Source organism: Amblyraja radiata, chromosome 11 (assembly GCF_010909765.2).
Source record: "Amblyraja radiata isolate CabotCenter1 chromosome 11, sAmbRad1.1.pri, whole genome shotgun sequence".
Taxonomy (NCBI): domain Eukaryota; kingdom Metazoa; phylum Chordata; class Chondrichthyes; order Rajiformes; family Rajidae; genus Amblyraja; species Amblyraja radiata.
Window position 1 is genome coordinate 53,929,500 of NC_045966.1, and position 288,358 is coordinate 54,217,857.

The 288,358-nt window shown below is 42.2% G+C and overlaps 1 protein-coding gene across 6 annotated transcripts; it reads left to right on the forward strand.

Annotated features, from left to right (window-relative positions):
* Positions 1-8,702: 8,702 nt before the first annotated feature.
* Positions 8,703-217,860, forward strand: jakmip2 (janus kinase and microtubule interacting protein 2). Of its 6 annotated transcripts, none has more exons than XM_033029941.1 (23): positions 8,703-8,887; positions 120,223-120,269; positions 123,868-123,942; positions 124,522-124,780; positions 129,348-129,845; positions 136,133-136,348; positions 139,457-139,555; positions 142,478-142,624; positions 151,461-151,601; positions 154,777-154,833; positions 157,451-157,570; positions 170,515-170,643; positions 172,081-172,164; positions 175,323-175,385; positions 179,871-179,969; positions 182,386-182,484; positions 185,595-185,648; positions 189,204-189,269; positions 199,307-199,375; positions 203,089-203,166; positions 206,332-206,535; positions 210,284-210,349; positions 214,216-217,860. In XM_033029941.1, the coding sequence occupies exons 4-23, from the start codon at positions 124,652-124,654 to the stop codon at positions 214,597-214,599; spliced, it is 2,802 nt and encodes a 933-aa protein (XP_032885832.1). In that variant the 5' UTR covers positions 8,703-8,887; positions 120,223-120,269; positions 123,868-123,942; positions 124,522-124,651; the 3' UTR covers positions 214,600-217,860. The 6 variants fall into 6 exon arrangements, with proteins under 6 accessions (XP_032885832.1, XP_032885828.1, XP_032885834.1 ...); XM_033029943.1 differs by lacking the exon at positions 123,868-123,942 and adding an exon at positions 210,900-210,974 and having other exon boundaries at positions 8,705-8,887; positions 214,216-214,325; XM_033029942.1 differs by lacking the exon at positions 8,703-8,887 and adding an exon at positions 66,924-67,032.
* Positions 217,861-288,358: the final 70,498 nt, after the last annotated feature.

Genomic DNA, 288,358 nt, shown 5'->3' on the forward strand with positions numbered 1-288,358 from the left:
TGCTTGTCAGCTTTCACAGTGCAGGACTACTGGAAAATAAATAGGCAGGGGGAAGATGTCTGGAAAGGAGTGCCAACAGCAGACAGGTGCAGTGTTTGTGTCCAGGCAATGCTTTATGGGGATGGGCACAGATTAATGAGGTAATCTGTTCTGACTCAGCCTTTTGTTTCTGTTACAGGTTGGAAATACTGCCAGTCCCTCTTACTGTGGTCTGTAGTGCAGAACAGATCAAGTGGCTACCTTTAAAGACATTATGAAACTAACAACTCACCAAAGATGCAGAAATTGTAGTATCCTTGCTTGAGTATCCCGTTGTTATTTCTCACCCCCCCCCCCATGAAGGCTAAATAACATCAATTATATTCTTAAAGAAACAACACAACCTGTCATTTGATATAGAATTACAAAAATTACTCCCACCAAGACAACCAAATTATTTGAATACAGAGAAACAGTGGTAGAATTTGAGCTAAATATACATTTTTATATTGATAGTAGCTAATGATCGAGGAATTGATCAGTGGACTAATTTATTTGGGCAGGGCAAATTAACTAAGCTGAATATAAACTCTACAGTATTGATTCTATACCTAATTCTACCAATCAGTGCATGTTTATATTGAAAACAAAATAGATGAGTATGCATTAATTGTATTATTTTTCAAAACACATTATAAATAGGAACATTGTCTGAATCATGGTTGAAGATCTTATTTATAAATAAAACCTTTCAACAAAAAGCAGAGATTATCTCAGTCTTTCGTTGTTAACTTATCTTTCTTCTGCTTTTTACTCATACTCAATACAAATAGTTATGCCCCATCCTAAGGCACAACAATCAAGGAGTTATCTAACAAGGAGTGGTCTGAAGAAGGGTCTCAACCCAAAACGTCACCCAGTCCATTTATCCAGAGATGCTACCTGCCCCGTTATGTTACTCCAGCATTTTGTGTCTATCTAAGGAGTTATTAACTATATGTGAACAATTAAAGATATTTCCATGCCATGCAATAAGCCAATATTTAATTGCCTTTACTGGAAGCAGGGAAAAAACTCCTTGAACAATTGTTAAGTTGGAGATGGAAAAATAAATTAATTGAAGGCAAATGATTGTTGACATCTTAGAATTCCAACAGTAGATCGACTTTAACAATATGCCTTTTACATTGCATTTCAATGTGGGAAATTAATAACATTACTTGGGGGCATCATAGGCACATTAGTTTGATTCCATTGTGTTACTCGATAGGGACCCAATAATGAAATCTTAAAATAAAAACCTGCTGCAAAAGTTGTGGCCTGACTTAAACAGTGTGAAATATTTTGTGGCACATGCTCCACAAAATTACTTTGAAAAGCTAGCTTAATAAAGGCAATTTCAAGTTGCTGTAAAGGTTATGAACTCAGTTTACTATTTCAATATCAACATTGCCATCGGAGATCTGCCAGTCTTAACATGCATGTCAGCCATGCCATGATGATGATGGCCAACAATGTCAAAGTCTAATTGACTTGCAATTACAAAACTCAGTGTTACCCTAGCAGTGACTGGACTGTGACTGACTGATACGAAGGAAATCCAGAGCCACAAATCATGTGTGGATTCTAATGCACCAGTTAATGGGAAATCTGAAAATTCCAGCATGTCACAGCATGTACAAAATCCATAACTCCCACTCACTGAGAGACTGATGACCACATTTATCATTGAAATTTAAACTGAGAAAGAAAATGACAATATTCCTATAATCCCTACCCTTGGATATTAAGAAATTCTTCTTCACTACTTTTCTAAGGATATTCGCCACATCTTTCTTAATCTCATTAGAGTAAGGAAAAAGCTACCTCAAAAGAAATTGACACTTTCTCCCGTAATGCACCAAAGCAATTATTTCTTTGAGTGGCAGTAGGGGTATGGTATAGATCAGACTGTGAAATATTTAATTAAATCACTAATGAAAGAAGGGATCAAGCTTCTTTTGAATTTTTGGAGCACTTATACACCGCTTATTACCATTTTCTACAATTATAAATATGATATCAAGAGTCAAGAGTGTTTAATTGTCGTATGTATCAGTAATGTGACAATGCAATTCTTACTTGCTACAGCCTCATATGGCTGTACATCCAGAAGATGAGGATATATATTTCATAATCGATAATACACTAACCATGATATTATTATTAACCATGACACCAGGTAGCCATCTTCTTCCTCTTCTTCTTGCGCATGACGTGCACAGCCTAATGTTGTAAAACAACTTGTTCTATTTCATCTTATTTGATTGTGCACGCCGGGTTGATTGCATTCGTCGAAACAGGGCGGACCACGTGAAGGTTGCAATCTTCCACCCCCCAAGTAGCCATGATAATGTAAAACCAAAGTCTGTAGTGCAACCAAAGACACAGTCCATAGAAGATAGACTTAACTGAAAATAATTGTAAAACTGAGGGACCTCTGAGCACAAATACATAGCTTCTGGGAAGTAGTTTCAGAGTGTACAGGATGGTGAAGAAATCTTTTAGCATAGACACAAAATGCTAGAGTAACTCAGTGGGAATTGAAGAATCTCTGAAGAGAAAGTATGGGTGACATTTCAGGTCGAGATCCTTCTTCAGACTGAGAAATATCACCCATTCCTTCTCTCCAGAGCTGCTGCCTGTCTGGCTGAGGTACTCCAGCATTTTGTGTCTATCTTCGATTTAAACCAGCACCTGCAGTTCCTTCCTACATATTAAAGCTTTTGGCCTGTTGGTCTTCATCAGTCAGGGGATTGAGAACAGAGGTTGGGATGTTACATTTCAATTGTATAAGACATTGGTGAGGTTGCACGGAGTTTAGTGTTCCGTTTTGGGCATCGTGTTTTACAAAATATGCCATGATCTGGAAGGGGTGCAAAAACGATTTATGAGGATGTTGCTGGGACTCGAGGGACTGACTTATAGAGAAAGGTTGGGCAAGGTACGCATTGATTCCTTGGATTGCAGGAGGCAGAAAGGTAATCTTATAACAGTGTATAAAATCATAAGTAACATAAATATAGTGAATGCGGTCTTTTTGCCACTGTAAGAGAATAAAGAACCAGCTGGCATAGTTTTAGGTGAGAGGGGAAAGATTTAACAGAAACCAGCCTGGCAAGCTTTGCAGACAGAGGGTGGTATGTATATGAACCAGTTGCCAGAGAAAGTGGTTGAGAGAGGTAAAATAACCACATTTAAAAGACAATAGAATGTGGGACCCGTTGGGTCCCAGCTTCACACGGGAGGGCTGGTCCCCCAATGCAATATTCCACCTCCCCACCAATTCCAATATTGCTGGCCAGTGGGGGGGGGGGGGGGGGGGAGGGGGGGGGGTTCTAGAGTGCTAGCATGGTGTTGTGGGCCGAAGGGACTGGTTTCCAGATGGCTAGTATGGACATTGTGGGCCAAATGGATTCTTGGGCTGGCAGCTCAGTCACTGAGACCACACACACACACACACACACACACACACACACACACACACACACACACACACACACACACACACACACACACACACACACACACACACACACACACACACACACACACACACACACATACACATACACACACCATATATATGGCAGTAAACTTTCTTGAATACTCACACGGCTGAGCACGGCCTCTCCATTTTGGGGCTTCCACAGTCAGCGGAACTTCCGCAATCAGCGTGACCTCTGCACTTACCGGAAATTATGCAATCAGCGCAACCTCTGTACTCACTGGAAATTACACAATCAGCGCGACCTGTCCACTAAGCGGAAGTCAAGAAATGAGCGGGACATTTGAACCAAACACAGTCGGACCTAATAAAGCATTTATTCCTTCCAAACACAGTCGGACCTAATAAAGCATTGCCTTTTCAAGCACAGGCAGGGCAGCAGGCCAAACAACTCATGGCATTGTCATTAAGGGCTAACAAATCATTTATTGCAATTACATTGCAGACTCACAGTTCAGTTGATTCACAGCTTAGAATGAGAGTCGTGGACTCTCCCTCATGATCTTGCAGAGTGACTGAGTCACGTCCAGGCATCCAGGGTTGTATTGTCCTGCACCCCCCCCCCCCCCCCCCCCCCCCCGGAAGCGGCGTTACCTTCATCGTGGTGATTGACAGGCGAGAGGATCTCAAGGTTTTTTAAAAACTTGTAACTTTTTTAATTTTCATCGATGGGAAAAATCCTCGGGGCCGGCTCAGCGGAGGAGGACTGTGAGTTAGTTGGCCAAACATCATAGCGATGTATGGTAGCATTTTTCTAAAATCATTATACAGTGCAGACAGGAAGTGATCAAGATGAGACTTTTAATTATATAGATTTGGACAGGTATGTGAATAGGTAAGGTGTAGAGCGATGGTAGTTAAACGTAGCTGTATCAGATTAGATAGATGTCTTGGTCATCAAGGATGAGTTAAACCATGGGCTATTTTCATATTATGTTATTGTATGTCTCAGTCAAATCTACCCTGTCAAATTCCTAATGTTCTACACCTCAAATGGATCCTCGTTTGAATTTCCAAACTCAACAGAATGGAAGACATACTTTAATGATTTATCCTTAAAGATTACATTTTTTAAGCCCATTATCATTCTGCCATCCCCTGTCTACCTCCACCCACCAGGTGAATAGACCCTGTCTCACACTCGCTACCAAATTTGAAAGCAGTACCCCACATGGAATCTGAATAAAACTCGATATGACTTAGGCATCATACTTTAATACTTGAGCCATTTGAGATAAACCACTATATTCCATTGGCTTTTTTGATTATTGTGTAATAGTTGATAAGTGATAGGAGTAGAATTAGGCCATTTGGCCCATTAAGTCTAATCCACTATTCAATCATGGCTGATCTATCTCTCCCTCTTAACCCCATTTTCCTGCCTTCTCCTCACAACCCGTGCCACCCGTACCAACCAAGTGTCTACCTGTGCATTAGATTTAGTTAACCTATGCATACTGCATAAAAGCTAATGCACAAACGCAAAAAAGAATCACACTCAGTACCCAGCACCATTCACAGTGAAATGGCAGAATCCTTAAAGAGTAAACAATTTGCATTTCATGATCCCATGTGTGATTTGGGCATACATGTAGATATGTTGGTTAGTACGTTTGCAGATGACACCGAGATTGCTGGAGTTGTCTATGTTTTCCAAGTTCCATTGTTTTATGTTTTCCATGTGTCTTATATGTCTACGCAATGGCTATAAGCTACCTTAATTTATCACACTCAGATTTCAAATGAAGTATTTTCATGAACTGCTGCTTGCCAACCAGTCCCAGCAGCTGTCAACTCGAAAGCCCAGGTTTGCCCCAGTTTTCACCCCTGCTCTCCGCTATTTTGAAAGATTATTTTTGCGTTTCTGTGAATGGGATGCACAGAAAAGTCTGTTCTGTCAATTTATTATTCTTACTTTACATGGGAGCGGGTAGCTTTCAACTGTTAGACATAGAGTAACTTCTGATGAAGATCGTTTTCCTGCCAGATTCCACAATAGGAATTCAGCATTCTTAACCAAAACATGATGTTCCAATTGCAGGTCAGGTCTCTGATTGTAATGTTGATGTTGATTCTCCAGAGCAGACTGGTGCTAGATTTTACAATTGTTCAGCATCTACTCTAGATTGGCAACTGACAACGTTCCAGAGGAACCCAACAGGTCAGGTAGCATCTATGAATTGAATGGGCAGATGATGTTTAGGGTGGGGACCCTTCTTCACACTCCAAAACCTGAAATCTGATTATCAACCCAAAACGATTTGTCTGTCAGAAGCAGAATCTTGACCCAAAATATTGCCTGTCCATTCCTTACACAGATGCTGTTTGACCTGCTGAATTCCTCCAGTGCTTTATGCTTTGCACAAGATACCAGCATCTTCAGTTCCTTGGGTCTCTGAATTGGCAACAATTTATTTCCTTTAAAAATCTCTGTGGAACCCTCAAAAATACTCATACTCCCTTTGGTTTCATAAAAGTTCTCTGATCTGTTGTTAGACAAAAAGCTGGAGTAACTCAGCCAGACAGGCAGCATCTCTGGAGAGAAGGAATGGGTGACGTTTCGGGTCGAGACCCTTCTTCTGTCTGTTTGTATTAATGGTGCTTTCTTCATACCTTCTTTGCAACAGAACTTTTTCCATTCTTTCTCTCTAAATCTCCTTTTACCATTTCCTTAATTTGTTGATTTGACTTTTCATCTTCTCATTTGACTTTTCATCTTTGATTCATCTTCTCTCATTCATTCTGGTCTTCAGAATTGCCTACACACTTTGTCTTCTTTATATTGATCTGGACTGTAACTGAGTTTTATCATGTAAAACATAGAACATAGAACAGTACAGAATCAGGCCCTTTGGCCCACAGCACCCATGCTGAACATGATGTCAAGATAAACTAAACTCCTCTGCCTGCATCTGATCCATATCTCTCAGTTCCCTACATATCTATGGGCCTCTCCCAAAGCCTTATAAATGCCACTTTCTGACCTGCCTCTGTCCCCATCCCAGGCGGTGTGTTCCAGGCACCATCCACTCTCTGTGTAAAAAACTTGCCCCGCAGATCTACTTTAAACGTTGCCCCTCTCACCTTAACACAATACTCTATAGCTTTTGATATTTCTACCCTAGGAAAAATTATTCTCACCTCGTTTCTTTCTTATACCATACTATATTTGTCCAATTCCTATCTCTTTCTACTTTTCCTTCTCCCTAATTTAATTTAATCTGGCACAGAACGCAAAGTGCCAGAGTAACTCAGGGGGTCAGACAGCTTCTATGGAGGGAATGGACAGATGGAGTTTGGGGTCAGACTCTTATTCAGACTCTGGCAAAGAGTACCGAACCCAGCCATCATCTGTCTGTCTGAAGAAGGGCATCAACTGGAAACATCGCCTGCCCATTCCCTCCAGAGTTGCTACTTAACCCACTGAGTTCCTCCATCACTTTGTACTTGCTTAAGATTCCAGTATCTACAGTTTCTTGTCTTCTTTTAATTCTTGATCACTCATCCGTTATTTTATACTCTCACTTCCTTTCAGCAACCTGAATAACACTTAATGAATAGATCTTCATCAGAAATATTCACCCTTGATTTATTTGATGGCATATACGTATTTCTATATCAAAAATATATGCAAAAGCATCTATTGAAGGAATGGTGAATATGCGTTTGCCTGCTGGGAGTTGTCACTGCAGGTTGATTTGAACAGTGATCATCGGAAAAGTCCCTAATATAAGAGCAGAGAGGCCATTACTACCAAGAACAAATGAAAAGGCTGGTGTGTTTACCTCCACAATAGAGATAAATGAGGCATGACCTAGTGTTAGGCTGATAAACTATAAAGATATGTGAAAAGGTAAGTTGTAGAAAAGACATTTCCAATTCATGTGAAATCCAGATTGAGGCGGTGAAAATAGAAGATAGTCATTAATAAATCCAATCCAATGGTGAATTCAAAGTAATGGTCACAGATGTGAACTGTTTAGTACAACAACGAGGAATGACTGGAATAAATGGGAAAAATCTTTCAAAACTGAGCTTACCAACGCAAATCACTGCTATAGCACATCCCGCACCTATTCTTCATTGGCCTAATTAAGGGTTCTTAAAGGGACAGCAACAAGATGCCATTTTATTAAAGGATTTTTGAACAATCACAAGCTGTCCTGTTGGTGGACTCCTGGATGCTGATGGCATCTAGTCAGTGAGTTCACGGTGAGTTGGCCTTAGGTGGAGTAGTCTTCTATCAAGGCTATAAATAATTTAACTTTTTAAATGTCCCTCCTGCTCGCAAACATTTGAAAAGTATTACATTTAAATAATTTAAAAAAAAATATCAACATTTCAGAAAATCATCTGCAAATAATTAAATAAAAACGTAAATCACTCAGTTTGTCCTCATTGCACAGGCCAAGAACTCTCACTGAAGTGAACAAGGCCTTTAATTGCTATAGGAGCCCAGTAAGTATGGGCTCCACTATTGGAGATTAGATGGAAAGCAATCATTGAGCAGGTGCAGTGGGTCCAATTTAATCCAGGTTCTTACTTCACAGTTGTCAACAGCTCTGACTGCCAGTAGATGTTAGATATTTTCAGGAGGGGAGGAAGGGAAGGAAAGGAAAGGAAGGGTCTTGACCCAAAACAGCACCCATTCCTTTTCTCCAGATATGCTGTCTGACCTGCTGAGTTACTTCAGCTTTTTGTGTCTATCAAGGATAGAAGAGGATTTGATAGAGTGGGAGGAGGCTTGAGGAACATAAGCACCATCTTAGAACATTTGAGCCAATGCTCTATTTCCATGCAATACATTATATGTAACTTTATGTAAAACAGCTAAACCGAGGTCACATTTTACCCCAAAACAGGCATTCCATTTACATAAACATTACATGATAATTAATTATGGAAATAGATTTTTTTTTAAAAACTATTCAACAAATATAACTTGCGGCACTTGTGTAAACTCCTCCAGCAAGGTATACGTCAAACTTGGTAGGTGTCACATGGTAAACTGTTCAACATTTTAAAGCACGTGACCAAATAATAAGCATTTGTTTTACTCTTAAAAAGAACGGCTGTCACTTTAAGAATGTGGATGTTTGCATCTTGGTCTCTCTCTATCGGTGTAGGTCCCCTGACCATAGCCTCTGCTTCTTTCCTTTGTCTTTGCTGCGATGAGACCACTCCTATGATGAGGAGAGGAGGGAAAATCTAACTGCAGTTCGAGGCTATCAATGAGCTCATTCTCTCCGGAGAGGGTGGGTTCATTAGCATCAGCAGACAGCCCAGCTGCTGGTGATCTGAGAAGGCAATGTGTTTAGATCCAAGCTTTCCAGGCCTTTATCTTCAGTGGACATACACATGGTGAGTAGTTTTTTCCTAATTTCCTATATTTTTAGGGAACAAGGTTTTAATCATTTGATTTTTTTTTCACCGAAGGATGACAGTGTGGCTAGGTAGGAGCAATGAATTAACAGTGAATTGTTATGTACGGTGCTCAGAAAATTTACCTTGACTCCTGCTGCAGTCATTAGTTTTCCTATTTTCATTGAAATGCAGAACTACTGTGCCATCTTTAGAATAAAGACAAAGAAAATAATGTCATTCTGTTTGCTTTCGTGTCCTCTAATGCCAGTGTATCTGTGACAGCAGTGAATCTGGGCAGGGCCTGTGTTGCAAGCAGCAATGATGAGAACTGCAGATACCGGCACACATCAAATTCTGACTGGTCTGGATGTATGGTGTTTCAGAAAGAATTGTATTTATTTATAATTTTGGAATATTAATATAGATGTTGTGTTTTAGTTTTGGAAGTGATGATGCAGTATAGTTAGGCCTGGAATTGTTTTTTCTTGGATACAATGTCAGTGATGATATTAATGCAGTTCTGTATTGAACTCCCATTTAAAGATTGTAGACCATCACACAAATGGGGTTCATTATTAATTTACGGCCATGTAACTCTTTGAGTGCCAAGCCATTTGTCACTTCAAAAAAAAAAAAATGGATGTGCAATTTTTCTAATTCATTGCCTCCACAGCGCTGTCAGTCGATGAAATGCCTGCAGCTAAATATTATAAAGTGGAATTCAAGGAATGCAGATAAGTGCAGAACTGTTCCAGTGTCGTTTATTGCAGTCTCCAAAATAAATATGCAAATAAAAGCCATAACCTTTATTGTTTTTCAAGAAGAACATACATATTAGAATTAATCTGGCCACAAATATGGTCCTGCAATATATAAATGACTGACATTGACATAAATAATGGATTTTATTTTTCTAAATGTTGTAGCCTGGTTTTATATGATCATAATTCTCAGTAAATACTGTTGTGCCTTTTTTGTAGTCAGGTCAGCACCTGGAATTTATTAAATATTCACCCTTGCAGGAATTCATAATTAGCTGTTATTCATTATTTGGGTATTCTGAGGATGAAATTACCAGTTAAATTGTACTGATACAAAATATATATTTTAAAGTTATAATGTATAATGCGGTCTCGAGAATGGCAGCAAATTAAACTAGTTCCTTGATAATGGATCTCTGCTTAGATAGTTCTGGATATCATGTGACCTTGAACTCTATATTTTATTGCAAGTGGAAAGGTGTTTAATTACTTCTAGTCACAGCCCCCATTCTTTCTGCATCCCTTGGTTTCGATGCATTTAAGATAAGGTCAGATTGTTCTGCTCCTAAACCATGATTCATATAGACCTGTAGGCTAAGATTATGGTTCATATCATCTGGGCTAGGTTCATGGAAGATGCTTTATAATTGTAGATATGGAAATTAGAACCATTTTATGATTGTTGTGGATGGGAGTCTCGAGAGATTCACAACCCATTGAAAATAGTGCCTGAAGTAGATCAGTATAGACATTATGCAAAATTAAATCACTCACTGCTAAATGTAACCCAGAGAAGTCATAAATATACTGGACAGGAAAAGGCACAAATCAGTGTGGGTTTTATTGGGTGAATATTTTCAGAATGCATTCTAACTAACTGGTTTACAGTGTACTTCAAATCTGGCTGTACATATTTTCTATCAAATAAACCCATGTGTGGAAAGATTATTTAAAAAACACATTTATTTGTGTTGAAAATCAAATATAACTGTGAAATTCAACATCAAGATAAATATATAGGATGTAATTCCAATGAAAATCTCTTTCCCCCTTCCCTAATGTTACCCCATACAATAAGAGGAGGGGAGGGAGGAGGGGGCGGGCACAGAAATTACAATATTTTCACCCATTCATTCAATTGGTGAAATTAATGCAAGTATCCTCACCAAATGTTTATGAGCCCTCTATGTGCATGTGTTATTTCACATCCTCCCTTCTAGTGTGTGATCAGTGATTCCCATTGGTGAAAGATTCCAAAGGGAAGTACCTTTGTGCTTGAGCCCAGTTTTTCAGAGACCAAACTAACTGTAGAGGTGGTCTACTCTAACCTGACCATAAGTCTTCTGCTGCTCAGCATCCACACATGTTTATTCCAAGCAAATGTGTTTTGAGCGCTGAATGGATAAGAGAGCATATACTCCTATCCATTGACCCAGCTTGGATGTGCTGAGATCAAGTAAGTGATTTATCTAGATGTGCAACAGAGGAGTTCCCTTGTCTTACAGAACTATTTCATTAGCTTGATCATTAATATGGAGGGAGCTATTCTTCAAAACAAATGGTTGCTTTATTGTACTGATTATGAAGCTAGCTTGTTTGTCACATATTATTCCTTTACATATAGTGGTTAATACATCATTCTACAGGTTTGGAAGGGATAAATCTGGAATATTGGGTCAGGATAAGCGGGAAACAAATCAAAGCATTAATTGGTAAATTTGGAACTGATATCAAGAACAGAATTATCAACGTCTGGAATGTACTTCACTAATAGAATGATGGTAGAAACAACCAAATACTTCTGTGAGAAGGACAACATGGCTCATTTTGGATGCATGTAGTAATATGGGTCAAAGGTCTTTATAAACATTTTGCAATCTTAGGATCTATAACATTGTACAGCTAAGTTACAAGATAAATGCAAATGCAGGTTAAATGAGATGGGGCAATTCCTTGTTACATCTACAACTTGTGCTGTGCTCACTACTATCAGCTGCAGCTTTGAATGTTTCCCAACGGGCACTGGGCATGTTCTCGCTGGAGTTTGGAAGGATGAGAGGGCACCTAATTGAAACTTACCGAATATTGAAAGGTTTGGATAGAGTGGACGTGGAGAGGATGTTTCCAATAGTGGGAGAGTCTAGGACTGGAGGTCATACCCTCATAATTAAAGGACGTTCCTTTAGGAAGATGATGAAGGGGAATTTCTTTAGTCAAAAGGTGGTGAATCTGTGGAGTTCTTTGCCTGAAGGCTGTGGAGGCCAAGTCCATGGAATTTTCTAAGGCAGAGATAGATATATTCTTGATCAGTACAGGTGTACAGGGAGAAGGCAGGAGAATGGGGTTAGGAGGGAGAAATAAATCAACCACGATTAAATGGTGGAGTAGACTTGATGGGCTGAATGGCCTAATTCTGCTCCTATCACTTATGACCTATCACTTCTGTTCTTGGTACTGTTCCCAGTTCATTCTATATGCATAAAGTGGCAAGCCTGGCACTGATTGCTCTCTCCTGTTGCCCTTAAAGTGGTGGTTGTGAATGCCTTGTGTCATCTCAGAAACCAAATACAAATTATTTTGGGGATCTAAGATTTTTCATTGGGCTTTATTTAAAAAAAAGATTAATTCTTTAAATGATATTGGTATGCTGGTTGCCATTTTACTTTTTGACGATTCAAAAGCATCATGTTCTGGAACTGGCTTTCTTTTAATTACAGAGCTTTGTAAACTCTCCTGGTGCGACCTGAACTTGTGTTTCCTCTATTGAATGCAGTGTAACTGAGGTTTGTGTCAGGCATGAATATGGTCTGCTAGTTAGAATATCTCTTTCCCCAGGCAAGATGACTGCTGCTGCAGAGATTCCCAGTAGGTGGTCACCCATCCAAGCATTAATCAGCCTGGATCTGCTTAAGTGGAAACTCGCAAAGAACATAGATCTATGGTTCCTCATTCTTCACTCTGGAGTATATTATCAATACTCTTTCCTCCAATACTCGTACCTCCAGACCACAAAGACCACCAGGATTTACCATCTCCTCAAGTCATTCATTATCATCTAGGTTGAGAACATGGTTGGATTATCACCATAATCAGTATTAAGCTTTAAAGGACGGCACAGTGGTCGAGATGCTGCTTCACTGCAGCAGAAACCCAAATTCAATCCTAACCTCGGATACTATCTGTGTGGAGTTTTTATATTCTCCCTGTGATTGCGTGGGTTTTCTCCGGGTGCTCCAGTTTCCTCCCATATTCCAAAGATGTGCAGGTTTGTAGGTTAATTGGCTTCTGCAGATTGTCCTTAGTGTGTAGGATGTAAAGATGGAATAACATAAAACTGGTGTGAATAGGTGATTGAGGGTTGGAAAGGACTTGTTGGGAGAAAAGGTCTGTTTCCACGCTGTATTCCCAAACTAAATAATTAAACATTTTTAGAAAGAAATAGCAGCAGCAAAGGATGAATGGCCTTGGCAAAGGGTATTGCGGTAAAAACTGTTAGTTGATCAGAAAACCAGTGATGTTCTGGTAGCCTCGAAACCAGAACCAAAAATCAAGTGGTAGGCTAATATTGGGGAACTCCCAGAACCTTTATCGGCAAGAGTCTACAATTACATTGGCCAAAAGAACTGTAGCACTCTTGTCTTTCAGTTGAAAATGTCACTCCACAAATTGAAGCCCATAAAACTAGGTTGACATTTTAGTGCATTACTAAAGGGCCTGTCCCACTTAGGGAATTTTTTCAGTGACTAGGTTGTCACTACAATGTCGTGGGGTGACGCCTGTATGGTCGCGAGTTGTCTCCTCAAGTTGCTTAAAGAGTCGTAACTTTTTTCTTGTCGCAGCTGGATTTTGAAATGTTCAAAACCTTTTGGTGACTGTTGGCTTGACGAAGCTTGTCTTCTGTCGTCGGTGCTGTCGTAGGTTGTCGCCAGGATGACGCAGGTTGTCACCAAGTGATGTAGGTTGTCGCCGGGTGAGGACTTTGGTGAATTCCATTGGCGACTACCTAGGTCAACCTATGTCAACCGGCGACAGGTACCGGCGACTGAATTGTCTTCAGTTGTCGCCGACAGGGTCGTAGTTTGTCGCGGGTGGGCGTTGATTGACTTCGGTTGTCGTAGTTTGTCATCTGTGTGGTCGTAGGTTGTCGTAGGTGTGGTCATAGGTGAACGACCTAATGGGTCGCAGGTTGTCGGTAGCTTGCCGTCGACTAGGTGATAAGTTATCGTAGACATTGTCGCAGGGGGAGTCCAGTCGCCGTTTTTTCGGCGACCTGCTACGACTGTGACTGTCGCCGGCAGTCGCCGAAAAAATCGCCTAAGTGGGACAGGCCCTTAAAGGAGCACAATACAGTTTTAGGTGCCGTCTTTCAGATGGGACCTTAAACTAAAGTGCCTCTGTTTTCTCAAATATTGGCCATAGAGGAAGAATCTCCCCACTGTCATAGCTATTACTTAACCTTCAACTGAAAGCACCAGAACAGATTATCCAGTTATTCTTGTTTGCTGGAAGTTTGCTTGTTCCAATGTAACATTTTATATATTACATCATGGACTATATTTCAGAAATACTGGATTGGCTGTAAACCATTTTGGGATTAAAAACAAAACTGTGTTAATGTCCCAACATAAATGCTAGTCTGAGAGACAAGATTTCATTGGTAATGTCTATTTTCAACGTGGAATTAATTATGATTTAAAAAAAAATGATTTTAAGGGTCCAGGTATCAATGCAAAGGTCAGTATTTAATTGTTTTGGAAAACAGCACAAAAACAAGCCCTTCAGCTCACAGAGGCCATGCTGACCATTGATCAATCATTCACACTAGTTTTAAGTTATCTCGTTTTTGCATCCACTCCCCACACACTCGGCAATTTATAGAGGCCAATTAACCAACAATCCCGTGCGTCTTTGGGATGTGGGAGAAAACCTACAAGGTCACAGGGAGAATAATGTACAAATGCCGTACAGACTATATCTGAGGTCAGGATCAAACCGGGTTTCTGGCGCTGTGCGGCAGCACCTCTATCAGCTGTGCCACTGTGCTGCCCCACTATTGATTGCTCTTGGCAATGTCGCTATCCTTCTGGTGAAGGTTCTCCCAATGCTGTTGGGGGGGGGGGGGGGGAGCGTCAGGATTTAGGCCTGGTAATGTTGAAAGATCAGTGATATATCTCTCAATTGGGACGTGCGTGACTTGCACTACTTACAGTACGCCCACCTGTTCAGAGAATCTAAAAAGAGATTGGAAGGTAGGTCTGATATCATTTGATAATTGTAGTCACATAGATGATCACATGGAAGTTAAAGGCAGCATATAGTATATAACATTATTTGGGGCCACTATTAAAGGAATGCATATTTGGAAGTGTGAGATTAATGATATGTTTGCATCACTTTAAATTCCATCATTATAAATAGTTGATAATGTGCGAGGTATTTGTGAACTTCCTACTCAACAGCACCTGAAAGGCAGCAGAAGTTCAAATTGGTGGCTCACCTTCACTTGCTCAAGAATATTTGGGGATGGGCAATGTACACTGGCCTTGCCAACAGTGACCAGAATCCCTTGAAACTGAGTAAATAGAAATAAATGCCAGTGTAGCAACTGTACCAGAAGTGCTTGGCCAACAGTAAGACAGGTTTAGGAGAGCAGGTATTCGGCAATTTAGTCATTCTCCAGTACCGCAGACTTCTGCTGTCTCCACTACTCTCAGTGTGTGATGTGGATTCAATTGTAAAGGCTGAAGACCAGCATTGACCATCCTGGGCTTTTTGCGAAGGAACCGAGATGTATCTTCCCACCCAACATCTTTAGCTGAATATGTTTGCAAATCTTTCAGCCTTTAGAACTTACCTTTCATTTAGTTTAGAGATACAGCGAGGGCACAGTGCCCACCGAGCCCGTGCCAACCAACGATTCCCAATACATTCACTTCCACACATAATAGGGACAATTTACACTTTCACCAAAGCCAATTAATCTGTATGTCTTTGGAACGTGGGAGGAAATTCTAATGTGTTTTGTGAGCCCATCCATATAGTATGATTGTAGTATTAGGCAACATGATGAAGGATGTGCTCAGTGTAAAGGTAGGAGTTTCTCGCTACAGGGACGTGTGATGATTACATTTACCAACACACTATGGGTGTTTTAACAAGAAAATTAGTGAGGAAGTGGTCGAGCAGCTGTATTTCCGCCCCCCCCCCCCTTTGTTGGTTCATTCACCACCAGTGGAAAGACAATTTGGCACCAAAACTGAAAATGTTGGGAGGGTGGGGCATGTGGGGGGGATAATTCAAATCTTCCAGACCCTAACCATAGACTGTTTCTCTTTCCATGGACACTGTCTGTCCAGCTGGTTTATTCCAGTATTTATTGTTTTTGCTCAGTTTTCCAGCATAGTGCTTGTGTTTTTATTTTCAGTTTGACAGCTAAATCCTTCTGGGTGGGAGCTGGGGAGTGCTAAATGTGTTATGTAAAGTTGACATGGAGGCCACTTTGCAAGGAGCAATGTTTGCAGCAATGGGATTAATGGCAGCTTGGCATTGCCTTCATCCTTTATTATTCTGCTGTGGGAGTGGCAGCTGCCTGACTTGAAATGTTATGGCAACAGTATTATTAAAGGTCAGGGGATTTGCCTGGAGAGTAACGTGCACTCTAGTGGCATCTGGCCACATGGAGAGGAGGAAGTACATAGAATATATGCTGATTTCTCACCAAGTCACAAAATGAAAGTAAAGATACTTCAGAGATTATCCTGATAATCCAATAAAGAAGATCCTGAGTCTTCTTAGTACTTGTTCTGTCTGAAACATAATCAACATTGAGTAATGCCTGCTTTAGGGATTTTTAGCTCAGTTTAGCCATGTTCATTTGTTGAATCCTCTCAGTCAATGAGTTTAGTTGATGTTTATTGCCACGTGGTACAGTGAAAAGCTTTTGTCTCAAGGTCCAGTGAAAAGCTTTAGTTTGCATGTTATCCTGTCAGAGAAAAAGAAACCACACATGAATACGATCAAGTCTGCCCATAGTGCACAGATAGAGGGTACACCAATCAGTGCAAGATGTAACATTGAAGTCTGACACAATCCAATTAAAAATGGTATAAAGGTCTCCAGCAATGTAGATGGGATTTCAGAACTGCCCTCTAGCTGATGAGAGGACCATTCAGTTGCCAGATAACAGCTTAGAGAAACTGTTCCTGAGTTTGAACTTGTGCGTTTTCAAACTTCTGTATCTCTCACTTCATGGAACAGGGGAGAAGAGGGAATGGTCGAGAGACTCGTCCTTGATTATGCAGTGGCGACCTTGCAGAGGTGGCATGAAGTGTAGATGGAGTCAATGGAAGGGAGGTTGGTTTGTGTGATGGTCTGAAAGCCAGGCTGTGATGCATCCCGATAAGATGCTTTCTACGACACATCTGTAAAGGTTTGTGAGAGTTGTTGGGGGCATGCCGAACTTCCTAAGGTTTCTAAGGAAGTGGAGGCATTCATGTGCCTTTTTGGCCATAGCTTCAATGTGGCTGGTCCAGCACGACTTGGTGATATTTATTCCTAAGACCTTGAAGCTTTTGATCATCTCCACTTTGGCATCATCAATGTTGACTTGGGTGTGTGTACTGCTTTGCTTCCTGAAGTCAATCAAAATCTCCTTGGATCACAGAAGAATGGTGGGAATTTGGCAAATGCTGGTAATTACCAATGGTATCTGATGGTGGCAGCAGTGGGGCCTCGCGGCCGATGAACCCACGGTCAGCGTCGATGAAGGCACGGGTAAAACACCATGATTGGGGGATGGCGAAGAACAATGGAGCACCTGGTGTGGGAGAATCGCTGTGAGGCGGTGGGGGGGGGGGGGGTGGTGGGTCTTGGGAAACAAAGGGGCCCTGGCGCAGATACTTTGTAACTTTGTCAGTGCCGTATGTGGTGACTATTTGCATACCTTGGGTATGCAAGCATAGAATTTCACTGTGCCTTGTCACGTGGCAATAAAGTATTCCATTCCATATCTCATTACCAGGACAGTGATAACACAATTTTGTACTACTGTGAAGACAATTAAATGTGCCTTAGGCTAAGGGTGAAAACCACTTTTCTTTCCAAATTTCAGCTATGAATTTTGCACATAATTTGTGTACATGGCACTGGTGGAAGAATACATCAACTTTGTGGATGTCATATACTTGTGCTGAGGGTAAAGTTTATTCAAGGTCTTTATAACTTGAGTTTGTGACACTAGAGCTTATTAGCCTGAAGGGAAAGGGCTGTGGGCACAGACAGGGAAACAATAGGAGCTGGCTTCTTCTTGGGGTCAAGGAAAGAGCATTCACGTCACGGCGCCACAGATTCAGATTCAGATTCAAACTTTATTGTCATTGTGCAGTGTACAGTACAGAGACAACGAAATGCAGTTAGCATCTCCCTAGAAGAGCGACATAGAATATGAGCAATAAATAAATATATTTACGTGCATACAGTCGTAGTAAATTTGAAAATTTGCACTTTTTTCTGGTGGAAGGTGTGTCCGGGGGGGGGGGTGACTGGCAATCACCGAGGTGCAGTGTTGAGTGTTCACGACTGTGAACAATTTCTAATCTTGTGATGTGGACTCGATAAGAAGAAGCATTTTCTTTCATTTCAAGAATGTCATTGTCCTATCTGGGATACATGACAATAAAACTCTCTTGACTCTTGAAGATTATAAATTGTTCAGCCAGAGCTGAACACACTTCTCGGCATCTGCATACAATGGCGTCTTGCGTTTCTTGTGCGTAGTAGTGGGCGCATAGATGTAGGGCAGTGATGTGAACGCTCTTTCCTTGACCCCAGGAGTTAGCTGATGGATACATTCACTGCCCTACAGCTGAAACAGGATATTCTTGCTGCTGACATTCTCTCTTTGTCATGTTGCTCGGAAACTAATTCTTGGGAGAACTCGTGTGTAGTTGAAAGATTTTGCGTGTTGAAATCATGTTTTGTGATTACATAACTTTAAAATGATCAAATTTAACAATGGGTAGTGATTTAACAGAACATTTCTACTTAGATGGTAGACAAAAGTGCTGGAGGAACTCAGCGGGTGAGGCAGCATCTATGGAGCGAAGGAAATAGGCAACGTTTCAGGGCTGAAACCCTTCTTCAGACTGTTATGAGGGTTAGGGGGGGGGGGGGGGGGGGAGAGAAAGGCCGTGGTGGAGCCAGTGGGTTTCACTTGGGCAGTTTGACTTCTCTAACTGCAGACAGTCCTTACTTTCTCCTCCCCTTCTCAGCTCTCCCTCAAAAAAAACAAAGTATTTCTACTTAGATGTAGCCTTATGGAGTTATTAATGTACATATGAAATAAAATATTGTTTTGTAGTCTTGGCTAATGACCTGGAAATGGGTATATGATAGTTTTCATTGCATTTTCATTTTGATAGTAGTCTAACGACGATCTGGTTTCTAAACTGTTTACAAATTGACAGGAAGAAGAAACTGAATTCTAAAACTAATGCCACAAGAAATGTAGAATCGTTATAACATTTTGGTGTCCCACAGACACATATATTGAAGGTCAAGTGTGTCTTGGAATTTGAATCTCAGAGGCCTAGATATTCTCATGCCTGCATGATGGACCTTGTGCGTTGTCCTGAGATAATATCTGATACTTGTAGCAAGGGGATGTGCAGCCTGGGACACTGAACTGGCTCAGGAGTTTAAACGGATCATCATCAAGGGTTGAGGATTGCTGGATGGGCAGTGCTCATGGGGATAGTGACCGATGGCTGGGGATAGAGATTAGGATCTCCATTAGAGCCATTGCTACTTTTGGTGGCCTTGGGTGCGAATCAGGTATATTTATCAGTTTCAGTTTAGTTTATTGTCACGTGCACTGGCGAACTGTGAAAAGCGTTTGTTGCGTGCTAAGCAGACAGCAGAAAGACAATACATGATTACAATTGATCCATTTACGGTGTATAGATACATGATAAGGAAATAATGTTTAGTGCAATGTAAAGCCAGCAAAGTCTGATCAAGGATAGTCTGAGAGTCATCAAAAAGGTAGATAGTAGTTCAGCACTGCTCTCTGGTTGTGGTAGGATGATTTATAAATTGGTTGTTGAAGGAGGAATGAATGGGGTTGTCCAAAAATGGCTGGGGTTGGTGTTCAGTGGTTTACCATAGAATAGTATAGCACAGGAACAAGTCCCTCAATTCCCAATGTCCACGCTGAACATGGTGTTAAATTAAACCAATTTATTTTGCCTGCATGTAATCTATATTCCTCCCTTTCCTGTAAATTTGTCGGCCTATCTAGAAACCTCTCAAATACCACTATCATATTTGCATCCACTAACACCCCTGGCGGGCAGTGTGTTTCAGGTATCGACGACCCTCTGTGTAAAGTAAAAATAATCTTGTCCTTTAAATTTTACCATTCTCACCTTAAAAGTTACTCTCTCTAGTCTATGATGTTTCTATCCTCAGGAACAAAGGTTCTGACTATCTTATCTATGTCACTTGTATAGTTCTATCAGGTCTCCCCTCGTCTTCCGATTTTCCAGAGCAAACAATCCAAGTTTGTCCAACCTCTTCTTTTAGCTAATACGTTCTAATCCAGGCAGCATTCTGGTAAAACATCTTCTGTGCTCTCTCCAAAACTTATCCTTCCTGAAATGGGGTGAGCTGAACTAATGTAGGCTAAACAAAGTTTACAAAGCTGCAACATGACATCAAGACTCTTATACTCAAAACCCTGACAATTTACGGATAATGAAGGGAGAAAAGGAAATAATAACTGCAAGAGATCCCAATCTCTCATTGCATTATTGGGATAACTTAGTCTTGAGTTTCCAGGTAATATTCCAAAAAGAGAAATGCCTGTGGAAATTGTCATCCCATGTATTGCTGATGTGTGGCTGCCTGGCCTATTTTTTTGACTGATGTAAAGCAATGGTTGTTACATATTCACCTGGGAGTAAATAGATTTTCAATCTCATAATGCTGGACAAAAGAGTATCATGTAAGTGTGTTTCCAGGCCAAGGTTGTCCTGTCTCTGATCTGACTGTAACAGAGTATTGTACCTGCTCCAAGCAACTCGAGGTTATTTCTTGTCATGGCCATTAAGGTGGCCTCGTCCCACTTCCTGACGAAGCCTGGAAACACACAGTCAGGAAGTAAAATGGATTAGAGAGCTGTTATGTGGCACCAAACCATCTTGCTGATCTCTGTAGTCCAAATATGCACAGATACACTTTCTTCAGGGATCTCCTCTTTCATGAGAACATCCTTTAACATTGCTGCAGGAAAAGTGAATTGAATGGCTGACTTCATTACTCCAGCAAGATGTGGAACAGGCCTGGGTCCAGTTCCCAATCTCTGGGGGGAAATCCTATCACAATGTAGAGGAGTGACGATCAAAGCTATTAGAGCTCTTCCTCTTTTTTCCCCCCCTAACTTTCTGATGTTGGGAAATTGTGATGTCAGCATTGAAATGTTCCCATTGTCCAAATTTGAGTTAAGTATTCAAGGATTTTTGAAAAAATTCCACTTTGTGTTTTTTCGGGCACAACCCAACATTGCCCCCCTCTATGCTAGCCATTGACCTGACCAACTCATCCAAGAGGACAAACTTGTTTACCTTGATCATCCTGGGACCAGGTTGCATGGTCTTGTGTTGTATCATAGTCTTGAACAACAGTGCAGTAATTAATTCTAACCATAGTTTAGCTGGCTGTCATACTTGTCAGAAATAGCATTGACCTTCAGAAGCTGTTACCAACTCAAAGAAATTAAATATAAAGCTTAAATTATTCATTACAAAATCAACAGAACCAACACAATATAGTTAAAATATTTAAGACCATCAAAGCACGACTAATGGGTCCTGACCCGAAACATCGTCTGTCTGTTATCTCATCAGATGTTGCTTGACTCCTTGAGTTCCTCCAGTACTTTGATATTTGGTCAATATTCCTGCATCTGCAGTCTCTTACATCTCTAACTAATAAGATACTCATATTGTATCTTACCCTTTCTTCTGTTGTCTTCATTCAAACCGATTTTTCATCTGGTCTAACTTGATGCAGAATTAGAAAGCAAATCCTCCCCGTGTTATATTGGAGGATTACAACCAGATCCTGCCTACCCTTAAGGGGCTGTCCCACTGCGGCGACCTAATTGGCGAGTTTAGGAGAGTTTGAATAAATGTCATGTTGAAGACCTCCTTCGACTATGTAGAAGACCTCTTTTGACTATGTTGAAGACTAGCTTTGACTAGCTACGACTAACTTCGACACCGAATAGTGGAGAGTGAAGACGGCCTACTTCGATCTCTTTCAACCTCCCTTCGTCTATGATGCAGACTATCTACGGCTACTTTCGACTACCTACGACTAACATGCCGACCTACTACAACCTACTACGACTAAACCTACGAGTAAAAAAAGTATAGTTTATTTCCATGGCGACCCTTTATTACTTGCAGGCATTTTTCAACATGTTCAAAAATACGCCGCAACTTAGCTGAGACCTCGAGTACACGGGGACTACTCTCGAGCATGAAGGAGAGTTACAAAGACCTCCTAGGACCTTGTGTCGACCTTGCTGCGAGTATGAGTCGAGGGCAAACTCACCAGAACTCGCGGATTAGGTCGCCCAAGTGGGACAGCCCCTTTATACTCCAAGGCCAGCAGAGCATGGTCAGTAAGATTGGGACTTACCATCATTTAAGGGGAGAAATCCCAGCTCTTTCTTACAAAACTGCTGGGAAGACCCAACAGAATCCTTGGCCTGAGAACAAACCCAATGTCTTTAAAAACCAATACAAATCGCTGAAGAAGGGTCACGACTGAAACGCCACCTATTCCTTTTCTCCAGAGATGCTGCCTGACCCATTGAGTTACTCCAGCTTTGTGTGTCTATCTTCAACATAGATTACAACTTTTTTGAGACTTTGAATGGGGAAACAAATTCATGGCAATACTGTAAGAGAAACTGCACCAGATACTAGATAATTATTTGGGTAGATAACGCTTGACATATTTTAGGTTTAGGATTATTTTTGTTATGTATACCGAGGTACAGCGAAAAGCTTCATTTTGCAAATTACCAGATCAGATAATACTATACAAAATTATAATCAAATCAAAGTAATGTACAATAGATAGAGCAAAGGGGAAGGTATAGAATGCAGAATATATGCATTTCTGGTTGCCCCACTGTAGGTAGGATGTTGTCAGAATGAGTGCAGAAGAGATTCATCAGGATATTATCTAGGTTTACAGAGTTACAGGCTGGATAGACTGGGAGGTTTTTCTTTGGAGCTTAGGAGGTTGACGAGTGACCATATTGAGATGTACAAGTTCAGAATGGGCATGGATAAAGTGAAGACTCAGTCTGCTTAACATGCTGGAGCAATCTAAAACGAATGGGCATAGTCTTGAGAGTGAGAGGGAGAGATTTAGGAGACACCTCAGGGTGCCCTTTAACTCTCAGAGATGAATTTCACATCTGAGCTGCCAGAGGAAGCTTAAAGTAGCACATACAATGAAGAGTTTTAAAAGACATCCCCCCCACCCACCCCTCCCCCTACATTCCCCCTCCACTCCCAAGGGAAGGTTTTAGATGCAATGTCTGTCTCGCTTACAGAATCAAAATTCCTTGGCCATTGGCTTTATATAAGATAGACACAAAAAGCTGGAGTAACTCAGCAGGACAGGCAGCATCTCTGGCGAGAAAGAATGGGTGACGTTTCAGATCGAGACCTTTCAGATCCTGAGTGTAGAAAATATCTGATCATCTGCCGTTTGGGTTTCTGTAGATATTATGAAGGCCTCATTGGATCTACTGCACAGTTAAAGCCATAATCAGTGAAGAAAGTGAACCGGCAATTGGGCTGTGAACATTATGCATCTTATTTTCCAAAGACACTTGAACCTGTTGGGGCACAATGCACCTAGTCCCAGTAATCACTTTCAGTCCCATTGTCATGGTCTTGGTGTCCAAGATGCTCATCCTTTCTGATTGCTAGTAGCAAGTCTTGAGAGTTATTTTAATAGGAAATGTGCTGGCAGTGTTCATTCACAAATTCTGACGGGGATAAAATTCCTTTCATGGCATCTACAAACAGTAGGCCTTTGAGACGTCATGGTGTCCTGGGTGCAGTCTTCATGTTAAAATGTTGTTTGTATGTAAAATTCTATGTAACAATGGTCTAATTAATTTTTTATTTTTTTATTTGGCGTAAGAGAAATTCTGGGGGCATTGGGACCATGAAGGAACCTTCCTTTAGCACCGAGTAGAAGGTTTTTTCCAAGCTTTGCACTGTCTAAACAGGTTTTAACAACCTGCTGTCCAAACAGGTTTTCTTTCAAAGATAGACACAAAATGCTGGAATAACTCAGCGGGAAAGGCAGCATCTCTGGAGAGAAGGAATAGGTGACCTTTCAGGTCGAGACCCTTCTTCAGACTGAGAGATGGGAGGGGGAAAGTAGAGATATGGAAGGGTGCAGTTTCTTGTTGGGATGTGGGCATCACCGGGAGGGCGTTTGCTGCTCACTCCAAAGTGTCAGATAGAGCCACTTTAATATTCTGTTGCCATCTGTGACGCGATACTCTGAAAGAGCAAGCAGTTCTGTTTGCCAATCAAGATATTAACACGGCTATAATCAAGGAACACCCATATGTATTTTGGTCTGGAGGTACAACTGGAGAGGAACAAGATGTGTTTGTGTGTGTGTGTGTTTATAGTCGTTATGGTGAGAAGGCAGGAGAAATATGAGGGAGAAACTACAGATGTTGGTTTAAACCGAAGATTGACACAAAATGCTGGAGTAACTCAGCGCGACAGGCAACATCTCCATTCCTTTTCTCCAGTGATGCTGCCTATCCTGCTGAGTTACTTCAGCATTTTGTGTCTATGAGAAGGAGAAATAGATCAGCCATAATTTAATGGCAGACAGAATCGGTGGGGTGAATGGCTTTATTCTGCTCTTATGCTGTTATGGGTTGGTCAGTGTTGATTTCCATGCAACATTGTGTGCATTTGTGCATATGCATGTAGATGAAGAATAAAAATCAGATGACATGGTAAGTGATGCCTTTGTTGGGGAATTTTCCATTACCTTGGGAGAATCGAGGGACGGCCAATGTGATCTGCAAATTCTTTAACCTTGGATGCGGATTTGCTAACTTGGACGATCCCTGGCTGTTGAGAAATAGCAAAACTTGGCCAAAAAATTGATGTCACGAATTTTAGGAAAATTGAGAGACAGAATGGTTCAGAGAGAATTCCTAGTTCATGGGGCCAAGCAGTTGAATGCACAACTGAAAATCAGTTTAGTTTAATGTCATGTGTGCCGAGGTACAATGAAAAGCTTTTGTCGTGTGCTCACCAGTCAGTAGAAAGACAATACATGATTACAATCGAGACCTTTACAGTGTGTATACACATGATAAAGGAATAACGTTTCATGCAAGATGTCAGCAACGTCCGATCAAGGATAGTCAGAGGTTCACCAAAGAGGTAGATAGTAGTTCAGCACAGCCGGGAAGAAATCTGGAGGTGTGTGTTTTCACACTTCTGTACCGTCCCATCTGAAAATGGAGGAATGATTGCACACGCACATATATGCATCAGCGGGGTGAATAAGGCTACGATGAAGAACTGATAAACCCATGAGTGTGATTTAAATGTCTGTCATTTTGGAAGCAGGAGCCAGAGGAAGTCAATAAATAAAGAAGAGATAATAGGATATGCGCTGTTGATTTAGGATTAAAATGATGGAGGAAAAGACAGATAATTACCTGGAGAAGACAAAGGCATGGACAAAGATTTCCGATAGCTCATGAGCATAAGATGGATAATGGAATGGCAGTAGAAATTGGTTTCAACTTAAAAGAAAATGCATTGAGGAAAATGCACGCAATTTGTGAATATTATGAAAGTTAGCTCTGAATTTATTGGCTCAATGAAAATAAGTTCTATGGATGTGGTTTGGAGCCTCATTAACTGAAGAAATGAGCAGGCATTATACGTGAATGGATAATGTGAGGAAAGTGAAATGTAACGTGCAGATTAATACTATAATTGATTATCCCTGCCACAGCCAGTATTAGGAATTAACCTCAGTAATTTAAATATATTCTGTTCCAGCCATTTCCTCTGGATCATTTATAATGACTTTAAATAGCACTGATAATGAACTTGTTTAACCATCCCTATATCAAAGAAAGGGCACACCATTTAATTAGAGAGGAAATTATAAATGCCAAGCAAAAGATGCATAGGAGATGGAAGATAGGTATTTAAATATTAATTTTCTCCCCTTAACACCGTCCACCATCTCAGCAGTTTCTCTATTTTATTGGGAATTAGATTTTTTTTCAAGTAACAAATCAATGTAAGTTACATCAAAGATAGACACAAAAAGCTGGAGTAACTCAGCGGGAAAGGGAGCATCTCTGGAGAGAAGGAATGGGTGACGTTTCGGGTCAAGACCCTTCTTCAGACTGGTTAGGGATAAGGAAAGCGAGATATAGACGATGATGTGGAGAGAAAGAACAATGAATGAAAGATATGCAAAAAAGTAACAATGATGAAGGAAACATGCCATTGTTAGCTATTTGTTGGGTGAAAACGAGAAGCTAGTGCGACTTGGGTGGGGGAGGGCTAGCGAGAGAGGGAATGCCAACCCTATCTGAAGTTAGAGAATCCATATCCATACCACTGGGCTATAAGCTTCCCAAGTGAAATATGAGATGCTGTTCCTCCAATTTGCATTTAGCCTTAAGGGGCTGTCCCACTGTATGAGCTAATTCAAGAGTTCTCCTGAGTTTCCCCTGATTCGAACTCGGAGAATTACGGTAATAGCCGCTCGCAGGTACTCGGGGCTCTCTTGGACATTTTTCAACATGTTGAAAATTCTTCATGAGTCTTCACGAGCTTACCGCGTTTCCCGAGTATCTGCCGTTAGCGTTACCAGCTGCTAAGTGACGTCCCGAGCTCCGACGTACCCGCTACGTACATTCTACATGCTTACCACGAGTTTGATTTTTTTTTAACTCGGGAGAGCTCTTGAATTAGCTCGTACAGTGGGACAGCCCCTTCACTCTAACTGTGGAGGAGACCTAGGACAACAAGGTCTGTGTAGGAATGTGAAGGAAAATTAAAGTTTGTAGCAACCCTATGTGTTTCACCAATAAATTGAGCTGCAGTTACTCACCTAGACCACTGCAACAGCAGTTCCCAAACACAGGACCTCGAGCACCAAGAATGACAAAGACAGAACGTACATGAGGAATCATCCAGGTTCCCTTTCAGGTCTCGTGCCACCCTGAGCTGGAAATATATCGCTGGCCCTTTATTGTCATTGGATCTGAACCCTAGATATCTATGCTCTAGAAGGGCAGAAGCAGGTCAAGGAGGTGGCTCACCTCCACCTACCCAAGCTCAATAAATGCTGACTCTACCAGCAAAACCGCAACCCAAAATGAACAGACACGGTAATTGATAAGCTCTATGTAAATAGAATTTACATATAATAACCTTAAACCCTTTCCATGACTTCAAAATATCAGTGCGTTGCAATTGAAAATGAAGGTTTTAAAGCAGTGATATTTTATCTATTCCTCAGTGTCTCTGTATTCTGTAAACCTCACAATGCAAGACAATGATCTTCACAGGACTGTTATAAGTGGCATTCAGAGATCCCATAGAGCTTGTCAACAAAAACAATGTATAGTAAAGCAATTTCTGATCCAGTATCTTTAATCCGCTGGATTTGTGTACCTTTCCGACGTTGGTTGTAAAGTAGCTTTGACATACTCTGTCTGAACTAATGCCTGTTTGTGAGATTGGTCCAAAACAGAACCTTCTTATCTCTTCCTTATCAGAGGTTGGTTCTATCCAGAATTTTCTCTTTGTGATTCATATTTCCAGCTCTTCCCATATTATTTTTGAGTAGGTTTTTTAACCTGCTTCAATGTATTTTAATGCAAATCGCCGATTTGAGTCCAACATAAGTTTGCTTTCTTCAAAGGCTGCTTAATTCCACAGGTGCCATGACACCCATCTCCATCTGAGCTTCTCTGCAATGAATCCCTCATCCCAAGCTAACAATGCCTCCAAAACATGCCTGTACTTCCAGCAGCAATCCACCCTCCACTCTATGTAAGTCTGAAGAAGGGTTTTGGCCCAAAATGTTGCCTATTTCCTTTGCTCCATAGATGCTGCCGCACCCTCTGAGTTTCTCCAGCATTTTTGTCTACCTCCACTCTATGTAAACTTGTTGCCCTCATTTAAATTTACCTACCTGTAATTCTCTGCACTTTCTTCAGGTGAAAAACATTCATTGTTCTTTTCTCATGCCTCCTTTCTCTGCAGCCTGCTCCTGTCTTATTGCCCTCCAAGCTTCCCATACTGTACATGTGGCCTATCACCCATCTCCAGTTATGTTTGCATGCCTGTGGCTGCCTGCACTGCATTCTCCTGGGGCAAAAATTATATCCCTTCCCCCCCCCCCCTCCCAAAATCTCACTGTTCCCTTCAGAAGCTTTATAAAACCTAGCTCTTTATCTGAACTGTTGATTAACAGTTCTGCTGGCTCCTCATGACACTTGGCATTACACTTTATTTGATAATCACTCTGCTGAAAGACTGAAATATTGTACAACTATTATAAATACAAAATTACATTTTCTTAAAGTAAATTTGCAATGTAATTTCGGTACAACTTGGGAAAGGAACGCTGGATTTAGACCTTAAGAAGCAAAGTTCCAGTTTAGATTTCTTGAGAATAAACTTGGTGAGTTGGACTAAATTTAACCACATAACAACTGCCTTGGAGTTCTCGGTAAACCAGCTAACTGCAGTTGAGGTTACAGAAATACTAGAGTTTGTTGAATACCTTACAGACCTCAACAGAGGCTTATAAAATGATTGTCCCTGGGAAGGGGCGTCTAACAGTGGAGAGCATAGGTTTATAGTGAGAGGTGAACCATTAAAAGGGACCTGAAGGACAACTTTTTCACACAGGAAGGTTTCTATATGGCATGAGCAGCTAGAAAATATAGAACTTTGTCAGCACAGAAACAGTCCCTTCAGCCCAACTTGCCCATGCCATTCAAGATGCCCCATCTACACTAGTCCCACCTGCCTGCATTTGGCCCTTATCCTTCTAAACCTTTCCTATCCAAGTACCTGTCCAAATGCCTTTTTAAATATTGTTAAAGTACTTGCCTCAACTACCTCCTCTGGCAGCTTATTCCATATACCCACCACCCTCCATATACCCACCACCCTCCATATACCCACCACCCTCCATATACCCACCACCCTCTGTATGAAAAAGTTGCCCCTCAGTTTCCTATCAAATCTTTCCCCTCTCACTGTCAACCTATACCCTCCGATTCTTGATTCCCCCAACTGGGTAAAAGACTGGACATTCAATGGTAGACTTGGACACAAACGTGACATTTAAAAGATACCAGGACATATACTGTACGTGCTTAGGAGATGTTTGGAGCGGTGGTCTTGAATGCCTGTTACAGTGCTGTTTGTCCCTACGACCCTGTAACAGGCTGGCCTATCTAGCTTGCTGAATGACAAGGAGATTTCTGAAGAAATCGTCTCGGTAAAGGGGCTGTCCCACTGTACGAGCTAATTCAAGAGTTCTCCCGAGTTTCCCCTGATTCAAACTCGGAGAATTATGGCAATAGCCGCTTGTAGGTACTCGGGGCTCTCGTGGAAAATTTTCAACATGTTGAAAAATCTTCATGAGTCTTCACGAGCTTACCGCGTTTCCCGAGTACCTGCCATTAGCGTTACGAGCCACTAAGAGACGTCCCGAGCTCCGACGTACCTGCTACGTACATTCTACGTGCTTGCCACAATTTTTTTTTAAACTCGGGAGAGCTCTTGAATTAGCTCGTACAGTGGGACAGCCCCTTAAGTCTGTTTCAATGCAGCAGGTATGCTAACCACTACAGTAGTAACTTATTCAGTGGGTTTTGCACTTTGTTTGTGATAGGTTGAAGGAGATCATTAGTCAGCTAAGAGCTTTCCTTGATGGCAATAGAATTGCATTTCTAATACTTCCAGCTGAGGAACAATATGAAGTGACAATCTTCTTTTAATATCTCCAAGAAAGAACAATTACACATTTTCTCACTGGAATTGTTGACATATTTTGAACTCGTTTATCACATTTATTAGATCAATCCAAATTCAACTTCAGAAGGATTGAAATCCGTCTCCAAGCATGCGGGTCATTGCACATTCATTGTAATTATTAATTTGTTGTTTCTCTGCTCTCGTTTTGACACAGGTGGCAATCTCTCTTGGGAGAAACTCCATGAAAGGGGGCCCTCATCCACTTTTCTATATTTTGTTTTCATGTTAACATCCCCTTGATAAAGAACATTGATACGAAAAATTAAAAATTAAAGTAAAATTAAAACTACTCTCAATAGAGAAACCTTGATTGTGCCGATGAACCTGTTAATGTGTTTTTGAGAATGTTGTGACTTTTATGTTGCAATTTGCTCAGCAGAGGTAAACGTGGACAGTGCAATGTTTAGTTGGTGAATTATGTATTTTGCTGGTGCTTTTTTAGCCACGCACTATGACCAAAGAGTTATCACTGAAATTGATATGTAACTTGGCTTGTTGCCAAATGTTCCTTTCTTTGTGGATGAGCCTTTGAATGCTTCCATAGAAAAAGTGTAATATACATGGAAGTTGTTACTGGCATACGTGCAAGGCACAATAGCATTGAATTTCACAATGACGGTGTCCCCAGGCATCCATTGTCCTAGCTCTCACATGTGGTGCGAGTGGTATATATTTGCTATTGGTATTGATTTAGTATTGTCATGTATACCTAGATAGTGTGAAATCTTTGTTTTGCGTGCTGTCCAGGCAAAAGGCACCGTGCGTGACATGAGTACAATCAAACCATAGACAAGTACAGGTGCAAAGAGAAAATAAACAATGCAGAATACAGTGCTACAACTACAGGGGAAGTGCAGTGATAAAGAAAAAAGTTCAAGGTAGATTGGGAGATCGAGGCTGCACTTTTGAATTCTAAGAGGTCTATTCAATAGTCTGGGAACAGCAGGAAAGAAGCTGTTCCTTAAGCTAGTGGTTTGTGATTTTAAGCTTTTGCTTCTTCTGCCTGACAGGAGTAGGGGACGTGGGAATGACTGGGATGTAGTCCATGATAATATTGGCTGTCTTCCCAAAGCAGCATGGTGCAGATTCGATGTGTGTGGCGGGACTGGTCAGCGTGATGGACAGGGCAACATCCACAACTCTGCAATTTATTTTGGTCTTGGGCAGACAAGTTACCAGATCAAGTTGTGATGCATCCCGATAGGAAGCTTTCTTTTCTCTCGTGCATTTATGGAAATTGGGATGAGTCATTGGAGACGTGCTGAATTTTGTTCGCCTTCTGGGGAAGTTTGGGCATTGTTGTGCTTTCTTTGCTGTAGTGTCAACATGGTTGGACCAGGACACAATGTCAGTTTTATTTGTGCAAAGGAACTTGAAGCTCTCGACTATTTCCACTTCAGCACTGTTGGGCTAGGCGCTGCCGCTGTCTAGGGTGTGTGCACTATCCCCACTTCCTGAAGATGATAACCAGCTCTTTCATTTTAGTGACATTGAGGGAGAGGTTTTAAACTTCACACCATGTTACTAAGCTCTCTATCTCCTTCCTGTACTCATATCTGTTTCGTCATTATGCGTGATCCAGCCCACTACGATGATGTCAAATGGGAGATGGACACAAAGTACTGGAATAACTCAGCAGGTCAGGCAGCATCTCTGGAGAAAAAGGGTGGGTGATATTTTTGGTTGAAACCCTTCTTTATTCTGAAAAAGGGTTCTGACCCAAATTGTTGGTTTCCAGCAATTTGTGTCTATCTTCGGTATAAACTACCATCTGCAGTTCCTTCTGAAACAACTTGTAAATTGTGTTGAAGCAGCATTTGGTTGTGTGGTTGTGAGTATAAAGGCAGTGCAGTTAAGGGGTGAGGGTGCAGCCTTGTGGGGCACTGATATTGAGAATTGTGATGGAGGATCAGCCATGATCACATTGAATGGCGGTGCTGGCTCGAAAGGCCGAATGGCCTACTCCTGCACCTATTGTCTATCATCTATTGTCTATAGGATGTTGCCTATCCTTGCATTGGGCATTGCTGCTGAAGAAGTCAATGAAACCTTCAGATATTGAATGCTGGAGCTCTGGTACATTAGTGGTCAAGTGGATGGGTGTTTAGGTAAGCAGACAAACTGCTAATCAAGTGGATTATGTTGTTCTTGGTGGCATTTGATTTCTCGAGTATGGTTGAAAATGAACCTGTCCAAAGTCCTTGAATTGCCAGAAGTGAGTGAGTGAGATTTGTCTATGTTAACCACTTAGTATTATTGAGCAATACCTAAACATTTTATATATTCTCCCTTCATACACACCAAGCCTCTACACTCGTATCTTGTTTTATAATGCACCATGGTAAGTTATGAGGATATTGAAACAAAACGTATCATATATGGTTCAGCACAACTGCAGGATTTCTGTTTCTCTGTGTCGGAAATGAGCAAGTGTACAACTGTAGGATCTGGATGAGTACTGAACATTTACTGGCATTGTACTGCATGGTACGCTGCAATTTTTAACCACCCCGTGCTGCGAGTTCACATATCTGTTCTGCCTGCTGATCTATTCAAGCCTCATTAACAGCTCACCCAGAGTTGATTACTTTGCAGCCTCACTACTCTGTGATTTAGATGGATTTCCCCTTTGACATATTAATCACCAAGCACTAAGGCATACCTGCAACACTTCTCGAGCCAGAGATATCACACAAAGTGCAGTAGTAACTCGATGGGTCAGGCAGCATCTCTGGAGGAGAAGGATAGGTGATGTTTCGGGTCAGAGCCCTTCCTCATACCCGCTGAGTTACTCCAGCACTTTGCATCTATCTTTGGTATAAACCAGCATTTGCAGTTCTTTGTTTCTACTTCTCGAGTCTGTTTGGGCTTGTTCAGTATTGAGCAGCAATTTCTCAGAATAAACCTATGCAGCTTTGATTTACTGTCAGATACACAGGGCATTTTTGGTTCTGATTGTGTTTGGAAGTACAATTTATGATCTTGTTGCATTTTCTGTGCCTGTCTCACCCTTTACAACTTCTGGATTCCATATAAATGGTTATTCTATTCTCCTTTCAAGGCTGTCAAATGCTTAAAGACCTTGTGAAACGTTGAGAAAATCGATGCTTGGCAATTCTAGGGAGTTCTAGTCAGGAGGTGGAGGTAGAGCAGAGCAGCAGAGGGAAGGGTTAAAATAGCACTCGTTGGCTCATTAAGAGGCATAGTAACGAATAAGAAGTGAAGTTAGAGCAGAATTGCCCACAGGGTATGGCTGTATGTTCCAGCTTTGATTTGAGGAGGAATTTCTTCTGCCAGAGTGTGGTGATTCTGTTGAATTTATTGCCACAGACGTCTGCAGAGGCCAAGACATTGCATATTTTTAAAGCGGAGATTGATATGTTCATGATTAGTAAGGGTGTCAAAGTCTACAGGGAGAAGGCAGGAGATTGTGCTTGAGAGGGAAAAACATGATCTTATGGCAATGTGTAGACTGGGCTGAATGGCCTAATTCTGCTCCTATGTCTTATGGTCTTTGCCGAGAGAGCTGAATGGAAGGTGACGTTAAGGTGTTCTTTGTGTGACTTTCCTGTTTGGTCTAAGTGCAGTTGGGATGGTAGTTAGGGCATTGATTATGCTCCTCCTGCAGGATGTGGGAAGGTAGGGAAAGTACATGTGGACTACATGTGTGAGGAGGGCATCCAACTCCTGCTCCTGACTGACTGAGTATAGACACAGAATGTTGGAGTAACTCAGCGAGTGATGGAGCTGGAACTGCAGCTGGATATCCTCGGGATCATCTGGGAAACTGAGACAGGAGTCATATAGATGTCGTGAAGTGGTCACTCCTCAGCTGCAGGCAGAAAGCAGATGTGTTGCAGGAAGGCTAACGGGAATAGGCAGAGAGTGCATGAATCTCCTGTGATCATTCTACCTCAAAAACATGCCCTTTTGGATATGGTTGAGGGTGGGAGTGGAGGGAGGGGGGGGGATCACTGACTAGCAGAAAGCAGCATCAGCCAGTTCTCTGGCTCTGAGGCACAACAGGGTTGGGTGAAGTCAGACATGAGTTATAGTGATTGGAGATTCTATATTTAGGGGGGCAGACAGGAGATTCTGCGGCAGCAAAGAGAACTCCAGGATGGTGTGTTGGTGCCAGAGTCCAAGGTGTCTTGGTACGGCTGCAAAACATTCTTAAGGGAGAGCATGAGCAGTCAGAAGTCATTGTGTACATTGGAACCAATGACGTACAGTAGGTAAGAAAAGGGATGAGATGCTGTAAAACGAAAACATGGAGTTAGGAACAAGGTTAAAAAGAAGAAATTTAAGAGTGGTATTATTTCGATTACTCCCATTGCAATGCGTTAGTAAGGATAGGAAAAGGAAGATGGAACAGATGAAAGCATGGTTGAGGAACAAGTGCAGGGATTAAGGATTTTGGATCATTGGGATCTCTCCTGGGGCAGAAGTGACATGTCTCACCTGAATTGGAAGGGGTCCAATATCCTGGGAGATTTGAGAGGGGAATGTCCCAGTCAGAGGCAGATGAAAAGTTGGGGTGAAATATTGTAGTCAAATAGAGCAAGATTAGTGGACAGAACAGGCAGATGCTTGGTAAAGAAAGATAATAGACTGATGGTTCAAATTGTATTTATTTCAATGCTAGTGGTTTAACAGGTAAGGCAGCTAACTTGGGGTGTGGATTGGGACAGGGGACTGGGATATTATGACCATAACAGAAATGTGGCTGAGAAACAGAAGGGTAGAACCAGCAGTTCAATATTCCAGGGTATAAAAACTACAGGCATGATAGAGATGCAGGTAAGAGGAGGGGGAGGGGTTTGCCTTTTCAATCAGGCAGACATAACTACAGTGCTCAGAGAGGATATTCTTGGGAGATCATCCAGTGAGGCTATATGGGTGGAACATATAAATAGAAATTAGAAATAGGAAGGGAATTATCACTTTGATTGGACTGTAATATATGTATGACCACCAATAGTGTGAATCGGAGGAGCAGCTGTAAAGGGACATTATTAATTGATTATGCTCCTCCTGCAGGATGTGGCCTACATGTGTGAGAAGGGCATCCAACTCCAGCTCCTGATTGATCGAGTATATACACAGAATGCTGGAGTAACTCAGTGAGTGATGGAACTGGAACTGCAGCTGGATATCATTAATAATTACCAATTAATTTTTATCCCAATATAGCACAATCGTGATGCCGAATGATTGATTTAATAAAAGTTCCAGCACACTAAATTGCCTCATAACCACAATCATGAAATAGATCATGTTCCTTATCAGCGCTTTGTTGCTTTGAGAGCAAATTAGCAGCCATTTTTGTTATTTTTGAAGTGAGCTTGCAAGGTTCTCCTTCATACAAATTAGTGGAAAATCCACACTAGTTTGAGGCATTGAGCAGATAAGTAATTCCAATTGCACCACATAGTAAAACATGTCCATTTGTTTTTGGGTATGTTATGATATTGTAATGATTCTCACCGTTTGGCTGGTGTGGCAATGTAATTCCGTATTCCCTTTGGTGGACCTATTATGTATATTTAACAGAGTTGCTTGGTGCTTGTAACACTGAGATAGCAATTCCTACCTTTTGACGGGGGCCAATTTGGACTGGTTGCCCATTATCCCTTCAGCCCAGAGGACATTGGTATGAAATGGGTGCCTTGACTCATTCCTCCAAACTAAACAGTATTTTGAGCCAAGATATATCCATAAATCTGCATATACCATTGTAGCAAATTTAAAAGGGCCTAATTTACAATTGCATTTAAATACAGATTTTTTTTAAAGTGCTGAAGTTACTCAGCACGTCAGGCAGTATTTTAAGAAGGCATGAATAGGTGGCATTTTGGGTCGAGACCCTTCTTCACATGGCTATCCATGTCCTCCAGATATGTTGCTTGACGCACTGAAGCACAGTGTTTTACTCAAGATTCTAGCATCTGCCGTTCCTCATTTCTCTTAAATAATTAAAAAAAACAGCTTTATTTCATTACTTGAAATGCAATTAATGATTTTTAAGAATCTGTGTTTACTTTGAGATCCAAAACTAAATTGTCTTATGGAATGGCAAGTATCAGAGGTAGGAGTTGTAAGGGCACATAATTCTGACAAGGCTGCAGGGCTGGAGGAGGTTATAAAGATAAGGAAGGATTTGGCTTCAACATGATATCATCTCCAGGATGAATATTTTAAATTGGAGATGAAGAGAATAGGAATTGTTGTGAGCTGGCTGATGGACATTGTGAACGAAGTGAGATGGAGAATAACAGGCAAGACAAAGGATTACATTAAACCATTTGAATATGGAGTATGAAATATAGGTGAAGAATTTTTGGAGGAGATGGAATAAAGGAAACGGTAGTCTAAATAGATTGATGACCGTAAAGGCTGTGTGAAGCAGTTGCTCTGCCCTTGTGGATCAATTAAAAACTAATTGCTCCTTGGTTGTATCCGCAAGTCAATTAGAGGTCTGCCTCACTGTTTAGTTTTTTGTGCACTTAAATTGTGCAGCTAAAGTCATTTAAAATGATTATTTTATTATTGGAAGGTTTGTGGATTGGAAATTTGATTTGCTTATTTAAATTGTGTTTTTGAACATAAAATGAAATAGAATAAATGCACTTCCTAAAATATTCAATTTGCATTTACATTTATGCACTTCAGACTTTAATCCCACATCCAGTTTGAGAATTCTCAGCCAGCTGTTGGCTTTGAAGTGATAATGTCTCACTTGGGTAGTTCAGTACCTACTCTCTGCTTTACAAACCCCACCTGCTGTCTTCTTTCCTCCCCTACATATCTTTAAGAGATGAAATTGTTCTTATTAATTAGTAGGTTTCTAGAGAGTCCTGATATGTATGAAGAAACCATGTACCATTTCTGCTGTGTGTTATTTATTTTACCTTGTGCATTGTCCCAAAATAAGGAATGTGCGTGGCATATTCATGAGGGGAGGGGGAGGGGGAGGGAGTGGGGGGTTAGGAGGATATAATCATTGGTGGAAAAGAGGCTAGTAACGATGTTGAGAATTGAATTAAATTATTAAAATCCTTTTCCAGCCACCAGACTGGCAAAAATATTATTGCAATTCCCAAAAAATAAGATGTTTGGCAACTCTTTTTGGAAAAGGATCTTTCCCATATTGCTGAACGCTTTGAGCTTGTGACTAACTTTGTTACTGGTCATTCCATTTTAATTTTACCTAGCAAGTCTTTAATGGGCTTGATTGTGGAGAGGTGAGATTTTACATGCCGTGAAAATTAACTGGTGTGAAGCATTGAACAAGTTATAGGAATGAGGCCATTCGGCCCATCAAGTCTACTCCACCATTCAATCATTACTGATCTCTGCCTCCTAATCCCATGTTCCCGGTTTCTACCCATAACCTTTGTCTATCCACTGACTTGGCCTCCACAGCCCTCTGTGGCAATGTTCCACAGATTAACTACCCTAAAGAAGTTCCTCCTCACCTCCTTTCTAAAAGAGTACCCTTTAATTCTGAGGCTGTGACCTCTGGTCCAAGACTCTCCCACCAGTGGAAAGTATACTTTCCACATCCATTCTATGCCTTTCATTATTCTGTAAGTTTCAATGTCCCCCCTCAACCTTCTAAACTCCAGCGATTAGAGGCCCAGTGCTGTCAAACGCTCATTTTATGTTAACCCACTCATTCCTGAAATGGTTCACCCAAGGGCGAATGAATTTATTTTGGGGTGAATGAAACTAGAGGGGTGAATGAAGGGTGAATGACTTAATTTATTCAAATATTTATATATTTTTTCTATACTTACAAAAGACATTGCCATTAAAGTGGTTCATAAGCTCTTATTGGTTTTAATGGCAGTGGAGTTGGAAATTTGATATGTTTTTTTTCTCTACCAATGGTTTTCTAATGTCAAAGTAGCAGAATATTTACCAAATTTACTGTAATATAACCTTTTAGGGAAGACCAGACAAGCTAGTGGGATCATAAATGTATGAATGGTAGCACTGGAGGATCGCCGTATGCAACTGTTGAACTGTAATGCCCCTGTCCCACTTAGGAAACCTGAACGGAAACTCTGGAGACTTTGCACCCCACCCAAGGTTTCCGTGCGGTTCCCGGAGGTTCCCAAAGGTTTTTGTCAGTCTCCCTAATGGTCGAAAGTGGTTTCCGCTTCTATGTTCCGGCGATTATTTCAAAAAATTCAAAACCGGCCGCAATTTAAAAAATAGGTTCCAGTTTTAAAAATCGGTAATTTTGTAGTCTAAGCCGGTTGCGATGCTAGTTGAAGGTGGTTGCCGGAGGTTGCAGGTAGTGGAAGGTAAGACCTGCAACCTCTGGCAACCACCTTCAACTAGCATCGCAACCGGCTTCGACTAAAAAATTACCGATTTTTAAAACGGCAACCTATTTTTAGTCGCGGCCGGTTTTGAATTTTTTTAAATTCAAAATTGTTTTCAAAATTATGGTAAGATTTTTTTTAACCGTAAGCTAAATATATTAAAGGCTGTACGTTACATTAATGGGGTATCATTGCATAATTGTCAATAGAAGTGGTTGCTTGTCGATCACAATCATGTGAAAGTAGCAGCTGTTTTCATGAGTGACAATGGTATCTGATTACCACAAGGAGGTTACACGGAAACAGTTATTTTTCCAAGACAGCTTTTTTTTTTCTGTTTTTAACTTTCCAAAGTAGCTTTTGTGTGGTTCTTCAGTTCCCAATCAAAATTGCATAGTAACCAATTCAACCCATATAACACAGATAGTAATTGATATAATAATCTGTCTTAGTAACGATCTGGACGGACTTCAATTTGTCTACTACCACAACAGATTGACAGCAGATGTGATATCACTGGCTCACCATTCTGCAGAATGTGGTGCTGTTATTCCAGAAAGCATGGATTTAGGAAGAGCGGAACTAGAGGAGACTCGAGTGGGACCTCCATCCACAAGAACACAACGTCAACAACTTCCTTCCTGCTCTTTTAGTTGGACATCTCATACTCTGACAACTCTTGGTCTCGCTGCTTCCATTTCAGGGGACAGACTATCCAATTTCCACACTTACAGTTGTGGATAAAACCCTTGCCTGTTTCTCCTCCATTCCCCGCATTCTGCTTTCACCCCTCCCAAGGATGTTGCCTGATCTGCTGAGTTTCTCCAACACTTTGTATTTTATTATAAACCAGCATTTGCAGTTCCTTGTTTCTCTAGAACTGAGATAGCGTTTCCCTGGTGCTCACCTCTCACCCCTCCTACCTCTGCATTCTAAACACCATTCTCCAACATTTCTACCACCTGCATCGTGACCCCACCACAAATCAGATTTCATCATCCCCGCCCTTTCTGTTTTTTGCTGAGATCTCTCTCCTTGTGTTCATATCCAGGCACATCTTGCAACCTCAGACCCTACGTGACCTCCATTGCCTCTATTCAGTGTCGCCCTTGTCTATTGCAGCACTCTCAATATGGCCTCCTCTACATTGGCAAGACCTAGAGCGGACCAGGTGACCATTTTGCTATGTATTCTGTCCACCAGGACCTGCTGGAGCGAATGCTTGCTGTCCAGTTTCATCTTTTCATTCCTGTCCTTAGCTTTCTCCATTGTCAGCGAGAGGCCACATGCAAACTGGAAGAATGCAGACTATTTCACTTGGGTAGCTTACAATATATATACAATATATACATATTGTATCTGTGCAATATAATCTCCAAAAGCAGATAAGCTCTTGCCTCCTTCTCATCCACTCAATTCCCCCTCTCTCCCTCATACACCTCCCCGACTCTGTGTCCCCTATTTTCCTACTACCATTTCTCCCACTCCACCATTCAATTCCATTCCATCCACTGTACCTCCCACTGGTTTTACATATTAAGTTTAATTTAGAAATGCAGCACGGAAACGGGCCCTTTGGCCCACCGAGTCCGTATCTACACATTGGGGCCAATTTACAATATTACTGAGGCAAATTAACCTACAAACCTGCACATCCTTGGAATGTGGGAGGAAACCAGAGCACCCAGTGAAAGGCCAGGCAGTCACGGAAAGAACCAACAAACTCCTACGGCATCAGTAGTCAGGAACAAACCGCTGAGCCATTGTGCCGCCCTCTAATCTCTCTCACACTTCCTTCTCAGGTTATATTTTTGATTCTTTTGGCTTCATTTCACCTCCAGTCTTGATTACTATCTCCACCCATGTGCCAGTTACCCCATATCACTTGCCAGTTTCGACCCTCGCCATTTCCCTTTCCTTTCTTTACCAGCTTTTTCCCCTCTACTCCATCAGCCTGAGGAAAGATCCCAACCTGAAACATTGTCTGTCCATTTCCCTCCATAGATGCTGCCTGGCCTGCTGAGTTCCTCCAGCAGTTTGTTTTATGCAACAATAAAAGTATGCTAATGTAGTGGAAATTATGATTCGAAGTCAAGAGATTCAGAAGCAGAAATCGTCAAAATATTTTGTCTGTTATCCTTGTAGTTGGAAAAAGCATATTTTTGTTGGCAGTGGAATCATGGGCCGGTTAATTAGTTGTAGATGGTGAGTTTTATTGTTGACCAATTCACAAACTGGAGCCCGATAATCCAAGAAGAACAAAATAACCCTCGTTATATTTGAACAGTACTTTTATGTATCTGAAAACAGGGTTGTAAAGTGGAATTGGGTTGTGTTGTTCTTTACCCAGCACAGACACGATGGGCTGAATGGCCTCTTTCTAAGTCATATGTTTTCTGTGATTAGGGTCTATCCAATCATCTCAAATGATAGGTATTTCCAATTATACAATGTGCTGTATAACCGCCTGTGAGAGACCAGAGCCTCGTTGACTTTTCCACTGCAGTGCAGTAACCTAGTTAGGGTGATGAGGCCACAACCAAAATAGACATCAAGGTAAAAAACTGACGTGAGAGCGTATATATCTTAAGGTGGTCTCACTAGCTGAATCTCCGTGAAGCTGGCTGTTCCCACAGCTGAATTTCAATGAAGCAGTTTCTGACGCTGCCTCCATTTCTAATTACAACTCTGAGAGCACCGTGAAGGGATACCGATATTACACCAAGATTTATATCACCACGTATATTGTTCTCTCAAGTATGATTGGTGTCAGTTTATTAAATGGATTTGGTTTGACGTTGTGTTGGATAACACAGCCCTTATATAGAAATGATTGATTCACATGTATTTTTCTTCAGGGTGTTGATGCTATTGATTTTTTTTTCTGACGCTTTTACTCACGAATGAGCTGTGTGCCTCTCTGGGGGCCGAGACAATTCTTTGCTTGTGTGGCGGTTTTAGAAGCTGCATTAAATATGCAAACCAAAATAATCCTGGAGTGTTGCATTCTCGCAATGACACTGCAGAATATCTTGAACTATTTCTACAAAACGTGCTTCAATCCCAGTTACCATGGTGACTGGTTAGAGTTTTCCAAATATACATTGAAACTCGGGGTGGGGTGGGGGGGGGGGGAAATAGTGGACGAATTATCAAACTGCATGAAGCTTAAATGTGTTTTCTTTTAACTCTGGACTGTTTTAACTAAAACATGAGATTGTTCTGCTTTCTGCTGCTTGTGCGATAGGTAGCATAAAACAAAAACAAAAATAATACTCTGCTTGTCATAACAGTATATTTTTTAAAATATTATATATTTACTCAGTTACCAATACATAATTTAAATATGAATTTGAAGATTTTGCACTGCTGCCATCATAACGTGCACATGAAACACAGGGTTGTCGACCAGAAAGGGGATAATTATCTCTTTTCCGACAGAGACTATGTTTTATCACAGCTTGACCTTTTGCTTTTTATCCAGAGGCCTCAGTCATGCTTCTTTTATTCCTCTATTTAACAACATATTTCAGAGCAGGCAGCAGTTGTTAGTGGAGCATATGTAACTCTTTTTTTTTGGTCAATGGTTTTTTTAATAGCGATAAATGAAATGACTGGCATTCCATTGTTGCCTCTCATTTCCCTCCAGCAGGATGCTGGTTGATAATGTGCCCACCTCATGCTAACTGGGATGCATTCGAGTAGCACAGTGGCACAACTGGTATAGATGTGCCTCACACGTCTAATGACCCAGATTCAATCCTGCCTCAGCCGCTGTCCGTTTGGAGTTTGCACTTTTTCCCTGTGACTATGTTTCCTATGGATGCTCTGATATCTTATTTCATCCCAAAGACATTCTGGTTTATTATAAATTGCTCCTAGTGTGTGGGTGAATGGGTAGATCTGGAGATGAAGATCTCGACATGAAATGGGGTGGTCAGTAAGTGGTGCACAATGACAGCTGAGAAGGTGGCAACATGGAAAGATTCCCAACTGGCATGTTGTCCATGTCATTGGACCCAGGTCTGTCTCTCTGTCAAGGACCATGGACAGGCAGTATGTGCACCAATCTCCCCACTTTAAAATGTGTCACATAGTGGTGCCTATGTGGGGGGGGGGGGGGGGGGGGGACATATTCAATATCAATTTGAAGATTTTGCACTGTTTGCATCATAACCTGTGCATATGAAACCCAGAGATGTTGGTCAGAAGGTGGATAATTCTGATAATCTCCTTTCCGTTGTGGACTGTGTTTTATCACAGCTTGACCTTTCGCTTTTTATCCAGAGCCTTCAGTTGTGCTTCTTTTATTCCTCCATATAACAACGTCTGTGCATCCCAGGCCTGCACTGTAATAAAGTCTGTAGTTTCAGGATTGGGCTCTTTAGCCATCTCAAGATCCACAGAAAGGACCCATCAAGCGAGTAATCATACTCTACCGAGTTATCGCTGATGCTGATGGTAGAATCAACAGAAATGAGGGGACTATAGAATGGGATGAGAATAAATAGATGCTTAATGCTGGAGATACTCAGCGGGACAGGCAGCATCTATGGAGAGAAGATCTCGACCCGAAGCGTCACTCTTCCTATCCAGAGATGCTGCCTGTCCCGCTGAGCTACTCCAGCATTTTGTGTCTATCTTTTGTTTAAACCAGCCTCTGCAGTTGCTTCCTACACACAAGTAGATGCTTCGTGGTTTGTCATAGATTCGGAGAACCGAAGGACCTTTTTCCAAGCTTTATGTTGTTAATACATATTAATGGGGCAGGTTTCAGTGACTATTTTTTCCTGTCGCTTATTGCCCTAAGCTCGATGCGTTCACTATTGACGTGAGGCTGGCGTGTGTAACTTTCTCCATTTCTTGAAGTCACATTTTATTATGAGCCGAAGGGTAAATATGCAAGCCTAATTGCCATCAGATGACATATCCCGTCGGTGATATAATTTTTGAACCTGTCCCTTCAGGCCCTTGTTCATGTCCTACACAGTTGTTCAGCACACAGAATACATTAAATCTCCTGAACTTCCATTTCTCATGGTCTAGATTCTGATAAGAGTTTTCCAAAACCAGGCAAAGAGGTCTACAAAGCTTCTAGATCTCAAAGTAGTCAAAGCAGCTGATGAAAAGTATAGTTGCCTGAATTTGAGAGTTGGGAAGCTGTAGACAAAGGCTTCGGAATCAAGAGCTCTGGGTATAACCTGACAGAGGGTTTGAGAGAGAGGGGGAAATGATATTGCATGTGGCCACAAAACTATTGTATGAGATGCATCCTATCATAATGAAAACTGCAAGGATGTAGTTTAAAAGATTTTTGGAGACTTGAGAGTGATTTTCATTCGGGTTTATTGAGGTCCAAATCCTTGCATGAATTGGCCTTTGGAAAATAACGGAGCCCCTGTTCACACCAATTTTAAGTTATATTTGCACACTGCAACATTTTGTGGTGATTTTATTGCTATTAAAAAGACCTGGATACATTTTTCTTAAAAATGGAAAAGATGATGAAATGATCAATTGAACACAATATGAATTGAATGGGCCATATGTGAAATGTAACTGACCATATCTCTGAGTGACTTGCAAGTCTTTATTATTGCTTTAGGGCTGGAGGGTAATTCCACAGAGCAATTTCTTACTGATCCTCTAATGGTGACTCTTTGAATCCCTCTGGACTGGACAAATTGTATGGAGCCAATGAAAGGGCAAATTCTCACCAATGTGTGCTGGGAGTGGGTTTAATGTGCTGACCTTTTAATCTATTTCTTATGTCTCAATTGTTTTCAGTAGAAATTCATCTTTAATTCCAGGAACTAATGCTCAATATGGTGGCCCATTTGTTTTGTACCCTAGTTCTGAAACATGGTTCTATCAACTGCAATGGAACCAAGTTTAGAAAGCAACCGCAATGTGCACGTAATAACAAGGAACTGCAGATGCTGGTTTATATGAAAGATAGACACAAAAAGCTGTAGTAACTCAGCAGGTCAGGTAGCATCCCAGGAGAATTTGGATATGTAACGTTTTGGGTTGGAACCCTTCTTCGGACTAATATAATGTGCATAAGTTATTTTCTTGCACATTTAATGCACACGTTTGAGGACAAATATTGTTTGTACACACCCATGGAAAGACACATAGAAACCCATATTCTGATAGTTAGTTAGTTACTTCCCCATCTAGGATCACAGTTACATTATAGCTGATGAATATTATTGTAGTCCTGTCTATTGTCCATGTGTTCCCTATAAGCTGATGCATTATAGTTGATCAGCTGAATGTTATAATCAAGCAATTCACAAGCTCAAGGAAAACTTGCCCAAGCTGTATTGAACCTGTCAGCTATGCATAATAAAGGAGCCCGGAGGTGTCTAAAAACTGAATAGAAATTTCAGATTTGTGTTGAAAGAACAGCATTCTGGTATCGATTCGGATGTCAAACAAAAACCGGAATGACTGTTAATAAGTAATTGGATCTAAAAACAATTAATACACTGCATGAGTGAGTGGCAGTAACACAAAAGGCAGTAAAGGATTGCTGACAGTTTATTACAAGGCCAGTTGATTCACTGAAGGCCTCAGTTTCAAAGTACGTTGTAAGCCTGAACAAATCAGATTGGAACCCAATATTTTGTACATGAATAGTGCTGAATTTTTAGAAATGTGAGATCTTCAAATCTCAAAAGTGTTAAATGGAATGCGAGCTCAAGGTGAAGAAACGAATAACTAGCATGCTGTCTGTGTGTGTGTTTGTCACACCCTGGGAATTTTTTCAATGTAATGTGCTTTAAAACCCCCTGCCAATTTAGTTTGAAATCTTTCCTGTTCAGTTCAGATGCAATCTATCCTTCTTGTACAGCTCACCACTGCACAGAAAGAGATTCCAATGATCTAAACACCTCATGATATGTCCCTTGCACCAGCTTCTCACCCATACATTCATCTGGCGTGTCCTTCCATTCCAGCACGTGGCACTAGGAATAATTCACACTTAAATTCCTGGTTTTTGAACTCTTCCCTAATTCAATTGATTCCACAGGGCCTCATCATCCCTTTTTCTACCTCTGTCGTTGGTACCGATGTGCATAATAACCTCTGGCTGCTCACCCTTCCCCTTGAGAATGTTCTGCAGAAGCTCCGAGCCATCCTGGCCCCTGTCACCAGGGAGGCAACACACTCTCCTCCAGTTCTGGTTATGTCCCCGGAGATTCCTGTCAGTCCCCCTAAAATGAAATGAGCTGTTATCCAAAATAATGGAAAAATGTAGCAATAAGATGATACATCAAGAGAGTGACAGGGATACAGGGTTTTGAGGATAAATAATACTTCTGTTCGATGGGTAATGCCGTCGTGAGGGAGGGGGAAGAATAATGGAGGACTCAGTGTGGGGGACCACCGTGAGCGGGGGGGGGGGGGGGGAGCATAGGACAATTGGACCCGGTGTGGGGGGACCGCTGAGGGGAGGGGAGGGGGAGGGGGGGGGAGACAAAGCAGGAGCCGGCATCCTTTGTAATTTTGTCACAGCCGTTATTGGCTGCTATTTGTATACATTGGGTATTCAACCAAAGAATTTCACTGTGCCTTGTCACATCTGACAAAGTATTCCATTCCATTCTCTGGAGAAGGGTCTTGACCCAAAACGTTACCTATTCCTTCGCTCTATAGATGCTGCCTCACCCGTTGAGTTTCTCCAGCATTTATGTCTACCCTCCATTCCATTCCAATGCAGCTCTAGCACAGAGATGTGTTTGATTTGAGAGAATTCATCTCTTTCTCAGCGCAAACTGAAATGGAATATGCCATTGTGTTTACCTCTGCTATTGTCAGCTGCTTAGGTGATTTTTCTTTTTGCTATTTGTCAATGCTTCCAAACAATCCAAAGGGAATACTTTGTGTAACACTTTCTTTCAATTTGTACCCATCCATTAGGCAATGGGCTGTTCACAGCTGGTCAGCCTTTCGCTTTTAGTTTGTAGTGGTTTATCATTTGTGGATGAATGAAGAGGTCAGCTGCCAAAAGCCCAGAAAACAAACCACTGCTGATGCTGGACTTCTGCAGGTAATCCTGAAAATAATCAGCAGGTTGAGAAGCATCTATGGGGAAAGAAAGGCAGTGACTGTCTTAGGTTAATATGTATTTTAATTTTCTGCTCCATGCTAACTTTTGCATTAATTTAATAACAAGGAACTGCAGATGCTGCTTTATATCAAAGAAAGACGCAAAATCCTGGAGTAACTCAGTGGGTCAGGCAGTATCTCGGGCATGAAAACAATGGAAACATTTAGCAGTAAGATGATACATCAAGAGCGTGGTAGGCATACAGAGTTTCGGGATAAATAATACTTCTGTTTGATGGCTAATGCCTGCCCACATATGACTGCCCCATGCCTCCTTTGTACTCTTGACCAAATTTCCCATCATCATCCAAGCTTCCTTACACTCACCTGCTTGGATAAAAGCCAGAGATTAAGAAGACAGTGTGAAGAGGATAGTGAAGCCAGAGGTAGGAACATTGCTGGATGGGGCGGGGGAGAAATGGGGGTGAATCTAGGTGGTTCACATGGAAGGGTGGGAGTGGGGTGGGGGGGGGGGGGGGGGGGGGGGGAGAAAGGGACAAGTTGTTTATCGGTTACCTAAAATTGGAGAATTCAATGTTCATACCATTAAGTTGTAACCTACCTAAGTAGAGTATGATCAAGAAGGAACTGCAGATACTGGAAAATCAAAGGTAGACAAAAGTGCTGGAGGAACTCAGCGGGTGTGGCAGCATCTATGGAGCGAAGGAAATAGGAAACTGGGAGATCAGAGACCAAGCGTAGGCTTGGCGATCGTTTCGCCGAACACCTCCGCTCGGTCCGCCTTAACCAACCTGATCTCCCTGTGGCTCAGCACTTCAACTCCCCCTCCCATTCCGAATCCGACCTTTCTGTCCTGGGCCTCCTCCATGGCGCCACTGAGGAGGCCCAGGACAGAATGGGAGTTAGCGCCACTGGTAATTGCAGGAGCAGCACCTCGTATTCCGCTTGGGCAGTCTGCACCCCAGCGGCTTGAACATTGACTTCTCCAATTTCCGGTAGATCTTGTCTGCACCTCCACTTCCCAGCTCTCCCTCAGCCCTCTGACTCCTCCTCTTCCTTTCTTCTTCCTACCCCCCCCCCCCCCCCCCCCCGTATCAGTCTGAAGAAGGGTTTTGGCCCAAAACCTTGCCTATTTCCTTCGCTCCATAGATGCTGCCGCACCCGCTGAGTTTCTCCAGCACTTTTGTCTACCTAAGTAGAGTATGAGGTGCTCTTCCTCCAGTTTACATGTGGCCTCAATCTGACCAAGGAAGAGACCATGGCAAGAAGGTCAGTATGGGGATGGGAGGGGGAGCTAACATGGTTAGCAGCTGGGAAATCTAGCTTGCCTTAGCAAACAGTGTGTAAGTGTTTGGCCAAATGATCGCGTACTCTATGTTTGGTCTCTTGGATGTAAGGGAGGCAACATCGGGAACATTGAACACAGTAGTTGAGGTTAGAGGAGATGCATGCGAATATCTGATGCATCTGGAAAGACTGCTGGGGTCCCTGGATGGATGTGAGGGAGGTGATATAGGGACAGGTGTTGCACCTCCTGCACTTGCAGGGGAAAGTACCTTGGATGGGGGAGGTTTCAGTGGAAATGGATGAGTGAACCAAGGAGTTGTGGGGGGAGCAGTCTCTGCAAAAGGCTAAAAGGGGTGTGGATGAGATGATGTGACTTGTTGAATGTAGCAGAAATGTCAGAGAATGACATGTCGGATGTGGAGGCTGGTGGGTGCGAGGCAAGGATGAGGGGAACAATTCACTTTACAATTCTCTATCCTTATCTTGCACTTTTTGCTTTTTAATCTCTGGCCTTTGACCAACCATCTACCAATCGATCCTCTCCCTCCTCACCTCTATCCACCTATCACTTGTCAGGCTTTGTCCTTGCCTCTTTTCACTTCCAACTTTCTCCCATCGCAATCAGTCTCGACCTGAAACATCTTCTACTCTTCTTCTCCAGAGATGCTCACTGACCCATTGAGTTACTGCAGCACTTTGTGTATTATTTTTGGTAAACCATTATCTGTAGTGCCTTGTGTCTCTGTTATACTGGTTTGTAAGCTTTCAGTTCAACTGGGATGTTGCCTGGTCCCAAAGGCTTTATTGTATCCATTGCTTTCAGCTTATTCCTTCTGAGTCCTAATTCAAATTGGTGCGAGGCTGGCTTCTGTGATAGTGAGGATCCCGGGAGATCTAACCTGGCACAGGATCAAATAAGTAATTTCCAAGCATAATGCTGGCCAGTTCTAATGAATTTTTATTGACCTGAAACATTAACACTGTTCCTTTCTATTCTGATGTGGTCTGACATGCTGAGTGTTCCCAGCAATTAATATTTTTTTATTTCTGATTTGCAGCCTCTGTGCAATTTGTTTTTCAGCTGGACTATGCTACAGAATCCCTTGCAGTTATTTGAGCAAAGTCAATGTCTGGCAGCATCTATCAATCTGCAATTTTTTGGATCCATAATGCTAGAACTTTTGAATTGAATACATTTTATTAGCCAAGTATGTATACATACAAGGAATTTGCCTTGGTGCTTTGCTCACGAGTAACAACATGACATACAGTAGACAATTAACAATATAATATTATAATTTAAACAGGTGAAGAATGAAATAAAATACCAGAGCAAAAGGAGGCTGGAGAATTTTGTTTGTTGAGTAGAGCTATTGCTTGTGGAAAAAAAACTGTTTTTATGTCCGGCTGCGGCAGCTTTGACAGTCCGGCGTCGCCTTCCAGTGAGAAGTGACTCGAAGAGTTTGTGGCCAGGGTGAGAGAAGTCGGAGATGATCTTATCTGCGCCCTGGCCCTTGCAGTGTTCAGTTCGTTGATGGGGTGAAGGTTGCAGCCAGCAACCCTCTCGGCTGATCAAACAATGTGCTGCAGCCTCCAGATGTCATGCTTGGTGGCTGAGCCAAACCAGACCATGATGGACAAGGTGAGGACAGACTCTATGATGGCCGTATAAAACTGGACCATCATCGCCTGTGGCTGATTGTGTTTTCTCAGCTGCTGCAGGAAGTACATCCTCTGTTTGGACTTTTTGACTATGTAGTTATTGGTGGCCCCCCCATTTAAATGTCCCTGGAGATGAACTTAAATTACTCCACAGATGTGACTGTGGTGTTGTTGATGGTGAGTGGGGTGAGGGGAGGGGGAGCTCTCCTAAAGTCTACAATTAATTCCACTGTCTTAAGAGCATTGTGCTCCAGGTTGTTGCGACGGCACCAGGACGCCAGCTGTGTCACTTCCTGTCTGTAGGTAGATTCCCCTCCATCCTGGATCAGTCCAATCAGGATTGTGTCGTCCGCAAACTTGAGAAGCTTGACAGAGGTGTTTGTGGAGGTGCAGTCGTTGGTGCAGAGAGAGTGGTGGAGAGGGGATAGTACACAGCCTTGCAGTGCTCCTATGCTGAGGGTCAGCGGGTCTGAGATGTACTTTCCCAGCCTCACATTTCCCTGTCTGTCAGGAAGTTGGTGATCCACTGACAGAGGGGTTCAGGCACAGTCAACTGGGAGAGTTTGAAGTGTAGTAGCTTAGGCACAATGGTGTTGAATGCAGAGCTAAAATCTACAAACAAAATCCTTGCATAGGTCCCCTGGCTGTCCGGAGGATGAAATGTAGGGTTGACTGCGTCATCCACTGATCTATTGGCCCGGTATGCAAACTGCAGGCAGTCCAGCAGGGGGTTTGTGATATTTTTCAGGTGGGCCAGCACAAGTCTTTCAAGGGTCTTCATGATTACAGAGGTCTGTGCGACAGGCCTGTAGTCATTAAGACCAGTAATCCTTGGCTATCAAACTGCAGTCACTGCCTCACAAAGGCTGGCAGTATCATCAAAGACCCACACCATCCTGGCCAAAGATCTTATAGCGGAGCAAGATAGGCTATTCCTGCGAAATGCAATGGGCTGACGTGTAGTACGCTATGGAGGGGATCATGGGCATTTTTCCCCGCCCATTTTAGTAACCTGAGCCTACCTGACCCGACCCGACTCACAGTGTAATCAATGTCGCGGGGCAACAGTTTGTGTGGGTTAGATTCATAAATCTGTCAGTTCATACTTCTTGTCAACAATAAAATTTGACTCTGGTAATTGTCTTTTTTAATGTTTCTTAAATCATTTCTTTTTAAATGGCTCACAAGCAGTGTTTGAGTTGATTTTGTAGTAACCGGAACCGACCCGACTCGCAGGGTAATTGACATTGCGGGGGAACTTTTGTGTGTGATATAGGGTTAGATTCATAATTCTGTTAGTTCATAATTCTGTTAATTCTTGTTAAAGAATAAAATGTTTATAAACACACATACATGAAAATTATATAAATGTATATAATCATATAACACACACAATTATATTTCTTCTGATCCAATAATGAACTTTATTTCAGACTAGACAAGGGACATTAAATAAGAAACATTGTAAATAAGAAACATTGTAAACCTCCCCGCAACTTCACACACACTAGGCCTTATCCCCCCCGGCACTCCCTCGCCTGCCCCCTCACTACAATGTCTCCCCCCCTCCTATGCCCCTCTCCCCACTCTCCCTCTCCTCGCTGCCCTGGACCCCACTCCCTCTCCTCGCTGCCCCGGACCCCACACTCCCTCTCCTCGCTGCCCTGGACCCCACACTCCCTCTCCCGCTGCGGATCCAATCCTTGGCCAGAAGCAAGATGGCGGAGCAAGATGGCGGAACAAGATGGCGGGGGCAGGTTGCTAAAATGAGTCATATAATCACCCATGAATCCGCCCATGAGCGTACTACACGTTTGCGTGAGAGTAACCCATCTTGCTTCGCTATAAGATCTTTGATCCTGGCCACACACTCATCTCCCTGCTACCTTCAGGTAGAAGGTACAGGAGCCTGAAGACTGCAACAACCAGGTTCAGGAATAGCTACTTCCCCACTGCCATCAGGCTATTAAACCTGGCTCGGACAAAACTCTGATTATTATTAACCACTTTCTGTTACTTGCACTTTATCAGTTTATTTATTCATGTGTGTATATATTTATATCATGGTATATGGACACACTTATCTGTTTTGTAGTAAATGCCTACAATGTTCTGTGTGCTTAAGCAAAGCAAGAATTTCATTGTCCTATACAGGGACATATGACAATAAACTCACTTGAACTTGAACTTGAAACCATACTCCGAAAGAATTGCCCCAACAAAGCTGAGATGCTGAGAGACTACACTTAGAAAACATTGAGACAGGTACATGGATAGGATTGCTTTAGAAGGATATGGACCAAATGCAGGTGGGACTAGTGTAGGTGGGATATGTTGGTCAGCATGGGCAAGTTGGGCTGAAGGGCCTATTTCCACGCTGTATGACTATTTTTTAATCCTTTTTGAAACTATGGTTTGATCTTTAGATATGTACTTTCTGCTCTGCATATGGAAGTTACAATTCTCTGCAGTAGAACGTGATTGTCATTTTTTTTTTTTTTCCGTGGTCAAATGGTTTTGATCCAGATTCTCATCTCTACCCTTGCAATTGTGACGATGATGCAGATACAAGGGGAATGATATTATTTTGGTGCATGGCCTGGGGAATCACAAAATTCTGAGGTTGACCATTTGATGGGAACCTCCAGATCTCCTCTTTGCCCCCTGATTGTGACACAGTCCAAGGCAGAGTGCTCCACTTCAGTCGTTTCATTTTTACTTGCCTGGTCTCCTTTCTCTATTCCCTCCAGCCACACTGCTGAACCTAGCCCAGGTGTACTAAGCTCATACTTGATTCCCAAATCATTTCCCCACTCTGCTCCAAGCCCCTGATCCAACTCCCATTCCAACCCCATCTGATGTCTCCATCCAAGCCTTGCTGTTTGGCTACACGTAAACAGTAGACATGGAACGTTTGTAGTCAATCGCAGTCAGTTATCACAGCGAACACTGCGATGAGTTTAGAAGGATGAGGGGGTATCTTATAGAAACATATCAAATTATAAAAGGACTGGACAAGCTAGATGCAGGAAAAATGTTCCCATTGTGAGTCCAGAACCAGGGGCCACAGTCTTAGAATAAAGGGGAGGTCTTTTAAGACTGAGGTGAGAAAAAAACTTTTCCACCCAGAGAGTTGTGAATTTATGGAATTCCCTGCCACAGAGGGCAGTGGAGGCCAAGTCACTGGATGGATTTAAGAGCGTTAGATAGAGCTCTAGGGGATAGTGGAGTCAAGGGATATGGGGAGAAGGCAGGCACGGGTTATTGATAGGGGACGATCAGCCATGATCACAATGAATGGCGGTACTGGCTCGAAGGGCCGAATGGCCTCCTCCTGCATCTATTTTCTATGTTTCTATTACTGAATTTTGTCCAGCATTGGATTCAATGGTGCATCACTTTTCTTGCATACCTTGTTGGTTCAAAATGACGAGTGCATGACTGAAATCATCTGTCTCCACAGAATCCTCTGCTCCACAGTGGTGGAGACCAGACAATTGTAGACATTTAAGGTGGAGACAGATGCTTATTTGACACATTTTGGAATCTGGCTCAAAAGAGGATTAGAGGGCAGCATGGACCAGTAATGGAGACACGAGCCTGTAGATACTGGAATCTTGAGTAACCTACAAACTCAATGAGTCAGGCAGCATCTGTGGAGAGCATGGACTGGCAATGTTTCCGATCAGGACCCTTCTTCAGATTGATTGAGTCAGGGGAGAAAGCTGGAAAAGAGTGGTGGGGGCGTGGAAAAGCCTGCACCTAATGTGTGGATATAGGTGTGTGGTTATTGGCAAATGGGTGGAGATAGTGACAAGGCTTGAGGTGGAAAGAAGACAAATGGATGACAGATAAGGAAAGAAGAGGAGGAGTGAAAAGCCAGAGAGATGGATGGAAGTGGATGTGGGGAGAAGAAAGAGGAGGGATAGAAGGGAAACCGGGGTCTCCATTTCATCACAAGCCTTGTCACTTTTAGGGAGGAATGGAAGATGAGGGCAAGGGGGAATGGAATCACCATTATCACATGTGGGAACTGCAGATATCAAAGCTAGACACAAAATGTTGGTGTAACTCAGTGGTTCAGGCAGTATCTCTGGAGAAAAGGAATTTGTGATGTTTTGGGTCGGAAGCCTTCTTCAGACCCATTGTTACCCATAATCATATTGAGTAATGCAGTAGACTTGAGGGGCTGACCCCTGCTCCTATTGTTTTGTGTTCATATGACTGAGATGAAAAAATACAGAGAAACTATTCTTCATCCTGTTTAAGGTCCTTACCCTTGTATCCTTCCCTAATCCTCCCGCAAATATTATCAATTTTATTGGAGGGTTTTTCAGTCTGTAAATCTGACCAAAACTGATTCCAAATTGAATGGGGCAGGGAACCTGGACGAGAACAATCCACCCTCTGCTCAAGTGGCCAGGTTTGGTGGAATTACCAGGCTCCTCTGGGGAAAGTCCATGCATTCAATTCCATGCACTCAAGCCTCCACTGGGAAGCTATAAATGTTTAATGCAGAGAGAAACAATCCTCTTTGCAGTTTTCTGCTCTTATCTCTGAGCATTTGATTGTTATAACCATCTGCTGGCTCCGTATGTTCCAAAGCTATGCTCCACAACATGTGTTCACGGTATCGACTCCACTTCATTTTGTGTGTGCAGTGGACCATAAAATTTACTGGGCCCTCTAGCTTTATAAATTGGCTCACTACGTTCACTGGTCTCCGTACTCGCGTATAGGGGCAGTAATGAACAGGCAGAAATGTTTTACAACCCCACAGAGGTGGCACTGAGCATCGTTTGATAATAGATTTTACGTAGTGCTTGGTTGATGGGATTTTTTTTCCCCTCCCAATAACACTCCCACCCCTTCCTTGAAAATTTAATTTCCCTTCCATCCCTTCTGTCATTCTCATTCCCAGCATCAAAAATGCTCTTCAATTGTTCCAGGCATCAGTGAGTCATGCTGTGATAATTTTTAAAGTGAGCTGTATTTATTTGACGTATTTCATGGTGTGAGTTTAGCTCCATTCCTGTACACTCTTGATTTCTTAAACTGTATTGCCATTTCCACATGTGTCTGTGCATCCTGTAGTGTTGCTCAGGGAAAATTGGAGATAGTCAAATATAGACGGATATCCTCTTGAGACCTGTCTTTGTGGTACTCGGATATTGTGTTATTCTCCAATTCCTGTTTCCCAATTCCGACTCCAATTCCTGGAGAATCTTGCAGTGAACTGCCATCCCTTCTATCTCCCAAGGGAATTCGCCTCCATCATTATGATTGTAATCTACACCGAGCCCCAGACAGACACATGGTCAGCATTAGAATGGATACACATCAAACTGAATTCCCCAATATCTATCATAGTTAGGGATTTTTTCAAGAAATCACATCCTGACACCACTAGCAGGTTTCCTGCAGCACCTGGATACCATTGCTATTCCACCATCGAATATGCCTATCACTCCATCACTTACTCTCACTTTGGAGACCCTTACTGATCTCCTTCCCCCATTTAGGCATTAAATGGAAGAGCCTGTTCTAGTGATGAAAAATGTACAGAGCTGATCAGGGGAGCAGAGGAACAACTCTGTGACTGCTGGGTGTCAGTAGACTGGGTGATGTTCAAGGACTTGCTGATGGTCCTTTACAAGCGGTTTTTACCAACTTCATAAGGCAATGTGTGGAACAGTGTGTTCCTATCAAGACCATCTGAGCATTCCCTGACCTGAAGCCTTGGATGAACCAGGAGGTGCGTAATCTACTGAGGCACAGTTCTGGAACACTCAGATCTGGGAATGCTCGTTCATATAGAGCCATCAGTAAACGTCGTCTGACACGAGCGAGCGATTAGAAAAGTGAAGAGACATTTTCATTTGAAACTGGAGAATGAGCCAGCTGTTCATCAGTCGTGGCACGACGTACACCATTGATTCCTATAAGCGATAACAATCTCAAGTGACTGCAAGGAGACATCATTCCTGGACAATCTCTGTGCATTCCATGCTTGACTCAAAACTAGGAATATTGATGTTCCTTCTCAGGCCCCCATAAACCATGGAGATTGTGATCTCAGTCATCGAGGCTGATGTCAGAAGATCCTTCATGTGAGTAAATCCTTGAAAAGTGTCTGATCCTGATAGTGTACCTGGTAGTGTTGTTAACACTTGTGCAGACCACCTGGCTGGAATTGTTTGTAGACATCTTTAATTTCTCATTACCCTGCACCTAGATTCTCATCTAGGTTCATGGCAAGTTGTTGGACAGCTTGCCATGAACAAGCTGTCCAACAACAAAGCAAGTGGCTTGAATCATATTTCTGCTGAACATCTTAAGTATGCGAGTATGAGGATCGCTCTTCTCCTTGCTATTTGTTTTACTGGTTTTATGATTCATGGCTTGTTACCAGACTTAATGTTGTCTGTTCTGTCAGTGCCGGTCATTAAGGACAAAGCTGATAAAGTAGGCAGCCTAAACAATTACAGGCCCATAGCTTTAGCCAGCATATTGTCAAACGTTTTAGAAAGAGTTCTGCTGGATAGAATAAATGAGTTTGTAACTCCACAGATAACCAGTTTGGTTTTAAAGCTAAAATGGCACTGACTTATGCATATATGCCCTAAAGGAGATTGTAAACAAATATAGAGGCAAATACTCTTCAATCCTTATGTGCTTTATTGATGCTTCCAAACCGTGACCGTGATAATCACAGAAAGCTGTTTGGTAAAATGAGTCAAAGATGGGTGCCTACATTGTGAGAATTCTGGCCTACTGGTATGCCCACCAGACTATGCAAATAAAATGGGGCAATAGGGTCTCAGCCCCATTCGGGGTTAGCAATGGTGTTAGACAAGGGGGAATTTTGTCCCCAGTCCATTTTAATCTTTATATTGATGATTTGTCCAAACAATTGAAAGCATGTAATACTGGGTGCATGATTGGTAATATTTTAGTGAACCATATTATGTATGTAGATGATCTTGTGGTCTTTAGTCCATCTAGTGCTGGTCTCCTGCAGCTCCTTACTATATGTTCCGTGTATGGTGTGGAACATGACAGTAAATATAATGCTAGTAAGAGCTTGATGATCTGTCGAACCAAAGAGGATAAATGTCTAAAATTTCCTGATTTTAAATTGTCTGACAATAATCTTAGTGTCTGTAATAAGGTAAAATATCTAGGGCATTTTATTACAGAACAAATGACAGATGATGTGGATATTTATAGGCAACGACGTATACTGTATGTGTAGGCCAATATTCTCTTGCGTAAGTTTGGTGCGTGTGCAGATGTGGTGAAGTGGTCGCTATTTAGAGCATACTGCACACCACTCTATACTGCGCACCTGTGGTCGAACTATGAAAGACAAGTTTGCAGAGACTAAAGGTGTCATATAATGATGCCATGAGAACACTGCTAAGGAAACCTAGATGATGTAGTGCCAGTAATATGTTTGTGGCTGCAGGAGTCAGTACTTTAGAAGCTATCCTAAGAAATCATATGTACAAATTCATTTGCAGGATAAATAACTCTAAAAATGTAATTATTGTGGCCTTGTCAAACATAAGGTTTAGCACTACACGCTACGAATCCCATTTGTGGAGACACTGGTATCGTTGTCTCGTTGTAGGACATTGATCATTCTTTTATTCTGGATTTTAATTCATGTATTGTGTGTTTTTTTAATATACAATTTATGATGCTTTTATAAGTAATATACTAAGATTTTATATGTACTTTATGATATTTTTTTAAATATGCAACGCATTTTTATGTAATGTTGTCCCTTGTCTGGACCTTGAGTCCGAAATAAAGTTTATTATTATTATTATTATTATTTATTATCTGCTTTAAAAGCACATCAATAATACCCATGTCCAAGAAGAGTGAGGTGACATGCCTTAATGATTACTCACCGAGGGCATTAACATACATGGCGATGAAGTACTTCAAGAAGTTAGTGTGGATGGACATCAATTCTTGCCTTAGTCAGGACTTAGACCAATTATAATTTGCCTACCACCACAATAGATCAATGGAGGATGTAATCACCCTGGCTTTCCACTTTGTGCTGGGCCACTTTAATTTAGAGATATAGTGAGGAAACAGGCCCATCGGCCCACCTAGTCTGCACTTATACTACCCTATATACACTAGGGACAAGTATACATTTATACCAAGCCAATTAACCTACAAACCTGCACGACTTTTGGAGTATGGGAGGAAACAGAAGATCTCTGAGAAAATCCACCCAGCTCACGGGGAGAACATACAAACTCCATGCAGACAGCACCCGTAGTCAGGATTGAACCCAGGTATCTGGCTCTGTAAGGCAACAGCTTTACCATTACGCCACCGTGCCGCACTTGGACAAAAAGAACATACATCAGGCTGTTGTTCATCGATTGCAGCTCGGTTCAATGCCATCATCTCCAGCAAACTTATCATCAAATTCAGCTCTAGATGGAGGAAAGGAGCAGCGTCAGTGAGCAGCCTAGCGGTTCACCACCCACACTCTTGGAGATGGTCTGGGGGTTGTGAAGTCGGCTGCAGGAGGTGTCCCGGGTCACAGGAGTTGAGCAGTTGCTGTGTGAGGTGAGGGCTGGCATGTTTGCAGGCCAACGTGTCCAGATTGAGGCATCGGTGAAGTGGGCCGCTGGAGGCCCTGCAACAGCCTGGGGCTCCATTGGATCAGATGCCACTCCGAGATGTCAGTGCATGCATCTGACACAGCCTAAACCTAAACCTAAACGTGTGTGTCATTTAGGGCTTGGTTATTACCATTCTTGCATGCTGGATTGTCGTTCCAAGATTGATTTCATGTGCCCGAGGATAAATATCTACTCTTAAGCTGAGAGAGTACTGAAGATATTCTGAAGTGGTCTCAAACCCAAAACGTCACCCATTCCTTTTCTTCAATTAATTCAGAGGTTCCAGCCACCACATTACATGTATTAGAATTAGAATACCATTTATTGTCGTACAAACAGACATGGTCCGTACAAAATTTCGTTCCTGCAGTCATAACATCAAAAAAAAAAACCAAGGCACACAAATAACACAACTTATATAAACATCCATCGCAGTGAGTCTCCGAACACCTCCTCACTGTGATGGAAGGCAAAAGCCTTGTCTATCTAGTCTCTTCCCTGTTCTTTATTCTTCTCCCGAGGCTACCAGGGCCCCCGATGTTAAAGCCCCCAGCAGGCGATGGTAAGTCCCGTGGCCATTAAGGTAGCGATGTAAGGCCCTGCTCTGGGTCGTTTTGACCCCGCGATTCGGGCGGGAGTTGCTGTTGCGGGAGCTCAGAAAAGCAGTCTCCCACCAATTTACATGAATGGTAGCTCTACCTGCAATAGCAGGTCTCTCTGAGAGAGCTGCATATGATCATCAATTTGGTGCTAACTAACCATGTATTCAGCGTTAACCCTGGTTGAACACTGTAACAGTAAGTTGCTGGTAGATTAACAGCAAGTTGTGATCCCAGTACCAGCTTTCTTGTGCAATCACATTTTTCACAATTTTGCCATGTGTAATAAAATGATTATTCTGTTAATTTGCAGGCAAAGTTATTTTCATTAAAGATAAGCTACAGGTTTTATTACCCACATTTTATAGCCAGGGAAAAATATCCTGCATTTCGTGTTTAAAAAATCTGCTGCAGTCATTTTGCTTAGCTTACAATGTCATAAAAAATCCTTGAAAGGCAACACTTACTTTCATTAAAGCACAGATGTTGTATCGTAATTAGCAAAAAATCAGAAGGCTATGATATGCATGTGTTTGGTACAATCACATTGTAAATGCTTTACTGACATGAATACATGTAACCAATATACTGTAGAATCAGGTTGTGTTGTATTCTTTCTTCTGACACGTTCGAGTTATTAAGTTTTCGTGTTTGATGTCAACAAAGCATCTCACAGGAACAAGCAAAATCTTTTGCCGTGCTGAAGTGAAATGATTCAGAAAATTAATTTGCTGCAGGGAACAATAATACCCATCGCTGTATTTCAAACGTGCTGATACGAGTGATAAAATATTCTCTCTTATGAAGTTTTCTTGTGAAGTTGAAAGCCAATTAAAAGTTGATTCGGGTTTACACGTACGCCTGTGCATCATTAGTTGAACGGACCTTTCAGATCAGCTAAGATAGACATTTATTATATAAGATAAACATATAAGATAGACATAGATTTATTTATATGTGTATATATTTATATTATGGTATATGGCCACACTAATCTGTTTTGTAGTAAATGCCTACTATGTTCTGTGTGCTGAAGCAAAGCAAGAATTTCATTGTCCTATCAGGGACACATGACAATAAACTCACTTGAACTTGAAAAGCTGGAGTAACAGCGGGATAGGCAGCATCTCTGGAGAGAAGGAATGAATGACGTTTCGGGTCAAGACCCTTCTTCAGATGCTAAATACCTTTCCTCCTTCCTATTCTCCCACTGTATTTGACCGAGGTTGGGGTGTCAATCAGCAAAACAAATAAAGCATCAGTGTGTGCGTGTGCGCATGTGTGTGTGTGTATGGGTTATGATCACCAGTTTCAGCCAGGTCTAATTTCACGATGCATTAGCTGGAGCCTGATAACATGAGTGGTTGCATCAGTTGAAGATGGTTCATATCTCTTAAATCCAGGCTGCATCTCTTCACGGAGGAGAAAACCATCATACATAAACATATAACAGTTTAGTATAGAAACTGCCTCTTCAGCCCACAATATTCATGCGAAAGATAATACCATATTAAATTAATCTCTTCTACCTGCATGAGATCCATATTCCTCCATTCCCTCCAAATGCATGTGCCTATCCAAAAACCTCAAATACCACTGTCATATCTACTTCCAATGCAACACCTGGCAGCGTGTTCTAGGCATGTGTGTTAAAAAAAACATTGTCCTGTAATTCTCATTTAAACTTTGTCATTCTCATCTAGAAGCTCTGCCCTCCAGTTTTTGAAAATGTTACCCTGGGGGAATAGGTTCTGACTCCACCCCATCCGTGGCTCATAATTTTACACACTTCTATCAGGTCGTTCCACTGCTTCTGACATGGTAGAGTTGATGCTGGTTGCCATTTTAAACATAAAGCTGGAAATAACAGCGGTGGACTTCATGTTTCTGAATGCTGCGTTTGATTTTGTAAATTGCTATTTTGTAAAGATCATTGTTGAAGTAAACCAGATAGCAAAACTACCCTCAGAAACTTGTAGGTAGACACAAAATGCTGGAGTTTCTCAGCGGGACAGAAAGCATCTCTGGAGAGAAGGAATGGGCGACATTTCGGATCGAGACCTTTCTTCAGACTGATGTCAGGGGAGTGGGCGGGATGCAGATAGAATGTAGTCGGAGACAGTAAGACTGGTGGGAGAACTGGGGATGGGGAGGGGATGGCGAGAGGAACAGCAAGGGCTATTTGAAGTTAGAGAAAACAATGTTCGTACCGCTGGGGTGTACGCTGCCCAAGTGAAATAAGAGGTGCTGTTCCCCCAATTTGCGCTGGGCCTCACTCTGACAATGGAGGAAGCCCAGCCCAGGTCAGATTGGGATTGGGAGAGGGAGTTAAGTGCTGAGCAACCAGGAGATCAGGTAGTTTAAGACGGACTGAGCAGAGGTGTTCATTGAAATGATCGCCGAGCCTGCGCTTGGTCTCGCCGATGTACAGAAGTTGACACCTGGAACAGCGGATACAGTAGGTGAGGTTGGAGGAGGTGCAAGTGAACCTCTGCCTCACCTGGAAAGACAGTTGGGGTCCTTGGATGGAGTCGAGGTGGAGGTAAAGGGACAGGTGTTGCATCTCCTGCAGTTGCAGGGGAAAGTACCTGGGTGGTTAGGGTGGGAAGGGACGAGTTGACCAGGGAGTTATGGTGGAAATGGTCTCTGCAGAAAGCAGAAAGCGGTGGAGATGGGAAGATGTGGCCAGTAGTGGGATCCGTATGAGAAGGTGGCGAAAGTGTTTGAGGATTATATGCTGTATGCGACGGCTGATGGGGTGGAAGGTAAGGACAAGGAGGACTCTGTCCTTATTGCGAATTTCCTCAGCAACTTGTTTTATACATTGGTGTATCAGCCACCTCAGAACCCACAGAATCCAAATTCAGGTGTGTCATTGCTGATCCCAGAGAAATACCTTAGAAGAAAACTAAGCTAAAAATAAAGAAGTATTAATGTGTCACAAAGATTTATAAAGATGGTCTTATAACCATATAACAACCATATAACAATTTACAGCACGGAAACAGGCCATCTCGACCCTTCTAGTCCGTGCCGAACACATAATCTCCCCTAGTCCCATATACCTGCGCTCAGACCATAACCCTCCATTCCTTTCCCATCCATATAACTATCCAATTTATTTTTAAATGATAAAAACGAACCTGCCTCCACCACCTTCACTGGAAGCTCATTCCACACAGCTACCACTCTCTGAGTAAAGAAGTTCCCCCTCATGTTACCCCTAAACTTCAGTCCCTTAATTCTCAAGTCAATGGTCAATATGAGATTGATTCCAGGATGTTAGGTTCAGAATTGAAATATATAGTTTTACAGAATGGATTAGTGGTCAGACAAGAAAATTAGAGGGAGTCCTCACATAGATCTTTACAATACTGCACATAAGATAGTACTAGAAACAGAGAAATAAACTTGATGAGAGGATGAAAGTAAAGTTAACTCTTCTCATCTAGGACTTTGATTTTCAGCATGTGGAACAGGCATAACAGTTAAAAGTAGTTTAAAGGGTCTGTCCCACTATACGAGTTTACCCAAGAGCTCTCCTGAGTTTGATTGTTTTTAAAACTCGTGGTAAGTACGTAAAATGTACGTAGCGGGTTCGTCGGAGCTCGCGACGTCTCTTAGCGGCTCGTAACACTAACGGCAGTTACTCGGGATACGCGGTAAGCTCATGAAGTTTTTTCAACATGTTGAAAAATGTCCACGAGAGCCACGAGTACCTACGAGCGGCTATAACTGTAATTCTCTGAGTTCGATTCGGGGGAAACTCGGGAGAACTCATGATTTACTTCGTACAGTGGGACAGCCCCTTAACTTTCTGCTGATTGATTACTTCACAGCTAACTATTTCATTAGAAATTTCAGCAAGTGTAAGTGCTTCATGAAACACAAACAGTTTCTCTGCGGATGGAAACTAGAATAGCCAAATAGCTACCGGTAAGGGTTTCACCTGATTCTTTTGGAGAATTAGTTGGACAAACTCAAGTTAACAAAAATTACCTGATCGCACACAGTTTGAGAAAGAACAGATTTATCGGATCAAATGGAGCTTTCCCATCTTTGCATTTTGTTCTGAACACATGTTCTGTACCATGTGAATCAATTCACATTGGATTTTAAGTATCACCCATCAAAAATATAACTCCCATCAGCAACGGCTTGTTTCTTAAAGTCATAGTCATACAACATGGAAATTGGCCCTTCAGCCCACTCTGGCAACTTCCTGACTTTACTAAACTCTTTGCAAAGTTCTTTATGTTTCCTCTGCTCCCTTCTTATAACATGCACTCATTCCTTGCCTACACTGCCACTTACTGAACATGCATTGGTTGTTGTGTGGCCCTTTCAGGACTTTTCTGCTGACGTGTTAGCACGCATCAAAAGCTTTTCACTGTACCACGGCACACATGACAATAAACTAAACTAAACTAATCATTGATCGGCATGGATTGGATTGGCCAAAGGGCCTGTTTCCATGTTGTATCTCTAAACTAAACTAAGTCAAGTTTATTGTCAGATGTACATGTATAATGAAAAATCTTGCTTGCAGCAGCAACACAGGCATACAGACTTGGCAAAGCATCCAAAAACATAAATGACACATAAATTGCTCTTGAAATTTCCAAAGAGAAAGAAGACTGCGAAAAATCCCAATATATTAATGCAAAAATAATTTAAGAAAAAATAAGTTCATTGTAGTACAAGAGGTGGACCATAATGCTCTGTTGCTGAAATAGGATTAGAGTTGTGCAGGCTGGTAGAAGAACCTGCTAGTTGGTAGGTTTTGTTCTCCTGCTTATGGTAGCAGTGGGAAGAGGGTATGGCTGGACAATGGGGATCCTTGATAATAGATGCTACCTTCTTGAGGTATCGGCACATGTTGATGCTTTTGATGGTGAGAAGGGCTACAATATTCCCTAAATGGGCTGATTCACCAATTACTACAGCATCTTCCATTCCTATAGGTTGGAATTGTCATACCAGGCTGTGATGTAACCAATTGTGATACTTTCTAGGCTACATCTGTAAAAGTTTGTAAGAGTATTTGGAGACCTACCAAATCTCTTCAAACGTTTAAAACTGTAGAGGTACTGGCACCACTTAAACTTAATTACATCTATTTGCTGAGCGCAAGACAGGGCATGTGAGATTGTAACGCCCAGGAATTGAAATTTGATGATTCCTAAAGCGACAATTTAGCTCTGAATCCAGCGATATTTGCTTTTTTTAATTAGAGTTTGAGTGCTGTAAAACAACAAATTCTCTTGATTTTTCATTTATGTCTGATGATTGGCAACCAGGCAGAAATGTGATGTTTCCTTACTATTTTTTTTAAATCAAGCAGTCTCATGGTAACAATGCTGTGTTTTTTTTTAGAAAACAGATTAATGTCACACAGCCAAGGACAGATTGACATTGAAACCAGAGGGAATGGGACCTCCTTTTTCCACATAGGATGGCTAATTTGTTGTCATGGCACCAGTTTCGGAGTCTTGAGCAATTCATGAACTGGATTGCAATGTGCAGGAAGATTTAACTCTTTCGAACCACCTCCCAAATGTTTGGTTTACCGTGAGGTTTCCATATTTCAGGTCTAATCTAATTGTGCAGCAGAAAAGCTGTGAGAGCTCCATGTATTTGTTCCTGTTGTACTAACAAAAGTACAACACATTATGGTATAGGAGGGGTTGCACATAAGGTCATCGGGTCAAAGGGCATGACGCACGGAGCAGCTCAATCCATGTGGAGGACATGGCAGCCTCGGTATACACTGTTAACACACAAAATGCGTACTTTCCTGTTAAAAAACGCCGAAATTATCATTTTTTGCGCTGTAAATAATTGTGGGTGCTGGCATTGAAAGCTGGAAGGTATCATTTTTAAACCGGTGTTATCTCATGGTGTAGCGTCTTTTACAATTCGCAACTAATAGCCGCATTCATTGTCGTGTCCAGACAGCAGCATCTCGATATAAGCCTTCACTATATAAAGTGAACTCAAAGTCAGAGCAATTTGATTGCAATATTGTGGGGTTATTTTTTTGGGTGACTGAGCACTCAGAACCAAATGCTCTAATATCTTTGCTCTGAATCCGAGCACCATGGTGTAAGCGGCCGAAGCAGCACAACCCCCACTATCTTCCCCTCCCCCCCCCCCGGGGTCAGCGCTGTCCGGCCACGGCCGCCCTCTGCCCCATCTCCCCCTGTGGGCTGCACTGTCACGGGCTGTGGGTCAGCAGCGCCCACACACGGGGCCGGTCTGCTCCCTCCATCCACCCAGAGTCACTGACCATGCTGCACCGACACCCCGACCTCTTCCTCTCCCCCCTCCCCCCTACTCCACCCATCCCCCACCCCCGGCCACGGGGATAGACGTCCAGGGGTCCGCGAGTGTGCAACCATTCCGGATGCTGGGCCAGAAGAAGCGATAGTAAATGCTTACCTGCAGTTCATCGCATGTACTCCAGTTGGCGTTGCGTTGGCAACTGTACGGGTCACGGGTCGTGACCTCGACTGTGTGCAACCTCCCTATTGGTATATATCAAATATAAAATATTAAATACTTAACGGATTGGACATGCTAGAAAAATGTTCCCGATGTTGGGAGAGTCCAGAACCAGGGGTCACAGTTTAAGAATAATGGGTAAGCCATTTAGGATAGAGATGAGGGAAACCTTTTTCACCCAGAGTGTTGTAAATCTATGGAATTCTCTGCCACAGATGGCAGTGGAGGCCAATTCACTGGATATATTCAAGAGAGAGTTAGATATACAGTAGCTCCAAGGTCTAACGGAATCAAGGGATATGGAGATAAAGCAGGAACGGGGTACTGATTTTGGATGATCAGCCATGGTCACATTGAATGGCGGTGCTGGCTTGACGGGCCGAATGGCCGATACCTGCACCTATTTTCTATGTTTCTATGGAACTGACCTCATCATATGGCAGGCATCCCCAATACAAGATAATTCCCATTATGTTTAGCATCACGGTTATTTAAAGATAGTTTAAACAATTTGAACTGCAAGTGTTAAGACAAATGCGGTTTGCTGTTCCCAATACAAGATAATTCCCATTATGTTTAGCATCACGGTTATTTAAAGATAGTTTAAACAATTTGAACTGCAAGTGTTAAGACAAATGCGGTTTGCTGTTAACCCCCACTTGGATATAAAGTGGGATGTTGTGGTTGACCTTATATTGAATCTGTACAAGAAACACAGCTTTTAACAGTTCACCCCTATGTCCAAGAAGCCTGAGCTAAATTTTGATCCTGAACCAGGGATTTTCAAATTTGTAATGTCTTGGATTCAACTTTGCTCCTTGTGTGATAGCTGGAAATGATTCCAATGACAGTGATTAAAGGGTTGTTCCACCAAATGTACTGCCCTTCCCCACACTCCTGTGCCCGCGTGCTCCAACTTGGGGGGAAAAGCTGGTAGTCGTGTTCCCACAAGAGATCGTTATATGACCTTGCTTTTATATTCATAATAACCTCGGTGACATCGTTGCTGGAGAGTTTTGTCTGCAATTTATCAATGGGTGACGGAAATTTACCTCGAAGTAGAGATCTTCCCATATATTTTAACTTGTTTTTTTAAAAGTGTATGTATTGCATTTTGTCTGCACAGAGGTAGATTGCATTAACAATGTTGATGTTAGTGCCATTTGTGTGCCTTGACTTGAGACAGGATCTCAGCAGAATGGGGTAATATGCTGTTCTATTTATCACATTGTCGAGGATGTGCCTGGCGCCTATCCAATGCTTTGATTATAATCTCAAACCGAAATTGGCTTATTTTTATCACACTGCACCATTGCAGTTTCTTCCACATCAAACTTGCAGTTTCATATATACTTCAATGTATTAAGCAACAACATATATGATAATGCATTCACTGAACTTTATTCTTAAAATGCACTGATGAAAAATGCATCATTATGTCTTTTTCACATCCTGTGGTGAAGTTAGCCTTTGCATACGAGGAAGATCCAATGGTTAATCCCTGACATGCTGAGTTAGCTGTAATAGACTCGTCCAAATTCGCACTCTTGAGGAATATTCCGCGATCCTTGCTGGCTGTCATGTATTTTGCCTGTGATGTTTCCACGGGAGAAATAGTTGTTTTACAGATTCATAAACTGGCATAAAGAAATTAAATGTCCAAAGCAATGACACCCTTTTCTGTGCAGAGGGTGAAGAAGGAATTGGGAAGGGTCGGGAGATTTATTCTGCATTTCTACCAGAGGATTGGGAAACATTTATCACAGAAGGTAAGATGTAGCTTCCAATTCAGTCAGCCGGTTGCAGAATTTCATTCAGTGCTTGGGAGTGGAGTTGTGCAGAAGCACAAAGGATACCTCGACTCTCAGCTTCGCCTCATTACCATATGAATTGCTTTCAATTTGCCACATCTGTGACCACTAGGAAAGATGTTGCAAGTGTTCGGGGGGGGGGGGGGGGGGGTGAGGATGGTGTGTTGTGGGTGTTGGAGAGTGGGGCTGGAGGGTGTGGTGGAGCATTGGGAGTGGAAGGAATTGCATTGTGACGTGACATTTTTGAGCTGTGTTTTTTTTTTAAAGCCCCGGCCCATTATCTGTCTGGAGTCGAACAGGTATGTGGCTGAGATGAGCTTAATGCTGAAGGGATTTGTCGTTGCTTTCTCTGATTCACTGTGAGAAATGTGCCCTGCCCAAATGTGTCTTTAATGTCTCAAGATGTATAATAATGAATTTGAGTAATAATGAGAGGCAGGAGGCTGAGCTGTAATTACAGGCAAACAGATGCGTAAGACTGGTCTGATATTGGCCTCTAGGGATAAATGTCCTTGAACGTTGTGTCTTGTTGAACACCACAGGGATATGGCATGATTCAAATTTCCTGCAAGATTTTAATAAATATTATAAATATTACAAGGCTATTTTGTTCTGTAAGCAGAAAGAGTGATGATTAGCCAGAACAGATGGGCAGATGTAATCCACTGGGAAGAGAAATGGGTAGAAAATGTCAACACAATTCATTCATATGCCTGCCCGGGGCACTGTGGGTGGTAATTATTTTTAGCTGGTAGACCGTGTAATACATTTTGGTCCATGATAGGAAGAAGTAATCCTTGTGTACCATACTCTCATTGTCCATATGCGGGAGGAAAATAGCTTCCTTTCTACATAAGCTAAAGATGAGGCTTTAATAACGCACCGTTGGTGAATGCTGGTGATTTCAGCTGGTGTGGGCCAGGCATTGTCATTGTGCTGCTAGCATTATAGCACAACTTGAGCTCAGCACTAATGCTTGTATCGTGCAGGAGGGTTGCCCGGTCACGGAGAACAACAGCTGAGGCCTCTCATTCCCTTGGCTCCTGATTTTTTTTTTTTTCCCCCTGCAGTTAAGTGAAGCAAACTGGTGCCTTCTGTGTAAGTGATTGCAGCAGAGAGCTGGTGTCACCGTAGCTCGTGATATTATAATCAGGTGTAACTGGGTTGCTCTTGGAGCAGTTCTCTTTTAGTGGCTCCAGAATGAAGCAGTAATCTTCATAGAATATAAATACTTAGATTATTTCAAATAGCTAATTCCGAGACCCCAACATGTCAGCGGTTATGTGGAGAAGGCAGGAGAATAGGGTTAGGAAGGAAAGATAGATCAGCCGAATCAAATGGCGGAGTAGACTTGATGGGCCAAATGGCCTAATTCTACCCCTATCACTTATGATCTTATGATGAGTCAGAATACAGTAGAAATGTTACAACATTTTGTGATTTTAAAATGTCTTTACTTTATCCCATCTGATAAAGCATAAAAATAAGTTTAATTTGACACCTAATTCACTTTCATATCAGTATTAAAAAAGTTATGGCCATTTTCATACTCAGAAATTAACATCTTGTTCCCTATTGCTTTGTCATTGACTTAACACAAAAGCTGTGATCGAGAAGTCAAAAGCCCATAACTTTCTTAAAAATTGAACTGCTACTGAAAGAGAACAGAAAGAAATGTTCAGTTATTATAGATTGAAGTATTCTGAAACAAATATGAAACCATCTTACTTAGATGACTTGAAATTAAAGCATATAATTAGTTAGTTACCTATTTGTAGCTAATTACAAAATTCAATTACTAGATCTAAACATCTATCCATTTCTTAAGAATAGATTAACATTTTTAAATAGCCTAAGTGTCCAAATAACATTCACACAAGAATTCACAATATAATATAATTTTTAAATCTCATTGTCATGGGTTTATAGGCCAAATGGAAGAAATTTAATGTTTAATACCTGTAAATTAATGGCCATTTAAATCAGCTTGCGAGTGGGTTTTTCTGGAACGCGACCATTTGGAACGTTGCGGTTGCGGTGATTTTAGTCCCCCATATCGGCAGCAAATACACTGCCGGTTCTTCGGGGGGGAAAAAATCACCATTTCGCAACTTAAAATGTGAATTAAATGCATCTTAAGAAACACTTTTATACATAAAAATAAACTACTTTCTTTTACCTGTCCCCTACATAAAATCCGTCCCCGTTGTCGGCGTTGACGGCTTCAGAAGCTGATTTTAAAATTACTCCAGCGATTAACTTGTCGGGCAAATTTTTTTTTTAAACACACAGAACGGCCGTCGGAACGATTCTTTAGCAACATCTTGCACTCCAATAAAATATAATCCAGGACCAAGTCGGGAAAAAACGCGTTTTAACCCCCCCCCCCCTCAAACGCGCCAAAATCGCGCACACGGCCAGTGGCAGAATTGCAGCGCCGCTGAAGGTAAGTATTGTAACATACCTAAATACAGTCACCCCCATCAAAGGCATTAATTTATTTCTCTCTCTCAAACTCTATCAATTGAAAATGCAGGGGTCACTGAGGTCACATTCTGGGGTGTTCACTTGCTCTGTGCTAATATTTTTGAGTCTGGCGCTGGCAAAAACAATGGAAAAAATAGGGAATTCCTAATACAAAATTAATGCAGCTCAAATTGAAATTGAGGGATTTTAAGATCATCCATGAACCTGATTGTATCCTCTATGAACTGGATCACCTTGACTATCATCTCTTCATTTACCTACTTGCCAGGCTGTACTGGATGAAGCCTGTTAAAGTTATGGTGCTTTCTGGGGGCACAGGTACACTGAAAGATATTATTTAAAAATCAAGTTTCAAGAAAATAACAAATATGCATTAAATAATCCTAAACAAGTTAGTAATTTATAATCTAAAATACTAGAAACAGACCAAAATATATTAACCAAACTGCATAAAATTGTTCCACTAAAGTATGCTGTTGAAGAATATTTTTACAGCAAGCATATTACAAAACAAAGGCACAGGTTCTGCAACAGATTTTGTGTTCAGCAGAATGTAAACGGGTTGTGAGTGGAAGGATAACGGGGACGTGGAAAAGTTGTGATGGTTGACGTCACGGCAGCGGTTAGAAATAAAAATGTATAAAAAGGGTAGAAGGCCATCCGGGGGTGTCCAAGAAGTCTGAAAAAAGGTCTCGACCTGAAACGTCACCCACTCCTTCTCTCCAGAGATGCTGCCTGACCCGCTGAGTTACTCCAGCATTGTGTGTCTATCTTATTATTAATAATAATAATAATAATAAATACTTTATTGATCCCCTCAGGGAAATTCAGATGTCCAGAAGCCAACAACCAACAAACCCACACATTCAGAATGAAAGCAGACAAAAAATACATAAAATACAATATGGACAATACCTGAAAGCAATAAATATTTAAAAAGACCCAATAATTAACTATTAAAAATGCAAAGCATCCCCATACAGCCTTATTATAAAAGTTTATTAAATCTAATGGCTGCAGGGGTGAAGGAACTCCTCTACAGCGCAGGGAGAGGAGCCGGTTGTTGTTCCGTGTGCTCTTTTGACCCTCCAGTATTTCATGGAGGGGGTGCCCGGAGTTGTCTTCAGTTCAAAGTGGAAACTGAATAATGAAATACTATTCAAAACAAGTAGGAACGTCTTGTTCTAATTGTGTGAGGTTTTGGTGAGACCACACTTGGAATAAACGTGCAAGTCTGTTCTCTATACCTAAAGAAACTTGCTGTAGAGAGAGTGCAGCAAAGGTTCACTGGATCAATTCTTGTCATGGAGAGATGAGTTGTGGAGAGAGTTCCAGGCCCAAATTTGGGATTATAAAAATAACTTTCTGCAGAATTAGTAATTTATTTCTTGAAGGAGCTGGTATTTAGAAGTGAAAATGCAGAAGGGTGCAATGCGATGGTATTTGCAAATTATCTCTGCCTTGTCGAAATTTTGAGGTATTAGTTAACACACTGGAGGATAGGTACATCACAATGAAAGATCCAAGTGTAGGACACAATAAGGGAACATTTAAGAGAAATCTACAAGCATTTACACTCCTGGAATGAAATCAATGCAAATGTATATTAGTTTGCTTTTAATATAGTCAGAGAAACTTACAGCTTGGAAACGGACCCTTCAGACTCGCCCATGGCAAATACGATGCCCCATCTACACTAGTCCCACCAGCTCGTGTTCAGCCCATATCATTCTAATCCTCTCCTATCCATGTACCTGTCCAAATGTTATTATAAATCCTTCCTCAACTACCCCCTTGGCAGCTCATTCTATGCACCCACCTTCCTCAGTGTGAAATAATTGCCCCTCGGGTTCCTGGTAAATCTTTGCCCTGTCACCTTAAATCTATATCCTCTGGTTCTTCATTCCCATACTCTGGGTAAAAGAAAATGTACATCTACCCTCTCTGTGCCCCTCATGATCTTATACACCTCTATAAGATCACTCCTCATCCTCATGCACTCCAAGAAATAAAGTCCTCGCCTGTCCAACTTCTGTCTGTTTCTCAGGCTCCCAAGTTCCGGCAACATCATCGTAATTCTTCTCTGCACTTTTTTCCCCAACTTAAAATAACTTTACTTGTTATATTTTGACTCAATTAAAATATTGTTTTCCAGTCCACTGTTAGAAGTGAATTATTTCAGACCCACATTCAGAAGAATGACCTTTCTCTCACAGCCCTCAAGCATAAAGAAAGCCCTGCTGAATTTCCACGCATCTCCCCGGGTTTCCAACACTAACATAAGCAGCAGTAATAAATAGTTTATTAAAGTTAAACCGATTGGCTGGCCAGTGAACTTTAATCCCCAGTAGGGAGCTGCCCTCTAAGAATTTAATTTAAATTTCAAAATCAGTACCATGCACAATCTTAACAGACCCCAAAAATACTGATGACCTTCGTGTGAAAATATGCAGAATAGCTTAAGGTAACAAATGGCTCCACCCATGCCTTTGGGTCTTAATGAACGGTTTGACCCTAATTTCAATTTTGAACCTTTTTATGTGACTCTTATAGTCATTATAATGTGATAATGGTATTTTTAATCAGACTTTTAAAAATGGTCTGGTGATTACATTATTTTGGTAAATAATAGATGGATTAAATTTTTTAACAGTTTCTGTGCCTCTTGTTCTCGTACTCTGTCTCGTGGGTCATTGCTCAGATGGCAAAAAAAATACACGTTGTGAATAACTTAATATTTGTGGTCCTGCAAAAAATTCAAGCTTGTAGCTGATACAATTATTCGCACAAAAGCCGTGAGGTTCAAGTCAAAGACAGAATGGTGAAATAGGCGAAGGTATGGGAGTCAAGAGTGTTTTATTGTCATATGTCCCAGATATATTTGTGTGTGTATGTACATATACACACAGATACATACATACTTACATATACACACACATGTATATATATACCTGTATTAACACACGCACACGCGCATGAAAAATTAAACGAACAAGAATAGTGCAAAAAAGACAAAACCAATGCCCTCAAGTCTATGTAGTTCAGAGCTTATTTGAGGTTGTCGTGTCTAATAGCCTGATGGCTGCAGGGAAGAAGCTGTTCCCGAACCTGGGCGTTACAGTTTTCAGGCTCCTGTACCTTCTTCCCGATGGCAGAGGTGAAATGAGTGTGTGGCCAGGGTGGTGTGGGTCCCTGATGATGCTGCCTGTCTTTTTGAGGCAATGACTCCTGTAAATCCCTTTCGAAGGTGGGGAGGTCAGAGCCCTTGATTGACTGGGCAGTGCTCACCACTTTTTGCTGTCTTCTTCACTCTAGGGCATTCAAGTTGCCAAACCAGGCCGTGATGCAACCAGTCAATATGCTCTCTACTGTGCACCTGTAGAAGTTTATATAACACATTCATTTGTAGGATGTACAAAGTTGAATACATTTTGGAGTGATATATTTGATATATTTACAAAGCTCTTCAAGTCAAGAATAGAACCCAAAATGGAATGGATTATATTTGGAATAATAGGAGAAGATACCAATTTAAATAAAGACCAAAATGTTTTTTTTAATTATGGGTTAATAATTGGAAAGAAATTGATACTTAAATTTTGGAAAAATACAACAATACCAACTGTTAAAATGTGGATTAGGAATATGATGGACATAGCACACCTTGAAGAAATGAGACTCCGACTAATAGATAAATATGACCAATTCTTAAGGAGTTGGTCTCCTTTCATCGACTTTTTGGAATCATGTGATGCAGCGGTACCATAAGGATTGCTGATTTCAGTTCATGACGTGGATAGATTTACATCTCCGAATATAGATTTGAAAGATTCTCTTTTAAGGGGCCTTCTCTTCTATTTCTACTTTCCACTTTTTCTTTTTTATTTTATTTTTTTATTTTTTATATACACACTTCACGGTTTTCTACTCTCCACCATCTATTTTTCCACTTTTTCCCCTTTCTATTGTTTTCTTTTTCTTGTCTTGCTTACTTCCTTCTCATAACATAAAACTAGAGGTTGTACATAGAATGGATTACGATATGACATAGTTGGCACCTAAAATTAGGTGCCACTGTATTGTTTTGTACTGTATTAACTTCTAATAAAATAAACAAAAAAAAAAAAACAAAAAAAAAAAAAGAAGTTTAAAAGAATCCTCTCTGACATACAGAATCTCTGCAATCTTCTCAGGAAGTAGAGGTGTTGATGAAGGTTCAGATACTGGTTTACATAAAAAGACACAATGTGCTGGAGTAACTCAGCGGGTCAGGCAGCATCCCTGGAGAACATGGATAGATGACGTTTTGGGTCGAGGCCCTTGTTCAAACATTTTGTTCAACTTTTCCTAGTTGGGACCCTTCTTCAGTAGGGTCCCGACCCAACACATCACCTATCTGTGTTCTCCAAGAATGTTCACAATAAAGATATGCCATTTAATGCGAATAAGGAAATGGTGCATTTAAAGGGAACTGTCATTGAGAATCTGCAAGTTATTCTGAGTTGGGTAGAAGGCCAAAGAGCTTCATATTCACCGACCTTTTGTAATTGAACAAGTTGATAAGGCAGTTCAGGAGGTATCATGAAATACATGGCTTTGCAACAGTGAAATCGACCATGCTTAACCATTCCAAGGGAAACCTAAAATAGTATGTTTTGTACAATTCTAGTTATCACTGTTTGGGAACTGAAACGATGAACATAGGAAGTGTTCAAAATATGTGGGAGTTTGAGTCTGCAGACACAATGGAAAATCTGAAGTTATTTCCCTAATTATTTAAAACTATGAGAAAAAAAAAGCAGTGCTGGAGGAACCTGGTGGGTCAGGGGATATTGTTTATTGTCAGGCAGCATCTGTGGAGGAAATGGACTGACGAAGGGTCTCAACTTGAAAAGTCACATTGAAAGGTTATTTTTCCCTCAAATGCTGTCTGACCCATTGAGTTCCTCCAGCACTCTGTGTTTTTCTTTAGATTTTAGCATCTGCAGTTTCTTGTGTTATTTAAAATTATGTGGTTTTGGTAAAATAGTGGGATTAATTCATATTCAAATTTGAAAGGAGAGTGGAATAGAAAATATATGGTATTGTAGTAGCTGAGTTGTTATACTAAACCTGAATCTAGGCACATTGATTAAGGGAGAATGTAGAAACAAGGAACTGCAGATGCTGGTATACAAAAAAAGCTCCAAAGTGCTGGAGTAAAACAATAGGTTAGGCAGCATCTCTGGAGAAATAAGGTATGGTTGTCCATGTTATTCCAGAGATGCTGCCTGACCCATAGAGTTATTTCAAATCTTTCTAGATTTTTTAGTTTAGAAATACAGAGTGGAAACAGGCCCTTTGACCCACCTAGTCCGCACCGACCAGCGAGTAAGTGATTTATTATCAAATCCATGACATTTCTTATTTAAAATTGAGAGGGGTTTTAAAATGATCTCACTTATTTTGCTCAATGCCCTGATCTTTGAACATTGAGCCCTGGATATGAATCTAAGTTATACCACACATCCTCATCAATAAAACCTCCACGTAAATGGCTACAAGTGCTCACTTGGTTACTGTGGAACACAGCATTGCAAAGGTCCAGTTGAAAAAGTTTCCATGCGTTTAATGCTGGAATACAATGCTGTCCCAAAGACATTTTCTTTGACCTATGCTGCTCTGAAATTATTCTTTTGATGCCAAAGGTGAATTATTAAGCTATCTCCTTTGGAAAAAGACATGTTGAGTTTTGATTTTAAACAACATGTGATGAATCAAGTAACTGAAAAGTAATGCAAGAAACTACTGCTATCTTAAATTCAAATTTGAGCTTCTTTAATGGTTAGTGGTTACAAATCAAAATGTCTCTTTGTAAGTGATGTGTTTTTTTTAAAAAGGTCTACTTTGATCCTTATTGCCAATGCTGTTATTTGCTAAGAATTTTTTTTAACAGTAGTCATGTCTTCACCTTTTCACTAAGATCTGCTGGCTCAGGGTCAGCAATTGTGTTGTTAATTATTAAAATAGATAAACACCAGTCCTGTTTTATAGTCATTGCCATGAATGCTTTCCCTCTGAAGCATCAGTTTGTTCCCATGTTGATTTTATCACTATGCTTGCATAATGACTAGTCCAAGAGCACAAGGTCAGGATCTGTTTTGCTTTTTATCGTTTCTGAAATGTCACCAAAATTTCCAGTATTTATTTTTGTCAGCAATGATCTATATGTTTTTACTGTTATATAACTTTAGATGTCGGGGATCTTTAGGGGGCTTTCTTGTTGAATTGGTTTATATAAAATAGTGTTGGCAATATTAAAGATAGACTACACTGCTAGAAATCCTGGTGATGTCCCCAGAGTGAAAGACAAAATTGCTTTAAATCTGTAATGAACATTACTATGTGGATAGGAATCATGTTATTTTGATGTGTAGTCTATTCTGTCCTAAAGATCGGTTATTCTTCTGGTGTCTGTCATATTCATTACATTTGAATGGCTTTATATTCCAGATTTATTTGTAGATTCAATGAATATATTTTATGGAATGTAAATTTCCTATTTTTGCTGAGCATTTCTTTTCCAGAGATATTGTGATTTGGGTCCCATCTATTTTCGTATTATTCTGCAACTGTCTAGCTAATTGTAGACAAGGGAAAAGCACCCTTATAGATCTTTCAGAAAGTGTTTGTATCTCAATGTAAAATGCACAGTTAAAACAGCAACAAACCAAAGGTTCAATTCAGAAGTCTAATCTTCAATGATTTGCCAAATGCAAGTTACAAAATGGCTATTTTGTAATACAGATTTGCATTTCCTTGTAAATTATAAGGAATAGTAAGCTCAAAAATAGTTTCACCCTAAAGGTGTTCATTTTAACGATTTAAAAAAAAAATATATTATATAATATAATATAATAGAACAATTACAGCACGGAAACAGGCCATCTCGACCCTTCTAGTCCGTGCCGAACACGTATTCTTCCCTAGTCCCATACACCTGCGTTCAGACCATAACCCTCCATTCCTTTCCCGTCCATATAACTATCCAATTTATTTTTAAATGATAAAAACGAACCTGCCTCCACCACCTTCACTGGAAGCTCATTCCACACAGCCACCACTCTCTGAGTAAAGAAGTTCCCCCTCATGTTACCCCTAAACTTCTGTCCCTTAATTCTCAAGTCATGTCCCCTTGTTTGAATCTTCCCTACTCTCAGTGGGAAAAGATTATCCACGTCAACTCTGTCTATCCCTCTCATCATTTTAAAGACCTCTATCAAGTCCCCCCCTTAACCTTCTGTGCTACAAAGAATAAAGCCCTAACTTGTTCAACCTTTCTCTGTAACTTAGTTGCTGAAACCCAGGCAACATTCTAGTAAATCTCCTCTGTACTCTCTCTATTTTGTTGACATCCTTCCTATAATTAGGCGACCAAAATTGTACACCATACTCCAGAATTGGCCTCACCAATGCCTTGTACAATTTTAACATTACATCCCAACTTCTATACTCAATGCTCTGATTTATTAAGGCCAGCACACCAAAAGCTTTCTTTACCACCCTATCTACATGAGATTCCACTTTCAGGGAACTGTGCACAGTTATTCCCAGATCCCTCTGTTCACCTGCATTCTTCAATTCCCTACCATTTACCATGTACGTCCTATTTTGATTTGTCCTGCCAAGATGTAGCACCTCACACTTATCAGCATTAAACTCCATCTGCCATCTTTCAGTCCACTCTTCCAACTGGCATAAATCTCTCTGTAGACTTTGAAAATCTACTTCATTATCCACAACCCCACCTATCTTAGTATCATCTGCATACTGACTAATCCAATTTACCACACCATCATCCAGATCATTGATGTACATGACAAACAACAGTGGACCCAACACAGATCCCTGTGGCACCCCACTAGTCACTGGCCTCCAACCTGACAAACAACCATCCACCATTACTCTCTGGCATCTCCCATTCAGCCACTGTTGAATCCATCTTGCTACTCCACCATTAATACCCAACCATTTAACCTTCTTAACCAACCTTCCGTGAGGAACCTTGTCAAAGGCCTTACTGAAGTCCATATATACAACATCCACTGCTTTACCCTCATCAATTTCCCGAGTAACCTCTTCAAAAAATTCAAGAAGATTAGTCAAACAATACCTTCCAGGCACAAATCCATGTTGACTGTTCCTAATCAGACCCTGTTTATCCAGATGCTTATATATATTATCTCTAAGTATCCTTTCCATTAATTTGCCCACCACTGACGTCAAACTAACAGGTCTATAATTGCTAGGTTTACTCTTAGACCCCTTTTTAAACAATGGAACAACATGCGCAGTACGCCAATCCTCCGGCACTATTCCTATTTTTAATGACATTTGAAATATTTCTGTCATAGCCCCTGCTATTTCTACACTAACTTCCCTCAATGTCCTAGGGAATATCCTGTCCGGACCTGGAGACTTATCCACTTTTATATTTCTCAAAAGTGTCAGTACTTCCTCTTCTTTGGTCCTCATAGTTTCCATAGCTACTCTACTTGTTTCCCTTACCTCACATAATTCAATATCCTTCTCCTTGGTGAATCCCAAAGAAAATAAATTGTTCAATATCTCCCCCATCTCTTTTGGCTCTGCAGATAGCTGTCCACTCTGACTCTCTAATGGACCAATTTTATCCCTCGTTATCCTTTTGCTATTAATATAGCTGTAGAAACCCTTTGGATTTACTTTCACCTTACTTGCCAAAGCAACCTCATATCTTCTTTTAGCTTTTCTAATTTCTTTCTTAAGATTCTTTTTACATTCTTTATACTCCTCAAGCACCTCATTTACTCCATGCTGCCTATAATTATTGTAGATCTCTCTCTTTTTCCGAACCAAGTGTCTAATTTCTGAAAACCATGGCTCTTTCCAATTTTTACTATTTCCTTTCAGCCGAACAGGGACATAAAGATTCTGTACTCTTAAAATTTCACCTTTAAGTGTCCTCCATTTCTCTTCCACATCTTTCCCATAAAACAAACTGTCCCAATTTACTCCTTTTAAATCCTTTCGCATCTCCTCAAAGTTAGCCTTTCTCCAATCAAAAATCTCAACCCTAGGTCCAGTTCTGACCCTCTCCATAATTATATTGAAACTAATGGTATTGTGATCACTGGTCCCGAACTGTTCCCCAACGCATACCTCTGCCACCTGACCCGACTCATTTCCTAACAGGAGGTCCAGCACCGCCCCTTCTCTAGTAGGTACTTCTATGTATTGCTGCAAAAAACTATCCTGCACACATTTTACAAACTCCAACCCATCCAGCCCATTTACAGAATGTGTTTCCCAGTCTATGTGTGGAAAATTGAAATCTCCCACAATCACTACCTTGTGCTTACTACTAATATCTGCAATCTCCTTACATATTTGCTCTTCCAATTCTCGCTCCCCATTTGGCAGTCTATAATACACCCCTATAAGTGTTGCTACCCCTTTCCCATTTCTCAGTTCCACCCAAATAGCCTCCCTAGACGAGCCCTCTAATCTATCCAGCCAAAGCACTGCTGTAATATCTTCCCTGATAAGCAATGCAACACCTCCACCTCATGCCCCTCCAATTCTATCACACCTGAAGCAACGAAATCCTGGAATATTTAGTTTCCAATCACAGCCCTCCTGCAACCATGTTTCACTGATCGCCACAATATCATACTTCCAGGTGTCAATCCAGGCTCTAAGTTCATCCACCTTTCTTACAATGCTCCTAGCATTAAAATATACACATTTAAGAAACCCACCATCTCTTATTCTCTGTTTATTGTCTTTTTCTTCTCTCTCCCCTACATTTTGGGTCAGAGTGCTACCATTCTCTGCCTCCTGCCTTACACACTGACTGCTAGCTTTCCCAATTCGAGTCCCTCCCCCCAACCATACTAGTTTAAAGTCTCCCCAGTAGCCTTTGCAAATCTCCCCGCCAGGATATTGGTCCCCCTCGAGTTCAAGTGCAACCCGTCCTTTCTGTACAGGTCGCACCTTCCCCAAAAGAGGTCCCAATGATCCAGAAACTTGAATCCATACCCACTGCACCAGTCCCTCATCCACGCATTTATTCTCCACCTCGCTCCATTCCTACTCTAACTGTCTCGTGGCACAGGCAGTAATCCTGAGATTGTTACCTTTGCAGTCCTTTTCCTTAACTCTCTACCTAACTCCCTAAATTCTTCTTTCAGGACCTCTTCTCTTTTTTTACCTATGTCGTTGGTACCTATATGTACCACAACCTCAGGCTCCTCTCTCTCCCATTTCAGGATTTCTTGGACACGTTCAGACACATCCCTGACCGTGGCACCAGGGAGGCAAACTACCATCCGGGTCTCCTGTCTACGTCCACAGAATCGCCTATCCGACCCCCTGACTATAGAGTCCCCTATTACAATTGCCCTCCTCTTCTTTTCCTTACCCTTCTGAGCAACAGGACCGGTCTTTGTGCCAGAGGCCCAGCCGCTGTCGTTGCCCCCAGGTAGGCTGTCTCCCCCACCCTTACTCAAACATGAGTACTTATTTTCAAGGTGTACAGCCACCGGGGTACTCACCAGTCCCTGCCTCTGCCCATTGCCCTTCCTAACTGTGACCCAGTTTTCTGTCTCCCGTGGTCTTGGAGTGACCACCTCCCTGTAACTCCTTTCTATGACCTCCTCGCTCTCCCTGAGCAGACAGAGGTCATCAAGTTGCTGCTCCAGGTTCCTAACACGGTCCCTTAGGAGCCCCATCTCGACGCACCTGGCGCAGATGTGGACGTCTGGAGAGCACTCAGACTCCATGACCTCCCACATCTGACACCCAGAACAGTAAACTGCCCTGGCCCTCATTCTCCCCCTTATCCGAATACAATAAAGCCTTACCCGGGATACAAGCCAATCAGCTGCTTCCTCTGATCCTCTTCCACCAATTAGAGGCTTCCACCAGAATCCTTCTCTGGAAGTGAGATGGAACGTTACAGATTTGGGTAACTCACAGCTCCAGGTAACTCCTCCTCGCACTAACGGCTCCCCGGGCCTCAGTAAACGCAAGCCCCGCGCTGTTTTTATACTTACAGCTCCAGGCAACTCCTCCTCTCACCAACGGCTCCCCGGGCCTCTCTATTCTCTATATATTCTCTAAGTTCTTCAAAGTCACAACTGCATAAATCAGCAGCATTTCAATCATGCATATTTACATTTTTTTCGTTTTCTGCTGTGCTGTTTTGAACTTCTAGGAATATTTATTCAGATGCTTTTCAATGAACATCACATTGAATATAGAACATAAAACAGTACAGCACTGGAACAGGCCTTCAATGTCTGTGCCAAACATGATACCAAGACAAACTCTTATCTGCCTGCATATGATCCATATCATCCTTTTCCTGCATATCCGTGTGCCTTTTCCAAAACTTTCTTAAATGCCACGATCGAATAAACCTCCACCACCGCCGCGGCAGCATATTCCAGTCATCCATCACATTGGGGCGGCACAGTGGCGCAGTGGCAGAGTTGCTGCCTAACAGTGCCAGCGACCCGGGTTTGATCCTGACTTGTGGGTGCTGTCTGCACGGAGTTTGTATGTTCCCCCTATGATCGCATGGGTTTTTTAACCGGGTGCTGCAATTTCCACCCGCACTCCAAAGCCGTATCAAAATTGTAGGTTAATTGGCTTCAGTAAAATTGTAAATTGTCCCAAGTGTCTATGATAGTGCTAGTGTATGGGGTAAATGCTGGTCGGCACAGACTCCGTGGACCAAAGGACCTGTTTTCGCATTGTATCTCTAAAGTCTCAAGTAAAGCTACATATCTCCTTTTGAACTTTGATACTCTCACCTTATCGATAATACCTATAGTATTAGATATTTCCATCCTGGGATCCTGGGAGGTTCTGTCCATCCAAACTATCGCCTACCATTAGTTTTTCCAGGTGAGGCAGAGGTTCACCTGCTCCTCATCTATTGCATCCGCTGTTCTAGGTGTCAACTGCTCTACATCGGTGAGATCAAGCTCAGGTTTGGCGATCGCTTCGCCCAACACCTCTGCTCAGTTCACATTAACCAACCTGATCTCCCGGTGGCTCAGCTCTTGTACTCCCCCTTCCATTCCAAATCTGACCCTTTTGGCCTGGGCCTCCTCCATGGCCAGAGTGAGTTCCACCGCAAATTGGAGGAGCAGCACCTCATATTTTGCTTGGGTAGTTTACACCCCAGCGGTATGAACATTGACTTCTCGAATTTCAGGTAGTCCTTCCTTTCTCCCTCCTTCCCCTCCCCTTCCCAGCTCTCCCACAGCCTACTGCCTCCGCCTCTTCCTTTCTTCTTCCCGCCATTCCCGTTTTCACCTAGCCCACAGCTAACTGTTTCCTTCATTATCGTAACTTTTTTGCATATCTTTCATTCATTTGTTCTATATCTCTCTATATCACCATCTATGATCTCTTGTTTCCCTTACCCCTGACTCTCAGTCTGAAGAAGGGCCTCGACTCAAAACATCACCTATTCCTTTTCTCCAGCGATGCTGTCTGACCCGCTGAGTTACTCCAGCTTTTTGTGTCTATCTTCGGTAAAACCAGCATCTGCAGTTCCTTCCCACACAGTATTATTTGCAAGTTAGTTAAATAAACCTGATGTGTTTAGTTTTGTTGAATTAATAACATCTGCATTAATATCACTATGGTCATGTGGCATGGGGATAAATTAAGAATTGATGCACCACTCATAGCTTTGTCTAGTGGAAGACCAAATATGTTATTGCTTAGTCAGCATGGACTGTATTTAGATTGACAAACGGAAGACAATTTAAACCTTGTCTGTTTACTTCACTGGTCACACTTGTCTTGTTATTTTCAAGTACAGTGCAAACTCTTTCCCACATTAGTAAACTTAATCATTAGATTCACAGGCAAGCTGATGGCTTGGATGGTAAATGAAGTGTGAAACTGAGCCACGCAAAGCAGAAGACCCCTATCTTTGTTTCCCAGACTGCATCCCATTACCTGATTGAAACAGGATAGCTACAGAGGGACATTGGATTTGCTTCAATGTCCCAGGGTTAGGAATATGAAAATCAATTCAGCTTGACACACAACAACGCCAGCAGGGAAGTATATTATTTGGGGCATCGGGCTTATAAAAGTCACTGTATCACATGTCTGCCACTGTATCACATGTCTGGTGACCCAGGTTCAATTCTGATTTGTGGTACTAACTATGTGGCATTCTCACATTCTTGTGTAGTTTTCCTTTGGGTGCTTTAGTTTCATCCCACAGCCTAAAGATATGGGTTTAATAGGATAATCATCCATTATAAATGGCCCTGAGTGTGCAGGCGAAACTGGAGGGAGATAATGGGAATGTGGGGAGAATAAAATGGCATTAGTGTAGGGATAGTGTTCATGGACGTATGTGGGGCCCAGTCAGGGCCGGCCTTAGGGGGTGCGGGGCCCAATTGGGAACAATTTTGGTGAACCCCAGATTCCCAGCCAAGGTGTGTCAGCCCAGTTATTTAGTATATATTATGAAATTGTACACTTGGTGCTATGGATTATACACTGTGTGAATCTCTCCCGCTCCCTCCCGTTTGACTGTCAGTAGCTCCACTGGCTTCCAACCTTTACCGTAGCTGCGAATTATGTGATTGGACATAATGTCCTTGGAGACAGCGGCTGATTGGACGGGAGGAGACCTATTTGTTGATTGGACGTGAATTTTAAGGCAAGCTGATTGGTGATTGGATGCAACCCCCTTAGAGACAGCGTTTGATTGGCCGCCAAATAAAATTGTCAAATAGGAAAACAAAAATCGCTGGTCGGTGCGAACTCAGTGGACTATCTGGTTGTATCTCCAAACTAATCTGGTTGTATCAACCAGACTATCTGGTTGTATCTCCAAACTAATCTGGTTGTATCAACCAGACTATCTGGTTGTATCTCCAAACTAATCTGGTTGTATCAACCAGACTATCTGGTTGTATCTCCAAACTAAACAGTATAACATGCAGGTACATTCATTTAAAATTAAATTCAGTGATTATTTCACATGATTTCTCACTGTGTAAAGCTCAATATCTGACCAATTTCTGTTTAACACGTTTGGTCTGCCGTGAGCATTTTTCTCTCCCAAAACAGTTCACATCTAGCAAACCGATCAACAAACCAGACAGCAGTTGGACACAGTCATTGAAACATAGAAACATAGAAAATAGGTGCAGGAGTAGGCCATTCGGCCTTTCGAGCCTGGACCGCCATTCAATATGATCATGGCTGATCATCCAACTCGGTATCCTGTACCTGCTTTCTCTCCATACCCCCTGATTCCTTTAGCCACAAGGGCCACATCTAACTCCCTCTTAAATATAGCCAAAGAACTTGCCTCAATTACATTCTGTGGCAGAGAATTCCAGAGATTCACCACTCTCTGTGTAAAAAACGTGTTTCTCATCTCAGTCCTAAAAGATTTCCCCTTTATCCTTAAACTGTGACCCCTTGTTCTGGACTTCCCCAACATCGGGAACAATCTTCCTGCATCTAGCCTGTCCAACCCCTTAAGAATGTTGTAAGTTTCTATAAGATCCCCCCTCAATCTTCTACATTCTAGCGAGTACAAGCCGAGTCTATCCAGTCTTTCTTCATATGAAAGTCCTGACATCCCAGGAATCAGTCTGGTGAACCTTCTCTGTACTCCCTCTGTGGCAAGAATGTCCTCCCTCAGATTAGGAGCCTAAAACTGTACGCAATACTCCAGGTGTGGTCTCACCAAGACCATGTACAACTGCAGTACAACCTCCCTGCTCCTATACTCAAATCATTTTGCTATGAATGCTAACATACCATTTGCTTTCTTCACTGCCTGCTGCACCTGCGTGCCTACTTTCAATGACTGGTGAACCATGACACCCATGTCTCGTTGCATCTCCCCTTTTCCTAATCGGCCACAATTCAGATAATAGTCTACTTTCCTGTTTTTTGCCACCAAATTGGATAACATCACATTTATCCACATGATATTGCATCTGCCATGCATTTGCCCACTCACCCAGCCTATCCAAGTCACCTTGCAGCCTCCTAGTTTAGAGGGGTTTAAATGGTTTGGAGATGTTTAGAGGGCTTCAGATGGGTTCAGGTGTGTTTAGAAGTGTGTAGAGGGGGTTTAGAGGAGTTCAGAGGGTCCCAGAGGGGTTTAGAGACGTTATAAGCCCCCCGTGAGAAATTATATTTCTCTGAAATTGAAGATAGACATAAAGCTGGAGTAAATCAGCAGGACAGGCAGCACAGCGACTCTGGAGAGAAGACCCTTCTTCAGTCTAAACTGAACTCTCGTCTGTGAGAGTACTTGTGATTGTCTGAAGAAGGGTCTCGACCAGAAACGCAACCCTCTCCCCAGAGCCGCTGCCCGTCCCGCTGAGCCACCTTCAACTTCAGAGCCAAACAAAAAACACAGAGTGCTGGAGGAACTCAGCGGGCAAGGCGGCTGCCTCACCCGCTGCGTTTCTCCAGCATTTTTGTCTACCGCTAAACATCAATGATTCCGGGAATGCCGAGGCGACAGGGTGAGAGAGCTAGAGAGAGACGAGATGGGGAGCGGGAGAGAGAGAGGGAGGGAGAGAGCAAAACACAGAGAGACACAACGTAGGTCAGTAGGTGAATGACTAACCTGCACACCAGGAAGAAGCCCCATCTCGCGGTCCGGGGCCCTTACTCACGATGGTGAGTTTAAAGAAATTCTTAAAGGATTGGCATGCAGGCCCCGAGCTCGCGTTAGAGGTACTGCTGACTGGTTTAGTGTGGTGCTCATTCCAGACCCTGCCCTCTTGAGCCGAATATTTTGGACACTTTGTCCAGTTTTTTAGGCTTAGTTTGGTAACTTAGCCAGACAGCAGGATCTGTGGTTGTGAGGTCGGCGTTCTCACAGTCCTGTAAATTTCTTAAGTTGAGGGCAGGTTTTATGACTTCCTGAGAAGTTGCTGAGCATTGCGAGCAGTAGGGTCAGGTGTTTTGCCATACTACCCTGACCCTCTGGAAAGAGCATGCGAAAATGATAGCCAACGTCAGGGATATCAAATTCATTTTGAGATATTTGGGTTTTTAAAAGCTATGCTCAATGCACCCCCCAATAACGGTGGGCACTTTGAGTTAATGCAATTTAGGGGAGGCGTGATGAAATCCAACACCTCATGACTACCTGTCTTGGAGAGGTTTTTTTGAAAAGAACAGGTAGTAAGCTGGCCGCCAGTTGAGACTGAAAAGCCATCTCGCTAGTGGTGGAGCCACATAGCGGCCACACCCAGCAGCTCTACCTGATCCTGTACCTCAGCATACTCCTCTTCAGCCAGTGACCCCTCTTCTTGACCAGCCCAGTTCTGGTCCCCATCGATCCCTCGACAAGGGAGATGGCCAGTGTGGAAGCACTGGAGTGGGAGTGTTAGCTCCCTTGGCGGACTTGCCCCTGCTCCTGAGGCAAGTCTCGCTGGAGTTTTTAGCTCTCTGACATTCCTCTGGCTTGGAGAAACAGACACTCTTGTTTCTTGTTTGAAGTGTTGATTCCATCTTCCGTGTCTGTCTCCAGCCTGAGGTTGGTCCTGACCTTGCTGTTAGAGGCTGTCTGCCGTTTTCGGGCGGCATTTCAGCGGTTCTCGGGCGGCAAGTCTCCTTGTCGGGAGTCTGCAGGGGTGCCGGCCGGTTTTTAAATTTCCCTCCGGTCCGCTGCTGTTGGTCAGACAGCTGTTTTAGCGGACTGGGCATCAGCGCAGCACCCGTGTCTGTGGACCGCAGCGTGTGCGGTCCCGTTGCCGCCTCTCCCCCCCTCCACTGTCGGCTCCTCCCTGGAGTCGAACGGGGGCCGCTTCCCTCTGCTGCTTTGCTCCCCCTGGAGCAAAAACAAACGCAAAGTCGCTAGTTTAAACTGAAGGTAAGTACTCACCTAACGGTCCTTTCCTTCAGGCTTGTAGCGGGAGCTGCCTACTCCCGCTGCGTCGCTGTTGCCTGCGTGAACGCAATGTCGCGCATGTGTGCTGAGCGGGCTCTTCACGTAGTCACTCGCGTGACTCCGAAGTAAAGTTATAAACCAGATTTGTCGCTTTGAAAATTTTAATTAAGTTTGAGGTTACACAGAAACAGCCAATCACACCAAAGTAAAATAAAATACAGTGTGAAACTTTCCAATAGAATAATTGGGGAGATGCAGCATAGAAACGGGACCTACAGCCCACCAAATCCGAGCTGACCATTAATCACCGATTTACATCCATCCTACATTAATGCCATTTTATTCTCACCACACATTTCAATCAAAGTTCCCCCCAGCACACACACGCTCACACCCTGTCTCTATAGTCTTTGAGATGTGCGGGGAAACCGGAGAACTCAAAGGAAACACATGCAGTTGTAGATAGAATGTCAAAGCTCCACCTAGTCACTGCCAAGTCAGGATGATCCTGGATCTCAGGTGCTGAAAGGCAGCATCTACACTAGGTGCACCACGATGCTGCCCTTGTGTTATGCTGGAAGTTCTGGTTCAACCAGTGTCAAACACCACTCTGCAAGGTCAGGCTCTGTGTACTTTTACTCTTTTTGTACCTAAACCACGGAGAAAATCGTTTTACATGAATTATGGAAATAATTTTGGGGAATAAATGTTTTCAAAGCATTTTCGAGGCGCTGCATCTGCACTTTCATTTGTCATATTAAAAATGGAACACCATTCCAATAAATTCAGTAGGTTTTTTTTCCTACCCTTTTAATGCTATTTATTGATTAATGCTTTCAGTCAGAATAAATTCCTGCTTTACCAGTATAATATGCTTACTCCTGCTTCATAACTCATTTAACTATCAAATTAAGGAAACTATTTTCAGCTTGAAATTGCTTGACTCAGTGAAAGAAAATGTACTACCAGCAGAGAAGGGTGAAAGTCTTGTCCAGTGATGTTCTATGTAGCTAGTCTCGGAAAATCTGTTTCTGCACTGCCAAACTTTGCTTCCATTCCCATAGAGATTTTATATATTATTTTATATTGTTGCTTTGTGGAGAGAGGCCATTTGGCACATTGATCCCATTCCCCACCCATTCCCCTGTAACTTATTCTCTCCCACATGCCCATCAATGCTACCTTGGCTCACCTTATGGTAACCAGCATCTCTCTTTAAGCCACCTCCCTGTGGTGCTTTTTGCTGGGATGTTTATATAAATTAGTGTTTTCCTAGAACATTCCCTGGAAACAGTTTAGAATTGGCTATTTTCGTCATGAGTTTGGAGTCAAATATAGGCCAGAACAGCCCAGGATGGCACGGTGGTGCAGCGGTAGAGTTTTTGCCTTGCCGCGCCAGAGACCAGGGTTCCATCCTGACTACGGAGCTGTCTATATGGAGTTTGTATGTTCACAGGTTCACAAGTTATAGGAGTAGAATTAGGCCTGTTAGCTGTTAGGTATGTTCTTCCCATGACCTGCGTGGGTTTTCTCCAGGTGCTCAGATTTCCTCCCACACTCCAAAGATGTACAGGTTTTGTAGGCTAATTGCCTTCGTAACATTGTAAATTATCCCTAGTGTGTGTAGGATACTGCTAGTCTATGGGGATCGCTGGTCGGTGTGGACCCGGTGGGCCGAAGGGCCTGTTTCTGCGCAGTATCTCTAAACTAAAACTAAAGCTCAGGCTTGTATGTTTTCACCTCTGAAAGATATTGATGAACCTTTGCTTCTTTATTATCATCCACTGTAGACTGATCCATTTTACTGATTTCCAGAATTTAAAATGTAAAATCATACCATATTGGGAGTTAAAAAACAACAAACCGTGAGAGGAATTCAACAATTCAGGCAGCATCTGTGGAGGGAAATGTCTGAAGAAGGGTTTGGACCTGAAATGTCATCTGTCCATTTCCTTGCACTTTGTATTTTTACTCCAGCATTGATTCCAGTATCTGCAGTCCCTTGTGTCTCCAGTGCCACACTGAGTATTGAACTAACTATATTACCCTCTATTGTTTTCCCTTGAGTTTCTCTTAGTTTTATTCAGGCTCCATGATACATTTTTTTTTTAAAGCATAGCTCTACCCCAAGATAAGATAAGAAACAATGTAAGATTATTTTTCTATATTAATTTTAAAGTCCTGGGTGACATTAATGGCAACGGCAGAAAAATCCTGTAAAAAACCCCCAGAAAATGCAGACTATTTTCTGAATTTATATCCTGTTTTTTTTTTTTTTTAACAATCTCATTACAGCTATAGGTACTTTTGAATGATTGTAATGTAGGGAACATCAAGTCTGTTTCATGTTTAGATAGTTCCCTCAAAGAGCAAAATGATTGTTTTAAAAGGTTCTCTTTTTGCTGATATTCATTGTGGAATAAATTTTGTTGGGACAGTGGGGAACACTGGCATCAAACCTGAGAAGACAGATTGAGCCTTGGTTTAATGTTTGTTCTGAGAGGTGATATGTCTGATGGTGCATTATCCTCTTGGTATTGTAATGAACTGCCAGCCAAGTTTCTAATGGAGTGGGAGTTGTGTGTAATATAAACCAAGAGGCAATGGATATGTCCACTGAGCCCACAGGAGACGGCCTGGATTTCTTTGGTAAAGGGTAAAGAATAAGTTGTTTCCTCAACTAAATTGTAGGCTTTAGGCTTTAGAGATACAACGCAGAAACAGGCCCTTCAGCCCACCGTCCGCGCCAACCAGCGATCACCCCATACACTAGCACTATCCTACACACTGTGGACAGTTTACAATTTTACCAAATCCAATTGACCTACAAACCTGTACATCTTTGGAGTGTGCGAGGATGGCTTTGCTCAATGGTTTCTTGTAGACAACTGATTGCATTGTGTTCAATTTTACAGCAACCCACAGCCATGCAGGTACATCACCCAAGTCACGCGAGGAGTCTTGAGAGCTTGCAAACTAGGGGCAAGAGTTTTATTGTCATATGTCGCACAACGGAACGATTAAATTCTTGCTTGCAGCAGCACAGCAGATATATAAACCCAGTACTCTGTAAACACTATGATAAACAACAAAGAGAAGTCAGTATATATATTTAAAAAAATAATATTAGTGCAAAGCCAAGAGCCATGCCTTGTCAATGTCATTCAAAGCTTGTAGGAAGGAACTGCAGATGCTGGTTTACACCGAAGATAGACATAAAATGCTGGAGTAACTCAGTGGGACAGGCAGCATCTCTGGAGAGAAGGAATGGATGAAGTTTCAGGTCGAGACCCTTCTTCAGACTGAGAGTCAACCATTCTATATTTTCCTTGAGCATTGTCCCCTTTGATCAGTCGTTGCACCTTCTTCTCAATGGCAGGAGTGAAATAAGAGTATGGCCAAGGTGATGTGGGTCTCTGAAGATGTTGGAGGCCTTTTTGAGGCAGCATCTCCTGCAGATCCCTTCCACGGTATGGGGGTCAAAACCCATTATGGACTGGGCAGTATTACCAGTATGATCTTCCCCCAACCCTGTATTACAATTTTCTGGTTTAAAGGTGCTGAGGTTATTGATTACTCTCTTGTTGCTCGCCCACTGAAATTGCTTGGCAGTCTAAGCCATCAACTCTACCAAAGAGGAGTCGTACTTAGCACTTGGTCATGCTGCCATGCAAGAGAACATGCACTGCTAAGTTGTACACTGCCAGAGCTCGTACTCTGGGCATCAACTATTTACAGTAATCAGGAGGGTTGAACAAGCAGCTCAGCGGGAGAGTGAAGTGGTGCTCATTAATTAAGTTTAATCAACTCAAAGGCTTGGAGCCGCTGAGGAATCATTTTGTCAGTCTAGTCACTTTGCACACAAGACTGAATCTGATCTGTTTGAGAGCTCCAAGTATGATATGATGTTTGCATGTATTTATGTAGCTTGGGTTAAAACAATCTGATTGTCTGAATCTATATAACCAGCAGCCAGACTCTTGAAGCATTGCTTAGATGAGAGCACAACACAGCTAGAAGAATTTGTTCGGGCTTAGGGTGAGTTCACTTCGTTAAGGTTCAAGTGTTTTTTTAAATATTCAAGATGTCTCACTTTCAATAAAGCCATTGTAATAACAGCTGCACGGCAGCAAACAGACAACACTGGTTTCCTGACATAAGCAACCAAGACAGCATATCAAATTTATTAAACATTAAAGCAATAAATGAACAGTAAACTGTTAAGTAGCGTATTTGCAATTATTGCAAACTGTAACAACCTCACCAGCAGTAAAGCTTCAACTCCCAACATGAAACTGACCTTTCACTCTTGCAACATTTTTAATACGTTCACAACATTTCAGAAGCATCAGAACGAACGCTTAAATTGCCAAAGCATAGTAGACTACAAGCCAAATGCTGTAAATGTGATTGGCACAGATAGGATTTATGGTCAGCATGGATGTGGTGGGCCGAAGGGCCTGCTTTATGACTCTTTTGTGCTCGACAACTTGAAGAGCTTTAATAAGTCTAATATCTTGGCAGATTAAAGGAAGTGTTATAACACCTGTTATTTCATGTGGCCTGGTAGTTGTGTGGGGGAAGAACTTGGCGTACAAACTTTCTCCAATAGGCTCCGTTCATTTGGCCAACGAAGATAAAACATTTCGTCACGTGGTCAACATGAGCTGCTCAGCTACAGCAAAAGGCCTAACCTCTGAATCAGCAACAAATTCATGCAAAGTATCAAATCCAGCAATCCTGCAGACTAACTGATCATCATCAGCATAGAGACACCAAGAACTGCAGATGCTGGAATTTTGAACAAAACACAAAGTGCTGGCCTAACTCATCAGGTTAGGTCAGACAGCACCTCTGGAGAGAATAGACAGGTGACGTTTTGGGCCAAGACCCTTTTTCCAGTAAGGGTTTGAGTTGAGACCCTGACCGGAAATGTCGCCAATCCGTTCCCTCCAGAGATGCTTCCTGAATTACTCTAACACCTTGTGTTTTGATCATCAGCCGAAAATAAGGCTGAGATGCACAGCTGAGCTGGGAAGCCAGGTTATCTCCATTGGGGTTGTATAGGGAAGTTTAGGAAGTCTGCACATGATACAAAACAGTCAGGCCATCAAGAGGTTATGGATGGTGTTTGAGCATCTAAGTGTCATATCAAATTTTCTCTGTTTGGGAGAGGCAAGGGAATGTGCAATAAGTGGGAGTTCTGATGTGTGGATAAATTACATGGTGCTTGAAGCATACGTCCATACATCCCTAAGCATAGCCAGAGAAGTGAATGTGGTGGTTTGAAAATAACGCATCTTTGCTTTCCTTTATTAGCTAAGACAGGGAATATTAAGAAGCACCTTTCAATAGCTGATATTGAGATATGTATTGCATGTAATTATGTGGCTCTATGTACAGCAACATCTTATCTATCTTTTTTTTTCTCTGATCACCTTGGAGTAACTAACTCCCACGTGGTTGCAAAATATCAAAATGTATTTTCAGATTTCTTTGAAGATATTTTGGGACAAAGGCCTTTGACTGGTATTTTTCAAAATTACATAAATCTGATATTCACAAGTTTGTGCTGGAATTAAATAGCTTGACCTGCACCCCCCACTCCCCAACCCCACCCCCACCTCATAATCCGTTCCAATTAAGTTAAGCAATCAGTGAATACTGAGGGATGCATTGAAGCTTGCTGCTGAATAAGGGTCTGTGGGGAAGAACCGCTGTCTGGGCTTCTACTTTCACTGGACAGTGCGGGGCTAGGCTCTGAGTTGCATCCGCTCCAACCCTTCCGGGATGCATTGTTGAAGAGAGGAAAGTTGTAGTGTTGATGTATTGAAAGATAATGAATTGAATTGCTGATGCACTGATTGTGCTGATTGTATTTACTGTGCATACTATGAATAAAGAGTACTTTATATAAAAATAATGTAGAGAAAGATTACATTTATTGTATCTATTATGAATATAGAGTACTATATATTTTTTTTTTAATTGATATCCAGATACATAGCTAGATGGCAGGGAGTTTGCTGGGAGTCATTTTCTCTTATTTTAAACATCCATAGTCCCCAGGTTTTTGAATTACATGCAAAGTCTTTAATTATGTTTTACAAACTGTCAATATTCATTGTGTTTATTTAAATGCATCAGTGGGAAATAATAGGGAGATTGCTTCACCCTTTGACAAGCAATGGTGCCTTATATGGAGTAAATTGGGACAGGCTGAAGCATCTGCAGGCTCTGAGATAAAATCTCACAATTTCCATGCATTGGCCACAAAACTAGCAAATTTATTTTGCAGAAATTCGAATGTGCATATTTTGGGAAATTTGCTAAATAGATGATCTAGCTCTCAAGACGAATCTTGGACACGTTACGCTGTTTCAAATCAGCGCACTGCTTTATCAAAACGTACGAAGGAGTTCCTATCTGTGTCTGATCTGTGAGTGATTGATGCTGGCAATGAACTGGAAAGGCAATCTTTTTCTGCACTAATTTACTTTATGCTGATGCAGGCAAACAAATTAAAATCTCCTGCCTATACCATGTTGTTAGGGATAAAGGAGAACCTCGCTCTCCCCCTTTAATTTAATTAAAGGAGTGACAGGTTGCCTGAGTGTATTTATAAGCTAACAATTGATACTGAGAATTGCTCGGATATTTTGATTCTGTGGAATTCGGAACACAGACTTCCAGCTGATCGTCCTGAAGCTTGCCTGTTAATGACCAGTTTCTATCTCAGGTAATACATTTGGATTTTTTTCATTTTATTAACTGTGAAATAAATCAGCAGCTTTTGTTATTTATCCTGTTCTATTCTAGCCTTGTCAATTATAGGACATCAGCCACTTCATGTTGCTTAGGACCACAATGTTTTCGAGCTTGTTGCTATTCACTTCGCAAGGTCTCAAAAACTTGTTGATGCAAGAATCACCAGTAAACTATGTTACTTTAAGGCGTGTGAAGTGGGATATTTTAAAGAGATGAATTGACCTCAGTAATCCGATATCTGATCTAGTTTACACTGCAGTGTTTCAAAGCACCATTGGTTGTTTGACCACTTGGATCTGCTTAATTTTAGCATATGAACAAAAAACGTTACCACTTAACACTAAATAACCCTTCAAGCCAGATCCCCAAACAGACAGGACATGCTTGGCTCAATAAGCACTGGACATCTTACCATGACCTCTGCCTGGAAACCTCAACAAGATGCCTGAGCTACATGTTAACATTTCCAGATTAGTCTTGCATAACAAATGAGCATTAGAAATTTGAAATAAATTTGCATCTTCTCTTTTAGTTTAGTGTAGAGATACATGGAAACAGGCCCTTCAGCCCTCTGAGTCAGCGCAGACTATCGATCACAGTTTACACTAGTTCTGTGCTATCCCACTTTCTCATCCATGCCCTACACATAATTTTACAGTGCCCAATTAACCTGCAAACCTGCACACCTCTAGGGTGTGAGAAACCAGAGCACCCAAAGGAAACCAATGCGGTCACTAGGAGAACGTGCAAACTCTACTCAGACTGCACCCGAGGTCAGGACCCAGCCCAGGTCTCTGGTGCTGTGAAACAATGGTTCTACCAGCTGCACTACTGTGCTGTCTAAGAGTTAATTGGTAAAATTTCCATTGCTAGAATTGTGATCTCAGAAATAACAGTAGTAGGAATATTTAACCCGCTTAATTATACTAACAGCTTATTTTATATAATATCAAAACTAGGTGTGTCTGTTGATGTCGGGAATCACATATGAGTTATTGGCAATAAGGAGATAGTCTTTAACTGTGCTCCAGTTCACAGCAGTTCTGGTCTAACTCTCCGAGTGAGTGCTCCTGAATGATGCGCAGGTCACCTTGTGTCACTGTCACACTTGGAGCACAGGTTGAACTATAATAATTCAGCACAACTGCATTGCTAATAATTGCATGGTTATTATGCCTGGACCTTATGCCTGGTACAATGTACATGGATTAAAATGCCTTCAAACCTCCATGCTGAGCTGATTGAAATCAACCGTGGCATTAAATGGAGTGATGAGGTTGGGCTCCAGTAGGTCAAGTAATCTTTTCACATTCAGCTAACAGTTGCCAAACAATCTCTCCATCCACTGGGCACACAAAGGATGTAGATGAACTCAATTCATCAACTAGCCTGCACAGATATTTTGATATGTGCATTATGAGTGATCCTGATGATTAGATACCTTTTAAACGCCCTTTCCAAATCTCACCCATGCTTCATAGTGATGAAATACAGTGTGTTATTTTAGGTTCTAGATAAAGCATGGAAATAGGCTGATGATTGCACTTTGTTCAATTTGATTGATAATTCCTCAACAAATGAAGCAGTCTACGCCTCCATGATTTAAGACCGAGACAACCATCAAGAATGGGCTAGTAAGTGAAGAGTAATATATGTGTTGCACATGCACAATCCATTAAACATCAACAATACAGAGTCTAACCATCTACCCCTGAAGTTCCATGGCATTACCATTGTTAAGTCTTCCCACATCAATCAATGTTCTGGGATCAGAATTCGGATCAGTCACCTCAATATCATGGCAACAAGAGCAATCAGAGATTGTGGGTATCCTGTGGCACATGATGCAACATCTGATGTACCAAAGTCAATAGTTTGATGGAATATTTTCCACTTGCGCAGATGAGCACAGTTCCTTCAACTCTCAAGAAGCTAGACACCATCCGAAACAAAGCTGCTTGCTATAATAGTAATCTATCCATTTCATTAATCCTTCCCTATTAGTATACTTTAGTCTCTACATTTGTTTGGTAGAAAGCCCCCATGTAATTTTTTTAATCAGTTCATTGCCAAGTTTTTTTTTCACTAATTGGCCATGACCTGAGTATTTTCGGGAGTGGCACTGAAATATATATTATTAACAGTGCAGATGCATCTATAATATCCACCGTGGCTACACTGGTCTAACACATTACAATAGCAACCTTGAACCTCAAAAAGATAAAGGCAGCATGCAAATGTGAACTTGCCTAAACTTACCCATTGCTCAGCCCCCCAACCCATCCTAATCAAAGTCGCATGCCATCTTGATTTGGAAATATATCCCCATTCCTTCACTGTTGCTGGTCCTAAATGCTAGAGCTCCCAATAGCCAATGTGGGAATGTGTTTGAAGTTAAGAAACCACGTGATCATACTGATGGCACCCATGTATGAGCTGGCAGTAGTGGGGAGAATCATGAGGAGCACATTTGCAAGGAAATTGCAAAGATGTGTAAACAGTACATTCGACCCACAACATCCATGCTAACCAGTGGGCATCCATTCATATTATCTTTTAGCATTTGACCCATAGCCTTCGATGCCTCAGTACTTTGAGTCCTCATCTCTCTTTCCGGCAGGGCATTGCATTAATCGCCGCTCTCTTAGAGAAAAAAGGACCACATCTGGTACACTCTAAATATCTCACCCTAAACCAATGTTCTCTAATTTTGTCTAATTCTAAAATGTTTCCTGAAATCTACCCTATCTATATCTCTCATTAAGTTTTATACCTCAACCTTGTCCTCTTCAACCTGCTCTGTCCCAGCCTCTCCAAAGAGGAGAAGTTCAAGTGTGTGTGTGAGAAACCATCATTTCTGGCCCAATGAGGATGATGGCATTATAGAAGTTGTTGGGAAATGAACCAGCCCAGTATTGGTGCGGACATACCTCCGAAACATGCCCGTAATATTTGGAATAGACTGGCCACCATCATCAGAATCAGAATCAGAATACCGTTTATTGTCATTTGAACATGTTCAAACTAAATTATGTTCCTGCAGTCATAACAACAAACAAAACAAAACAAATCCCCCCCCCAGTGTTTCCTTTAGTTTAGTTTAGAGATGCAGTACGGAAACAGGCATCTTTGACCACCGAGACATTGCCAACCAGCAATCCTCGTATACTAGCACTATCCTACACACACCAGGGACAATCTACAATTTTTACCAAAGCCAATTAACCTACAAACCTGCACGTCTTTGGAGTGTGGGAGGAAACCGGTGCACCCGGAAAAAACCCATGGGAGAACTTACAAACTCCGTACAGATATTGTCCGTAGTCAGGATCAAACCTGTGTCTCTGGTTCTGTAAATCTGCAACTCTACAGGTGAAATAATCTGAAAACTTCCAAATGTTGAGTAATCTGTACAAGATTTCCCAGAGGATATGCCGGTAAAACTTTGCTTTGTAGCTCCAGCTCTGGAGAACTGGAATTCTGCAAGTTTCCAATTACTTCAGATTGGAGTTTCACTGAACAGAGCGATTTACAATTTATCGGCTTCTATAATTTTGAGGGAACTTGGGTCATTTACCCAATTCTCTTTACTTGGCTTTGTCATATAATACCAAAATATTTAACATTATTTTTCAGGCAGAATCTTCAGCACTCTCGGTAATAAACGTCATGGAACAGATATTTTACACATCTGTGTATGTTTAAATAGGTGTAAGTGAGAAATTAGGATCTCTCCTGAGAGAGAAAGCTGAAGTAATGGAATGATTTCAACCTTACAGCCCTGGATACATTATCCTTCAGACCCAAAACTATAGTTCATGTAAACAGATTGTTTGCTGTCATCTGTGAATGAGTGCCAAGTGTGTATTTATCACAGGAATAAAAGACTCCATCTGCAGCTAATTAGTTTTCATCCGTACCATTTTCCCTTCTTGATTTACAGTTTTACTGTTTAGTTCATTGTCACGTGTACCGAAATACAGGGGAAAGCTTTTGTTGCATGCTATCCAGTCAGCGGAAAGACAATACATGCTTACAATCGAGCCGTTTACAGTGTTTTGATACATGATAAGGGATTAACATTTAGTGCAAAGTCAGCCAGCAAAGACTAATCACGGATAGTCCAAAGGACACCAATTAGGTAGATAGTAGTTCAGCACTGCTCACATTCAACCATCCATTTCTTGCACTGTTCAACCCAGTACATTACTCATGGACAAAAAGGTGCCATTGTGATGCTATAACTGCTACATATCAATCTAGTTTTGACTTTTTCGAGGTCGTACTGCCACACAGCATCAGAAGAAAACCACTGGTTCAACCAAAGCTCTACTTGTATGCCTGCGTGTATGCGTGTGACTTAAAATTGTGGAAGACAAACACTGCTTAAAATCAATCCACACTACTTGAGCCAACCTTCACCTTTTAAAAGGAAGTAAAATTGTGGTCAGTGAGGATGCCCATATTGAAATGCAGACTTATTTAACTCTATTCCTTACTGAGGTTAAAGGATAAATATTGCTCCGCAAATACCGTGGGTGAATAGTTCATCTTTTCTTATGATATAGATCCAGCTAATTTGGCCCATTGGGTTTATTCCGGCTCTGAGCCACCGGGTGCATCGCCAACAGTCTGTCTGTCCTTTCCTTCTTTGTGTTTAAATAGGATGTGTTAAATGTATGTTTTTAGTGTTATTTAGCTTGTTTTATGTGGGGGGTGGGGGAGGGGGCTGAGGGAACCTTTTTCTAATCTCTTACCTCGACGGAGATGCAATTTTTTCCATATCGTATCTCCGTCCGCACTGCGGCCTAACATCGAGGAGTTGGCGGCTTTTGCTGGAGATCGACGAGAGCTCCACCGCGGAGCCTGTAGATTTACCATCGTGGGTGCTTGCGGACTTTGACATCATGGAGACCGACTTCGGGGACTCCAAGCCGTGGGAGTTCTGACCACCCCGACATGGGAGTTTCGATTGCCCCGACGGGGGCTTCGACTGCAGGCTTTGGGAGTTTCAAGCGCCCCGACGCGGGAGTTTTGAACACCACGAAGGGGGCTTCGACTGCCAGCTGTGGGAGCTTCGATCGCCCCAACAGATGGTTCGACTGCCCCAATCGCGGGAGAATAAAGACTTTCATCACAGTGAGGGATGTGGGGAATCCACTGTGGTGGGGTTAATGTTAACTTTTATGTAATTGTGTGTCTTGTTACTTTTTTCGTATGGCTGTATGGTAATTCGCATATCACTGTACCTTAATTGGTACATGTGACAATAAAAGTCCTTTGAATCCTTTGAATAGAATACCATTTTTTTTCATACAAACAGGCAAAAAAATTCAAGACACACAATGAACACAATTTACATAAACATCCATCGCAGTGAGTCTCCAAACACCTCCTCACTGTGATGGAAGGCAAAAGTCTTGTCTCTCTAGTCACTTCCCTGTTCTTTATTCTTCTCCCGAGGCGACCGGGGCCCCCGATGTTAAAGCCCCCGGCGGGCAATGGTAAGTCCCGCCGCCGTTAAGGCTGCGCCGGGCGATGTAAGGCCCTGCTCCGGGTCGTTGTGAACCCGCGATTCGGGTGGGAGAAGTTGCCCTTGCGGGAGCTAAGAAAAGCGATCTCCCACCAGGGACCTGCGAGCTCCCGATGCTACCGTCCGCCGGGCCTGCAGCCGGAGCCTCGGAAGCTCCGAAGTCGGGTCACTGCCGTGCGCCACCACAGCTCGCCACGCTCCAAAGTCAGCCAGCTCCGCGATGGTGAGTCCGCAGGCTCCACGACTGGAGCCCTCGGGTCGGTTCCGGTTGGAGGCCACTGGCTCCACGATGTTAGGCCCAACAACAACGGAGACCCGACAGGGAAAAGGTCGGGTCCCCGTACAGGGAAGAGATTAAAAAGTTTTAAACGTTTCCCCCACCCTCCCACATATACACATCTAAAAAATCAAATCAAAAACATACAACTAACGGGACAAAAAGAAAGAAAAGACGGACGGACTGCAGTCGAGCCGCTGCCACAAGGCGCCGCCACGCTGAATCCTTTGAGTATTCCCATGATTCCCATTCCTGCACTTCTTTCCCTGGAACCTATTCTTCCTTGCACATCCACCAACTCCCCTTATTTCTTTGACTGCCCAGCTTCACTGGGGCAATGTATATTGGCCATTTAATACACCAGCAGCACACATTTGGGAAGCTGGACAAAACCATACAAGTTATAAGGAGAAGGCGTGGACTGCTGAATCCTAAAACTCATCAAACATTTAGGTCCAAAATGTTTAGGCAATTGTTAATTGACCTTGTTCAGTCTGAAGAAGGGTCTCGTCCTGAAATGTCAACCATTCCTTCTCTTCAGAAATGCTGCCTGTCCTGCTGAGTTACTCCAGTTTTTTGTGTCTACCAGCGATTACCAGTGACCCTTCGGCCCACCAAGTCCGTGCCAACCAGCGATCCCCACACACTAACACTATCCAACGTTATGTGTCTATCTTCGGTGTAAACCAGCATCTGCAGTTCCTTCATAGGCAATTGTTGATGATTCCTTTAAATGGCACTGATGAGAGCACCTTCCTGCTACTGGATGTGTTTGTCCCAATTAGCTTTGGATTCAACACCAAGTTCTGCTTGCTCTCTCTACTTCTGGTGTGTGCTCTAATGGCCTCATCTATATCAGATCCATCATGGCTCAGTCCGCTGATGTGTGTTTGCATATTGGATGCCTTTTTGAACTAGAAACTACAGCTGACACACCTACTAAAATGCAAGGATCAACAGTCTGTACCCAACAACCTTCACAGAGGGGGGTGGGAGATTGCAACCTTCACGTGGTCCACCCTGTTTCGACGAATGCAATCAACCTGGTGTGCACAATCAAATAGAACAAGTTGTCCTACAACTTTAGGCTGTGCACGCCGTACGCAAGAAGAAGAACCTTCACAGAGGGGAAAGACAATGGTTATGCAAAATGAATAAATAAAACCAAAATCCAAATTACTTTTGGAAAAATCAGCTAAGAGCCTTCAAGCCCCTTGGTGATATACAGAGCAGGCAGCTTTAGTTTTTAGTTTTAGTTTTCTTAAGCCCACCAAGTCCACACTGACCAGCGATCCCCACACATTAACACTATCCTACACAAACCAGGGCCAATTTTCACATTTACACCAAGCCTATTAACCTACAAACCTGTACGTCTTTGAAGTGTGGTAGGAAACGAAAGATCCCGCAGGTCACGGGACGAATGTACAAACTCCGTACAAACAGCACCCGTAGTTGGGATCGAGCCCTGATCTCTGGCATTGTAAATGCTGTAAGGCAGCAACTCTACTGCTGCGCCGCCATGCCGCCCAAAGTAATTTGGAGTGCAAAGCTCATTTGGTGTTATTTTGGAGCTCGGCACTCCAGCAAATAGTCCCTTTTAATCCCGTTAGAATGAACTCCTACAATAGCAGCGAGACTCCCTCATCAATATTCTGTTTATTGTGTGTGTTTGCTGCTGCTTCTGATGCCAGTAATCTGAAGACTTTGATAGATATTGTTCATCATAAAAGAAGTCTTGTGTTTACCCGCTTTCCTCAACATTACCTATAATCACGTCTCAGGATTTTAAAGAATATCGTGGTAAACTGTAGGCAAATAAGCAGGAATATGTAATCAATTTTAATGAAGGAGGTAATTAACTTGTTCACTGCCAAGGTTTTTTTCATGATTGGCCACCCTGTGCCAGTTTTATTTTAGGTCAAGAACGACTCATCACACTGCCATAAAGTTATACCAAGCCAAAACGAGTATACCTGGGGGTGGCACTGAGATGTAAACATTCTGGCACTGAACAGGTTAAAGACAATTCTTCCATTATACTTACCATGAACTCGCATGAAACCAATGCTATTGCAAAGAAAACACTAATATCATCAGTCTTCAATTACACTGTTGAAATGAATTCTTCAATAAAGAAGGGAGTTAATTTGCTATCCATTTCATGCAAAGAAGAATAAACTGTTCCTGACAAGTCGTAAAAGGATCAGCTTCATTTTCCCTTCTGCATTGGATCAGCCACAGGGGTGAAATGAAGGGGAAAGAGAATACGTTCCTTTGTAAAGGGAGACTGCAGCAATGCAGCATGAAGGTATATATACACTTCCAAAATCTTGAATAAGGTTGAGCACTTTAGACTTAAATGTTCTGCAGTGACTGAATCTTGCCTTCATTGGTATGTGTGCTCAATAATTACCCCTTTGGTATTTTTCTTTTGAGCTCAGCAATGAATAAATATGGATTTGTTTCTGGATTTGAAATGTCTTTTGTTAAGTATTCCATAATATTTCAGCACTGCCATTATATTTCAGTGAGGAAAGCACCTGTCTTTTCCTGCAATACCTATTGTTTCAGAATTGGTGGCAGCTAAGTTATGCTTTTTTTAAATTTTACAAACCCTCGCCCCACCATTGTGCATAAACAACAAGACAAAGAACAGAAAAATCCCAAATTCCCATAACAAATATTAGAAAACGTTGTCATGTGATTTGATGCAATTTTAATTGATGGTGTTGCCACTCAGAATATATTTATTATATTGTAGTTTAAAACACGATTGATTATGGGAGTTCCATTTTAGATTACTTGCATGCAAAAGCTTTAAATAAATCCTATTTTTTAAATTCTTGGATGGTTTGTCTGTGTTGACTTTTGTGACAATACTTGGCGTGTACCCGTGGATATCAGCTAACGCATAAATTAGCATGTATAGTGTAAAATTCAGCTGCCGCACTTTGAAACAGCAGCTCCTGCTATCTGAAGGTGATAGAAGGATAATATGCCAAATGAGATGGGAGTTGAAATCTCATTGTTTCATTTAAAACCCAGCTAATCTGTTTACGTGCCTTATTTATCTGATATGATAAAAGAGTATGTTTGATATTCTGATGGAGAAAAGGACTGTGCCATACAATATATACACTGCTATAATTCTTTTCAACAAAATTAGTTAAAATACATGGCAGTGCATGGGCCAAAGTGCATGTAGTTTGTTATTTTGGGGGTGGTACCTTTCGATAATTTAGTGAGTGTACAGTAGGCACCACCTTGATCTGTGTGACTTGGACTTGGTACACCAAGGTCACAGACTCACAGACTTGCTGAATAACCTCGACTAGGTTAACAATGGGGAACAAGTGATTTCACCTCTCCTGCCTAAGAGATCCGAATGATTTAAGAAATGCTTCCAGATTCCTGATTGTTCTCCGGTAACACCCACCCATTTGTGGATGTGGTGAGAGAGAAGGTGGGAATTAACTGCAATGACATATTTGAGCAAATGTCCAGCTGGATGTACGCTGGAACGTAAATGCTTCGCTCAAAGCAGATATCGGTGACACCCTAGAGCGCTGATAATTATATCTTTGCAACGGGCTGGAGCTGGGTGAAACCTTTATTATTAGAACTTTGATTAAATATTATAATGTTCGTCCATTAATTTAGTACTGGCAAGCAGAGCATTTTGCTATCGGTTCGTTTCCTAGCACATTAATATATAGCCTTTCTTTGTCTTAGGATGCCGTAGGAAGTGTAATTATTTTTAGTCCCTTCACTGTTCGTCAGCTACAGCTATATTTAGCTGCCAACTAGTTTGGAGAAATCCCTACACGACAGATCAACCATTCCACCTGCCAATCAAGAGATTAGCTCAAGTAGTTTTGTGCATGTAGGCTATTTTATACTTAATTGCCAGAGTTAATCCACTGGGTGACAGGCAGAGATGTTTGATCTGTTTCCTAAGGTACTTGATTGAAGCTGGCTCTGCAGTTGAATCTTTTATTGTGGTCTTATTGGTGCCTGAAACTCAAGGGTTTGTAAGAGCATGTGTTGCCTGTCATCAATATATTGAGGCACGTTATTGCCAAGGGTTTAACCATATGTTGGTCGACTTCTAATCTCCCCAAGGCTGAAAATGGTTGACAATAAGGAAAGAGGAAAATCATTGTGCTGCCTGCCCACATGAACAACTTGACATGAATAGATTTCCTTGCTAACCTGCGTTCATTTTGCCAGTAGATGGGGCTTACATATTACTGGCATGCACACTGGAATACTGCACAGTACCATCATGGCGCTAAGTATAATTGAAACTTAAATTAAGGTAGGAAAATTAGTAAACACAAGCTGAATATTAAAATTATATTCATCATCTAGAAGCCTTTAATGAGTGCTCGATGATCAAATTATTACAGACAATACAAATGCTCAGAATGTGGCATAATGCTCAACATATTTTGCATGAAATGTAATTCTGTTTAATAAAGTTAACTAGTTATTGTAGGTTGGAGGGAATTTTTTCTGCAAACAATATTAAATTGTGTACGGCAAGAGGGAAATAACACTGAAGTACAAATGACAAAGACAAAATGCAGGTTTGAAATATTTTAAAAGTAAGCCTTAACCATTTAAGAGAAATTAATGCTTGCTGTCAGTAAAAAACTGAACCGGGTGGAAACTATAGAATAAAATGTGATTGACCAAACATAATTCAGTGCTGTGAGCTGGTTAAATTGGTTGAAATGAATGCAATGCTCTCTTAATTCAAATGAATTAATTTTGTATTGCTGTGATGATTATGTGGTTTAATTTGAGGGATTTGATAATTCCATTAAAATGTTGGGCATTTTCACATTCTACTGAGACACATCAATAAATATGAAACATTGACTATGAAATAAATCTCTCTAAAGTTGTTCTCTCTATTGTTCAAGATGCTCATCGTTTTAGTACTCCAGAGTACTCTAGTACTTTAGATATTTTGTTAGCTTTGTTCAAGGGCAACACTTCCATAGTGTACTGCAAAGAAAGAACACTGTAGCGGGACTGAATGCTCTGAATCATTCCCTCAGAAATTAAAGGTAGACACAAAATGCTGGAGTAACTCAGCGGGCCAGGCAGCATCTCTGGAGAGAAGGAATGGGTGATATTTCAGTTCTCGACCCTTCGTAGGGTCTCGACCCAATACGTCACCCATTCCTTCTCTCCAGAGATGCTGCCTGTCCCGCTGAGTTACTCCAGCATTTGGCGTCTACCTTCGATTTAAACCAGCATCTGCAGTTCTTTCCTACACCATCAGAAATTAGACAATTTTGAAAGCTGATGTGACATTTTGCTACTAAATTTAAACTTTGATGAATGATTTGTGTGTGCTATTAGAGGGGGAATACTCTATAGTCTCTAGGAGTCTTTCTCATTTCAGACCTTTCAATAAGCTATTATCTGGAGTTGGTGAAGCAGCAAAATAATATATTACTGGTAATTGATAATAGCAGTCAACAGGAATTAAGCTGTCCAGCATCCATGGGAAAAAATAATAACTGTGCTTGGCCATCAGACCAAACAGGGAATTTAAAAATAATGTTTTGCATCAGCAGTGACTGAATTATGGGGAAGAGGGAGTTTACAGTACGTAAATTTGCACAACGCTGTGTTTTTACTAATTTAGTGACTGTAAAGCACATCTGTCACCAGATTCTCTGCAGGAATAAACTGAGCACTTGCTTCATTTCAAGAATCCGACAATGGTGCCACAAAGTGCTGGTTATGCGCTCGACCGTGGGCTCCTTTGCATATTCCTGCAGTTCCCAGCTTGACATTAGAGAGGTATTTTAGTTTTGAGATACAGCACGGTCACAGGCCCTTCGGCTACTGAGTCTGCACCGACCAGCGATCTCCTTATTCTAGCACTAATCTTCACACTAGGAACCATTTTATCAAAGCCAATGAATCTACAAACGTGTACGTGAGGAAACTGGAGCGCCCGGGAAAAAACCACAGGCAAAATGTACAAACTCCGTACAGACAGCACCCACAGTCTGGATCGAACCCGGGTCTCTGGCGCTGTAAGGTAACAGCTCTATGGTTGTGCCACCGTGCTGTTATTGTTCAAATTTGAATAAACCTTTGGTTGTGATTTACGTGTATAGATTTGACCTCTTCCTAAATAATCTGCAGTGACCAAGATATTACATGTGAGCACTCAGCAAGCCAGGCAGCATCCGCAGAAGGAGAAACAGAGTTAATGTTTTAGGTCTGAGAACCTTCATCAGAGTTCTGAAGAAAAGATTGGCACCTGAACTGTTAACTCTGTTTCTCTCTCCTCAGACACTGCCTGACCGGATGAGTATTTCCAGCATTTTCTGTTTCTATTTTGGAATCCCAGCACCTCTAGGTGTTCTTGTGATTTTTGTTAAATGTAAATGTTGTGGGGAAAGTCCTTTCGAGTTGACAATACCCAACTCATCTCTACAGACACTGCCTGACCTGTTGGCATCACTATTTTCTTTGTTGATATATTTATTTCATGTCGTTTTGCCATGAATACGATTTTTTATTTAACAATGTTTTCTGCAGTACAGTTTAATAAAGTTTTATCAGTAAAAGTGCACATGTTCCAGGTGAGTTATTGTGAATGGACCTAGAGACCAAGACAATCACATGAGCAGGAGGTGTCTCCCATGGTAACAGCTCATACTCTGGAATTTGGAGCCGGCAAAATACTTGGAGGTGTATCCGCAGGGCTGGAAACTTTGCAGATGACACATTTAGAGAGGTGGTCAATTTATCAGTGTGGGTTAATAATGGCAGTCTCAGGTGGACTAGGAGAAGCAGGCAAATAGTTTAGGAGTCCCCAGAGTCCATTTAGACCAGCTGAGGATACAGCTGAGGATGATGGTGAGGGGGTGAGAGGGTGGCCAGAACCAGAGCATGTCAAGCAAGAAACTCATCCACCCATGAGGAAATGTGGTAATGGGCATGGAGTGTTTAGATAAGGTGCCAGACATGTTCTTCCATGGCCATAGTTATGCTTCAGGGTAGTTTGCTGCCAGGATCCAGGATGTTACTGAATGGATCCAGCATGCCCTGAAGTTGGAAGGGTAATAGCCAGAGGTCCTGGTCGACATCTGTGTCAAAGACAAAGAAAGGAGGGACGAGGTCCTGTAAACAGCTTCTATGGAGCAAGGAAAGGCACTGGAAAGCACACAGGCAGGAATCTCAGAACAAATCCCCAAGGAGGATGGCAGATGAATACATAGCTGGAGAGATGGTGCAGGAAGGAGGGGCAGACTTAGATTTTGGGAACTATGGGATTGTTACTTGGAGAGGGATGACCTTAAAATTTGTTATGGCATTGTCCCTCAACAGGACCAGGACTAAATCCTAATAAGGGGGTTTTGAATGGGTTTAAATAGGATTAGTAGTGGGGAGGGAATATGAAGATAGTCAGACAACAAAAATGGCAATACATATTAGTAATGTAGTAAGTAAAATAATTGGACAACAGAAGCAAAAACAGCAGCAAATAAGGTAAAAGTATGGAAAAATGTGAATATACCAAATTTAAAGGCAATACCTCTTAATGAATTAAGGGCAGCACAGAGGGTTCCATCCAGACTATGGGTGTTTTATGTACATAGTTTGTACATTCTCTCTGTAACCACGTGGGTTTTCTCCAGATTCTTGATTAGTACTGGTGTCTGTGGTTATGGGGAGAAAGCAGGTGAATGGGGTTGAGAGGGAGCGAAAGATCAGCCATGATTGAATGGTGGAGTAGACCTGATGGGCTGAATGGCCTAATTCTGCTCGTAGAACTTATGCATTTTTCAATTCATAAAGCTATGTCTGACAACACACGTGGTGGTCCGCTCTCCACACGCTGTAGTGAAAAAAAAATCCAATGCATTTTATTGAGTCTTTTTGATTTACAAATTCTTTTCCAAGATTGCATACATCTAGATTGAGGAATTACTAAATGAAGTACACATACATTTGTGGTCACACAGGGAAATGCAGGTAACTATCATAGTGTGAGCTAGTAGCTGAGCAGCCCCATTTTGGATGGTCTCAAGTTAATAAAAAGTGAAATGAGAATCTAAATCTATTTCCAACTTTCTGAAGGCTCTTTCTAAATATGTTTACACACTGCTGCCAAAGTTACTTTTCTGTGGATTACAATCAGCATTGCAAGTCGGGAAGTAAACTATCAATTTTCTTTTCTAAATGCGTTTCATGAAACATTTGTGTAGTACATTTCATTGGTGTGACAGAACCTCTTCTCCATACATTGGGAGGGAAGGGAATAAATTGAAAGAGGAATATAATTTCACTGCATGATGTTGACCCATTCTGCAATGGCAACTGCTCACTTCTGTTTAACCATCTTATTCAGACTATTCTTCAGTTAAATATTTGTTTATCTGGATTAAGTATACCAGAGAATGTTGCTGAGTAAAGTTGAGAGGCTCATAAATGTTCATAAGTACCTACTGGGCCAAATGGCCTGTTTCTGGATTGTAAATTGTACATAATATTTTGTACATGTTCCTTAGCAGCTAATTGCAAGAACATTTTGTGTTGTGTTCATTTTGCAGTTATTGGTCACAGTTTGGAGAATGATAGAGTGGTACTGCATGGGATCATTCCCATCAGCTCAACCTGTTCATGCCAACCAAGATGCCCTATCAACTATCTTTAATTGGACTTTATCTTGCACTAAACGTTATCCCCTTTATCCTGTATCTGTATGTTGTGGATGGCTTGATTGTGATCATGTAGTTTTTCTATTGACTGGATAGCACTCAAAGCTTTTTACTGTACCTCGGCGTGCAAGACAATAAACTAATCTAAACTAAACCATTTATCCACATTTGGTCCATATCCCTCTATAGATTTCCTACACATACATCTGTCAAAGTGTCTTTTAAATGTTGTTATCAACTACATCCTCTAGCAACTCATTCCATATACTTACCAGGCTCTGAGTGAAAAGGTTGTCCCTCAGGTTCCTAATAAACCTTTCCCCTCTTACCTTAAACTTTTATCCTCAGGTCTTGATTCCCCTACACTGGGAAAAGGCTCTGTGCATTTATCCTATCAATTCCCCTCGTGATTGTATACACCTTGAAAATATTATCCTTTAGCCTCCTACCCTCCAAGGAATAGGGTCCTAATTTGCCCAACATTTCTCTATAGCTCAGGCCCTTGAGTCCTGGCAACATCATTGTAAATCATTTGGAGTGAGGCTTAGAGTCAGGTTAATTATACTTGATTGTCAAATTAAGGAATTCAAAATGTAAGTCTTAGTTAAAACTTTTATTAACTTTTAAATCATTTACGAGGATGTTGCCAGGACTTGTGGGCCTGAGGTATAAGGGGGTTGAGCAGGCAAGGACTCTATTCCTTGAACGCAGGAGGATGAGAGGTGATCTGAGGAAAGACATTCTTGCCATAGAGGGAGTACAGAGAAGGTTCACCAGACTGATTCCTGGGAAGAAAGACTGGATAGACTCGGCTTGTACTCGCTAGAATGTAGAAGATTGAGGAGGGATCTTATAGAAACTTACAAAATTCTTAAGGGGATGGACAGGCTAGATGCAGGAAGATTATTCCCGATGTTGGGGAAGTCCAGAACAAGGGGTCACAGTTTAAGGATAAGAGGGAAGTCTTTTTGGACCGATATGAGAAAATAATTTTTTACACAGAGAGTGGTGAATCTGTGGAATTCTTTGCCACAGAAGGTAGTTGAGGCCAGTTCATTGGCTATATTTAAGAGGGAGTTAGATGTGGCCCTTGTGACTAAAGGGATCGGGGGTATGGAGATAAGGCAAGTATGGGATACTGAGTTGGATGATCAGCAATGATCATATTGAATGGCGGTGCAGGCTCGAAGGGCCGAATGGCCTACTCCTGCACCTATTTTCTATGTTTCTATGTGATCTTATAGAGGTGTATAGGATCATGAGAGGAATAGATCGGGTAGATGCACAGAGTTTCTTGCCCAGAGTAGGGGAATCAAGAACGAGAGGATATAGGTTTAAAGTGAGGGGGAAAGCTTAAATAGGAACCTGAGGGGTAACTTTTTCACACAAATGGGTGGTGGAACGAGTTGCTGGGGGAAGCCGTTAAGGCAGGTACTATTGCAATGTTTAAGGCACAGTTAGACGGGTATATGGATAGGACGGGTTTGGAGAGATATGGGCCACTCGCAGGCAGTGGGACTAGTGTAGCTGGGACATATTGATCGGTGTGGGCAAGTTGGGCCAAAAGGCTTGTTTGCAAACTGTAAGACTCTATGAATCTATATTGAGTAGCACAACTTAATCATTTTAATTTAATTGAGAGAATTTCTAAGCAACTGAAAATGATGCACACGATGTACAGCAAAAATGTTATTGTTCATTTTACAGGAGACTCATCCTGGATTATAAGTGAACTGGGGACTGAGAACTTTGATACACCATGCACTCACACCAGAACTCTTGACATCAACAGCATAAATTAAACAGGTCTCTTGTCCTGGTGCTTGATGCTTATGAACTAATGATGTAGAAAAGGGAGAAATAAAACTCAAAAGAATTAACTATTCACATGGATAAAATAGCATTTGTTCGTGCACCAGAGCCATAAATATTTTGTTGCATATTTAATTGATCTGATGTATTGGGCATGAAACCTTTAATTAAGTTTGAATCCCATTTGCACTAATGGAATGAAGGGTTTCTTTAGCCTGCGGTAATGTTTTGGTGCAGAATACATTTTACTTTAATCAAGCTTCTTGTGGGTTCAAGCCTGCACCGCCTAAAAACTAACATTTTCAATTTTGAAAAGCCACACAATGTAGAAAATGGAGAAAAAAAAAATCCCATTGGTGCAGTTTGAATAGTGACCAAAGATCACGGCTGGTAAAGAGTGCTTATTACCTAAAATACAAAGTGTTCCTTAACCAGGAACACCATCCATCATCTTGATGGACTAGCGAATTCAGCAATGCAATTTCTTTTGCAGGTTCGATTAGAGTCTGGCTCATTTTGAAAAGCCTGTATTGTGATCTCATGATCACAAGTCACACAATTCAGTTAAATAATTCCTCAACATTTCTCTTTGATACGTATTTATATGGTGCCATAAACAGGGAACAGGGTTATCAAATATAACTTGGCACTCGGAGACCTAAGGAGTTATTTGGGCTGATGTACAGAAGTTTATTTAAAGTGGTAAGATTGAGGGAATTTCTTTGAGGAAGGAGTGGTGGAGAGGCTTGGTTTGAGAATTTCAGAGCTTACAGGCTTTGTCGCTAAAAACATGGACACTAGGAGTGGAGCCATTCAATTTAATGTTGGTCAAAAGGGCAAAAGTAAAGAAACTAGATAATTAACGAGAGAATTAACAACTATATGTATAAGAAATGTGAGCTGGAGTCGGCTACTCAACACCTTGGACCTGGTCTACCATTCTTATGTCTGAAGTCTGAAGAAGGGTCTACCAGCCTGAAAAAGGATTTCAACCCAAAATGTCATCCATTCCTTCTATCCTGAGATGCTGCTTGTCCCACTCAGTTAGTCCTGCATTTTGTGTCCATCTACCATTCTTCAAGATCTTGGCTGATGTGCTCCATACAATCTCACGATATTCCACAATTCCACTAAAATTTGAAAATCCATCAATCTCAGTTCCTAAACGTCCACAAACCTCTAGCATAAGGCTTTTTTTTTAAATCACCACACTCTGTACAAGTAAGTTTCTCCTGCCTTCAGCCCTGGATAACTCTATTATTTAATGTTTTCTTGTTTTTAGCGCCATTTTGTAAAGTAGCTCATCTTCATTTGGGGGAACATTTCCTTTCCATTTTGACGGTCCTTTCTGTTTCTCAAATACCCTAGAATATTTCGTTTCCATCCTTGCTTAACCTGCAGCCAGATTTCATAAGTTCATAATTCATAGGAGCAGAAATAGGCCGTTCAGTCCATCGAGTCTACTACCACAGTCAAACATGGTTGATCTACCTTTCCCTTACAATCTACAGTGACTTGTGTCTAATGTGACTTTTGACATCAATGCCACCCTATCTCTTTCCTATGAAAAATGACCACTTTTCTGTTTTGTGCACCAAAATGTATAACCATATTTTTCTGCAATGCACTCCATCTGCCATATTCTTATGCACTTAGTCAGCTTGCCTCTGTATATCTTCCTCCCTTCACACATCTATTTTTGCACCATCATCAAACTGTGGAATATGAAGTTTTGCGTCCTTAGCCAAATCATTGACATTAGTATTGGAGGAAAGATAAACAACACAAAATGTTGGAGTAACTTAGCGGGTCAGGAAGCATCTTTGGGGGACATGGATAGGTAGCATTTTGGGTCGGGGCCTTTCTTCAGACTCACAAGCCTTTGCACCTGTCTAAAGAAGGGTCCCAACCTGAAATATTGTCTATCCATGTCCTCCAGACATTCTCTCTGACCTACAGAGTTACTACAACACTTCATTTTTTAAATTATAAACCAGGATCTGATATCACGACCTTATAAACCTTGGCATTGGTTTATTATTGTCATGTGTAGAGTGAACAACCTTTATTTGCGTGCTATCTGGTCGAGTCAAACTACATATGAATGCAATCAAGTACGTAGTTTCATAAGTACACCAGGTATTGCAATGCAAAATTACCAGGGTTACAGAGAAAATTCTGATTTTAAAACAATGCAAGGGCAAATTGAGAGATCGGGACTACCCTCTTGTCTTATGAGAGGACCATTTGGTAGTTCCAACAATGGGCAAGAAGTTCCTGAATCTGGTGGTATGTACTTTCAATATTTGACGTTCATTGGGTCCATATTCCTGCCCTTCGCCAAAGCCCCTGATTCCTATATTAATTAGAAAACCATATATCTCAGCTTTAAATGAACATGTACTGAATATCTGGAGTGGAATTGGTACAAAGAGAGTCAATTGTTGTGATCTTAGCAAATAATATGAACCTTAGTACTGCAGAAATCAAAGTGTAACAGTACAGTTCCATTAGGTTTGAGTTAAACATGTGCAGCACAACAATAACTCTCCATATTTATATAGAAACTTTAACCCAGGCAAGTGTCACATGAGTTTCACTTAGGTGATCAAACTTGAGGAAGGCTAGGGCAAAGAAATAGCTGCAAGCTCAAAGAAAAATTAATCTATTTTCAGCAAGTTTTTAAAGATGGTGAAAGATTTTAAACATCTAAGATAGGAATGTACAGTTCTTGAAAGCAAGGACAGTAAAAGCTGATATAACGTGAGCAGAGCAGAGAAAATTTCACACTGTATTGCAGAATGTGACATTGCTGTGAATATCAAATTGCCCATGATTGTTTCGTGATGCTCTAATATGTGCCAGTCTTACACTTATATTAAGTGGTCTTAAATAGGCCTCTTCTCAGCTACTGTAATGACACCGTTTTAAAAATGAATGTCGAACATAGAAGAGTACAGCATAGGAACAGGCCCTTCGGCCTACAATTTCTGTGCCAAATATGGCGCAGTCCAAACCTTGCATGCCTGCTAATAATCCTTATCTCTCCATTCCCTAATTATGCATGCGCCTTATCAAAAGTCCGTTAAATGCTACTATCACCTCACCTGTCAGTGCATTCCAGGTACTCACCACTCTATGTGAAAAAAAAACTTGCCCATACGTCTCTTTTAAACTTTGACCCTCTTGACCAGATTTGCATTGCAATACTCCAATTTTTACTTAACCCAAGTCCTATAAAGCTGCATCATTACATTCCGACTCCTGAATGCAAACGCCTGAACAATGAAGCATAATATATGCCTTCATTACTACTCTATCTACTTGTTAAGTTTAGAGATACAGCGCAGAAACAGGCCTTTCAGCCCACCAAGTCCACACCGACCAGTGATCCCCACACATTAACACTACCCTATCACATTAACGCATTAACATATTAACACTATCTGAAGAAGAGTCTCGACCCGAAATGTCACCCATTCCTTCTCTTCAGAGATGCTGCTTGTCCCGCTGAGTTACTCCAGCATTTTGTGTCTACCTTAACACTACCCTACACACACTAGGGACAATTTTACATTTATACCAAGCCAATTAACCGGTACATCTTAGGAGTGTGGGTGGAAATCGAAGATCTCGGAGAAAACCCACGCAAGTCACAGTGAGGAGGTACAAACTCTGTAAAGATAAGTCGGGGTTGAACCTGGGTCTCCAGCGCTGTAAGGCAGCAACTCAACCGCTATGACATCCACTTGTGTTGCCACATTTGGGAAGTTATGGACATGGATCACAAGATATCTCTGTACATGAATACTGTTAAATGTCATGTCATTTAATGCACAATTTTCCTTCCTATTTGACCTCCCCAAGTACAGCAACTCGCACTTGCTCAGATAAGACTCCTCCTGCCACATCTCTGCCCATTTATGTAGCTGATCTATAGCTTTCTTCACAGTCTACAACCCCAGCAAACTTTGTGTCATTTTCAAACTTACAAATTATCTCTTGTATGTCCGTGCTATTTATATACATTACAAACAAATGCTGAAAGTTATTTAAAATAAAACACAAGAAGATTGTTTAATAATTAAATTACTTGGTTATTTTATTTATAAAAGTGTGGTGTGTGGAGTGTGTATATTCTCCCTGTGAAAACATGGGTTTCCTATGAGTGCTCTGGTTTCCTCCCACATTCTGAAGTAGGTTAACTGGCCTGTGTAAAATTGCCCCTAGTGTATAGGGAGTGGTTGTGAAAGTGGGATCGCATCAAACAAATGTGAATGGGTGATTGATGGCTGTCATGGACTCGGTGGGCCGGAGAGCCTATGTCTATGGTGTATCTCCAAACTAAAAACTGAAGCAAGTCTCTGTGCTGCAGCTGAGGAAGTATATGAAGTTGTTGCTTGACAGCTGGATTCCATGAGGAATCTAACATCGGAGCACAGACCAGAAAATTGGGGATCCCATCAGGAGGTGCTGAGAATTTACCAGGAAGTTCAAAACTTACACCCCCTGATGGACTTCCCAATGTTCTTGTTTCAAAAGTAAATAATGACATTTTATTGCAAATCATCGGGCATTTCTCAGGAAGATCAAGACCATTGTTCCTTAGATGGAACAGCCACAAACTGAAATGCAAGCTGATGAGAGTTTGTAAATCCATTGATCATGAATTTCCATGGCTTTGTCTGTTTCTCAGAGGATTCAGCTTATTTACTGTAAAATGTGGCATCTTTAATAAATCAGTTCCTGGCAGTTATTTCAATGTCATTGTTTAGGAGTGATTTATTCGGTGATTACTAGATAAAAAAAACAGAGCATGCTTGTGTTTTGTAGAGAATAATTGAATCAGATATCAAACTGTTGTCCAAGCATTTACTTGTCAGGTTATTCTCTGCTCAGTTAAGTAATGTTGTGTAAATACTGTGAAATACATGTTGAACCTTGAACGTTACAGGGTTTTGTGGCTCCATTGAATATTCCAACTGGATATCCCTGCACAATTATACCTTGTTATTGTAGCTGAAAAGTCCCATGTGTTCAGCGAAACTCTGCTTCTGTATGATGAAATCTGGTTTGCTTGGATTCTGAGCACCAGCTATCAAGGCACTTTTAAAATTGCTTGTGAGTGAATCAGCAGCTTGCAATACTTTGCTATTATATGTCTATAAGCTTCTGAGAATGTAATGCAAAACTGACATTAGACTTTAGAGACACTATTTTATCTAGACTTGCAGTTGCAATTAATTTACCAAATCTCTTACAATTTTCATTCGGGAATTCTTATTAATTACTCAAAGAAGGAGGCCATTCAGCCCATTAGACGCATGCGTGCTCCCAGTTCACAGTACCATCGGTCCTAGCCACCTTTATCTCTGCACCCTTCTCTCCATTACATGCCCATCAACTCCTATGATGTTGTTTTGTCTACAAATCTACTGTAACGGGTAATTTAGAGTGGCCATTGAACCTACCAGCATCTTTGGCTTGTGAGCAGAAACTTGCATATCCAACAACAACTCACATGGACTCAGGGAGAACATGGTAACTCAACACAATTAATTACAGAGGACTGTGTCAAACTCACTTCCCTGGAGTTGTGAGGCAGCAGAACTAACTGCTACACCACACTGCTACCAATTGCTTTTAATGTATTACTAGAATGAATATGAGACCAGACCAGCAGCCAATACAACACAACAAAAACAAAAACAAACTTTTACAGTCATAAAAATAGTAAGGTGCTATGGACACAAAATGCTGGAGTATCTCAGAATATCAGGCTGCATCTCTGTGAAGTTACCTGTGCATCAGAAATCATCGGTAGAACAACTCAAATGGCAGCTTCTTCCCCGCTGTTATCAGACACTTAATAATATTAATAATAATGAATAAGTTTATTGGCCAAGTATTCACATACAAGGAATTTGCCTTGGTGCTCCGCCCGCAAGTGACAACATGACATACAATGACAGTTAGGAATTACACATAAAACATTAAACATTAATAATAAAACATTATTGATTAAACATGTCAATTAAATAAAATACGAGAGCAAAAGGAGGCTACAGATTTTTGGTTATTGAGTAGAGATACTACTCATGGGAAAAAAAGCTGTTTTTATGTCTGGCTGTGGCAGCTTTGTACCTTCGACAAGTTAGATTCAAGATTCAAGATTCAAGAGAGTTTATTGTCATGTGTCCCAGATAGGACAATAAAATTATTGCTTTGCTTCAGTACAACATTGATACAAATACATCGATAGATGCTCCTGAACACATCATCAATGATGTAACCTGGGGTCATTGGGTGTTTCGGGTCTTTCAACATCAGACATCCTCACCCAGGCGACCCAGCCGTGGTTGATCAGACCACGACTTGTGTTCGATCAGACCACGACTTGTGTTCAGGTGGCATTCGCTCCTCCCCATGCACCTCCTCTCCTGATCCAGAGCCATCTCGAGGCCTTCTCCGCTGCCTTTGTGGTGTTCTTGATGGCCTTTCTCCTCGCCACTCCGTTTATGCCCAGTGCACTCAAGGCTTTGTAGAGCGATTGCCCTGCAAAACCAAACATCTGCAGCCAGAATATAGTAGGCATGAATACAGAACAGATTAGTGTGTCCATATACCATTATATAAATATATACACACATGAATAAATAAACAGATCAAGTGCAAACAAACAGATAAGGGTCTATTAATGTTCAGAGTTTTGTTTCAGTTGAGTTTAATAGCCTGATGGCTGTGGGGAAGTAGCTATTCCTGAACCTGGACATTGCAGTCCTCAGGCTCCTGTACCTTCTACCTGAAGGTAGCAGGGAGCTGAGTGTGTGGCCAGGATGGTGTGGGTCCTTGATGATGCTGCCAGCCTTTTTGAGGCAGCGACTGTGATAGATCCCATCAATTAAGGAATGCATTCCCAACACCAACCATTCCCAGCACTGCCCCAATCTATCCAGTTGCTGAGCCTCCACCTTTAGTTATCTAGACCTTCTCTGGTGTGGTAATTAAATCCTGCAACCTCTTTTTGTTTTCTTTGCACTATGCTGTACTGGTGTATGGTTTGATTGTTATCGCATATGGATGTTTTTTTAATCAGGATAGCATGCCAAACAACAATGTATTACTGTGTCATTGAACTTTGGACTGATGCATTTTAGCAAGACTAAAGTTTTGGGATTATTGGGTATAATTTTAAAGGTGCTGTTGGAACAGAGAGACCTTAATGTTTGCATCTGTAAATCTTTCAAGGTGCCTGGGAGATGGTGAATAGGATAAGTTTGAAGGGATAGAAACATAGAAAATAGGTGCAGGGGGAGGCCATTCGGCCTTCGAGCCAGCATCGCCATTCATTGTGATCATGGCTGATCGTCCCCAATCAATAACCAGTGCCTGCCTTGTCCCCATATCCCATGATTCCACTAGCCCCTATAGCTCTATCTGATGGGGCTTTTTCACGGGGCGAGTTGATGCAAGATGTCACCAGAGTGAAGTGGTCGTGGTCCAGCACGAGTTTCGCATGATATAACGGGGGGTAGATAAAGAGTTCCCACGGTACTCGGCATTTCTGTTATTTGTGCGAGTGACTTGACCGTCTCCCGAGCTTTCCCGTTAATCTTGAATGAACATCGTGAACTGTAGTGTTGTTAATCACGTGGCACAAATGATGTTACTTTGTTTTCACACACTATATTGGGTTTTTTCACACACTATATTCCTCCCTTGGTTGAATTGGCTCATTTGGAGACATGCCTATACTAAGTATTTTCGAGTACAGGATGGTGGTTATTTTCATTGACGCGCTGTATGCAGCAGCCCTTAACCAGTCAGTAGACAGACAATAAATAGTAACAATCGAGCCATAAATGGTGTATACATGGTGAAGGGAACAACGCTGTGTGCAAGATAATGTTTAAAATCATGCGAGGAATCGATCGGGTAGATGCACAATCTCTTGCCCAGAGTAGGCGAATCGAGGACCAGATTACATAGGTTTAAGGTGAAGGGGAAATGATTTAATATGGATCTGATTAAATACTGTCAGTAGTAAACCCGATCAAAAACAACATCAGGACGTCTATTAAACACCAGAGATCCCAGTAAACACCCAGCCGAGACTTATTACAGGTCTAGTGGAAAGACACAAAGCGCTGGAGCAACTCAGCGGGCCAGGCAGCATCGCTAGACAACATGGATAGATGATGTTTCGGGTCGGGACTCTTCTTCAGCGCTGAGTTACTCCCGCATATTGTGTCTTTCCAATGCAGATTAGCGTCTGCGATTCTTTGCTCCTGCATTACGGGGTCTATCTCGATTCCCGATAAAGTCTAAAACCCATCCTCCAGAGTTCTCAGCCCAGGGCGCCCATAAACAAGCCCTTAACTCCACGCTGGGGACAGAGGCTGAGAGGTGTACAAAACCATGAGACGAACAGGCAGGGAAATAGACAGAGTCCAGGGTAATATATGTCCTTTGCCCACAGAGGGGATTCGAGGACCAGAGGGCATAGGTTCAAGGTGAGGGGGGAAGATCTAATAGGAATCTGAGTGAGGGGTAACATTTTCGCACAAAGGGTGGTGGGTGTATGGAACAAGCTGCCAGAGGAGGTAGTTGAGGCTGGGTCCATCCCTACATTTAAGAAACATTTAGACAGGTACATGGATAAGACAGGTTGGGAGGGATATGGACCAGACGCAGGCAGATGGGACTAGTTTCGATGGGACATTTTGGCCGGTATGGGCAAGTTGAGCCGAAGGGCCGGTTTCCACACTGTAACTCGATAAAGCCAGTGAGTATACGATCTAAGATAGTCCGAGGGTCTCGAATGAGGTAGGTAGTAGTTCAGGAATGCTCTGTGGTTGGTGTTAGGATGGTTCAGTTACATAAGTGCTCAAATGTAGGCACCGTTTTCGCAGTGGAAGCTCCGAGACTGTGCAGCGGGCGATTGTCGTGTTGGCTGGGACTCCTGTTATCCATGCAGGGGATTGACCTCAGTCTGAAGAAGGCTCTCGACCCGAAACGCCACCCGTTCCTTCTCTCCAGATTTGCTGCCTGTCCGGCTGAGTTGCTCCAAGCAACTGGTGTCTATCTTCAAAGGACTGACCACCGGGCTGGATGTCGGGGCTGGCGTGTTGCGTTTCACAGACCGAACTGTCCAATTAATGGTAACAGATGGGCACTGAGGGAAGTCCCCCCCCCCCTCTCTGTTTATCTGCCCTTTCTTTAACGTTTGTGCCTCTATGCAAGTATCTCGCGAGCCATCCCAGACTGCCCATTTCTGCTCCCCCTCGTCTTTAATAACTACATTTCCCTAACAATTACTATCTTTGTTAGTTATAGGAGCAAAATTAGGCCATTCAGTCCATTAAGTCCACTCCGCCATTCAATCGCGGCTGATCTATCTCTCCCTCTCTACCACATTCTCTTGCCTTCTCCCCATAACCTCCTGACAGCCACACTAATCAGGAATGTATCTATCTCTGCCCCTATTCTGCACCCTTTTGACAGTAGTTTTGTTTTATTGGAGACACGGGAGACAGCGGATGCTGGAATACTGAGCAAAACACGAAATGCTGGAGGAACTCGGTGCATTTGTGTTTAAGAAGGAACTGCAGATGCTGGAAAATCGAAGGTACACAATAATGCTGGAGAAACTCAGCGGGTGCAGCAGCATCTATGGAGCGAAGGAAGTAGGCAACGTTTCGGGCCGAAACGTTGCCTATTTCCTTCGTTCCATAGATGCTGCTGCACCCACTGAGTTTCTCCAGCATTTGTGTGTGTGGGTGGGAGTAGGGGGGGGGGGGGGGGGGGGGAGAGAGATAAGGCAGCCTGAAGAAAGGGTCGCCTGTCCATTTCCCTCCGTAGATGCTGCCTGGCCCGCGGAGTTCCTACAGTCTTAGAAACTGCTTTAGACAAAAAGAGACACAAACTGCTGGAGTAAAATAGCTCAGCAAGTGAGGTGCCTGAACACTCAAAAATGAAAAAGAATGAAAATGTGATTATTTCACCTCCCTTCAACTATTTTGTGTTTCAGCATGAGAGGGATTATAACATTAGAGACATTCATCTTGTAGTGATGTGTTAATGAAGAATTGCAGACATCAATCTGATAGTAAAAAATATATTTATTTAACAATGAGGTAAAACAAGCACTGACAATCAAACTGCTCAGTTACTCACCGTTCGCAGGAGTTCCCACGGTACCCGCAAGAGTTATTACGGATATCGCACGGATATCGCACTGGCCACTTGTTCATACAATGTTGCAATGCTCAACCACAAGTGTACAAGTCACTCTTGGAGAAATTCAAACTTTCTTGAATTTTCTCCCGAGTGACCAAGTTACACGACTACCTGCCGTTAGCGCCACGGTGGTCCACGGTGGTCCACGAATGCCGTACTCTTATCGCACGAGGTTCCCACGATGTTAAACTCTGGTTCACTCTTGCGTCAAGTCGCCCCGTGAAAAGGCCACTTTACACTCTCTTAAATCCATCCAGTGATTTGGCCTCCACTGCCCTCTGTGGCAGGGAATTCCACAAATTCATAACTCTCTGGGTGAAAAAGATTTTTCTCCCCTTTATTCTAAGACTGTGGCCCCTGGTTCTGGACTTGCCCAACATTGGGAACATTTTTCCTGCATCTAGCTTGTCCAGTCCTTTTATAATTGTATATGTTTCTATAAGATTCCCCCTCATCCTTCTAAACTCCAGTGAATACAATCCTAAGGATATGGGCCAAACGCAGGCAGGTGAGACCTGTGTAGATGGGACACGTTGGCCAGTGTGGGCAAGTTGTGCTGAAGGGCCTGTTTCTACATTTTATGACCCTATGACTTAATACAGAACAAGAAATTTGACTTGCAATTTGGAAAATTGAAATCCTGAGATAAATGTTGTGTTACCCTTCTCAAAACGGATAGACAATCAGTTGTTCAACTGGAGTTGAAAATCAACCTTAACATTTCATTTTACTCATTCATTTTCACAGATGATTGCTGCTTCGTTTGATAAATGGATGGACATGGATGGATGAAGGTACAATGAATAAAGATTGACTTTGCAGTAACACTATTGGCTATTCCATGACCGAGATGCTGCTCATTTGCAAGATGAGTAGATTCAAACAAACTAGCATCATGTACACATTTTGGCCCCATCAAAGACGCCCTACTGTTAGGAATACCTTTAATTTTGTTTTCATTTTAAACGCATTAATTTTACACCATTTTCAGGATTGCCCTTCCTCTTGCCAGATATTTGTTTCCAGTGTTTCCAGTTATCAAATAAGAACATTGCATGTGTATGTTGAGTTGTATTAATGATCCCTCACACATTTGAAATCAACCTTTGCTATTCAATTGAAAGATATTTCGATTTACAAAAAAATGATTTAATTCTTGTCCCTAATTGCCCTTAAAGCACCATTTCACCATGACAATACCACTACTTATTGCACTTAAAGTACTTTTGTACCTTAAGGAATTCTAGACTTGGGTACGGTGACAATGAATGAAAGGCACATTATGATAATGTGGACATTGGAAGGGAACTGGAAGTACAGTTGCAGTAGAGCTGCACTACCAGCTGCTAGTACTGGCTGCACTGGAACTGCTAGTAGTAGAGTCTAATGTGTATTGTCCTTCCAGGTGGCTGGGGTGAGAGGTACAGTAGACATTCAGAGAAGCCTTGAGCAGATTCCAATGAACTTCTTAAAGGAGGAGAGAGAAGTGAAAACATTTGTAAAGGCAATACTGAGATGAGGTTCAAGGTAATGATGGCAAGTCCACCTTTGATAGGATGAAGGTAACTTAGAATGCAAAAAGGCTCGGAATCAGCCAATTACAGAATAAAGGATGAATAATTGGGCAATATTACTTCATTGCATGCACACTCAGATTATCTTTCACGCCTAGAGCAAGGATGTCCTTACAAGGGGGGAATGCACGAGGCAATCATGAATTAGAGAACACTGTTAGATCATACCTTCTCATAGATTTGCAGAGATTTACTACAGAGGAGACCTTTCAGACCATTGTTTTTATGTTATTCCACCAAACACCACCTCACGTATTGTGATCTGTGGGTTTCATAACATCAGATGCTCATGCAGGCATGTTTTACACGTGTTCAAGCATGTTGCTACCTCCACTGTCCTTCTAGCCACTGAATTCCAGACTCCCATCACCTTGGTCCAATGGATCGTCAGTGATTCTGTTAGATTTCTAAAGGACCCTGAATCATTTCTGTTCCTATCTTTCTCATGACCTGAACAGGAACTAGCAGAGAGCAAATTTGCTTAAATCAGTCAGTTCAGTTTAGTTTATTGTCACGTGTACCAAGGCACAGTGAGGAGCTTTTGTTGCGTGCTATCCAGTCAGCAGAAATACCATACTTGATTACAATCGCTTCTATTACCATGTTAGGATACATGATAAGGGAATAACATTTAGTGCAAGGTAAAGCCAGCAAAGTCTGATCAAGGATAGTCCGAGGGTCACCAAAGAGGTAGATAGTAGTCCGCTCTGCTCTCTGGTTGTGGTTGGATGATTCAGCTGCCTGAGACCAGCTGGGAAGAACGTGTCCCTGAATCTGGTGGTGTGCGTTTTCACACTTCTGAATCTGTTTGCCCTCGTTTCCTGAAGTGAACCAAATGAAAAATCAAACCAGTTGTCATTGGGCCATTCACAGCCTTGAGGAGTTCTTATTGGTATGGAGTGGCAATGTTCTAAAATGCTTCTATTCTGGTGATAGACTTACTGCTATTGCAGTGCTACAGTGCAGCTTCCTACTCCAATTGTTCAAAAGAATTAGGACTATTTAACAGTTAATTATAACTTGGAAGACAAGTCGATCCCAATACACCTCAAGCTCTTTAATCAAAGTTACTAGATTTCCAAGGTATTATGTAACTGCAAATGCCGCTTATGACTGTTTCTTCTGACACTAGCTTGTGATGTCTTCTTATTCCATGGGAGGTAGAAACATGAGAACAATGTCACAAAACATGGGAGTAGAATTAGGCCATTCAGCCCATCGAGTCTACTACACAATTCGATCATGGCTGATCTATGTTTCCTTCTTAACCCCATTCCTCTTCCTACTCCCCATAACCTTTGATGCTCTTCCTAAGCAGGAACCTAGCAATCTTCACCTTAAAAATATTGAATGACTTGGCCTCCACAGCCACCCGTGGCAATGAATTCCACAAATTCACCACCATACATCTATATATTGATCGCATACAAATAACACTCACATTGATTTAGCAGCAGAGTTAATTGTATGAAGTCTCACCATATTTCACATTTTGTAGTGACATGGAAGAAGACATTTGGCCCAATTGAATCCCTGCTGAATTTCAGAGTACACCCTTCAATCCCACTCACTCACATTATTTGATGGAGGCGTAACATGTTGGACAGAAATAGGCTCTTTAGTATGGAATGTCCATATGCATTCCATGCATATTCATGTGCTTCCCTTAAAGCATCTTAAATAGCACCATCACATTTGCCTCCAGTAGGCAGTATGTTCCAGGTACCTATTAATCACTATGTAAAACAAAACGTATCCTGCAAGTCTTCAAACTTTTTCAATTTAACATTAAAGCTAAGCTGTTCATAACCTGGGAGAAAGATTCTAATTATCTAGCCTAACTATGCCTCTCATAATTATATCGACTTGTAGCCTCCGGCACTCCAAAGAAAATAATCCAAGTTTGTCCAACCTCTTCTCATAGCTAATGCGCTCTGATCCAGGCAGCATCCTAGAATACTGCACCCTCTCCAAAGCCACCATGTACATAAAATCATAGAGAAACCAAATCTGTACACAATACTCCAAATGTGGCCTAATCAGTCTGAAGAAGGGTCTCAACCAGAAACGTCAGCCATTCCTTTTCTCCAGAAATGCTGTCTGACCCATTGAGTTATTCCAGAATGTTGTGTCTATCTAACTGTGGCCTAACCAAAGTTTTACAAAGCACAAAACAAACTTCCAGAGGAACCCAGTCAGTCAGACAGCATCAATAGAAAGAAATGGACAGACAACCCCTCAGATTTGGAACTCTCCCCAAACTGAAGTAAGGTCTTGACCAAAATGTCACCCATCCAAACCCCTCCACACATTCAGCACATATTTGTCCAGTCCCTACCTAGCCTTCAGGGTTCCGAAGAATCATGTCCCCCCCTCCCCCCCCACCTCCCCCTTCTCTCCCCCAACCTGCACTTCAAGAATTATATTGATAGTGAATTGCCCTTAGTTCATTCAATTATTACCATGGAGAAAATAATTAGATATCAAGGGCATTTAAAGGTTCTTGTGAAGTCTTTGCAGTCATTTTCACCCATGTCTAGAACCAGAGGGTGTAGCCTCAGAACATGGCATACCTTTAAAATGGGGATGAGGTGGAATTTCTTTAGCCAGAGGGTGGTGAATCTGTGGAATTCATTGCCACAGACGGCTGTGGAGGCTGACTTTGGGTACTTTAAACGCGGTGATTGATAGGTTCTTGAATATTAAGGGCGTCAAAGGATGGGGTTGAAAGAGGACAATAGATCAGCCATGATCGAATGGTGGAGAAGACTCGATGGACCAAATGCCATAATTCTGCTCCTGTGTCTTATGGTATTAGGTGTTGGACAGTTCATCTACAGCCACACATTTAAATATGGATGATCATTGTATCACATTCAGGAGTGCGAACAAGGTACATTGTTTGTAGTTTGTGATGTCAAGACCTAAAATGAGATTTATGAATTGGAGTCACAACTGGGATCTTCTGGTCTCTGAGTAGCTTTGTTACACTCTCCTCAATTCCAAGAGAACAACGTAACTCTTCAGGAAAGTTCACTGTTCACACTGAATGGTTACATCTTTGCTTTTCCAGATTAGTTGCTCATGATATATTGCCCACAGTTTTGAAATGGTTGATTTATTTCAGAATTTTTCTCTATTGACTCAGAAGGTTCATTATCTCAAAAACAAGTATTGAAGTGATGGGCAAGCACAAGGCTTTCTGTGTAAAAAATAATAATTTCCCATTTTTCCATTGATGAGGAGTTACTTAGTGTAACAATCTGGCAGATTTCTAAAATAAATTCAAGAGGGTTGATTCATAAGTCGAGCTAAAGGAAATGGTGAATCTCACCCCCACATGTGTACCTTACCTATGCATTTTGCAAACTATGTTGACAAATCAATTTTGTATTACATGTGCAAAAATGAAGTGTCTTCTATTGATGTCTTCTTAACTGGATAATTTCTTCCTTTGGTGTCTATGATCCAGGCTTTTGCACGGCACATCTGGTGGCAGGAGGGAGCCAGGGCATGTGATACAGAATGTGCTAGTGGATTTGCACTAAAACAAAATGGCAATTTATTCTTGAATTAAAAAGTTAAACCGGGAAGATCCGAAGATGTCCAAGAAGGGGCGTGGGAAGGCTGAAAAGCCTGAAGCCCTAATAGCTGCCTTGCAGGCTGCTAATGAAGATCTCAGGACTAAACTGACTGACATACAAATAGAACTTCATCAGGAGAAATGTAAGGTGAGTGGATCTTCTTCAACTGATTCAAAGATGGACGAGTGTGAATCTAAAATAGTGCATAATGTATAAACTGATCCTTGCACCTAATTGATCAGCATTTATAAAATAAATATTCTTGAGGAATAATAGACCAAAACTGTAGTTTATCGACTCACCACTCAGTGTATACTCTCAGTGTCTATGGCCATCTATTCCGCTGCCAGGTCCAATAACCCAGCTTCCATCCTGACCTTCAGAACGAATGTGCAATTCTGCACATTATTCCTATCATCGTGTGTTTCCCCCCTGTGTGTACCAGTTTCCATTCTCATGTGAAAGATGTGCGAGCTGATGGGGTAATTTGGCACCGTTAACTTCCCCTGGTATAGATGAGTGGGAGGAGAGTCAGGGATGGGCATGGAACCCGATGGGCATATAATAAATGACTGGTTGCATGGAAATCAATGGACTGATGAAAATATTCTGAGAGACAGCAAAGGTCCAAAAAGGCAAAGACTCTATATTGTACGAAAATCTTATAACATACAATAAACCCTTGTTATAATAGACATGGAACGGGGAGGGGATATGGTGTTCAGTATTACCGATTGTCTGCTCTAACCGAGTAAGGTATTATCATTGTATAAATAGTAGATACAAACAGCTGCAGTTGTTGGTTGATACACAAAAGGACACAACGTACTGGAGTAACTCAACAGGTGAGGCAGTATCTCGGGAGAACATGGATTTGGGTTGAGACTCTTCTTCAGACTGTCGGTCTGGACCGGGGCCTGGAATCCAGGTGAGTTGACAGCCCTGGCCTGCTGATGGCCGGGGGAGAGGCGAGGATCGGCGGAGTCAATGGTCGTAGCCTGCGGGTGGCTGGAATGCAGGTGGCAGTGGTGGTGTCGATGGCAGGCCCGTCCTGGAAGTAGCTGAGGAAGTTGTGTGGGCCGGTAGAGGTGGCAGAAGGTCCCGCCTGGAAGCAATGTAAGCTGGTGGTGGAGTGGGCAGCCGTCGGTAGGTGCGTCCGCTATAATCAAAACAGGGCCATCAAAACAAGGGATTCTACAAATACAAACTCCTACCACTAGTCATTTTGGTTGGAATGTTGCCTTATAGAATCATAAACCTTCAATCATTATTGTTTCCCAATATGGAGCATACATCCTGAAGGGGATGTTGTATTATTTGATACAGTTTAAGTAATATGTTTATAGAATAATACTTCATGGCAACAGTGAATGCTTTATAGTCAATAACTACTGTAAATCTAATAGTCAATTAAAATTCTCATAAACCCCTCCACAGACCAATCACTGAAGAGATTAAGGATTTCATTTCTGGTCAGGTTTCAAATTTAATTTTTAGAGTTTATAATATATTTTCCATTTGCTTTTTCTAGGTCGAGGAGGTTTTGTCTGAGTTAGTGATGAGAATCTGCTGTAAAACACCAAGCACCAGGAGATAAATTAATGAGCATTTGTGTCAATAGTATTACGTAGGGTGTGTGGGTGTTTGCATAGCTTGATCTCACTTCTTTTGGTTTTGATCATTCGGTTGCTTTGTTTTCCCTTCCTTTGCTGATGCCCTTGGTTTTCTATAATAATTCCAGTGGTTAGAGAATATTTGGGGAAGTTGGCCGTTTAGAGATTTTTGCTTAATTAACGGAGGTCAATAGGAGATGAAAATCAGAAGTTCTTGACACAGTATTATTAGCCAATAATTCTTATGTTTAAAGTTTATGAATCTTTGGAGTTGCCTACCCTAGAAGCCTATGGATGCTGAGTCATTGAATATATTAAAGGCAGATATTGATAGATGTTTGGATTCTCTGGAAATCAAAGAATAATAGGAGAAGGTGTGGTGAAAGATTAATGTTCATCTTGTTCAATGGAGGTGTGGGACAAAATGGAACACCTCAAGCTTGTTTAAGAAAGAACTGCAGATGCTGGAAAAATCGAAGGTAGACAAAAATGCTGGGGAAAGTCAGCGGGTGAGGCAACATCTATGGAGCGAAGGAATTGGTGACGTTTCGGGTTGAGACCCTTCTTCAGACTGATGTGGGGATGGGGGGGGGGGGCGGGAAGGGAAATGGAAGAGGTGGAGACAGTAGGCTGTGGGAGAGCTGGGAAGGGGAGGGAAAGGAGGGACAAAGCAAGGACTGCCTGAAATTGGAGGAGTCAATGTTCATATCACTGGGGTGTAAACTACCCAAGCGAAATATGAGGTGTTGCTCCTCCAATTTGCAGTGGGACTCATTCTGGCCATGAAGAAGGCCCAGGACAGAAATGTTGGATTCGGAATGGGAGAGGGAGTTGAAGTGCTGAGCCACTGGGAGATCAGGTTGGTTAATGTGAACTGTGCAGAGGTGTTGGGCAAAGCGAATGCCAAGCCTGGGCTTGGTCTTACCGATGCAGAGCAGTTGACACCTAGAGCAGCGGATGCAATAGATGAGGTTGAAGGAGGTGCAGGAGAACCTCTGCCTCACCTGGAAAGACTAATGTTCTTTGGTCTAATGGAGTTTAACTTCCAGTTGCTTCTCTGAAAGTGTCTTGTTGATTTTGGATGTGTTTTGAATGTGAAAAAAATAATAGAGACATCTGAAGTTCTGCTATATTTCCTTATGAGATAGGAAGAGGCCATTGGACCACAGAATCCATGCTGACACTAAGAAAATTTACATCAGTCCTTTTGTGCCACCAGCTTCTCTGTAACCTGTTATGTTTAAGGCACTGATCAATTATATACCTTCCCATCCCCAATTCACCTACCACCTAACTTAGTTAGTTTAGTTTACTGTCACGTGTACCGATGTACAGTGAAAAGCTTTTGTTCCGCGCTAACCAGTCAGTAGAAAGACTATACGTGATTCCAATCGAGCCATCCACAGTGTAAAGATACATGATAAAGGGAATAACGTTTAGTGTTGGATAAAGTCCAGTAGGCCAATTAAAGATAGACTGAAGGTCTCCAGTGAGATAGATAGTAGCCCAGGAACATTCTCTAGTTGTTGATAGGATGGTTCATCTGTCTGACAATAGCTGGGAAGAAACTGCAATTGTATCTGGCGATGTGGGTTTTCACTCTTATGTACCTCTTGCCTAATGGGAGCAGGGAGAATAGGGAGACTCATCCTTGATTATGTTGGTGGCTTTGATTCAATGGAAGGGAGGTTGCTTTGTATGATGGCTTGGGCTGCATCCACAATTCTCTGCAATTTCTTGCAGGCTTGGATGGAGCTGTTCCCAAGCCATGCTGTGATGCATCCCGATAAAATGCTTTCTGTGGCACAACTGTAGAGGTTGGTGAGAGTTGTTGGGGACATTCTGAACTTCCTAAGCCCTCCTAACTCCAGTGAGGACAGTTTAGACTGATCAATTTACCTACCAACTCATGGCTTTGGAAAGTGTTAGGAAACCAAAGCACGTGCAGGAAGCCTACAGATTCACAGGAGAAGATACATATTGCACATAGACAGCACCAGGAGCCAGAATTGAACCCAGCTCGCTGCGACTGTGTGGTTGCAGCTTTACATGCTGCACCACGAAGGCATGAAACAAGACATATTTAGAGAAGAGGATAAACATCTCAAAACAGGTTCATTGAATGAATTGGATTTCTGTCATAACAACTAGTGATATTGGTGAAACACAGCTGCATGTAGTTTTACTGGATAAAACTAAACATCAAATCGTAAGTTCGCCAATAATGTTTCTTTTGATTAACTTGGACCATATTTTCTGGTCTTTCTGCAGCTGCAAAAGTCACATTTTAAGTCTTGTTACAACATTGTTTGTAGTGAGGAAGGCTAAGAACCTGAAAAGACAACAATGCTGTTCAACAAGACCATTGTCTTCACAAATGAACCATCCTATATATCCCACTTATCTGGGGGTCTTTCCTCCCTCCTGTTGTACCACGATTATTGGCAATTTTAATGATCATCTTCCCCAGTTTCTGCAATAAGTTTAGAATGATTTTAAAAGAGAATCACTTTCTCTCGGTATTAAGCCTGCCAAGAACTTCATGATGTAAGCTGCTGAAGGAAGACAGTGCATAGGTTTGTAGGTTAATAACCCCTCTGTAAATTGCCCCTAGTGTGCAGGCAATGGTTGAGGAAGTGGTATAACATCGAACTAGTGTTAATGTCGAATTGGTCGGCCGAATAACTTATTTCAGTAATATCTTTTGATCAAATTAAAATCGCCTCACATCCCACCTAACATTTCCATATTGAATTTTGATCACTGCTTCGATTTCACACTCAAATGAAAAGTGAGGTGACTGTGATAATCATTGAAGGTAGACAAAAATGCTGGAGAAACTCAGCGGGTGGGGCAGCATCTAAGGAGCGAAGGATATAGGCAACGTTTTGGGTCGAAACCCTCAGACAATCATCATGATATCATTGATAATCATTGATTCTTTCTTCCACGCGGACATTAGGATTTTGGATTACCATCAGTTTTCTTGGGAATAATCTGCCTGACTCTTTGGAATAGTTTGTGCTTTGAAATCTGACATGTTGGAAATGGAGCCACTATTTGTTTAAGTATTTTAATTTTCCGCATTATTCTGCTTCCAGGTTAGTAAACTTGAACGGGAGAAGGTACAAGAGGTAAAGCGCATACGAGAACAAGAGCAGCACAAGCACACAGCGACGGTCACGGAATTGAAAAGCAAGCTCCACGAGGACAAAATGAAGGAACTCCAGTCTGTTCGAGAGACATTGATAAAACAACATGATCAGGAACTCGCACGCACGATCAAAATCAAAGACCAAGAAATGCAACGACTAAAGTCACTTGTGAATTCATTGCGCGATGGAAGCAGTGACAAAGTAAGAACAGCGCTGTCTAATGAGGCCCGGGATGAGGCTCGGAAAGCATTTGACTCTGAGCGCCTCAAACTGCTGCAGGAGATAAGTGAACTGAAATCAACCAAGAAGCAGGTGGAGGAGTCACTGAGCAACATGATTCAGGCGGACAAGATAAAAGCTGGGAACTTGAGGAGTGAGCATCATTCCCACCAAGAGGCAATTGTCAAAATCAAATGGGAGTCTGAGAAGGATATCCGTCGACTGGTGAGCAGTGTTGAATTCGGGAGTATGACCGCCACCAATGTCTCATTAACTAGCAAATGTGTTTGTTTTCCATTATCAATCCAAGTTGTTGTAACCTTGACAAATATTGAAAGTGACATGATTTTACTGGTTAAAAGTGACGGAAAGTTTAGTGAAAGTGGTTATTTGTTTTATTAGAAGTTACAAGATTTAAAAACTGAGCACGTTTTTGGAGGTTTTGTGGGTGGAATGCAACATACCTAAGAAATGCTGATTAGACTCAACATAATGCTGTTTGAAATATTTGTGGCATAATTTGGACTGCATTTGCATTTTTTTTTTAAATTCTGCAACATATTTATGTGGAAGTTTGGAGATGACCTATGTTCAGTTGCTCAATGGGTGGTTCTGGTAATTGTAGTTTAGATTATCATAAGATTTTGTTTTTAGTTATGGTTTTGGTTCCTTACTATTGGAATTAGCTGAACAAAATATATTTAAAAATGTGCAATATTTCATTCTGTCAGCTTGACCTTCAAATGCATAAGTAAATTATGATACCATGATATATGATAACATGATATTGGGCATTCGTGGTTGTAAGCATGGTAACTCTCTTGTGATTATTTCCTTTGAAACGTAATGGCGGAGATTGGTGACACATTCACTTTTAACTAAATAACATGAATTAAATTAAACAAGCCTATGCAATGTGACAAAGAAGCAAGAACATTATCTACATTCTTGTAGTTTGTGAGGACAGATTATGTAGCACATTAAAGATAACACGGTGATGCAGCTGGCCGAGCTGCTGCCTCACAGAGCCCGACCTGGGTTGGATCCTGACCTCCGGTGTTGTCTGAGTGGAGTTTGCACATTCTACCTGTGACCGCATGGGTTTCAATCGGGTGCTCTGATTTCCTCCCACATCCCGAAAAAGTGCAGGTTTGAAGATTAATTGGCTTCTGTGGATTGTCCATAATGTATAGCGAGAGGATGTGAAAGTGAAATAACAGAGAACTAGTGTGAAAGATGACCGATGATCGATGCGGACTCAATGGGCCGAAGGGCCCGTTTCCATACTATATCTCTATGGCAGAACTAGTCTGCTCCTCAACCAGCCAAATGCAAGTTCCTCTTAGATTTCTCAATATGCCGTTGAGTCATTAAAATAGCTAAATTAACAAAGTTTCATTTATGAGGCTTAATGAAACTGAATCTGGTTCATTTTTGTGCGAAAATAAGTATGACATTTGATGACCTTAGGCAATACGCCACATTTAAAGCGGGATCATTAGATTAACAATTATGGGCAAAATGTAGAAAGTTTTAACCTTTGCCACTGCTTTATGTATCAATGTGTACATCTGTTGATTTTTAGTTCAATGAATTCTTCACTAGTTGAAATAGACTTATGCAGAAGAAACATTTGCTGCTTGGAGAATTTCATTCAGTTGATATGAAAGGATTGACTAGGGAAGTAAATTGAATAGTGAGCCATTTCTCCAAACATATCAGAAGGTCATATTATATTAACCAGAAATAGGAAGGCATATCAAGCATAATTAATCATCTTCAAAAATGACTTTTAAATAGTTACTGGAGCTAGAATTTGTATTAGGATTTGTACAGGTTACTAGGATTGGACATAGTTGAATGATAAGACACAGAAAAGTAGCCATTATTTGAACATGCCATGTGTAATCGCACATTCTAATTTTCTTTCTTTTCAGCTCAAAGTAATGGATGGTGAGATAACATTTTTTTCTTTCATTCCTTATGCCGTCTACTATCTCACAATGACCGATAAGCTAAATCCGAGTTATTTTAGTTTTAATGTATTGGTTCTTAAAAAAAGAACATTTCCCATCAATGACGGACAAGATGGTGACCAACTATGAAAGAGTAAAACAGTAAAACCTTTACAAAAGGTTTATATTGAATAGGTGTTCATCTTTCATGAAATGTATTAATTTCAAAGGGTATACCATATGGCATGCTTTTAGAAGCATAAATCCTATTTTGCAAGCCTGGTCTTGAACTTTTATTATAAGGGGAAAAAGAAGACACATCAGAAAAAAATCCTTTCATAAAATTCTCTTAAGGTCAATGCCATGTTAATTTGATGAGTATGTTTATTATCTGGTGTGGTAGTAGTATAGGGTTGGGAGTCTCCTAACAATCTCTGCCCACTGTGTGTTGGAAATGATCAGGCATTACAATTTGATAAAATGCTCATACACAAAGAAGGCTAATAAAATCAATGGGTTGAGCAGCATTTGGGCAGCGAGGGGGATGGGGGGGGGGGGTTGGAGGAATTGTCTGTGTTTTGGTTCAAGGTCTGTATCAGGAATGAGAATGGAGAGAATAGATTGCTAGTTTAAAGAAGGGAGGGGAAGGGAGGCGATTGTTGAACCGTTGAGGGGTGAGGAATGATGGATAGGTGTAGCCGGGGGTGGAGAGGGGGGGGGGGTGTGGGTGGGGGAGGGGTGGAGTTGGGAGACAGAGAGAGGCAGGTGGGTGATCGGTGGAAGCTGACAAGGATAAATAAGGCAGATGGAGCCTGGTGGGGGGAGGGGAGGATGAAGGTGGAGAAGGCTGCTGGAGGGTGATGAGCAGAAACACAAAGGTTCTGACAAGGAAGGAAGGAAGGGGATAATGGGAACATTGAGAGAGAGATGAAGGGTAAGATAGAACTAGGTGTGTGTTTCTGTGTGTCTGTCCGGGGTGGGGGGTGGGGGTGGGGGGGGGGGGGGGGGGAGAGAGAGAGAGACTGTGTCCGAGAGAGAGATTGTGTGTGAGAGAGATTGTGTGTGTGAGAGTGAGTGAGAGAGTGTGTGTGAGAGAGACTGTGTGTGTGTGAAAGACTTTGTGTGCGTGAGAAAGACAGAGAGTGTGTGTGAGAGTGAGTGAGAGAGTGTGTGTGAGAGAGACTGTCAGAGAGAGAGAGAGAGAGAGAGACTGTCAGAGAGAGAGACTGTGTCAGAGAGAGACTGTGTGTGTGAGAGAGAAAAAAAGACTCTGTGTGAGAGACTGTGTCAGAGAGAGTGTGTGAGAGTCAAAGAGAGAGACTGTGTGTTTGTGTGTGTGTGTGAGAGAGAGAGAGCCTGTGTGTGTGTGTGTGTGTGACAGAGAGTGTTTGTGAGAGTGAGTGAGAGAGTGTGTGTGTGAGAGAGATTGCGAGTATGTGAGAAGCTGGTGTGAGAGCGATTGTGAGAGAGAGTGTGTGTGTGTAACAGAGAGACTGAGTGCGTGAAAGAGTGAGGCTGTGTACAAGAGAGGCTGTACATGTGAGAGAGGGAGAGACCATGCATGTGTGTGAGAGAGTTTGGGCATGTGTGAGAGACCGTGTGTGTAAGAGAGAGGCTGGACATTTGCGAGAGACACTGAATGTATGAGTGGAATTGTGTGTGAGTGAAAAAGACTGAAAGAGTGTGAGAGAGACTGTGTTTATGAGAGCCTGTATTGTGTGTGTGTGAGAGAGAGATAGAGAGAGCCACTGCACGTGAGAGTGATTGAAAGAAAGATTGTGTGTGAGAAAGAGAGAATATGTACAAAAACACAAGTGGCAAAGGTGAACAGAAATTAGAGATTTCAGTTTTCATACGTCGACTTTCCAGGTGGAATATGAAGTGTTGATCTTTTTGTTAGCTTCGGGGCTTACCCTAGCAGTGATGGGCAAGGCCAGACAGGTCGATGTGGGAATGGAAAGGAGAGCTGAAATGGCATGTGAGGGAAAGCATGGAGTTGAATTCCATTCAGTCGATTCTGATTCTAATGAAAGAACTATGTCTGAGATCAAACTGTACTTATTCTTCAAAGGGAAAGCTGTTTTATGTTACAATATAAGCAAGTTCCATTTTCACCTATTAATATACTCAGCAAGGATTATGTCACAAATAATTCAGAACAAATTATTTCAGAATTGACATGTACATACGTATTAGGAGTAGGAATGATTCATCCAGTTCTACTCCACCATGCATTCATGATTGTGGCTCATCAACTATCTCACCTCCATTTTCCTGCATCATCCCCATATCCCTTGATTCCCTTATTATTTGGATAGTAATCAGTCTCTGTGTTGAATTAATTCAGTGGGAGAGTCTGAGGAAAGACATTGTTCTCATCTCAGTCCCAGATAGCCTACCCCTTATCGTGACACTGGGCCCCATGGTTCTAGCTTTCTCATACTCAGGGGGGCGTCCTCCATGGATCTCTCTGCAAGGATTTTGTAAGTTTCATCAGGATCACCTCTCATTCTTCTAAACTCCAGGTAGCACACACCTTGTCTACCAAACATATCCTGCTGTGGCAAAGGCAAAACGTCTATGCCGGAGTCTGCCCACTGAATTTGTGTTGCACTCCTCCTATGGAAAGTGTATCTGTTTTCAGTGATGGAGGTTAATCCTGTTCGCATCTTGGTAATCTTGTCAGGTCTTGTATATTTGCAGTAAAACATCTTTCCTGTACTCGAGTCCTCTCATAATGAAAGGCAACATTTCAAGCTTCTTACTAATTGTTTGCTGCACCACAGGTTTACCTCCAGTGACGTGCGTACAAGAACACCTAGGCCACTTTAAGCATCACTTTTTCTTATTAAATATTTCTCCATTTAAACAATTTATTTTGACTGTGTGCACAGAAGTGGATCATTTCTTATCCTACATTACCTTCCATCTGCCCTGTCTTGCCCACACACTTAGCGTGTCCATTTTGCCTTGAAACATCTTTAAATCCTCTTCACTACTAATAATCCTACGAGCAGTTCCATCCAGTTATGATACCGCAACAAGCATAGAAACCTGGCATTTGTTCCCTCAGCCTAAGCTTGCCCAAAAATGGGCCCTGCTCAACGTGAAATGGAACTGTTTCTTCCCACTCTTTACTTTCTGTTCTGCATTCCTTTTTCCATGCCAGCATTATACTCCCAATTTCATTTGCTCTAATCTTGTTGACCTTTCTGAAAATCTTCTGTAATTCTAAATACACCTCACTAATCGTCCCACTCCTCCAGCTTAACTTTTCTACTCACCACTTTCTCAAAAGACTGTAATAAATAAGTCAGCAGTGATTTTTCTTTCCAAAATCCATGCTAACTCTGCTCAATTTTATTATTCCTTTTTAGTTGTTTTGCAATTACATCCTTTATTATAGTCTACAGTATTTTCCATTCTGCTGATTTTTTTTCTACACGTTTGTTGCCTACCAATCTGCAGAATTTCTACCACTTTGGAAGATGATGATCAAAACAGAACCAGGCTATTTGGCCCAACTCATCCATGCCAACCAAGATGCCTGATTCTGTCCCATTTTCTCACATTGGGCTCATGTTCTTCCAAACCTCTCCTAGCCAGGAACCTTTTCAAATGTCTTATAAATGTAATAATTTTACCTGCCTGAGATTCTTCCTCTGGCAATTCTTTCTAGAAACCCACAACTCTCTGTGTGAAAAAGTTATCTGCCTATATTATGGTACTTTATCTGTCACGTGGACTGAGGTACAGTGAAATTCATTGTTGTATACAATTCAGAACAAGTTTCATACATCGTTTCGAGTAAATTGTTTACTCTCACCTCAAACCTATGCCCTAGTTCTTGATTCCTCTAATCTTCTGGGTAAAAGACTGTGCATTCACCCCATGTATTTACCTCATGATTGTATGTATCTCCATGAGATCACCCTTCAGTCTCTTGCACTCAAAGGAATAGAATCTAAGTATCCCAAGTACTAATATAATATGTACTCTGCCTGAAAGACTGCTGACATGCTTTACCCTAAAACATCTCCCATAAGTGAGATGTCTTCCAAATGCAAATGGTCAAAACTCAGAAAGATTAGAAGGTGCCAGACGTCAGCAAAAGTCCTTGCCCATTGAGCCACCATTTGAAACACTTCATTTGCCACTACCCAGCCAAACTATGGAGACTGAGCAAATCATTATAAAATAGACCATAATAGACCATATCAAAGGCCATAATGTCCTCAGTATGTGAACAGGTATGTTGACAACCCAAAATATGAACGGTTTCTGCGGTATTTCATAATGACAGCACAAATATATTTGTGTGCTTTATTAAGATAAATTAAATTAAGAAATCACTGAAATAAAACACTTCTGATGAAACAACTGGAAAGTTGGACAAGAGTTTGCAATTCTATGGTCAATAAATTCCTGCGAAAAAATGTGTTTAATGTTGGCATGCTGAGAGAAATTACAATAGAGAGTGAGAACAGAGTGGAGGACAGAGGGAGATGATTCACTTTCACTGGTATTTAAAACCTTTGGTTTGATTTGTGTTTCAAGATGGATGAGATTAAAGCTAAAGATCGAACGATCTTTTCCCTGGAGAAAGATATGGAGATGCAGACCGGTTACTCACAGAAGCTGCAACTCCAGAAGGATGCGCTGGATGAACAACTCTTCCTGGTGAAGGAAGCAGAATGCAACATGGGCATGAGCAGTCCGAAACGGGAGGTGCCCGGCAGTGCACGGGATAACATGGATCACCCTGGCAGTCCGGTAAACAGCTCTTACACTTACCGATTCTGAGTAAGATTGTAACCCTAAGATTTTGGCTTTGATTACACCAGTTACTCTGAGCCATGAATAATAATTGGGCTATAGGTGGGATCTTTTCTTTAATCAGAGGCAATCACAGTAGCAGGTAAGTCAACATGCCGTCTCCACGTGTCCTCCAGAGGACTTCCTGCGCTACACAACATAAGTTCCCAATGCAGCAATCCCTAATAGGAACCATAGTTAATGTGGGATGAGACTGAATAACCAATATCCCACACACTAATAATAACAATACAATTAGTAGGCACGTAATAATAACCATGTCAATAATATATTGTTTAGTATTATTATAAACCTTACAAAAATAAGTGCAATACAATAAACTAAGAATACAGGATCAAGGAGTGTAGCAAGTGTCAGAATATTTCAAGTGTCAGAAAGGGATCTGAAGCAATCATTTGTGCACTTATTGAAAAAGGTAATTTGTATTTGTGAAGATTTTATAAACTGCAACTGATGAATTATTTTTAACCACCATGTCCTGAGAAAGGAAAACTGGCCTGAATAATGCAGAACTCCTGTCATCAATTTTCACATATAACTCTTTCATGTTCACTTGCCTAAAGAAGCAGGTCTTCTGTTTACTCTCTCACTGAACTTCCCCGTTACTGCACTGGAATGTCTGACAGAGTTCCATGTTTATTTGCAGCATAGCAGGAAACAAGCTCTATGAATTTGACTGCTACAATTAAATAGCTTAAAATGACCACAACGGAAAATATTTTACTCAGATTTCTCATTAGCTGCGTGGCACTTTGGCTTCAGGGTTAATAGTATTATCCCTGTATTAGTTGGCAGTCTGCCCATTGAACACAACATAGACCATAAGATATGGGGACAGAATGAATAAATTCGGCCCATTGAGTCTGCTCTGCCATTCGACCGTGGCTGACCTATTTTTGCCTTCTCAACCTCAATCTCCTGCCTTCACCCCATAACCTTTGACATCCTTACTAATCTAAGAACCTATCAATCTCCACTTTAACAATAAACACCACCATCTGTTGCATTGAATTCCACCGATTCACCACTTTCTGGATAAAGAAATTCCTCATCTCCATTCTAAATGTGCATCCGTTTATTCTGAGGTTGTGCTCTCTGGTCCCGGATGCTCCTACTACTGGAAACATCGTCTCCACATCCACACTACCTTGGGCTTTCACTATTCGATGTCTTTCTGTGCAGTCTGGATCCAGTTTAGGACGAGGACCCTTTTGCCCAGGTGCATGGTCCATAGTTTGATCAGGTCCGTACGGACTATCTAGGCTAATGCTCTACTGCAGTAGGGAAAGAATGGTGCATTATCTGGTGCAATAACTTTTAGATGAAATGTTACATTTCATGATGACCTTTCAATTTCAAGACATTGTTTTAATTCCTTTCATTATCTTTTACTGATACCGAAGCCTTAGACATCACCAAAATTGACTGTCGAGGTTACCTTACTCATTACCATTAGTTGTGGAGATGATGACTGCATGAAAATGCATCGTAAAATAGTCATATAGAAGCAGAAGCAATCGTTACTAGTATTATTACAGATGGCATCAGTAATGGGATGGTGCATTTGGATATCCTGCAGATGTGAAATGTATTGTATTCATGCCTATCAGGCGTTCTATCAGTGATGAATGTGAACCAAAGCATAATATTTACATTTTTTCAATTTCTCTGATCTGTGTTGTCTGTTTAAAAAAATAATTTCACCTACTTGTTATTTCTTAATCTGTCACTAAATACCTGCTCAAGTAAGAAATTGAGCAAAGCCAAAAAGCTATCAATGGATTTCTCGAGTATATAATGAATTGACAATAATTCAAAATTCAAGATTAAATAGCTCTTTTCTCAAACTGATAATCTTTGTTTGGATTTCCCTGAACTTTGTGCAAATAAATTATTAAATTCCATAGAGAACAAAATGATCTTTGCTGCACCAATGTTTTCATTTCCTGAATTATCCCGTTAATATATTCTTTATCTTTCCCTCCTTAGCAAGGTAGAACTTGAGGTTCACTTTAGAAAGTCCCATTGACTGATTTTTATCCAGGTTTGGAACATTTCATTTCGCTAGATAGGGCTCTTAAAGATAGCGGAGTCAGGAGATATGGGGAGAAGGCAGGAACGGGGTACTGCTTGTGGATGATCAGCCATGATCACATTGAATGGCGGTGCTGGCTCGAAGGGCCGAATGGCCTACTCCTGCACCTATTGTCTATTAACACTCCTTGACTATTGTCTATTAAATGAATCGTTTGTTTTATGTTCTATAGGGCATAGCTTTAAGATTAGAAGGGGAAAATTTAAAGGAGATGTGCAGGGCAAGTTTTTTACACCGAGAAGATTGGGTTCCTGTAACATGCTGCCAGAGATGATGACAGAAACAGACACGATGGTGATGTTTAAGAAGCTTTTAGAGAGGCATATGAATATATAGGAAATTAAGTCATAAGGTCATAAGTGAGAAGAGCTGAATTGGGCCATTTAGCCCATCAAGTCTACTCTGTCATTCAATCATGGCTGATCTATCTCTCCCTCCTAAACCCATTCTTCTGCCTTCTCCCCATAACCCCTGATACCCATACTAATCAAGCATCTATCTCTGCCTTAAAAATATCCATTGACTTGGCCTCCACAGCCTTCTGTGGCAAATAATTCCACAGAGTGTTATGGATCATTACAGACAGAAGCGATTAGTTTAACTTGGCATCATCTTTGACGCACATATTGTGGGCCAAGGGGCATGTTCTGTTCTACACTAAACTATAAATAATGTTAACAAAATAGAAGAGAAGATGTTAGCACCTGCTCTGAGTGTTCCCAGCAACTTATGTTCCCCTTTTACGTTACCAGGATGTGCAGTACCTTTGCTTGTTCTGAAAATGAACATTTGCTTTCATGTTTTGGCCACACATTTTATGTTTTGTCCAGCTGCTGTTCTTGCTTTCAATGAGCTGAACGAAGCAGCGGAATAGTGGCCAGAGATGATGTTATCAGCACTAGTTGAGCTTGTGTGTATTGCAAGTGGGTTAATTTTGTTCTTTCACCCAGGACATGCGGAGAAATCAGCGCAAGATTGCAGACCTTAACTCAGTCATTCGGAAACTTGAAGATAGGAACACATTGTTGGTGGATGAAAGGAATGAACTGGTAGGTCGTTTATGTCCGAAGTTCAGGAATATATTTATATTTCGTACCCTCATCCTCCTCTGACAGTGATTCTGAGGATTATCCATGTCTCAGGGATCATTTGAGGCATGGGCTATATTAGTATCATGCTATCAAAGAATGGGGTGCATTCCGATGGGTAGCAGGCTGTCATTGGGAGAATGCTGTTTCCTTCAATGTTTTCCCAGATTAAATCTCCCACCCAGAGCAAGTGGTCAGCTTGCCCCAAACGGACTTGACCTTCTGCCCATCGTCCATCATTGAGCTGAAGGTAGACACTTGATTATAATCCGAGAGTCATCCGGGTCTACCAGCCATGGACATGACTCCTGCCACTTTGGCATTTTGCCAAATGCTGACCTATTTGGTTGTATTTTGCATTGCCATTAACATAGACAGTGCATCAGTGCAGGCAGACACGTTCCACTGGGATGCTGAGATCCATTGCAGTGGACTCTCCACAGGGTATAACCTTGCCTAAATTCCCATGTGATATACCTGTAGTTTCTGACAGTTGCTGGAATAACTCTCAGTGAGCCAGAGTTTGATTTGCTCCAGAGTGTGGCCATCACTGGGTTGACAGAATTATTAACAGTGTTATGTAACTATGCTGCACATATTTCTATCAAGCAGTTAGTAACCTTATTTGAATTTTTTATCACCCCTCCCCACCTTGCAATCAGTCTGAAGAAGAGCCCAGACCCAAAACATCACCTATCCATGTTCTCCAGGGATGCTGCCTGCCCGTGTCACTCCAGCACTTTGTGTCTTTTTTTGTAAACCAGCATCTGCAGTTCCTTGTCTCTCCAATATATCTGTCCAAATGTCAAATTCAAGATGTAATTGTATCAGCTTCGATGGCTTTCTAGGAAGCTTGTTCCCGATACGCTGTCCTGAACGGCTGCCTGCCCTGCAGCTGTCCGTTTTTTTTCCCTTCTTTTTTATTATTTTTAGTACGTTGAGTGTGTAGTCAGGGGGCCTAATCTTTTTATGTGTGGGGGGTGGTGGGGGGGAAGGGGGAAACTGCTTTTCGAGTCCCTACCTGGTCGGAGGGGTTGCCTTCCTCCGAGCAGCGACTTCGACCTGTCCTTGCGGCCTACCAGCGGGTCCTGGAGTGACGTTTCCCTGAGGGGACCTGGCCAGAACACCGGCTTTGGCGGCGGCGCAGCGCTGGAGCGCTATTGCGGAGCGGGCGATGCCTTTCCTGGGTCGCCGCGCTGGAACTCCAGTATGCTGGGACCGCAGATGAGAACATCGTGGAGCCGCGATTCTGTGGAGCGGCCAGCTGCGACGCTGAACGTTACATCCCGGAGCCTGGGATCTCTTGCTGAGATCGCCAGTGTGCGGAGCTCCGTCCGGCGCGGTCTGTTGGCTTGGAAGCCGCGGTCTCCGGTGGGAAGGTGGCCGTTCCTGGCACCCCAAGCCGCTGGGGGTTCTCCCGACGCCGGAGCACCATCACCCGGCGAGAACATCGGGCGCCGTGGCGGCGACTGTGGAGGCCTCAATAGGCCCGACTTTGGGTGGACAAGAGGATGGGGACTGGACTTTGTGCCTTCCCCCACAGTGGTTCCCACTGTGGGGGGATGTTTTGTGTTGAACTTCTTTTTGAATACTATGTTGTATTTTTATTAGTGTGCTGCAAGGACATCAGAATTTCCCCTGAATAAGGGGATTAATAAAGTTTAATCTAATCTAATCTAATCTAATCTAATCTGATACGGGCTACTGTCTGTGTGAAAAAGTTGCACCTGAGGATTCTCTATCCTCTCACCTTAATCCTATCCCCTCTAGTGTTAGAATCCTCTACTCTGGGGGGAAAAACCTTGAGTCCTCACTTTTTCAATGCCTATCATGATCTTGTACATCTCATAAGGTATTCCCTCAGCCTCCTACGCTCCAAAGATCGTCACCTATCCATGTTGTTCAGAGATGCTGCCACTTACTCCAGCACCTTGTGTCCATTAGAAGACTCATTGATCGGGTGGTCTCAGCAATAAACCACAGTCTATGCCTGACGCATACTATCTGAGACTTGCAGAATACACTATTTCAGTTCATAGCACCCAATGTTGTCAGATGATGTGCCTAAAGTGCGTTCAGCAATGCCAACATTAGATCTTGTGAAAGAAAGTAAGGTTCTGTTAGCCCAGTGATTGGTCTTCAATATAATATGGTCATAAGGAATTGTAGAATTAGGCCATTCGCCCATCAAGTCTACTCCGCCATTCAATCATGGCTGACCTACCTCTCCCTCCCATCCCCATTCTCCTGCCTTCTCCCCATAACCTCTGACACCTGTACTAATCAACAATCAATCTATCTCTGCCTTAAAAATATCCACTGACTTGGCTTCCACAGCCTTCTGTGGCAAAGAATTTCACAGATTCACCACCCTCTGACTAGATACATTTCTCCTCATCTCCTTCCTAAAAGAACATCCTTTAATTCTGAGGCTCTGACCTCTAGTTCTGGACTCACCCACTAGTGGAAACATCTTCTCCACATCCACTCTATCCAAGCTCTATACATCATAATGATGTTTGACTCCTTGTCTCTCATAGTAAGACAAACATTCTGCAAAGTCTTGACCTGCCAGTGAGATTATTATGACTATAAATAACACCCGTTAATTTATATGTTTTAGTACATCTGAACATTATGTACTTACTTGTAATGCTGTGTTTGGTGTTTTGCGCTACACACGGAAGGATAGATTTTAATTTGACTGAATTTTGTCAATCTCGATAGCGTATTACTATTGACTGACTGGACCCAAGGGTGTGACTAGTTCACACCATTCAACAATCGGAACTGTGCAATGCCCGAGGACATCAAACAGTTAAGTGATGTGTCGGTAAGAAGGCAGAAGGTCAAACAAAATTAATTTTGACCTTGTCTTTCCAGCTGAAGCGAATTCGTGAAGCCGAAAAACAATATAAACCTCTCCTGGAGAAGAACAAGTGCCTGTCTAAGAGAAACGATGATTTGACTATGTCTTTGCAACGCATGGAAGATAAGCTCAAAATGCTTTCCAGAGAAAATGCAGAAATGGTAATTTCCAAGTATGACATACCTTTATTTCTCCACCTTCCAGTAAAATAATGACATCTCTTACTACATTTCAGTTATGTTCCTTTCTGGTTATTGTTACTTGTACTTGAGTTATTATGATCAATCTATGAATTCCGATTTTCCTAAAAGACACCATGAGCCCCAAGCAGAGTTTGGACAGAGAAGAGCTGAGGAGAGCAGGGAAATCATTAGCAGAGAGTATCCATAGATGCTGCCGCACCCGCTGAGTTTCTCCAGCATTTTTGGTTACCTTCGATTCTCCAGCATCTGCAGTTCCTTCTTAAACATTAAGCAGAGAATATTAGTTGAGTTGAGTGAAATCCAGATGACAGACCTCCTGCCAGGTCTTGGGAGAGTCTTGAAGAAGTTGTGTACCGGAGAATAAATATTTCTGGCAGAGGAATCAACAGTTTGCCTGTGGTGCCTGGAGGAGGAGCAGCTACTTCCTCTGGGCCCTGAGGCATTGTTTGAAGATGATTAGTTTCAAGAGGATTTGAAGTTCTCAAAGGCACATCTTTTCTGACCTTCCCCAGGTCCTCGTCGCACGTGAATCAGCCCCAGTGATTTCCCACCTTCGACCTGGGTTAATAGATGTTTGTAAGAATCTGCTATGGATCAATGTGGATTTAATCAGCTCTGAGCAGTTATTCTTGTCTTTGTTTGCACTCACAGAGGGTGGAATTGGATAGATGATTGGTAGGTGATTATCCTCTGAGGTTTCTTAGGAACACAACCATTGTGTTAGAGCAGAACTGCCTGGGTAGGTTTATGAGGAAGAGCGATGGTGTGGCAGGTGCAGTCGCAGCGACTAGTTGGGTCGGACAGATTGGTTGCAAGACCAAGGAATAAGGGAAGAAGAACTGATTGTTGGTGTTGATCAGGAGACAGAACTATGGGGCATGAATGAGTATGGAGGTGAATTAGTGGCTGCAAGGAATTCATCATCATCATCAGCGGTCACTCTAAATGAGTATGACTGTCTTCATGGAGGACGCCTGTGCATGACTTTGTTTAACGTGGGGAAACTGGTGCAAAGGAATTAGGATGTTAAGTTAGTTGGATGATATATGCATGATCCAAAATCTGGGATGTGGCATCTAAGTGTGTTGTGCATGCAAAGGTACATTACTGAGCAAAACTAGAGTACTCCATGCTCTAACAGATCTGAAACACAGAGAAGTCTTGTAACTTTGCAGCACGTGTAGTATGTCAACAATTCTCCTTTGCAATTGTTTTTATTTTCTTATTGAAATGGAATCACATAATATATAAAATCTTGGATTTATTTCATGCATCCCTTCTTCTAAGCAATGGGTTGTTATTATTATTAGTCATTAATGTTACATTTCTAATGTAGTATATGAAAAAATATGTACAGAAAATGATAAAAAATTAGCTCTTGATTATCGAAAGTTTTTTTTATGTGTGGACTTAATTATTTAAAATTAACATCAAAATTGAGTTCCACTCTGATGGGTAGCATTATGAGAATATGAGTGAGCATTCCCATAAGCTGATTAATTGAGTTACTATTTCTATGTGGAGTACAGGTATTGGAGTAAATGATTGACCTGCTCAGTGTTTTCTCCAGTTGACACCTTGCGGCTTGAATCCTGGCCATTGAGGTGTAAACAATGTGTTTAAGAAGGAACTGCAGATGCTGGAAAATCGAAGGTACACAAAAAAGCTGGAGAAACTCAGCGGGTGCAGCAGTCTGTCTGACTTCAGTCTGAAGAAGGGTTTCGGCCCAAAACGTTGCCTATTTCCTTCGCTCCATAGTTGCTGCTGCACCCACTGAGTTTCTCCAGCTTTTTTGTGTACCTGAGGTGTAAACAATGATGGAGTAAGGCTTGAAAATGTAGGCATTACAACGAGGTGTCACAGTGGTAGAGTTGCTGTCCTACAGCTCTTGCAACGCCAGAGACCCGGCTTTGATCCCGACTACGGGTGCTGTCGTACTGACTCCCTGTAACCACGTGGGTTTTCTCCGCGATCTTCGGTTTCCTCCCATGCTCCAAAGACGTACAGGTTTTGGTATAATTCTCCCTAGTGTGTGTGGGATAGCGTTCGTGTGCGGGAATCGCTGGTCGGCGCAGGCTCGGTTGGCCGAAGAGCCTGTTTCTGCATTGTATCTCTGAAACTAAAAACTAAAATTAATTCATATAGAAAAGGTAAATCAAAAAAAATAATTGGCAGACAAGGCATCACACCTAGTATGTCATAGAATGAACCAATATCAACAAGATTTTATTCATTAAAAAGGGATAGACACATAGAAAATAGGTGCAGGAGTATGCCATTCAGTTCTTCGAGCCAGCAGTGCCATTCAATATGATTATGGTTGAACATCATAAATCAGTACCCCGTTCCTGCTTTAGAAACATAGACATAGAAACATAGAAACATAGAAAATAGGTGCAGGAGTAGGCCATTCGGCCCTTCGAGCCTGCACCGCCATTCAATATGATCATGGCTGATCATCCAACTCAGTATCCTGTACCTGCCTTCTCTCCACACCCCCTGATCCCTTTAGCCACAAGGGCCACATCTAACTCCCTCTTAAATATAGCCAATGAACTGGCCTCAACTACCTTCTGTGGCAGAGAATTCCACAGATTCACCACTCTCTGTGTGAAAAATGTTTTTCTCATCTCGGTCCTAAAAGATTTACCCCTTATCCTTAAACTGTGACCCCTTGTTCTGGTCTTCCCCCACATCCGGAACAACCTTCCTGCATCTAGCCTGTCCAACCCCTTAAGAATTTTGTACGTTTCTATAAGATACCTCCTCAATCTTCTAAATTCTAGCGAGTACAAGCCGAGTCTATCCAGTCTTTCTTCATATGAAAGTCCTGACATCCCAGGAATCAGTCTGGTGAACCTTCTCTGTACTCCCTCTATGGCAAGAATGTCTTTTCTCAGATTAGGAGACCAAAACTGTACGCAATACTCCAGGTGTGGTCTCACCAAGACCCTGTGCAACTGCAGTAGAACCTCCCTGCTCCTATACTCAAATTCTTTTGCTATGAATGCTAACATACCATTCGCTTTCTTCACTGCCTGCTGCACCTGCATGCCTACTTTCAATAACTGGTGTACCATGACACCCACGTCTCGTTGCATCTCCCCTTTTCTACTTTCCTGTTTTTGCCACCAAAGTGGATAACCTCACATTTATCCACATTACACTGCATCTGCCATTCATTTGCCCACTCACCCAGCCTATCCAAGTCACCTTGCAGCCTCCTAGCATCCTCCTCACAGCTAACGCTGCCCCCCAGCTTCGTGTCATCTGCAAACATGGAGATGTTGCATTCAATTCCCTCGTCCAAATCATTAATATATATTGTAAATAGCTAGGGTCCCAGCACTGAGCCTAGCGGTACCGCACTAGTCAATGCCTGCCATTGTGAAAAGGACCCGTTTACTCCTACTCTTTGCCTCCTGTCTGCCAGCCAGTTCTCTATCCACATCAATACTGAACCCCCAATACCGTGTGCTTTAAGTTTGTATACTAATCTCTTATGTGGGACCTTGTCGAAAGCCTTCTGAAAGTCCAGATATAACACATCCACTGGTTCTCCCTTATTCACTCTACTAGTTACATCCTCGAAAAATTCTATAAGATTCGTCAGACATGATTTACCTTTCATAAATCCATGCTGACTTTGCCCTATGATTTCACCACTTTCCAAATGTGCTGCTATCCCATCTTTAATAACTGACTCTAGCAGTTTCCCCACTACCGATGTTAGACTAACTAGTCTGTAATTCCCCGTTTTCTCTCTCGCTCCCTTTTTAAAGAGTGGGGTTAGATTAGCTACCCTCCAATCCTCAGGAACTACTCCAGAATCTAAATAGTTTTGAAAAATTATCACTAATGCATCCACTATTTCGGCGGCTTCTTCCTTAAGTGCTTTGGGATGCAGCCTATCTGGCCCTGGGGATTTATCGGCCTTTAATCCATTCAATTTACCTAACACCACTTCCCGGCTAACCTGGATTTCACTCAGTTCCTCCATCTCATTTGACCCCCGGTCCCCTGCTATTTCCGGCAGATTATTTATGTCTTCCTTAGTGAAGACAGAACCAAAGTAGTTATTCAACTGGTCTGCCACGTCCTTGTTCCCCATGATCAATTCACCTGTTTCTGACTGCAAGGGACCTACATTTGTTTTAACTAATATTTTTCTCTTCACATATCTATAAAAACCTTTGTAGTCAGATTTTATGTTCCCTGCCAGTTTCTTTCATAATCTAATTTCCCTTTCCTAATGAAGCCCTTTGTCCTCCTCTGCTGGACTCTGAATTTCTCCCAGTCCTCTGGTAGGCTGCTTTTTCTGGCTAATTTGTAAGCTTCATCTTTTGTTTTGATACTATCCCTGATTTCCCTTGTTATCCACGGATGCACTACCTTCCCTGATTTATTATTTTGCCAAACTGGGATGAACAATTGTTGTAGTTCATCCATGCAGTCTTTAAATGCCTTCCATTGCATATCCACCATCAACCCTTTAAGAATCAATTGCCAGTCTATCTTGGCCAATTCACGTCTCATACCCTCAAAGTTACCTTTCTTTAAGTTCAGGACCCTTTTTTCTGAATTAACAATGTCACTCTCCATCCTAATGAAGAACTCAACCATATTATGGTCACTCTTGCCCAAGGGGCCATGCACAACAAGACTGCTAACTAACCCTTCCTCATTACTCAATACCCAATCTAGAATAGCCTGCTCTCTCGTTGGTTCCTCTACATGTTGGTTTAGAAAACTATCCCGCATACATTCCAAGAAATCCTCTTCCTCAGCACCCTTGCCAATTTGATTCACCCAATCTATATGTAGATTGAAGTCACCCATTATAACTGTTTTACCTTTGTTGCACACATTTCTAATTTCCTGTTTGATGCCATCCCCAACTCCACTACTACTGTTAGGTGGCTTGTACACAACTCCCATAGTTTTCTCCCCATATCCCTTGATTCTGTTAGCCCAAAGAGCTATAGCTAACTCTCTCTTAAATACATCCAGTGAATAGGCCTCCACTGCCTTCTGTGGCAGAGAATTCCACAGATTCACAACTCTCTGAGTGAAAAAGCCTTTCCTCATCTCAGTCCTAAATGGCCTACCGCTTATTCTTAAACTGTGACCTGCTGGTTCTGGGCTCCCCCAACATTAGGAACATTTTTCCTGCATCTAGCCTGTCCAATCCCTTAAGAATGTTATATGTTTCTATAAGATACCCTCTCATCCTTCTAAATTCCAGTCGATCCATTCTTGAAACAAACACTTGATCAACACTTAAAATGGCTGAAGGTTGGAGCAGAAGAAACCAGTTAATAAATGTTATTTGGGAACATCTATCATATTTGGTTTGATTTTGTTGTAAGGAAATGTAGCATGGACACAGGGCACGTGACCCATCGAGCCCGGACCAACCACTAATCATCCATTAATCCTACACCTAACCATTTTATTCTCTGCACAATTCCATTAAGTTCAAGTCAAGATAAGTCGAGTTTATTGTTGAATGCACAAGTGTACACAGACGTACAGGTACTGTGACTATCTTGCTTAAAGTAGCATCACACTCAGACAAGTGCTTAAAACATAAATTAGATATAAATTACCCATACATTCTATGAGACAGTGAAAGGAGATAAAGATTGCACAGAAACACAATGAGAAAAATATGTCTAATGTAGAAAAACAAGGCCATCCCTCAAAGTTATTGCTTCACACTAGGGGTAATTTACAGCAGCCAATTAACTTATTAACCTGCACATCTTTGGGATAAGGTGACAAACCTGAATACTTTAAGAAAATTAAATATCAAGTCATATTCCAGATACCAAGTGGTATTGATATTCCAATCTGGACTCAATAATAGGAATGTGGTTATTCTATTTTTTTTTTAAATGACCATCCATTATGCAAAGAAGGGTCTCGACCCGAAACGTCGCACATTCCTTCTCTCCAGAGTTGCTGCCTCACCTGCTGAGTTACTCCAGCATTTTGTGTCATTCCTTACGTAATATGTTTAACCACAGAACGTACTGTTGCCAGGAAGGCACAGTGCTACTGCCTCATAATTAAAGTTCAGAATGTGCTTCGAATAGGTTTAATGGAAGATAAATGCTCTTAAACAGCACGGAAGGTGTATTGGGATTGCTGTGCAGGGTTGTACACAAGCTTAATTGTGCAATTAGCTATGTGCGTGTTTTGACCTTATCACTGATCTCAGTCTGAAAGCAGCTGTTTGACTAGGAATAGCAGGGAAATGGGAAGCAAATCGCCCCAAAGGAGTTACTATGGTTTAGTCCATACAACCACCACTGTGCAACCCTGTCCTCTGACAAAAAGATTTCACATTGAGACCCTGGAAAATACAGACTACTTCTTATATCTTAAAAGTCATCTCTTAGCTGAGGCAGACATTGATGATGATGCTCACCATAATTTTCAATGCCTCCATACAGCATTTGAGCAACTGAGGAAAGAGCTGTTTGAAGAACAAGACCTTAGACTAGCATTAAAATCATGGTCTGCTGTGCAGTTGTGACCCTTGTGGCATGGTCTATCCACAGCAGGCAGAACAAGACACTGGCAAAATACCACTACAGCTGCCACAACAAAATCCGCCCAGTTTACTCCAGCATTTTTTGTCTATCTTTGGTTCAAACCAGTACCTGCATTTGCTTCCTACACCTCTAAAATTTACTGGTAGGTTAAGTGAACCTCCAGGCCAAGTGAACTTCTCCCCGTCCAACATTCTCACCACTGAGATGACAATTGCACTCAGTCCACACGCTTGGACAGGCGACAATATTCTGTTGCTCAATGCTAGATTGTCAGAACAGGCACTCTAAGGCACTGTCCATGGAAAAGATCATCAGATTGATAGAACAAATGATTTTTGAATATTTAGTTTAGTTTATTGTCACGTGTACCGAAGTACAGTGAAAAGCTTGTGTTGCGTGCAATCCAGTCCGTGGAAAGACAATACATGATTACAATCGAGTCATTCATAGTGTATCGATACATGACAAGGGAATCGACACAAGGTCAGATCTGAGAGAAGTTTAAGATCATAGTCGAAGAAATGTTGCTGTAGGAATAGAGATTTAAGAATGTAGAGTGATTCTAATATGTGTTTGTGGATCTGCTTGTGGAGCTAACACGCAAATAGTCACCTAGGTTGGGCACCATCTTGCCCTGGGTTGGGCGCCATCTTGCCAAAGCCTCCCTGAAAATAATGCAACATGTCCACTAACTCCTGGGAATCTCTGGCCTACGACCACTCAAAGTGGAGAAGGAGCATTTTGGACAGTGCCAAGAATTTCAAGTCCATGTGTCAAGAGCTTACAGAAACCCAGCATGAAGAGCAGACCTGGTGCAACACGACAACCATCCTATCAACCATATTTTGGCCCATCTGTGGAAGAGATTTATCATTGCCTTCAACAGTTGCCTCACCACCTGGAAACTATCTTTTATCCCTAGGGGTTTACTAAGAAGACAAGAACAGCTACTAGTTAGGGGGGGGGGGGGTCTTTTTTTTGAGGGGGGTCTATGGTCACAGCAATAATTTAGATGTGAATGGAATTGAAATCCTACCAAATAAATAAAACATATACCCTAATTGAAGTATATAAAAGGCATCGATAGGGTAGACAGAACATTTTTCTCAGATTTGAGACCATTAAGGTCAGAAGGGGAAAGTTTAAAGGTGATGTGCAGGACAAGTTTTGTTTTACACAGAGTTGTAGGAGCCTGGAATACTCTGCCAGGGGTGGTGGTGGACACAGGTACGATGGTCATATTGATGAGGCTTTTAGACATGCATGTGGGTATGCAGGGAATAGAGGGCTATGGGCCACATGCAGGCAGTGGAGCTTAGTTTAACTCAACATCATGTTTGGCACAGATATTGTGGACTTAAGGGTCTATTCTTGCATGGTACCATTCAATGTTCCAAATACATAATCTATCTGGTACCCATTCTTTAGATCTCAGTTCCTAAAGGGCCCGTTCCACTGCGGGGACCTAATTGGCGAGTTTAGATGAGTTTGCCCTCAACTCATGCTCGCAGCATGGTCAACACAAGGTCCTAGGATGTCTTTATAACTCTCCTTCATGCTCGAGAGTGGTGCCCGCGTACTCGAGGCCTCAGATAGATCGCGGCTTTTTTTTAGCATGCTGAAAAATGCCCACAAGTAAAAAAAGGTCGCCATGGAAAAAAATCAATATTTTTTTTACTCGTAGGTTTAGTCGAGGTAGGTCATAGTAGGTCGTAATGCTATTCGTAGGTAATCAAAGGCAATCGAAGGTAATCGAAGGTAGTCAAAGGTAGTCATAGATAGTCTTCAACATAGTCGAAGGAGGTCGAAGGAGGTCATCTTCACTCTCCGCTATTCAGTGTCCAATTTTCCTGAAGCTATTCTTCAACATAGTCGAAGGAGGTCGAAGGAGATCGAAGGAAGTCTTCAACACATTCGTAGGAGGTTCTCTACATAGTCGAGGAAGATCGAAGGAAGTGTTCTACTTTGGCGATACAACACGACCATGACACTTTTTCATACTCTCCTAAACTCTTCTACACTCGCAAATTAGGTCCCCTCAGTGGGACAGGCCCTTAAAGAATCAGTTGGAGAGTAATGCTAGTAGTTGTAGTTATACTCTGAAGTACTATGACTGTCATTAAACTATGGTCTATGCTCTACAACATTACCATTTCATGTAAGCAAGAGAATAATTGCTTTCCAAAAGATAATTTATAACTGATTGATGCATTTTCTTCTTTGTATTTCTACAGAAAGATAAGAACGGCTCCCATTTTCCCTTGAAGAAATTACGCTCCTTAAATGATCTTGACCAAGCTCATGAAGAACAAGAAGTTGAATTTTTAAAGCTTCAGGTTATCGAACAACAAAACATCATTGATGATTTGACCAGGGTGAGTGGCTGGAGCTTCTGTGGTTTGCTGGTAACCAACATGTTGGGGAAAACCCAGTTGATAACCCACACATACTTGATCCAAGATTACCAATCAATGACATTTGGAATAAATAGGGTGGACTAGAGCCCTGCACTGTGTAGAGCCTTTCTGACTGTAGGTGGCTGAAGATTGGGAGAGTTAGCAGAGGCTAGAGTTAATGATCTGAAGATGGATGGACATTGGGAGGGTTGGAAAGGTCAGACAGTAAAAGTAAAAGGCTACACACAACTTTCACGCATGGAAACTGGATTACATCTGCCTTCATGCACCCCATGTGTATTATCATGACTGAAGTAATGCCCAGTTCCTCAGCCGTTGTATATCTGCAAAACATTTTGAGAGCATTGATAACACTCAATCATGTATCGATCTCCCGGTTGTTAAACACTTGAACTCCCCTCCCATTCTCACACTTACCTTTCAGTCCTGGGCCTCCCCCACTGTAAGAGTGAGGCCAAATGGAAATTGGAGGAACAACACCTCATATTTCACTTGGGCAGCTTAGAACCCAATGGTACTATGAACATTGATTTCTCTAACTTCAAGTAAACATTACTTTTCCTCTCTCTCCGTCCCTCCCCCACCCTAGTTTCATGACTAGTTTCACTGTCCTCTTGAATAAATTTACTGTTTGTATGCCTCGTTGTCACCTTCCCCTCAGCCAACAATGAACCATTTTACATTTCCTTGATCATCATCTGATTACCTTACCCTTCCATATCTATAATTTCCCTCTGCCCTGACTCTCAGTCTGAAGAAGGGTGTCAACCTGAAATTTCACCCGCTGAGTTACGCCAGTATTTTGTGTCTATCCTCCATGTTCAACGCTAGGTCTGCTCATGTGAAGCTTCAAAAAGTGCGGATGTGCACTGCCCGTGTCAACTTGGCGTGAATCACTGGTAGCAGATGCTGTCCCCTGCCACAAGAGGCCAGGTGATGTCCCCATGGGAAGCTCAGAGACACTCCTGTGTGAATGGAGTATGTCAGGATGGCCAGTTGGCATGTGAGTCACTGTAGCAACCAGTAGACCTACAGCAAGATCAACCCATTATTACATCCACCAACATTCTGTTACTGCTGGGTACCTATCAATACTTCAAGGGTAACAGTTGCAAAGGATTGTTTTTCTATTAACTAGCTGTGGGCATGGTAGACAATGGCATGATAGACAAAAAGCTTGCTAATATCTCAGTTAAAAAGTATATCAAGGAATTGCAGATAAATGCTTGAGATCTGTGTATATTTCTGTCTGCACACCATGACTTGCTTTGCCTTTGGGTTGGATTTATAGACTACTACAATATGAAACAATGTTGGATATTTACAGTACATATAACATTTTCATCAGGGTCAGTGACTAATAACATTGCTGCTGCAGCATCTAGTACAGGCATTGTGTCTATACATTTGCAATGGAAATGATCCCAATCCTGAGGGTCATTAAGATGAAAATAATGCAGAGAAGATTTATGAGGATATTACCAGCATGTGAGGGCTTGAGCTTTCGGGAGAAGTTGGATAACTTAGGACCTCATTCCTTTGAGCAACGGAGGCTGAGTGTTGATCTTATAATAATAATAATAATAATAATGGATGGGGTTTATATAGCGCCTTTCTAATACTCAAGGCGCTTTACATCGCATTATTCATTCACTCCTCAGTCACACTCGGTGGTGGTAAACTACTTCTGTAGCCATAGCTGCCCTGGGGCAGACTGACGGAAGCGTGGCTGCCAATCTGCGCCTACGGCCCCTCCGACCACCACCAATCACTCACACACATTCACACACATTCACACACAGGCAAAGGTGGGTGAAGTGTCTTGCCCAAGGACACAACGACAGTATGCACTCCAAGCGGGATTCGAACCGGCTACCTTCCGGTTGCCAGCCGAACACTTAACCCATTGTGCCATCTGTCGTCCCGTGCATTGTGCATTATAGAGGTGTATTAGCCAGAGTCTTTTACCCAGAATGGGGGATTCAAGAAACAGAGAACATAGATTTAAGGTGCGAGGAGAAAGATTTAATAGGAACCTGAGGTGCAACTTTTTCTCATAGAGGGTAGTGGGTATAAGGAACTGCAAGAGGAGGTAATTGAGACAGGTATGATAGCACCATTTGAATGACATTTGGACAGGTACATGAATTAGAACGGGTTAAGAGGGATATGATCCAAACGCGGGCAGGTGGAACTGGCATAGATGGGGCACCATGGCCTGCATGGGCAAGTTGGGCAGAAGGGCCTGTTTCCATGCTGTCTGACTCTAAGTAGACGGCGTGAAGGAGTGTAGATACAAAATAGGTGGAATTTCCAGTAAAGATTCCCAGTTATAAGAAAAGCAAGATATAACACAGCCCATGCTACAATGAAGCATCATTTTGCTGATTTTTTAAAACTTTGAATAATGGAAAAATAGTCAACTTTCCTTGCTGCGGTTATTTAGAAGGAAACACTGGTGTTTTATAGAATGTTTCAGTGAACAGTTGAATCAGCTGCATCCCTTGGTCTATTCATTGGGTGTTACGTACAAATGTCATGCATTTAGTTACAAAAGTAGAAAAGAACCAATGGGGAACAGTAGTGCAGAGTACTTAGGAAGGATAATAAGAACGCTACAGTAGAAACAAAAAACAACAGATGCTGGTTTATACCAAAGATAAACACAAAGTGCTGTAGTAACTCAATGGGTCAGGCAGCATCGCTGGAGAAAAATAATGCTTTTTCTCAGAGATGCTGGCTGACACGCTGAGCTACTCCAGCACGCCAGTTCACTCTCACTACAGTGTTCATTTTTTTAATCCATCTTGAAAATTAAAGGGAAATTCATAGCATTTGCACCTTCAGAGATACTCAGTCCAGAGATAGCCATTCCTGGAGCAGTAATAAATGCAGAGCATTTGAGAAGCCACAAATGTGCATCTTAGCCTGTGAGCCGTTTTCATTGTGCATTTAAGGTCTTTCAACAGAACAAAGAACTGTATACACAACTCAATGCATGGCAGATGGATTGTTCCAATGGGATGTATCCTTTCATTTGAATCTCTTGGCTTTGTCCTTTTGTATTTGATCCTATGACACGTGATTTCCAAGAATCTCTGGGTCAATTCAGTGCTTGTCTGTTTTTGTTTAGGACCGAGAGCGACTGCTTCGCCGCAAAAGACACAAGCGAAACGCAAAGCATATCAAGGTAAATTGTAGATGCAAAGACTACACATACTGCAACCCTGAGTGAGGTAAATGGACAGGTCACATTTTGTGTTTGGACCCTTCTTCAAACTGATGGAGTAGATGGGAGATGGTTGGCAGAAAGAGGTGAGGGGAAGGGGTGGGACCAGATATAGGAAGTGCGAGGTGGGCCCAAATAGGGAGAGGGATGCCTGAAAGATCAGCCGAGTGGTGGAGAAAAGAGTGGAGATGGTAACCAAGGTGGTAGTGATCTGTGGAGAAGGATTCACAGGGCTTCCTGGTGAGACAGAGGGTTACATACATCTCCTCCAACCTTGTCCATTGTGTTTGGCTCTTAATGTGGCCTCCTCAACATCAGTGAGACCAAATGTAAGGTAGGTGAGTGCTTCGCCGAACACTCACACCCTGTCCGCCAAGGCTTGTGCTAGCCATTTTAATTCCCTATCCCATTCCCCGACAAACCCTTCCCTGAGGCCATACACAAATTGAAACAACAGCATCTCATATTCTACTTGGGGAGGCAATAACCCAATGGCATGAACATTGAATTCTCCAACATCAGCTAACATCCCATCACCCTCCTCTTCTCACCTTCCCAGCTCCCCACTCCGCACTTGGACAGCTTACTCTCCACTCCCACGATCCCATTGCTCCTCTTCCACCACCTCCTTCTGTTTATCTCCCACCCCTCCATACTCCAGGATTCTCTCCTCCCACCATCCCTCCATTTGGTTCGACATTTCACTCCCCACTTTGCTTCTTTATCAGATTCCACCTTCTGCACCCTTTGTCTCCTTCACATCACCTCTAGCCTTGGTTACCATCTCCATTCTCTCCAACCTCCCCCCCCCCCCCCACCCCCAAGTTGATTCATCTGCTAATAAAACTCTCTTTACCTGGATTCACCTAACACTTGTCAGCTCTTCCCCCTCCTCTTCCCCTCACCTCGTTCGACCAGCTTTCCACTTCTCCATCAGTTTGAAGAAGGTTCAAAACCCAAAATGTCATCTGTCAATTTTCCACCACAGATGCTGCCTGACCCACTAAGTGCCTCCAACAGTTTATTTTCCATTCAGGGTAAATTGTAATGCTTGATATGTCGAGAGATGATTTTTAACCCATTTTTGATGCCAAAATCTGCTTAATGGATTTGTTATTGCAATGATGCAACCTTTCACAAAAAATGTATGAATTCACTACAATTCAACTAGTTTTTATCAAAGCACGGATGCCCAAAAAGTATTGAGGATGCAGGAAACCAGAAGTAAAAGATGTTTGGAACTGTGGAAAGAGATAGTGTTAATGAGTCAGATCAAATACACTTCTGACAGTCTTTTACCTGAAATGTAGCACTGCTTCTCTTTAGTAGACCATGCAGATTGAGGAAAGTTAACTAATAATATCAGCAACATGTTTACCTTGATGACATGTTTCTTTGTAAATTCACCAATAATAGATTTGTATGAAAAATATTTTGGTTGATTGAATGATACAGCATGGAAACAGGCCCTTCGGCCCACTGAGTCTACGTCAACCATCGATCACGTGTTCACACTAGTTTAATGTGTTCGCACTTTCTCATCCACTCCTTACACACTAGGGCCAAATTACAGAGGCCAATTAACTTACAAACTCACACTTTCTTTGAGATGTAGAAGCCAGAACACCCAGAGGAATCCCACACTGTCACAGAGAGAACTTGCAATCTCCATTCAGACAGCACCCGAGGTCAGGATCGAACCTGGGTCTCCGGCGCTGTGAGGCAGCAGCTCTACAAGCTGCACCACTGCGCTGCCAATTTCTGTGACATTGTGTCTGCATAAAGGGATATCGTTCTTTGGTGGTTCATAGAATGCATAATATTTTTATATTGTGGTTCCACACATGATCCCTGTTGCAGCTAAAAATGCCCAATCATTTTGCTTTAAAACAAAACAAAATAGAGATATGGTTTCCAATTTGTACCTTCTTTAATACTTAATGAATTGTGTCGATTTAAGTAGCAATAGGAAAAATTTTCATTTGATGGAAACAGTTCATCTGTAAAGTTGCAGCCTTAACGCGCCAGGGACCTGGGTTCGATCATGCCTATAGGTGCTATCTGTGCAGAGTTTGTGTGTTTTCCCCATGACCTGCATGAGATTTCTCCGAGATATTCTCCCTGTCCTGGTGTAAATGTGAAAACTGTCCCTGGTGTGTGTAGGGACATGTTAATGTACAGGGATCACTGGTCGGTGCATTGTTGGTGGGCCAAAGGGCCTGTTTCCGCACTATCTCTAAACTACAAGTAAAAACTAATTGGAAGGAGCTTTATGTTTCCTTTATAGGTGCTGCCTGTCTAACATTTCCCTGTTCTTAACTCAAATTTCAAACATCTGCAGAATATTTTTCATTTTCAGGTTTTATTTATTTTGATTTGTGAAGTTGCACAGACCTATTAACTCTGTAGTGTTCCACACTCATGCCATTCAGATGTGGAGCTGAAGTATAATCTCTAGAAAGTAAAGACCTGATCATAAACAGACATGAATCATACTACTTACTTTTATCTTGCATTTTGTACCCGTTTTGAGGAAAGGGTAATCACCCCCTGTTGCTCTCTTTACCTCTCCTCACAGAGACATGTGGTGGAAACATGTTTTGGGTTTGATGAAGAATCGATGGATTCAGAAACGTCATCCTTGGCCTCCTACAGAACAGACAGGACACCAGCAACACCAGAAGATGACCTGAATGAAGTGAGTAGATACATAATCTTAATAGAAGGTGTTGATTCCAAGGAGTGAAAGTGTGTGGACTAAATTAATATTTTGTCTGTACATGTAATGACAGTGACAAGAGTTTAATGGAAAGCAAAGCATAGTGCCGCTGGTAGACACAAACCCAAATACCACAGGCTATGATGGTCTAGGATTGCTCTATGTTGGTACATCATATCTTTCCATGTAGCATACTTATCTAACAGTTCATGTTTGAAAGAACTGCAGATGCTGGTTTAAATCGAAGGTAGACACAAAATTCTGGAGTAACTCAGCGAGACAGGTAGCATCTCTGGAGAGAAGGAATGGGTGACATTTTGGGACAAGACCCTTCTTCAGACCCTTTAGCTAACAGTTTAGTTTTTTATAGATTTTAGCCCACCGAGTCCACACAGAACATTGATCACCTGTTCACACTAGCTCTAAGTCTTCTCACTTTCTCATCCACTCCCTGCAACATTACACCGGCCCATTCACCTGCAAACACGCAGGTCATTAGGATGTAGGAGGAATCAGAGGAAACCCACAATATCACAGGGAGAACTTGCAAACTCCACACAGACATCACCCAAGGTCAGGATCGAACCCGGCTTTCTGGTGCTATGAGGGAGCAGCTCCACGAGTTGCGCAATAATCATGCAAGTGTTTATTCTGATATTCTGATAATTTGAATGGTCCCAGAAATTGAACATTGATATTTCTGAATAACTGAGAAATGTGAAAAATTCCAACAGTGTGAATTGGGAAAAAAAGATTATGTTTAGGACACGTTGCTGGGATTGTAAAAGGGTAACACGTTTTTTATTTGGTGCTGAGGGAAAATCAGTTTTTTTATTCTTCGATAACCTGATGTTACAAATATAGCCGTTTAATTGTTGTTTATGGTATAATATTCCAGCTGCAAAGCCATGTAAAAGTAAAACCCACTGCTAATCTATGTTACTCTGAAGCTTACAAAGCCATTATTTACTTTCCATCGCTAATTGCCGACTTAAGTTTAGTTTAGAGATACAGCGCTGCAACAGGCCCTTCGGCCCACCGGATCCGTGCCGACCAGCAATCACCCCGTACACACTTAACACTATCCTACATACTACATACGAGGGACAATTTTACTAAAGCCAATTAACCTACAAACCTGTACGTTTTTTGGAATATGGGAGTAAACTGGAGCACTCTGCGAAAACTCATGCAGGTCATGGGGAGAACGTACAAACTCCATACAGACAGGACCTGTAATCAGGATCAAACCCGGGTCTTTGCCCTGTAAGGCAGCAACTCTACCACTGAGTCACCATGCCGTCATGGTGGTGCGGTGCCATCTTGAATCGCTGTGCTTTGGAAGATCATATGTTGACATTGATTGGTAAACATTGTCCAGGCCATTTCAGAAGGGAACGGTTATTGAACACTTTCATGTGGGCCAGACTGGGTAAGACTAGCTTTACTGACCACAAAGCACAAGGTGCTCATTTGGCCTATTGGGCCCATGCCGACTACTAGCACAGCAATCCTATCAGTATGACATCCCTCCTTATTTCCTAGTACCCTTCAATTTATTCTCAATCACATGCCAGTCAATTTCTCTTTAATCAATTTGCTACATAGCAACACTAAGTGGTAATTCATTGAAGTGTATGCATTTTTTGGGACGTGAAGGGATGGGAAACCTGGTGCACCAGGTGGGCACAGGGAGAATATGCAACATCTGAACAAACCATTAAGTTCAAATCTAGGAATAGGAATACTTTATTTTCACATGTGACTAAGCACAGTGAGATTCTTTGCTTGCATACACAATGTATACAAATAGCAGCCACCCAAGACATCAACTGAGATTTGCCCCAGCTGGTGTGATTTAGAATTACAATAATATTTCCTATGATGAAAAGCGAGCATCATTTATGGCAACCATGAAAATACCGGTTGGTTGTAAAAGCCTGATTGGGTTCACTAATGTCCTTTAGGAAAGGAAATCTCCCATCCTTACTCAATCTGACCTTTTACGTGACACCAATTTTCTCCTAGTTCCCTGCAAGGCACAGTCCAAGGTCAACTAAAGATGGGCAATGAGAGTTGACCTATCCGCTGCTGCTCACATTTTGACAGTGGATCAGAAGATAGCTCAAGTCACTGTTGTGACTCTCAGCAAGGGTCAAAACACGTCATAAATTATAAAGTAGTCTTGTTTATATTGAGGACAAAAGATAATAATTCCATCACTATGAATTATGTAGTGAAACTAATGGATCACCGCCACAAACCTGTCCGTTTTCATTCAATTCTCTCCCTGAAGTCAGTCAGCTGTAAATCAGCTGGTGTACATTGATGGTTATAGGGGTGCAGCAGTTGTACTGTTCAAGCAGTTTTCCACTGAATAAGATGCCAGATTCTACCACACCATTTTCAGAATTTGAATGGAATTTCTAACAATTTCTAGTAAGCTGATTGTAGTAAATGTGGCCATGATGCAAATTGACAGTTATTTAATCATAACAGGCTTTCTATTAACCTTCAAGAAAGGAAGGAAAAGCTATTGTCCAGTCAAGGCTGAAGCATGACTTCCACTGCAATGTGGTTGACTTGTGTTTGTGCCTCAAAATACCTGTCTAAGCCAAAACAACTGTGTAGAAAGGTTACTGCAGATGCTGGTTTATATCAAAGATAGACACAACGTGCTGGAGTAACTCAGCGGATCAGGCAGCATTCCTGGAGAAAAAGGATGGGTGACATTTCGGGTCGGGACGCTTCTTCAGAATGAAAGTAGACGGGAGGTAACTGGAGGTAGGAAAAAGCGAGGGCTGGCAACAGATGATTAGGGAAAGGTGGAGCCCACGATGGCCCATTGTTAGCTGGGGAAGAGGTGATAACGAAGGGATACAGAGATGTGAACAGTGGAACTAGTAGGATGTGGGAGGGGAGCATGGAGGGAATGCAGGGGTTACTTGAAATTAGAGAAATCAACTTCCATACCACTGAGTTGTAAACTGCCCAAGCAAAATATGAGATCCTATTCCTCCAATATGCGTGAGACCTCACTCTGACACTGGAGGAGGCCTAGGACAGAAAGTTCAGAATGGGAATGAAAAGGGGAGTTAAAATGTTTGGCAACCGGGAGAACACGTACACCAAAAGCCAATAAGCTGTTTGAATAAGTAGCGAAACGAGTGCAGTGAAGAAAATTGGTAATCATCTTAATTAAGAGCATCTACCAGCGCATTACCCAACCAATATATCCAAACCATGAAGTGATGAATACAACATTCCCCACCTTAAGCACAAAGATAACGCTGAGCTCTTGCACTGAACTGAACTTTATTTATAGAGCACTTTAAAAACAACCACTGTTGCAACAAAGTGCTGTACATGACTAATCATAAACATAAAACAAAACAATAAAACATTAAAAGACAGTAAAAACAATAAAAAACAATAGAAACACTAAAACAGGAGCAAAGTCTCATGCAGGGTCGAAAGCCAAGGAATAGAAAAGGGTTTTAAGACTAGTTTTGAAAATGGACAGTGAAGGGGCCTGTCTAATGTGCAAACAGTTTAGTTTTCAGAAGTAGGCAGAGTCTCCAATACTGGTTACAGTGCACGACCGCATTTTGCAGAAGATCCAGTTTATATGGGGAGATGGTCTGAAAAACATTATGAAACATCATGTGTTTTTAATCTGACTAAAACAAATACACAGCAAGTACAACCATCTCAGTACAGGGAATGGTGTGAGAGATAAGGAAGAAAATCTTTGAGCATACTTCCTAATGACAGTACACTAAAGTCTGCCCAGGAACACTGAATGATTCAATGATATTTTATTGTCACATGTACCTAGGTACAGTGAAATGTTTTGTTTCGCATACAACCCGGTAAAATCATACAGCAGACCTCACCTGGGCTGTACACAAGTGTCACCACATGTCTGGTGCCGACTAAGTTACAAATGTTCACCTGATATTCCTATTTACTGCCTGCTGCTGCACGTGGCAGCAGATGGCCCTCCGTTGGGTCCCCCCTACGTTCTCGATGGCCCAGTCGCAGCATGGGGGCCTCCACACTGCAGGCTCCAACTGCATCATGCGGACTGAATGTCCTGGGTCCTACTACTCCCCCCCTTCCAACATGGAAACTCAATAATGGCTCCACTGGTCATGCTGCCCTTCCCCCAATGCCAACAATGTTACTTCTCCCATCCCCACCCTTACACCTTACACAACCTTTTACACTCCCTCTCCTTCTGAGCCCCCATCACCCCCCCACAGGGCCTCACCCAAGCCTCCCTCCACCCATCTGCGCCTCTCAGATCCTAGGTCTGACCTCAGCACTTACCTGTCTGTTTTCATCACACTCCTTCCCCCTCCTCTCTCCCCCCCCCCCACCCTCCCCCGCCACAAAAAACCTTTCTGATGCAGAATGCTCAGTCCCCAACAGAGGCCCTCCCTCTGTACCCCTACGCCCACACCTCAACGAGTCGTGAGCTCGCCTCAATGTTGAGCTCTCTCTCCATCACCTCCACGACCAGGCCTTTTTCTCTAGTAGTAAGTCCTCACATCCCGGTGTTTAGTTTAGTTTAGTTTATTATTGTCACATGTACCGAGGTACAGTGAAAACCTTTTTTTTTGGGGTGCTATCCAATCAATGGCAAGATTACGATTAAGCAGTCCACAGGGTACAGATACAGAATAAAGTGTATAATGTTTAGTGCAAGATGAAGTCCTACATAGTCTGATTAAAAATAGTTTAAAATCCGCAGTGAAGTCGACGTGGGGCCAGGACTGCACTCTAGCTGGTGAGAAGACCATTCAGTTGCCTGATAACAGCTGGGATGTACAGAATGTTCAAACTTATGTACTTCTTGCCAGATGGGAGAGGGGAGAATAGGGAGTGGACGGGATGAGATGGGGTGCCACTCACGCAGAGAGTTGTGAATTTGTGGCATTCTCTGCCTCAGAAGGCAGTGGAGGCCAATTCACTGGATGCATTCAAAAGAGAGTTAGATAGAGCTCTTAGGACTAGCGGAATCAAGGGATATGGGGAGAAGGCAGGAACGGGGTACCGATTGTGGATGGTCAGCCATGATCACATTGAATGGCGGTGCTGGCTCGAAGGGCTGAATGGCCTACTCCTGCACCTACTGCCTATGTCTATCTCAATGAGACTAGTCCTTGATTATGCTGGCAGCCTTGGAAGGAAGGTTGGTTTGCGTGATGGACTTGGCCACAACCACAACGGCCATTCCTTGCGGTCTTGATGGAGCTGATCACAAAACCATGCTGTGATGCATCCCGCTAAAATGCTTTCTATAGCGCATCTATAGAAGTTAATGAAGGTTTTTGCAGGCATGCCAAACTTCTTAATCCTTCTAAGGAAGTAGAGGCATTTATGTGCCTTCTTGGACATTGCTTCCATGTGACAACCCTTCCTCCCATCTATAAACACCACAAACGTTTGTGTCCCATCAGCAGATATTTGCCTTCAACTATTAATTATTGAACTCTAGTAGTAAATACACCACCCAGGCTGTCAGCAATCATATTTTTTTTAATTCATATCTGATGATTTTTGACGCTTGTAATGATGACCCCACACAGTCTTTCCTCATTGGGAGATCTTTGTACAGGTTCAAGGGAATAGGTTATGAACCTGACTGTGAATATCATCCCCGATGCATTCAGGGGAATCAAAACAGCTTATTTTAGCGGTTAATTCACTCATAACGTTTAATCTTTAACTAAGTCACCATATGACCAAACCACTTAGTCTTAGACCAGACAGTGAGCAATAAATTAATTAATCTCAGTCTTAATGTGAAACAGGATCTGTCCGTCCGCAGGTTGATCTACGAGATGCTTGTTGGGTTTTCTGAAAGTGTTTGGGCCTTTTTTTTTCCAGCAGACTTTCACAAGAAACAGATCCCTGCAAACCATTTGACTTTTGCTGAAGGTCCTCTCCTGGTTCATCTAACCTACACAGACTTGGGGGCATTGCTTTTGAGTAATATCGTGTGCTGCCAACGAGCGATGCCTGCATACTAACACTATCCTGCACACATTAGGGACAATTAATGCTTTTGGAGTGTGGGAGGGAACCGAAGATGTCGGAGAAAACCCACGCAGGTCACAGGGACAACGTACAAACTCTGTACAGTCAGTACCCGTAGTCAGGATTGAACCCGAGTCTCTGACTCTGTGCCACCATGCCGCAATAGAAAATAATTTCATTTTTCCGGGTCGGAACATATGACAGTAAAACTATCTTGACTCTAGCCTGTGGTCTAGTACCACACAGTGAGATGATGGAGGAAGAGGACATTCCATATCACAAGCATGAAATTAAAGCACAAAATGCTGGCAATATCCAGCAGATTACTACTATCTGTAGAGAGAGGACACTGAAAAGTTAACTCTGCTTCAATCTCTGCAGACAGTGATTGATTTGTTGATAAACTCTGGTAATCTCTTTTTATTTAATTTCAAGGTTCCAGCATCTTTTGAGCCTTCTTATCAATTTAACGGGACCACACCTGGACTATAAACTAATTTATAATATAATCCTTTGCCATCTGCTGGGGAATGTAAAATGGGTTTGCATAACTTCTTCATATAGTTTATCTTGTGGAGACTGGGTATCACCCTCGTAGATCAGTAGTGCATTCATCTTAGAGTCATTGAGTCATGAAACATGGAAACAGAACTCTCGGCCCAACTTGCCAACACCTACCAAGATGCCCTGTCTAACCTAGTCCCACTTGCCTGTGTTTGGTCCATATACTTCTAAACCTTTCCTCTGCATTTGAATCTCCAACAAAAATATATTATTTAAGGGATTAAATGGCCATAACTACTCACACCTCGAGTGTGGCCTGACCAGCAATTACAGTCTGAAGAAGGGTCTCGACCTGAAACGTCGCTCATTCCTTCTCTCCAGAGATGCTGCCTGTCGCTCTGAGTTACTCCAGCATTTTGTGTCTACCAGCGATGACATTATTTAGTTTAGACCCTTCGGCCCACCGAGTCCGTGCCGACCAGCAATCCCCACACACTAACACTATACTACACACACTAGGGACAATTTACCTTGATACCAAGCCAATTTACCTACAACCTATACGTCTTTGGAATGTGGGAGGAAATCGGAGACCTCGGAGAAAACCCACGCGGTCATGCGGAGAATGTACAATATCCGTACAGACAGCACCTGTAGTCGGATTCGAATCTGGGTCTCTGGCGCTGTAAGGGATCAACTCGACCACTGTGCCACCGCTATTACTTGTGGCATGGTCTCTATTGTTTCAATATCTACATCCAAGGAGCCGGAAAATAGTAATGAAAGCCAACAACGAGGGTACTTTCTTAAATAAATAAAAGCTTCCTGTGCCTGCATTCTCCTGGAGTGACTATCTACATGTAATAGACTATCTACTAGCTTCTGGGAAGTTGCACATTCAGCAATGTTGGCAAAATACAGAAACTGGTCACTTGATATAGTTTTTAACGTGGTACAGACAAAGAAATACCTGAACTGTGTGTTACACCTTGTAATCTAGTCCAGATGTAAAAGTCAGCATTCCAATAGCCTGTTTGATCACGCTGGTATGATATTCATTCCAGTTCATGACATTTTAAGGTCACTTCATGCAGATGTTTTAAATAGAGATAACGAGAGACCTTATAAAACTATTTTTAAAGCCTGCTGTGTATAGCATTCTGTAACAACATGATTGATCATTCATTGTCTATGGAAAGAATAGGTCATGCTTGTCCTTGGAGTTTGGAAGAATGAGGGTGGCCTTAATCACTTATTTTAAAACACTAAAAGCATAGATGCTGGGATGTTTTCACCAGTCAGTGAATCCCGAATAAGGGGGTCATAACTACTAGATAAAGGGCTGATCGCTTAAAACTCATGTACTCAAAAACTTCTTCTCTGAGTCACTCCAGAGAATGTCTGGGGCTCTCTGCCCCAGCAGGTAGTAGAGGTTGGATCATTAACAGTACTTAAAGTGAAGCTGGATAAATGTTTGATAGATCAAGACATAGAGGACATAGAAATGACACAGAAGATGCATTGATGACAGCTCAATCGGCCATGGTCTTGTTAAAAGGTGGGGCAGGCTTGAATGGCCTGATAGCCACCTTCTGTTCATATTTTCTTCTGTTCTCATTCACTTTCTTCTTCCATTTACTATCCTCGGGACAATGAGCAATAAAATCTGAAAAGCTGTGCCTGTAACCTGAGAGTTAATAAACTGATGTACTGCATCATTTTAACAGAATCAGGACAATGCCGAATATTTGGCAGGGATGGAGAGTGCGGAACTGGGCGTGTAAAGAAATACGCATGGAATTACTTTAAATTACTTTAAAATGGCTCGATGATGCGGCGGGTGGTTCTGCTGCCTTACGGCTCCAGAGGTCTGACTTCAATCCTGACTGCCGAAGCTGTCAGTGTGGAGTTTGCACACTTCTGCTGTGTTTCCTTTGTGTGGTCCGGCTTCCTTCCACGTCTCAGCAATGCAGTAAAGGTTAATTGATTGCTGAAAATGTTCCTTTGGTCTAGGTAAACGGTAAGAAAAGTACAGGGCCGATGATGGAAAGTGAAGGATAGAATACGTTGTTGGACAACACACACCTCCAGATTCAGGGACAGTTTCTTCACAGCTGTTATCAGGCAACTGAATCATCCTACCACAACTAGACAGCAATCCTATCTACCTCAATGGTGAACCTCAGACAATCTTTGATCAGACATTACGGGCTTTATCTTGCACTAAACGTTATTCCCATCATGTATCTGTACACTGTGAATGGCTCGATTGTAATCATCATTGTCTTTCTGCTAACTGGTTAGCACGCACCAACATATTTTCACTGTACCTCCGTACACGTGACAAGAAACTAAACTGAATAGGGAAGGGGAATGGAATAGATGAAATAGTGCTGCTGGGAGCTGCCCTGGATCAGACGGCTTGAATGGGCACCTGCTCCTATGCTAAATAAGTAGACAAGTGCATGTCTCAGATAATCTTGGTGTAATCCTCACACTAAGTTAAAGATTAGAAGCATAAGAATTTCACGTTGGGTGTGTAGAAAGGAATTGCAGATGCTGGTATGTACCAAAGATAAACACAAAGTGCTAGAATAACTCAGCGGGTCAGGCAGCATCTCTGGAGAAAAAGGATGGGTCCTTTGGGAGATCGGCGGAAAAGGTCACCCATCCTTTTTGTCCAGGGATGATGCCTGACCCATTGAGCTATTCCAGCACTTTGTGTCTAATCTCATGTTGGGTATATATATATGTTCAAACTCTTGTACACGGGATGTACTTGGGGACAAGACCATGATATCCTCACACACATAATTGTTACAGAAAAGTATTCAGAAAAAAATAGCAGAAATGTATTTAACTGGCATTAAGATCAACAATTGACAATAAAACCATGACATTGGTAGCGGTGGAGAAGACACAAGGAATTGCAGATACTCGATGAGGAGATAGTTAAGGTGGGGCATACACACATCCCCAAGTGGAGGGAAAGGTGGCACAGTGGTGCAGCAGCAGAGTTGCTGCCTTACACCATCAGAGACCTGGGTTCGATCCTGACTACGGGTGCTACCTATATCGAGTTTGTCCTTCTCCCTGTGACCACGTGGGTTTTCTCCAGGTGCTCCAGTTTCCTCCCACGTCCCAAAGATGTACAGGTTTGTAGGCTAATTGGATTCAGTAAGATTGTAAATTGCCCCTAGTGTGTAGGATAGTGCTAATATCTGGGGTGATCACTGGTCGGCGCAGACTCGGTGGGCCGAAGATCACCATTTGCGTGCTGCATCTCTGAAGGTAGGTCAGGTATAATTTAGGCAAATCCCTAAGCAGGGAATGGAAGGAAAGATCCAGTTTATGAAGGTTTCAAAGTGAGCAAAGGAAACCATCCAAAATTCAGACAATGTATAGATATTAAAATAAGAAATAAAAGTGTATGATTTATAATATACTGGGAGACCTAGCTAAATGTAGAGAAGAAAAATTGGAAAATTTGTGTCCACAGTTTTCAGAAGGATTATCATTCCTCCTTGTAAATTTATTTCCGTCTAAAATTCCCCAGTAGATATCAACTATGGTGAAACAGGCACAATTCAACTGCAGCAAGATTTTTGACCTTGGTGTTTGTATTTCCCATAGAATAACTTTTACTCGTCCCATTTTCCCCGATCTCTGCTATATACAGGGCCGATACCCAAATTGCATTTTTTTAGTTTAGTTTAGTTTAGAGATACAGCGCAGAAACAGGCCCTTCACCCCACTGGGTCCGCGCCGACCAGCGATCCCCGCACACTAACACAATCCTACACCCACTAGGGACAATTTGTACATTTACCAAGCCAATTAACCTACAAACCTGTAGGTCTTTGGCTTGCTGTGATATGTGTCATTCTCTGACCTCAAATATCGCCTCACCTGCATTTTTTGTGTGAGGCCAGGCAGGTGAGGATCATGACTTCTCTCAGATCCTTAACCTTGGGCCCATTGCAGGCTGCTGTCACTGATCTTTGCCACACCTAGCCAGCAACATGTCTGGCCCTTCTTGCCCAGGACGATCCAGGATGAAATCCAGGCCACGTGCAGAACAATTTGACACATTCGATATATATTAGAAGCAAGTGGATACTGTTATTGATTTTATGATTGTAAAAGCAAGTTCACTCCATAAGAATTAACCTATCGGCCTACACATTTTGGGATATGGGAGGACACCCATGTAGTCACAGGGAGAATGTGCAGTCATCACAGACACACTGCCAAAAGTTTGGGTTGAAGCTGGACAGACGACATTTCAAGTTGAGGAAATCAATATTGATATCCAGAAGGCTACAAAATGCCTCAGCTGAAGATGAGTGCTGCTTTGCTGTCTTGCTGTGGGCCTCATTATAACAGTGCAGGAAGCCACAGTCAGAAATATGAGAGTGAGTGGGATGGTGAATTAAAGTAGCAGACATCTGGCATCTGTGAGTAATTACTGCAAATGGAGGCTGATGCTCCACTAATTACAGAAACCCAACATTGGAACAATCCATAATTTGTGCAAATACAATGGAGCTAGAGAAACCATGAGAATGGAATGGAATTCTTATGGAAGGAAATATAATTGAGAAAGCTGTGGCAGTAGTAAGCTAGTAATGGATGTGTGCAGGACCGGATTTACGTATAAGCTTGACAAGCTTAAGCTTAGGGCCTTGAGACCTAGGGGGCCTCGCAGAGCCGGATTTACCACTAGACGTCATAGGCTGAAGCCTAGGGCCTCGTGGCCTCTGGCCCAGGCAGGACACCTGCCGTTCAACTCTGGGCGGCCCCCCCTCTCAATCTCTATCTCTCTCTGTCTGTCAATCTCCATCTCCGCCCGCCATCCATATCCGTATCCGGGCCGCCGGGTATCCACTCTCCGCTCGCTCCTCATCCGCCGGCACGGCAGGCCGCCTTGCACATGCGCACAGCTACGGCCAGCACATCCTCCCCCTGCGCACGTGCACAACCACGGCCAGCACATCATCGGCCGCCCTGCGCATGCGCACTGCCATGGCAACTGGTCGGCGCTGGGCACTTTCCCCCTCGTTTTGAATTGTGGGAGATCTGGCCGCCATTGCTGTCTGGTCACTGCCTCGCCACGACCGCTGAAAACCAACGCAGAATCACTCCCTGAAATAATAGAAATTGCATTCATTGCAACGTGTAACAAGAGTTGAGATACTGTATTATAATTTTGCTGCATGTCATTGTGGTATATATCATGCCTTGATTGGTGAATATGTTTTGCTTGTGACTTTTGTTTGAAGCAGAAATAATATGTGAATGCTTCATTGAGCATAATTTCCACTGGTAACTATGCACTTCGTCCGAGCCATGACCACCTAAACTGTCATTTGGCAACTTAAAAAGCTGCCAAGATTGCCCGGCTGACAACAGAGAAAAAAATGAAGTGAGAGCCCTGCAAGGTGTATAATATTTTTCACACTGTCATAGGCCTTTCTTACATATGCTGTCACAATGCACTGTAGTCTCTAAACAACGTTCAGTCATTTTCCTTGCCCTCCATTTCAGAATAATAGTGTTTTAAGCCAATAACTCGTCACTAGCACTGGAAATAAATAAATACATTTAAAAAAGCGCAGCTTTCCAGCCCCTTATCTCATTGGCCACGCTCAGCTGCAAATCGGTGTCAATCTGGTGGACCATCTTCCTCTAGTCGTGGGGGTGGGGGATTGGGAGGGGCCTCACTAGTGGAACAGCTTAGGGCCTCTCTTCATCTGAATCCGGCCCTGGATGTGTGTCACTCTGTGATAGAATCATGGGATGTGGGGTTAGTGTAGGAAAGTGGTGCTGACAATGAGGAATTTTGGAGTATATACAAGGGGCTGCATCTCCTAATGCTGCTCATATAACTTGTGTTGGTTCTGCATGTAACAATCTGCATGTACTTTACTAAATCAAATGCTCCCACACAATATAATTCTGCTTGCAGTGAACTTGACCATGCTTTTACAATCATAAAATCAATAACAGTATCCACTTGCTTCCAATATATATCGAATGTGTCGAATCGTTCTGCACGTGGCCTGGATTTCATCCTGCAGTCTCATCTTTAATATAAGCGCAATGAGAACCTTCGAGCTTATTCTGAAGAAGGCTCCCAACTCAATACGTCGCCTGTCCATTCCCTCCACAGATGCTGAATGGCGCGCTGAGTTCCTGCAATACTTTGTTGTTTGCTCACGAACCTTGTACCAGTTGGATAAGAGGCTGAGGCTCCTGCAATGCTACCTTCTGCTAGCAGCAGAATCCTTTGTACTATTGACTGATTACTTTAATATGTAAAGATTTAAGGGCACGGCACACAGGAGGCTAACTCACTTTTTATTCACCATAAGAGTCTGGCAGCTGAAGAATCGGAACTTCGTTTTCGACAATTAACAAGGGAGTATCAAGCACTCCAAAGGGCTTATGCATTACTTCAGGAGCAGACGGGAGGGGTCCTGGATGCAGAACGGGAAGCAAAGGTGATTATTAAATAATTTTCAAAAATAATAAGTCACGGTTAAAATGGTGAGTGGGGAATACACTGCTTTGAAAATGCACATTCGATGTTAAGCATTGGGTTTCAGCTCAGCGTTTTAAGTCAAACATGTCAGAGTTTGTAAGCCCTTTCAGTGTGATTGAAGGGTCTGCTGCCCTCTAGTTGTGACACAGCCCACAACTGCATGTGTGTTGATGGTCCCCCGTCACAGAGGTCCTGAGCCAGTTGAACTGGGAAATGGAAAAGCATGTTTCGTGCAGAGCCAAGGGAGTTTTAGTCCGAGTCTGGACATGATGTACCTGAACTGTAGAAGCTTCACCTGATAGATTGGCTCAGTTGGCTGAAACTTTGCATTGAAAGTAAAGATTTTGGTTTCATGAGCCACTCCAGGCTTTGGGCCCATAAACATAGAAACATGCATAGAAACATAGAAAGTAGGTGCAGGAGTAGGCCATTTGGCTCAGCACCGACATTCAATATGATCATGGCTGATCATTCAGAATCAGAACCCCATTCCTGCTTTTTCACCCATATCCCCTGATTCCATTAGCAAGCACTAAGAGATAAATTTAACTCTCTCTTGAATACATCCAGTGAGTTGGCCCCCACTGCCTTCTGTAGCTGAGAATTCCACAGATTCACAACTCTCTGGGTGAAAAAGTTTTTCCTCATCTCAGTCCTAAATGGCCTTTATTTTTAAACTGTGACCCCTGGTTCTAGACTCCCCCAACATGGGGAACATTTTTCCTGCATTTAGCCTGTCCAATCCCTTAAGAATTTTATATGTTTCTATAAGATCCCCTCTCAGCCTTCTAAATTCCAGTGAATATAAACTTGACTAATAGGCTAATATAGTTCAAGGAATGATGTGTAGAAAGGCTGGACAGTTTGCCTTGGGATATTACATGTTCTAGTAAATTAAAAGCCTGGTGGAAGAATCCAGGGTGAAATTTGAAGTGCAGCAGAGAGAGTTATTCTTTTTAACCAGCACCATCAAAATTAAGGTAATAATGCATTTACAATGGAACCTTGCTAAATGTCAAAATAAAAATGAATGTCCTGTTTATCTAGATTGTTGGAGAACCTGAACTTTAGAATAGTTACTTGTATAAGATGTGTTTTGTTTTAAAATGGGCACTTTAAATAGAGCAATAGATATTTTATCTGTAGATCTACCTTCATGTTCACATAACGTCATGTTCCAAGAAATCTCTTACGCTAGTACTTTTATGTTTAAAAATTAGATGAACTTCCATTCATTCCAATTATGTTTCATTTTTTTTAATTTTTATATTTTTAAAAGCACAATCCCAATACTTTAACTAGTAAACTGGAAGAAACGATTCCCGGTCACTTGTTATTTGCACGGTGCTGATGAAAGTTACGCTCAGCTTTAATGACACTTTTTCACTTTCATTAGGCTCACGAGCAATTACAAACAGAAGTTCTCAGGTATAAAGCTAAAATTGAAGACCTCGAAAAAGCCATGGCACAGAAAGGACAGGTAAGAGAACAAAAATGTCTGTCCAAGCATTGAACGTAACTGAGGATAAACATACTGAGGTTTCTGACTACTGCTGGACCGAGTCTGCTTTGCCATTCAGTCGTGGCTGATCTTTTTTCCCTCTCAACCTCATTCTCCTGCCTTCTCCCCATAACCTTTGACACCCTTATTGATCAAGAACATATCAAACTCCACTCTTTAAATACCCAATGGCTTGGCTTGGCATTTAATTCCACAGATTTATCACCACCTGGCTAATGAAATTCCTCCTCATCTCCTTTCTAAAGGCATGTCCTTTTATTCTGAGTTTATGCCCTCTGATCCTAGACTCTCCCGCTACTGGAAGAGTTCTCTCCACATCCACTCTATCCGGGCTTTTCATTATTTGGTACAATTCAATGAGACCCCCTCTCCTCATCCTTTGAAACTCCAGTGAGTACAGCCCCTAGTCTTCAAACGCTCCTATGCGTTAACCTAATCATTCCCGGGATCATTCTTGTAAACCTCCTCTGGACCCTCTCCAACTTTAGCCCATCTTTCCACTGATATGCCTTCTGATGTGGGTTGGGGAGATCAGAATAAAGAGTCATGGGGAATGAGTCAGTTGGAGAGTTCATGGAAAATCTGCACTGTTGAATGAAGGTGGCCATCTAGTTCTTGGTGTTTGCCAATCAGCTTCATGCCTCAGTTGTTCAGTTTGAGATGGCAATGGCCTGATTGTTGCCACCTTTCCCCCTTGCTGATTAGGCAGTAAGTAGAAGATGTAGCATAACAATAAGGCTGCTGAAGACAACAAGCCGACCTCTGTTCAAGGACCTTTTCCTCACCAACTTCACAAGTTGGCTCAACGCATCCGTTAAGGTTTGGGCTGCCACAGTTGGACATAAGGGGAAGCTCTAGGGCAAAGAGGCTGGCATTTGGCAGGTGCCATCTATGAGTGTCTTGTCTTGTTAGAGGGCACTGATGTAAACAAATGAATCCCTCTGGTGACCCTCGGACTATCTTTGATTGGACTTTGCTGGCTTTACCTTGCACTGAACGTTATTCCCTTATCATGTATCTATACACTGTAAATGGCTCGATTGTAATCATGTATTGTCTTTCCGCTGACTACTTAGCTGGTGGCAACAAAAGCTTTTCACTGTACACATGACAATAAACTAAACTAAACTAAACTTAATGTAGTTTCCCTGGCCACTAGAAGTCACCTATTTCAATTGTGCATGAAATGCAATTCTTGGTGCCCCTGTCATGATAAATCATGCCCTAATCCCAGTCAGCTTTTAGAAAAAAACAGCTGCATTGATTTCCAGTTTCCACTGTGCGCTGAAGATATGGGTTGCAGCCCTTAAATGAAAGGCAGCCATCTTATATTGGATCTCATCCCATTGCTAATGTTCAGTTGAGGAACTTTGATCCATAAAAGGCAATAGATCTAGCAGGTATCATTGTTAATTGCTATGGGTAAACTGAGAACTTTGTTTGGCTATTGATTCTAGAGGTATCAATTGCTATTAGAATCATTGCTTAGTTTCCATGTGAGTGGATTCTATGCAGCAGGTTAACAGAATTGCTCTTACATTTTTGCTTTATATTTCTTGTCCATTTCTGTTGTGTTTATGAGAGCATTGTTTAATATCACATCCAACCAATGCTGTGAACCCTAATTTTTACCTAATTAATGATGATGAGGCCTAATGGTGGAATAATGTGGAATTCTCTGCCTCAGAGGGTGGTGGAGGCAGGTTCTCTGGCTGCTTCCAAGAGAGAGCTAGATAGGGCTCTTAAAAATAGCGGTGTCAGGGGATATGGGGAGACGGCAGGAACGGGGTACTGATTGTGGATGATCAGCCATGATCACATTGAATGGCGGTGCTGGCTCGAAGGGCCAAATTGCCTGCTCCTGCACCTATTGTCTATTGTCTATTGTCTAATGTCCGATCAGCACTTAGGGATAATTGCATGTCCTGAGGATTGGAGAGAATAGTAACTAAAAATTAATGTATTGGTATTGGTTTATTATTGGCATGTTTACCGAGATACAGTGGAAAAATCTTGCACATTATCCAGTCCTATCATACTATACATGGGTGCAATCAAGCCCTACAAAAGTAAGAGAGCAAAGAGAAAAATACCAGTGCAGAATATAGTCTTACAGCATTGTAGAGGTCAATGGTTCAATGTACATTTACCGTCACAAATGCAATTAAACATTTCATTTTGCATATAATGCTGGCGCCGCCATGTTTGATGTCATTACATCAAGTTCAAAGTCCCGGCTTGGCCAAACATAGCTCTGGTGTCCTCCACTGCTGCTCAACTACTGTAGGCCATGTCCGGTCCATGTGCTCGGCCTCTCGGGTTGGCGCTCAGCCTAGCACAGCCCCAGGCTGCTGCAGGGCCTCCTGCGGTCCACTCCACCATCAAGGCACTGCACTGCCTCCCGCAGCTGGTCCGCTTAGCGGCCCTCCGTCTGACTCCTTCCACTCTTGGCGGGTGAGCCGGGCCTCCAGATGAGTTCCGGATCCGCTGTGTGGGCCCTCGATCCGCGGCAGGCAAGTGCCTAGTCTGCGGTGGGCGAGCTGGGCCTTTCCGGGTGTGTCCTCCGTCCGTTATAGCTATAAAGTGCAGATATGATAATGTCCAAGGGCTGCATTGAAGATGGTTGAAACTACACCCTTAGCTTTTGGGAAGACCGTCCAAAAGTCTGGAAACAGAGGAGAAGAAGCTATTTCTGAATCCGCTGATATATATTTTCAAGGATTTGTGTCTCTGGAGATGGGAAAAGATGGAATCATTGGGATATAAATGGTTCTTGATTATGTTAGCTGTTTTCCCAAATGCAGCATGAAGTGTAGCTGAGGTGATTGGGAGGATGGAGGGGGTTGGTTTGTACAATGGACGACATCTACAACTTTCTACACTTTCTTGTGTTCTTGGGCAGAGCCGTTGCAAACCAAGTCGGGATGCATCCTAACACGATGCTTTCTAGGTTGCACCCGTAAAAGTCAGTTAGAGTCATTGGTGACATGCAGTCGTGAAGAAGGGTCATGAAGATTAATTGCCTTTTTAATGTAAAATTCTAAACAATCAAGCCAATGTATCATTCTTCCTCCAGAATGTTTCTTATGCCTTCTTAACTTTTCATTTAAAAACAGGATTCAAAATGGGTTGAAGAAAAGCAACTATTTTTAAAAAGAAATCAGGAACTTCTGGAAAAGGTATTTCTAACACTTGCAGTAAGAACTGTTTCTAGACGTGTATTTTTAAAGTCCTTTATTATGTTATTTTAAACTTAATCACCGGGCTTTTACAGTCTCAACCTTGACACTAGTTACGTTGAAAGTAACTTGGATTGATGTTCATTGTGCCTACACATAGATTGTATTCATTCTCACTAATTTAATAATTGCTGTATAGATTTTTCTCCCTTTACTTTCTTTCCCCGGAGACCTTTCCCCCTTTACTGTTTGATTTGTTGATATTTCTCACACTGAATGTGGAGACCATTTGGCCCCTCAGTCCTATGCCAACTCTCAGAGCAATTCCATCCATCTTATTTCCCTGATATCCAGTCTGTCTCACGTCCCCATCAGTTCCACTCTGATTCACACCTACATTAGAGGAAATTTACAGTCACCAGTTAACCCATCAGTTATGTGTTCGGGATGTGGTGGGAAACTGGACTAACCGTGGAACCATTCTCCCCGTGACGACCATGGAAAACCCATGACGTCTCCGAGAGAAAGTGCCAACTTCACCTAAATACAACAGGAGGAGTCAAAATTAAACTTGAGTCTCTGGACCTGTGGGGCAGCAGCACTTTTTAGTAACTGCTTGATCACATTCAATCCATCCTGCAAATAACAACATCCATATCAACTTCTCATGACAATTATTTATTAATTGCACCTTATTTCCAGGGTCTTTTGTGTTTTAGCTTTATTTTTACAATCGTTTTCCGGGCATGAATGTGCAGTCATGGAAAACCGGGAATAATTAATGAATTGTTATTGATATTTGCGAGAGTGAGTCAGAATAAGTGGCTCCAGCTGTACAGATCAAAATAGGCCAGTCATATTGGAAATGGAATACAGCAAACCTGGCATTCAAATCAATACAATACAATACAATACAAATTTATTGTCATTTGAGCCTCAGTGAGACTCAAACGAAATTTCGTTTACACAGCCATACAAACAAAGACTGTCCTACAGACATACACACAATTAAATTCACACAAACATCCATCACAGTGAACCCACTGTGATGGAAGGCAAAGTCTTTTCTCTTCCCTGCTCTCAATTTCTCTCCCGATGTCCAAGCCCCAGGCGGGTGATGATAAGTCCCACGGCCATTTTAGGCCGCGCGGGGCGATTTACGGCCCCGCTCCCTGTCTGAAAGTACAAGGTTAGAACCCCCACGGGCGATGGTGAGTCCCACGGCCATGAAGCCGCGCCAGGTGATGTACGGTCCCGGTCCGGGTCGTTCCAACCCCACGACACGGGCTGGAGAAGTCGCGTTGCGGGAGCTCCGGGAAGCGGTCTCTCCCCCCGGACCCGCGAGCTCCCGATGTCCCAGTCCACCAGACCTGCGGCTGCATTGCTGGAGCCTCCGAGCCCCAGGAGTCGAGTCGCAGCAGCGAGTCACCACCGCTCCCCACGCTCCGAGGCCGGCCAGCCCCACGATGGTGAGTAGTCCGCAGCTCCGCAGCTCCGCAGTCTCCCGAGCCCCCGGGTCGTTCAGGCTGGAGGCCGCTCCACGGTGCTAGGCCCCAACGACAACGGAGACCCGACAGGGAAAAGGTCGGGTCTCCCAGACAGGGAAGAGATTTTAATTAGTTTCCCCCTGCCCCCCCCCTCCGCCCCCCACATATACACATTTAAAACTAGTATTAAAAAACACCAAACACTACATTTAACTAGACAAAAAATAAAAAAAAGACAGACAGGCTGTAGGGGCCGCTGCAACGGGTGAGTCGCGCCGCCGCTAGAATCATTCGCAATAATATAATTACAATGAAGGAATAGCTATAAACTTTAGAACCTGTTCTTCAGTGTAAATCTTTGATCAGAAGCACTGCCCTTTTTGATTAGAGTCATGGAAAGGCATAGAGCCAGACAATGTGGAAACAGGCCCTTCAGCCCATACGGATCAACATGCCCCATCTACCTGCGTTCTACCTGCCTGCGATTTACCTATATCCTTCTAAACCTATCCTATCCTTGTAACTGTCCAAATGTTTTTTTTAAACACTGTGCTAGTACCGGCCTCAACTATCTCCTCTGGAAGCTCATTCAATATTACTCACCACCCTTTATGTAAAAACAAGTTTCCCCTCAGTTTCCTATTAAATCTTTCCCTCCTCACCTTAAACCTGTGTCCTCTGGTTCTAGATCCCCCTACCCTGGGGAATCCCCCTCATACCCTCGCCCCTCATCCTCCTGCATTCCGAAGAATAAATTCCTAGCCGGCTCAGCCTTTCCCTGTAGCTTAGTCCCTGGGGTCTGGACAACATCCTCATAAATGTTCTCTGTATTCTTTCCAGCTGAGGGGGATAAGGGGGAGAAGAGTGGAGCGGGGAGAAGGGGGGAAGAGGGGGGAAGGTAAGAAGGGTGGGGGGGGGGGGGAGAGGGGAGGGGAGAAGGGTAGGGGGAGTGGAGGAAGAGGGATGGGGGCAGTAGGGGGGGGAGAGGGGAGTTCAGTCTACACTCACTGATCCCATCCCTGTGAAAAGAGACGGTGATTAGATCTGGAAGCGGACGAATACATTTATAAATAAAACTGAACGACTCAGACATCTTTTCATTTGCACAATTGATTTTATTGTATTAATTTTAATATATTAATGTTTAAAATGCGTGCATTGAAGGAAGAATATTTTACACCCCATCTGTGGTCCCGAACCCCAACCCTAACCCCAACCCTAACCGGGCGTCGCCCACAGGACAGCACACGTCATCGTGTGGCAGGGCGCATGACATGATGAGACACCCAAATGTTGCCCCTGGATTTTGAACATTCCAAAATCCTGGGGCGACAGGGACGCACCGCGCGTTACCGTGCGTCACTGCATGCGTCACCACGCCTCACCACGCATCACGCCCACGTCATGACGTGACAAACTATTTTTCAGCTGTCACCTAAATGTCGCACAACTGGGACAGGCCTTCATAGTGCCAAAGACCCAAATTCCGAACCAGACCTCGGGTGCTGTCTGTGTGAAGTTTGCACATTCTCCCTGTGACTGTATGGGCTTCCTCTGGGTGCTCCGGTTTCCTCCCACGTCCCAAAGGTTTATAAATTAATTGGTTTCTATAAATTGAACCTAGTCTGTAGGGAAATTGTGAGAAAGTGGAATAAAATAGAATTAGTGGTAAAAGCAGTTCGATGTTGGCAACAACAGGAAGGCAGATTTTTATCTGAATATTAGGAAAATTAAATTAGGAAAAGGGGAGGTGCAATGAGACCTGAGTGTGCTTGTACATCAGTCACTGAAAGTAAGCATGCAGGTACAGCAGGCAGTGAAGAAGGCTAATGGCATGTTGGCCTTCATTGCGAGAGGATTTGAATTTAGGAGCAAGGAAGTCCTACTGCAGTTGTACAGAGCACTGGTGAGACCGTGCCTGGAGTATTGTGAGCAATTTTGATCTCCTAATTTGAGGAAAGTCATTATTGCTATTGAGGCAGTGCAGCGTAGGTTCACCAGGTTAATTCCCGGGATGGCGGGACTGAAATATGATGAAAGAATGGATCGGCTGGGCTTGTATTCACTGGAATTTAGAAGGATGAGGGGATCTTATCGAAACATATAAAATTCTTAAAGGATTGGACAGGCTAGATGCAGAAAAAATGTTTCCGATGTTGGGGGAGTCCAGAACCAGGGGTCACAGTTTAAGAATAATGGGTAGGCCATTTAGGTCTGAGATGAGGAAAAACTTTTTCACCCAGAGAGTTGTGAATCTGTGGAATACTCTGCCACAGAAGGCAGTGGAGGCCAATTCACAGGATGTTTTCAAGAGAGAGCTCGTAGGGCTAAAGGAATCAAGGGATATGGGGAAAAAGCAGAAATGGGGTACTGATTTTAGATGATCAACCATGATCATATTGAATGGCGGTGCTGGCTCGAAGGGTCGAATGGCCTACTACTGCACCCATTTTTTTCCTAAATTGCCTATGTTTCAATGATGGTTGCCATGGACTCGTTGGGCCGAAGGGCCTACTTCCATGCTGTATTTCCGAACAAATAAACATTACGGCAAGCTTTCCAAAGTAACTTGCATAAAGCAGCCAAAATCATGAGAGGAATAGATAGGGTAAACACATGGAGTCTTTTGCCCAGAGTACTGGAATCGAAAACCATAGGACTTTGTTTAAGACGAGAGGGGAAAGATTTAATAGTGACCTGAAGGGATAACTTTTTCTCACAAAGAGTGCTGGGTATATGGAACGAGCTGCCAGAGGAGGTAGTTGAGGCAGATACTATAGCAACGTTTAAGAAACATTTAGATAGATACATGGATAGGACAGGTTTTGAGGGATATAGGCCAAACGCAGGTGGGTGGGACTAGTGTAGAGGGGACATGTTGGTCGGTGTGGGCAATTTGTTCTGAAGGCCCTGTTTCTACACTTCATGACTCTATAACCAGTGACCAGGTTTATAATTACAGTCATGGCATTTTAATTTTCAATATCCTTCCTTACAGATTGACAAACTGGATGCCGAGTTGAACCGATTGCAACAAGAAATTCAGGATTCTCGAGACCAGAACGAGTTGTTAGAATTTCGCATTCTGGAACTGGAGGTAAGATGAAGTTGCAAGAAAGGGTTTTATGATTTATATGTCATGTTGGCAAGCGTTAATTAATATAAAAGCCTTCTTCATTGATACAGCACAAAAACCATAAAATAAATGACAAATGAATAGATCAGGAACAGGATAAGGCCAGTCAATGAATTGGACAAACTCCATTATTCAATTAGATCATGTCACACCAGCATTAGCTCTATTTTCCTGCCTTTATTCCGCTTTCCTGAATTTATCCAGCAACATCTCAGTCTCAGACCTGAAAGATCCTTTTCTATTTTGGGAGATGGTGTTACAGGTGGAGGAGCATCCTGGTGACACAACGGACAGAACCACCGTCCTCACTTTCCAGTGATCCGGGTTCAATCCCAAGAATGAGTGGATTAACACATGATGAGCATTTGACAGCACCAGGGCTCCACTTGCTGGAGTTTAGAAGGATGAGGGGCACCTCATTGAAACTTAGCGAATAGTGAAAGGCCCGGATAGAGTGGATGTGGAGAGGATGTTTCCACTAGTGAGAGAGTCTAGGACCGGAGATCATAGCCTCAGAATAAAATGATATTCCTTTAGGAAGGAGATGAGGGGGAATTTCTTTAGTCAGAGGGTGGTAAATCTGTGGAATTCATTGTGGCAGAAGGCTGTGGAGGCCATCAATGAATATTTTTAAGGCAGAGATGGATAGATTCTTGATTAGTACGGGTGTCACGGGTTATGGGAAGAACGCAGGAGAATGGGGTTGCGAGGGAAAGATAGATCAGTCATGATTGAATGGTGGAGTAGACTGGATGGGCCGAATGGCCTAATTCTGCTCCTATAACTTATGACCTCCAGTGATGTCCATGTGGCGTTTGCATGTTCTACTTGTGATTGTACTGCTGCTGGGTGCTCGTGTTTCCTGTCACATTCCAAAGACGTGTGGGTTGGTAGGTTAATTGTTCATAGTGTTTGGGTAAGTGATAGAATCTGGGGAGAGCTAATGGGGATATGAAGAGAATAGAAAATGGGATTAATGTTGGATCAGTGTAAATGAGTAGTTTGATGGTCAGGGTGGACTTGGTGGGCTGAAGGGCCTGTTTAGATGCTGAATCTCTCTACAACTCTTAACTAACATCATCTGTTTGGAGGTGATGTGAAGATTTCACTGCGTGGTATAATTGGTGGAAAATTAATGAGATTGCAAAGAGAATAAAATAGTGTAGTGGAGAGTGGTATTTGATGGATTTGGTGGGATAATGCCATGTTTCTGTGCTGTGTGTCTATGACCAGCCCCTGATTGCAGAGCTCAGAATTGCTTCTTGACATGAATGTTAGGAGCGACACGATAGCGCAGCGGTAGAATTGCTGCTTTACAGCCGCAGCAGCCGGATTTGTGCCTGACTACGGGAGCAGCTGTCAGTACAGAGTTTGTACGTACTCCCCATGGCCTGCATGGGATTTCTCCCACAGAAATATAGTTTCCTCCCACACTCCGAAGACGTACAGGTTTGTAGGTTAATTGGCTTTGGTAAAATTGTAGTGTGTAGGATTGTGCTAGGGATCGCTGGTCGGCATGGACTCAGTGGGCCAAAGGGCCTGTTTCTGCTCTGTATCTCTAAACTAAACTAAACTAACTCCTGGCTTAATATTGTTCTTGATTCTGTATGAAATGGACTCTCTATACTTACCCTCACAAACCCTTGTAATATGTTAAATAGCTTAGTCAGACCTTATTAAAATGTATCTGTTAATTTTCCATTAATTTGTGGCTGACTAAGCCAGCCATAAAGAGTTAAGTGTATGTAGGCTTAACACATCCTGATTAAAAATTGATTGAGTGATTGGAGCCATATTCCTGGCAAGCAGAACATGAGTTATAATTGGAAATTTGTTCCGATACGTAACAGTTTGTTTGATGTGGGCTGCCCCACAATGTGTGAGGAAAGGTTGTCACTGTTAGTGTCACTTCATATCATTGCTTAAACTGACTCTGGTGCTACTGAGACTGCATCTCTATAGTCTTGTCATTTTCCTTTAAAACATCACATTATTTGCTACAATTTAGACAGCTACATGGATAGAGGGATATGGGCCAAATGCAGACAGGTGGGACTAGTGTAGGTGGGACATGTTTGTCGGTGTGGGCAAGTTGGGTCAAAGGGCCTGTTTCCCCACTGTATGACTCCATGATTTACTCTTAAACTGTGTGGGTTATTATTCAGGTGATTAATTAATTTTAGCTTTGCTACCTCTTCATCTGGAGCACTTGATACTTGGTTACAAATGCTCTTTCACCCACAGGTACCAACTTCACTGTGTAATCTTCAAAGATAAATGCACCAAAAGCATCAATCCATGATTTTGTAAATAGTGTGGTCTCCTTGAACTGATTGAATGTTTACTAATTTGTTATTTATGCTTGTTCCGCTTGCAGGAGAGGGAAAGGAGATCTCCTGCCTTTAACCTCCAGATCACGCCTTTCTCAGAAGGTGTGAGTGCTCTTCAGATCTATTGTATGCAGGAAGGTGTGAAGGTATGTATTGCCCCATCTCCAAATCAAATTCCCTTCTTGAAATTAAGAATGATAGTAATCACAAAGATTAAATGACAAAAATGATGACGGGGGCAAGACAAAAGGACATACATTCCCCATTATCCACCAAAAAAGATTTCTTGCAGATGGATATATCAAATTGATATTTTATTTAAATCTATGGAATGGTACATCGATTATGTGAAAAATTAACATTATTGGACCCTGCAAAAAATGCGGCTAACTCTGTAATAATAACAGTAATTTCCTGCTTGTCTTGTTTACGCCACACATCATATTTGGGTAGATTACTGTTAAGGCCAAGGTTCTACTACGTTCGAGTTAATCAGTTTCAGTAGCATTTTTAATTTTTATGATTTACAAGGACGTTGAAAGAAGATGAAATGATGGGTTTCAAAGGAGAACAAAATAAATATTTGAAGTTTAATTATTTCCAGAGCTGTGGGGAAAGAACAAAGGGGTTGATGTAAATGGATGGCTCTTTCACAAAGTCATTCCTAAGCATGATTATCAAATAGTCTTTCGGTGTTATATCATTTGATTATTTTAGTGCTATAATTGTTCACCATCAAGTTTGTTGGCAGTGAAACATCTGTGTCACTGCTTGAACTTTGTAAATTCAGGATTATGGAGGAGTGAGCATGATGATGACTTTCGGATTAATCCAGCTGGTAGTTGTCAAAGACATGATGGGCCAAACGCCCATAATCTCTACTGCAAATGTCACTCCCTCTGTAGATCTCTTCCTGTTTCCCTGGTGATTTCCAGGAAACTACCACCTCTCATGTTGAAAAGCAAAGGGAATGTCAGGCATGGAATTCCCACACTTCCATCTGGCATCAGGCCTGATCATTCCTAGAGCCTTAATATACTTCAGATAGACACAAAATGCTGGAGTAACTCAGTGGGACAGGCAGCATCTCTGGAGAGAAGAAAACCATGCCTTCTCTCCAGAAATGTTGCCTATCTCACTGAGTTACTCGCATTTTGTGTCTATCTTCAGTGTAAAGCAGCATTTGCAGTTCCATCCTCCACCTTAATATACTTACCTCTACCACAAATCAGTATGCCTCTGCCTTCCTCCTACGTAGACTGCTACAATAGGATTAAGCATCTATTCTGCTGGGTACCAAACTTGCATTTAATTGGTACACATGCACACGTATGCACATATATCTACAAGAGTAATTGTCCATTGTCAGAAACAAATGCATTTGGAAGTCAATTGCCCTTTAGTGATTAAATTGGCATGAATTGCAATGTTTAGTTCTGGCCAGTCATTTGTAGTTTGCTTAAAAAGCATTCAACAATCTAATTTGTCCTTATTTCTAAAACAAATGATTACCTTCCTCTGTAATTATCACCCATCCCTCAATGCTCTGTTAGTCTTTCCTATTCTTTGGTGTATGGTTGCTGGCACTTAAGTTCCTGTGACTTGTAGTTTGCAAGAAAAGTGGGGTTACTGTTGAATGTCTAATTCCTTTCTTTCAAAGAATGGTTGAATTCGTCCAGTTCCATTGCATTGCATCTGACAATAAATGAAGGCCTGGAGGACCAACACACAGAATGCATCACTGATTGCTTGAAAGGTGGCAATGCAACATTCATCTATTGACATTTAATTTCCCTGTGTAATCTGAGCTACTCAAGGTGAAGGATAATGAGCCACAAAGGCATACACAGCACCTCAACACATATGTGTAGGAAAGAACTGCAGATGCTGGTTTAAATCGAAGGTAGACACAAAATGCTCGAGGAACTCAGCGAGACAGGCAGCATCTCTGGGGAGAAATCTCCAGAGATGTTGCCTGTCCCACTGAGTTACTCCAGCATTTTGTGTCTACCTCAACGCTTACTGTACATTAGGAGTTATAGTCATAAAGTGGTACAGCGTGGAAACAACATGTCCCAGCTGCACTAGTCCCACCTGCCAGCATTTGGTCCATATTCCCCCAACCCTGTCCTCTCCATGTACCTGTCTAACTGCTTCTTAAATGTTGGGATAGTCCATGTCTCAACTACCTCCTCTGGCAGCTTGTCCATACACCAACCTCCCTTTGTATGAGTTCACATTTTAAAATGTAAAAGCTTTTAGAAGTTGAAACATAGACAGATGCAGCAAGAAATGGCATTGAGGGATGTGCTGACATTTTAATTGTTGTCCTAATTGTGACTATTGATGGAAAATTCAAACAACTCTCGTCTCACCCTCAAATAATGTAATTGAATCATTGACGTCAGCCTGAAAAAAGACATTTATTTGGTGTCCTTTTGGAACAATGTTACCCCCAGTTCGTGAGAACCCCATTCCAGGTCCGGGTTCTGAATGCAAATACAACAATAGAGCTTCATCCCTCTCCCTTAGCAATTGCTATCAAAGCGGCAATGAATAGAACATTTGCTTCCAATGTGGTCTTCAGGCGTATAGAGGATAGAAGTTCCAGGGGCTGGATACAGAGGTAAGGCTCCTTTTCACTGCTCTGTTATAGTCAGAGTAATGAACCCACCCAAGTCAAGTGTCGTCCTGCCCCATGGCTCTTTCCCAATCTCCTTGAGCCTGCCTAAGATTGGAAATTACTATTGAAATACATATGTTTTATGCTGTGGCACATTTGCCAATAGGAAACGGCTGCCAATTGAGGAAAGACTTGTATTGCATTAAACCAGCTTCATTTCAAACCCTGGTCCAGAATAACATGTTGACATATTGTGTCCATGTGAAATCTCAGAAGTCAAATCTGCATCTCTATCCTGGTGTCATCAGAGAGACCAACTGCTTCCATGTATATATTGCTACATTTGTCAACATTTCAGAACTCTCTGCACCAGCCCCAATACCACCTCCAACAGTGTGAAATCATCTATGTGCTATGTCCTTTCTCCTGAAGGCAATAGGAACATTCTATGCATTTCCTCCCTACATTCTCACCATGACCTGCTGTCTCTGTGATACATTCAGAGGGATGTGTGATACAAAGCAAATGTTAATTGGGTTAAAAACCATTGTTAGATTTATGCTGGTTGATTTTTTTAATTTATTTTTGCAACACCTAACATGCTAAGTTTCTGTGGATTACCTTTCTTCACAGGATGTGTCCATCCATGAACTCATCAAACAGCTGGACATACTCGGAGATAATGGGGTAAGTTGGTTTCCAACACAGAGTTGTGCATGTACACAGACTGTTACTGTTACAAGCACTGCAAATTGTTTTCTCTTTATAACAAATGTTCCTCCTTCCCCCCAAGCGTGACGTTCCAGTGCATGTTCATGTGATAGGAGCTGAATTAGGCCATTCGGCCCATTAAGTCTACTCTGCCATTTATTCATGGCTGATATTTCTCTCCCTTCTAACACCATTTTCCTTCATTATCCCCATAACCCCTGACAACCATACTAATTAACAATCAATCTATCTCTGCCTTAAAAAAATATAAATTGAAAGCCTCCACAGCCTTCTGTAGCAATGAATTCCACAGGTTCACCACCCTCTGACTAAAGAAATTCCTCCTCATCTCCTTCCTAAAGGAATGTTCTATAATTCTGAGGCTACTCTGGTTCTAGACTCTCCTACTAATGGAAATATCCTCTCCACATCCACTCTATCCAGGCCTTGCACTATTCAGTAAGTTTCAATGAGGTCCCCCTTCATTCTTCTAAACTCCAGCGAGTACAGGCCCAGTGCCATCAAACGCTCATCCTACTGTACGTTCAATGATAGTCAATAGTCGATGATAGTAAGCTCACTGTAAACCATGTGTAATTTAAATTTACAGGAGTGTTTATTGTCTCTGTAAATGGTACGAGCACCTAGCAGCCATTGCCACCAAGTCTAGTCCAGTCCAAGTCCTCATTAACATTCAGATGTCAGAGTGGTGTCTGACAGTGAGCTCCACACAGCCCATGTCTGAATCGATACCATCTAGCTGAGATATAGATGCATTGGGGGGATGGAGCTGCAGTAGCCAAGGCCCAGGTTGTTATGGAGTCAGGTGGTGTTTTCCAGTTCCTCTTGGCCACATGATGTGCTTGCCACTGAGATCCACTTACTAAGACCAACAGCTGATATTGGTCTGGATGTGTATGAACCAGCCCTGGCCAGTCCAATCCAACAATGCCATTCTGGGTGCCCCTGACATCCTGAAAGCATAGACCAGGTTCTAAAGTGGATATTTTTAAGGCAAAATTCTTGATTAGAACATATGTCAATGGTTATTAGGAGAAGGCAGGAAAATGGGATTAGGAGGCAGAGATCAGCCATGATTGAATGGTGGAGTTGACTCGATGGGCTGAATGGCCTAGTTCTTCTCCTATAACTTGTGAACGTGAACTAAATGGGATCCAGGTAACTGGGCTAGCTGCCCGTCTTTCGGCTTGGAGATACCAATCCACACTATAGGGTGAAACCCTTTCTTGGGTCAGTATATTTCCAATAATTGCCTTTAAAGATCATTCCTGTTCATAAGATGAATTCATAGGGCACAGTAACATAATTAGGCCATTCGGCCCATCAAGTCTGCTCACGTTCACAAGTTATAGGAGTAGAACTTGGTCATTCAGCCCATCAAGTCAACTCTGCCATTCGATCATGGCTAATCTATTTTTTCCTCTCAAGCCCATTCGTCTGCCTTCTCCCCATAACCTTTGACACCCTTACTAATCGAGACCCTATCAAACCCTGCTTTAACAACACCCAATGACTTGCCGTTCACTCATGACTGGAAACATCCTCTCCACATCCATTCTATGCTGAGCATTTATTTATACCACTGGGTTGCAAGCTGCCCAATCGTAATATGAGATGCTCTTCTCCAATTTATGTTTGGCCTCACTCTGACAATGGAGGAGGCCCAGGACAGAAAGATCAGTGTGGGAATGGGAAGGGCAGTTAAAATGTTTGGCAACCAGGAGATCATGTAGGCCGAGGTGGTGGACTGAGCAAAATTGTTCAGTGAAATGATCGCCGAGTCTGCGCATGGTCTCGCCAATATATAGGAGTCCGCACCTGGAACAGCGGATACAGTCAATGAGGTTGGAGGAGGTGCAAGTGAACCTCTGCCTCACCTGAAAAAACAGTTGGGGTCCCTGGACAGAGTCGAGGGAGGAAGTATAGGGACAGATGTTGCATCTCCTGCGGTTGCAGCAGAAAGTACCTAGGGATGGTGTGGTTTGGGTTGGAAGGGATGAGTTAAGCAGGGAGATGCGAAGGGAATGGTTTCCGCGGTAAGCAGAAAGGGGTGGAGATGGGAAGATGTGACTAGTGGTGGGATCCCGTTGGAGGTGGCGAAAATGTCGGAGGATTATGTGCAGTATGTGCCGGCTGATTGGGTGGAAGGTGAGGATGAGGGGAACTCTGTCCTTGTTATGACTGGGGGAAGGGGGAGCAAGAGAAGAACTGCGGGGTACCAAGGAGACATGTGTGAGAGCCTCATCTATGATAAAGAATGAAGACATCATGGATGTCCTGATATTAAACACCTTATCTCGGGCACAGTTGCAGCATAGGTGGAATTGTGACATCTACAGCTCATTTGGGGTCTTGTACAGGGTGATGCTCAAGGATCCTCAGCTACATTATGTTCCTGTGCAGTGCGTCTGTGTTGATGTAATGTTTTTATGTGCCTGGTTGTGTGTTTGTGGTTGCATGTAGATGTAGTTAAAGGTATGTGCTTAGTATGTGATTGTGCAAACAGGTGAAGGTGGCAAATAGTTGTATGGTAAGAATGTTAATATTTCCCTGCTTTACAGTGCACTGTGATTCCCCTTGAAACCACCGTTACTATAAACCCCATCAAGATTGATGTGATGTTAAAAATGTCACTATTTTCTGATACTCAAATCAGTCCTGTCAGCTCAGCTATTTACGTCCAGTCACTGATCTAATATTGAAAGTGGAGATTAAATCTGCTCTGTGCAGTGCAGGCAACCAAACAATCTGGCAGTTTGATGATGGCTCTTAATTGTTCAGTGGAAACTATTATTGACATTCTGTATTTCTTGTGGAGTGTGTAGTGCGTTTTGAGTGGAGATGTACTTTAGATAAACAGATTCCAGCATAATCCCTAGCCTGGAGCTTGCGTTTTGTACATCAAAGACCACCAGCATTTGTGGACACCCCATGGCCTAGTTCACTTAGAATAACTAATAATTTATTGTATGTTTATTCCTGTTGTTGTTGGACCTAATGTGCCTGAAAAATCATAAGGTTATACGTGATAGGAGCAGAATTAGACCATTTGGCCCATAAAGTCTACTCCGCCATTCAATCATGGCTGATTTATCTCTCCCTCCTAACTCGATTCTCCTGCCTTCTCCCCATAAACCCTTACACCCTTGAAAGGTGCGGGCCATCTAAATTCCATTGTTTCGACTCATATCCGGTGCATACTCTTTTGTCTTGAAAATCACTGATTTTGGCTTCCAGTCGTATGCTATTTATGACTTGAACTGAATGAAGGTCACAGACTGACTCCATCAGAGAGTGTGCCGATTTATTTTTCCAATCAACTATTCTAGTTGTGATGTTAAATAACTGGTCTGAAGATGTATTTGAAGAGCCATATGGGTTGCAGTAGAATTTCATCCACTGTTATATTTCTGCTATTTCACCAGGTATTGCTTGTATTTATGCTGATCTGTCTTTATGATGCAGATGCATTTTAGAGGAAACTATTTATAGGCATTTTATTTTTCATAGAATCTCAGAAATGAGGAGCAAGTGGCGATTATCCAGGCAAGCACTGTGCTGTCTCTGGCTGAAAAGGTAAAGTTACATGCTTTTGCTTGTGATCCTTTTGGATTTTTTAAGGAAGTAACACCTTACATGAGGTGGCACGGTGGCACAGTGGTAGAGTTGCTGCCATACAGCACCAGAGACCCGAGTTCGACCCTGACTACGGGTGCTGTCTGTACGAAGTTTGTACTTTCTCCCTGAGAGCACGTGGTTTTTCGCCAAGTGCTCCAGTTCTCTCCCACACTCCAAAGACCTACAGGTTTGTAGGTAAATTGGCTTATGTAAATTAAAATTGTCCCTAGCGTATTGGATAGTGCTAATGAACAGCGATCGTTGGTCTGCGCGGAATTGATGGTCTGAAGGGCCTGTTTCCACGCTGCATCTCTGAAGTGCAAACCTGACAGGACTTGGTTAAAATAGACGAGTTGGACTAAAGGGCCTTTTTTACTACTATATAACTCTGACTACCACTGTCCATGCCAAAAGGTATGTCTGGGTGAATATAAGGCAAGGGTAGGGTTGAACTGACGCTGGAATCACTTATTTGCTTGCAATTACTGTGCATTATCCTCTGTTCCATCATTCCTAAGGAAGCACATCTTAGTATGTCAACAGTGCATGCTTTGTGTTTATATCTGCAATGCACTGCTTACATTTCCAAAATAATAATAATAATAATGGATGGGATTTATATAGCGCCTTTCTAATACTCAAGGCGCTTTACATCGCATTATTCATTCACTCCTCAGTCACACTCGGTGGTGGTAAGCTACTTCTGTAGCCACAGCTGCCCTGGGGCAGACTGACGGAAGCGTGGCTGCCATTCTGCGCCTACGGCCCCTCCGACCACCACCAATCACTCACACACATTCACACACAGGCAAAGGTGGGTGAAGTGTCTTGCCCAAGGACACAACGACAGTATGCACTCCAAGCGGGATTCGAACCGGCCACCTTCCGGTCGCCAGCCGAACACTTAGCCCATTGTGCCATCTGTCATCCCAAATAGACCCTTTTCTTATCAGTTCTAGGGGGCTCTGTTGTAGTGTCACAGAGACAAACAGCACGGAAGCAGGCCTTTTGGCCCACCAAGTCCGGGCCAACCATCAATCACCTATTTACACTAATCCCATATTTTTATTCTCCCCATATTCAACTCCCAACTGATTCTATCATTCACTTCCATACTTGGTGATTAATGTGCAGTATTTTTCTCCAGACTAAAAATTATAAGATTGAAAGATCTTGATGTTTTTCTTTCCAACGCAATATTTGGTCATTTTGGTTCCTGCCCCAATCCTCAGCCATTTGCACAACCAATGTGTTGTCATTGGCCCTTGGTTGAACCTAACGAAGTTCACCTTAAAATGATTGTTTGTTTTATCTGAAGCATGTTCTTCTTGTACTACCCTGTGGTAATAACTGATCACACCACCTTGTGGAGATGCAAAGAACTGCAGATGCCGGAATCTGGTGCAGAATACAAAGAGCTAGAATTACTCAGCTGGCCAGGCAGCATCTCAGGGGAACATGGATAGGCAACCTTTTTAGGTCAGGAGCAGAAACATCACATATCTGTGTCCAGAGATGCTGCCTGACCCACTGTGTTACTGCAGCACTTGTGTTCTATACCTTTGATCCTATTCTTTAAAGCATGATCAGACTACATGTTTTCCCACGCTGCATCTAGACTACACTTCTTCCCACCCTGCTTCCTGTAAAGGCTCTATGCCCTACTCACAATTCTTCCGTCTACACTGCATCTGCACCCAGGATGAGGTTTTCCATAATAGATCATCAGAAATGTCCTTATTCTTTAGGAAACGGGGGCTCCCCTCTTCCATTATAGATGAGGCTCTCATTAGGGTCTCCTCGATATCCCACAGCTCTACTCTTGCTCCCCCTCCCCACATTCGCAACAAGGACAGAGTCCCCCTTGTCATCACCTTCCGCCCCATCAGCCGTCACATACAACATATAATCCTCCAACACTTTTGCCACCTCCAATGGGATCCCACATCTTCCCATCTCCACCCCTTTCTGCTTTCCGCAGAGACCGTTCCTTCGCAGCTCCCTGGTCAACTCGACCCTTCCCACCCAAACCACCCCCTCCCCAGATACTTTTCTGGATGCAACACCTGTCCCTTTACTTCCCCCCTCGATTCCATCCAAGGATCCTGACAGTCTTTCCAGGTGAGGAAGAGATTCACTTGCACCTCCTCCAACCTCATCTACTGTATCCGCTGTTCCAGGTGTCAACTTCTGTACATCGGCGAGACCAAGCGCAGGCTCAGTGATTGTTTTGCTGTACACCTCCGCTCAGTCCGCCTTCACCTACCTCCCGGTTGCTCAGCACTTTAACTCCCCCTCCCATTCCCAATCTGACCTATCTGTCCTGGGCCTCCTCCATTGTCAGAGTGAGTCCCAGCACAAATTGGAGGACCAGCACCTCATATTATGCTTGGGTAGCTTACACCCCAGCGGTATGAAAATTGTCTTCTCTAACTTCAAATAGCCCTTGATTTTCGTCTCTCTCCATCCCCTCCCACTAGTCTTACTGTCTCCAAAGACATTCTATCTCTGTCCCGCCCACTCCTCTGACATCAGTCTGACCCGAAACACCCCCCATTCCTTCTCTCCAGAGATGTTGCATGTCCAGCTGAGTTACTCCAGCATTTTGTGTCTACCTTTAAGCATGACCCATCTTGCCCTGGATTATTTCCTCATCCTCAGTGGCAAGCCTTCAATTTTTAGAGATCCCACCCCGGTTACTATGGACTCTTCTTTTCCTTGCCATTCTTCCTATCTTTAAAAGCTTTCTCAAATTATGCCTCTAGGTTTCCCCCTCTAACCTCTCTCCTGCTACTCAATCTCCAATTTTTTTGTCCGTGACATTTCCCTTCAAGTGACCTAGTTCAGAAAGAAGATTGATTAAAAGACGCAGCACAGAAACAGATCCTTCATCCCGCCGAGTCCACACAAACCATCCATCACCAATTCTCGAGTTATCCGTTTCTCTGTTATTCCATTTTCGCATCCACTCCCTACACACTAGAGGCAATTTACAGAGGCTGATTAACCTCTGATTAACCTGCACATCTTTGGCATATGGGAGGAAACCAGAGCACTCAGAGGAAACCCACACGATCACAAGAAGAACATGCAAACCCACGGTCAGGATCGAACCTGGGTCTCTGGCGCTGTGAGGCAACAGCTGTGCCACTGTGTTGCTCGAGATGACCCTAGCATATGTACTCCAATGGGACAATCCCCGTGTATGCTACCCCATTCGCCTTCCCCTCCTCTTCCCCTTATTCCACAACTCTGGCTTTTTTCCCCTTTTCCTGGTGTGTGATATCGCTGAACATCGAATGAGCCATAAAGCACAAACCCCTTGGACATACAAACTGCTGTTGTTACTGCTTGTTTGAAACTTTCCTAGCTACCTGTTACCACCTACACCAAATCTTAGTCAATAGAAAATAGACAATAGGTGCAGGAGTAGGCCATTCAGCCCTTCGAGCCAGCACCGCCATTCAATGTGATCATGGCTGATCATCCCCCATCAGTATCCTGTTCCTGCCTTCTCCCCTTATCCCCTGACTCTGCTATCTTTAAGAGCCTTATCTAGCTCTCTCTTGAAATTATCCAGAAACCGGCCTCCATAGCCCTCTGAGGCAGAGAATTCCACACTCACAACTGTGAGTATAAAATAATCAGTGTTTGCCAAGGTTATTCAATCTAAATTGCCCTTTGACTACAAGTGTAAAATTCAATAACTGCTGAGTATCCAAGACTGGTGCTTGTAGCTATGCTGCTTGAATTTCTTTTAATTGACCTCTCTGAAGAAAAGATATCAGATAAAGTGAAAGTGGAGCTGATCTGCTGAATCCCCCTCATTCCCTTCTCCCCCTCTCATTCACTTCATTCGTATCTCTTTCATTTCTCCCTCTCAATTCACTTCTCCCACCCTGAATTTAAACTTTCCACCTTGTGTCTCACTTCAAGAGTTCTGCACCAACCTATTGATCACCTTCTCAAGACTTCATTCAGCATCTTCCTTAAATCACACCTCAAGGAAAATGGCTTAAATAAACACGTATTATTGAGACTGATGACATTTTTTGTGTTATTTCATTATATTCTTTAGTTGTCAATATTTGAGCACAGTACCGTCATGTATGCAGGAGAAAACAATATTGTTTACAGTCAATGGGTTTAAGTTATTGCAAGACACCATTTGTGTGACTAACTCTGGCAGATTGTATGTTTAGATCTAAACCACAGAAAAACTATCTTGCCCTTCTCACTTATCAATTATTCAACTGTCTAAATGCTATGTAATGCCACAGAGCTTTAGTTTAGTTTAGAGATACAGCGCGGCAACAGGCCCTTCAACCCACTGAGCCCACGCTGACCAACGATCCCTGTACACTAGCACTTTCCTACACGCTAGGGACAATTTCATTGGGGCCAATTAACCTACAAACCTATAGGACTTTTGAGTGTGGGTGGAAATCGGAGCACCTGGGGAAAACCCTCGCAGTCATGGGGAGAATGTATAAACTCTGTACAGGCAGCACCCGCAGTCAGGATCGAACCTGGGTCTCCACTGCTGCACCACCATGCCGCCCCTTAGCTGATTGTATTTGAGTTTTTCTGCAAAAGATATGTCATATGAATTCCTACTGCGTATAGTTTTATGTTCAGATTAAAAGCATATCAAGCTGTAGGATTCACATCTGCTTGGATAACTGGTAATGTGATACGGCTGCTTTGTCAAACTCTAATAGTTGTGGTTTATGGAAATCTTGGAAGTCAATGACCTGCTGCTCTCTAGTGGTTATACTGTGGAATTGCTTGTGCAAAACTAGCATCTGCAGTTCCTTCCTACACATAAAGCACTGGTTTAACTCAGTGGCCCTGGGTGCATCTCTGGAGAACGTGGATAGGTGGCATTTTGGGTCAGGACCCTTCTTCAGACGGAACTGCTAGTGTTGTCTGATTCCAACTGTGAGAGATTTCAATTTTTGCCATGTCTGGTTGGAATCTGTCCTGGATGCTTTCATAAATAACCTCCCACCTCCAACCACCCCATCCAATTCCATCCACTTCAAGCGGCCTTTAACCATTTTATGCAATATTAGTTTAATTATGTAACATTTCTTTTGGAAAATTCATCACACTGGGCCACTAGTTGCTACAAGTAGCTCTTATGAATGCATATTTATGCAACGAGTTGGTCCAGAGACCGCATGTGCTGCTAATGCTTGCTAAATGTGTGGAGCAGACGGATTGTCCTGTCACTGGCGTGCAGACCCAGTTTAATAGTGCTGCCATTTCAGGGTGCAATGATCCAGCTCACGCAATCTCTTAACCATGCACAGCTGAGCAAGCAATCCTCATCCTCAACACTATTTGAGCATGGGCAGCTGAGAAGTACAGCTCTCCCTGTGACAGAAGATGGACACAAAACGCTGGAGTAACTCAGCGGGTTGGGCAGCATTTCTGGAGAGAAGGAATAGGTGGCATTTTGGGTCGGAACCCTTCTTCAGACTGAAAGATAGAGAAGGCGAGAGCAAAATAGGGCCAGGGACAGATGACCTCAGGAAGGGTGACATCCATAATGGCCCATTGTTGACTGAGGAAGATGTGCTAACGACAGAGATCCCAGTCTCCCTGTGACTGCCTGGCTCTCCACTGGGGGCTCCATCTTTCTCTCGCATCCCACAAACCTGGGGGTTGGCAGGTTAGTTAGCTGCTGTAAAATTGACCCTAGTCTGCAGGTAAGTGGTAGAATCTGGAGAGAGTTAATGTGAAAATGAAAATAATTAAAAAATGGGACTATTGTGCGATTAGTGTAAATGGGTAGTTGATGGTCAGCAAAGTGGGCCGAAGAGCCTATTGTGATGCTGAATCTCTCTACAAATCTTGTCTTAATGTACATCAAACATTTGTAGGTGATATGAGGATTTCACTGACTGTTGCAATGTTTGCCAGGTAGTTGAGGCTTTCTGTATTTCTTTAAATTTTCTCATCTAAGGTGTGAGCTGTGACTCCTGACTACAGTTGCTCCTAAGCAAGTTAAAGAACAAAGAACAGTACCGCACAGGAACGTGGCCCCTCAGCCCACAATGTTTGTGCAGAACATGTGTTCTCATCTGCCAATATATGATCCATATCTCTCTCCATGCACTTCGATATGCCTATTGATAAATCTCTTAAATGCCACTATCAATGCTGCCTCCACCACCATCCATGGCAATGCATTCCAGGCCCCCACTACTCAATGTGTAAAGAAACCTGCCCAGCACATGAATTCATAACTTCATAAGATAGGAGCAGAAGTAGGCAATTCGGCCCATCGTCTACTCCGCTATTCAACCATGCCTGATCTATCTCTCCTTCTTAACGCCATTCTCCTGCCTTCTTCCCATAACTCCTGACACACGTGCTAATCAATTAAACATCTCCAGTAAACTTACCCCTCTAACCTTATAGCTATGCCCTCTAGTGCCAGACATTTCCACCTTAGGATAAAGGTTCTGACTGTCTACCCTATCTATGCCGCTCTTAACTTGATATACTTCTATCGTCTCCCTTCAACCTCCGATGTTCCAGCGAAAGCAATCTAAGTCTATCCTATCTTTCTCTGGAGCTGAAACCCTCTAATCTAGGCAGCATTCTCGTAAATGTAAGCTGGGACTCAAAGGCAACCACTGTGCTTCTTCAGTCTGAGTGGTGTAGACCACCTTTCAGTAAAGGAGGTCAGGTTAAATTGGGCTGCCCTCTTACAATGACCATTGAAGATAGATCTGCCTGCACAGAGCCATCATGCAAAAGAACAAGCAGCAGGCAGAACAGACTTTCTACATTGGGTTAATTAGGCTTTGCAATCCCGCAACAGTTTCTATGTTGTATGGAATTTGGTGCCTCTAATTCTCTGAACAACACCACATTCTGTATCTTTCCCAGTTCACATCAAGCAAATTCTCTATGCCTCCTGTGGGCCAGTGGTCACTTGGAATTTTCTCGAGTTTATTCAAAATATGTTCCACAATAAACTTGTTAATCCTGCATAATTGAGGTCTGCATTCTATCAATTGGATCTGTATTAAAGGCTGGTTCTTGAAGGAGGGCCTTTGGCCTACAGCAAAAAAATTAATAGAATTAATAAACAAAACGCAATAGTTAGGGTGGCATGGTGGCCCAGCGGTAGAGTTGCTGCCTTGCAGTGCTAATAGCACCATGGACCTGGATTCGATCCAAACTACAGGTACTGTCTGTACAGAGATTGTACGTTCACCTTATGACCGCATGGGTTTTCTCCCAGATCTTTGGTTTCGCCCCACGTACAGGTTTGTAGGTAATTGGCTTGGTATAAATATAAATTGTCCCTAATGTGTGTAGGATAGTGTTAATGTGCGGGGATCGCTGGTCAGTGCAGACTCGGTGGGCCGAAGGGCCTGTTTCCGCACTGTATCTCTAAACTAAACTAAAGTGTTTTGCAGCAATTCTATAGTAACTTTTGGAAACCTTTTGCCAGCAGGAAGTGAACGTAACTGGACATCTGTCTAAATAATGGATAGACAAACAAATAATTTGGGCCAAAGTAGATGGGTCTAAGACACAGGAAAGCAGAGGTGTTTAGCTTTCCAGAACAATTGTTGCATATTTTCATAACTTTTGGAAGCCATGTACCAAATCCTTATTACTGTTGAAAGATCTTTAATGACGGACGGTGCATATTCCCTCAGTTCCAAGTATCTCCACTACCACCCATCTCATCACACTCTGTAGAAAAGGAGGAGCATGTTACACTATAGGTTAATACAGGCATATATTTACCAAACCCTACAGTCACAGTGGTGCAACGGTAGAGTTGCCACCTTACAGCAAAATGCAGCGCCGGAGACCCAGGTTCGATCCCGACTATGGGCGTTGTCTGTATGGGGTTTGTACGTTCTCCCCATGACCTGCGTGGGCTTTCTCCGAGATCTTCAGTTTCCTCCCACATTCCAAAGACGTACAGGTTTGTAGGTTAATTGGCTTCATTAATTGGCTTGATAAATGTACAAATTGTCCAGTATAAAATTGTCCAACTTCCAGTATAGTTCCTGGTGGACTCTTCGGAAGGTACAAGTTACAAGATACAATGAACAGTGCCCTATAACTTGTGCATGGAAGTATTGTGACTTTAGTTTAGTTTAAAGACACAACGTGGAAACAGATCCTTCAGCCCAACGAGTCCGCATTGACCAGTGATCCTCGTACACTAGCACTATTTTACACACTGTGGATAATTTACAATCTTTACAAATCCAATTAACCTACAAACCTGTAAAGGGCCTGTCCCACGAGCATGCGACTCCATGCCGCAAGCACGACCTAAGCGACTCCAAGCGGCAAGCGCGACCTAACCAGAAGCGGGGGCCGCACGGAGGTCGAGTGAGTGACATGAAGTGCGAGCAAAGTCCGCGGGAAGTTCGCGCGTGACGTATGGCGCCGAGGCGGCTGCGGGCCGGCATGCCGTTTCCCCGCGGAATTTTTGAACACGGTCAGTTTTTCGGAGCCCCGCGCGATGTCAGGACCAGCTCTGCACAACTCCATACAGCTCCGGCGATCGAAGTGGGACCGGCTCCGCGAGGCCGTACAGCTCAAGCGACCACGTTAGGTAACGCTTGCCGCATGGAGTCGCTTAGGTCGCGCTTGCCGCATGTAGTCGCATGCTCGTGGGACAGGCCCTTATGTCTTTGGAACGTGGGAGGAACTGGAGTACACGGGGAAAACCCATGCAGTCACAAGGTGAACATACAAACTCTGTACAGACAGCATCTTCAGACAGGATGGAACCTGGGTCTCTGGTGCTGTAACTCTACTACTGCGCAACCCTGCCACCCCAATGCACAAGATTGTTACAATCGATAATGCATTAGATTCAACTTGCTCATCAGAAAGAATGTGAAGCCTCCTGCAACTATTAAGTGATTCCAATGGTTTGTCTTCGTTATCTCTGGTGATTATCCATCCCTTATCCTTTTGTGTGACGTTTGCTCAAAGATGGATTTTGTCAGTTTGACAACTTGCCTTTTATCATTGTTTCATTTGAGGCAAGGGTCTGTTTTATTTATTTCTCCCAGCTCTTGATGTGTTGCTCTTCACATGACTGCCTCACTCTCCCATTTTCTGGCTGATTAAAAACCTTGTCAGACATTTTAATGTTGTGAAAATGTCATTCCGTTAAAGAAGCTGCATTAATTTAATGATGTGAAGAACAACTGTGGCCTGCAGTAGAATGAATGAAGGCAGTGAAATAGAGATGGATTTATCCCTTCCTGGCACTTTGCAGATTTGATATTCACCACTCCTACAGCAAACAGCGAAAGCACAATATTCTCAACTCCTCACTCGCCTTATAATGCCCTGTGACTTCTTGGAAGTTCCTCATTATATGATCTTGATAGAGGGCAATGTATCCTGAATGCAGTGCACATGTCTGTTACAAGGCAGCTAACAATACTAATTGTGGCATCAACATGAAGAAAACAGTGGGTGTGTCCTGTTAATATATTGTTCCTCAATAATGCACTTTACATTTGGAATCAGTATATAATTTTATAGTATATATTCATATGATATTTAACTTTTCATGTAACTTTCAGATTAGGATATGCTTTTTTCTAGCCTGTGTGGATTTTCCTTTCAGGTCTTATGTTAAATATCATTCATTTTAAATATTGTACAACGTATAAGTTGGGCTCAATTTAGTGACAGCAAAGAATCTGACATTTGGGATGATTTATGAAGAAAAGGGCAAGGATACCCGGTAATTGCCAAAGAGCCCAAGTTCTAAATCTGGGTTTTCAAGGGTTCATTTTAGACATCCAGAAACTTTGGGTCATGTAAATATAACGTGAAATAAACACATAAACCAGGTTATGGTTCATGGATGCATAATAATCCAATTGTGAGCTCGCTTCTTTAGACCTGACACAGAATCTCACAACCGACCATGGTGGATTACATGCTTAGAGCATTGATGCTATTAATACTTTTTTTTTTTTCAGTGGCTACAGCAGATCGAAGGCACGGAGGCTGCCCTTCATCAGAAGATGATAGACTTGGAGATTGAGATGGTAACTAACATTTATTTTCATTCTGACTGAATGAACAATGAAATTGTTATCTATCTTTCCCTATCGCTAAGATGTTAAAACTCTAATGAGAGTGTAAAGGTTTGTTTTTATTTCAAACAGATAACAACACAATAATTAGTAATAAAGCATTAACATCTTTATTTCACCCAGGCGTGTGTGGCAGTAAACTCTTACAGTATGTAAAATACAGACTACAGTCACTCTATCCCCACACCAAGAGGTAATGTTCAATCAGATATATTTATACCCCAATAATCAGCAATTCAGCAATTCTTTATTTTACAGAGCATTGTACAGCCTCTTGCCTGTTAGGATTGACAGGTTCTTCTGATAGAGGAAAGGTTAGCCCATATATGGTTATGCTGAAGAAGCTATTTCTTTGCAGATTCAAGCATTCGTTTTTTTACCTTGTTGACGCACATTACAATCTTGTAGAGTAAAGGGTAAGAGCAATGTGTCTGAACATTCTCTTGATTGTTTATATCATAGAAAAAACATTCATGTATTTGTGCTGTTATCTCGCTAGTTTTATGGAAGAAGGGCGAAAACATTTCTGAAAACATTTCTGTTATAGTGCTTAAGAAGGAACTGCAGATGCTGGAAAATCAAAGGTACACAAAAGAGCTGGAGAAACTCAGCGGGTGCAGCAGCATCTATGGAGCGAAGGAAATAGGCAACGTTTCGGGTCTGAAGAAGGGTTTCGGCCCGAAACGTTGCCTATTTTGTTCGCTTCATAGATGCTGCTGCACCCGCTGAGTTTCTCCAGCTTTTTTGTGTACCTTCTGTTATAGTGCTGTAGCCTTGTTAGTGTAATCGGAGAAAGGTTAAGCATCCATTTTATTGCTTCTAAATTTACAGCTGAATCTATTTTGTAACTTTTAAATCTTTAAACTTTCTCAAGAGTCAAAAGTGTTTATTGTCATATGTCCCAGATAGAAAAATGAAATTCTCACTTGCATCAGCACAACAGAATATGTAAACATATTATGTAATATGTAACATAAACAATATAATAAACGAGAAAGAAAAAAATGTTGTTTGTATGTGTGTGTGTATATATATATATATATACTCACAAATATACACACACACACACACACACACACACACACACACACACACACACACACACACACACACACATTATTGTGTATATGTGTGTGTGTGTCTATGTGTATATATAAATATATATATATATACACATAAATGCGTATACACAAATATAATTTAGCACCCTTGCAAATTTGGTGGTGCCAGTATAGCAGATTTTATGAATTATTGAACATTAGTCCGATTTTGATCCCATCGCACGTTTCTTTCACACTTTTTAACAGGTTACACAAGAGTATAATAAAATTTCCAGTTAACCCAATGAGTTTAAATGGAATGGAAATGGGAGCATCTGAAAATGGGACCTTAATGAGTTAAAAGGAGTGTAGGAAACAAGATTTCCAAGTTTAAAGGGAACACAGTAAATGTGGAGCAGAATTCTCATCGGAGAGAGGAGAGGAACTTCTTCAAAGTAGACGTACCTTGATGAGATTTTGCTGTGGAGCAGACAAAGTGTGTAGGAAGGAACTGCAGGTGCTGGTTTATACTGATGATAGACACGAAATGCTGGGGTAACTCAGCGGGTCAGGCAGCATCTCTGGATAGAAGGAATAGGTGACGTTTCGGGTCGAGACCCTTCTTCAGACTTCAGACCTGATGCCTGTCCCGCTGAGTTACTCCAGCATTTTGTGTCTATCTTCAGTGTAAACCAGCATCTGCAGTCCCTTCCTACACACAGAAAATGGGGAACTGAAGAGTCAGATTGCGAAGCATTAGATTTTTCACACAATTGATTAGTGGATGATTGAAGTTTTACTGAACATATAAAACATAGGATGAGGAATTGTTTTACTACAGGCACATAATAGAGTTGTGGCTCAGACTTCCGTTAAGTTTTTAGCTGCATAAAGTTCAGTATATTTATCTGTAAGGTTTGCAAAACAGATGTACCAAATTCGTCTCTGCAACACAGCTCTGACATGGCATTATTCACTGGCCTGTTACAAGCTCTTCCAGCTACCGGTATTTAGCAGGGATGACCTCCACAGCCATTACACAAGAGAAGTACAGCGATCTAAACAACACTCACCCAGGCTATCACTATTGAATGAGTTGGACAGGGCAGGGAGAGTGTTCTCACAAGGACGTGGACAGACTGGTGAACTACATTGCCCAATGGAGGCATCCTCCATGTACAAGGAGGCCATGGCTGTCGGCTACCAAGGTCTCTGGAGGTACTTTGAGGAACCTATGTGAGTGGAATGTCTACTTCTGTTCCTGAGTGCTGAGGAAGTAGTGGATGAAGTGTGCAACCCACCTAAAGCAGTTGTGGGCACCAACCACTGGGCCGGCACGATGGCAGAGTTGCTGCCCTACAGCACTTGCAGCGCCAGAGACCTGGGTTCGATCCCGACCATGGGTGCTGTCTAAATGGCATTTGTACGTTCTCCCCTTAACCACGTGGGTTTTCTCCGAGATCTTTGGTTTCCTCCCACACTCCAAAGATGTACACGTTTGTAGGTTAATTGGCTTGGTATAATTGTAAATTGTGCCTAGTGTGTGCTGGATAGTGTTAGTGTGTAGGGATCGCTGGTCGGTGCCAAAGGGCCTGTTTCTGCACTGTATCTCTAAACTAAACCACAGGATACGGCACAAATCTATAACAGCAGTGGCCTGGAGTACTCCTGAGGTCAGGAAGCTGAGAGTAACTATGACCCTGATATGCATGTGAAAAGAATAAACTTGTAAGGATGTCACAGCTCTCACTGAATGGGGAAAAATGCAGTTTGAGTGTTGGTTCTTTAAATATAATGGGTTCAGAGAAAATAGTTGGAGTAAAAGATGTCTGGAAATTTCTCAGAGGTTGAAAATCTCATTACTGATGAAATTTGTGTGTTGGGCTGCTGCTGACATCAGCAGATTACTCCAGAAAAAAAACATACTGGCAAAGGAAAACCTTGCTAAATCTCACAGGACAAGTTTCCCAGCAGTTGTTTACTATAATTTAGAGATACTGCACGGATACAGGCCCTTCGGCCCACTGAGTCCATGACAACCAGCGATCCCCATAAACTAACACTATCCTGCATCCTACATACTCCCTCCCCCCCCCAATGCTGAAGATGGAGATGCCTCTTGGTGTAACGCCTGTTGGAACCATCTCACTACTGCATCCATCTATGAATGAGTATGACTTTGTTTGCATGGAATGATCCCCTATCCCATCCCCAACCCTGTCAGTGAGAGGGGTGACTGGATTAGGTTCAGAACACTCCTCCTTTCTCTGCTGCAACTTCATTTAGCTCATTTTGGAAAGTTCTGCACCCTATCCAACACTGCTACTGTTGGAGATGTGGTGACCATGTTTGATGATGGTGCCCAGTGAAGTAAACACTTGGTGGAGAAGGCATTGTCTTTATGTTTTGTTCATAGCTGTCGCCTGTTGGAATCTCTGAATTGTTCCACCTCGTCCAGTGGATTGATTTTAACTCCCATTATCTTATTTCAGTTATTTTTCCTCATAAGAAAAATGACTGCCAGACAAGTTTAATTGACCCAGTTGAGCAGGAATAGAAATGCTTTGTGGTTGATGTAGGATTTTCCAAATTAAATGAATTAAATATAGATTCTCTCCCTTGCAGGATATGTTTTGCAAACAAAAAGGCTACCTGGAGGAGGAGTTGGATTATAGGAAACAAGGCCTGGACCAAGCATACCTGGTAAGTAATTTCATGCTTCATTTGGTCAGGTTAATCATCCAATATTCAGCAGTAGAACAGTGCATCATAGGAACAGGCCTTCAGTCCACCATATTATTTTGTTCACAAAGACTTGGTTATTTTTTCTTCAAAGGTGAAATTATAGACAAATATGTTCATAGTATTGTATTTGGAGGGCTTATATGGGTTCAGTATTCCACATATTATTCCTTCTGCATATCATTCATCGTAAGGCATGTAGAGAATTATTTACCTTAAAAAGTATTCACCGCACCACATACTGATTGCTCATTACGTACAGAGATATTATATAACTTACATTGCTGAGTTAAGTTTATTGTCACCTGCACAGTGAAAGACTTTTGTTGCGTGTCACTCAGTCAGCGGAAAGACAATACATGGTTACAATCGAGTCATCCACAGTGTACAGATACATGATAAATGGAATAACAAGAATATCTGAGAGGAGATTAAGAAGAGGATAGTTGAAGTATGAAATGCTGTGGCAGGAGTATAGATTTAAAAGTGTGGAGCGATTGTAATGCATGATTGTCGATCCACTTCTATGACCAGTACACAAAGGGTCGCCTGGCTTGGGCGCCATCTTGGTAGATATATTCTTGGATTAATCAAAAAATGTAAGAGTAATTATCTTTCCTTTTGGATATGAAAGGTTTAGGGGGATATGGGCCAAACACGGGCAGGTGGAATTGGCGTAGAAGGGGCATCTTGGTTGCAAATGGTTGGAAGTGTAATCATACACACAGAAGCACTATACTATGTGAAATGTTATACCAATTTAACATGAGCAGTCAGCTTATGTAAAAACCCAGTCTGTGGATATAAAGTGAATCATATTGGAAGAAACGTTTCTCTATTGTCCTTCTTCTGAGTCTTATCTCATATTGCAGCTTTTCATCTTACTGAGTGGGATTTCTTCCCACATTCTGAACTTTCTCATTGAAGTTTAAGTGAGATTCAATTGCTAATTAGTAAAGTGCCCTCTTCACAGAAGTTGATCACGCCATGACTTTGCGAAGCAGTGTAGCGTTTTGAAGTGCCCTTCTTTGGCAAGTGACTGCAAGGAAAGATATGGCAGTGGTTTGTGCTACATCAGCAAGTTTCTCCAAATTACATCTGGAGAAACTTGGAGCAGAAAGTTTATTTGAGAAAGAGGGAAACAAGAGACTTGTTAATAAAGAATCCATTAAAAAAAAATTTTTTAACCCTGTCCTTCTCTCCAGAGATGCTGCCTGTCCCACTGAGTTACTCCAGCATTTTGTGTCTATCTTCGATTTAAACTGGCATCTGCAGTTCTTTCCTACACATCCATTTTAAAACGTTGTTCGAGGGTGAAACAAACTGTAGAGGTTTGGAGAAAGTCTGAAGAAGAGTTTCATCCCGAAACGTTGCCTATTTCCTTCACTCTATTGATGCTGCTGCACCCGCTGAGTTTCTCCAGCATTTTTGTGTACCTCCTGTTTCCTCTACTGGTTCAGAAGATGGTTGATGAGGCTTACATATCCAACACATTTATTGCTTCAAATGATTATATTATTGCACTGTGGATGGCTTGATTGTATCCATGTTTAGTCTTTTCTCTGACTGGTTTAGCATGTAAACAAAGACTGGTCACTATACCTCGGTACATGTGACAAAAAGAAACTAAACTATTCTCAAGCTCTGTCACTTGATATTAGCAGTTATGTGGACATAAGAGGAGAGAGTTGTTGGCGTATAATTGAAGAGTCTAAGGGGAGAGTAACAACTGAGTACTATGAAGATTCATGTTCAGGTGATTGAAGTATATCTCCACTATCCTTTCACATTAAAAATACATTTGATTGCTAGTATTTATAGATTTGTTATTTAATTCTCCCTCATTGTTACTGATGAAATACGTTACTTCTCTTTCCATGCAAAGCGGTTGCATTAATCACGGACCCTCGTCCAAATAAGCAAGTTGCCTTAGAAGAGCATGATTCATGCCAGCAGAACTAAACTAAATTAGATAGGCTTCAGACCAATATGACGGGGTAATAAAGCAACATTTTGATCCATCTGGGCCCCGTAATCTTCCTGTGGTGATTTTACTCAGTTGTTGGCCTCTCCACTACCCATCACTCGTACCCCTGCCAGCCATCCGCCCATTTGTCCAAGGTCAGATAATAGTTCCTCCTCCACCATCAGTGCCACCTTTATCAATGTGCTTCTTCATCATTCCAGATGCACAAATACAGTCTTCCTGATTCCAACATCAGTCCGTGCAATATAACTGTTTGCAGGATATTTTGGAAGTCGTTACAGCTGATGTATTATATTGATGGAAAATGTGTTGAATAAATCTTAAAATAAGAAAGTTGTGGAATGCTGATGTAGCCAAGCCTTGACTATCGCAACATCAAATCCATGTTTGTGGTGAATCATTAGACCACTAACCAGATGGCCATATAGAGTGGGGAGTGTGGAGAGGAAGTTACAGTTGTGAAGGTTCCACAATTGGTCTCAATGTCCCTGGGCTAGACAAGGTCTAAGCTGTGGTTCTTCGATCTTGTTTCTGTCCAATGGCTCCCATTGAATAGCTCACTTTAATAATGGGGTTTGACAACTTCCATGGCTAAATAACCGAATGCATCTCCATGCATTTATCATAAGGTCATATATGATAGTAGAATTAGGCTATTTGGCTCATCTATTCTGTCATTCAATCATGGCAGATCTATCTCTCCATCCTAACCCCATTTTCCTGCCTGCTTCCTCTGACACTTGTACTAATTAGGAATCTATCCATCTTTCCTTAAAAATACCTATTTACTTTGTTTCCACAACCTTCTATGGCAAAGAATTCCAGATTCACCACCCTCTAAATAAATGTCTCCTCATCTCCTTCCTAAAGGAATGCCCTTTAATTATGAGGCTATAACCTCTAGTCCTAAACGCTCCTACTAGTGGAAATATCCTCTCCACATCCACTCTATCAAACCCTTTCATTATTTGCTTAAACACCATTCATGTGATATAACCAGTGGGCTAAAGTACCAAAGATGGAAAATACCAGAAAACAATGGAGGCATGTTTGCTCTGAAATAATGTTGACTATTTTCAACATTCAGCCTCTTCTTTGTTTGTTTTTCCTTCCTTCACACATTTTACCTGTCCTTGCAGCATATCCAAGAGCTGGAGGCAACACTATACAACGCACTGCAGCAGGATACCGTGATCAAACTGGGGGAATCACTGACTGAGAAGCAAAAGGATGACTTGCGAACTGCGGTGGAAAAGCTTCGACGTCAGATGCTGAGGAAGAGCAGGGAGTACGACTGCCAGATCCTGCAGGAGCGAATGGAACTGCTGCAGCAAGCACATCAGGTGAGGCCCAAAATAAGATGCGCCTTCTAAAATGATAATTTTGTTCTGTTTGCTTTGTTGTTAGCTTCTCCCAGCTAACAATGATCTATTCTACATTGTCCTTGATCTCCATTCCCTTTGTCCTATTTTCACACCTTACACTTCCTTATCTATGTATCTCACTCCCCCCTGAGATCAGTCTGAAGAAACGGCACCCATTCCTTCTCTCCAGAGATGTTGCCTGTCCCGCTGAGTTACTCCAGCATTTTGTATCTACCTTCTAAAATTGTGCTTTTAAATCACAGATTGATTCTGAAGGAGGAGAGGAGGAGAATGAAGAGAGAAGGCTCATGAATGAGCTGCAAGGAAGAAGGCGGCTCAGAGTTAGAATATATAACAGACCAGTACAGCCCAGCACCAGGCTCTTTGTGCCATAATGTCTGTGTCATGATACCACGTTAAACTAATCTCATCTGCCTGCACATAATCCATATCCCACCATTCCCTGCATATTCATGTACCTATCTAAAACCGTTAATCTGCTTCCACTATCACCACAACAGCTGATTCCACTCTCTGTATAATAACATTTGCCCCACACATCTCCTTTAAATATCCCCTCTAGTCTTTGACATTTCCACCCTGTCAAGAAGATTCTGACTATCTACCCCATTCATGCCTTTCATAACTTGATATGCTTCTATCAGGTCCTCCCTCAACCCCCAAGCTCCAGAGAAAACTATTCAAGATTGGAGAAGTAAATTTACTCCATTAGTTTTGCTTCAGATATTCCCATGAGTTTGACCATTTAGACAAGAAAAACATTGATCGACAATTACATTGTAATCTCAGATTTTTTTCAGTGCTTGACAACCACAGATGTACTACTGTGGTATAATCTAATTGATATTCTGAATGATTTATTCCAGATGTTTTTAACTGTCAGAATAATGGAATATTCCATGGAATGTGAGACTCCAGGAATGTATTAACTAAGCAGATTTATTTTCTGAAGAATCTGATGTTTGATTCATACTTTTAAACTTGGTTCATTCACCTGAGGGAGATCATAGAAATGTATAATACTTGCTTAGTAAAGACTAAAGGGATTGAGTACAATCTGTACTGTGTTTGTACTAGGGTTAATGAAATATAATTAGGATGTTGAGGTTATTTTAATAGTATAACATGAAAATAAAATGGAATCTTATTGCTATTCTGAATGAATGATCTCAGATTTTTTTGACTGTGCTGCATTTTCAGAAGTTTGATAAACAGGTAACATGTGGCATTTTCAGGTATCATGTCTATAAAGGAAAGCAATTCTCCAACAAACTGTAAAGTATGTTGCCATTACTGCACAGTGATGATGAGACATAAATAGTAAACTCCCCAAATCACTGGAGTGCACCACATGTGATGCAGTCATCTGAGTACATTGGCATATTGTTGCCAGCATTATGCTATTCTGAGTGCCACAGATAGGAAGATTGTAATTGTTGTTGGTGCTCGTAATTCAATTACGCTAGGGAGAGGATTCACAAACTGATGATTCTTTTCTCAAGAAGCCAATAAATAATTGGAATGTGTCAGCTGTGGAGTTGCTTGCTAGCTACTGTAATGTAGTTACTGAACTCACTAATTATCCACTGCTTCACCTTAGTGATTCTCTACCTCCTGAGTTTTAATTCAAACAATTAGGGGAAAGAATCATCTTAAAATGCGGCTCCTTCCCAGAGAAACGAATGGGAGTGGGAGGTTGTACAGGAGACTAAAAAACAAGGCTCCTTGTAATGATATAATTATTGCTTATCTGGGCACACCTATCAGCACCCTACGCCTTCCCCTCACCTCTTTCTACCAACTTTCTCCCCTCTATGCTATCAGTCTCAAGAAGACTCCAAATCCAAAACATCGTCTGCTCATTTCCCTCCACAAACGCTGCCTGACCCACTGAGTTCCTCCAGCAGTTAGTTTTTTAGTTTTTTTACTTGTTGCTTTGCACCCGAGAGAGGGAATAAGATTTCCAAATCTCGGTCACAGACAGCTTGTAACAAATTTAAGTAAAACAGCAACTTGTGGTGCCGAATTTCTTCTGTTTTGTTCCTGAGGTGCACCTGAGTTCAGAGCAGAGGAAAAGGGGTTAGGGGAACTTTCATTACTCGGCTCCAGACTGTTCACACTCTGCGTGAGAATGCAATGGGTCTGTGATGGGTTGGTATGTGTTTGGAAGTTAGGGATACATGGGTGGAGCAGAAAATTTAATTCTACTGCAGGTACACGCCGGTAAATGGTCAAAGCGAGGAAAAGTGATGCCTAGTTTTCTTAGGTTAACAGGAAAGAGGGTTTACTAGTCTTCATCCAATTTGTGCAGATCAAATGGCTCAACAGGACAAGGTTCTTTTGATCTGAGCCATCTAGTTTTGTATAGTTTAGTTTGGTTTAAAGATACAGCACGGAAACAGGCCCTTTGGCCCACCGAGTCCGCGCCGACCAACCAACTGCAGACTACACACTAACACTATCCTACACACACCAGGGACAATTTACAATTATACCAAGCCAATTGACCTTCTAACCTGTGCATTTTTGGGGTGTGGGAGGGAACCGAAGATCCAGGAGAAAATCCACGCAGATCACAGGGAGAACGTATAAATTCCGTACAGACATCACCCATAGTCAGGATCGAACCCCAGGCTCTGGCGCCGTAAGGCAGCAACTCTACCGATACGCCTCCATGCTGCCCTAGTGATGGGATGTTTGGGAATTTTGCCCTGCATTGGTTCATGGTGGAGTAACCTTCCCCCACTTACTTGACAAAACCCTTCTAACATCGATTGATGTATTTAGGGGGCTTAATTAATGCAGTGTACAGTGTAATTGATTTATTGTACAGACACGTTTGGGTCTACCAGGCTGGTTTAATCCGGGCTAGGCATCAGATGAATAGGAATAAAAGACATCTGCTCTTCACAGGGTGGATGAGAAGGTGCTCTTTAAGGGTCAGGCAGGGAAATTAATGGTTTCCCTAGGGACTGCTGAATTTAATAATTAGAATACCATCAGCATTATCGATATATTAACTTCTTAAAAGTGTGGAAATGGTGCAATTGCTCATAATTCTATCTACTTCAGTCACATCCTCTCTTAGGTTATTTTGCCTCAGGGAAAACAGATCTAATCTCTCTGGTATCTCCTCATACCTAACATACTCCATGCCAGGAAATATCCTGGGGAGTCTCCTCTGCATCCTCTCGAGTGCTATCATATAGTGTGGTGATCTGATCTGCCTCCTGCTGAGGACTGGCCTATGTTTTATAAAATTGGAGAGTAATCCCCGTAATATCCTGACTCAGGAAAGCTGCATCACATTTGCCACCTTAACTGCATTATCCATCCATACTACCACCTTCAAGATTCCTTGGACTTGTTCTCGGAGGTTCCCATCTTAATAATGTTGGAGGTGCTTTAATTATATATAGGGAATGCAGAACTTTTACTGCTAATTTTAAAATATATGGGTTAGAAATGCATCTTTGGTTTTGCAATACACAAATGCTTAAAAATTAACTGCCCATTGTGTTGCTTTTTGAAATGTGGTTGTGCTGAATAACGGTTGACAAATGGAGGTGACTGAAACCATGCTGAATGTCTACTCAGCATTGAAATCAAGGAAAGGGATATCGATGGGTTCATTTACGTGCGTGACTCAAAACCAGAGCTTGATGCATATGACAGCCAGCGATTTAATGCGTAACTTGTCTTTCAGAGAATACGAGACCTGGAAGACAAGACTGATGGTCAGAATCGGCAGATCAAAGATCTGGAAGAGAAGGTGAGTTTATCAGTCTCGCAGAAGCCCATGCTCTTACATCAGTGGGCTCACCATATATATGTGCTGCCTCATGTGGCATTTTGATTGTGCAGAGGAGAGAATGTTTCAGGAAGTACAGGTAGAAATCATATAAGTGAATATTTTAGCCACCATTAAGAGGAATGTTCCTGGGGCTTACCACAGAATGCACTTCCAATGCTTGATATTGTTTGTTCAAGAAGCTTAATATCTGGATCATCACTCTGTGTAATACAATGACAAGGAACACAGCTTCACTTGCAAGTTAAACTAAACCAAAAAGGAATGGCTTTGTACTAGTGTGGAAATAAGTGTTTAACTATAGTATTCTTAATTGGTTTGTTCTGATGTTCCTCAAACCCTTAACTAACCGTAAATAAGATACTATGTAGAGTTTGTCAGTGAGAATAACTCCATAATGTTGTAAGCTGTGTTTTTAACATGGTTCCATACATGCTGCTTATCACATAACTCTACTTGTTCTAAACATGTTGCTCTTCTTCTGTCTTTCCATTTTCTTTTCCATCTGCAGTTTTTGTTTTTATTTTTGTTTTTCTCCCTTGCCTTTATCCTTTGGCCTTGATGTCAATGGGACTTCCTAAAGAAGGTAAGTGAATCTATATAAAGTCTGCTTCTTGATATTGGACTGACAGATGATTGTAAAAATTAACTAGATCTTTCATTATGACATTTTTAATGCCATGATGATCATTCTTTCAAACCTTTCTATCTCCGTGTCGGAGGTCAAGAAGACAACGTTGCTTGACGTACTTTTAATCGTTAGAAAGGCATAGGGACCATTCTTTGTATGGCTAAGTTCTCAGAGGTAACACACCTCTGGAAATACAAAGAAAATGAGGAGCCACATCCCACTGGAACAATATAGCACCAACATATATTGTTACGGAGGACTGCCAGAAATTTAAAGTGTCATTAAAATGTTGATTGTGAACTTACAGGAAAACAAATCAACAAAATGGTAGCCCTGCATTAATTAACTCTTTTTTTAAAAAGTGCCTAAAAAGTGATTTGGAACAAAGTCAAGCTTTCACTTTGAGACACAAATTGGTCAGAAATAAAGGAATATTCCATGGAATATAAGAAGCCAGCAATTTATCAACTAAACAGATCTTATTTTCAGAAGAATCTGAGGTTTGATTGATATTTTTTAAACTTTGTTCATTTACCGAAGGTAGATCATAGATATTTTATAATACTTCCTTAGCAAAGGACTAAAGGAATGGAGTAGAATCTGTATTGAGTCTGTATTGGGGTTAATGAAATATAATTCGGATGTTGAGCTTATTTTAATAGTATAATATGAAAAATAAATCTGGAATCTAATTGATATTCTAAATGAATTATCTCAGAATTTTGTTTTCAGAAGATTGATAAACAGGTAGCATGTCTGTAAAGGAAAGCAATTTTCCAACAGACTGTGAAATATTTTGCTATTACTACATACGTGGGTAGTCCAACTAAAAGTAAATAATAATAATAATAATAATAATAATAATAATAATAATAATAATAATAATAATAATAATAATAATAATAATAATACTAATTCAAAACTTTTAAAAACATTTTTATACCAATTTCTCTAAAAATAATAAGGCCTAGCAAACCATAAGGCTCAGAATAGAATTGCTCTTTGTATTGTTTAATTGAACTCAGGAGGGGGAAAGGAAGGGTGCGGTAAGGGGAAAATGAGAAGATAAAAGTCTGGGGTGCAATGAATAAAGTAGCTATTATTAATGGTACCCGGACGTGGCGCCGATGGACGAAAAGCCGAAGCAAAGAAGTGGAAGCCAAATAACTGAATGGCGCCACATCCGCACATGATTATTAATCATGGCACAATTAACAGAAATGGTTGACCTTTTGGGAGAGAAGTGGCGGTCAAACCAAAGACAGCAGCAAGACTCAAGTTAACATTTTCAGTCTGGTACTCCTGATCTCCTTTGACTTACACTTGGTGATCACTGATCACTGAAAATCCTTCAAAGTCCCACTTGATTAGCAGAAATTCCTGTGGAAATGTTACCTTTGTTCATTTTTTTGGACGGGAAGATTCTGGTGGCTTTTACACCCGTTTTGTTTTCTCTGCAACTGTATTCATATCGATTGTCCAGAACATCACCGTGGTGATGGGATTGTTGCATGGGGACCCGGTGAATTCTATCACTCGTGTTCACCATAAGCAGTGTTAATTGAAGTGCAGTCTGTTTTTCTGCCAATTTGGAAAGGCACTATCTCCTAATATCCTCCACTCTCAATCATCCTTCCTTTGTTCATTAGTGTGAACAAAATATTGCAAATCTTCTTGGAAATCTGTGCCTTTATCTGTTTCTATTCCATTATGAAGAGCCTAGATGCATTTTTAAAGTATGTCCTAACCAAATCGTTTAGCTGTATAGACTGCACTGATAAATATTAGCTGCTTGCCATTTGTGTTCTGTCCTAAATGTTGAAACCAGCGTGTTAGTTTCAGGTTTGAAATCTCGACCACTCTCTGAAAATAACCAAACTCAAAGCAACTCCATTTGGTTAATATTCCAGAAACAATGGCCTGAATTCAGATTATTAGGATTCAGAGTAGCGTTGTCTATCAATAAATATTCTTCTTCTTATCGAGTCCACACACAAGATTAGTTGTTCACCCAGAGCCGAACACACTTCTTGGCATCTGCACAATGGTGTCTGTCACTTCTTGTGCTTCTTGTGCGCGGCGGTGGAAAGATTGGTGGAAACAGGGCCGCGACGTGAACGCTCTTTCCTTGACCCCATCCATAAATATCACCACTTATCTATTTCACTTTAAGTAGATGGCTATTACAGTTCACAACTAGTAAGCAGCTTACCTCTCCAGTAGAGTAGCAAGCTACCTGATCCACAAAACCACTTCCTGCTGGGAATTACTTTTGGCTCTATTCCTTTTATCTATTTATAAAATATTAATTCATATTTAGAGTGTTTTATATTTCTGCTGGTGGTTGATACATTTTGAAGCTCCTCAACACTGACTGATACTTTGCATTAGAGAGAGTCATAGAGTGATACAGTGTGGAAACAGGCCCGTCGGCCCAACCTGCCCACACTGGCCAACATGTCCCAGCTACACTAGTCCCACCTGCCTGCGTTTGGTCCATATCCCTCCAAACTTGTCCTATCCATGTACTGTACCTGTCTAACTGTTTCTTAAATGTTGGGATAGTCCCAGACTTAACTACCTCCTCTGGCAGCTTGTTCCATACACCAACTAATTGTTAGTAGCCTGGCGTGAAAAGGAGAAGGATTAGAACAATATTAAAACGTTAAATTAATGAATGAATGAAATCTTCAAATTGGCAAACATACAGTGCGCACTTTGTGTTAGAGAGACCCTGTGATTTATCATCAGACCCTCGACAGATCCCCATCTAATTTCATGATAATTTCAGGGGCGACATGCAGATAGGTAGTTATTCCCAATTTGACTTGTGGTAATGATCACTGAATCTTGCACGATGGTTTCTCTGACATTGCTGCTATGTTGACTAGTATATTCTACTTTTTCAATGTTGTGTAGTGTTGGGATTCAAGGTCTTTACCCGCTGTAAGCAAAATAGAATCTAAGATATAGATTAACGTACTGTAGATTTGACGCTTACTATTTCAGGCATTTTCCTGATCATAGTGAAATAGCAGACCCAGTGCCACATTAAAACACCTGATTCTGTCCCAACTTATAAGTGAAAGGTGCAATTAAAAATCTGCAGAGTAGGAATGTAGGGACAGAAGCATGTAGGGACAAGCATGTCGATGAGAGTTTAATGTTGACTTTCTGTCTAATGTGCATTTTGCAGGGTACTGGACGGTTAAAATGCTTCCAAGTCAGTAAAGAGTTCATGTTGAATTACCCTGTATCTGGGACGAATGGAAGTGAAGGAAAGCAGCAAAGATTATGCCTGAGGCTGTCTGCCGTTTATGCCAGCATCATTACCCGAGATTTATTTTGCTTGACTCTCCATGTTGAAGGAAATTGCAAGTTACAACGTCTGTTGCATTTAACAGCAACTGCATTGCAAATGAAGAGTATTTTGAAGCAAAATAAAACCACATTGATGGCAATGATACATAAAAAGAAGTGTCTTAGACATGGAACCAAAGTGAAGAAAATCAATTTATCTCTGCCGTGCAGGGTAGCATCAAAATATCAGAACACTACAGCATTCAGGACTGAAGGATGAAGACGTCACAAAGGGAAGGACTTACAATTACAAATTTGTAATTACATTTCTCAGAGAGGAATTGACTCGCGGTGTAGAGAGGAACTGAAACTACACAGGGTCAAAAGACATCACACAGATTTACAGGGATTTATTCATTTCTTCAGCAATGGTATCACTGATGAGGGCATTTCTTGACCAAGGAAGACAAGATGGGTTATTGGAAAGAAAGGAAGGAAGACTGGATGGCACTTGGGGACTAAAGATCTGATGAGACCTCCTCGGGGAGGTTAGTCGTTCGTCGAGAGAAGCATACCTGGACCCAGTTGAGCAGCTGAGGCAACGTTTATGTGAACTGTCGTGTGAGTTTACGAAGATTCAAGATCTGTCCATCTAGGTCCTGCCCTCACAGCTGCGAATATATTAACTCATTCCTAACTGCTTGCACCCAGGCTTTGAAAGAAGCTGCATCTTACAGCGAATCTGACCACTAGTGGTAAAATCAAGCAGGTGCCTTTCATTATCTCACTGTGGATTTAATGTGAAATTGACTTCCCTTTCCAAAAAATCTGGATTGTACATGATCCAATTAGCAGTATTATCAACTTTCTCTATTTTCATGGTGAATGGAAAGGTAAATTAAATTTAAAGTAAAGGTACAGTTGAATCTGGTTTCTGCCTGTCCCGCTGAGTTACTCCAGCATTTTCAGTCTATCTGCTGGTAACTAGTAAACAGATCACAATTGATGCACTGTAATTTGTTCTGCTTTGAGCTTCCAGGTCTCAATCCATTTAATTTATGTGGGTCTTGGTAATGCTTTTCCCATGGACCTATGATTTACCACAACTTTATTTAATATTTGTTTTAATATGGTTTGAATAAATTCAATTTCAGGAAGTGAAGTTTCTGTGTAGGCTCCACCCATTTATATCTTGTCATAAGGGACCAATTGAATAATTATTCAATTACTCACCAATTGAATAATTTGATGAGAAGATGTGAGGGAAACAAATAGCATGAAGATTAAGTGATGTGATCCAAATAACAGACAACTGAACAGAAAGAAGTGGAAACATGGTCAAAGTTAAACTTAAGAAACAATAAGAGTGAATCTTAAAATGAAATGATTTGATCACATAATGTAAAAGATAACTTTTACGAAAATGTGGAGGAGATGACCTGCAGGTAGATTTCATGCTTTATGGTGTCCTGGATCCTACTTAACAAATAGACCAAGAAATTTGCGTTGGTTACACGCACTAAAACATGACATCAACAGAACTGAATGTGGCAAAAGTGAGCCCAATCATCAGTTGCCACCTATCCATGTTCTCCAGACGAGGAAGGGGCCTGTTCATCTACTCATGTTCTCCAGAGATGCTACCTGAACCAATGAGTTACTCCAGCACCTTGTGTTGTTTTTGTAATTGATTTTCCTTGTTTACACATCACCAATCACTGTTGTATTGGTTTAGTGTTGGCAACCACGAGTGCTCTCCTCTCCCTTTTCTAGATGCACTATTTTGTTGCATTGTACAATCTGGGATAGGTTCCTTTCTCTATTCTGATTTTCTTGCTTTTTTAAAATATTTTAATCTCTTTCCAGCTTTCCTCCACATGAATCAGTAATTTTTTTTAATCATTCCAAGCGCTGATAATTATTTTAGTTAATGGTGGTATTTAAAAGTATTGTATGGACATTAGGGAGAATAACATGGATTTAGGGTTGATATAGACTGGCTGTACCTGTTGACATGGTCAGACCCACACTGAAACTGGGCAGGAAACAGCTAATCGCAATGTTGTGGAGATCTATCCTTTGTTCTTATTACCCTATGTAAGTCATTTGTGCTTGTAGAGGATTCCACTTGAGACTGGGAGTGCTAATGAAGAGAACAGCCATGTCAAATGTACATGGACAGAGCTGAGGATCTTCTTTTGAAAGATTTTCCACTTCAGTCCAAAAACAGCCTGAATAACTCAATGTAATTCCATGATTGCCCAATTTACTGGCTGAAGAATCCTCTTTGCAGCAATACTAGGCATTGCAACACTACAACAAAAATAACACAAGGTGCTGGAGTAACTCAACGGGTCAGGTAGCATCTGTTGCAGTGTGAATGGCCTAGTATTAGAGAGTGAGGTGTGACTCTTAGGGTGCACTCAAAGGCCACCACAACTTTGTCTCAGTTAGCTATCTCGATATAGAATCATAGATAGCTGCAATGCAGACTAGGCCATTCAGTCCAATGTGTCTATGCTAGTTGATAAACAGCTAACTAGCTCAAGCCCACCTTCCAGCAGCTTGATCCATAGCCCTGCAGGTGGAGTGCACATCCAGGCACACTTTAAATGTGCTTGCCTCTCCCCCTTTCAATCATTGTTCCAATTCCCTACATACCAGATTAAAAAAATGTATTTCAGGGGGCAGAGATAGTGCAATTGCTACCAAGCATTCAAAAGAATTATCACATTGACATGTGCAACAGCCAAATAGTTTGATCCTTGGTGCCTCCATATACCTTGCTCCTTTGTTTTCAGACATGCTCTGCTCCTCCTCTCCCTACATCAGGTAACTCAACTGCCACATCTGGAGTATGTTTTGTCACACTAACCCATATTTCTTACGTTGGTGTTCAACTGGCACTGAAGATTACCATCTGTCCAGCACTGCTCCAGAGTCTTCTGGACTTATCATTTTGTCTTCCGTGTGATGCAAGCATTCGTGGAAGCATAAAAAAAAGCTGTGTATTTTTAATTTTCTTTAAAATTGTTATTTATTAGGTATACAAATATTGAAAATGCAAATAAAAATCTGTTTGACTACAGAGCCAGGAGATGAAATCTCCAAGAACAATGAGTTACCTGCATACTACTGACTTTGGTGGAAAGGAGAAAAACAAAACAAGGAAGGTTTTTTATCCTTCTACTTTCTTAATGAACCATTAAATCTCTGGCTCAGAATCTTATCAGGTGAGTCTAGTCTTTGAATCTGTGGTTCACCTTCCCCCACACTGACAGGCACTTCCAGTTACGAATGAGTTGATATATCCAGCAGGACCCAGGCAAATGATGAAAATATTATTTTGCAAAACTTAATTAAGCAATTAAAATGATGGTTTGCAGAAACTCTGCCACAGATCCTATGTACAATATCTGAGGGGGTCTATGAGCAGCTGTAATAAAATGTATTAATGTGTAGATGAATATTAATACCATGTTATGTTTATGAACGGTTATTTTTTTAATTTATTATTGACACTATTTAAACAAGTATTTAGTTGGAGTTTGTATAAAGAAATAAAAAAACATGTTTTTTCCTATAATTTTGTATTAATTTGCCTCCTCTCTTCGCTCTCTGAGTATCCTTCATGATTACAACAGTCCTTTCTAAATCTTCCTGGTACTTTAGAAACCAGGGTGTGACTACTTAATACAGACACTTTTGAATTCAGATTGATTAATAAAGTCACTCAGTAAGCTGATTGCTGAGGGAAGATACAAAGGAGAGATGGGCCTGGAGCTGAGATAAGCAATTCGATTTGGAGACAGACATGGGGAACTACAAACAGCTTCTGTAACTGTGGAAGGAGACCTATGCATCCGAAGCAGTAGCCTTGCAAACCTTGACTGCTCCATAATTCTCTCAGACAATAGGTAATCTGATTATACCCTCCACTCAGCATTATCACCCACCCTGAGAAATATAACAGCTCTCTCTCCTATAGCTTTTAAGGAAGAGAGTTCCAAAGAAGAATATTCCAGGAATTCCAGAACATCCATCATGCCCTTCACAGCCGACTATCCTTATTTAATGTGGAGGTTCACCAATGTATGCGTGTCAGAGGTTATGGGGAGAAGGCAGGAGAATGGGGTTAGGAGGTAGAGATAGATCGGTACCCGGACGTGGCGCCGACAGACAAGAAACCAAAGCAAAGAAGTCGAAGCCAAAGAACCGAATGGAAATGAGGCTGAAACGCCAATAAACCGAAAGAGTCCGAGGACGAAACGCCTACTAACCGAAGGGATGGGACGCCTAAATGCAAACCGAAAGGGCGGGATGCCTAAAAGCCAATGAACCGAAAAGCAAACTTACCGAATGGCAGCTCTGTCGAAACGCCACCTACCCGAAAGGCGGCGCGCCTACAGGCCAAAGGACTGACTGCCGCTCAACAGAAACGTCCAATAACGGACATGACGTTGCCGAGGGGCGGGACTTGTCAGCGATTGGTCTAGACCCCCGCGTCCATCACATCACTGTGAAGGCATGAACATTGTCCCACCGGCTGGGTCACTGTGTGACAGCGGTCTCACCGGCTGGGTCACTATGTGACAGCAGCCTCACCGGCTGGGTCATTGTGTGACAGCAGTCTCACCGGCTGGGTCACTGTGTAACAGCAGCCTCACCGGCTGGGTCACTGTGTAACAGCAGCCTCACCGGGCAGCATCTCTGGAGAGAAGGAATGGGTGGCGTTTCGGGTCGAGACCTTTCAGACGCACTCTGAAGAATGGTCTAGGCACGAAACGTCACCCATTCTTTCTCTCCAGAGATGCTGCCTGTTTTGAGCGTGGGAGCTTGGGTGCATTCCGCAAACACCGAGACGGTAATAAATAAAACGTCAGTCCCCGCGGCCGGGGTGAATCACCCCGGTGTGAGTGTCGAGGTCCGGGGGTCGGAGAGGGCAAAATCACCCTGATGTGGAGGTTGGGGTCCGATGGCGGTGCATTGCGGTCAGTGACTGAGGGACGCAGGTGGGTGGAGACGGAGGAGAGAGAGAAGGGGAGAGAGAGAGAAGGGAGAGGGGGGGGAGAGAGAGAGTAGGGCGGGAGAGAGAGATGGGAGGGAGAGAGAAGGGAGGGAGAGAGGGAAGAGGGGAGAGAGAAGGGGGAGACGGGGGCATGAGGTTCATTGTCCCACACAAGCCATAGGTGACTGGGCAATCTTAACCCAAGCACCAAGTTGAAAGCGGCCGAAGGTGCGCTGCCCCCACTCTCCCACGGCCACCATCCGCGGGCTGCGGGTCGGGTGGAGCGGAGGTTTGGGACAATGTTCATGCCTTCACGGTGATATGATGGACGCAGGAGTCTGGACAAATCGATGACAAGTCCCGGCAACGTCATGTCCGTTATTGGACTTTTCTGTTGAGCGGCAGTCGGTTTGTTGGCCTGTAGGCGACGCCGCCTTTCGGGTAGGTGGGTTTCGACAGAGCGGCCCTTCGGTAAGTTTGCTTTTAGATGACGCAGCTTTTCGGTTCGTTGGCTTTTAGGCGTCCCGTCCTTTCAGTTAGTTTGCATTTAGGCGTCCCGTCCTTTCGGTTAGTGGGCGTTTCGTCTTCGTAATCTTTCAGTTTATTGGCGTTTCGGCCTCGTTTCCATTCGGTTCTTTGGCTTTGGCTTCTTTGCTTCGGCTTCTTGTCTGTCGGCGCCACGTCCGCACACGGATAGATCAGCCATGACAGAATGACGAAGTAGACTTGATGGGCCAAATGAGTTAATTCTGCTCTTATCACATGAAGTTCAGTCGCTGAGTAGGTTCAAGAGAGGAATGGGTAGGTTTGTTGATATTAAGGCAATTGAGGGATGTGTGTTGATGAAAGAAAGTGAGGCTGAATAAAGGACCATCCCTGATCTTAATGAATAGACACGAGGGGCTTGAAAGGCCTGTGCAGGCTCTACTTCTGTTATTCATACCAGCACTAATGCTTCATTGTACCATATGAATCAAATGAGAAGAGTAGAAAACAAATCCCTCCCCCCCCCCCCCCCCAAATCATCCAAATGAAAGTGAGTTATTCAACTGCTCACAAGAGACAAGTTGAAAATGATAAAATAAGAGGTTATTAGTGGAATTTATTTAGTAATATTAAATTATGAATCAGGAATGAATATCCTAAAGTGGTTCTAGGGAATACAAACATATGTCTCCAAAGCATTAATTGAATGAAAAATAGATACATTCAGTCCCTTGATTGTTTGTGACACACACAGTATAGAAGTGTGCAAGTGATTGTACCATGATTTATGAAAGGAAACAGAATTTGTTTTGGGTACTGTGTCTTGTGTTTGGCATGTGTGACAGAGGATTAATTTTTACCCCAAAGTGTTCCACCATTATCAATGAAGAGATGAGTAGCATAACACACCACATTGCTCATGATCCGTTCATCATCTATAGCAGGAGAGTATTTGCAGTATTGTTCAGGATTTAACTCTGAGTCAATTAAAACGGTTGCATAGTCTATCAATTCATAAAATTCATTGAAAAGCAAAAGAAAAGTAGCAGATGTTGAGAATATTCATCTGCCAAGCAGCGTATGGGGAGAGAAAAACTGAGTCCATGTTTCAGGTCAATGACCCTTCATCAGAACTGAAATGAAAGTATCCATTTCATTGTTACATTAAGTTTTTGCAGTTTGAGAACTTTATAGAAATATTGTCACCGAGAATGCAATATAGCCAATTTGTATCCTTACTTATTAATGGTTTAATCTGAAATTGATGGTGTTTAAAGTTGGAAATTGGATGACAACAAGGGTTAGACGAACATTTAACCGCTGTATCTCTCAATCATGGCAGCATGGCTAAGCTGATTTTAACTCCAAGACCTTGTCTACTCAATCAATTGCTTATCAAAAATGGACATGGATAGACAACTGGCCAGCGTCCCAAGAACTGGAAGTCTTTGGCCAGTGTGTGAAAGATGATCATTAACAAGATGGAGGTGTTCTTAGGAAAGTCACACACGAGGGAAGGAAGGCAAACCTTGCATGGAAAGTTGAAATCTTCTTAAATGCTCAGAAACAGTGAGCCTGCCAGGAAATTGGATTACAAACAGTCCAGTTTGTGGATTTTGAGCCGGAGATAGAAGCAGGTTGTGTGGTGCTGTGGCACTGTAAGGTTGGAAACACTTACACACTATATTCATTGAAATCTCCTTTGTTCCTCATGCATCCCGAGGAATCTCAAGTTTAGAGATTTTAATTTGGAGATATTGCAAGAAAGCTGGCCCTTCAGCCTACCATCCATGCCGACCACCAATCAACCATACATATTATTTCTATGATATACCACTTTCTCATCCCCTCCCGCATGTCTTTAGGATGCGAGAGAAAACTGGAGCACCCAGAGGAAACTGACATGGTCACAGGAAGAACCTGCAAATTCCACACAGACAGCACCCGAGGTCAGATTTGAACTCTGATCTCTGGCTCTATGCGGCAGCAGCTCTACAGGTTGTGTATGTTAATTATTCATCAATTATTTCTTCAATAGAAAACACCATGATATCACTACTGCTCAAAGAGTGTGGGTCTAGGTTACATCCTCCAGTCTCCAGAAATGTACCAAATGAGCCATTATGCTGCAGCAACAACCTTTCGCATCATGCTCCATTTACTCTTGTGTGAGACTAGAGCTTCAGGCCTAGATGCCACCTGCAACTCGAGCGCAGATTTCATTGAAGCTGTAATAGTTTTCAGAATTTTTAAAATTTAACTTCCTGCTTAAAATTCCTTTGCAACGGCAGTATCCCCCATGCAAAGCATAAACTAGCAACAACAGACATGATGTCCGATGAAGAGAATAAATGGTGGATAAAACACTGAACAAAGATGTCATAAGGCCATGTGATAGGAATAGAATTAGGTCATTCGGCCCATCAAGTCTGCCATTCAATCTCTTCCTCCCAACTCCATTCTCCTGCCTTCTCCTCATAACCTATGACACCTATACTAATCTAGAATCTATCTATCTGTGCCTTAAAAATATCCACTAAAGGATATTTTTCCACCATGTGTTGGAAGGAACTGCAGATGCTGGTTTACACCGAAGATAGACACAAAATGCTGGAGTAACTCAATGGGAGAGGTAGCATCTCTGAAGAGAAAGAAATGGGTGATGTTTCAAGTTGAGACCCTTCTTCAGACTGAGCGTCGGGGGAGAGGGAGTCTAATGGTATGGAGGGTAAAAACGATAGATCGACGCAGGCGAAGATAAGGGAATGTAGAATGGTTCAATGTTAGCTGAGGGGAGGGTGACAAGGAGGCATACAATCAGTAAATTGAAACAGGACAGTGAAATTAGTTGAAGAACTAGGGTGGAGCACTCCAACTGAAAGAAGTTGTTCTGTTGGCTCATCACTTGAGTGTCAGGTAAATCCAAGGCTCGCTTTCTCCCAAATGTGCATAGTGTTCACTCCAGATTCTGCATTCAAAAGGACATACGTTTTTGATGTTACCTTTATTTATATATATTTTTGCATTAAATAATGTTCCTTGATATATTTGTAGGAAAGGAAGTTTGGTGAGAGGTTATAAATGAATGGTAAAATTAGCTTGCCATAAAAATGCAGCACAGTAGCGCAGCTGGTAAAACTACTGCCACACAGCGTCAGAGACTTGGGTTTGACCCTAAATTCAAGTGCTATCTGTAAGGAGTCTGCATGTTCTCCATGAGACTGCGTAGATGTCCTCCAGGTGCTCTGATTTCCTCCCGCATTCCAGAGGTGAGGGGGTTATATAGGTTAATCAGCCTCTGTAAATTGCTTCTGGTGTGCAGGGAGTGGATTGCAAAGTGGAATAGCAGCAAATGTGAACAGGTGATCAATGATTTGCGTAGACTCGATGGGCCGAAGGGCTGGTTCTATGCCGTATCGTCAGTCAATTCAATTTTAATTACAGCTTCTAACCCACTGAGTACAGATCCAGATTTTAATTGACTCTCTCTTTAAATGCAGAATCCTTGTTTAGTTTTATTATTGTGAATTCTTTATCACGTTCCATGCTTTTTAAATTTTGATAAAGTGCTTATTGATGTACTTGTGCCTGCAAAAGAAAGATTAGTCTCGGGTCAGAGGACTTCATTTAGCACAAACTTGTCATGGTTATTAACTCAGTGCACAAGAATGGTCAGTTGGGCTGGCTTCAAGAACAATATATTTCTTTCAGATATCTAGTGGGAACTCTCCAACCAGTATCAGAACAACCTTAAAATAAATTCACTGCCTCAATGAACTGGAGCATCTGACTAAAACAGGGCCAGATGTGGCCTTGCTCCTTTAACTCTGCAATCACTGGTTTGCCTTGTGACAGTCAAAGGATGTCAGAGAAACAACCTCTGTAGTTAAACACAAAAAGCTGGAGTGGCTCAGCGGGTCAGACAGCATCTCCGGAGAAAAGGAATAGGTGACGTTTTTTGGTCGAGACCCTTCTTCAGGCCCAAAACGTCACCTATTCCTTTTCCCCAGAGATACTCTCTGACCCGCTGAGTTACTCCAGCTTTTTGTGTCTATCTTTGATTTAAACCAGCATCTGCAATTCCTTCAGTGTCGTTTTTCTTTGCATCAGTGAGAGTTTCAGCTGGACCTATAACAAAGGTAGGATCCTTCATAAACTCCCTACTAAGTCTTTCTGATGTGCAATTATTGAAGTGTCACTCTCTCCGGGTTACAGTTAGAGAGAGCAACAAAGTTAATATTTTTATTGTCATATACCCATTTAACTCATGTACAGCTCTGGAAAAGGTTGTTAATTATTCTTATTCTCCTTCCCTTAACCTGTAAATGTGAAATTTTATTTTTAATTCTGTAGACTTTAGAGAAACAGGCCCTTCAGCCCACCAAGACCTTGCCGGCCAGCGATCACCCTGTGCGCTACCACAACCCTACACACGAGGGACAATTTACAATTTTCCCTAAACCAATTAACCTACAAACCTGTACGTCTTTGAAGTGTGGGAGGAAACCAGAGCACCCGGAGAAAAACCACACAATCACAGAGAGAACGTACAAACTCTGTACAGACAGCATCCGTAGTCAGGATTGAACCTGGGTCTCTGGCGCTGTAAAACAGCAACTCTACCTCTGCGCCACTGTGCCACCCTGCGCCATTGTGCAGCCCTTTCAATAATATGAGCAATCACCTTTTCAAAGCTGCTTCCAACATCCTGTTAAGAACAGTAAATGTGTTCCAAATCACAATAATCTGCCACATTAAAAAAACAAAATATTCTGTCTCTCCTTTGTTTTCTTATCTGTTATCATAAAAATGTAGGCTCCAATTAATAACTTCTTAACAGCTAATATAGTGTTATAGTGTCTCCTTAATTATCCCATCAATTTTGAACAGTTCAATTAAGTAGCGCAACAGTAGAGTTGCTACTTTACCCCGTCAGAAACCCGAGTTCAATCCTGACTACGGGTGCTGTATGTACGGAGTTTATACATCCATTCTGTGACCACTTGGGTTTTTTCCAGCTGCTCCAGTTTCCTCCCACATTCCAAAAACCTGAAGGTTTGTAGCTTAATTGGTTTCTGTAGATTGTCCCTAGGGTGTAGGATAGAAACTGTGTATGGGTGATCACTGGTCAGCGTGGACTCGGTCGGCTGAAGGGCCTGTTTGAATGCCACATCTCTAAACTAAACTAAACCAAGGATAGATATGTAGACCTCGAGTTCATTACAGTTTCCACATAATGTTATTCATTTTAATGTCTATCTCTGTATGCTCTTGATAATGAAATGGTGAGTCACCTTGAACCACTGTGGTCCTTCTGGTGAAGGTAGTGCTGTTGAGTGGGAACATTGAGGGATCAGTGACATATTCCCAGGGAAGAATTACATGCAATTTCAATGGGAACCTGCCAGTGAGCTATTCCTATGCACCAATTGCCCACATCATCCTTGGTTGTAGAGGTCATGAATTTGCGAGATGCTAGCTATTGGTCCAAGAAGGTGAAATTGTAAGGAAGATTATACAGACTGCATGAGTCCAGAAGATTAAAGTCTGATCTAAGTGGGATTTTTTAAGAAGATTAAAGGCTAGAATGGAGATATTATTTCAAATGGTAGAGGAGACAAGAAAATGCAACCTATTCTTGAGAAGGGCAGCACATGGCACAGCTGGTAAAGCTGCTGCATCACAGCACCAAAGACTCGGGTTTGATCCTGACGATGGATGCTGTCTAAGTGGAGTTTGCAGTTCCTTCCTGTGACCAATCATGTGGATTTCCTCTGAGTGCTCTAATTTCCTCCTACAACCTAAAGACATATGGGTTTGTAGGTTAATTGGCCTCTGTAAATTGCCCTTAGCAGGTCAGGAATGTAAGTGAATGTGGAATAACATAGAACTAGCGTGAACGGGTGACGGATGGTTAGCGTGGGCTCGACGGGCCGAAGGACCTGTTGGCATGCTGTATTTTTCAACCTTTCAACTTAATCTTAAAACTAATGGCAGATCTTTGAGGACTGGTGTCATTCAGAAAAATCGGGCCACTCTCCTCTAAAGAAAAGTTGAGGCTTGGGATCAGTTGTTCATGACATAACTGAGTTTTTAGCTTTTTGTTAGGTGGTGGTACTAAGTTTGTCAGACCCAAGGTAGGCAGATAGAATTAAGGTGAAGATTGGCCAAGATCTATCTGCCTCTCATAGCAAAGGCTACGAGTCTAAATGACCTCCTCCTGGTTCTTGACTTCCAATGGATGAAGCTGGGACAAAATGAGTGAAGATTAGCCTGTGGCTCAAATATTGGCAAATGGTTTGTTGAAACAAAACCTGGTGCAATAGGAAAATAAAAGGAGCTGGAGATCATTGATGTTTGAGGAGTATGACTAGTGTTGGAGAGCTAAAACAACACTTGTGTAGTGTTGGTGAACCATTACTTTAACACATCCAAAGGATGAAATAGTAATTGGGCCCACAATGGTTATATTTGCTGTTGCACCATCAACCATCCCATTGCATTTGACATTGACTTAATCCAAGCATAACATTTTATTTTGAGGCACTTACGTAAATTAAACTTTAGACATTAGACTTAGATACAAGACAGAATCAGGCCCTTCGACCCACCGAGCCTGAGCTGACCTACGATCACTCTATACATCAACACTATCCTACACACTAGGGACAATTTGCAATTTTTACCAAAGCCAATCAACCTACAAACCTGCACATCTTTGGAATGTGGGAGGGAACAGGAGGAAAACCACGCGGTCACGGGGAGAACATACAAACTCCATACAGACAGCACCCCTAGTCAGGATCGAACCCGCGTCTCAGGCACTGTAAAGCAACAAGTTTACTGCTGCACTACTGTGCCGCCCCAAAGGTTTCACCTTGAAATTTGTTAGATTAGATTAGATTAGATTAGATTCCTTTATTGTCATTCAGGCCTTTCGGTCTGAACGAAATTTCGTTGCCTGCAGTCATACATATAATAATAAATAACAAAACACACAATAAACACAAATTAACATCCACCACAGTGAGTTCACCAGGCACCACCTCACTGTGATGGAGGCAAAAGTCTTAAAGTCTCTGTCTCTTCCCTCCGTGTTCTCCCTCTGCGCTGAAATTAGTTAAAACTGAAGATAAGTGCATTAAATTGAACCAGTGTTTATTAAAGTGACATAATTTTGAATTTAATTTGGTAAAAGATAAGTTTCTATAAGTGATGATTAGAACACTGTACAGACAAATACAAAGGGGCATTGCATTATCTCTCTTTAACCAGTAACATTGTTTAATCTGTTTCCTGCAATGTGCCATTCAGTCTTAGCTCTATGTGGAATCACGATGCATGGCTTTGATCTCTAGGCTGATGTTTACTGCAGAGTGTTGGGGGTACGATATTGGAGCAAAAGCAACAACTTGAAATGCGATGTCAAACTGTCCTTTGTGCAGGAAGAAACTGCAGATGCTGGTTTACACCGAAGATAGACACAAAATGCTGGAGTAACGCAGCGCGACAGGCAGCATCACGGGATAGAAGGAATGGGTGAGGTTTCGGTTCAAAACCCTTCTTCAGACTGAAGAAGGGTCTCGACCCAAAAGGTCACCCATTCCTTCTATCCAGAGATGCTGCCTGTCAAACTGTATTTTGCTTGCACATCAAAAGCTCGGTGTGATTCCTGGGATCAATCTGTCATCGCTCGCTATCTGGGTGACGTACTGAGAGTCTGCCAGCATCCACATTCTGTCTGACAGCAACAGTCACCCCTCCCAACCAGTTTATTAGTTTAAATGGTTCCTAAGAACCAACATAGAGTGTCCATTGTTTTGGATCTGTTGCGGTCACATGGAATTAATTATGTCAATTGCAATGACTATTAGTCGGTCCCTAGGGTTGGATCTGTGCTGCGTCCTGAGTTGTCATTTCCTCTTCATGCATCTCTGGAATTCAAACACTGAAGCGGGTCGTGAAAAAAATATGTTAACGTTTAGATTGCGGCTTTCGCTGTTGGTTTAGCAAAAGAACTGGTGGTGATGGGGGTTGGGAAATGGCAGAGAGGTGGGTTGGTCCTTAACTTTAATTAAGTTACAATGTGGAGCAGACATCAGTGTGACTGGATATCCACCAGAAATGAGTTTTTGAACTATATACACAAGGCACCAGTCAAGACAAACAAATATGTTGCAGACAGTGTCTCCAAAGTAAATATTAGGATTAATGATTTCTCCGGAATTCTTGGTAGTTTATGTAGTGATGAGTAGATAAAGCTTGGATATTATTTCAAAAATGATCAATGTAAACCAGATGATGTTTACTCTTTTGCTGATTTCTTATGATCACAGACAATCGGTTAGAACATTAAACATTGACAAAGCTATCTCTTTATTGTGCAATTATCAATTGCTGGACTTGTTTGAACTCCCCTGATATGCTAACTCTAATTGGAAAATAGGAGAGACTAATTATTTAATCCTGTACCTATCCACACCACATAAGAGGCCATTTGGCCCTTTGAGTCTATGCCATCTTACAGAACAATCCCATTCCCAACTAATTTTCTCCAGATCCTATTCTCCCTACATTCCCATTAGTTCTGCCATTCATCTACACATGGGGCATTTTAGACTATTCAATTAAGTTTCCAACCCTTAGGGATGTCCAAAGGGATGGGAGCCACCTAGGAGGGGTGTGGGATGGGATGGGATGAGTGAGGGGGATCCACACAGTCACAGGGAGAATGTACAACCTCAAACATCTTCAGCAATGGAAGTCAGCACTGAACCCAGATCACAAAAGCTTTGAGGCAACAGCTCTACCAGCTATGCCATAGGATGTTATAAACCAGTATATGGTTGGAGACTGTTGTAAAAATGAGTCTCTATTGAATTACATACATTCTGTGTGTGGCATGAATCTAGTCAGTGAGAGCATTGTATGTAGCAGAGGTGAGGACATGTTCCAGTCCTGGGTAAGTTGATCTCAGCTGAGTTGTGCTATAAAGAATCCATATCCCTCAATGGCCAACTTTTATGTAGTTGTGTGCCTTGTTGATTTTTTTAGTTTGACTGTATGGTAAATCAAGTTTCACGGCATCTTAATTGGTACCTGTGACAATACAATACCTTTGAACCTTTTTTTGAACCTTTGAATCAAGTGGTATTGCAGCATTGACCCCCTGATAATAATCAAGTAAATTCCTCCTTCCCTGAAAATTGAACTAAGGTGGTGCAATCATTCATTTCAGTAATAGCGTGAAACCTAATACAGAGCTGCTTTGATTTTTGTTGTTTTTGCCAGATGTTGTCATCTCGTTCCATGAGCTTTTGTCTTGTAGCGTTCTAGAGTTGTCCAACAAAGAGGCCACACCAACCATTGCACCTGTTTATATTAATCCCAGTAACAAGTGTTGGATCCATGGCCTTCAATGCCTTGGCATTTTAAATGCTTGTTTAGATGGTCGTTACATCTCCTCCACCACCACTATAAATCCAAGCATGCTCCTTGTGGAAAAATTCCCCTCAGATGTCCTCTTACCCCTCTACCTCTCACCTTAAACAAAATGCTCTTGCCTTAAACAACCCCTTTGTGAGAAAAAAGATTCTCCTGACACGCTTATATCTCCCCCTCATAGTGTGTAGTAATCCTTCTGGCCATAACTCAGTCTCCTCTGCTACTGGGAAAACAAACCCAGACCATCCAATCTTTCCTTATAACTGAACTGGTCCTATACAAGCGACATGCTACAGTCTGAAGAAGGGTCTTGACCTGAAACGTCACCAATTTCCTCTATCCAGAGATGCTGCCTGTTCCGCTGAGTTACTCCAGCATTTTGCATCCTCTCAGTTTCCTCTCTACACAGTGGAGGCCAAATCACTGGATGGATTTAAGAGAGAGTTAGATAGAGCTCTAGGGGCTAGTGGAATCAAGGGATATGGGGGAGAAGGCAGGCACGGGTTATTGATTGGGGACGATCAGCCATGATCACAATGAATGGCGGTGCTGGCTTGAAGGACTGAATGGCCTCCTCCGGCACCTATTTTCTATGCAGACAAATCTCCTCTACTGTAATCACATCCTTCCTCTAATGTGGTTACCAGGAATCCACACAATACTCCACATTGCCCAACCAATGTTTTATGATGTTGCAATATAATGTTCCAAGTCTTACATTTTAATGGCCATTTTTTTCATTGGCCACATTCAAAGACCCTCTGTTAATAAACAGAGCCCAGAAACCTAACATTTAATCTGTATGTTTTACCCTTGGTTGGCCTCGCCGGGATTAAATTCCATTTGCCATTTTTCCACCCAATGTTCAAGCTGATTTCTATCATGCTGTAATGTTAGACAACTCTCCAGATTATCCACAATTCCACCAATGTTTATGTCATCCTGAAATTGACTTATCATGCCACCGACATTGACATAAAAGTGGTTAATACAGTGCATTCAGAAAGTATTCAGACCCCTTCACCTTTTCCACATTTTGTTACGTTTCAGCCTTATTCTAAAATGGATTCATTTTTTTTTATCATCAAACTACACACAATATCCCATAATAAAAAAAACAAAAACATGTGTTTAGAAATTTTTGCAAAGTAATTATAAAGAAATAACTGAAATATCACATTTATATAAGTATTCAGACCATTTACTCAGCACTTTGTTGAGGCACCTTTGGCAGCGATTACAGCCTCAAGTCTTCTTGGGTATGACGCGACAAGCTTGGCACACCTGTATTTGGGTAATTTATCCCATTCTTCTCTGCAGATCCTCTCAAGTTCTGTCAGGTTGGATGAGGAGCGTCGATGCACAGCTATTTTCAGGTCCCTCCAGAGACGTTCGATCGGGTTCAAGTCCAGTCTCTGGCTGGGCCACTCAAGGACATTGACAGACTTGTCTCGAAGCCACTCCTGCATTGTCTTGGCTGTGTGCTTAGGGTCGTTGTCCTGTTGGAAGGTGAACCTCTGCCCCAGTCTGAGGTCCTGAATGCTCTGGAATAGGTTTTCATCAAGTATCTCTCTATACTTTGCTCCTTTCATCTTTCCCTCGATCCTGACTAGTCTCCCAGTTCCTGCCACTGAAAAACATCCCCACAGCATGATGCTGTCACCACCATGTTTCACCGTAGGTATGGTATTGGCCAGGTGATGAGCGGTGCCTGGTTTCCTCCAGATGTGACGCTTGGCATTCAGGCCAAAGAGTTCAATCTTGGTTTCATCAGATCAGAGAATATTGTTTCTCATGGTCTGAGAGTCCTTTGGCAAACTTCAAGTGGACTTGTCATGTGCCTTTTATAGAGGAGTGACTTCCGTCTGGCCACTCTACCATAAAGGCCTGATTGGTGGAGTGCTGCAGATATAGTTGTCCTTCTGGAAGGTTTTCCCATCTCCGCAGGGGAACTCTGCAGCTCTGTCAGACTGACCATCGTGTTCTTGGTCACCTCCCTGATCAAGGCCCTTCTTCCCCGATTGCTCAGTTTGGCCGGGCGGCCAACTCTATGAAGAGTCCTGGTGGTTCCAAAGTTGTTCCATTTAAGAATGACGGAATGGAAGCATCAATGGAAACAGGATGCACCTAAGGTCACTGTGCTCTTTGGGACCCGCAATGCAGCAGAAATTGTTTTATACCCTTCCCCAGATCTGTGTCTCGACAAAATCCTGTCTCGGAGGTCTACGGACAATTCCTTCGTCTTCATGGCTTGGTTTTTGCTCTGACATGCACTGTCAACTATGGGAACTTTTATAGACAGGTGTGGGCCTTTCCAAGTCATGTACAATGTACAATCAAATTAAGTTACCACTGGTGGACTCCAATCAAGTTGTAGAAACATCTCAAGGATAATCAATGGAAACAGGATGCACCTAAGCTAAATTTTGAATGTCATAGCAAAGGGTCAGAATACTTATGTAAATGTGATATTTCAGTTATTTCTTTTGAATTATGTTGCAAATATTTCTAAACACCTGTTTTTGCTTTTATATTATGGGGTATTGTGTGTAGATTGATGATAAAAAAATGAATTTAATCAATTTTAGAATAAGGCTGTAACGTAACAAAATGTGGAAAAAGTGAAGGGGTCTGAATACTTTTTGAATGCACTGTATATATCACAAACATCAAAAGTCCCAGCAATGAAACATTGTGGTACCTTTGTTGCAGCGGTAGAGTTACTGTCTACAGTGCCAGAGAGCCAGGTTCAATCCTGACTATGGGAGCTGTCTGTATGGAGTTTATACATTTCTCCTGTGACTGCACGGGTTTCCTTTGGGTGGAACTCAAGAGCCTGAGCTATAGGGAGAGGTTCAGCAGGCTAAGACTTTATTCCTTGGAGCGCAGGAGGATGAGTGGTGATCTTATAGAGGAATATAAAATTATGAGAGGAATAAATCAGGTAAGTCGTTTGCCCAAAGTAGGGGAATCGAGAACAAGAAGACTTATGTTTAAGGTGATGGGGAAAGAATTAATAGGAACGTGAGGGGTAACCTTTTTACATAAAGGGTGGAGAGTGTATGGAACAAACTGCTGGAGACAATTGAGCAGGTACATGCGCGGACAGGTGGGAATAGTGTAGATGGGCATGTTGGTCGGCGTGAGCCTGTCTATTCACTGAATTACTCTGAATTACTCTATAGGTGCTCCAGTTTTTCCCCTCATTCCAAAGACGTGCAGGTTTGTAGGTTAATTGGCTTCCGTAAATTATCCCTAGTATGAAAGATAGAACTAGTATATGTTCAAGAAGGAACTGCAGATGCTGGAAAATCGAAGGTACACAAAAATGCTGGAGAAACTCAGCGGGTACAGCAGCATCTATGGAGCGAAGGAAATAGGCAACGTTTCCGGCCGAAACCCTTCTTCAGACTGATAGGGGGTGGCGGGGAGAAGGAAGGAAAAAGGAGGAGGAGGAGCCCGAGGGCTGAGGGATGGGAGGAGACAGCAAGGGCTAACAAAATTGGGAGAATTCAATGTTCATGCCCGCAGGATGCAGACTCCCCAAGCGGAATATGAGGTGCTGTTCCTTCAATTTCAGGTGTTGCTCACTCTGGCCATGGAGGAGACCCAGGACAGAGAGGTCGGATGGGGAATGGGAGGGAGTTGAAGTGCTGAGTGACCGGGAGGTCAGGTAGGTTCTTGCGGACCAAAAAAACGTTGCCTATTTCCTTCGCTCCATAGATGCTGCTGCACACGCTGAGTTTCTCCACCATTTTTGTGTACCTTAGAACTAGTATATGTTTGATTGTGGTCAGCATGGACTTGATAGACTGTAGTGCTTGTTCCCCCAATGTGTCTCTAAACTAAACTAAAATATATGTCACAGACATCCAGAAAAGCAACCATCCACCACCCCTCTCTGACTCCTATTATTAATCCCATTTTGGATCCATTTGGCCATATAGCCCCAGATCGCATGGGCTCTAAACTTTTAGACCTCTTATCTTTGTTAAGAGGTGTAGAAGATTGGTTCACTGAGATACATTTAGTCCTATTTGTGGTTCATTGTCATGAAATAAATATAAGCTGGCTTCCAGTCCCCACCAAGATTAAGACTGAAGTGCAATCAGGCATTACCAGAACCCAATTCAAAGTTAATCCTTTTTACCAAGTTGTTTTCCAGCACCTCAATATTACGCATAAACCCACAACTTCTAAGCAGAGTACTTGCAACATTATATTTGACATGCGTTTCCCTGACCACTGCAGAATCCACAGTAGCCAAGGCAATCTACTGTATGACCAGTACCCATCTCTGGCTCAGTTTCTTCTGCAACTTTCTGTACTCCAGCCAGTTCAGCCTCCTGGTTCCAAGTGAGTACCAGATCCATTAAATACCAGTTTTTCACCCCTCAAATTAAATTGTCTCTTTCCTGGCTAAACTGTTGCAAATTTCCAGCATTTTCTGTGCTTGATTTGCCTTTCCCTCGCACCTGTAGTACTTGGCTTTTCAGCTTTATTCTAATAACCTTAATTCTCAAGGCTTGCAGTCTCAAAGTTCCTGGATGCAGCTCGTTTCAATGCTGAATTTTAACTACCATGAACAGCCATTTCAAAGCATTTAAAGGAAACCATTTAAAACCCAGCGGTATGAATATTGATTTCTCTAACTTCAAGTAACGCTTGTAGTGAAAGATTGCAACCTTCACGTGGTCCGCCCTGTTTCGACGAATGAAATCAACCTGGCGTGCACAATCAAGTAAGATCAAATAGAACAAGTTGTCCTACAACTTTAGGCTATGCACGCCATACGCAAGAAGAAGAAGAAGAAGTAACGCTTGCTTTTCCTCTCTCTCCGTCCCTCCACACGCTAGTTCTTTGACTAATTTCACTGTAGACCCTTCTTCAGACTGACTAAAATTCTACATTTCCTTGTTCATTGCCTGCTTTGATCTCCCATTTTCACACCTTACATTCTCTTTGTACCCTTCTGAATTGCTCGCTTCCCTCTCCCCTGACTCTCAGTCTGAAGTAGGGTCTCGACCCGAAACATCACCCAATCCTTCTCTCCAGAGATGCTGCCTGACCCGTTGAGTTACTCCAGCATTTTGTGTCTATCTTAGTGGTTTATGCTGTTTCCTGCTACTTCATCCTGCAGAATCCAGTGTCTACCACAAGGTGGCAGCAAGTCTACACAGCAAGGGATAAAGAACATCCACTTTTCCAGTTGCTGGTTTTAATTTAATTGAGGCCAGCTTAATGTTTTAGTAACAGTAGTTATTCTGTTCTCTGTTTAGCAGGGACCTGCTGTTAAACATTGTTTGTATATAGTTTTCTGTGGTATCAAAATGGGAGGAAAGCTAGAGAAGCCATTAAAATGCCAGAGAATAGGTTAGCCTTCCAAAGACATTTTAATAGATACAACTTTGAGCAGTACGGTTAATTTTCTTCAAATTCTAATTGAGTATTAAACATTGCTCTGAAGCAAATATACAGAAAATGCACACTTCAGTATGCATTTAGAACTGCCCATTAATGTAAAATAATGTGATTTGAATGCATATACCAGCATTATAAAATATAAATGTTGCACCTTGATGGACATCCTCATTCTGTGAGAGAGCAAACAAGTGATGGATTCCAAAAGTGTTCACACTTAGAGTATTAACTTAACTCTTTTCTCCCTCTGACAATTCCCGTGCATCTTAGTTCCCACTGCCTGCCTTTCCCACCTCTGCAATGGGTTTCTTCCTTGATTCCTTTTTACCTTCATGGAATTATCACATTCAGTTTAGTTTATTGCCACGTACAGTGACAAGCTTTTGTTGCGTGAATGATTAATTGAATGTTTCTATTGCTGTGGCCCATGCTCTGAGCTGGAATGTCAGTCTTCATGACAGGACCGTCTCCTCATAGTTGCTCTTCCACAGCAGTTTTGTTCCCCACTATCTCTTTTCTTGAGCACGTGCAAACTGAGGCAAGGATATATCTGAAGAAGAGTCTCCACCTGAAATGTTGCGCATTCCTTCTCTCCAGAGATGCTGCCTGTCCTGCTGAATTACCCCAGCTTTTTGTGTCTTCCTAAGACATATTAAGCAGGAATGATTTGTGTTCCCTTTCTTGGCCTATTTAAACATTGCTGTGGAACTTGACCTAAGCTCTCTGTACAATGTTTTTCCTGGTGAATGTTAAACAGGAAGTAGTGTATCAAATCTTACTGCATTGTGTAATGGAAAAATCAGCCTAGTGACCAGGTGTGGCCAATGTAATCACTTCCCATCCTGTCATAGAAACAGAAAAAAACAAAAGAAAAACAAGGTCTCTATTGTGTGCTGATATGGACCTGAGGCTCATTCATATGGCCAGACTTTGGGACAGTGTTAGATATCTTTTACTGTGCTCTTACAGTACATCTTATACAGTGTTAGATATGCATGATATATCTTTTACAGCTGGAAGCAGCAGTCAAATGCATGGTAGATTGATAGCTTTGAGATGTAATGATCACAGGCCTAGACAAAGATCCAATTGAACAGGAGTCCATAAAACAAAACAGCCCTTCTGCTTGACACCACTTCTGCAAAGTCTCAGCTGGAAGCTAGATATTAAAAGAAAGAGAGAGGAAAAGGTCCTAACCAACGTCAATTCAAGCAGATTCTGAGCAAAACTGAAGGGATATTTTAGAATTTGTCTCTCGAGCCAAAAGTGAGTCAAGAGTGTTTAATTGTCATATGTGCCAACAGCAGACTAATTAAATTCTTACATTCAGCAATAAAATAGACCTATAAACACAGGTTCCTGTCCCAAAACACTTAGACAGTGATAGTGATGGCAAGAGTGTGTGAAGGCCCTGTTACATTCAGCTCAATATCAGTGTCAATGGTGTTGAGGTTCACCGTCATGTATTGATGCCATTTGTGTGGGAACCTCTTCTGTGTGTTTACGCTAACACTAGTATCAGGATTGTTGAACGCTATCACTTTAGCGCTGATGGTAGTGCTGGGACATGGATCGATTTCTGACAGGATTGCACCAAAACCGCTATCAAGAGTTTTGCGCCAATCCCTGATGGGAGACTACAGTTGCCAGTAACTGCGTGACCCATTCCACACATTCATTCACCTGTATTCCCAGATCTCTCTGCACCACTACAACCTCCAGGTCTCTACCATTGATTGTATAAGACCTGCCACAGTTTGACACAGCAAAGTACCAATGTAGAGGAGGCCCCATACCGTGGTGAGACACAGCCTGATGATTCACACAGAAGTCACCCAACATCTGCAATGCTCAGCAGTGTTTTGACAGTTATATTCAGCATAGCATCTCCAAGCAGCCATGTGCAAACATCATGGCATCTATGTCCCTGTTGTGTAGGAAGGAACTGCAGATGCTGGGTTAAACCGAAGATAGACACAAAATCCAGAGTAATTCAGCGGATCAGACAGCATCTCTGGAGAAAACAAAGAGGTGCTGTTTCGGGTTGAGACTCTTCTTTAGACTGAGAGTCAGGGGAAAGGAAATTGAGAGATACAGATGGTGATATTGTGACATGCCATACATGTCTCCTGGCCTACTTGCTGTGGGGTTTGCTCCGGGTTTGCAGGGTGTTATAAAAGCACATGTTACCTTGTGCAGCGTTGCTCCAGTTTCATCAGTAAGGCAATGAGGAGCATTGCATAGGTTGATAATGCCATCACGTACAGATGACACCAGAGAACTGTTAGATGGACTGAGGTCAATATAATCTGGAGGTGTCTGGTCCAGTGTCTTGGAAAGTGGTGCCTCTCTTGCCTCCGAGACTGAAGATGTAGGTGATGAGAGAATATCTCTCCTACCCAAGTACTCACAAATTGGACCCGCGTGTGCCCGGTTTTCTGAAGAGAGTAGCTCTTATGTGTGATTTGCGCATTGAAACTGGTCGCACCTGGGACCAATTTCTCCGCATCTGTTTCTGCTGTTTCCCAGGCCAATGCTGGAGGTCTCTGCAAAATTCCACAGTTTGTTGCATATTATTCCATTAGGATGATCATAAATACTCCCTACTCTAGAAAGCAGAATTCCCTGTTGGAGTGAAGCGTGCACGGATGCTTGCAGCTTTACCAGCTATGGAGACTTCTCAATGATATAGACTGCCACGTAACTACATTTTAAGTTGCCTTTCCAGATCATAAGGGTTGCAAATGCATGGAATTCTGTCTTTTCTGCTATCAGGCAAACCCTCTGCACTCTGTGGGATAAGGCGATTCATCCTTATGCTGTCTCTGCTGTTTCTTGATGAAGGTCCCACTGGAGCTGTGAAAAAAGATACTGCTGGAGATTGGGAATTGAGATTGTTATTGACTTCAGGAGGTGTGGTGGTTACAACAGTGTCAAAGTGAAAATGATTGAGAGCTTCAAGTTTCTTGGCATTAATATTACCAACGATCTGCTGGAATAACCACATTGATGCAACAGCCAAGAAGCCACACCAATGCCTCGACTTCCTAAGGTGACAGGAAATCAGCATGCCTCCAATGATCCTTACAAACTTCTACAGATGCACCATAGAAAGTATACTGTCGGGTTGCATGACAGTTTGGTTTGCGAACAGCTCAGCCCAAGACCGCAAGAAATTGCAGAGTTGTAGATGTAGCCCAGTCCATCACACAAACCAGACTCCCCACCATTGACTCCATCCACACTTCACGATGCCTAGGGAAAGATGCCAACACAATCAAAGATGTGTCCTACCTCAGTCATTCCTTCTTCTCCCTATTCCCGGATGGTAAGTACAGAAGCTTGATAGCGTGCACTACCAGACTCAGGAACAGCTTTTTCCCCTCTGTTATCAGGTCCTTCCTTAAACTCGGTACTGTGCGATTCACCTCTACCCCTTTGCAGACATTGAAATTTATTTATGGAATTGAGTCGCTACATTGCTGAGAACTATATTCAGCACTCTGTATCTTCCCCTTTACTCTATCTATTGTACCTGAGTTTGACTTGACTGCATTTATGTACAGTAATATAGGTGAGCGGGAAGGTGGCACAGCGGTAGAGTTGTTGCCTCACAGTTGCAGCGCCGGAGACCTGGGTCCAACCCCGACTACGGGTGCTGTCTGTATGAAGTTTGTACGATCTCCCTGTGACTGCATGGGTTTTCTCCGAGATCTTCTGTTTCCTCCCACACTCCAAAGACGTACAGGTAGATAGATAGATAGATAGATAGATAGATAGATAGATAGATAGATAGATAGATAGATAGATAGATAGATAGATAGATAGATAGATAGATAGATAGATAGATAGATAGATAGATAGATAGATAGATAGATAGATAGATAGATAGATAGATAGATAGATAGATAGATAGATAGATAGATAGATAGATAGATAGATAGATAGATAGATAGATAGATAGATAGATAGATAAATACTTTATTAATCCCCTTATTCAGGGGAAATTCTGATGTCCATGCAGCACACTAATAAAAATACAACACAGTATTAATAAAGAAATTCAACACCAAAATTGAATGTAGGTATGTAGGTATTGCAGGTATGTAGGTTAATTGGCTTGGTGTATGTGTAAATTGTCCCTAGTGTGTGTAGAATAGTGTTAATGAGTGAGGATCGCTGGTCGGTGTGGACTTAGTGGGCCAAAGGGCCTGTTTCCGCAGTGTATCTCTAAACTAAAACTAAACTATGATCTGATCTGATGCCATGTTAAAAAATGCTTTTCACGTACTTTAGTACACATTACAATAATACTCCTAAAACTAAATCTTTTTGGCACATTGGCCCTCATCAGTCAGAGTATTGAGTATAGAAGTTGGGTGGTCATGTTGCAATTATATAAGACGTTGGTTGGTAAGGCCAAATTTAATATATATCATATTCAATTTTGTCACCATATTATAGGAAAGAGTGTGCAGAGAAGATTTCCCAGGATGTTGCCAGGATTCAATGGACTGAGCTATAGGGAGACGTTGACCAGGCTAGGATTTTATTCCATGGAACGCAGGAGGATGAGGGGTGATCTTATGGAGGTGTACAACATCATGAGAAGAATAGATTGGGTAAATGTACAGAGTCCTTTGCCCTGAGTAGGGGAATCAAGAACTAGAGGACAATGGTTTAAGGTGATTGGGAAGGATTTAATAGGAACCCAGTGGGTATTTTTTTTTTACACAAATGGTGATGGATGTATGGAACGAGCTATCGGAGGAGCTAATTGAGTCAGGTACCAACATAATGTTTAAGAAAGATTTTGACAGGTACATAGATAGGACAGGTTTAGGGGAATATGTGCCAAACACAGCCCGGTGGGACTAGTGTGCTGTGGCATGTTGGTCATCATAGGCAAGTTGGGCCGAAGGGCCTGTTTCCACACTGTAAGACTCTGAAGCCCTAATGGTAGTGAGGAAATGGTTAATAAGCCACTGGGTAGAGACCACATATTTAAGCATGGTTGGTCACACAGTCTATGAGACGCAGCATCTGTTAATATAGGCACTATCCTCAGCTAACCATAGATGAACCTACTGTATAAATTGTAGCTTATGCCAGGAATTGAGCTGTCGAGCAGCCAGCATGTATTTCAGACATTGGGTTAAAGAGACCTGAGTTAAGAATGTATTAGAAACTCAACTCTTTATTTTCTAGTACAGTTCAATTTGACTCTATTATAGCCAAGTTAGGATGCTTTTGTACGAATTTACCAACTAATAAAAGTCCGGTCTATCACAAGAAACCCAAACCTTTGAGAAGTTTTCCGTGCCCTCCTGTCAGTGATGCAATGGTTAATTAGCCATCGGATTGAGGCCAGTTGCATATCTGTATATAGCAAGTGACCGAGGAAATGCAATGCAGATGTTACTGTCGGCTGAGCAGAAGAGGCAATGAAGTCAGCTCCAAAAAAAGCAGGCAAGCATGTCCATTGAACGAACCCATGGTCAAAAAGAATATAGTATGCCAAAAATCTTGAACTCGTTAAATCCAAAATCTGTTTGATCTTATTTCATCACAGAGGAATCTAATGCAGGACCTAAATCTGGATATTGTAACAATAAAATTAAAGAAAGCAAACAAGAAACATTTATTGTCGGACATCCCACCATTAATGTCTGTTGCTGATTTGTTTTTGCACGCGTTAATGAAACAGACTTGACAATTATGACAATGAAACAGTCCGATTCCTTTCTTCACGGTAAATTTCCTGATCACTACTCCCCTCCCCCTTTATTGAGCCATGGAGTTATTCGGCAAAGAAACAGGCCCTTCGGTCCACCTCGTCCATGCCGACCAAGATACCTGCCGACTCTAGTCCTACTTTTCGCATTTGCTCCATGTCCCTCTAATTCCTTCCTATGCACATACCTGTCCAAATGCCTTTTAAATATTATTATTGTACCCACCTCAACCACTTTAACTGGCAGCTCATCCCATATGCAGGGCATTCTGTGTGTGAAAAAGTTGTCCCTCCCTATCTTTCTCCACGCACATTAAACCTCCAGTTATTGATTTCCCCAACCTTGGGAAAAAGATTAGTCTCATTTAATCTATCTATGCCTCTCATGATTTTACACAGCTCTCTAAGAGCACTCCTCAGTCTTGCACTCCAAGGAATAAAAGATGAGCCTGCCCATTCTCTCCCTTTAATTCAGTCTCTCGCATCCTGGCAATATTCTCATATATCTTTGCTGCTCACTTTCCTGTTAAATGCCATCCATCCATCCACTTTTGTGACTAGAAATGAATACAGTACTGCAAGTTCCGCCTCACCAAAATCCTGTACAATTAAATATAATGTTCCAATTTCTAAATTCAATGTGTTACTGATGAGGACGAGCATACCAAAAGCCATCCCACCACCTGCGGCGCCACTTTCAGGGAACTATGAACTTGTACTTTGGGATCCCTCTGTTCTATAATACTTCCTAGAGAACTACCATTCACTGTTAAAGTCCTAACATGGTTTGACGTCCTGCTGGAATTTTACTATTCACCATCCATTAATCCTGTAGGCAATGTGGTATAGAGTCACAAGCAAGTTGGCACACTGGGCTAGTTCCATTTGTCTGCATTTGGCCCATAGACCTCTAAACCTTCCTATCCATATATCTGTCCAAATATCTAAGTTGTAATTGTATCTACTTCTGTAGCTTTCACTGACGGCTCATTTCAGATACAGACTACTGTCTAAGTAAAAATGTTGCCGCTGAGTCCCCCCCCATAAACCGCTCTACTCACGTTAAATGTATGCCCTCTAGTTTTAGAATCCTCTACCCTGGGAACGGACTGTGGTCATTCACATTAAAGGGCCTGTCTCACTTTTTTCAGTGACTGCAGGCGTCATATCAGTGTCGCCAAAAGATTTTGAACATTTCAAAATCCAACGGCGACAAAAAATGTTGCGACACTTGTAAAAACACCACGCGTCAAACGTCATCACGCCGCGTCACGCCCCGTCATGCTGCAAATTTTGGGTCGGGACCCTTGGAGTAAATGGGAGAAAAATGGAAAAGAGAGGTTTAGTTTAGTTTATTATTGTCACGTGTACAGAGGTACAATGAAAGGCGTTTTGTTGCATGGTATCCGGTCATGAAAATACTATACATGATTACAATCAAGCCGTCCACAGTGTACAGATACAGGATAAAGGGTGCAACATTTAATGTGAGATAAAGTCTGATTAAAGATAGCTCAAAGGTCTTCTAAGAGTTAGATGGGAGGTCAAGACCACACTCTAGCTGGTGAGAAGATGCTTCTGTTACCTGCTAAGTGCTGGAAAGAAACTGTCCTTCAATCTGGAGGTATGCCTTTTCAAACTTCTGTACCTCTTGCCTGATGGAGGAGGGGAGATGAGGGAGTGACTGGGGTGAGAGTGGTCCTTGATTATGCTGCTGGCTTTGCCGAGGCAGTGTGAAGTATAGATGGAATCAATGAAAGGGAGATTGGTTTGTGTGATGGTCTGTGTTACGTCCACAGCCGTGCAGTTTATTGCGGTCTTGGATGGAGCCGTTTCCAAACCAAGCCGCGATGCATCAACTAAAATGCTTTCTATGGCACATCTGTAGAAATCGGTGAAGTTTATTGGGGACATACCATCTAAGGAAGTAGAGGCTTCGATGTGGTGGGACTGGACAAATTGTTGGCGATATTTATTCCTAAGAACTTGAAGCATTCGACCATCTTTGCTTAGGCACCATCTACGAATACTGGTGTGTGTACTGCTTAGCTTCCTGAAGTCAATCACAATCTCCTTTGTCTTGCTGACGTTGAAGGAGAGGTTGTTGTCTTGGCAGCAGGTTACGAGATTCTCAATCTCATTCCTACACTGTCTCATCATTATTTGATATCCGGCCCACTAAGGTTGTGTCGGCAGTGAACTTGTGAATTGAGTTGGCTAGGTATTAGGTATAGGCTAGGTATTTGGCTGCACATTCATGAGTGTATATGGAGCATAGTAGGGACCTGAGAACACATCCTTGTGGGGCACCAGTGTTGTAGATTAACATAGAGGATAAGTTGTCACCTAGTAGAGAGGATGATTTGTCACTTAGGTTCTGGGAATTCCTGCACCATAACGTGTTATATCTGTGAATTTAAATTTGGTATGACACTGACAACAAAGTCTGCTTCACAGTGCCATTGGAAAGATTCCAGTCTTCCATGCGGTTCGAGAGGCCACTCATGCACCCACCCCATCAGGATGCTTCAGTCCCATTTGGGACAAAGCCTTTGGTTCCTACCCATCTTATCACCCTTATCACCCACCTCAGAATCTCCAAAATCAATGTGGAAGCAAATTCTCCTCAATTCCAAGGAAATGCCTAGAAAGACAAGGAATTGTTAAGTGAACCTCCTCAAATTCAAATGAATTCAATCAAGCTTCCAGCATCTAAGAGCCAGAATGTGTAGGAAGGAACTGCAGACTGAAGAAGTCTGAAAAAGGGTCTCGACCCGAAAAGTCACCCATTCCTTCTCTCCAGAGATGCTGCCTGTCCCACTGAGTTACTCCAGCTTTGTGTATCTATCTATGAGCCAGATCCTGGGACCGATGATGCTAAATCTGATTTTCTCTAACAGCTTGTGGGTTTGGAGACCAATTGTACCCCAGCTTCATTGCTGCTGCATTGGACAAAAACAGATTGAATAATATCAGCAATAAAGCCATTTTGCCTACTTTGGGCTGCTGAATTTGGTTTTCCAGTACTAATTCAATAGCAGGAATAACTTTGTAACTTCAGAGCTTTGTGTTGTAGAACCCCAATTGTTCAATGTGAAGTAACCACCAGCATGATTAAAGTGGTGGTTTAACTCTATAATGCAATCTTAATTTAACTCCCACGTTTAATGAATGTAGCCATTGTATGAATATCTTTATTGTAGCTGGTCTAATATAACTTGGATCTATATCTATTGGAAACCCTAAAACACAATTACCTTGGTTGCAAAACATTAAACATGGTTAGATGTTCGTTACTAAATGAAGCTCATTTTATCTGTCATGAGTAGTCTCTGGTGACCTTGCAGAGAGTGCAACTGATGTTTCCATATTCAAACTGCACTATAATATTGATCTCAAGTCAATGTTATAAATGTTTCTCGGCACATTCTAGATTAAGAATCAGATTTACACCCCTGTTTTCACTCCATAATTATCTTGTATTATGTTAATGAAACATACAGACCAATTTTGTTCACTCAGAGTCATAGAGTGATACAGCATGGAAACAGGCCCTTCAACCCAACTTGCCCACACCATCCAACATGGCCCAGCTGTACTAAAGATAGACACATAATGCAGGAGTAACTCAGCGGTGCAGACAGCGTCTCTGAAGAGAAGGAAAGGGTGGTGTTTTGAGTCGACTCCAGAATTGTAAGCTTCACACAGAGAGTGGTAAATCTCTGGAACTCTCTGCCACAGAATGTAGTTGAGGCCAGTTCATTGGCTATATTTAAGAGGGAGTTAGATGTGGCCCTTGTGGCTAAAGGGATCAGGGGTATGGAGAGAAGGCAGGTACTGGATACTGAGTTGGATGATCAGCCATGATCATATTGAATGGCGGTGCAGGCTCGAAGGGCCGAATGGCCTACTCCTGCACCTATTATCTATGTTTCTATGTTTCTATCAAGCAAAGAATTTCCATGTGACTTGTCACATGTGATAATAAAGTATTCATTCATTCATCTTGTAGCCAGAACATTTTTACTCCATTGTGACATTTGACCTTGAAAAGGGGAGTGGCACCAGAGGGTAATAAACAGAGGGAGAATAAAATGCAGGACGACAGAAAGTAATATCTGTGGAAAGGTAGTAAACATTTTAATATGTATATATTATGACAAAATATCAAGTTTAAGTAGGAATTAAAAAAGTAATTGACTGTGGCGCCGCCTAGTGGTTAAGCCACTTACTGGGCGAACCCTCGGCCCTAGGACTGGCAGGGTCACGTGACTAGGTTTGACAGGAAGAAGTTGTCACATGGCTTAGGGGTGTGCCCTGATATATATTTATATAATTAAAACTCTTGAGTCCTCCTTCGCTGCACAGGCCCCGAGGATTTTTCCCATCGATCAAAAATAAAAGTTATTAGTGTTTTAAAAAATCTTGAGATTCTCTCTCCTGTCAATCACCCCCATGAAGGACACGCCCCTTCTTGTAGGAGGGGAGGGACTATAAAACCCAAAAGTGTGGGCGTGGCTCAGGTTGTCTGCAAGATGGTGAGGGAGAGGTCACAAATCTCTGTCTGAGCTGGGAAACTACAGAAAACTGTGAGTATGCAATGTACTTGAATAAATGATTTGTTAGCCCTTAATGAAAATGAAGTGAGTTGTTTGGCCTGCCCTGTGCTTGAAAGTGCAATGCCAATGGAAATGAAGTGAAAATGCAATCAGCTGTTTGGCTTGAGCCTGCCCTGTGCTTGAAAGTGCAATAGTAATGGAAATGATGTGAAAATACAATCAGATGTTTGGCTTGAGCCTGCCCTGTGCTTGAAAGTGCAATGGCAATGGAAATCAAGTGAAAATGCAATCAGCTGTTGGCTTGAGCCTGCCCTGTGCTTGAAAGTGCAATGGCAATGGGAATAAAGTGAAAATGCAATCAGTTGTTTGTCGTGAGCCTGCCCTGTGTTTGAAAGTGCAATGGCAATGGAAATGAAGTGAAAATGCAATCAGCTGTTTGGCTTGGCCTGCCCTGTGCTTCAAACTGCAATGCCAATGGAAGTGAAATGAAAATGCAATGAGCTATTCAACCTGCCCTGTGCTTGAAACCGCAATGCAATTGGAAATGAAATGAAATGAGTTGTTTGGCCTGTCTGAAACCACTAATTCCGGCCCATAAGGCCTCTATTAGCCAAGAAACCAATCCCTTTTGCCCAAAATGTCCGTAGTAGCCCAGGAGGAGCATTTCGGCCCAAAAGGCCTGTGCCAGGCCAGGAAAAGTCCAGAAAAAGTGCCTTTCACTGATATTTCACTCTCTTTTTTTTTTTTTTAAAGAGCCCCTTTGGCCTATCAGGCCTGTACTAGCCCAGAAGTCCCTTCGGCCCATCAATAAGTAGTCCTCCTGCAAGTATTAAACCTCACCCCAGTATTTTTCTCCCTCCGTTCATTTGCTCCCTGTGAGATCCAGGCCAGGATAGACTTTCCTCCTCCATTGCTGTGATGAAAAATGTCTAAAATTGATTCTCCACCCTCTCTCCCTTCTCTCTCACAGTCTCTCACCTGTTTTGGGCAGAATTTCTGGCAGTTTCTGAGCTGCCAGCCCACCAGGCCTGAGTGACTGAGCTGCCAGCCCAAGAATCCATTCGGCCCACAATGTCCATACTAGCCCTCTGGAAACCAGTCCCTTCAGCCCACAACACCCATACTAGTGCTCCAGAAAGCCCCCCCCCCCCCACTGGCCAGCAATATTGGAATTGATAGAGAGGTGTAATATTGCATTGGGGGACCAGCCCTCCCGTGTGAACATGGGACCCAACGGGCCCCACTTTGTCTAGTATATATATATATATAGAACTCTGGGAGAACCCTCCCCAATCGCAAGTGAGCTGTTCTCTGTAAAACACAATAAAGACCACTTGGCTCACAACAAGTGATCGCTATGTGACATTGATTTCATGATGATTATCCATAGTTTATTTTCCTCACCCCATTCATGTTGTTTAGTGCACAGAGAATAAAGTGAAAGTCTACACCATTTTAAAAAGATTATTTGCTTTTTGTTAAAGTGTGCGGACTGACTATATATGATTATGCAGCTAACACACAAACAGCCTATTCTGTTAACTGGTCTGGTTCAATATTTATGCATCACTTAAGCACATTCTTTATCCTCTTTATTTCCCCATTTAATATATCAATTTCTTCCTTTCTCACTTAGATTTGGTATTCCCTCAAATGCATCATCACAAACTGATTCCAAGAAAGAAAATATAATGGGAGGGTGGGGGAGGGGGTGGAGGTGTTAGATAGCACCGGAAGATGCATGCTGGGTTCATGATGTGTGGTTGCCGTCCTGAGAAGAAAGTCTTCAGAATTAAACATGATTCCACCCCCCCATCCCCTGCCCGTAGTCATCAAGCACTGTCATCTCCCAAAGAACACAATCCACAGTTTCTTCACCGCAGGTAGTCAATGAAACTTTGACAAGCAATCAATTTTGCTACCACTTGTGCAATAATTAAACAATGTAACATACAGTAGTTTTTTTAAATAGTTTTAGCTTGTTAAATTATTGTAAAGAATTTTATTTATGAAAATATGACAGGGGGAAAAAGCTGGGTGATTGTGAGTCTGAAACACTCGAACCGCTAATCCACTTTTTCCTTTTGACTTAACTGTTTTCTTAAGACAATTTTCTATAACGTGAGTTTTCACTTGAATTCAACTATTACATTGTAGCTGAGCTACCTTTCCAGATCATAAGTTTATATGTTCATAAGTGATAGTAGAAATGGGCCATTTGGCCCATCAAGTCAACTCAGCCATTCAATCATGGCTGAACTAACTCTCCCTCCTAACCCTATTCTCCTGCCTTCTCCCCATAACCCCTGACACCCATACTAATCAAGAATCTATCTATCTCTACCTTAAAAATATCCTCTGTGGCCAGATCTTAGAGCAGCATATACATTTTTTTAGAGTCTTTCCAATCAGCATAACTCTGTATTTCATCTCCAATATGGTTGAGCCACAAACCCTGAATTTTGTGGAGCTTTCTTTGGACCTATATGGGAATGTTGGAAAAGGCATCCATTTTTAAAATGGATGTAAGATCGCTCTGGTACACTACATGAAGTTTCAGTTACTTGAGGTTTGATTTATCCATTATTTTCATTGAACCAGTCCAGTTGTTTACTTGCTTTTGCCCCAGGTTTACCAAAGGCTGTGTAGGAGCCAGCCATTTATGCTTAAGTCAGTATATTATAGTCATGTCTAGATATTTCTAGTTCTTATCTGTATATACACTGGTAGGAGGGATTTGATACATAGAGTGTGTCTACATCTGGGGATGCTAGCGCAGATTCAGAGCTTTAGAGTTTTGTTTACCTCGAGAGATGGTGGGGACAACAGTTTTTACCACAATCACGTTCACATTCATGTTCACGAGACGTCACATGGAAGAAACAGTTAGTAAGAATGAAAAGTTATGAATTATTTCTTTGTTTTTTATCACTTCAATAAAAGACCAATTAATCAAGAAACAACGACTGGAAAATTTGTTTTTGCTCTCTGTTAGTGCGTAAACTTTATCTCCACCACATTCCCAAGTAATAACGGTAGATGGACATTGAAAAGTTTAGAAAGTGCCATTACAGGCAGCTTGTCTGTCTAAGGTATCTCTAAGTAGAGCCCAATTATCCTCTACTATAAGTAAGAGATTGCCTTCTTACTGCTTAGTAAATTCTCATGCATTTAAGGCTTATGTGTACAGATATTATCTCTTGCAAATAAATATTTCAAAGCATGACATTTAAATAAACCTTTTATTTTATTAAAATATACCTTTTGCCCCCAAACTCTATTGTTAACTAATGTGTCAAATATTTGATGGTGTTTTATTTCTCTGGTTTGTTCTCCATGAGAATTTCTAATATGATTAGCTGATCTGTTATCTTGTGGGCAAGATGCTTGCAGTATACCAGGAATCACTTTGAACTGACACCTGACATCAAAGCCGCAGAGACTGATATATCTCCATGGGCAGTTTTCTTCAATGTCTGTGGCAATGTGCATCAATTAATTCCCAACTACAATGGCCAGTCCACAATGATAATACTGCTGCAAACTGTTGACTGTTTTAGTTTATAATGAGTTTTAGTTTGAGTTTTGTTTAGAGACACAGCGTGGAAACAGGCCCTTCAGCCCATCGAGTCCACGCCGACCAGCGATCACCCCGTACATTAACACTATTCTACATAATAGGGGCGTTTTACAATTTACAGAAGCCAATTAACCTACAAACCCGGTCATAGAGAGAATGTGAAAACTACATACAGACAGCCCTAGGTCAGGATCGAACCTGGGTCTCTGGGGTTGTAAGGTAGCAACTCTACCGCTGGGCCACTGTGCTGCCCATAAATCAATATAATTTAACACAAATTGTGCCTATTTTGCAGTTTACGATGAAACAACAAGATTTTTTATATGTCTGGCGCCTATTATTTAGTTATACTGATCAGATGAGTCTTAAAACTCTGGCAAGCTCTGGCATTTAGCATTCCATTCTGTAAGAACACTAGAAAATGTTCATGCAGCTTTGGCAAAAAAAGTTGTCAGCAAAACAAAATATACATTTATCATAATGATTTTCCACATCACCATCCTATTAAATGAATTGGATTTAGGGCAAGGGGTAATTGCACAAATATCCATGAGAAACGGAGAGAGCTTTCTTAACAATCATCCATCAGCAAATGTAAATATATTCAGTCAACATACAAGCATAGGCACTATTATTTCAGATTGCATAGAAGAGAAATGTCATTCAGCAAACAACTTGCATGATTTATGCCTTTTCCAAATCTCTCAATGTAAGATACTAATAAGCTAATCAGACCTCTGTGACCCTAGCCTTAATGTATATGCTGTTATTATTTTGATGTTGAGGGGGAGGCGAAGGGAAGATACTGCATGTAGTATTTAGAATTGTTCAGACACCTCACGATTAAAGGTTGTTCCTTTAGGAAGGAGATGAGAGGAATTTATTTAGTCAGAGGTTGGTGAATCTGTGAAATTCTTTGCCCCAGAAGTGTATGGAGGCTGTTAATTATATTTTAAGGCAGAGATAGATAGATTCTTGATTAGTCAGGTGTCAGGGGTTATGGGGAGAAGGCAGGAGAATGGGGTTAGGAGGGAGAGATAGATTAGTCATGATTGAATGGTGGAGTCGACTTGATGGGCCAAATTACCTAATTCTGCTCCTATCATATACTTTCGGTTCTAGATATTTAGTTGAAACTCTTAAGCACATCAGAATTTTGAATGTCAAGATAAATTTAAGTTTGCAAAACCATAACTGACAACAAGATCTGTCTAATGGTGTTTAGAAAGCACCTTGACAGGTTATGAAGCAACGCAGATGGGTAATGCTCGTCTTGAATTAAATTTATAATGATGCTTTAAAATGAAAAAGCATACAAATGAGTACAATACAGCTGTATAAAATTATTTACTCACCATGGTTTAAACTGAGTTACTCAACCTCTCTACAGATGTTGGCAAAGCTTTAACATTCTGCTACAAATGAGATGGTGTTACCTGTGAAGTAAGAATAAACCAGAAGTAAGAAAAATGTGTCGGTCAAGGTCTTACAAACAGTTTTGTGGGGAAATGCCGATAATATTCCAACCCACTGCAAATATCAGTGTTTTCAAGGGGATCACCTTCTGAATATTAAAGTGCCCATGGATTAACATAATTATCCATTCATTACCAATAACTGTGCTATGCATCTTTCTGGATAAATGCATTCAGTAATGTACAAGATTATATCCGAGCAGATGTACTGGTAATCTATGCTTGCTAAATTCAGAATTCTCTTTGCCAACTCTCAAGGGCTAACAAATCCTAATTTCTACTACACCAGCGATAATTGGTTCTTCTATCACATTACTTATGCAAATTGGCCCTCAACCACTTCATTAAACATTAATGCCCACTTGGTTAAATTAAAGAGCAGCTTTAAAAAAAAGATTTAAAATCTCAGGGTTAACACTCCAGATGCAAATCAAAACGCTTAATGCTTTTAATTTTCAGTTTGTAGCTATCTTCTTGCTTACCCATTCGAGCAAAAAAAGGAAGACCAGAAGGTCGAAAGCTTTTTCTCTGGAAGAATATTTCCTCAGCAAGTTATATCAACACAAGAGACATGAGGGCAGATTACTTTGTTACGCACTGAAGTTCGGTGCAGCCAACACCAAAGCTCGGTGGGGGAGGACCACAGTCTAGGGTCCTTCCGCTGCTGGACATGGGGGGCAGGGTGTGGTGGAGATGCCCCTTAAAATAAGAGAAGGGATTCCATGCCAGTGGGCCACATGAGTGGCAAGGGTGGGGGACAAATTTACGAAATTTGAGCAATGTATGTAGACTGTATTGAATAATTTGCATAGCCTCCGAAAACGTTAGATGATTTTTTCGCACGGTTTATGTATTGAATGTATTTATTACCTGAATAAAGTCTCTTTTGAAATTTAAAAAAAGATTACATTGTTTTAGTTAGGGATTGCACATTTCAAGGGTTGAGAGGAGGCTAATAAATAGTGATGCTTCTTATGATAGCATATATGGATAGATTCATTGTTCATTAAGGTAGACACAAAATACTGGAGTAACTCAGTGGGATAGGCAGCATCTCTGGAGACAAGGAATGGATGACCTTTCTTCACCACACCCTTAACAAACGGATCCACAATGGAACCCCGACTTTACTTCATTCTACGCCAGATCCACGCCCTCCATACCCTTGATTGTTCATTAAATATTTACCATCTCTTGCTAAAGTTGTCGCTAGTATTGTCAATAACAATTATAGTGAACCGTAACTCAGTGTACATCAGGTTCCAAATCCCTTACTATCTCGATCACATTTATTTAGATAGGTTTGAAGAAGTCCCATGTTAATTACCAAACATAATCGCATCTTCTTTGATGTTTCCTCTGAAGAATGTCTTTATACTTCAATATCAAAAGGTGTGGTGCCTTTACCACACTCTCTTGACTAATTATTTCTACCCCTATGAGATCTTCCCCTTTAATTGATGTTTTAGAATAGCTCCCAATTTGGTCTGAGCCGCTGACTGAAAAATCTGAATCAGTGCAGACTTTGCCTTCACAATATAACCTATTCAGAATTGTCAAGACATTTCCCATTGGAAGGAGAGGCCTATTGTTGCCTCCAGCACAAACAGTAAGGTAAGTCTTTGCATCAAGCTTACTTAATCCTATTTTCCTTTTGCTAAAATATCCTAGCTCGTTGTTTTTCCTCCAGAATTTAACATCTGTGCAAAATATTTCAATTTCTGCTTAATGCGCTGGGTTTTATTGTGGCTGATGAGGCCAATGTGAGAACCACACTCTTCCACAGACAGGGCAAGAGGTGCTTGGTGAAGCAGTTGGTAGTTTGTGAAGTTGTGAGCTTCTTCTACCAATTATACTAAGCCTTGATGTGCACTCAAATCATCAATTATTGGCATATTATGCCATCCAAGATTATAGTTCTCCACTTTGACGGATAATAGAACATTGCGCACATTGAAGAATCATTGGGCATATTAGTCTGGTGCAGTTTAGTTAAGTTTAACAGCGTGGAAACAGGCTCTTCAGCCCACTGACTCCATACTGGCCAGAAATCCCCACATATTAACACTATCCTGCACATACTTGGGACAGTTTTACATTTATACCAAGCCAACCTACAAACCCGTACCTCTTTGGAGTGTGGGAGGAAACCAAAGATCTGGGAGAAAACCCACGCACTCACAGAGCGAACATGCAAACTCCATACAGACAGCCCCCATAGTTGGCATCGAACCTGTGTTTCTGGAGCTGTAAGGCAGCAACTCTACCACTGTGACACCATGCTGCACAATTCTATTCAAGGAGGCTTTGGACAACCAGAAAAGGAAATGTAGAATTCTCAAAATCCTCAAGTACTATTAGCAAAGCCATGTCAACGTCCTCTGTGAAGGTTTAAGAAAGAACTGCGGATGCTGGAAAAATCGAAGGTAGACAAAAATGGCGGAGAAACTCAGCGGGTGAGGCAGCATCTATGGAGAGAAGGAATAGTCGATGTTTCGGGTCGAGACCCTTCTTCAGTCTGAAGAAAGGTCTCAACCCGAATTGTTGCCTATTCCTTCTCTCCATAGATACTGCCTCACCCGCTGAGTTTCTCCAGGACTTTTATCGACCTCCATCCCCTGTGAAGGTAACGTTCTCAGCCCTTGAGGCCCTGTTTGCACCCAGCTGGCATTGCTGGGCAGGAGGCTTTGAACAAACCCTTGAATATTACCTTCTTTCTGCCTGGCAGTCTTTCCCTACGTGCTCAAAATAGAGCATTTGCTGTGACCTGGCACAAGTGACCTGGCCTGTCCAACAAAGTAAGTTGAGTGTAACCAGGGCCTCAGTGTTGGGAACGTTGCCATCACAGAGATGTTGTCATTGATTTGCTTATCCCTCTGGTGGATTTGGAGGATTTTACATTCCCTTGAGGTTCTTGCCGTCAGTTGTCCAAGTCTCGGAAGCACATAAGAAAGCAGGGATTACTATCCCCAGTAGACCATCAGTTTTATTCTAGGTTTTTGGTCTTTAGATTTGTTTAGAGGCACAACATTGGAACAGGCCCTTCAGCCATCGGGTCCATGCTGACCATGTTCACCCTAGTTCTATGTTATACTACTTTCTCATTCCCTCACTACACACTAAATGCAAATTTACAGAGGCCAATTAACCTACAAACCCACAAATCTTTGGGATGTGGAACGAAACCCGAGTACCCAGAGGAAAGCTACGGGTCACAGGGAGAGCATGCAAACTCCACACAGACTGCACCCGAGCTCAGGGTTGAACCTGGGTCTCTGGCACTGTGAGGGAGCAGCTCTACCAACTGTGCCATGCTGCTGCCTTTAAAGATCTTGAATTTCAAATATCCCTTTACTTAGTCAGCTGTGGGCTGTGCTGGTGTAATAAAAGTGATGGTGAATTTCATTGTCATATCAACCTTTGCGGAAAAGTGGCTCCCTTGTTGTGGGAAATGGTCCATACTTTCCAAGCCCTCTCTATGAGGTGTGTAGAGTAGGACCAGATTGTTAGGTAATATATATCTTACTGAGGTGATGTCCATCCTGAGATATAATTGAGTGAATGTGTCAGTGGCGGTTTGGTGGTTGGGCTCCAAACATGCAGACTATGGAACATCTCCTGAGCTGTGACATGCTGCATGACACATGCAGTGTAAAGGACCTTGCAGAGGCCAACGACATGGCACTAAAATTTGCTCGCTATTGGCAAACAGTTGTGTGATGACACGGAAAAAAAAAACTATGTGCTAAAGTTTGACTACAGAGGTTAGTGTGACTTTAGTGCCTGTCCCACTTGGCAATTTTGCCGGCGTCATATCAGTGTCGCCAAAAGATTTTGAACATTTCAAAATTCAGCGGCAACAAAAAAGTGGTTACGACACTTGAAAAAATATGTCATCGCGCCCCGTCATACGCCATCACGCCGCATCACCGCCGCATCATACGTCGTCACGCCGTGTATTTTTCGGTGACCTGATACGTCAGTCAATGATGCCGTAGTCGCCGAAAAAATCGCCAAGTGGGACAGGCCCTTTAGGTTCTGGAATGTGAGAATCAAAGGTTGAGCAGATTCCAATTGGTTTTCAAGACTCAAGTGTGTTTATTTGTCGGACGCATCAGGAATGGAACCACTCTGTGGCAGGGAATTCCACAAATTCACAACTCTCTGGATGAAAACGTTTTTTCTCACCTCAGTCTTAAATGGCCTCCCCTTTATTCTAAGTGGTTCTGGACTCGCCCAACATTGGGAACATTTTTCCTCCATCTAGCTTGTCCAGTCCTTTTATAATTTTATATGTTTCTATAAGATACCCCCTCATCCTTCTAAACTCCAGTGAATACAAACCTAGTCTTTTCAATCTTTCCTCATATGACAGTCCCGCCATCCCAGGGATCAATCTTGTGAGCCCACGCTGCACTGCCTCAATCACAAGGATGTCCTTCCTCAAATTCAGAGACGAAAACTGTACACAGTACTCCAGATGTGGTCTTACCAGAGCCCTATACAACTGCAGAAGAACCTCTTTACTCCTATACTGAAATCTTCTTGTTATGAAGGGCAACATTCCATTAGCTTTCTTCACTGCCTGCTGTACCTGCTCGCCAACTTTCAGTGTCTGGTGTACAAGGACACGCAGGTCTCTATGTACCTCCCCCTTACCTAACCTAACCACATTGAGATAATAATCTGCCCCCTTGTTTTTGCCGCCAAAATGGATAACCTCACATTTATCTATATTATACTGCATCTGCCACATATCTGCCCACTCACTCAACCTGTCCAGGTCACCCGGCAACCTCCTAACATCCTCTTCACAGTTCACACTGCCACCCAGCTTTGTGTCATCCGCAAACTTGCAAGTGTTGCTCCTAATTCCCTCTTCCAAATCATTAATATTTATGGTCAACAGTTGCGGCCCCATCACAGAGCCTTGCGGCACTCCATTTGCCACTGCCTGCCATTCTGAAAAGGACCCGTTCACTCTTACTCTTTGCTTCCTTATTTTCTAAATGAGGAGGAGCTGCGTTGTAATGCAACGCAAAGGGATCTAGGGGTATTAGTACATGAATCACTAAAAGTTAGTATGCAGGTGCAGCAAGCAATCAGGAAGGCCAATGGAGTTTTGGCCTTTATTGCTAGGGGGATTGAGTATAAAAACACGGAGGTCTTGCTGCAGCTGTACACAGTATTAGTGAGACCACATTTGGAATACTGTGTACAGTTCTGGGGTCCATACTTAAGAAAGGATGTACTAGCCCTGGAGGCAGTGCAGCGAAGGTTTACAAGATTAATTCCTGCAATGAGGGGATTGACATATGAGGAAAGGTTAAGTAGGCTGGAACTCTACTCTTTGGAGTTTAGAAGAATGAGAGGCGATCTCATTGAAACATATAAGATCGTGAGGGGCCTTGATCGGTTGGATGCACCGAGGATGTTCCCAATGATCGGGGAAACTAGAACTAGGGGACATAGTTGCAGAATAAGGGGGGGCTCTTTTAAAACGGAGATGAGGAAGAACTTCTTCACCCAGAGGGTGGTTAATTTATGGAATTCACTGCCCCAGGGAGCAGTGGAAGCAGAAACTTTAAATATATTTAAGACTAAAATAGATGGTTTTTTAGCTGCCAAGGGGATAAGGGGCTACGGGGAGAGGGCAGGGATATGGACCTAGGTATGGTTAGTATAGTAAGACCTGAGTGATCTCCTGGACAAGTGTCGATCGCCTGGATTGGGGTCGGAGAGGAATTTCCCGGATTTTTTTCCCGAATTGGACCTGGGTTTTTATCCGGTTTTTTGCCTCTCCCAGGAGATCACGAGGTTTTTGTGGTGGAGAGGGGTGATAGCGGTATAAAGGGGAGGGTAGTGTCTTGTGTTCTGTGTCTTGTGTCTATTGTTTGTGGGTAAGTGTGTCTGTTTAGTGTTCAGCCATGAGCGAATGGCGGTGCGGGCTCGACGGACCTGGTGGTCTACTCTCGCACCTACTTTCTATGTTTCTATGTTTCTATGTTTTCCTGTCTGTCAACCAATTTTCTATCCACGTCAACACCCTACCCCCAATACCATGTGCTCCAATTTAAGTCACCAGTCTCCTGTGCGGGACCTTATCAAAGGCTTTCTGAAAGTCTAGATACACTACATCCACTGGCTCCCTTTCACCCATTTTACTTGTCACATCCCCAAAAAATTCCAGAAGATTAGTCAAGCATGATTTTCCTTTCATAAATCCATGCTGACTTGGACTAATCATTTTACTGCTATCCAAATGCCCCATTATTACCTCTTTAATAATTGACTCCAACATCTTTCCCACCACCTAAGTCAGGCTAACTGGTCTGTAATTCCCTGTTTTCTCTCTCGCTCCTTTCTTGAAAAGTGGGATAACATTAGCCATCCTCCAATCCACAGTAACTGATCCTGAATCTATTGAACATTGGAAAATGGTCCACTATTTCTAGAGCCACCTCCCTGAGGGCCCTGGGATGCTAACGTTAAGAGCAAGATTGATGTTTTGGAACCATTCAATAAAAATTTTCAATCTCCCTCCTTTTATCTGACTCATTGTTCCCCATTAGTCATCCGATGATGGTGATATAGTTGGTACATTTTGATGTTGGAGCCGGGTCTGCCTACATAGTCATTGGTATAGAAAGATTAATGCAGGGGACTGAGCACGCAGCCTTGAAGTGCCCCTGTGCTGATAGTCAGCGAGGATGAAGTGCCATTGCCAATTCATCCTCCATTGTTTAATGGAGTCTGAAGGAGGGTCTCGACCTGAAACATCACCCATTCTTTGAGTGAGGGTGTCTGATGTTGAAAGACCTGAAACACCCAATGACCCCAGGTTACATCACTGATGATGTGTACAGGAGCATCTATAGATGTATTTTTTATCAATCATCTCTCCAGAGATGCTGCCTGTCCCGCTGAGTTACTCCAGCATTTTGTGTGTACTATTGAAGAAATCAAAGATCTAATTGCATTGGGACAGGCAGAGCCCCAGTTCCCTGAGTTTAACAGTAGATGTAGACAATAGACAATAGACAATGTAGAGGCAATGATGGTGTTGAATGCTGATCTGTAGTCAATGACAAACAGCCTGACGTATGTATATGTATTCTTGTCATCCAAATGATCCAGTGCAGGGTGGGACCTTCACTGCCACAGGAAGTATGTTGGATATATATGGGTGGCACAGCGATAGAGTTGTTGCCTTACAGCGCCAGATCCAGGACCCGGGATCCTGACTACGGGTGCTGTCTGTACGGAGTTTGTACGTTCTCCCCGTGACCTGCGAGGGTTTTCTCTGAGATCTTTAATTTCCTCCCACTCCCCAAAGACGTACAGGTTAGTATGTTAATTTGCTTGGTATAAATGTAAAGTTGTCCCTCGTGTATGTAGGACAGTGTTAGTGTGCGGAATCGTAGCTTGGCGCTGATTCGGAGCCAAAGGGCCTGTTTCGTGCTGTATCACTAAACTAAACGAAAACTAAGGTGAGGTGCTGCATTGTGGTGAGAAGGATTGAGTGAAGTGTCAAGGTAATGACTCAGCCTTGCTTGACATTATTGTTCACTGAGATTAGTGCTGCTGTCGACCTGCTGCTTACTGTAATAGCTTGAATGACATCATGATGCAAATATGCGATGGAGTCTTATTTCTGTGGGTAACCATAGATGAAGATCTGAAGAGGGCCTCACTAGAGGCAAATTTTTTAATTTTGAATTTGAATTGAAATTAACATCCCTTTAAACCATGTGTAGGAACCAGAATACATATCCTGCTTCTTAACCAATGATTTACAGACTGACTTTTACTTCTCTCTTGCCAGCTGTGACTGTTCTTTTAGTCAGTGTTGATTCCTTGCAGAAAACCACAAATCCCAGCTACGTAAAACTGACATTGCAAATGAGAACGTCTGTACGGCAGAGTCCATTGAATGTGTAGGAAGAAATTACACCGAAGATAGACACAAGATGCTGCCGTAATTCAGCAGCTCAGGCAGCATCTCTGGAGAAAAGATGCCGGGAACCTTCCTCAGACTGTTCCTCTCCTGCTCACTGCCAGTCTGAGGAAGGGTTCCGACCCAAAACGTCACCTACATCTTTTCTCCGGAGAAGCTGCCTGACCCATTACTGAGTTACTCAAGCACCTTGTGTCTATCTTCAGAGTCCATTGAATTTTTTGAGTCAATGTTTTTTGAGGACAGCAAGAGGAAAAACCTCCATCATAAACTGGCAAATCTGGGTCAAAATTAGCATTTTGAACAAACAAAAAGCATATTGCAACTCTCCACAATATTTAGACTATGTTAGTATATCAACACTCAGCCTCATCTGTATATAAAACCATGAGAGGAATAGATCGGGTGGACGCACAGTCTCTTACCCAGAGTAGGTGAATCGATGACCAGAGGACATAGGTTTAAGGTGAAAGGGAAAGGATTTAATAGGAATCTTAGGGGTAAACTTTTCACACAAAGGGTGGTAGGTGTATGGAACAAGCTGCCAGATGAGGTAGTTGAGGCAGGGCCAATCCCATTGTTTAAGAACAAGTTAGACAGGTACATGCATAGGACCGATTTGAAGGGATATGGACCAAACGCAGGCAGGTGGGACTAGTGTAGCTAGGACATATTGGCCTATTTGGGGAAGTTGGGCCGAAGGGCCTGTTTCTACACTGTATCACTCTATGACCCTATGAACATGTAATCACTGTGACTGATAGAATCAAATCTCTCTCTATTGGCTTGGCAATGTTTGATATGGAACAGAAACAGGTCTGCCAGAGATGTTGGCTCCCTGAATATATATGAAACAAATGATTTCTTTGCCCTCAACTTTGTGATAAAAAAAATCAAATTCTCGTGTGCATGTTGCAATGGTAAATTCACTGAAAATGATTCTGTATAGATAGTGTAGACATCATAGTTTAATCGCTGGCCATAAAGCTGTCAGAATGTATAAATTTAAAATAATCTGGAAAGAGCAAGCATTTGCATCAGTCTGAAGAAGGGTCTCGACCCGAATCGTCATTAATTCCTTCTCTCCGGCGATGCTGCCTGTCCCGCTGAGTTACTCCAGCATTTTGTGTCTATCTTCAGATGATTTATTAGTTCAGTTAAATAAATATGCATGGTTCTTCTTCAATTTGTCTACATGCATAGAATATATTGCATAAACTGTCTGACACTCACATCAAATTCTTGGATCAGTTTTTCATAATTAATAAACAATCTATTCCCTAGAATTCTTGGCAAACCATTATGCATTCATGAATTAAAACTTGAATGGTGGAAAATGTTTGCACTATAATCTTTTTCTTGCATATGGCGTGCACAGCCTAAAGTTGTAGATTCAGGATAGACATCCAGGCCAGGACAGCATCAGTTACTGGGTTGATGGCTTTGATGCCAGCAGGGAAAAGCCTCAGTTAGCAGTCATTCACGATGTGTGGGATGGTCTGGTCTGGATGTCCGCAGTCGCAAACAGGGCTGTCTGTCATCCCACACTTATGCAGGTGATGGGCTGTTCTTGCATGGAGGGTGCGGATTCTGTTCAGGGTTCGCCATTGCTTGCGATGGAGGTCAAAACCCAGTGGTTTCACTGTGGGGTCTGGGATAACCTCTCCATTGTTGGTGTTGGCATTTTTCCAGGCTCTGCGCCACTCAGTCTTGGAGTCAAAGTCTTCCACGGATTTGACGGAAGACCAGAAGGGTTTGCGGGACTTCAGGCCCATGTTGGGAAGATTGTTGAAGTCAGCATGGATGGAAGGTCGGGGTTAGCCTCGATGATGCACCAATCTTTCAACACCCTCTCCCTTCTGCGTATCCTGGGAGGGGCGATATGAGAGAGGACAGGGAGCCACCCTGAAAGGGACCCATTAATCCCTACTCTTTGTTTCCTGTCTGCCAACCAATTTTCTATCCATGTCAGCACTCTAACCCCAATACCATGTGCCCTAGTTTTGCCCACTAATCTCCTATGTGGGACCTTATCAAATGCTTTCTTAAAGTCCAGGTACACTACATCCAATGGTAGAGTTACTGCATTACAGCACTAGAGACCCAGTTCCATCCTGACCACGGGTGCTGTCTGTATGGAGTTTGTACGTTCTCCCCGTGACCTGCGTGGGTTTTCTCTGGGAGCTCCAGTTTCCTCCACACTGCAAAGACGTACAGGTTTGTAGCTTAAATGGCTTGGTAAAATGTTTGTTTAATTGTCCCTAGTGTGTGTACGATAGTATTAGTGTGCGGGAATCGCTAGTCAGCGCGGACTCGGTGGACCAAAGGGCTGTATCTCTAAAGTAAACTATACTAAACACTGATTTATTTCAAATTAGTTTAATTTATATTTAGAATGATTACTATAATTCCGTAGCAATCCACACATAGTGAGAGTTTGAACTTGTTCCAAAACTTTCTCCTAGCGCCTCAGGACTGAACTGAAGACCAATCTTTCAGTACGACTGTATGTTTTCAATTTAGAAATCTTCAGTCTTTTATCTGAGGTTATTACACATTTAGTAATGGATTGTCTTGGTCAGTGTTAAGTTTTGAAATAAGACATCCATAATTCACCATGAGAATAGATTATTCTCCTTGCAATACATACAAATTATACCCTAAATTGAAGGGAGAGAACATTTTACCAACAGCAGGCTGGTTCTTAATATAGTCAGCGAAGGGCCTGCTTCCATGCTGTATCATTAACTCTCAGGCTCTTTGCCAAATGTTGAACAAAGATTTGAGGAAACTGCATTTTACAGCGTAGATGATCAGGGTTAATCAAAGGTTCAGCCAATGAAGTGGATATGTAGAGATAAGGGTGAGGTGGAAATGACTAGGATTTAGTCAGGAAAATGCAAGTGTAAGAGTTATCTGGATGCAATAAAATAATTATTGTGCTCAACAATGTGGCAAGGGTAAGAGCAGGGAATTTGAACAATACTAGGGAATGCTTTAGACCAGTGGTTCCCAACCTTTTTTAGTTCATGGCCCCCTTAGGATCTTTTAATGTTTCTGTGGCCCCCCCTGACATTATTAGCGGAAAATGTATAATACCTTCCATAAAAATATCAGTGTCTATATATTTTCTTTTATTCTATTCCATAAACATCAAAAATATGTTGTGGCTTCAATAAAGCAACCATTTATAATCATACATTAAAAATATATTTCAACTACATAGATTTAAATGTATTTGAACTGAAATTTAGGAGGCAGCAGGGTGGTAGCTTCATTGAACCGGTGGTCCCCTAAATCCCAAAAAAATTCTGTGGCCCCCCTGAAATTTGCCATGGCCCCAGGTTGGGAATAACTGCTGTAGACCACCAATGCGTGAGAACAATATAGAATGGGCAATGAATGGTCTCTCTAGTGACACTTGCAACACAAGAGTGGATTAATGCGTATTACAGAGCTAGGGGGTGATGATACAATGGAGAGTTTTAAAGATGAAGACATTTCAATTTGAAATTGAGGTCATCACAGTCCAGGACATAACCAATATTAATAAGGTTCAAGGTGAAGGGCAAGTGCAACCTGATATGTAACATGAGGAAGAATTTTGTATGCACGACTTTGAAGGAGGTGGTAGGTGGGTGACAGCCAAGCTAATCTTGGATTCATCAGCTAATGTTATACCTGCAGGATTCCTATTTCAAAACAACCTTTAATTAACTTTAACTTTAGAGATACAGTGTGGAAACAGGCCATTCGGCCCACCGAGTCCTCGTCGGCCAACAATCATCCAGACACTAGTTCTAAGTGATCCCAGTTTTGCATCCTACATATTGAATTGAATTGAATACATTTTATTAGCCAAGTATGTATACATACAAGGAGTTTGCCTTGGTGCTTTGCTCACAAGTAACAACACGACATACAGTAATCAATTAAGAATAAAACATTATAATTTAAATAGGTGAAGAATGAAATAAAATACCAGAGCGAAGGAAATAGGCAACGTTTCGGGCCAAAGCCCTTCTTCAGACCGAGAAGAAGGGTTTCGGCCCGAAAAGTTGCCTATTTCCTTCGCTCCATAGATGCTGCTGCACCCGCTGAGTTTCTCCAGCACTTTTGTCTACCTAAAATACCAGAGCAATAGGAGGCTACAGACTTTTGGTTTTTGAGTAGAAGTACTGCTCGTGGGAAAAATATGTTTTTATGTCTGGCTGTGGCGGCTTTGACAGTCCGGAGTCGCCTTCCAGAGGGAAGGTCTTCAAAGGGTTTGTGGCCTGTGGCAGATTGTGTTTTCTCAGCTGCCACAGGAAGTACATACTCTGTTGGGACTTATGGACTGTGGAGTCGATGGTGGCCTCCCATTTCAGGTCCCAGGAGATGATGGTTCCAAGGAATATAAATGACTCCACAGATGTGACTGTGGTGTTGTTAATGGTGAGTAGGGGGAGGGGAGGGGGAGCTCTCCTAAAGTCTACAATCAATTCCACTGTCTTAAGAGCATTGAGCTCCAGGTTGATGCGATTTACAGAAGCCAATTAACCTACAAACCTGCACGTCTTTGGAATGTAAGAGGAAACCAGAGTTCCCGGAGAGAAACCGCATAGTCACAGTCACTCTGTATAGGCAACACCTGCAGTCAGTTTTGAACCCGGGTTTCTGGCTGTAAGGCAGCAATCTTACCGCCGCGCCACTGCGCTGCCCTTTAAATTTGATTGAGATGCGAGGCTTCCAATTGGGATGCAATGCTTGAAGAGGCACAAGAGCACATGCAGACAGCCATTCCTCAGCCTTGGGTTATCAACCAATGTTCCATTTTCTTCCAGTGGCATTTAATGTTTCTAACAATTGAATTGAATTGAATTGAATACCTTTATTGTCATTCAGACCTTACGGTCTGAACGAAATTTCGTGCCTGCAGTCATACATACAATCATACAATAATAAACAACAATAAACACAAATTAACACCACCACAGTGTATCCTCCAAGCACCTCCCCACTGTGGTGGAGGCAAAAATCTTAGGGTTACTGTCTCTTCCCTCCTCTTCTCCCTCTGCGCTGAGGCGATTCCCCACCGGGCGATGGCACAACAGTCCCGCGGCTCACCGAACCCAGCAAACGGGCCGGTTCAAACACCGCGGCCCGGGGGTGGTCGAAGCTGCCGCCCTCCAGTCTAGCACATGCAGCCGCTGGCCCGCGGCTCAACCCAGGACTCAGGTCACCGCCGCCAGAACGCCGTCCCAGCCACCGGAGCACCTCAATAGACAGAAGAAGGAGTTCATTTTGCAGGTATTTTGATGCCCCTGATCCCATTCATTCAATTCAGTTCAATTCAGTTTTATAAAACACATTGTTCAGTTCTGTCAGATAAACTGAACTTTAACCCACTAGAATTGTGTTCTTGAGGAAGTACCGATATCAACTCAACTCATCCTCCCACAATAGGTTACTCCAGTGAACTTAAAAACATTATTTGGTGTTATCTATGCATGTAATTTCCTTATCACGTAACAAATGCTTCCCTATTGATAGTGGTCCGATGTTAGCCCACTACTAACTGCTCTTTGAGATGTCAGACTATGAAAGCTGTACAATCATACCATAGACACTGCTGAATCAACCCCACGGTCGATACTACATATCACTGGGAGAGTTCAAGAGTCAGTCGTAAATAGACGGGACAATCCATTAAAGAAGATAATGGAGGCAAAAGCTAATGAAAATGTCGAGGTGGAAATGAATGAGATAAACTGATGGACTCCAGTGTCTTTTCTATATCTAAACATTTCCCCCATGTGCTGCTAAGTTCAGGAATGTCTTAAGCTGTCACTTCTGTCTTCTGAGATGCGGCAAGATTCTGCTATATCGAAAGCATAAATCTTTTATCCTGTGCAGCTTTGTTTAGTCATTCATGGGGTAAGGACATTACTGACACAGTCAACAATTATTTATCACCCACCCTTAATTGCCTTTGGTGTGAGAGGCTCACTAGGTTATTTCCAAGCTCAGTAAAGAATGCACCATTTTGAAATAATACTGTCCAGTCTAAGTTGGCTGGATTCTTTCCATTGAACATTAAATTAACTAGGTAGGTTTATTTTATGACAATAATGTTGTTTTAAAGTAACCGTCTATTTTAACCTTTTAACCTCTAGAATATGAAAATAACCACGTAACTTCTCTAAGTACCATGTTGAAATTTGAATTCATAAATTTAGATCAGGAATCTAGATTCCAAATGTAATAACATATCTGTAGGAACGCTGGTTTAGTGCAGATGCTGGTTACACCACAGGAGTGCAGATGCTGATTTACACTGCAGATAGACATTAAAGCTGGAGTAAGACAGCTGGTCAGAGCTCCAGCTTTTTGTGTCTATCCCAATAATATATCTATTATGGTACACTATTATATATCTATTATGCTATGATAGGGATTTACTTTTTAGAACATAGTAAAAACATCCTAATAAAAGAGAAATGAGAACTAAGGAAAACTGGATTAATGTGTATGAAGGGACTGCAGAGGCTGGTTTAAATCAAAGATAGACACAAAATGCTGGAGTAACTCAGCAGGTTGGGCAGCTCCAGGAGACAAGGAATGGATGACGTTTTGGGTTGAGACCATTCTTCAGACTGACATCTATGAAGGACCTGCAGATGCTGGTTTAAACTAAAGATATATGAAGAAACTAAATAAAACTGGATTAATGTTCCCTTTTACAGGTTCACCATTCTTTCAGCCTCAAAGACAATAGAATTGGCCAGTTAGGTGACCTGGAAAGTCAGGAGAAACTCTGACAGCATTTCAAAACAGTTAATTAGGTTTGGTCTATCTCCTTTTGTAATTGTGACAATTTTTAAACCAATACACATTCATGTGACCCTAATGCTACAAGTGAGTTGGTCTGATCTTAAATCTTGGCTGATGTCTTAGCAATGTTACAAAATTTTGAGATTTTAAAAATAAAGTCTGCAATTTATCCCATCAGATAAAGCATAAAAATAAATTTAATTTGACACATAATTCACTTTCATTCCCGGGGTGGCGGGACTATCATGTTGAAAGAATGGAGCAACTGGGCTTGTATACTCTGGAATTTAGAAGGATGAGAGGGCATCTTATTGAAACATATAAGATTATTAAGGGTTTGGACAAGCTAGACACAGAAAACGTGTTCCCGATGTTGGGGGAGTCCAGAACCAGGGGCCACAGTTTAAGAATAAGGGGTGGGCCATTTAGAACGGTGATGAGGAAAAACCTTTTCACACAGAGGTTTGTGAATCTGTGGAATTGCCTCAGGCAGTGGAGGCAAATTCTCTGGATGCTTTCAAGAGAGAGTTAGATAGAGCTGTTAAAGATAGCGGAGTCAAGGAATATGGGGAGAAGGCAGGCACGGGATACTGATTGTGGATGAGCAGCCATAATCACAGTGAATGGCTGTGCTGGCTCGAAGGGCCGAATGGCCTACTCCTGCACCTATTGTCTACAGTCTATAGTCTATATCACTTTTTATGATAGGACAAATGTAAAGGATCAGATGATCATAGCTGTGTGCTAGTAAAACCACTGCCTCACAGTGCAAAGATCTAGGTTCAACCCTGACCTTGGGTGCTATTTGTGTGGAGTTTATTAATTCTCCCTGATAAAGCATGGGTTTCCCCTGGGTGTTCCGGATTACACGGATATTTGGGCTTGGCTACTGAAAGTGATCATTAATGTGTAGCTGAGTGATTGACGAGTGATATAATCTGAGGGTTTGAATGTAGAGAAAATTAAATAATGTATATAGGCCATGGCATGGGCTCAATGGGCCAAAGGCCTTTCCCCATGCTTGTATCTCCCTATGACTTCATGACATTCCCCCCCCCACACCCCCCCTGATTCTACCACTTCATACAGACAGCACCTGTAGTGAGTGTTACGGGCGGCATGGTGGTGCAGCGGTTGCTACCTTACAGTGCCGTAACGCCAGAGACCCGGGTATCGATCTCGAGTACGGGTCCTCTCTGTACGGAGTTTGAGCATTGTCCCCGTGACCTGCGTGGGTTTTCTCCGAGATCTTCAGTTTTCTCCTACACGCAGTTTTCTCCTACTATTGGTTTGGTGTATATGTAAATTGTCCCTAGTAGTAGGATAATGTTAATGTGCGGGGATCGCTGATCGGTGCGGTCTCGGTGGGCCGAAGGGCCTGTTTCCACGCAGTATCTCTAAACCAAACTAAACTAAACTTCAGGCACGCCAGTTGCCATGCACAGACTGATTGCTTCGCACAACGCACACAGCCTCGTGGCCCTGAGGACTTTGCATTCACTGGTAAGCAAAAAGTGCAGCCATAGAAATAGCACAGTGGGGGTGAATGGGTGGCGTGGGCCAGATCATCTCCAAATCCAGCCAGAGGGCAGAGTTATACGAAGCAAAAATGGGAATTTCCAGCAGTAAACACATGAATGTAAATTTATACGGATACACAATGAGATAGAGCCTGTGCAGATTGCCCTTTTAAGCTCCTTAACAAGTTAAGTATTATCTCCGAGGGCTCAAAGACACAGATTTAGCTACTTTATTACAATTTATTTGAATTCAGCAAAATTCTATAATCAAGGGGAAACTATGCTGATAAGTAGGAGAGCCTAGGCATAATTGCATTTTCATAAGATCATAACGTTAATAACATCATCAATAATAATGAAATAAGATGAAGCTAAACATAGGATTTTAAATAGATGCACGACAAGGCCAATTGGTCTGTTGAGCTTGTTATCCCATTTAACAAAATCATAACTAACCTTCTATCTCCAGACAATTTTCCTGCCCTATCCCAACACGTAATGATGTCCTGCCCATTGCAGAGACAGGAGCTACCTTTGTTCATTAGGTCATAAGTAATAGGAACAGAATTAGTCCATTTGGCCCATCATGTTAATCCGCCATTCAATCATGGCTGATCTATCTCTCCCTCCTAATCCCATTCTCCTGCTTTCTCCCCACAACCTCTGACACCCATACTAATCCAGAATCTATCTATCTCTGCCTTAAAAATATCCATTGACTTGGCTTCCACAGCGTTTTGTGGCAAAGAATTCCACAGATTCACCATCCTCTGACTAAAGAAATTCCTTCTCATCTCCTTCCTAAAGGAACATCCTTTAATTCTGAGGCTATGACCACTGGTCCTGGACTCTCCCACTCATGGGCACACCCTCCCCACATCCACTCTATCCAAGCCTACAGATTACTTCAGGCATAACTCCTTTACAGGCAAGCACAACTTATTTTAATCACCTGTTTGAAAAACAACATTGATGGTATCTCTCTTGGGCTTGAAGTGGCTTCTGTAGGTAGTCTCAGATTTGTTGGGGAGGACAAGAATCTATGCTGCCCAAAAGACCATAAGTTTTTGAACACTTTTATTCACCAATCAAAGGTATTCAGTTTATTGTCACATGTACCAATTAAGGTATAGTGGTGCAATGGTGGTGGTGGTGTTATCGACATCTGCTTTTTGCTCAGAAGTGGTTCCACATTGAGGAAAGTAGTCCACATTTATCGGGGTCTTCCATGGTCACGAAGATGGTGGCTAGCATGTTCCATATGCCAAATGGTTATTTACAGTTATTTAATTTAAATTATTTAGTCTTTTAGATGTTTAGAACGGAGACGAGGAAACACTTTTTCTCACAGAGAGTGGTGAGTCTGTGGAATTCTCGGCCTCAGAGGGCGGTGGAGGCAGGTTCTCTGGATGCTTTCAAGAGAGAGCTAGATAGGGCTCTTAAAAATAGCGGAGTCAGGGGATATGGGGAGAAGGCAGGAACGATGAAAATATTACAAGATATAGAGGTGACATTTGTGCTCTTTGTGCTTTAACTGCTTGCATAACTTCAACAATCACTTCGACAAAGATGACAATGTTCACAAAGACCCGGATGTTCACAATGATTTAAATACATAGACCATTCCCCTGAAAACATTCATCAGATTAATAACTGAAATTTTTAAATATATATGTTTTATTTAATTCAGGACAGATCTCCTATCTCTTAAAACACCATGAAAACACAGTTGAGGATAAATGTTTAAAAAAATATTGAATTTCATAATGAGGAAACATGAAAATTGTGTCACCATGTCAAAACCCGTTACTTTCCGTTGGCAGCCAGTATGTAGCAATGCTTTTTCCAAAAATGACAAGCCCTCTGAATAATGAATTCACATTGCTCCACAGAAACGTTATCACAGGACTGTGAGCCCTTCAAAAAAAAAAATTTAAAAGAATATATTGATGGCACAGTGGTAGAGTTGCTGTCTTACAGCACTTGCAGCGCCAGAGACCCGGGTTTGATCCGACTACAGGTGCTGTCTGTATGGAGTTTGTACGTTCTCCCCATAACTGTATGGGTTTCCTGCGAGATCTACGGTTTCCTCCCACACTCCAAAGACGTACAGATTTGTAGGTTGATTGGCTTGGTATAATTGTAAATTGTCCCTAGTATGTGTGGGATAGTGCTAATGTGCGAGGATTGCTGGTCGGTGCGGACTCGGTGGGTCGAAGGGCCTGTTTCCGCACTGTAACTCTAAACTAAACTAAACTAAATTTACACTGATCGTTTTCTGTCTTGTTCTTGGTTTTTCTCACTCGCCTCTTATAGGTTCTGTGCTAAGTCACTTCAGAGCACAAGGTTCTCCCACCTCTTCACATAAATGACCAAACAGCTCTACTGATCATTAATTATTTCATTAACATAAGTGATAAAAAATAACTTGAAGTCATGGTTAAGCTTCATGTCTGCAGTTGGTTTTAGAAATGAAAATCTCAACTGCTGGATTTAATAAGGACTAGTTACAAACGGCATTATCATTTGCAACAAGAAACTGTCAGATTCTGCTCCTGGCAATAAAAAAGGTCAAGATATCTGTTACATGTTTTCTGTTCTGTGAGTATCTGACATGCATTTGCATTATTGCAGAGTGGCTGCACAGTGATTGTGAAAATGAAAGATTTTAATAAAAAGGGTACAAACCTAAATACCATCCTGGTAAACACAAGAAGCAGAAACTGGTCAGGGTGCAGGGTCTTTCCTGCGAAAATAAATTGGATCGAATGGAAATCTTGCCAACATAAACAATAAATGTTTTAACAATGAAGTTATCCAAATAGCAAAAAAGTCAATGGTACAATTAATGCTTATTAATAATCCTATTAGTGGGAAGAATAGTTCCGGTGGCTTAAGTGCTACACATTATGCAATTTCTAAACAATGATTGAAGAAATAACTATCAAGAGAAAGCAGTGCGATGTACTTCAAAAGCACTTGCCTTTAATGGGTGTGCTGGATATAGGTCATTATTCTATGCTCATTATTCCATGTTCGCTCTTCTGGGGAGATGCTAATTGCATTTTGTTGTCTCTGTACTGTACACTGCACAATGACAATAAAGATTGAATCTGAATCTTGAATCCGGGGTGCCAAAAAACAACTGGTGATGGGGCACTTTCTGTAAGGCAGCATGGTTTTGTTAAGGGGAGATCGTGCCTGACAAATCATTTGGAATTCTTTGAGGAGCTAACAAACAGGTTAGACAAAGGAGAGTCCGTGGAGATAGGCACCAATTGCTGGGGTAACTCAACTGGCGAGGCAGCATCTCTGGGGAAAAGAAATAGGTGACGTTTTTGGTCGAGACCCTTCTTCAGACTGATAGTCAGCGGAGTGGGAAACTAGATTGGTCTTCAGACTGAAGAAGGGTCTCGACCGGAAACGTCACCCATTCCTTCTCTCCAGAGATGCTGCCTGTCCCACTGAGTTTCTCCAGCATTTTTTGTCTACCTTCAGTGTAAACTGGCATCTGCAGTTCTACAAAACTAGAAAATCCAGGTCTCCAGTGCAGGCAGTGAAATCAGCTGCTGATGTGGAGTGTGGATTTGTGGCATGTGCAGTAGATTTTCTGGAATTGTAAGTAAGAACTTGGTGAAATGAAGGATGAAGCATCGTGGAAATTAGCTCTTAGGCCCACTTAGTCTGCGGTGACCATCAAGCACCATTTACACTAATCCTACCATAGTTCTACTGTATACTTGGCACATTCCCATTAACTCAACCTGATTTTCTACCACTAACCCTCATTAAAGGAACCAATTAACCTATTGGCCTGCACTCCTTTAGGACATAGGAGGAAATCGGAGCATTCGGAAGAAACATAGAATCTAATTAACCTACAAAGCTGTACATCTTTGGAGTGAGGGAGGAGCCGGAGCTCCCGGAGAAAATCCACACGTACAGACAGCACCCGTAGTCAGGATCGAACCAGGTTTCTGGTGCTAGAAGGCAGCAACTCTGCTGCTGCGCCACTTTGCTATTTATGGGAGCTATTAGTGTACAAATTGGCTGCCAAACAGCAGGCCTTTGAGATGCGGGAGGAAACCGGAGCACCCAAAGGAAACTCAAACAGTTACATGGAGAATGTACAAATTCCACACAAACAGCACCCGGAGATCAGGATCGAATGCAGGTCACTGTAACTGTGCGGCAGCGGCACTTACTGCTTCAGCGCCCCTTTAGTAAATTTTTTTAATCTTCCTCCATAGACATATTATCAGACAAAAACAAAATTCACTGGGGAGGGCGAGGTAATGAGGGATAAGTTTTAGAGCAAACTTTAATGCAGACAGAGATGTAGAGAAACTTAGAGAAGCTAAACCTGGATGAATGAAGCATGCTCACCAATGATGAGGCCCAGGAATGGGGAGGAGGAAATGCAATAAGGCAGTGCTGGAGGAACATTGATTGCCTGTGGTGTTGCAAGGCCGGTGATGGCTGGACATTGTACGAGGGCTAAATGCACTTTAGGCTTTTCAACAGAATAAATGGAATAATTAGATCAGGACCCCGTGAAAGTCAGCGAGCAGGTTGAAGATGTGGTACTGCTGACCTGCAACGTTTAGAATGAACTTAAGTTTAAAAGCGGGTGCAAGACTTGTGCACAGAAAGAGCTGAGGCTCATCACAGAGTTCGAAAAGGACAGAAGTTGTGATGGAGAAAGTCCAAAGTTCTGTTGAGCTTCAAATCGGAAGTTGCGAAAGTATATTTTATTCAAAATTATTCCCTGCCTGCTTTTACTCAAGTCTCATTGCAGCTCTGTAATCCTTAAAACAGCTTAAAGTCCTGCTTGAAACTTTTATTTTGTTGCTTATCCTTTCTTCCTCCGGACTATTTAACTGAAAGATCAACACCAGTTTTATTTCAGTTTTAAGTTACAGCAGTTCACCAATGAATTAATCCTTTCACCGAGTGTTGCAGTGGGATATTCTGGCTCAGTCATGAGATTTGTGTGATCTACATGTTATTTCCATTCTGTACAGAATATTCCAAGTGGCGATTTATATATCATCCAATTGATGGAAGCTTTTACAATTTAATTTCTCACAAAGCGCTTGGTGCTGAGAGATTTATCGTCCAGAGGGTGGGCTGTGGTCATGGATACTTGGCACATCTCCAGTTCAGGCAAGGGATAAATTTTCCTCAGATTTTTCATGAAAGAAGGAGCAAACTTAAGGAGCAACACAAGACCAATAAAGAGGCAGTCAGGCATGAGGGCCAAATAATAATTTTAGATCATTCATATTTTTCTTGGGATGAGGGTAATCATTTCCAAGGCTGACACTTGGTATTTACCTTTAGTCGAGGTTTAGTTCAGTTTAGTTTATTGTCACTTGTACCAAGGTACAGTGATAGGTTTTTGTTGCATGCTAATCAGTCAGCAGAAAGACGATACATGATAACAATAGACCCATTACAGTGTATGGATACATGATAAGGGAATAACATTTTGTGCAAGTTAAACCCAGCAAAGTCTGATCAAGGATAGTCCGAAGGTCATGAAACAGGTAGGTAGTAGTTCAGCCATTGCTCTCTGGTTGTGGTAGACCTTTCCGAGGCAGTACGAGGTATAAATTGAGTCAAGTTATGGGTTTAACCCTATTCCTGAACCACTGTTGATTGTGTGGCAAGGGACCTCAGCAGTCCTTCCGGGTGAGACAGAGGTTCACGTGCACTCCCTCTAACCTCATCAAAGTCAAAGTCAAATTCAAAGTAGCCTTTATTGTCATTCAGACCTTGCGGTCTGAACGAAATTTCGTTGCCTTGCAGTCCTACATATAGTAAAAAATGACAAAAAACACACAAAAAACACAAATTAACATCCACCACAGTGAGTTGAATACTCCTCACTGTGATGGAAGGCAAAAGTCTTAAGTCTTTGTCTCTTCCCTTCTTATTCTCCCTCTGCGCCGAGGCGATCCAGGCTTCAGATGTTGTGACCCCGCCGGGCGATGGTAAGTAATGTCAGTCCCGCGGCTGAATCCAAGCTCCGCGAACGGGCCGGTTCATCCTCGCGGCCCGGGGTGGTCGATGCCGCCGAAGCTGCGGCCCTCCAGTCCAGAGGACGCAGCTGTTGTCGCGGGAGCTCCGGAGAACAGGTCACCAACCTGGGAGCTCCCGACGATGTCATCCACCAGGCCCGCGGCCGATCATCCGAGGTCAGATCGCTGCCGCCGCTGCCTCTGCCAGCTTTGAGGTCTGGTGGCTGATGCTGCTGCCGCTGCCCGCTCTGAGGTCTGGTGGCTGCTGCTGCTGCCGCTGCCCGCTCTGAGGTTGGGTCGCCACTGCCGCTGCCCGCTCCGAGGTCTCGTCGCTGCTGCCGCTGCCTGCTCCGAGGTCGGGTCGCCGCTGCCGCAGCCGCTGCCCGCTCCGAGTTCGGGTCACCACTGCCGCTGCCTGCTCCGAGGTCGGGTCGCCGCTGCCCCAGCTCCAAGGCCACCAGCTCCGCTATTGGGCCTCGGCGCAGGCGGACTGCATCTATTGCATCCTGTGCTCCCAATGTTACCTCTCTTATATCAGTGAGACCAAGTGTAGACTTGGCAATCATTTCGCCGAATACTAGCGCTTAGTCCGCCAAGGCTTACATGATCTCCCAGTTGCTAACCATTATAACTCCTCTTCCCATTACAGACCTCTCTGACCAAGGGCTCCTCCGTAGCCTGAGTAAGGCCACACACAAACTGAAGGAACAGTGTCTCATATTCCACTGGGCTTACAACTAAACAGCATGAAGAATGAATTCTCCAATTTAAGGTAACCAACCAACCCCTCCCTCATTCTTCCCCCTCTCTGTCACTTTTTCTCCCCCCACTCACCCCCCTTCCTTATTCCCCACCTTGAATCAAGCCTAATTCTGCGCTCCCCATCCCCTGCTACCTACATTCTTTCCCTGGTTTCACTATTTGCAACTCTTCTATCCTTATCTCACCTTTTGCCTTTTCATCTCGCTTTTGTCCAACCATTGCCTACCAACCCCCTTCCCCCCACTTGTATCCACCTATTACTTGCCAGAATTTGTTCTGTTCCTCTTCACTTCCATCATTCATTCCATCATTCACTCCAAAGATGCTGCCTGACCCGTTGAGTTACTCCAGCACTTTGTGTCTTCTTTTGTTTAATGCAATTGTCCTGTTCCCTCACTGTACTAGTTAATTGTAGCAGTGGAGGCCACAGGCTAAGGAGATGCTGTTGAAGGAGCATTGGTGAGTTTCTGCACTACATCTTCGACAGTGGATGGTTTATAATAATAATAATAATGGATGGGATTTATATAGCGCCTTTCTAATACTCAAGGCGCTTTACATCGCATTATTCATTCACTCCTCAGTCACACTCGGTGGTGGTAAGCTACTTCTGTAGCCACAGCTGCCCTGGGGCAGACTGACGGAAGCGTGGCTGCCAATCTGCGCCTACGGCCCCTCCGACCACCACCAATCACTCACACACATTCACACACAGGCAAAGGTGGATGAAGTGTCTTGCCCAAGGACACAACGACAGTATGCACTCCAAATGGGATTCGAACCGGCTACCTTCCGGTTGCCAGGCGAACACTTAGCCCATTGTGCCATCTGTCGTCCCGAAATACCACAGTCACATTGCTTTGGCGGAGGAAGGAATGAACACTTATGGTTATTAATTTAATGTTTTCTCCTGAATGACAAGATGGAGTCCAGAAGCACATTGAAGATTCTTGAACAGCATCTCCTTAACCCATGACCTCCAAGAAGGAGAAGTGTAACGGGTGGGAACACAGCAACAAGTCGCTAAAAAACAGAGTTAAACAGGAAGGCATTGTCAAACGTCTTTACTGATGTAAAATACAAAGTGCTGGAGTAAGTCAGCGGGCCAGGCAGCATCTACAGAAGAAATGGATGGATGATGTTTCGGATCAGGAGCCTTCTTCAGACTCTTTACTGATATCATGGGTGATTTATCATGGCAATTATCATGGGTGACTTTAATCTACATATAGATTGGGCCAACCAAGTTGGTAGCAGGAGGAGGATTTGGCAAATTGAGGAGGAGGATTTCTTGGAATGTACACAGGATGGTTTTTCACTAAGGAAGACACAAATAATCTCCCCGATATACTAGGGGACAGAGGATCTAGTGGGAGGGAGGAATTGATGGAAATCCATGTTAGTCAGGAAATGGTATTAGGTAAACTGTTGGGACTGTTTAGGCAGATAAATTCCCAGGGCCTGATGGTCTGCATCCCAGAGTACTCAAGGAGGTAGCTCCTGAAATTGTGGATGCATTGGTGACCATTTTCCAATGTTCTTTTGACTCTGGATCAGTTCCTGTGAACTGGAGGGTAGCCAATGTAACTCCACTTTTTAAGAAAGGAGGGAGAGAGAAAACAGGGAATTATAGACCAGTTAGCCTTACATCAGTAGTGTGGAAGATGCTTGAGTCGAATATTAAAGATGTTATAGCAGCGCATTTGGAAAGCAGTGACAGGATCGGTCAAAGTCAGCATGGATTTATGAAGGGGAAATCATGCTTGACTAATCTTCTGGAATTTTTTGAGAATGTAACAAGTAGAATGGATAAGAGATGTGGTGTATCTGGACTTTCAAAAAGCTTTTGACAAGGTCCCACACAAGAGATTAGTGTACAACATTTGAGCATATGGTTTTGGGGGTATGATATTGGCATGGATAGAGAACTGGTTGGCAGACAGGAAGCAAAAAGTAGGAATTAACAGGTCCTTTTCAGAATGGCAGGCAGTGACTAGTGGGGTGTAGCAAGGCTCGGTGCTGGGACCCCAGTTATTTACAATATATATTAACCATTCAGACGAGGGAATTATATGTGACATTTCCAAGTTTACAGATGATACAAAGCTGGGTGGCAGTGTGAGCTGTGAGGAGGATGCCATGAGGCTACAGAGTGACTCGGATAGGTTGGGTGAGTGGGCAGATGCATGGCAGGTGCAGTATAATGTGGATAAATGTGAAGTTATCCACTTTGGTGGCAAGAACAGGAAAGCATATTATTATCTGAATGGTGTCAGATTAGGAAAAGGGAAGTTGCAATGAGACCTGGGTGTGCTTGTACATCAGTCACTATAAGCATGCAGGTACATCAGGCAGTGAAAAAAGCTAATGGCATGTTGACCTTCATTGAGAGAGGATTTGAGTTTAGGAGCAAGGACGTCCTACCGCAGTTGTACAGGGCCCTGGTGAGACCACACCAGAAGCATTGTGTGCAATTTTGGTCTCTTAATTTGAGGAAGGACATTCTTGCTATTGAGGGCATGCAGCATAGGTTCAACAGGTTAATACTCGGGATGGCGGGACTGACATATGAGGAAAGAAAGGGTCGACTGTGCTTGTATTCACTGGAATTTAGAAGGATGAGAGAGAATCTTATAGAAACATATAAGATTCTTAAAGGATTGGACAGACTAGATGCAGGAAAAATGTTCCCGATGTTGGGGGAGTCCAAAACCAGGGGTCACAGTTTTAGAATAAGGGGCAGACCATTTAGGACTGAGATGAGGAGAGTTGTGAATCTGTGGAATTCTCTGCCACAGAAGGCAGCAGAGGCCAATTCACTGGATGTTTTCAAGAGAGTTAGATTTAGCTTTTAGGGCTAAAGGAATCAAGGGATATGGGGAAAAAAGCAGGAACGAGCTACTGATTTTTTATAGTCAGCTATGATTATTTGGAATGGCGGTGCTGGCTCGAAGGACAGAATGGCCTACTCCTGCACCTATTTATTCTATTTTTCTATGATTCTATGATATTTCAGCTACATACATTCAGGGAAATGGCAAGTAGTTCATTGCAGTTTTGAGTTGTACCTTGCATTTATTTGAAAGACTTGGGAGTCCAGAACACCAGATACCCAGCCTGCTCTGTACCCACAGTGTGTATGTACCTGTTTTAGTTGTGTTTCTTTTCAATGGTGGTCCCAAGATGTTGATAAAACACAATTCACTAGTGCTAATGCTATTGCACATCAATCCTCAAACATGTTTTAACTACATTAGGACCAAGAGAGTAGCTTAGGAAGGAATAGACTCAATGTGCAGATCCAGGAGGTCCTAAATGAACAATTCTCGTTGGTACTCACCAGAGAGAAGAATGTGGAGGCTGGAGATTTAAGGGAGAAGTACGCTGATATTCTGAGCACATATCTATCAGGAAGCAAGAAATGCTGGGAATATTGGAGCACATCAGAGCTGATAAATCCCCAGGGCTGGACAGGATCTATCCAAGGATACTAATGGAAGACAGGAGACTGCCCAAGCTCTGATGGAGATGTTTGTACTTCATTAGCCCTGCGTGCAATACCAGAAGATTGGGGAATAACTAATGCTGCCCCTTGTTCAAAATGGCAGTAGAAATAAGCCTGGCAATAAAGATAAACTGCAGGTTGGTGAACCATACATCATTGTGCAAGGAGGTTGTTGCCGAAGATTCTGAAGGACCTGATTTATGTCCACTTGGAAAGTTAAGGACTGATCAGGAAGAGTCGCCTTCCAGAGGGAAGTGATTCAAAGAGTTTGTGGCCAGGGTGAGAGGGGTCAGAGATGATCTTGCCCGCTTGCTTCCTAGCCCGTGCAGTGTACAGTTCATCAATGGAGGGAAGGTTGCAGCCAATAACCTTCTCTGCTGATCGGACGATTCGCTGCAGCCTCCAGGTGTCGTGCTTGGTGGCTGAGCCAAACCAGACCATGATGGAGAAGGTGAGAACAGACTCTATGATGGCCGTGTAGAATTGGACCATCATTGCCTGTGGCAGATTGTGCTTCCTCAGCTGCCGCAGGAAGTACATCCTCTGTTGTGCCTTTTTGACTGTGGAGTCGATGGTAGCCCCCCACTTAAGATCCTTGGAGATGATAGCTCCCAGGAACTTAAAATACTCCACCGATGTGACTGTGGTGTTGTTGATGGTGAGTGGGGTGAGGGGAGGGGGAGCTCTAGGTTGAGCTCTAGGTTGTTGCGATGGCACCAGGATGCCAGCTGTGACACTTCCTGTCTGTAGGCAGATTCCTCCCCATCCTGGATCAGTCCAATCAGGGTTGTGTCGTCCGCAAACTTGAGAAGCTTGACAGAGGTGTCTGTGGAGGTGCAGTCATTGGTGTAGAGAGAGTGGAGGAGAAGAGATAGTACGCAGCCTAGGGAAGGAGGAATTGAAAAAAAAACACATAAACGAAGAAATACAAAAGTAAGAGACAAGAATGCACAAGAGAAATGTAAGAACAAAATTTAAAGTAAATCTACTGAAGACAGAAATAAGATTCAGCTGTTTCATTTAAGGGCCTGTCCCACTTGGTGAATTTTTTGGCGACTGTCAGGGTCCTATCAGGGTTGCCAAAAGATTTCAAGCATTTCAAAATCCAGCGACGACAAAAAAAATGTTGCGACACTTGAGGAAACACCATGCGTCAAAACGTCATCACGCCGCGACACAACTGCGTTACGCAGCATCACACCACGTCAAGCCGCATTATGCCGCAACTTTTTCGGTGACCTGATACATCAGTCAATGATGCCGTCAGTCGCCGAAAAAATCATCAAGTGGGACAGGCCCTTTATTTACTTTCTGACTCAGTGAAATTGAGCAACGTAGGGGTTAACAAATGCCACGCTATGAAGAGGGTATTTGTAATATTAATTAGGTCAAACTTTCTACAACAAAGTAATGATCACTAGATTTTCCAATGTTCTTAAAAATAATTGGATGGTTAAGGATGAGTGAAGCAAAAGACAAGCTTTGGACTTTAGTGTTACAGCATGGAAACAGGCACTTTGCTTCACCGAGTCCACACTGACCAGTGATCACTAGCGAATAAAGGGACGGCACGAACAACCTAACCGATTTCCGCGAATTAAGAAGGTTCAGGCGGGCAACTGGCTTCAGAGGAATCTCAGAAGCCACCAAGCTCGGCCCGAAGACCAGAGAGTCGAGAAGGGAGCCACGGTCAAGAAGACAAGAAGAGTGTAGGAGAGGGAGCGGTGTAATGTCTCCCAGGCCTTCAAGGTTGGCTGTAGGCAGAGCCTCCCGGGACTCAAAGTTGGTCAGGCGTGGAGAGGGACATTGGTTCGCGGGCTGAGCCAGTCGAGGGTGTTGGAGGAGGCCCTACAGCAGCCCGGGGGCTTACCTGGATCAGGTGCGTTCCAGTATAATCAGCATGTGGACCGGACTTTGGACTTTTCCTGGCATAAATGATGCTAAAATATGGCAACATGCATGTGTAAACTGTGCCAAACGTAAGCCACTGTGCATACGTGACAATAAAGAACCATTGACCTACTGAACTTTGTATGCTAGCGCTATCCTATATACTAGGGACAATAGACAATTTTGACCTATGCCAATTTACCTACAAACCTGCGCATCTTTGGTGTACAGGAGGAAACCGAAACACCTGGAGAAAACCCTTGTGGTCACAGGAAGAACATACAAACCCCGTACAGACAGCATCCATAGTCAGGATCGAACCCGGGTCTGGCACTGTAAGTAGCAACTCTACCGCTGCTGCTGTTCTGCTCAAACAAAATGTTCTTGATATTTACAGCTAAGAGCATTAAGGGCTTGTCGCACTTGAGCTATTTTTTGGGCGACTATAGGCAACTAGGTTGTCGCCACATGGTTGCCGGGGTGTCGCCTGTATGGTCGTGAGTAGTCTCCTCAGTCGTCCAAAGAGTCGTAACGTCTTTCTGGTCGCCACTAGATTTTCAACATGTTGAAACATTTTCAGACACAGTCAGCGGCAGTGGGTTTGAGGCCAATGAGCTTGACTTCTCTTGATGTAGGTTCTGTCGTAGTTGTCGCCAGGTTAACGTAGAATGTCGCCAGGTTAACTTAGGTGGTCGCCAGGTGACGTAGGTTATCACTGGTGCTGACCGTTTATTTTTTGGTGTTAAAGTAAAAATTCTAATTCAAATTTGATGTCGAAGGGGGGTCCAGTCGTCGGCAGTCGCCCATAAATAGCCTAAATGGGAGAGGCCCTTTACAGTTTCTCTCTGAACTCACTGGCCAATTTTTCTATTAGTAACAACTTGTGTAATGAATGAATCATTTTTTTCCAGAATGATGTCCATTTACATAGTCCAAAACAGCATTATTTGGCTTCTTTACCAGTAACCCATAGACTCTCCCTATTATTTGTTATTAATCTGACATGTATTCAGATAAACTGAGGGATGACCCATTTGCCGACTCAAGTTCATAACAGGCCAACATATCTGTGTGAGACACAAGGAACTGCAAATGCTGGAATCTTGTGTAGACAATAAAGTGCTGGAGTAACTCAACAGGTCAGGCAGCATCTCTGGATGACATAAATAGGTAATGTTTCAGATTGGGACCCTCCTTCAGACTATTTAGTTTAGAAATACAGCATGGAAACAGGCCCTTCGGTCCACCTAGTCTGCACCGACCAGCAATCCCAGCACATTAACACCATCCTACACACACTAGGGACAATTTACATTTAAACCAAGCCAATTAACCTACGAATCTGTACGTCATTGGAGTGTGGGAGAAAATCGAAGATTTCAGAGAAAGCCCACGCGGTCACAGGGAGAGCGTACAAACTCCGTACTGACAGCACCCGTAGTCAGGATCGAACCTGCGTCTCTGGCATTTAAGGCAGCAACGCTACCGCTGCACCACCCTGCCGCCCCTTGATTGTGACCTTAATTGACCAAGGTACAGAAATATTGTCTCTGTAATTGTAAGGCAATTAAAGGAAACCCATTGATAATGACTTAAATCAAATCCATTTCTTATTTTTGCATTTGTAAACCGACAGGAGTCATCTGTGATGGCAGATAACAAATGCTTCCAAATTGGTCAAATAATGGCAATTTGGCTGTGGATATTGAATAAGGAAGGGGTTGAAAGGTGTGTAGGCATGGACAAGAAGGTTGTTCCATGAGTGTGTGCTTTAGGTTAACAAAATGTGATCAGAGGAAGCAGGGATTGAGGCACCAATGCAGCTCTTTCCCAACCCACAGACTAGTCATTGAAAGCATGGATAATGAGACCAGCCCTGTAAAGGATTACTTGAGTGAATTAGGAGAGTATGACTGATATCATGAAACCACACCCTGGGAAAAGGTCCACACCCACAGCAGAGGAAACAAAATGGCATGTGGAAAATAAACCATATTTATTGTTTTAACCATTGAATATAACCATCTCTCATTTGACTTGTGAGATTTCTGATGAAGCTTGATGATTATATCCCATTACATTCAGTGGGTGTGTAGTCAATGGAAGAATCATTTCCACATCTGGTGCCAATTAATAGATTCATTGGGTTAAACTTTGACCTCAGGCTTGGCTTGGCAACGGTTCAGCAAAATCATTTCTTTTTCCTCCCACTTGTAGGACATAAAACACTCGCTGACCACCCACACTCCCCAATGACTAAAGATTCTCAATGTTAAGCTAACTCCACAAAGACCTTCTGAGATATCTACCACATCACAGCTCCTGAAGTGAGATGAATTAAAGTTAATATTTAGAACTACAATGTGTATAATGCTGCAATATTATATGGGAATCTGCATTCATTAAAAAGATTCATCTCCATAGCACTTGAAGCTTTCTCCATTCTGAATTGACATTACACTCTGGTGCATTAAGTCTTAAAAAATGTTAGATTCCCTGACCGTGTTCTTATTGCAACATGGCTGCACCTAGTTGTGGGTGAAATGTTTTCTAAAAGCTTCCCAATCCTTCAGCTTCTCACTAATCTTTGCAATGTTATATGGCTACTATTTTAGGTTTAGATACTGTCTTTGACTTCCCTTGTCAGCCATAGTCACCTCATTCTCCTGTTAGAATCATTTTTCCTCTTTGAACTCTGAAAGTACTTATGATTTGTGTTAAATAACATAAATTATATTTATATATTTTTCCTTTATTATACTGCTAAGACTCAAGGGCCTAACCTAAAGGGTTGGGCAGGGTAGGACATTTTCCTTGGCGTGCAGGAGGCTGATGGATGATCTTGTACAAAATCATGAGGGGAATAGATCAGGTGAATGCACAGAGTCTTTTACCCAGGGATGAGGAATCAAGAACCAGAAGGCAGGTTTAAGGTGAGAAGGACAAGATTTAGTAAGAACCTGGGAGGTAACTTGTTCAGGTAGGGAAGATGGTGGCTATACGGAACGAGCTTCCAGAGGAGACAGCATATAAAAGATACTTGGACAGATACATGGATAAGAAACACTACAAATAGGACGAGCTTAGATGGGGCATCTTGGTTGGTATCCAATGATAGTTATTTAGAATGTAAAAATGTATTGCCAGTGACATAAGTTTTTAGTAAGTCTTGTTCTTCTTGTTGGAGAAATGGACTTCTTAATGTGGGGGGAAGGGGGTAATTTTACTTCTAGGTCCCTACCTGGTCGGTGAGGCAGCTTTTTTCTCCGGGCTGCCCCGTCGACCCGTCTTCGTGGCCTACCAGCGGGCGTGGAGCGCCGTTTCCTGGCGGGGACCGCCCAGCACCTCGGCTTCGGTGGCGGCACAGCGCTGGAGCGGAGCGGGCGATGCCTTGCCTGGGTCGCCGCGCTGGATCGACGCGCTGGAGCTCCGGTGAGATGTGACCGCCGAGTTCATCACCTCCGGGCTGCGGGTCTGCGGAGCGGAGCGGGCGGCGCCGACTCTAACATCGGGAGCCTGGGAGCTCCAACCCGGCGCGGCCCTGTCGGCTTCGGAAGCCGACAACCCCCTGCTAGGAAGAGGCCGTTCCAGGTGGCCCAGCCGCTGTGAGGACTCTCCCGACGCTGGGGCAACACCACCCGGCCAGAACGACCAGGAACATCGGGCCTCCGTAGATGCAATAGCGGTGGCCTCAATAGGCCTGACTTTGGATGAACTGGGGTTGGGGACTGGACTTTGTGCCTTCCCCCACAGTGGTATCCACTGTGGGGGGATGATTTTTTGTGTGTAAGTTAACATGTTAGTCTGTGTCCAAGATGGCTGTCGGAAGGGAGAGTGGAAGCTGGCGCGCTTTAGCTGCCGCTGCTCTCTCTTCACATTGTGTTTTTTGATTTTTTGATTTTGCGTCTTTGGAACGATTTCTATCTTTAATTTGTGTATTGATGATGTCCTTATTATTTATTTTTCTCCGACTATATGTTTTTTTTCTCTTCTGTTAACTTTTGTAAGGTGTCCTTGAGACTTTGAAAGGCACCCGAAAATAAAATGTATTATTATTATTATTATTATTATTATTATAAAAGTGCAGCTTTATGTATTACTTCTTTTTTCCTTAAATATAAGCTTGTTCCGATTCTGGTGTATAGCTATACTGGAACAAGTAATCTTCATCTGTGGCCAATGTTGATTTTGCTTGCATCAAAAAATGCCAGTGCAGAGTTAGTGAGATCCAAGGGGAAACATGCCAATTGCCAAAAGTTTTGTAATGAGGAGGTTGAGCAGGATCAGTAGGCCAAAACTCGCACTCACTGTTAGAAATAAACCTGGTTGATTTTTAACCTTCAGTTAAAAAGTACAACAGAAGTTACTCAACACTCAAATGATATGTGTAGGAAGGAACTGCAGATGCTGGTTTAAACCAAAGATTGGCACAAAAAGCTGGAGTAACAGCAGGTCAGACAGCATCTCTGGAGAAAAGGTTCCATATCAAGTGATATTTTGGATATTGGTTAAACCAGCAGATAGCAGCGAATTGTTACAACAGAACAGTTAGAAGGCAACAAATGAACCATTGGTGAATATTTTTCCCACTCTCATTTGTCCTTCACTGACTCATTGAACATTGCCACACAAATTTATTCTTTCCCAGGATCATAAAATCTTCACTTTCATCTATCTTTTCCAGCTTCACTTAATGTCAGGCTTGATTTAATACTGATTTGATTGAAAATTAAACTGATCAGTGGTCAACTTTTGTTTTATTTGGTGGTGTATATGACCACTGTAAAAAATCATCATTATGATTCCAAGTCTTCAAGCCAAGTTACACTGCTGACTGCAGAGTGCACATTATTTTCCAATACAGAAATGAACAACTTATCTAGGCCTAGAGACTTGAGTTGCCAGATTGCAAAACAAAGACTGAGTGTCTTCTAAAGTGTATAGTTTACTGCTGGGATTTACCCAGTCGTGACAACACAAATAGAAAAAAAATGTGATCAACTAAATATCCAGACTTAGAACACTGGCTCATAGACTTGGCTGGAAACGAACAGGGAAAATATCAGCCTAGAGAAATAGATCAATTCTTGCTGTTTCCTTCAATGGGTCAAATTAACTGGTCAACCAGTATCATGCTGGGATATGGATCTGCATGGTTCAGGTACATGGTTATTAAATCAACTACCAGCTTGTTGAATAAGACCCGAGCTTCCATCAGCAATTTGCCAACTTGTAAATATCTTAATCCTAATGATATCAAATTACACTTCTTCACAATGAACGGGAAGAAAGAGAGTGAATTTTAATCTTGATTGGGTTCTACATATTCTCTCTTGTGCACCCGCCCTCAGCTCCCGAAATCAAAGGGATTTATAGGAAACGCTGCCACAAAAAAGGAGCCAATATCATCAAAGACTCACATCAGCCTGGCCACACTCTCATTTCACTTCTACCATCAGGTAAAAGGTATAGGAGTATGAAAACCATGACCACCAGGTACAAGAATGGCTTCCAACAACCATCAGGACTATGCGCAACACTAACATCTATTGAACAGCTGTGGGCTGTCTTTGGTTGCACTAGGGACTTTGGATTTTTGTTTTGCACTAGTGGTGCGATTATTAATTTATTGATCTTTTGTTTATTAAATTTTCTCTGTGTGTATTGTGTTTATAGGCCCATTATGCTGTTGTGTGTATGAGTTTCATAATTTCACATTTGGGACACACTTGACTTGACTCTTAGCTCAACATCAATTTTTCATTATTTCTATGTACCCACCAGAGTGCCCAAGATCAGCTGTTACCATGAAGCTCACCCAATGCAAGTCATTCTGGCATTACAAAAAGGCTCAGCTTTTCTGAAAAACCTTTGACTTCACAATTCTCCACAATGGTTCATTAAAACCATTCCCAGTTACCCAGTGACCCTAGGAATTGACTGCATGCTAGAAATGAGTTACACTTCTTCTCTTAATACTTTGTCAAAATAATTTCCTTATTTTCATGGCAATTGTTACTCGACGATACTAATCGCTGATAGGGCAGCATGGTGGTGCAGTGGTAGAGTTGCTGTCTTACAGCGCCAGGGACCCAGGTTCGATGCTGACTATGGGTGCTGTCTGTATCTTTGTACATTCTCCCCGTGACCTGTGCTGGTTTTCTTTGGGATCTCTGGTTTCCTCCAACACTCCAAAGATGAACAGGTTTGTGAGTTAAGTGGCTTGGTATAATAGTAAATTGTTCCTAGTGTGTGTAGTTATGATAGTGCGCCAAAGGAACTTTTTTCCCCTGCTGTATCTCTAAACTAAACTTAACTAATCTAAATTATTAGGAAATATCACACACGTAACTTGTAATAATAAAACTTGGGCTACACAGTAGTGCAGCTGGAAGAGATGCTGCCTCACAATGCCCAAGACTCAGGTTTGATCTTGACTTCAGGTGCTGTCTGTGTGGTTTGCACATTCTCCCTGTGGCCATGTGGGTTAAATCTGAATTCTCTCAGTTTCCTCCCACATCCCGAAGATGTGCGGGTTTGTAAGTTAATTGACCTCTATAAATTCTCTCTCGTGTGTAGGGAATGGGTGTAAAAGTGGGATCATATAAAACGAGTGTGAACCGGTGGCCGATTGTCGGCGTGATTAGACGAAGGGCCTGTTCCCATGCTGTATCTTTCAATCAATCAATTGGATGGTTCAGTTCAATATCTCAGTTCTTAGTTCTACGTGCAACTGCTGGAAAAAAAAGCAGAAATTATTGGATTTCTCAAGATCAATATATTGAGGCATTTCATCTGCGAGGATATTTCCCTTGTTTAATTCGTACACACTATACCCTGCTTTGATCCAAATACCCTATTTGGATAAGTAACTATTCTCAACACTAACACCTGGTTGTTACACTGGTTATGTTTAGTTATAAATTAATTTGCCTTTGCATATACACGTGCTATATTCTTCCAAGTTGCATTGATTTAATTCCGCAAACCAGAAAATACAAAATATCTGATGAAGGGTTTCGGCCCGAAACGTTGCCTATTTCCTTCGCTCCATAGATGCTGCTGCACCCGCTGAGTTTCTCCAGCTTTTTTGTGTACCTATAATACAAAATATAATACTGATTATTCCTGTTTTATAGGAAGCTGCATAGTTACATTATGGTTGCTGAGATACAGACAAAATATTAGAATACCCAATGGCTAAAAAGCATTGCCTTGCCTGCAAAACAAAATACTGTGATAGTCTTTCAATTGAGGAAAATATGGTGTAATAATATTAACTACCATTTCCCCTTTTTACAATTGAAAACACCAGTTTGTCATATACTGTCAAACACTTCCTTTTCACTGAACCTGTTTTTCATCAGCTTCTGCTCCAGGGGATATTTTAGACTGGTAGCTCATGTGAATCTCTTTAAAGAAGAAAGCAAAATACTGCAGATGCTGGACATCTGACCTAAAGAAGAACATGCTGCAAATGTTAAGCACGTCACTCCACCAGCATTTATTTGCCAAGTTTCTCCTTAAAATCTATTCTATCTCTTGACCTCTTCTATTTCCGATTGAACATCAATCTTTCGATAGTAAGTCAGACTATCAGCCCTCTCACCAGATGACATCTGACCTTCAATCTCTCCTAATAGTTACCACTTCTATTTTAGGTTAATCCATTTATCTGTGTGATTGCATTCTGATATTTACAGCAGCTATCACCTCACTTTGAGCCAATATATCACATTGTCCTCTGGACACATCTGGACAATCTATACTGAAGGATAAAGCTTTCTCATCTGCGATGCACTTGTTAAAGTGCTTTTTGCATTCCACAATTATGTAATCCTGAGATGTCCAGATAACAATCCCTGGATCCTACATTTCACAGATAAACTCTGTAATATTGCATTCTGTTACAGGTCAGATGATTCAGTCTGATTTTCAACAACATTTTTACTCCATTGTTAATTTGCAGACTTCAGAGACAAATCATAAACTTACAAATCAAAAACATCTGTAAACAATACCTCGGTCATATGCACAGATGGGAATATTAGGCTAAATTCCAACCTCTCATGAACAGCATTTGGATAGCTCAACATTACACATTGATTTTCTGCAAATTCTTCATTGATTTTTTTTCCTTAAAAGATAACCAAAAATACGTGCATATTCAATGTATTTTTCCACATAGTATTATTCAGCTGAAGATACTTTATGAAATTTGTTCTGTGAGTTGCATTTTAAATCTCATTCACATTGGCTCAGGCTGTTGGAAGAATAAGCATGTTAATAATGTGGAAACGGGCATTTTAACCAATTCAGCCAAGAGCTCTGTGGAGGATGGTTAATTGAGTGAGGTTGGTGGTTTATTGCTGAGCCATAACATCTAATGATAGAACTATGCAGATGGATTAGTAGCATGAGTAACTAATGCTGAATTACCATCGTCCATTTCGTGGATCCAATTTAGTTTCCCTAACAGTTCAATCTCAAAAGAAAAATCCGAATGGTAATCGGGTGATTTGATTCAAAGGCTGTGTTTCAGCTTATTCAGAATAAATGTAATTGAATGCAACACTCTATTTGGAATTGATGTTTTTTTACACAGTGAATGAACTTGGCAAAATGAAACCATGGTGGCCCAAAGAAGGTCAGTCACAGGAATTTCATGAATTCTGGGAGCAGAATTAGGCCATCTGGCCCATCAAGTCTACTCCGCCATTCAATCATGGCTGATCTATCTTTCCCTCACAACCCCATTCTCCTGCCTTCGCCCCATAACGCTTGACACCCTTACTAAGCAAGAATCCGTCAACTTCTGCCTTAAAAATATCCATTGACTTGGCCTCCACAGCAATCTGTGGCAATGAATTTCACAGATTCACCGCACTCTGACTAAAGAAATTCCTCTCATCTTTCTAAAGGAGTTTTCATTCTCCTTTTATTCTGAGGCTATGACATCTGATCCTAGACAACCCCACTTGTAGAAACATCCTTAACACATTCACTCTATCCAGCCCTTTCACTATTTGGTAAGTTTCAATGAGGCTCCCCCCCTCATATTTCTAAACTCCAGCGACTACAGGCCCAGTGCCTTCAAAATCTCACATTATGTTAACCCAATCATTCCTGGAATCAGTCTTTTAAACCTCTTCTGGACCCTCTCCAATGTTAGCACATCCTTCTTCAGATATGGGGCCCAAACTTGTTCACAAATTTGATCTGATCAGTTCCTTATTAAGTCTCAACATTACATCCCCGTTTTTGTAATCTAATTCTGTCGACATAAATGCTAGCATTTCATTTGCCTACCTTACAACCAGTTCAACTTGCAAATGAACGTTTTGGGAATCCTGCACCAGCACTCCCAAGTCCCTTTGCACATCTAATTTCTCAATTCTCTCCCCATTTAGAAAATACTCTATTTTTCCGACTACAAAAATGCATGACTACACACTTTGCTATGCTCTATTCCACCTGCCACTTCTCATTCCACTCTCCCAACCTGTCCAAGTTCTTCTGCAGAGTCCCTGCTTTCTCTACACTACCTACACCTCCACCTATCTTCGTATCATCGACAAACTTGGCCACAAAGCCTTCAGTTCCCTCATCCAAATCCTAAATATACACCATGAAGAGTAGCGCCCCAGCACTGACCCATGCGGAGCACCTCTCAGGTAAAGTTGGGGCTGATGTGCGAAGAAGGGTGGTGAATACTGAATTAAAGGTGTTATATTTGAATGTACATAGTTTACGGAACAGAGTGGATGAGCTTATAACGCAATTATAAATTGGTAGGTGCAGCGTTGTGGGCATTATGAAGATGTACCTGAGCGAGGATCTGAGCTGGGAGCTGAATATCCAA

Bases quoted from the DNA above. Each gene is read 5' to 3' on its own strand.
- jakmip2 (XM_033029941.1), top strand. From the start codon at position 124,652: ATGTCCAAGAAGGGGCGTGGGAAGGCTGAAAAGCCTGAAGCCCTAATA. The intron at 142,625-151,460 runs GTAATTTCCAAG...GTATTTCTACAG, and splicing joins CCAGAGAAAATGCAGAAATG to AAAGATAAGAACGGCTCCCA. The intron at 151,602-154,776 runs GTGAGTGGCTGG...GTTTTTGTTTAG, and splicing joins TCATTGATGATTTGACCAGG to GACCGAGAGCGACTGCTTCG.